This window comes from Plecotus auritus, assembly GCF_963455305.1.
Source record: "Plecotus auritus genome assembly, chromosome: 4".
Classification (NCBI taxonomy): Eukaryota; Metazoa; Chordata; class Mammalia; order Chiroptera; family Vespertilionidae; genus Plecotus; species Plecotus auritus.
The window spans coordinates 131838093-132109952 of record NC_137775.1 but is presented as its reverse complement, the minus strand read 5'-3'; the positions used below and the strand labels follow the sequence as shown (position 1 = coordinate 132109952).

At 41.4% G+C, this 271860-nt stretch overlaps 3 protein-coding genes and 3 pseudogenes across 18 annotated transcripts; 5 read left to right on the top strand and 1 right to left on the bottom strand.

The window, feature by feature from the left end:
- The first annotated feature begins 50983 nt into the window (after nt 1–50983).
- Nucleotides 50984–213875, top strand: CNOT4 (CCR4-NOT transcription complex subunit 4). 13 transcript variants are annotated; one of them, XM_080665734.1, is made up of 13 exons: nt 50997–51217; nt 92006–92048; nt 131120–131385; nt 145540–145737; nt 153901–153987; nt 154962–155063; nt 156195–156320; nt 159213–159337; nt 178112–178169; nt 180034–180283; nt 182155–182652; nt 211592–211804; nt 212492–213875. In XM_080665734.1, exons 3-13 carry the CDS (start codon nt 131212–131214, stop codon nt 212788–212790), a joined length of 2130 nt encoding a protein of 709 aa, XP_080521860.1. In that variant the 5' UTR covers nt 50997–51217; nt 92006–92048; nt 131120–131211; the 3' UTR covers nt 212791–213875. The 13 variants fall into 13 exon arrangements, with proteins under 13 accessions (XP_080521863.1, XP_080521860.1, XP_080521853.1 ...); XM_080665727.1 differs by having other exon boundaries at nt 159213–159346; nt 212492–213867; XM_080665738.1 differs by lacking the exon at nt 211592–211804 and having other exon boundaries at nt 212492–213870.
- LOC308246206 (small ribosomal subunit protein eS26-like) lies at nt 86245–86571 on the bottom strand (the record flags this gene model as incomplete). Its single annotated transcript, XM_080664170.1, has 1 exon — nt 86245–86571. One exon carries the CDS (start codon nt 86569–86571, stop codon nt 86245–86247), a length of 327 nt encoding a protein of 108 aa, XP_080520296.1.
- Nucleotides 120194–120889, top strand: LOC308247082 (insulin-like growth factor-binding protein 3 receptor; annotated as a pseudogene). The gene has a single exon. The product of its transcript is annotated as an insulin-like growth factor-binding protein 3 receptor (transcript).
- LOC308245959 (signal transducer and activator of transcription 2-like) lies at nt 162040–166004 on the top strand (annotated as a pseudogene). The gene is made up of 2 exons: nt 162040–162048; nt 164641–166004. The product of its transcript is annotated as a signal transducer and activator of transcription 2-like (transcript).
- Nucleotides 213876–240803: 26928 nt separating the features above from the next.
- LOC308247700 (solute carrier family 23 member 1-like) lies at nt 240804–271480 on the top strand (the record flags this gene model as incomplete). Its single annotated transcript, XM_080667158.1, has 12 exons — nt 240804–240845; nt 244889–245035; nt 251061–251218; nt 258468–258627; nt 262109–262290; nt 263737–263857; nt 264889–265045; nt 266030–266283; nt 268056–268220; nt 268596–268704; nt 268801–268896; nt 271227–271480. The coding sequence occupies 12 exons, from the start codon at nt 240804–240806 to the stop codon at nt 271478–271480; spliced, it is 1845 nt and encodes a 614-aa protein (XP_080523284.1).
- Nucleotides 242907–243403, top strand: LOC308247701 (deoxyuridine 5'-triphosphate nucleotidohydrolase, mitochondrial-like; annotated as a pseudogene). The gene has a single exon. The product of its transcript is annotated as a deoxyuridine 5'-triphosphate nucleotidohydrolase, mitochondrial-like (transcript).
- Nucleotides 271481–271860: the final 380 nt, after the last annotated feature.

The following is a 271860-nucleotide window of genomic DNA, read 5'->3' as shown; positions in this document are numbered from 1 at the left end:
TAAGTAGGTCACTTCCACTTTATATGAAGGAACTCTTTAACTTCCTGCAACTCACCCTCACCCATCATCACACAAGCATTCTGTCCCTTAACTTGTGGGATACCACTGTTCCTAGTTTTCCTTCTAACTTTCTAGTTCTTTCTAAGTTTCCTATAGGAACTACTCTTCCTCTTCTCACCATTAAATATAGCTCTTCCTTTTTTGTCATCCCAGCCTCTATTCTTTTCATTCTACATGCTTCTGGGAAATCTCTGGCTTCTTGCTACCACCTATTAGCTGATGAATTCTGTATTTGTAATTCTAGTCCAGTCCTCTCTGCTAGGCTTCTGATTTGTATCTCTAACACATCTCTATTGATTGTCACACTGGCATCTCAAAATCAGCCAGTTAATCCATAACTCAAAGGAGCACTTTTCTCTTAAAAACCTGCCACCCTATCTACGTGGTTGCCAAAATCAGGCACCTGGGAGTCTTTTTATATTATTCCTTCAATTGCCAAATGCCATTGCCCATAAAAACAATAAAGAAGTGTGACTTTGCCTTAAAGTGACTAATGGGTAGAAAGGTCCTACCCATTCTACTTCATAAATATTTCTTGATCCCTTTTTCTCTTCTCTGCTCCTTAGGCCATTGTTTTCATCAAGTCCCCAATGAATCCCATGTCCATGAATGCAAGCTACATTGTAATCATCTGCCACATTGAAACTGAGCCTTATGACTTGCTTCGACAAAAAAAAAAAAAAAAAAATGCGGTGGAAGTGACATTGGGCAAGTTCTGAGACTAGGATCTAAGAGGCCGTGCTGTTTCCACTTTTGCTTGTTTGCTGCCCTGAGAAACCATGTAAGGAAACAAGATACATAGCGCTATATATGTGTATTTGCTAACTAAAAATAAACTATTTCTAAGGCAAAATAAGTGCTAAATGGAGATACAGTGGTCCACTACTATCCACGGGGAATATGTTCCAAGACCCCCAGTGGATGCCTGAAACTGCAGATAGTATCAAACCCTATATATACTGTTTTTTCCTATGCATGCATACCTATGATAAAGTGTAATTTATAAATTAGGCACGGTAAGGGTTAACTAATTTGTAACTAATAATAAAATAGAACAATTATAACAATATACTGTAATAAAAGTTATGTGAATGTTTTCTCTCTCTCTGATAACTGATCTTGATAGTCAAGTTGATTACTAAGTGACTAATGGGGGTGGATATGCTAACAAAGATTATGATTCAAGGCCTGGGTGGGATGCAAGGAGATTTCATCATGCTACTCAGAACAGCTATTTTTTTAAAAGATATTTTTATTAATTTCAGAGAGGAAGGAAAGAGAGAGAGAGAGCGGGAGAGAGATAGAGAGAGAGACAGAAACATCAATGATGAGAGAGAATCACTGATTGGCTGCCTCCTGCATGCCCCATACCAGGGACCACGCCTACAACCGGGGCATGTGCCCTGACCGGGAATCGAACCATGACCTCCTGTTTCATAGGTCGATGCTCAACCACTGAGGCACACTGGCCAGGCAGAACAGCAGTTTAAAACTTGTAAATAATTTATTTCTGAAATTTTCCATTTAATATTTTCAGACTGAGGTTGTCAGGCCCTGGGTACCTGAAACTGTGGAAAGCAAAACCGCAGGTAAGTGGGGACTGTTGTACTTAGGCCCACATTCAGCCCTGCAGCTCCCCGATCCCTTCACTAGTGTAGCACTTTGGCTACTGTAATCACATTGTCTTTCCCTCTGAATCTTTGTTGGCACTATAATCTCATTCTAGAATATCTTGAGCCCCCTTTGTCTGGTTACTCTTCACAAGCATCACCTTTCCCCACCCTAATTTCCCCACATCAGGCTGGATTAAATGCTATGCTCTCCCATAATGTTTCATAACTTTCCACAATTCTGTCTGCCCCTCTGGTTTGAAAACTCCACATAGAAGAGTAGAGGTACCCAACAGGTGGCCAATAAATGTTGAACAGCCAGGGAAAGGTGGAGCTACTGCCTCCTAACCCATTGCCAGACTCCATTGTGGGCTCCTTGGCGACAGTTGCATAAAGTACCATCTCTCTTGCAAGTGCCTGAAAACTCTAGAAGACTAGGTCCTTCTTTTCCTAATGCTTGGACTACCAACACCAACCTAAAGAAGATAGGGTACTCCTTATTTCCTTTTATGAAAAACACCAACGTTCCAGCTAAGGAATCAGTTGGCTGAACCACCTTGAGAGGTTTTCCTATAGATACAGGTGGAAAACTCTAGCCTTGGAAGAAGGCTCGTGCCACAATGGTGCATGAAATAAAACAGAGAAGTGGGTTGGAGAAGAGTAATGTAAAAAGTATCGCTGGCCAGAAACCAAGATGGCGGCATAAGTAAACACTTAAACTGCTGCCTCGCACAACAATTTCAAAACTACAACTAAAAGACAGAACGGACACCATCCAGAACCACAGGAAAGCTGGCTGAGTGGAAATTCTACAACTAGAAGGAAAGAGAAAAGCTCACAGAGAATCAGAAAAGCTGCAAAGGGCTGAGCTAGAGGGAACTGGAAGCTCCGACTGCACTGAACTCCAGTTCCGGGTAAGAATCTGGGAATCCAGATTCATTGGGGGAGAAACTAGACTGTCTGGCAGCGGGCAAAACCCAAGGGTGGCTTTTTCTCAGAGGTGCTTGCAGCGATTACCGAGGGACACTGAGACCCAGGGGCCTCATAGGGCAGGGCTGATGGGAAACCAAGGCTGTCTGCTCCGCCCTGAAACTCCGCCCCATCCAAGCTGAGCACAGAGGCTTTTGCAATTTTGCAAGTCTTGTCTCATAAGGCTGTCTCCAGCACAGAAGTTCTCCCAGCATAGACACAGCTGATCCTCACAGCCAATTGGCCTGGAGGTCAATTCCTCCCAGTGATACCAACAACAATCAAGGCTTAACTACAACAAGGCTGTGCACACAGCCCACAAAGGGGGGCACCAAGAGTGTCCACCTCAGGTAACTGGGGAGGCTGAGCCACTGTGCCCTAGAGGACACCTAGCACACAAAGCTACCCTACCAACTCAGGGAAGCAACAAAAATGCGGAGACAAAGAAAAAGATCACAAACGAAAGAAATGGAGGAAAACAAACGACTGGATATAGAGTTCAAAACCACAGTTATAAGGTTTTTCAAGAATTTCCTAGAAAAGGCCAATAAATTTAGTGACACCCTCCAGTATATGAAAAAGGACCAACTAGAAATTAAACACACACTGACTGAAATAAAAAATATTATACAGAGACCTAACAGCAGACTAGAGGAATGCAAGAATCAAGTCAAAGAGTTGAAATACAAAGAAGCAAAAAACACTCAGCCGGAAAAGCAAAAAGAAAAAAGAATCCAAAAATATGAAGATAGTGTAAGGAGCCTCTGGGACAACCTCAAGTGTACCAACATAAGAATTATGGGGGTGCCAGAAGAAGAGAGAGAGCAAGATACTGAAAACCTATTTGAAGAATAATGACAGAAAATTTACCCCACCTGGTGAAAGAAATAGACTTACAAGTCCAGGAAGCACACAGAACCCCAAACAAAAGGAATCCAAAGAGGACCACACCAAGACACATCATTAAAATTCCAAGAGCAAAAGACAAAGAGAGAATCTTAAAAGCAGCAAGAGAAAAACAGTTAATTACCTACAAGGGAGCACCCATACGATTGTCAGCTGATTTCTCAACAGAAACTATGCAGGCCAGACAGGAGTGGCAAGAAATATTCAAAGTGATGAATAGCAAGAACCTACAACCAAGATTACTCTACCCAGCAAAGCTATCATTCAGAATTGAAGGCCAGATAAAGAGCTTCACAGATAAGAAAAAGCTAAAGGAGTTCATCACCACCAAACCAGTATTATGTGAAATGCTGAAAGGTATTCTTTAAGAAGAGGAGGAAGAAGAAAAAAGTAAAGATAAAAATTATGAACAACAAATACATATCTATCAACAAGTGAATCTAAAAATCAAGTGAATTAAAAATCTGAGGAACAGAATAAACTGGTGAATATAATAGAGTCAGGGGCACAGAAAGGGAGTGGACTGACAATTCTCAGGGGGAAAGGGGTTTGGGGGAATTCAGGAAGAGACTGGACAAAAATCATACACCTATGGATGAGGACAGTGTGGGGGAGGTAAGGGCAGAGGGTGGGGTGGGAACCAGGTGGAAGGGAGCTATGGGGGGAAAAAGGAGAAACAATTGTAATAGTCTGAACAATAAAGATTTATTAAATTATAAAAAAAAGTATCACTGGCAAAGTCAGTTTATCCAATCAAAAAGAGTCTTGATTGTACCCTGGGCGTCAGCATGAATGCTTGGCTCTGGTCTTGGGCTGGGAGTGAAGGAGAGTGGGGAATTATGAGGGAAGCGAATTCTGTCTGAGTGTGATAAAAAGCAGAGCATTCATCCCATCAGAAGAATACTCAAAGTGAAACTATGTACCAGGAACAAGAAAGCATTAATAGAAATAAACTACGGCACTGTTCAGGACATGATGTAAACTCAGCAACAAAGGACAATAGGAAATGTTCCCACGTGCAAACAAATGCAAAAATTAATAAATTAGAGATAGACAGTTGTAAGAAAGATCGCAGATCAACATGAAGCTGTCCTGTGTGTCATTTCTCTGCTTCAATTTGGCCTATGGTTATTCTTCAGTGATGTGTATTTTGCATCTTCTCATGTCAAGGAAGAGTTGAGATTTTTAGGAAGAATCTGAAAATAAGCATGCTGACTGAGTTGAGGAAAGACTTTTATTAAGACAGGTTGCCCTGAATCTAAATTTCTACTTTGCCAGTGATGTACTTTGTGATAGTGAGCAAGTTTTTCAACCTCTCCAAGACTGAGTTTCCTCATCTATTAATATAGAAATAAGAGCCCTAACCAGTGTGGTTCAGTGATGAGAGGGTCCGCTCCCACCAAAGGGTCTCAGGATTCCTGGTCAAGGGCATGTACCTGGGTTGCATGTTCGAGCCCCGGCCCCGGTCGGAGCATGTGCAGGAGGCAACCAATCGATTATGTGTCCCTCTCACTTTGATGTTTCTCTCTCTGTCTCTCTTCCCCTCTCCCTCCCTCCCACCCTCTCTAAAAATCAATGGAAATAATATACTCGGGTGAGGATTAACAATAACATAAAAAGCCCTGGCTGAGTAGCTCAGTTGGTTAGTGTTGTCCCCATACACCAAGGTCACAGGTTAGTTCGATCCCTGGTTAAGGCATTTACAAGATTAAACTAATGAATGCATAAATAAGTGGAACCACAAGCTGATGTTTCTCTGTCTCTCCCTCTCCCTTCCTTTCTCTAAAATCAATCAATAAATAAAAATTTTAAAAAAACACATAAAAATAAGAATACTTCCCTTGGTTTGCTGAAAATATTTAGTTCAATAACATCAATTTACCATAAAAAACTTAGAAGGTTTTGTTGTAATAATAGGATAATCAGACTGAATAACAATGAAGATAAAGTATGGGAATTTAATGAAAGAAAAATAAGCAATGAATAAGAATGTCTGATAAAGATGGATTAATGCAGTGCTAATAATGGTATAGCATCAATGAATTCTATTAATGAGGTTCCCATGGCAGTGTTAACTCAACCATGTTGCACAACCCTAAACATTTTAAATTGCACTTATGTAGTAATAAGACTAATTTAAATGCTTTTAAAATTGGATAGAAAATGGATGTGGCCAAAGGAACTCAGAATTTACTGTGATTTTAGGATTTCAATCTCCACCCATGATAAGCATGAAAATCCTAAAGCAAGATAATCATTCTTAAAATGTAATTTAAGAAAAATAAAGCCAACTATTTAGCCTTGAAATATTGTTGCTTCTTGCTTTCTAAAATTACCTCTGCAAAACACCTAGAGCAAGATTGAGTACTCATTTTATTGTGATAAAATATACAAAACCTAAAATTAACCATTCTTAAGTATACCATTCTGAGGCGTGAAGTACATTCATACTGTACTGCAATTATCACCACCATCCATCTCCAGAACTTTTTCAATTTCCCCTACTAAACTCTGTTCCCATTAAACACTAACTCTCTATTCTGCCCTCTCCTCAGCCGGTGGGCAACCGCCATCTTCTTGTTCTCTGAATTTGACTAGTCTAAGTACCTCATATAAGTGCAATCACACAATACTCGTCTTTTGTCCTTTGGTGACTGACTTAATTTCACTTAGTATATTGTCCTCAGGTTCATCCACGTTGTAGCACATGTCCTTTTCCAGGCTGAATAGCAGCCCATTGTATGTATACACCACGTTTTGTTTATCCATTCATTCATCCGTGGACACTTGGGTTGCTTCCATATTGTGACTAATGCTCATGAACATGGGTGTACATAATCTCTTTAAGTATGCACATTCAGTTATTCTGAGAATGTACCCAGAATTGAAATTGCTGGATCATATGTGTTTACTTTTTGAGGAATCACCATACTGTTCCAAAGCAGCTGCACCATTTTACATTCCCACCAGAAGTGTACAAGGGTTCCAATTTCTACAAATCTTCAACAACATTTGTTATTTTCTTTTTTATTATACATACAACTAGAGGCCCAGTGCACGAAATTCATATGCTTGGGGCGGCAGGGTGGGGGTCCCTCAGCCCGGCCTGCTCCCTCTCACAGTCCAGAGGCTCTCAGGGGATGTCCGACTCACAGCATCACTTTGGCAGATCCCGAGTTGCAGGCTCACTCCGCAGTAGGGGGCATGCAGTCGAACATCCTAGGGCTGCTGTGGAGGTGGGAGAGGCTCCTGCCACGCCCGCTGCTATTGCCAGCCCTCAGCCTGGCTTCTGGCTGACCAGCGCTCCCCCTGTGGGAGCACACTGACCACCAGGGGACAACTCCTGTGTTGAGCATCTGCCCCCTGGTGGTCAGTGCATGTCATAGCGACCAGTCATTCCACCATTCAGTTGATTTGCATATTACCCTTTTATAATATAGCACTTGAGGCCCAGTGCACGAAATTCGTGCACGGGGGGGGGGGGTGTCCCTCAGCCCAGCCTGCACCCTCTCCAATCTGGGACCACTTGAGGAATGTCCGACTGCCCGTTTAGGGATTGGGCCTAAATGGGCAGTCAGACATCCCTCTCACAATCCAGGACTGCTGGCTCCCAACTGCTCTCCTGCCTGCCTTCCTGATTGCCCCTAACCGCTTCTGCCTGCCAGCCTGATCACCCCCTAACCACTCCCCTGCCAGCCTGTTTGCCCCTAACTGCCTTCCCCTGCAGGCCTGGTCACAACTAACTGCCCTCCCCTGCAGGCCTGGTCCCCCCAACTGCTCTCCCCTGCAGGCCTGAGTCCCTCCCAACTGCCTTTCCCTGCAGGCCTGGTTGCCCCCAACTTCCCTCCTCTGCTTGATCGCCCCAACTGCTGTCCCTTGCAGGCCTGGTCCCTCCCAACTGCCCTCCCCTGCTGGCCCTCTTGTGGTGGCCATCTTGTGTCCACATGGGGGCAGGATCTTTGACCAAATGGGGGCAGCCATCTTGTGTGTTGGAGTGATGGTCAGTCTGCATATTACTCTTTTATTAGATAGGATAGAGGCCTGGTGCATGGGTGGGGGCCAGCTGGTTTGCCCTGAAGGGTGTCTTGGATCAGGGTGGGGGTTTCCTTGGGGCGTGGGGCAGCCTGGGCGAGGGGCCTGTGGTGGTTTGCAGGCCAGCCATGCCCCCCGGCGACCCAAGCGGAGGCCCTGGTATCTGGGGTTTATTTATCTTCTACAACTGAAACTTTGTAGCCTGGAGCAGAGCCAAGCCTTCTGCTTGCTCCGTGGCGGCAGCCATTTCTGCTGGAATTTATGTATCTTCTATAATTGAAACTTTGTAGCCTTAAGCAGAGGCCTGGGCTGGCCAGGGTGTGTGGAAAGCTTGGCTTCCTCCATCACCGAGGGCAACCCTAGCCTCCTGCTCTTTCCAGCTCCGTGGTTACCGCCATTTCTCTTTGGATTTATGTATCTTCTATCATTGAAACTTTGTAGCCTTGAGTGGAGGCCTAGGCCAGCAAGGGCAGGTGGAAAGCTTGGCTTCCTCCATTGCCGGGGAAACCCAAGCCTCCCTCCTGCTCTCTGTGGCCGTAGCCATCTTGGTTGGGTTTATTTGCATATTTGCTCCTGATTGGCTGGTGGGCGTGGCTGGTGGGCGTGGCTGGTGGGTGTAGCGGAGTGATGGTTAATTTGCATATTATTCTTTTATTAGATAGGATAGCCATCCTAATGGGGATAAAGTGGTATTTCATTGTGGTTTTGATTTGCATTCCTTAATGATGAGTGATGTTGAGCATCTTTTAATGTGCCCATTGTCCATTTGTATGTCTTCTTTGAAAAAATATCTATTGAGGTCCTTTGCCCATTTTAAAAAATATTATTGTGTTGTGTTTTTTTGTTGTTGTTGAGTTGTAAGAGATCTTTATATATTCTCAATGTTAATCCCTTACCAGGTATTCATTTTTTGTTTCATTTTATATTTATTTGTTTGTTTTAAAATACATTATTTTTTTAAAAAAATAGGATCACTCTGCAAATGACCAGGAAAGTGTTTCCATTATGATCAAGCCTTTAGGTCATTCAAAGGGCTCCTTCATTTGTTCATTTTTCAAACAGTAAAAGTATAAAAGAGAAAATTAAAGTCACCATAATCCCAGCACTCAGAGAGATAACTTTAGTAATTTTTTTGATTGGCAATGTTAGGAAACCTTGGTGCTGATTGAATCCTAAAGCTAGAAGACGCTTATGAAAATCCAGTCCATCTTCCTGCCTTCAGACAGAAAAAGGCATAAATAAGACAGAGTCAAGAACAATTCCCCCAATAAACACTGTTTCTCTTTTAAAAATTACTATAACTTTAGGAAATATATGAAGACAGGTGGTTTGAATCAATTAAGGTATAAATATTAGGTGTTAAGTATTTTTTAAATACATATTTTAAAAAATATATTTTTATTGATTTCAGAGAGGAAGGGAGAGAGAGATAGAAACATCAATGATGAGAGAGAATCATTGATCGGCTGCCTCCTGCACACCCCCTACTGGATATCAAGCCCTTGACTGGAATCCCACCTGGGACCCTTCAGTCCGCAGGCTGACGCTTTATCCATTGAGCCAGCTGGGGCATAGGTATTAAGTATTTGTAAATATAAAAGTCACTGGTATTATTTCATAGTTGCAAATAAGTACTATAGCACCATAATGGATATTTAGGAAGAAAGTAGTATGTCAAGACTTCAAAAGGAAGGAACCTCTTCATTAGGAATAAATACAGGCCAAATCATAAAATTGTAACCCACATTAGAATGTATGCTCTGTGTGGGCAGGCACATATGTTTATTAAAGCTGGGGACAGTGAGACAAGATAAACAACAGGAGAGAGCCTGGGGGGTTGGGGCCTGCTCTGGCTCACTGAGAAATCAGAGAAGAGGGGACTTTGGGGCCTGTACAGGCTCAGGGGGTTAGCCAGGGACGAACTGCTGCTGCCCTTTTCCCCATTGCTCCACTGATTACAAGTCTCCTGGGGTCCCTTAGAGTTTCGGAGATGCATGCCTGTGGGGAAGAAGGAGGGGGTAGGGAAAGGTGCAGACATGCTCCGTGCTCTGGGAGGGACAGTTCAGTGGGCAGGCATATTTATTTTTTTCACCCATGTCACTCAGGCACCTAGAACAGTACCTAATACACCAGAATAGGTGATCAATAAATATTTGTTGAGTGAATAAATGTGCAGAAGAAAAAAGTTATATACAAGTCAGAGTAAGATTAAGAGAGAAAGAACTACGCCCTAACTGGTTTGGCTCAGTGGATAGAGCGTCGGCCTGCGGACTGAAGGGTCTCAGGTTCGATTCCGGTCAAGGGCATGTACCTTGGTTGCGGGCACATCCCCAGTAGGGGGTGTGCAGGAGGCAGCTGATGGATGTTTCTCTCACATCGATGTTTCTAACTCTCTATCCCTCTCCCTTCCTCTCTGTAAAAAATCAATAAAATATATTTAAAAAAAAAAAAAAAAGAGAGAGAAAGAACTACTAAGAAGGGTCCAAGAAGAAAATCACAAGCAAAATTAGAAAATATCTTAAACTGAATGAAAATTAAGCATCTTGTAAAAAAAATCAAAGCAAATTAAACGTATGTGGAAGAAGGAAACAATGAATGAAAACTCAAGCAAAAAGGAAATGGGGGCAAAATAAAGTCAATGAAAACAATAAAGTCTTTGAAAAAAATTTTGATAAATCCTTAGCTTGATTGATCAAGAAAAATAGAGAGAAAAACACAAATTGCCACTATTAAGAAAGAAAGAGAAACCACTGTTGCCAAGTTTCCATGTTTGGTGTAGAACTGGGCATTTCATTGAATTTCTTTCTTCATTATTATTTATTTAGCCATGTAAATGTATTTATCCTATCTAATAAAAGAGTAATATGCAAATTGACCATCACTCCAACACACAAGATGGCTGCCCCCATGTGGTCAAAGATCCTGCCCCCATGTGGACACAAGATGGCCACCACAAGAGGGCCAGCAGGGAAGGGCAGTTGGGAGGGACCAGGATGGCAGAGGAAGAAAGCTGGGGGCGACCAGTCCTGCAGGGGAGAGCAGTTAGGGGTGACCAGGCCTGCAGGGGAAGGCAGTTAGGGGCAAACAGGCTGGCAGGGGAGCAGTTAGGCATCAATCAGGCTGGCAGGGGAGTGGTTAGGGGTGATCAGGCTGGCAGGCAGAAGCAGTTAGGGGCAATCAGGAAGGCAGGCAGGCAGGCAGGCGAGCAGTTGGGAGCCAGCAGTCCTGGATTGTGAGAGGGATGTCCGACTGCCCGTTTAGGCCCGATCCCAGTGGGACATTCCTCAAGTGGTCCCAGATTGGAGAGGGTGCAGGCTGGGCTGAGGGACACACACCCCCGTACACAAATTTTGTGCACCGGGCCTCTAGTTAAGTCATATTTGTTATATCATCTATTTTTACATGCATGTTGGAAATAAAAATGATATTTCCATTGATGGAAAAATAAAGAAAGAAAGAGAAAACATTGCTTCAGATTCTGCAAACATTTAAAAGAGAGTAAGGGATAAAGTACAGCATAGAACATATAGTCAATAATATTGAGATGCAAGAGAAAAGTGTCCTTGCCCTTTCTGTCTGTCTGATTGTGGCAGACAAGAATGGATGGGGGATACAGGGAAAAAAAATAACACTGTAATAATCATGTATGGTAACAGGTGGGTACTGAAAATATCAGGGGAACACTTTATAAATTACATTGTCTAACCATTATGCTGTATACCTGAGACTAATACAGAATAATATTAAATGTAAACTATAATAAAAAAATTAAAACTTTAAAATAAAATAAAAGAGAATAAGGAAATATTATGAACAACTTAATGCCAATAAATTTGACAACTTAGATAAAATGGTCAATTTCGCCCTAGCCAGTTTGTCTCAGTGGATAGAGCGTTGGCCTGCTGATTGAAGGGTCCCAGGTTCAATTCTGGTCAAGGGCACATGCCTGGATTGAGGTCTCAGCCTCCAGCAGAGGGTGTGCAAGAGGCAGGGGATCAATGATTCTCTTTCATCATTGATGTTTCCATCTCTCTCTCCCTTTTCCTTCCTCTCTCTGAAATCAATAAGAATGTATTTAAAACATAAATTTAAAAAAATAAAATGGTCAATTTCCATAAAAGACAAAAATTTCCAAAACAGAAAACTCAAATAGCTTTATATCTGTTAATGCAAATAAATTTGTAATGAAGAACTATTCAAAAAGAAAATTCAAGGCCTCAGTGGCTCACTTGGTGAATGTTAACAAATGTTTAAGAAACGATATCAATCCTACACAAACTCTTTCAGAAAACAGAGGAATAAACACTTCCCAGTTAATTTTATGCGGCTATTATTAATCTGATAAAGCCAAAGACATTATAAGGAAAAGAAAACTACAGACCAATATTACCAGTGAAGATAAGCTGTCAAAATCCTTAATGGGAACAACTACTAAAAATAGCAAAACCACATCACCAATATAGAGAAAGGATGTTATGTCATGACCCAATGAGCTTTACAAATTCAATTTTAGCAATTTCTTTTCAATCATAGAGAGACTGACTTTTATTAATTCTATTTTATAAGAAGAGTAAATGGCAAAAGAGAATTCTAGTGTGATTGTCCAGAGATATTACTAAGCCAGCTGAAATCTTGGAGAGGCTGGTCCAGGCCCTCTCTCCACGGGACACTGGCAATCACAGATCTAGGTCTGTTGCTCCACTTTTCCCAAGAAGACAGACCACTCTGTTTCTGTTAACAAATTTTGTTTTGCTTTTCTCCCCACCCGCACCCCCCCCCACCAATTAATTCAATCAGCAACCTTTTGATGAGATGGGGACACACTCCTATATCTGCATTGGACTCCGTCTTCCAAATGTATAATGCATTTACAATCTGTCTCTTGGGATTTGCTATGGCTTTAATATTTGTATCCCCCCAAATTAGGATATATTGAAATCCTCATCCCTAATGTGATGGCATTAGGAGGTGGGGCCCTCAAGAGGTGATGATTAGGTCAGGGTACATGCCTGGGTTTCGAGCTCAATCCCCAGTAGGGGTCATGCAGGAGGCAGCGGATTGATGATTCTCTCATTACTGATGTTCTATCTCTCCTCCTTCTCCCTTCCTCTCTGAAATCAATAAAAACAGTATTTAAAAAATAAGTAAATAAAAGAGGCTCCAGAGAGCTAGCTCACCCCTTCCACAAAATGAGAATATGAGAAGTGTGCAACCCCAAAGAGGACCCTCACCTGACCTTGCTGGCACCCTGATCTTGGACTTCCAGCCTCCAGACTGTGAGGAATAAATTTCAGCTGTTTATAAGCCACCCAGTTTATGGCATTTGGTTATAGCAGCCTGAATAGACTAAGAGAAGATTTCTTGCAAATAATCATTTCAAGCAAAAAGTATAATCACTACTTTAGCTTACAGTTCATAATCATTATTAGTTCCACCCTCATATTAATCATTTGGCAAATTAATTGTTCATTGGCTAAGTCTTTCACCCAGGAGTGTGAGAGTAGAGACCATCTTGCTCTCACAGCTAACCTTCAGCAACTAGCTGAAGCCCTGACTGAAGAGACAGACTGTTGAATCCATGAATCTGTGAATCTCCAAGGATAACCTTTTCCTGACCTCATTCCCCAGTTCTAGGACATTTTATTATCTTGTTACTATTTTTAGAGGCACAATTGAATACAATGTCTGTTTTTGTAATGTTTTGAGTACTTTGAGTAGGAATAAGCCTGTCTCAGAAACATGGGGCTGGGAAAAAGTACAAGAATCCTTTCAACAACCAGGACTAATCCAGAGGGCATCACAGATGTGAGTGGTAATGCTGCTCTCAGTCATGCAGAACAGCATTTCTCCTTAGGGCTAACTAAAAGAGGCTGCAGTGACAACACCTGAATCTGGGCCTCAGTAGAGGGTCATTCTCACCCCCTCTACCTCCCCCACCCCCAACCCCCGCTGTCTTGGCTTTCTTAAATTCTAACTCATCTCAGCATCACCTTCACCCCTACCTGCTCATAGGTGGGTAACCTAATGGAGCTGAGAAGCATTTGCTTGTTTGCTGTTCAGGTAGGAAGCTTGAATCAGCAGAGACTTTCCAGGATGAAACCTCACTCTGCTGGCCTCTGACTCCTGGCTATTTTGAATCATGACTCCAATTGCAGAGTCCTCAGTTAGACTCATCTCACCTGCAGCCCCAAGGGCCAGTCAGTCCTGACTTCTGCTGGAGGTGAAAGTTGTATCCATCTAACCTCAGTTTGCTGACTCTGAAATACGGAGCTGAGTAGCCCAGTTCACCTTTGGGGCACTGGCTGGTCAGCTGTGCAGGTGGCTCATTCTCTGCTTCTATCCCATCCAGAGTGAGAAGGGCCATGTTGCTCAAAAGGGTGAAGGCTAGACCAGGTTGAGAAAGGAGGCAGTTCAAGCAAGGTGCCGTTCATCACCTGGGAGCTGGGGAGAGACCCATGTCCCAATTCTGGGCTAACAAAGGGGAGGCCCCCAGCAGGTTTTGGAGATTAACAGGCGACAGAGGCTGGGAAGATGGCTCAAGGCTTGAAACGTGAAAGGGAGGAGGTTGAGGCAGAGGGCAGCCTGCACCCTCACTCTGAGGGCTACTGTTAGGGCATCATCCCAACCTAGACTATCACTGTGTGATGGCAACTGGCATTAAGAAGAATCAACAGTGATTTTCAAAATGGGAACTGTGACCCATTAGATCTTGAAATAATTCTATTGGGCCTATTCCTCAAAACTTTTAACTAAAAAAAAAACAACACACACACACACACAAGAAAATATCACTATCTCACATGTAATAAGGTTATGTTCTGATTTATAAAAATTTTGTCTTAGCTATATTTTGTGTAGTATAAACTAGGCCTCCATGAAAAAAGTATTTCCAACCAGGTTCAAGCAAACAAATAGTGCCAGTAGCAGCTCTCACTAATTCTCCTTGCTCGGATTTCTTGCAATGCTATCAAACAACCTATTGATTTTAATTTAGCTACCCATGAAAAGAGATGGCATTAATCAGTAAACAAGAATTCAGTTGCTTGATAGTTTTATTTCTCATTTTGAGCTAAAAATTATCAATCTCTTGTGAATGTGTTTAGCATGAGGCAATTCCCTTCTGCCCAAATTCTGCCAGGTAATTAACAAAACAGATTCCCAAGCCAACCAACTTGAGGAGTCAGTATCAGAACAGGGCATTTCAAGCAACCACATCCTTACTGATCTTTTCCCAGGCCTCTCACCTGCCTCCCATCTATCATCCATCCAGCATCCAGGGCAATCTTCTTATAACATAAATCCAGTCATGATACTGCCTTTAATGATGTTTCATTGTGTTAAGTGATATCACTGGTCAAAAATGAAAACCAACGATTACATTGATCAGTCTAACACTTAAAATAAAACTGAAACTCCTTGCCTATCAGGACTTGTCTGAGCTAGATCCCATCTCTTCTCACTCTTTTAGCCATGTTGAAATCTCCACCATGCAGTGGTTTTCAATTTTTTTAAGTGGTAACCGGTTTGGCTCAGTGGATAGAGCGTTGGCCTGCGGACTGAAGGGTCCCAGGTTCGATTCCGGTCAAGGGCATGTACCTGGGTTGCAGGCACATCCCCAGTAGGGGGCGTGCAGGAGGCAGCTGATCGATGTCTCTCTCTCATGGATGTTTCTAACTCTCTATCCCTCTCTCTTCCTCTCTGTAAAAAAATCAATAAAATATATATATAAAAAAAAAGAAATAAATACATGTTGCAGCATCACCCAGGATTCACACAGATAAGCAAATGTAATGTTCTTCCGGTCCTGATTGGAACATAACTTCCTGAGAGAGGCGTCTTCAACCAACCTGTGCAAATGGTTTCTATCCCACCTTTGATTCTCTGTCATTGCATCCTGTTCATTTTTTTTTTTTTTTTTTTTTTTTTGCAGCACTTAGCATCATCTGAAGTTCTAGATTTACTTTTTTACTTGTGAGATACCCAGGAGCTGGCCTGATATAGTCACTTAGGCCTGCTGTTGCCATGAGCCGGCCCAGCACTCACAGCTAGGTCTTGATGTTATCGCACTGAGCACAGACAATGTCACACAACATTAACTTCAGAAAAGAGCACTCTGTGACCATGATGAATCTAAAAAAACAAGACCACTTGTAATCATATCTGAACAGAGAGAAAACATTAACATGGCCCAAGCTACAAAATATTCTCCCTCCAACTGCCTCTCCTTTCCCAGTTACAGTTTCAGTCTTACTCTCGTGTGCCCTCCCTACAGATAAGATGTATTGATATGCCTAATCATAGATTTACGCCATTTCTTGAAAACACCCAATGCAGACCAAACCTCTGTTTCTTTGGACCCTCCCCTAAGCTACCTAACTCAAACCCAAATCCTTTAAGGCCTTTCTAATACCCTCTTACTGAAATGCCCCACAGTTCCTCACAGTGTGTGTTCTCCTTAGCAGCAGTGAGTTAATAAACCCACCTTGTTTGATTACAAGTATGTTTCTGGTGTATTATTTCTCAATATTTTCTCTGGGCCTTTCTTGCACAGTGCCTGGGACTTAGGAGGTACTTAATAACTTGGATAAATAAATAAATAAATAAATAAATAAATGAGAATGAGAATAATAAATTACTTAATTTCCACCTTCCTGGGCAGAGGTGGGGGACCTGCCTGGGTAGCTGGCTGATTTTTCCAGGAGACTGTTTTGCCTTGCCATGTCACTTCATAGCTATCAGCTTTCATTAACACTCTCCTTCAACTCTTGGTGCTCTCTTCTCTGACCATCTCCCTGCAGCACAGAGAAGTTTTCAATTATTTAAGGCACATTCAAACCGAATTCTCCCATGATCTTGGCTTACTGGTACTGAGTTCTCAGCACTTACGTATCCTCTGGATTGTAACTGGCAAAGCTGAATGCTCACTCCTGGGTCTACAGAGTGGTCCCGTGATGCTCTCTCCCAGCACGAATTTTGTTTTGTTTTGTTGTTTTTTTCGATTGCATAAGTATGTAAGTTTAATCACTTTAAAACTTTTAACATTATCTTGTGTCCATTAAATGGAACCAACAATGCTGGGCCTGTTTAAATTACAAGGGAAAAAAAAAATCAATGTGTACCAACCCAGTATCTTACAAAACCAGCCTGGCAAGCCACAATGGGAGGGCGGGGAGAGGGCACCCCTGAGCAGGTGGCTTGGTGCCAGGAGGGGTTAAGGGTGAAAAGGAAGAAGGCTCCCAAACAGAAGGGGACTGATTGTCCTAGTGGGAGGGGTGCAAAAGGCACACCAGAAGAGCAGAACTTGGGGGGTGGGCAGTAGCACGAATTTCTTTGACAAACCTCTGCTGACTCTCTTATTCACCCACCTAGCTCCCTATATAATATTTTATCTCTATGTTAAGGTCCACTGATAAGCCTCCATAATTTTTAGTTATTTTTTCCTGGTTATTACAATAACACATGCTCATTACAGAGCATTTGAAAACACAGAATGGTGCAAAGAATAAAAACTGAAATTACCCATAACCCCATAGTCAGAGATCTTGATTTAATTCCAGATTGACATACTGATTTAATATACATTATTAATATTATACATTTACTTTGTTTCTTATGTTCTTCATAAGAACATCATGAGCATCATTAATTATTCTTCAAAATTACCATTTTAACTTTATTTCACTCAGAGAACACTTACGTTGAAAGAACTCAAAAGCCAGCATAGTAATCCAGTACATAGATATAAAGCCCTAAATTTATGTAGCTGAACTCCTATTACTTAATATTTAGATTTCTTCTAATTTTTCATTGTAATAAATACTTTGACAAACATCTTTATGTATGAATCTTTGCCCACATCCTTTAGAAAGCTTTCCTAGAAGTAGCAGTTTTAGTTTAATATGCCTGAATTTTTTAGTACTCTCAATAGACACTGAAAAATTGTTTTAAAGACTTTACATTCCTATTAGAGGGTGTACCTGATTCTCCAACCTTTACCAGTACTACATATTATAATTTTAAAATATATGTTATTGGGAAATTGTTGTTTTTTGTTGTTGTTGTTTTTAATGGTATCTAGCCCTGGCTGGGTGGCTCAGTTGGTTCAGCATTGTCCCATGTACCAAAAGGTTGCCGGTTCTATTCCCAGTCAGGTTACATGGCCGGGTTGCTGGCTCAATACCCACACATGGGTTTCTCTCTCTTTCCCTCTCCCTTCCTCTTTCTCTAAAAATCAATAAAAAAACAAATTAAAAATTCTATATAAAAATAGTATCTAATTTTAACTTGCACTTCCCCTCCCTCATTTGGATGTGTCTGGAGTCTTAACTACCCTGTGTTCTCCTACAAATGGACCTTGAGAGCTTATTTGGAGTTTCTAGCAAGGGAGCATAGATGCTCATATACCCTTGACCGAAGAATGGTCCTCTTCTCTATGGGGAAAGTTGTCGTCTTCCAAGGAGCGCAAATGTGCAGCTTCAGAAGGGACGCACATGGAGCAGGGTGGGAGGAAGGGGGGCACCCCCCTAGCCAGCTGAATCAGCCGAATCAACGCTGGCAATCAGTGGGGAGACAGATGTCATAGCCAGATCCCCTTCACATCCTAACTTGTATTTTCTATTGCTGGTGAAGTTCGAGAATTTGTTCAAATAAATGTCTTTACAGGTCTAAGTACTCTCCTACTCTATATTTTAAAACATAAGGAAATAAAGCATATATTAAAGATATTATGTAGAACTTTTCTTACATAGATAAACTGTTTATTATAGGACCTCTATAAATATGAACCAAAAACAAGACAAGTCTGATATTGAAAGATAATACTTTAAATCAAAACTGAGGCAGAGTGGTGAGGGTCAATGGGGGTGGGGGGACTGGATGGAGGTAGGCAAAGGGGGTGAAAATAGAGGACAGATGCAATAGTGTCAACAATATAAAATTTAAATTACAAAAATAACTAAAGCAGCCCAGACCACATGGCTCAGTGATTGATTGTCAACCTACGAACCAGCAGGTCACGGTTCGATTCCTGGTCAGGGCACATGCCTGGGTTGCGGGCTCAGTCCCCAGTGTGAGGCGTGCAGGAAGCAGCCAATCAATGATTCTCATCATTGATGTTTCTATCTCTCGCTCCCTCTCTCTTCCTCTCTGCAATCAAAAAAATATATTTAAAAAAAACTGTGGCGGATATGTGGGATAGAAAACTGAAACTCATAGACAGACAACAGTATGGTGGTTACCAGAGGAAAGAGGGAAAGAAGAGGTATAAGGGGTAAAGGGGGCCAAACATATGGTGACAGAAGATGATTTGACTTTGGGTGGTGGGTACACAATGCAATAGGCATACAGATCATGTATCATAGAAATATATACTTGAAACCTATATGACCCTATTAACCAATGTCACCCCAATAAATTTAATTTTTTAAAAATGAGGCAGAAAAGTCAGGACATGCAGTTGCCTTATTCATACATCATGTTAACTTCAGAATTATGGGTGGGGAAGAAACTGCCAGGTCATAATTTCAAGGGATCAGGATTTAAATTTTGCCTATTTATTATGTGTTACTGGGTTAAGCCGTGACTAAGCTTAGAAGACATGAGCAAAGGGAAGGAAGTGTATTCCAGACAGAAATACAGCTCTGCCAAAGGTTCAAAAATACCCAGACATTTCCCTGGCAGTGCCGTGCAATTCTTCATATTTGCATTTTTCTCATAACAAAGACCTTAGCCTGCAGCCAGAGCTATTTCACCCCCTCAAAATTCTCTGAACAAAACTGCCAGGACCCAGATCTCTATTTTTAACCCCCTGGAAACTACTTTTGAATAAATCACTTGATCTGAGTGTGTGAAATACGTTCTGAGCTCTGAATAGCTTCAATTTTATTACGTTCTATTCAGGTAAATTCAATCCAACACACATTTATTGAGAGCCCACCACGAAAAACAAATTTTTAAAGAGAGGTATGTAGGAGTAACAGATATATCAACACATAACCACAATACACCATAATTCTCTGTGATGCAGGTGACTATAAAGGAGCACAGAAATACAGATAAGGAACAAAAAAACAACTCCTCTTAGCTCTTCTCCTTTCATTGATCAGACAAATCAAGGGTTTTCAGGAAGTAAAGGAGAGGATAAAGAGAATAAAGAGAGGAAAAAAAGAAATGATTGCTCTGACTAGTGTTGTACAGTGGTTAGAGTGTCGGCCCACATACCGAAGGTTCTTGGGTTCGATTCCAGGTCGAGGCCATGTACCTGGGTTGCAGGTTTGATCCTTGGCTCCAGTTGGGCATGTGTGGCAACCAATCGATAACAGCAATGTTCTTCTCTTTCTCTCCCTCTCCTTTTCACTCTCTAAAAATCAAAGAAAAAAATATCCTGGGGTGAGGATTCACAAAAAAACAAAAAGAAAACAATTTTAGTTTTGTTTCCCATTCCCACAAACCTACCCCTCTTGCAATTTAAGCCCTCCTTCAGCTTCCTAGACCAGTGGTCGGCAAACTCATTAGTCAACAGAGCAGCAAACCGCAGCTCGTGAGCCGCATGTGGCTCGTGAGCCACAGTTTGCCAACCACTGTCCTAGACTGATCTAGAATTGAGAGAAGTAGCCAAAGATTTGGGGCAGATAGATGACTGAGGAGTTACTAGGCAACATGAATGGGCCATGGGAGTGGCTAGCTATAGAAAACTAGATCCGATTTTATGACGCAAATGCATATGACTATATTTCTCAGTGTTTTTTAAAACCATATTATTGAGGCATGATTGACATGTAGAAAGCTGTAGATATTGAAAGTATGTAAGTTGTTGAGTTTGGGGATAAGTACATACTTGTGAAACCATCACCACCATCAAGGCTATAAGCATATCCATCTCCTCCCAATGTTTCTTCCCACCTCCTTTATTATTAACCAGAGGCCCGGTGCACGAATTCATGCACCAGTGGGGTCCCTCGGTCTGGCCTGCAGGATCAAGCCAAAACCGGCTCTCCGACATCCCTTAAGGGGTCCTGGAATGTGAGAGGGCACAGACCAGGCCGAGGGACCCCACCAGTGCACTATTGGGACCAGGGAGGGACACCGGAGGTTGGCCAGCCGGGGAGGGACCATAGGAGGGCTCCAGGGCATGTCCGGCCCATCTCACTCAGTTCCAATCAGCCAGAGCCCAGCAGCAAGCTAACCTACTGGTCGGAGCGTTTGCCCCCTGGTGGTCAGTGCATATCATAACGACTGATAGACTGGTTGACTATCTGCCCCCTGGTGATCAGTGCACATCATAGCAAGCGGTTGAGCGGCCTTAGCATATCATTAGCATATTATGCTTTCATTGGTTGAATGGCCAATCAGATGACCAGGCATTTAGGATGTTAGGCTTTTATTATATAGGATTTTTAGTGTGTGTGTGTGTGTGTGTGTGTATGTGACAGGAACACTTAAGAATTACCCTCTTAGCAAGTTTTAAGTGTGCAGTAGTTAGCTATAAGCATTATGCTGTATAGTAGAACTTATTTACCTTGCATAATTAAAACTTTGTACCTTCAGACCACCACCTCCACATTCCTCCTTCCCCCCCAGCCCCTGGCAACCACTCCTCTGTTTCTAAGAGTTTGACTATTTTAGATTCCACATGTAAATGAGATCAGCTGTGTTTCTAATTGGATGGATCTTTACAGGTTACAGAGTCCTCTTCCTTCATATGTTATCTCAGCTGTCCTTATAACAACTTGGTAAATGAAGAATTATTATTCTCCAATTTATACATAAAAGTCTAAGCGACTGTTATGGTGGAATGACAGGAACGACCAGAACAACTGGTCACTATGATGCGCACTGAGCAGGCAGGCAGGCGAGTGGTTAAGGGCGAGCAGGCAGGCAGGTAGGCGAGTGGTTTGGGGTGAGCGGTCCCAGATTGCAAGGGGGATGTCCGACTGCCAGATGTCTGACTGTAGGAATTGGGCCTAAACCGGCAGTCAGACATCCCCCGATGGGTCCTGGATTGCAAGAGGGCGCAGGCTGGGCTGAGGGACCCCTTCCGTGCACAAATTTTGTGCACCAGGCCTCTAGTATGCTAATGATATGCTAAGGCCGCTCAACCACTCACTATGACATGCACTGACCACCAGGGGGCAGACGCTCTAACCAGGAGGTTAGCTTGCTGCTGGGGTTCGGCTCATGGGGACTGAGTGAGATGGGCCGGACATGCCCTGGAGCCCTCCCGCGGACCCTCCCTGGCTGGCCAACCTCCTTTGTCCCTCCCTGGCCCCGATCATGCACTGGTGGGGTCTCTCGGCCTGGCCTGCACTCTCTTGCAATCCAGGACCCCTCAGGGGATGTCGGAGAGCCGGTTTCGGCCTGATCCTGCAGGCCAGGCCTCTAGTTAAGTAATAACATCTCATACTCAAGTAACACTTATTAAAACCCATTTAGTGCTTACCATATTCCAGGTACTGTTTAAGGATGTGTAAACTCATTTAATCATCACTACAACTCTAGAGGCAAGCACAATTATGATTCCCATTTTATAAGTGAGGAATCTGATGTACAGAGAGGTTAAGTTGCTTAAGGTCACTCAAGGAGTGATGGAGCCTGCTACAGCCAGAGAGCTGGGTTTCCCAGGGCCACTTAGCGACTTCTTGTACTGCCTTTTCTGGTGCCTGCAAAGCTCCTTCCAAGAACAGCCAGACTGACTTTGACCTGAGCTAGAAACATCGCTCTAAACTGTACTCCCATAACATCTTTTATGTCCCATCAAAATGTTCTTCACATTTCTGTAATCACTTGTTTGTCTTTATCCATAGTCTCAGAGAATGGAAGCAGATGCTGTGAGTCTTAGTCACCATTGAAACCCAAGCATCTGGCTCAATGCCTGGAACATAGTAGTTGCTCAATGCATACTTGTTAAACTGATTAAAAAATTAATCTACCAGGGGGGTGAGGGCATGAGTAGGGGGAGGTTTGGGGGATTAATGGAGGGATGAGGACACATATGTAATACCTTAATCAATAAAGAAATTTTAAAAAAAAAGTTATAACCAGAAAAAATAAAAATTAAAAAAAATTAAAAAAAATTAAAAATTAATCTAACCAGCACTTCTTTAATGTTTACTATTTGTCAAGCTACTGTTCAAAGAGCAAATATGAAACAACCCTATGAGGTCTGTAGTATTTTACAGATAAGGAAATTGAGGCACACAGAAGTTGAATAATTTGAACAGGGTAACATCTACACTAATAAAAGAGAAACATGCAAATTGACTGTACCTCAACTATGCCCACAAGCCACGCCCACCAGCCAATCAGGAGTGAGTATGCAAATTAACCCAACCAAGGTGGCTGCAGCCAATGAGTGAGCAGGAGGCTTGGGTTTCCCTGGCAATGGAGGAAGCCAAGCTTCCCACCCGCTCTGGCCGGCCTGGCCTCCGCTCAAGGCTACAAAGTTTCAATTATAGAAGATAAATAAATCCCAACAAAAATGGTGGCAGCCACTGAGCTGGAGAGAGCAGGAGGCTTGAGTTGCCCCTGGTGATGGAGGAAGCCAAGTTTCCCTCAGCCCTGGCCTGCCCTGGCCTCCATTCAAGGCTACAAAGTTTCAATTATAGAAGATAAATTCCAGATACCAGGGCCTCTGCTTGGGTCGCCGGGGGGCATGGCTGGCCTGAAAACCACCACAGGCCCCTCGCCCAAGCCGCCCCACGCCCCAAGGGAACCCCCACCCTGATCCGGGACACACTTCAGGGCAAACCAGCTGGCCCCCACCCGTGCACCAGGCCTCTATCCTATATAATAAATGAGTAATATGCAAATTGACTGTCACTCCAACACACAAGATGGCTGCCCCCATGTGGTCAAAGATCCTGCCCCCATGTGGACACAAGATGGCCACCACAAGATGGCCAGCAGGGGAGGGCAGTTGGGAGGGACCAGGCCTGCAAGAGAGGGCAGTTGGGGGCGACCGGGCCTGCAGGGAAGGGCAGTTGGGGGGGACCCAGGCCTGCAGGGGAGGGCAGTTAGGGGTGACCAGGCCTGCAGGGCAGGGCAGTTATGGGCAAACAGGCTGGGAGGGGAGTGGTTAGGGGGTGATCAGGCTGGCAGGCAGAAGTGGTTAGGGGCAATTAGGCAGGCAGGCAGGCGAGCAGTTGGGAGCCAGCAGTCCTGGATTGTGAGAGGGATGTCTGACTGCCCGTTTAGGCCCAATCCCTAAACGGGCAGTCGGACATTCCTCGAAAGGTCCCAGATTGGAGAGGGTGCAGCTGGGCTGAGGGACACACACACACCCATGCATGAATTTCGTGCACTGGGCCTCTGGTACTAGTAATAAGTAACAAAGTCAATATTAAAACTCAGGCAGTCTGACTCCAGTCCATGTTTTTAACTTCTAAGCACAATGAATATGTGAATAAAGAGTGACATATCTAGCCCTGGCCGGTTTGGCTTAGTGGATAGAGCATTGGTCTGCAGACTGAAGGGTCCTGGGTTCAATTCCAGTCAGGGGCACATGCCTAGGTTGCGGGCTCGGTCCCCAGTGGGGAGCATGCAGGAGGCAGCCAGTCAATGATTCCCTCTTATCATTGATGTTTCTATCTCTCTCTTCCTATCCCTTCCTCTCTGAAATCAATAAAAATATATTTAAAAATTAAAAAAAAAAAGAATGACATATCTATCTCTATACACTATATAGTCTGGGATTGCTGTTCCTTAGGCTTTTGTGGTCAATTTGTCTTCCTAGTGGCTTCTTGATGGCTTCCTTTATGGCTTGGGTTTGTTATTTTTCCAGGCCTTCTCCAGTGGAAAAATGATGAATATTACAATTGCAAGTCGGCGGAGTGAAGCACCAGATATTTCTGTCTCAGTTATTCTGCTTTTAGTCTCTACAAATGTGTAAAAAAAAAATGGGTGGAAACAGTTGTTTAAATCTTTGGAAAATAACTAAAAAACTGGATTCTCATAGCATTGCTAGATGTCTATAGAGTGCCAAATGGGAAAAAAAGGCTAAAAATTTATTTTATTTCTAAACCTGCAGTATTATTTGCTGAAATCCCTCAGATCCAACGAAAACTGTGAAAAAATATTGAAACAAAATTAAAGACACGTATTTAAAATATAAACAGAAACTTCTGCTATGAATTTTCTACAGTTTATTATTTGCTTGATTTGTTCTACTAAAGCTTGTGCCATGAAAACAGAATCTTGGTTTCTTCAAAATTATTTACACCTACTGGAATATTGAAAGAAAAATATGCATAGCTTGGAAGTAAATGTGTCTGAATATTTACAGAGTTTTTTAAAAAATTATAAATCTCTTTTACTGTTATTTCAAGAACTTGGAATGAGAAAATCACACAGAATTGTGCCCTCAATGATGAAGCAAGAGTTATTATGGTTGCCCTAACCGGTTTGGCTCAGTGGACAGAGCGTTGGCCTGCGGACTGAAGGTTCGATTCCAGTCAAGGGCACGTACCTTGGTTGTGGACACGTCCCCAGTGGGGGGTGTGCAGGAGGCAGCTGATTGATGTTTCTCTCTCATCGATGTTTCTAACTCTCTATCCCTCTCCCTTCCTCTCTGTAAAAAATCAATTATATATATATATATATATATATATATAGAGAGAGAGAGAGAGAGAGAGAGAGAGAGAGAGAGTTGTCATGGTCAAGTTTATATTTTCTTCCACTTTATTCTCATCAGAGTATGACACCTGTTTGCAGCACATGGGCCACCTCAATGTGTAGCCCTTGGCCTGGTGGCCCTGCAGGTGGTCAATACATACTTGCTGAAGAGGGGGTAACATAGAAGGAAAGATACAGTTAGATATCTGACTGCTGTGTCCTAGAATTACTCTTCAAAAATGGAGGTCAGCCCCTCCAAAGAGATAAAGTGAAATAAAAAATCCTGTTTTCCCCAAAGTTTTTGTGGCAATCAAACCCAGAGGAGAAATCAGAAATTATTTAAACCACGAACCAAAAGTCTTTAAATGGAGTCATTTTTCAAGGTCTTCTGGATGAATCACACGTTATTATAGCTTTTGCCTCTATCCCTGTTTTTTTCCCCCTGTTGAAAGAATTGATTTCATTTTGGCACTCTATTGAGTACACAGTGAAAAGAAGGTCTCCCTCCCACTCCTCCCCACTAGCTAAAGATTCTTTCCCTGAGGGAATCACCATTACTAGTTTCTTGTGTACCCTTCCAGAGATGTTCTTTGTATATACAAATTTTTCTCCCACAAATGATAATATACACATACTTCTGTCCCCTGCTTTTTTCATATGATGATATGTTGAATCTGGCTCCATATCAATGTAGATACACCAGTATAATTCTTTTAAATGACCATATGGAATTTCATTATATGAATATACAACATTTTAGCCAGTCTAGTATCATTAGACTGTTTGACCTTATTTTTTGCTATTACAAAAGATACCGCAAAAAAAAAAAAAAATCTAAATATGCAGACAAGTACTTAAGAGGGGAAAAAAAACATTAGGTAAATACTGAAAAAAGGAGGCTCTTTGAAACCTTTTGGTTTATATATTTTAAAAAACACCAAAAAATGTAAAATCTCTAGGAATTTAGGAGAACAATGAAATATAGTAGAAATTAGAAGTTTGTAACATGCAAAAGAAAACTGGATTTTATGAGTAGGATTGTTCTAGAGCTAAGTGAAGTGTTTGGATAGCAGAATGAGGTGGTTGAAGAAAAATAACTTTAGCTAGCCCTGGCTGGGTAGCTCTGTTGGTTTGAGAGTCGTCTCAATACACCAATGCTGCAGGTTTGATCTCTGGTCAGGGCACATACAAAAAGCAATCAATGAATGCATAAATAAATAGAACAACAAATAGATGCTTCTCTCTCTCTCTCTCTCTCTCTCTCTCTCTCTCTCTCTCTCTCTCTCTCCCCCCCCTCTCTAAAATAAAAAAAAATTAAAAGAAATAACTTTAGCTACATATGCTCAGATTTTTCCAGTGTAATGGCCTTAAAGCTGGAAAAGGTATAGAACACAGGACTACAGTTTGAAATAACTAAGGCTGGGAGAAGGGTCTTAGTCATGAAAACACAGCAGAGTGAACAGGTTCAAATAGTGTTGCAGAGAAACATGGCAAAGTAAGAGGTAGATGACCAGGGCAAGGGAGTTACAATGGAACTAAAGACAACTCTCAATAAAAAGAAATAAGAGCAAAATCCAAAGGATGGTTATACAATGATGGGCCCAAATGGGGTCAGCATGAAACCCATGGAAGCCTCTTTGCAAATATGATTATCATCTCAACCCATGACCAACTCTGGTCCTTCCAATTTTGGGGGGCGGGGGTGGTGGTGACTATCAACCAGGGGAAGCTAGGGAAAACAAAGAGAGTAATCAATTAATAGGTCATCAAGGTTTGCTTGAGTTTCTAGACAGCTAACGCTCAGACATGTAACCTAGGCTCTGCAACGAGGTGCTCACTGTAGGACTCAGTCAGTGATGCAAGCAGGAAGAGTTAGCAACAGATGCCACAGTGCCATTCGAGCCATTCAGAGCAATGGTGATGAGTGTGGTGTCTGCGATGTTTGTCCTCTTAACCAGACTGCTGCAGCTGCCAGCCCCCGATTCCTGCCTGTTTTCCAAGACTGGTTCTCCATTTCCCAGCCAATTCTGTGAGTCATCCAATATTCTTCTAATAAATTTATTTTCCACTTATGTTCCATTGCTGTTCTTTGTATTCAAGAAGCCTGGCTGATAAAGTGAACATGAAGTAAGCAAGCAACTTCAGCTGGAGCCAGCCTCTGATCAAAATAAGGACAAGGACAGAGATCCCCAGGACTGGGTTCTTAATGGGATCATCTTTAATACTGGGCTATTAACTTGGTCTCTTCATGAAAGGCCAGAGAAGCAAAAAGCAGGGCAAAGGTACATAAGGGCTGCACTGGTCTCAGGGAATTAGACAGCTCTCCTTTCTTCTGATGAGGTTACCAGGGCTGTCAGAGGATAAGTATCTGAATGCTCTTCTCCCAGCAAAGAGGAGCCGGTCGGAGGCAGGAGAGGGAAAGGGCAGAGACTCAAGAGGAAATTGATGAGAGTATCCAGGGCAAAACTGCAGATTTCAAATCCAAGTGTTTCAAGGGAGCTTGGTAGCAGGTAATAAGGGGTCTATAACTTGGAAATACTAAGACACCAGGATACCAGCACAGAGGGAGTTGAGCCTCTGTACTTCATCCATTAGCGAAAGGAACTCATTTGCTTTGCTCACTGCCATATCCTCAACGGTGCCTGTTATACTTAGGTCCCCAATAAGTATTTGTTGAGGGAATGAAATAGTTGTTAACGATTGGACATGCACCCATTAGTCAGCATTAGTCACATCAGGGCACCTCATGTAGGCAGGGTGGAATGACATTTGGGGTTTCAATACAGACCTGTCTGACTCTGAAGTCCAAATTCTTAATCATTGGGCTATGTTGTCTACTTCCTGGACCCCAGTAGCTGTAATTGCTCAGGATTCTGCTGCCTGCCAAACCATGCAAAGATGCCCATCATGGCTGTTGGTGCTCACCAAGCTGTCACCTGCCCTGGTTGCCACCTCCCCCCTCTCTGTGCATCATTGTGGCAGATAAACTGGATTTTTCAAGGTGCCAAAGCTCCTCGAATTCTGGGCAAATGTGCTTTGGGTGTCATGCTTCATGAGTGAGTATTAAAGACATGATGCTTGTATAGCAATGTCATACAGAGATTTTAGGGAAATTGCTTTTTCCAAGTTGACTCATGGCTCACATTTCCTCCTCTCCCCAGTATATATGCTGCACTTGGCTGCCCATATTACTCAACTATGAGTTTACGAAGGGGGCTGAACTGGGACACAGATCTAAGTAGAAAATATGACCCAGTATCATCCTCTGACCCTCCAATGACTAATCTTGTATGCTAGTTTCTTCCCTGGAGGTTCATCTCTCAGGATTTTGTAATCTTCTATCCTATAGACTTCAAGTGGCCATCCCTGTGTCTCCCAGCAGTAGACACAAATGAGATTCTCCCTAGGATCCTTTTTGGACAAAGTTAGCAGTTTCAAGCATCTATATATATAAAGGGCTAATATGCTAACTGTCCGACTGTCTGACGGGTCACTAGGATGCACACTGACCACCAGGGGGCAGACGCTCAACGCAGGAGCTGCCAAGCTGCAGTGACTTGGCAGCTGCGGTTCTCAGGTGACGCACCCCGAAACCAGAGAGGAGGGAGCCTGATTCCTCACGGAGCCGCATGATTCCACCTTCAGCCGTGGGTTATGTTGTTGCTGGGGCACTGTTGGCCCCGAATCTGGTTTACTGCACACTTGCGTTTGCGTTCCACACCTTGTACGACAGCAACTTTGCAGAGTGCCTTCTCGCACTCTGGGACCCCTTGGGGGATGTCCGATAGCTGGTTTCAGCTGATTCCCACAGGCCAGGCTGAGGGACCCCAACTGCCAGAGGGACCCCTCTCACTCTGCAGATGCCTTTTAAGCTCTGGCACTGCCCCAGGTGCAACCAGCCGGGGAAGGACCACGGGAGGTGGCTCCAGGGCGTGTCTGGCCCGTCTTGCCCAGTTCCACCCCACCGGCCACCTTCTAATTAATTTCCTTTCAATGTGCATGAATCCATGAACTGGGTCACTAGTATACAATAAATTATCTTTAACTTCCATGCAATGAAGTCAACAAGATGAAAAAAAAATTAAATCAAGGTTTTATCTTATATGAAAACTAGAGGCCCGGTGCACAAATTCATGCACGGGTGGGATCTGGCCAGCCTGCCACGATAGGGGCCCATCAGGCTGGGACAGCAGGGGGGAGGGGCTGCGGGTGGGGCCGGCCGGGGAAAGAGGCCTCAGGCAGTTGGCCAGCCGGAGCCGTCCCCCATCAGGGTGTTGGGGGCTGCTCGGGGGCGGGGCCAGCCAAGGGGGTGCCTTTTGGGGCCTGGATCAGGCTGGTTGGCTGCTGCAGTGTGTGTCATAGCCACTGGTCATTCTGGTAGTTCCGCTATTCCAGTCACTGGGCTTTTATATATATAGACTAGAAGCCCAGCGTGCAAAATTGCGAGGCCCTGCCCACCCATGCAGGCCTTGCCATGCCTGCCCATCAGCTGCCAGGCACCCGGGACCCAGGCTGCTTCTTTCCGGCCACTGCCACCAGACACCCGGGATGAGGGCTGCTTTGCTCCAGCCACTACCAGGCACCCAACCGGGACCCAGGCTGCTTCATTCCAGCCACCGCTGCCACCCACCCAGTTCCCCGTGGTTCCCCGTCTGGTTGTTGGTCATTACGGCATTACAGCCACAGGCCTTTTATTATTAAGATGGGTAAAAAGCAAAATGATCGTAATAGAAAGAAGTTCAGTAGTTGCTTGAGGTTGAGGTTAGGGAGAGAGAACTGACTGCAAAAAGGTATAAGAAAACTTGTTAGGGTGTTCTATATCTGGATTGTGGTGGGTTTATGTGACTGTATACCTGCTGTGCGAGACTAGAGTCCTTCAGAAGCAGAACTAGAGGTAAGAAGTTGGGTGAAAGTAGTTATGTAGGAGTATAGGAAGTGAGAAAGTATGGAAAGTGAGGCAGGGATGAGAGAAAAAGGGTTCATTAATGATCAGTTTATTATGGCAGGAGCTGGTGTTTAATCCTGTATTGTCTTGACTTGAGATGTATTCCATAATCTCTTATTGTTTTTTAGACATTTTATTTTAAACATTTGTTGTAGGAATAACTTAAAAGTTAGGATAATGTAGGCTTTCTCTTTAGAATTTATGTTTCCTTCTACCAAGTACCTGATTATGCTGGCAGTCAAGGACAAATCTGTGTACCTAGATGACTCACTGGAAGGTACCTACTCTTACTTTCTAAAGTCAGACTAGACCTTCCAGTATGCTAAATAGTAACTGTAATAGTAGTGAATGAACATCCTTGCCATGTTTTAAAGAAAATGCATTTATAACTTTAATATTAAGTGTAATGTTTGCTGCAGGTTTTTAGTTGATTATAAAACTTCCCTTTTATTCCTGGTTTGTTAAAATATATATTTTAATCACTGAATTGACTTTTTATTGAAAGCTTTTTCTGCATCTTTTAGAATCATCATATGTATTTCCTTTCTTTTCTTTCTGGAGCATCAAGTTTATTACCAAATTTAAAAGAACCAAATCTACACTAATAAAAGAGAAACATGCAAATTACCATCACTCTGCTATGCTACCAGCCAATCAGAGTGAGTATGCAAATTAATCTGAAAACATGGTGGCAGCCCCGCCCCCCTGCCACTCTGGGCCTGTGGGGATCGGAGAATTCGGGAGCCAGTGCCTGAGGCTGGCTGCAGCCAGGGAGACCAAGAAGCCGCATGCCCCGTGATCCCAGGCCGCAGCCAGCCGGAGAAGTCGCCCAGATTGCATCCCAGGGAAGAGGAAGAAGCCGCCCGCCTGCAGTCCAGGCACCAGCACCTGTGGCTGCAGCCCAGGTGAAGCCACCTGCCCACCATCCCCTGCGGCTGCGGCCGGCCTGGGAGCCTATGGCTGACCAGAGGGAGGGAAGCCCGGATCCCTGGTGCCTGTGGTCGGCTGGAGGAGGGAATCTTGGATCCCGGATGCAGGGCTGAGGCAGAGGTGGTTAGGGGCAATCAAGCCAGCAGGGGAGCAGTTAGGGACAATCAGGCTGGCAGGCAGAAGAAGTTAGGGGCAATCAGGCAGGCAAGTGATCGGTTAGGAGCCAGCAGTTCTGGATTGTGAGAGGAATGTCCAACTGCTGGTTATCCCCTGAGGGGTCCCAGATTGGAGATGGTGCAGGCTGGCCTGAGGGACACCCTTTTCCACCTCCCTCCCCTCCCCCGTGCATGAATTTTGTGCACCAGGCCACTAGTACTTTAATAAGAACCCCACAGCCCTAGCTGGTTTGCTCAGTGGTTAGAGAATCGGCCTGTGGACTGAAGAGTCCCAGGTTCAATTCTGGTCAAGGGCACATACCTCAGTTGCAGGCTCGATCCCTGGCCCCAGTCAGGGCATGTGTGGGAGGTAAACAATCAATGTGTCTCTCTCACATCAATGTTTCTCTCTGTCTCACCCTCTCCCTTTCTCTCTCTCTAAAAATCAATGGAAGCCCTGTCTGGCTTTGCTCAGTGGATAGAGCATTGGCCTGCAGACTGAGGGGTCCTGGGTTCAATTTTGGTCAAGGGCACATACCTGGGTTGTGGGCTTGGTCCCCAGTAGGGGGTGTGTAGGAGGTAGCCAATCAATGGTTCTCTCTCATCATTGATGTTTCCCTCTCTCTTTTCCTCTCCTTCCTCTCTGAAATAAATAAAATTATATTTTTAAAAATCAGTGGGAAGCCGAAACCGGTTTGGCTCAGTGGATAGAGCATCAGCCTGCGGACTGAACGGTCCCAGGTTCGATTCCGGTCAAGGGCGTGTACCTTGGTTGCGGGCACATCCCCAGTGGGAGGTGTGCAGGAGGCAGCTGATCGATGTTTCTCTCTCATCAATGTTTCTAGCTCTCTATCCCTCTCCCTTCCTCTCTGTAAAATATCAATAAAATATATTAAAAAAAATAAAAAATAAAAATCAGTGGGAAAATATCCTCAGGTGAGGATTAACAAAAAGAAAAAAAGAAAAAGAAAAGAACCCCCACAAACATGGGAGAAAAGAAGAGCAGTGTGGGCCCGCAGCGAGGGTGGCATCTCCTCTGGACCCCAAGGGGCTCCAGGCTGTCCTGTTCTCCAAGCTCAGCAGGTATTTTGGATAAGATGCTGCTGAAGGCCACAAAGATGCCAGATACCCTCTTGATGTGAATCTCATGCAGAGAATGCCGCAGCAATTTGCACACCTCCATCGTCTGCTGGACCAAGTCCTCTCACCTTGCACACTCAGCTTATATTTCTGGCCAGCTCTCATGTGCTGGTGTTTGTGTCTAGCCTGTGGCATATCTCCTGCACCGTGTGGCTGGCCTCACAGGAGCTCCGCACCTTCAAGTTTGGCATTTAAAATGCAGGGAATGTGGCTTGACCTCCCCAGAGTCTTTGATTGTGTCCCTGCCTTGGTGTTCCACAATTTAAAAATTTAGCCCTAGCCAGTTTGGCTCAGTGGATAGAGCGTTGCCCTACAGACTGAAGGGGGTGTGTAGGAGGCAGCTAATCAATGATTCTCTCTCATCATTGATATTTCTTTCTCTCTCTCCCTTCCTCTCTGAAATCAATAAAGATATATATTTTTAAAATTATATTGGCTTGACTCTTGTCCTTTTGAGATGCTGCTTCTTGGTAGATGGCCTACAGAACATGAGTCTTAATAGGAAACAAAAGACTCTTCTAGCCACCCCCTGCTGGTCCGGCTGTGGCAAGAGTGAGAGGTTGGTTGCCACCATCAGGCTGCCCATGTTGGAATTTGCCATGTTGGTTCCCTCTGGGTCTCCACTGCTGCTGCTGCTATGGGTGAAGGGGGAGCTCCCAGGGTCATGCTGCAGAGCTGGGCTGGGGGTGGTCATCCTTGACTCTAAGTTGGGTGGGGGAGGGGCAGGCTCTTTGGTCTTCTGCCCTAATGGCTGAACCTTGCGGGTTGGGAAGGATTGAAGCTGTTGGGTCAGGGGAAGAGCAGGGCCTTACCCTGATGGCGCAGCCCGTTACCTTGGTTTTCCTGATACTCAGGATCAAAGTGCCCATCACTTTTTTGTACTTTCTTCCTGTTGTTGACTCCTGGACGTCATCTTGCTCAGGTTCTTCATGTTCTGTTACTTGGGGGTCCACATTGCCACAGGGCAGCTTGCTGTAAGGCCTGAGTTCCCTCTCCTGGCCCATGTTGAGTCATGGGTCTCATTATATGTTCCAGGATTCTTCTTTTGCTGGGGTTGAGGGTCATTACTTTTATTTCATGTTTCTGACATTCTATAGATATGACATATGAGACATGGAAGTGCCTCTTAGTATCTGCTGCTTCAGTTCCCAAAAGTCCTCTCCCACAAATGGCAGGGACCCCATCACCATCCTGTACAGAACTATTCCCAGGCTCCGTACATCAACCCCAGGGCCACCATAGATTTGGCGCAGGAAGAGCTCTGGGGTGGCATAGAATGTGCTCAGCTTATGGCCTGTAAATTCACTACTGGGCCAAAGTCTGCAAGTTTTACATTCAGGTCAGCATCTAAAAGTATGTTCTCTGGCTTCAGGTCCCTGTGGACATGCCCCTCTAGTGGGAGTACTGAATGGCTGACACCAGCTGCCAAAATATGACTTGAGTCATGCAGCTGTGTTCCTCCAGATAGTCAAACAAATCCCCTCTTTCACATGCTCCATAAAGAGGAATAATGTTTCCCTGGTGACAATCTCCTCAAATAACTTTATCATATTTGGGAGATTCAAACCATTCATACAGTGGACTTCTTCAAAAAGTCTAGAGAAGCCCCATTGATTAATGGTTGACAGCCACCCCTGTCCTGGTCATGATGTGCCAGGCCAACTTCACCCTGGCCAATGGTGATCAGGAGCTTGTAATGGCCAATTGGGACAAAGATGGCTGCAAGGCCATTAGACATGGTGATTTGCTAACTACACTAACTGACAGGACTATCAATACTAACTAAGCTTACTAACTATGCTAACAAACAATACTAACAAAACTAACTATGATAACTAATACTAACAATGCTAACTAACAATACTAATAAACAATTCTAAGTATACTAACTATACCAATATTAACTATACTAACTATGCTAATACATAATACTAATAAAAATTGCTAACTATACTAACTATACAAATATTAACTATATGAACTTAAAAAATTCTAAAGAAAAAATGAGAAAGAGAAAAAATGTGAGAAAAGAGAAAAAAGAATAAATAAAAAAAGAAACAAAAAGGGGATTGGGGTGGGGAGGAGAAAAGCTAACTAGTTCAAGTCCAGCAGGTCACCACAAATCAGCTTCCTGTGCCATAAAAGACAAAATCATCAACCCAGCCAGGGCCTTATATAGGAGTTGCTTGTAATTCCTTATGAGGTCAGAGCAAGAGATAACCAATCATAGCTGGGGATAAACCACAGTGGTTTAGTCAGTTTTGTATCTCAAGATCCCTTTACTCTGAGGGCTGGGGGAAGAACCCATAAAGAACTTTTTGTTAATGTGGGATATTAAAGATTGATATTTACTTTATTAAAAATAATACTCTGTAAAGTTCAAAATAGAATATCAAATGTCATCTGCTTAGAGAGGGTTTCCCTGATCCCTCCATTCCAAACCTGCCTCACCCAGCTCATCATGTTTGTCATCTTCAGAGCACTAACCACAGTGTATCTAAGTCTTGTTTACTGTGTGTCTTTCCCAGGCAGAGAGGAGCATAACTGTAGTGTTCCCGGTGTCTAGCACAGTGAGTGGCAAACAAAATAAGTGTTTAATAAACATTTGTTGACTGGATTAATAAAAGAGTTTGAGGGAACAAAAGAAGATATGGCCAACTACTTATTTAATAAAAGTGATTCATAAAATATCTTTATGATCAGCCCTGGCTGGTGTGGTTCAGTTGGTTGGAGCATCACCGAAAGGTTGTGGGTTTGACCCCTGGTCAGGGCATAAGGGCATATAAGGAAGGCAACCAATCGATGTTCTCTCTTACGTAGATGCTTCTCTCTCTCTCTCTCTCTCTCTCTCTCTCTCCTCTCTCTCTCTCTCTCTCTCTCTCCATATATATATATATATATATATATATATATATATATATATATATATATCTTGGATTAAAAAGAAATCTTAAAGATCCTATGTATTTCCTACTTTAATTTGTTGATGTAGTAAGTTATAGTGCATTTATTTCCATAAGTAAAGAAATGGATTGAGAAAAGTTGAATAAGCCCTAGCTGGTTTGGCTCAGTGGATAGAGCGTTGGCCTGCGTACTGAAGGGTCCTGGGTTCGATTCCGGTCAAGAGCACATGCCTGGGTTGCAGACTTGATCCCCATAAGGGGTGTACAGGAGGGAGCCGATCAATGATTCTCTCTCATCATTGATGTTTCTATCTCTTTCTCCCTCTCCCGTCCTCTCTGAAATGAATAAAAATATATTTTAAAAAAAGAAGGGTTGAATAAGAGAAGCATTATCTGTTTCTTGAATGATTGCCAAAACTGGCCTGCAAAAATATTGACTTAGTGTCTTTCAGCAAGGGAAACCTGACTACTTATCCAATTTTTCATGAGTATGTCCCTGAATAATATAATTGTTTTAATTGTGAAGCATATCACACAAAGGAGAGTACAAAATGTATCTGCATTTCTTAAAAATAGTAGTAACAGGAACACTCGTGAGTCTACAAGATAAAGAAATAGACCAGCACCAGTTCTTTAGAAGTTCCCTGTGTAACCTTCCGAGTTCATGTCCCTTTTTCTCCCCATAGAGATAATCATGTCCTGCATTTTGTATAAAACATTTCATTGTTTTTCTTTGTAATATTAATCTATGTCTCTCTGGCAATATTATTTAGTTTTGCCTATTTTTGAACTTCATATAAAATTTATTATACTGTTATATATTCATCTGTGACTTTTTTCCTTCTTTTTTTATTCCAATATTTTGTTTTTGAAATTCATTCTTGAAATTGAAATGTGTAGCTGTAGTGAATTCATTTTTTTTGCTGCGTAATATTACACTGTATTAAATTACTCAATTTATCCATTCTACTATTGATTGACATTTGGGTTGTTTCCAGTGCTTTTGCTATTCCTACTAATGCTACCATTAATTTTTCCTGGCATACCTGTGTATGCCAGGAGAGGAACTGTTAGGTTGTAGGGTACATATTAATGGGCCATTATTTATTTCCTCTTATATAAACATTTAAAAAAAAAACAACAACAAACCAGCAAACTACAGTCTTAGAGCCAGCTACCTATTTGGTAAATAAAGTTTTATTGGAACCAAAGCCAGGATTAGGGGGAGGGAAGTAAGGCTGGGATTTATAAACTCAGGGTCTCATTTTGTCTTTATTTTATATTTTGACACTTAAAATATATATGTTTATTGACTTCAGAGAGGAAGGGAAAGGGAGAGAGAGACTGAAACATCAATGATGAGAGAGAGTCATCAATCAGTTGCCTCCAGCACGCCCCACACTGGGGATTGTGCCAGCAACCCAGGCATGTTCCCTAACCTGGAATCAGTGACCTCCTGGTTCATGGGTTGATGCCTAACCACTTAACCACACTAGCCAGGTGACATTTTGTTCATCACATATTTTTTAGCATTAATTTTGATTTCTAAAAATGTTATCTCAAAATATCATTTACCTTTGTACTGCATCTTTTTGTGCTTGCTTACATTTTGTGCCCAAAGCGAATGCCTCCCTCACATCACCCTAGTCCCAGCCTTGTCCCAGTCCCAGCCTTGCCCTAGTCCAGTGGTCGGCAAACTCATTAGTCAATAGAGCCAAATATCAACAGTACAACAATTGAAATTTCTTTTGAGAGCCAAATTTTTTAAACTTAAACTTTTTCTAACGCCACTTCTTCAAAATAGACTCGCCCAGATTGTGGTATTTTGTGGAAGAGCCACATTCAAGGGGCCAAAGAGCCGCATGTAGCTCGCGAGCCGCGGTTTGCCAACCACTGCCCTAGTCTAAGCCATTTATTTATTCTAGGCTGCACAAAGGCTTACTAACATGTCTCTCCACCTTTCTTTGATTCATCTCCACATGGCAGCTACCCTGATCTTTTGAAAAGATAAATTGATTTATGTCACTCTTTTGCTTCAAATCTATTTAATCCTCTCTTAATCTATTTAGAATAAAATCCAAATTCCACATAAAACCCTTCATAATCTGAATTTTGCCTTCTTCCCTAGCCTCCTCTCCTACCACACTGCCTTTATACGCTCCAACTTTACTGGCTAACTTTCCATTCCTGGAATATGCTAAACTCATTCCTGTGTCAGGGTCTTGGCACAGGCCATTCTTTAAATGGGTGATCCCTTCTAATCCTTTAAATTTCAGATTAAGTTATCTCTTTAGAGATACTTTCCAATGTAAAGTAAATCCCCACCCCCCATATTTCTATTACTCTGTTCCTTTTCCTTCCTATTACTCTGACAACATATAGAGTTTTACTTGATTATTATTTTGTTTACCTTTTTTCTGTTTTCCCTTTTAAACCCTAAGATCTTTGAGGGAGCTCACTACCATATACCCAATATTTAGCACTGAAATACTCATAAAATAACTAAAACTTTAAAAATTTATAATAATGGTAAAACTCAAAGTAATTGTTATTTTTTGGGGGTGGGAAAAGCTCCACAAATAAAGTGACATTCATATTCATTAACATTAAATGAATATTAATCTGGCCATAACAAAGATCATAAAACTGATCATTTCCTTCAGCCCAGCAGGTCTACATTTGAGACTATATCTCAAGAATAACTTGAAAATGTTATTTATTAAAAGTGTTTTTATATATATAATTTATGAAGATTGAAAAAATGAGAAACAACCCATAATGTTGGTTGCCCATTAACCTTCCCTTATCTAGGCTAGAGAAGAAGGTATTCTCCTTCTGTAGCCTAGATAAGCCCAAGAATATGTTGCTCCAATAGCAGAACCGAAGAAGATAAGAATTAGAGAAAAATCAGTAAGTAGGCAAAATACTACCTCCATGATTTTTTTAGTTCACCTATCTCAAATGGGCAATCATTATTTCTCTGATATCTTGTTGTTTTTATGATGAAGCTGTTTTCCTACTCCCTATAGATCAGTGGTTCTCAACCATTTTTTGGCCATGCCCCACCTAAGCATCTCTTAAATCCTGATGCTCCGCCTGTGACATATAATTCTTATTCAAAAAGTAAACTCCTATGCATGTGGAGGAAGCCTAAAAGGCCATTAACTTTCTCTAAACAAGCTTCCAAAGAACATGGCATCCATGAAAGAGAAAACTAAAAGAACAAAAGAATAGTTGAAGTACTGAGGAAGAAATAACCCAGAAATTGTTACAAAATCCTATCTAATAAAAGAGTGATATGCAAATTGACCATACCTCTGCTACACCCACCAGCCACACCCACCAGCCAATCAGGAGCGAGTATGCAAATTAATCCAACCAAGATGGCTGCGGCCATGGAGAGAGCAGGAAGCTTGGGTTTCCCTGGCACTGGAGGAAGCCAAGCTTTCTGCACACCCTGGCAGGCCTAGGCCTCCACTCAAGGCTACAAAGTTTCAATTATAGAAGATAAATAAATCCCAGATACCAGGGCCTCCGATTGGGTCACCAGAGAGCGTGGCCGGTCTGCAAAAAACCACAGGCCCCTCGCCCAGTCTGCCCCACAACCCAAGGGAACCCCCATGCTGATCCAGGACACCCTTCTGGGCAAACCAGCTGGCCCCCACCCGTGCACCAGGCCTCTAGCCTATCTAATAAAAGAGTAATATGCAAATTAACTGTTACTCCAACATACAAGATTGCTGCCCCCAAGTGGACACAAGATGGCCGCCACAAGATGACCAGCAGGGGAGGGCAGTTGGGAGGGACCAGGCCTGCAAGGGAGGGCAGTTGTGGGTGATCAGACCAGCAGGGGAGGGCAGTTGGGAGGGACCAGGCCTGCAAGGGAGGGCAGTTGGAGGCAATCAAGCCTGCAGGGGACGGAAGTTGGGGGCGACTGGGCCTGCAGGGGAGAGCAGATGGGGGGACCAGGCCTGCAGGGGAGGGCAGTTAGGGGAAAACAGGCTGGCAGGGGAGTGGTTAGAGTGTGATCAGACTGGCAGGCAGAAGCAGTAAGGGGCAATCAGGAAGACAGGCAGGTGAGCAGTTGGGAGCCAGCAGTCCTGGATTGTGAGAGGGATGTCCGACTGCCCGTTTAGGATCGGGCCTAAACGGGCAGTCGGACATCCCCTGAGGGGTCCCAGATTGGAGAGGGTGCAGGCTGGGCTGAGGGACACACCCCCATGCAAAAATTTCGTGCAACAGGCCTCTAGTAATAATAATATGCAGTGATAAGAAAAATTTGCAAATAAAGTTTCAAAATATATAATAGAGGACTGAAATGCATAAATATGTCACTATTATAACTATGATGAGTGCTATGAAGGCGTTTACAAGATGTTATAAGAGCCCTAACCTGTTTGGCTCAGTGGATAGAGCGTCGGCCTGCGGACTGAAGGGTCCCAGGTTCGATTCCGGTCAAGGGCATGTACCTTGGTTGTGGGCACATCCCCTGTGGGGAGTGTGCAGGAGGCAGCTGATCGATGTTTCTCTCTCATCGATGTTTCTAACTCTCTGTCCCTCTCCCTTCCTCTCTATAAAAAAACCAATAAAATATATTAAAAAAAAAAGATGTTATAAGAATATTTAAGAGGAAAACCCAATTTATTTTATTTATTTATTCTTATTTTTTTTAATTTGATACATTTTTATTGTTCAGATTATTAAAATTGTTCCTCTTTATTCCCCCCATAGCTCCCCTCCACCTGGTTCCCACCCCACCCTCTGCCCTTACCTCCCCCACACTGTCCTCATCCATAGGTATGCGATTTTTGTCCAGTCTCTTCCCGCACCCCCCACACCCCTTTCCCCCTGAGAATTGTCAGTCCACTCCCTTTCTATGCCCCTGGTTCTATGATATTCACCAGTTTATTCTGTTCATCAGATTTTTTATTCACTTGATATTTAGATTCACTTGTTGATAGATATGTATTTGTTGTTCATAATTTTTATCTTTATCTTTTTCTTCTTCTTCCTCTTCTTAAAGAATACCTTTCAGCATTTCATATAATACTGGTTTGGCAGTGATGAACTCCTTTAGCTTTTTCTTATCTATGAAGCTCTTTATCTGCCCTTCAATTCTGAATGATAGCTTTGCTGGGTAGAGTAATCTTGGTTGTAGGTTCTTGCTATTCATCACTTTGAATATTTCTTGCCACTCCCGTCTGGCCTGCATAGTTTCTGTTGAGAAATCAGCTGACAATCATATGGGTGCTCCCTTGTAGGTAATTAACTGTATTTCTCTGCTGCTTTTAATATTCTCTCTTTGTCTTTTGCTCTTGGCATTTTAATTATGACGTGTCTTGGTGTGGTCCTCTTTGGATTCCTTTTGTTTGGGGTTCTGTGCGCTTCCTGGACTTGTAAGTCTATTTCTTTCACCAGGTGGGGGAAGTTTTCAGTCATTATTTCTTCAAATAGGTTTCAGTATCTTGCTCTCTCTATTCTTCTGGCACCCCCATAATTCGGATGTTGGTACGCTTGAAGTTGTCCCAGAGGCTCCTTACACTATCTTCAAATTTTTGGATTCTTTTTCCTTTAGCTTTTCCGGTTGAGTGTTTTTTGCTTCTTTGTATTTCAACTCTTTGACTTGATTCTTGCGGTCCTCTAGTCTGCTGTTAGGTCTCTGTATAATATTTTTTATTTCAGTCAGTGTATGTTTAATTTCCAGTTGGTCTTTTTTCATATCCTCGAGGGTCTCGCTAAATTTATCAGCCTTTTCTAGGATATTCTTGAAAAACCTTATAACCGTGGTTTTGAACTCTATATCCAGTCATTTGCTTTCCTCCATTTCTTTAATTTGTGATCTGTTTCTTTGTCTCCGCATTTTCGCTGCTTCCCTGAGTTGGTAGAGTAGCTTTGTGTGCTAGGTTTCCTATATGGCCCAGTGGGTCGGCCTCCCCAGTTAACCTGAGGTGGACACTCTTGGTGCACCCCTTTGTGGACTGTGTGCACAGCCTTGTTGTAGTTAAGTCTTGATTGTTGTTGGTATCACTGGGAGGAATTGACCTCCAGGCCAATTGACTGTGAGGATCAGCTGTGTCTATGCTGGGAGACCTTCTGTGCTGGAGACAGCCTTATGAGACAAGACTTGCAAAATTACAAAAGCTGCCCTGACCGGTTTGGCTCAGTGGATAGAGCGTCAGCCTGCGGACTGAAGGGTCCCGGGTTTGATTCTGGTCAAGGGCATGTACTTTGGTTGCGGGCACATCTCCAGTGGGAGGTGTGCAGGAGGCAGCTGATCGATGTTTCTCTCTCATCGATGTTTCTGACTCTCTATCCCTCTCCCTTCCTTTCTGTAGAAAATCAATAAAATATATTTTAAAAAATTACAAAAGTCTCTGTGCTCAGCTTGGATGGGGCGGAGTCTCAGGGAAGAGGAGACAGCCTTGGCTTCCTGTCAGCCCTGCCTTATGAGGCCTCTGGGTCTCAGTGTCCTTTGGTAATCACTGCAAGCACCTCTGAGAGAAAGCTGCCCTCGAGTTTTGCCCATTGCCAGACAGTCCAGTTTCTCCCAGAATGAGTCTGGGTTCCCAGAGTCTCCCCCGGAACTGGAGTTCAGTGCAGTTGGGAGCTTCCGTCTCCCTCCCACTTGAGAAAGCCAGCTGCGCACTCAGCAGTCAGTCCTCCCCGCGCGTGCCTCCAGACCTCTGCCTTTCGCAGCTCCCCTGAGTCTCAGTGTGCTTTTCTCTTTTCCTGACAGTCCAGATTTCCCCCGTATGAGTCTGGGTCCCCAGGGTTTCGCCCTGAACTGGAGTTTAGCACAGTCGGGAGCTTCTATCTCCCTCTCACTTGAGAAAGCCAGCCACGCACTCAGCAGTCAGTCCTCTCCATGCACGCGTCTCTGTACCTCAGCCTTTTTCAGCTTCTCTCAGTCTCCGTGTGCTTTTCTCTTTCCTTCTAGTTGTAGAATTTCCTCTCAGCCAGCTTTCCTGTGGTTCTGGATGATGTCCGTTTTGTCTTTTAGTAGTAGTTTTGAAATTGTTGTGCAAGGCAGCAGTTTAGGTGTTTACCTATGCCACCATCTTGGTTTCTCCTCAAGGGAAACCTAATTTAGATTGGTGGCAGAGAGGAGGACAGTCAGTGAAGATCTTTACAAGTTAATCGTGAAAAATATGCAGGGACCATGCAGTAGAAAAAAACTTAAGATTAGTGTGGGCTATGGTGAGCAACTAGTCTTGAATTTTAAGAGGGGAATATGATGAATTTTAAGAGAAGCATGATCTAATTTACATTTTAAAAGATGATGCTTACCCTAGCCAGTGTGGCTCAGTGGATAGATCATCAGCCTTCTTACCAAAGGCTCCTGGGTTCGATTCCAGTCAAGGACACATACCTTGGTTTCAGGCTCCTCCCAGACCCAGGCCCTAGTCAAGGCACATGCAGGAAGCAAACAATTGATGTGTTTCTCTTGCATTGATGTTTCTCTCTGTCTTTCCCTCTCTCTCCCACTCTCCCTAAAAGACCAATGTAAAATATCCTTGGATGAGAATTAATAAAATCCTATCTAATAAAAGAGTAATATGCAAATTAACCATCACTCTGCTACACCACAAGCCACGCCTACAAGCCACGCCCACCAGCCAATCAGGAGTGAATATGCAAATAAACCCAACCAAGATGGCTACGGCCACAGAGAGCAGGAGAGAGCCTTGGGTTTCCCCAGCAATGGAGGAAGCCAAGCTTTCCGCCTGCCCTTGCTGGCCTAGGCCTCCACTAAAGGCTACAAAGTTTCAATGATAGAAGATACATAAGTCCAAACAGAAATGGCGGCAGCCACGGAGCTGGAAAGAGCAGGAGGCTAGGGTTGCCCCGGGCGATGGAGGAAGCCAAGCTTTCCACACACCCTGGCCTGCCCAGGCCTCTGCTTAAGGCTACAAAGTTTCAATTATAGAAGATACATAAATCCCAAAAGAAATGGCTGCCGCCACAGAGCAAGCAGAAGGCTTGGCTCTGCTCCAGGCTACAAAGTTTCAATTGTAGAAGATAAATAAACCCCAGATACCAGGGCCTCCGCTTGGGTCGCCAGCGGGTGTGGCCGGCCTGCAAACCACCACAGGCTCCTCGCCCAGGCCGCCCCACCCCCCAAGGGAACCCCCACCCTTATCTGGGACACCCTTCAGGGCAAACCAGCTGGCCCCCACCCGTGCACCAGGCCTCTATCCTATCTAATAAAAGAGTGATATACAGATTGACCATCACTCCAACACAGAAGATGGCTGCCCCCATGGGTCAAAGATCCTGCCCCCATGTGGACACAAGATGGCACCCACAAGATGGCCATCAAGGGTGGGCAGTTGGGAGGGACCAGGCCTGCAAGGGAGGGCAGTTGTGGGCGATCAGGCCAGCAGGGGAGGGCAGTTAGGGGTGACCAGGCCTGCAGGGGAGGGCATTTAGGGGAAAACAGTCTGGCAAGGGAGCAGTTAGGCATCAATCAGGCTGGCATGGGAGTGGTTAGGGGGTGATCAGGCTGGCAGGCAGAAGCAGTTAGGGGCAATCAGGAAGGTAGGCAGGCGAGCAGTTGGGAGCCAGCAGTCCTGGATTGTGAGAAGGATGTCCAACTGCCCATTTAAGGGCAGTCGGACATCCCTCGAGGGGTCCCAGATTGGAAAGGGTGCAGGCTGGGCTGAGGGACACCTCCCCCCGTGCACGAATTTTGTGCACCGGGCCTCTAGAAAATAATAAAAGACCATGCTACTGGATGTCCATCACTGGGTAAGTTATTAATTTATTTTACTTCCACTCTCAGAATATTACATGGCTATATATATAAAAAGGACAGGGATAGCCCTAACTGGCTTGGCTCAGTGGATAAAGCCCAGGTTTGATTCCGGCCAAGGGCACATGCCTGGGTTGCGTGCTCGATCCACAGTAGAGGGCATGCAGGAGGCAGCCAATCAATGATTCTCTGTCATCATTGATGTTTCTAACTGTCTCTCCCACCTTCCTCTCTGAAATCAATGAAGTAATATATATTTTTAAAAAAAGGACAGGGATAAAAGAAAAATCAACTAATTAATAAAAGAAAGGCAAAGAACTACATATTGACCTGAAAGAATGTTCATTATATATATACTAGAGGCCCGGTGCACGAAATTTGTGCACAGGGGAGGGGGGTGTCCCTCAGCCCAGCCTGCACCCTCTCCAATCTGGGACCCCTCAAGGGATGTCCAACTGCCCGTTTAAGCCCGATCCCAGTATGATCAGGCCTAAACGGGCAGTCGGACATCCCTCTCACAATCCGGGACTGCTGGCTCCCAACTGCTCACCTGCCTGCCTTCCTGATTGCCCCTAACTGCTTCTGCCTGCCAGCCTGATCACCCCCTAACCACTCCCCTGCCAGCCTGATTGATGCCTAACTGCTCCCCTGCCAGCCTGTTTGCCCCTAACTTCCCTCCCCTGCAGGCCTGGTCACCCCTAACTGCCCTCCCCTACAGGCCTGGTCACCCCTAACTGCCCTCCCCTGCAGGCCTGGCCCCCCCTGCAACTGCTCTCCCCTGCAGCCTGGGTCCCTCCCAACTGCCCTCCCCTGCTGGCTTGATCGCACCCAACTGCCCTTTCTTGCTGGCCATCTTGTGGTGGCCATCTTGTGTCCACATGGGGTAGTCATCTTTGACCACATGGGGGCAGCCATCTTGTGCATTGGAGTGATGGTCAATCTGCATATCACTCTTTTATTAGATAGGATAGAGGCCTGGTGCACGGGTGGGGGCCAGCTGGTTTGCCCTGAAGGGTGTCCCAGATAAGGGTGGGGGTTCCCTTGGGGGGTGGGGCGGCCTGGGCGAGGAGTCTGTGGTGGTTTGCAGGCCGGCCACACCCGCTGGTGATCCAAGTGGAGGCCCTGGTATCTGGGGTTTATTTATCTTCTACAATTGAAACTTTGTAGCCTGGAGCAGAGCCAGGCCTTCTGCTTGCTCTGTAGCAGCAGCCATTTCTATTGGGATTTATGTATCTTCTATAATTGAAACTTTGTAGTCTTAAGCGAGGCCTGGGCCGGCCAGGACGTGTGGACATCTTGGCTTCCTCCATCGCCCGGGGCAACCCTAGCCTCCTGCTCTTTCCAGCTCCGTGGCTGCTGCCATTTCTGTTTGGGTTTATGTATCTTCTATCATTGAAACTTTGTAGCCTTGAGTGCAGGCCTAGGCCAGCAAGGGCAGGCGGAAAGCTTGGCTTCCTCCATTGCCGGGGAAACCCAAGGCTCCCTCCTGCTCTCTGTGGCCGTAGCCATCTTGGTTGGGTTTATTTGCATATTCGCTCCTGGCTGGCTTGTGGGCGTGGCTTGTGGGTGTAGCGGAGTGATGGCTAATTTTCATATTATTCTTTTATTAGATAGGATATGTAAATGAGAACATGATATATTATGTATAATGTAATCCATTTTTAGAAATAGAAAGAATCAATAAAAATATGTTTGTATATTTCTGCACAGCACAAAAAAAAGAATGGGAGAATATGTACACATCAAATTTTAGTGTGTGGTTGGTTACCTTGGGGGATTGCACTTAGAAAGCAATGGAGGGAGAAAATAACTTTTTCTTTATAAGTTGCTGTATTGATTTATTGTGTGTATGAATTAGTTTTATATATTTTAAAAAATAGATCACTCTGCTCTTTGGAGAATGGATAGGAGAAATAAATGAATAAAAATGGCCTGGCTGGCTCAGTGGTTGAGTGTCGATTGGCCAGTAGGGGGTGTGCAGGGGGCAGCCGATCAATTATTCTCTCTCATCATTGATGTTTCTATCTCCCTCTCCCTCTCCCTTCCTCTCTGAAATCAATTAAAAAATATATTTTTTAAAAAAGAATGAAAATGGAGCAATTAATTAAGAGAATATTTCAGTTATCCAGATGTTGGTTCTGATTATGGTAGCAGTGAAGATAGAAAAGAGGTAATGAATTCAGATATATTTTTTGAGATTGAAACAATAGGACTTGGTGATGAACTGGATAATGGGGATGTTCTCATGAATGGCTCTAAGATTTCCTGACTTAAAAAATGGCTTTGTAAACGGTGGCTCCTTTGGTAAAAGGAGAATGGTGAATATTGAAATAATGTCTATAGCAGTGGTTCCCAACGTGGGGCACACACCCCACATGGGGGCAATTTGATTTTTAAGGGGGACGATTTGAGAATGAGTTATTAACAGTGAATTTTTTGCATTTCTTATGGTTCTAGAGGCCTCATATACAGTATATAAACATATCCTATATAATAAAAGCCTAATATGCTAAGTGTCTGACCATTCATTTGACCATTCGACGAGTTGTTATGATGCACACTGACCACCTGGGGGCAGATACTCTGACCAATAGGTTAGCTTGCTGCTGGGGTCCGGCCGATTGGGACTGGGCAAGATGGGCCGGACATGCCCTGGGCCCCTCCTGTGATCCCTCCCTGGACCCGATTGTGCACTGGTGGGGGCCCTCGGCCTGGTCTGTGCCCTCTTGCAATCCAGGACCCCTAGGTGGATGTCAGAGAGCCAGTTTCAGCCCGATCTCCACAGGCCAGGCTGAGGGCTCCCACCGGTGCATGAATCCGTGTACTCGGCCTCTAATTACATATTAGAGGTCCCTCAGTCCAGCCTGCGCCCTCTTGTAGTCTGGGAGCTCTCGGGGGATGTCTGACTGATGGCTTAGGCCTGCTCCCCGTGGCCTAAGCCAGCAGTTGGATATTTTTAGCGCTGCCGTGGAGGCGGGATAGGTTCCTGCCATGCAGTTGCACTTGCCAGCCATGAGCCCAGCTTCTGCCTGAGCAGCGCTCCCCCCGTGGGAGAGCACTGACCACCAGGGTGAAGCTCCTCTGTTGAGCGTCTGCCCCCTGGTGGTCAGTGCGTGTCATAGCGACTGGTCGACCATCTGCCCCCTGGTGGTCAGTGCACATCATAGGGAGTGGTTGAGCGGCCTTAGTATATCATTAGCATATTACTCTTTGATTGGTTGAATGGCCGTCTGGCCACTTAGCATATTAGGCTTTTATTATATAGGATGTATTTATTTATATGTCTGATTATTTCTTTTCCACCTTCTTCACTAGGCACAATGCTTTATGAGGACAATGTTTGCTGTACCACCAGCACCAAGCACATGTTTACATGTAAAGAGTATTTACTAAGTGAACAGATGTCCTACACTGAGGAATCACTAGGCAGCTAGGCAATAGAATTTAATGTTAATTAAGTTTTAAAATTATATGAGAACTGTTACATAAAATTAAACATATACACATATACATACATATAATATATGAAAAATTGGTAATATAGGATAGTAAAAGGAACATTGGCCTAAGAAGGTAGTGACTCTGTCCCTAATTGGTTGGTGATCTAGGACAGTGGTCGGCAAACTGCGGCTCGCAAGCCACATGCAGCTCTTTGGCCCCTTGAGTGTGGCTTTTCCACAAAATACCACAATCTGGGCGAGTCTATTTTGAAGAAGTGGAGTTAGAAGAAGTTTAAAAAATTTGGCTCTCAAAAGAAATTTCAATCGTTGTACTGTTGATATTTGGCTCTGTTGACTAATGAGTTTGCCGACCACTGACCTAGGAAATGTTAGTCTTCACCATTGATTTTTCAACTGGTGTACCACAAGAATTTTTAAAATATGCAATGCCTAACTATTTAGTCAGGGGCACTGACCTCTTTTCCCTTAGGTTGTCAAATTAAAAAAATGACAACAGCCAACAACAGCTGTCTGGTGTGAATGAACCAAAATTATACTTATATTTTTTGTCAGATTGGCAAAAATATAATACATTTTTTGGTGTGCCGGAGAATTTTAGTACTTAGTTTATGTGTGCCATGAGACGGAAAAGGTTGCTAATCGCTGCTCTCCACCAATGAATGACTCTCAGTAAGCGTGGTGTTGCCCCCTAGTGTTGGGTAATCTGGGAGGTACCTTTAGAGAGCCAGGACCAGTAAGCAAGACTTCCTGCTTGTGTGAGTGTTCCCCACATGAAAGATTATTTTGTGTCCCTAACAAACTTTAAATGCCCCAGCATATGTGAAAAATTTATAATGTTTCTATTTATAATGACTTGTACCTAAAACCTAAACTATTTTATATATGAACCCAACACTGTTTTTAAATTTTTTTTTTACATAATTCTAACAGTGAATGTTTTAGGAATGCATTTACAGTGAACACTGAGGACAGATTAGTGTCGTCCATCAGAGCTGGCCGAAATACCATACTTGTGTCAGCTGACATTTGTAGCTTTCACATTCATGGGGATTTTATAACTGCCAGTAAATGATGACTTGATTACATTTTATAGAACAGTCATGCCTGAGCATTTGTACATTGAAATATGAATTATTGTATTATAAATTACTTTATTTGTTCTTCTTATATTAAAAATCATATATTTAGGTAGGTAATACTATCTATGACTTTCATTTTAGGCTAATGAAGGAGATGTTACAGAAATATGTATTATTAAAAAAAGTATGTCGCGCCCAGCTGGGTAGCTCAGTTGGTTAGAGAGTCGTCCAGTATGCCAAGGTTGCAGATTTGATCCCAGTTGGGGTACATACAAGAATCAACCAATGAATGCATAAATAAGTGGAACAACAAATCAATGGGTTTTTTTCTCTCTCTCTAAAATAAAATTAAAAAAATGTGTGTTGGGTAAAATAAGATTGAGAACTATTAATGACTTAGATGATGATTAAAAACTATACTTGTTCTTTTTTAAAAAAATGTTTTTATTGATTTTAGAGAGAGGAAAGGGAAGGGAGGGAGAGAGAAACATTGATGTGAGAGAAAACATTGATTGGTTGCCTCCCATATGCACCCCGACTGGGGATTGAACCCCAAACCTAGGTATGTGCCTGGATAGGGAATCGAACCAGTAACTCTTTAGTGCATAGGAGGACACTCAGCCAACTGAGCCACGGTGGCCAGGGCAAGAAAGGGCAAGAACTATCCTAGTTTTTGGTGAAATGTTTCTAATCTTTAATAATGGGAAGGGGTCATATTTTATTCTTTTTATTACTTTGTTTATATTCCACCATAAGACTGATAATGTAAAAACCACACATTTAAAAAAATACAGGGCTGGGCAAAAGTAGGTTTACAGTTATTCATATGGAAAAAGACATGCAAGTTATGATTATTACCAATAAATACAAAATAATGCAAGAATAATCTGTTTCCCATACTCACGAATGTAAACCTACTTTTCCCCACTCCTGTACATCTATGCTGTTTAGACAGTTATCTAAAGGTGAATCCAAATGATTCCCCAAGTTTCCTTGCTAGATAATTTTATGATTCTACAATTAGATGTTTATGGTAAATTGTGAATTTATTACATATTTTAAGTTTTCACCACGTAACTGTTGTCTTTAGGCTCCATAGTGAAGAAACCGAAATACAAAGAACAAATGTACCAGTATTTAAAAAAGAATGAAGGCTTCTTGCTATGACATTAGGTGAACAGGTTTAAAACTGCAACCTCTTGCCCTGGTGGGGTAGCTCAGTTGGTTAGAGTGTGTCCTGATATGCCAAGTTACAGGTTTGATCTCCGGTCACGGCACATACAAGAATCACCAATGAATGCATAAGTAAGTGGAACAACAAATCGATGTTTCTCTCTCTAAAATTAATAAATAAAAATTTAAAAAAATAAAATTGCAAGCTCTTTACCTATTCCCCTTCCTTGTTTTAAAATGTTCATTAGCTGTGATATACTATTCATTTTAATAATATAAAAAAATTGTTTCCTCTCACTTTCCCCTCACCCCAACACACACTAGGATACAGGAATTTCTAGAATGGGAAGAGGGAATTTTGTGTTTTGCTCACCAACATTTTCCCGTGTATAAAACAGTGCAGGGACATAGGAGGAGCTCAGTATTTGTTTTATGAATGAAAGAATACACGCAATAAACAGAAACGACTGCTTGGAGCGCTACTTTCACCAGAATTCTAGGAGGCAATCGGGAGGATTCCTGTGACTTGGCGATCAAAGGAATTGCGGGTGTATTTTTATATTCTTTGGGATGTATTGATGTGTGAGGAATTTCTAAACTGTGCGCAGGGCTGTGAGGGCTGTGCAGGCTGAAAACCGAAGTAACAATAATTTGCACCAAAACCAGCAAAATGTTCTGAAATTTATTGTAATCAGAAACACATTTTTTAAGTGCAAGGATCTTCCATTCTCTTGTACACCTGTATTATCTCTACACTGGAGATTAATGGTGAGGATGGGATCAAGACTAGTGGCTCCTAAGGATCTCTTTTCGCAAACAGACAATTCAGTATCCAGTTCTCTCCCTAGATCAAATCCCGCGCTCCTTACCTTGCCAGTCTGCCTCTATCCCGCCCCTTCAATATCTATGGTAGGCGGGGCCGGGGAGAGACGTTCTTGGCTTCCCCTAAATTGGTTAAGCTCACCCCGAGTTTTGGTATCCCATATTTGAGCAAACACCGAGAAAACGGAACCACAAACAAGATCGTCGACCAAATGACAGCGGAGCAGCACACGCGGGCAGTGAAGGAAGCAAAACACGAAGAAAGGCGGTAGTCTAGAAGCCACGTGAGGGAGTCTAGCAGCCCTGAGAGGGAGAACTTCAACTCCCAGCTTGCAACTGGGCGGTTACCGTCCGAAAACTACAACTCCCAGAGTGCTGTGGGAGAGGCCGCCCACCTCTCCTCCCGCCCCTCCCCCGCCCCTCCCTGCCGGATCGGCGTGCGCCTGCGCATGGGAAGCCAGAGGAGTCTTACCCTAATGTAAGATGGTTGCCCGTCTGGCTGTGGAACCCACCGAAAGCTGAGGGTGTCTCTCTCAGCCGTAAAGGTCGGACTCGCTGAAGCAATCAGGCCCGGTTCTGAAGAGTTTTTTCCTCGACACTCGTCCAGTGGTCTCTTGTGAGGACGCGGCAGCTCGTGGAGTCGGCTAAGGGAAAAGCGAGGCAAGGCAGGCGGGTGAGTCTATGCGTGGCTGGGCTTAGGGGAAACCCGGCACTGACCGGCTACGAGAGAGCGGAGGCTTCTCTGGAACTGTGCAGGCCGCACCCCCTCGCTCCCCACCCTCGCCTCATCTTCACCCTCCTCTTTCTTGGTCTTCCTCCTCCTCCTCCTCTTCCTCCCTCTCCGCTCTACGCCACAGCAGTTACCACCAGGAAAAGGGAGCGGGCAGAAGGCGCCGTGGCGGCGAGCAGCGACTCCTTGGAAAATTTCTTCAATTGGGGCGTCGGGGCGGCTTTTCGTCTTCTGCTCTCCCCTCTACATTTTTGTTGGGGCAGGAACCTTAGAGCTCAGGACTCCTGGTTCCCCAGCCCCCTTTTCCCTCTCTGACGTCCTTTCGCAGTGGCCCCTGTCTCCCAAGACCAAAGCCATCACTTCCACCCTGACCCGTGTTGCCGCTGCTGCTCACGAATCCCACTGCTCCCTGCCCACTCGTCCTGCGGCTTGTTTGTGCTCCGCTACCGCTCTGGAGTTAGCCTTTGCCCCCTTCTTGCGCTTGCAATCAGCCCCCGGCCTGTCAGCCCCAGGAGGGCTTCTTCCGATGTGTAGTGTCTTAGCTTTAACCGCATCTGTCATTTTAAAGCTGCCCCTTATCTATGCTGCTGCTCGTTCTAACCCACCTGTTTCACAGCTTTCTTGGGAATTGCCTGTTCCTTCCCTCTCTCCTGTACAGATTCTTTCCACATTTACTTCCAGAAAAACGGGGTGCCCCGTGTTGGCCCCTGGCAAGTCAAGGAAGTTGGAAGTGAAGGAAGTGAGGAAGGGTACTAGTGCACGTTCTGAGTGAAGAGCGTCTACTTAGGCTACGCAGGAGAGGGACGTTTTCGTTTTGTGTTCAGTGATTTGTGGATTATTCACTCTGTTGGGAGGGTTTTTGGTTTTTTTTCCCTTTTCATTTTGGACCGGTTTGTCCATGCTACTAAGCGTTCTTCTGAATTGCCTCTCCCCAGGACACTTAATGCTGGCTCTGATTATACTAACAAATGTTAGCCTTGACATTTCAAAATAAGAGAAATCTGGCACACAACCAAATTCATCTGTGAACTCCTCAAGCAAATATAAGTGATATTTTGATTATATGCAGGTTTGTGGGTTACAGATCCCTTCCATATTGATTATTGACTAAAGGAATGATATTGATGTTCAGCTTAATTGATGGCATGTTTTATTTATGGTTTGAGTGGAAATTTCCTCTCCAGCTAATATCAGACTTAGTGTTTTTGGATTTTGGAAGTTCTCTCTTTGACATTCTTAGAATAGTAAGTATCTGAATACATTGTTTTCTTTTGAAAACCCACTAGATATTGTATTCAAAAGAAAAGTAGATTGTTACCCCTCCCCCCAAATTAAATTCATTTTTCCATAGAAGAGATGAAGGACTGGGGGAAAGAAATGACAAAGTGCACATACATGCATTTGGTGGCAAGAGCTAAATTGAAATACATTGACTAATAGCAAAATGGGAAGAAGGAGCCTTTGCTTTAATCAGACCACTGTGAAAAAAAAGAATTACCAGGAAAGCGAACAGGATTACAAAAATCAGATACATACATCTCAAATTGAAATAAGACATTGTGTTCTTAAGATATATGTAAAAATGTTAAAAGTCATAATAGTGATCTCATGCAGCAATATATCTCTTAATTGCTAAAGTAATACTTCAAGTGTAAATAGAGATACATAGTTTTAAATCACTTGCACATTACTGTATTGTGATTTTTACAAATTTTATCTGTAATACTTGAGTAATCTTTTGGCATTATGATCACTTGATTGTGATAAATGGTCTGTTTTATCAACTGTAAACCGAGGTAGAAAAGCTGTTTATAAAACTTTTTTTCTTTTTAGCTACTTAAGCCCCACTCTGGGGAAACTAAATAGATCCCTACACTGGGGAGTTGGAAGCAATTTATATAGCAAACCTTGTTCTAAGTTATAATTTGAGGTTTTTAAAAAATATTACTTACATTTCCTTTATTAGTAGGTTTTTTTTTTTAAAAAAATATTCCTTACATTTAGTTTATCAGTCGGAATGTATTTAATACAATTGATCTTCACTCTTAAGTAAAAAATGTATTTCATTTTTCTTTGTAATATGCTGGTGGAGAAGCTTCCCACTTTGAACAAACCTAGCACACTGGCTTAGAAACTCTTGGCAGTCATATTTGGCTGAATTATAAGCAATGTGTTCTAGGAGAGGACTGTTTATCTGGCAGAAGAGGGTTAATGATTTTAATACATCTTTTCTTTTGTAAAGACACTTTGCCTCAGTAAATATAATTTCAAGTAATTTTCTCCACTGCACACTTTTTTTCTGCAATCATCAAATTCTTAGTTTTAGCACTCTAAAGTCAAAATGAATTTACTTTGGGATCTTTATCACATCTAAAGAATTCTAAAGTTGTTTGACATTTTGATAGGAAATAGGGAGCTGAGATTTCAAAATATTTTTGTATGGTTTAAATTTTTAGATGTAACATTATGAAAATTGCAGCTTCATAATTTTGATGGTTGGGATACTTTCTGCCAGGTTCAGTTGTTGAATTCTTCAGATGAATAGATTATTTCTATAGGAAGGTTTTTGAGCATGAATTACTTAAAGTTGACTTATTATAACATTTGTTTTCATAAAGTTGAAGAGAAATCTTTCATTTTATTAGGATGAGTTATAATCAAATGGCAAAATGCAGGAAAATTGTTTTGTAATGCCTTCAACTTCAGCGTAAATGGGAGCACTAGTAATAACTTGCAACTCACTACTGTGTAAAAGAAAAAGGGTACTGCTTAATGATAAACTCCTTGCAATCGGGGAGTTTTATTTTTAAAATTATTTTACATGTCTTAAGAGAATGAAAAAATACCTTCTCAGTTTAAGTAATGTATTTTACAAGTCTTTCCTTTCCTTCTCTCCTGTTTTTAAGGTGAAACTATATACACTATTTTAATGTGTTTTGGGCATGGGGGGTGCCTGCAAATAATACTCAGTAGAATCTATTTTAAGTCATTGTGATTATTTTTATAGATTAGGAGAAATAGAAAGTTTTAATTTGTGAAAACTTCAACCTCTATAAAAATTTAGCTTTGTGTTATTAAATATGGTACTGTCTTGACTTTTTGTGAAAGAAGTTAACATTCACCTCAGTTGGTTCCAAAGAAAAACAGTAGGGAAATAGGTTATAGAGATTTTTAGTGTTCTAGAAATAGTGTAACTAGAATGTACTACATACGTTTCTCAAAGGATTTCTTAATCTAAGTGGAATTTATAAATGGTTTTCATCCCGTTGGAATAGTATGTATTGGATAAAACTTATTAACACATTCTGAGATTTAAATTTTTTTCAACTACACTTTGCATTCAACATTATTTTGTATTAGTCTTAGGTACAGCATAGCAATTATATATCATATACTTTAAAAAGTGTTCCCTCAACATATTCTGAGATTTAAAAAATTTTGTTACCACAGAAATAATAGGAACAATTTGCAAATGTCCATTCTTATATAAATGTGGTAATATCCCTGATATTTTAAAGATAGTAATGTATATGTGTATGTATATATATTTCAAAAGTTGAGAGTACACAAATTATAAAGATGGCATATTTTACTGAATTAGTGATGCAAGAAAAGAAGATAAGTGGGACTTTTTTCTTTCTTTAAGTGGGACTTTTAAGTCACATATTTAGTGGTTTAATGAAAGAACTTTCTCCAGAATTGTTTTTAATCTTATTATTATGTGGTTTTTATTAGAAAAGATTGTGTGGTGTCAACTTTTTCAAGTGTAGTAATAGTATAATTCAGTGGGTTTTGTCATACTTCTTTTTCATAGTATGATTCCTTTATTTTTTATCAGAAAGTAGTTTATAGAAGAGAAAATTTCAATAGTAGGCACTTTAGGTTAACTTTCCCATATCAGAGTTTTTCTTTTACCAGGAGAGAGACATTACATGCTATTAAAAAGATGATTATTTTTACTTGCTAGGAAAACTTAACTTTAAAGATATTAAAAGTCCCCTGGCCTGTGTGGCTCAGTTGGTTGGGCATCATCCCATGCACCAAGGGATTGCAGGTTTCATTCCAGGTCAGTGCACATGCTGGGGTTCGGAACTTGATCCCGTATTTCGCTTTCACATCAATATTTCTCTCTCCCTTTCCCTTCCTTTCTCTCTAAAAATCAATAAAAATATAAAAAAGATAGTACAAGTAACAAGGCAATTTGAGTATAAATTTTTTATTTGTGAGGAGGATTTCATTCTTACTAATCTCTTTTTATACAAGAGAGTTGCCCTGTTTTAAACTTTAATTGCATTGGGTAATGGGTGGATGACATATCACTCTTAGGATGAACCTTGCTATTTGTATATGTGTGTATGTCAGATATTTGTGCAAAATATATGTCAGATATTTAGTTATGGTAACTAAAATCTCACCTCTTGAGTATTTAGAGAAAATTAGAGATGAGGAAATCAGAATAATCAGATTAGTTTATATATCTCCCTAAAACCAGTTTGGGTAAAAAAGTCAAGGCAAAAGAACAGTATAATGAGAATAAAATGTTATCATTTTAAGATACTAGGTGTTACTGCTTTGTAGTCCTGCTTTTGGGAGAATTTAGTGAATAATATTGTAGGAAAAGTTGTAGTGATTGAATTTTGAAAACTAGCTATAGACTGAAATATAAAAGGGGTTACATTCTTTAGCAGCAACAAGCAAATACATTGTTATTAAGCCAAATATGTGAAATGTCTTTAAAAAAATAATTTATTTTTATTGATTTCAGAGAGAAAAGGGAGAGGGAGAGAGAAATGGAAATATCAATGATGAGAAAATCATTGATCCACTGCCTCCTGCACACCCCACACTAGGGATCAAGCCTGCAACCCAGGCATGTGCCCTGACTGGGAATTGAACCATCACCTCCTGGTTCATAGGTCGACAATCAACTACTGACCCACACCGGCTAGGCATCTGAAATTTCTTAAACATGTTTTGCAGTCCTTGGACTAAAGAAGAAGTGCTAATTTTCCCGATTGTTTAAGAAACTAATTCATTCCTTATTAAGAGCAATAGGTGTCTTCATGAAAAAATATTGGCTGATTTGTAGCAACTCCCCCCCCCCCCCCCCCGATTTTCTGCCTTTCATATTTTGGTTATGGCTTTTTTCAGTGTTTTTGATTTTCAGCAGTTGTTTGGGTGGACCCTCTTGTGAACACTGTAATTGAATAAAAAATTGAAATATAAATAGTATTGCTTTTCGTGGTAAGGTCACTTTTTTCTTTTGATTGAGATTCCCTACCATTTTGATTAGATTATTCCTCTAACTATTTTTGTTTAATTCATAGGTAAGAATTAGGATCATAAAAGTTCCCTACCAAATTATATCTATTCAGAAATTTTTTTCTTACTCTAAATGTGGATCTAGGTTATTTGTTGGGTAAATAAAACGTTACAATGTGTTTTGGTCATTTAAAATGAAGTAAAGAGACTATTGGTACTTTTTTTTTTAAAATATATTTTATTGATTTTTACAGAGAGGAAGGGAGAGGGATAGAGAGTTAGAAACATCGATGACAGAGAAACATCGATCAGCTGCCTCCTGCATACCCCCTACTGGGGATGTGCCCACAACCAAGGTACATGCCCTTGACTGGAATCGAACCTGGGACCCTTCAGTCCGCAGGCCTACGCTCTATCCACTGAGCTGAGCCAAACCAGTTAGGGTGGTACTTTTTTATATACATATATATATATATATATATATATATATATATATATATATTTATTGATTTCAGAAAGGAAGGGAGAGGGAGAGAGAGAGATCGAAACATCAATGATGAAAGAGAATTATTGATCGGCTGCCTCCTGCACACCCCCCATTGGGGATCAAGCCCGCAACCCAGGCATGTGCCATTGACCGGAATCAAACCTGTGACCCTCCAGTCCATGGGCTGACGCTATATCCACTGAGCCAAACCAGCTAGGGCGAGACTATTGGTACTTTTAAAAAATTAAATTATTAATGTGAAAAATTTTAAACAGGTATGAAAGTAAACCTTCCCATAGCTGTAACTTCAAAGATGATCAATTTATTTTTATTTATTTAATTTTTAAATATATTTTTATTGATTTCAGAGAGGAAGGGAGAGGGAGAGAGAGATAGAAACATCATCAATGATGAGAATCATCGACCAGCTGGCCTCCTGCATGCCCCACACTGGGCATCTAGCCTGCAGCCCAGGCATGTGCCCTGACCGGGAATCGAACTCTGACCTACTGGTTCATAAGTTGATGCTCAACCACTGAGCCACACGGCCGGGCCAAAGATGATCAATTTATAGCCCATCTGAGTTTATCTGTATCCCCACTTTCTTACTCCTTTGTCCCCCTCACTTTGACCTAGATTGTTTTGAAGCAAATCCTAGTTGTCACATTATTTCATTTGTGCTAGAACTCTTGACATAAAATACCTTGATTTTAAAAAATCAGGATTGTTCATTTAGCTTGTCAAATAATCATTGAGTACTTATTATAGACCCAGTTTTTGGGAAATGATCCTACCTCTCCTAAGAGTTTATTATCTTGTTGGGTATACTTCCATAATATAAGTAGCATTATCTAAAGCATTATACAAATGTGTGGTACATATAGTCTGAATCATGTTAGTGTAGGGGTTTCTTCAGACTAAAGTTCTAGATGTGGGGCTCCCTGGAGAAAGTTGGACTTGAACAAAGAATATGTACTATTTTTCCCTAGCCGGTTTTGCTGAGTGGATAGAGCCTGGGCCTGCGGACTGAAGGGTCCTGGGTTCGATTCCGGTCAAGGGCACATGCCCGGGTTGCGTAACAATCCCCAGTAAGGGGTGTGCAGGAGGCAGCCAGTCAATGATTCTCATCATTTATGTTTCTGTCTCTCTCTCCCTCTCCCTGTCTGAAATGAATAAAAATATATATATTTTATTTTATTTTATTTTTTTAAAAATATATTTTATTGATTTTCTACAGAGAGGGAGGGAGAGGGATAGAGAGCCAGAAACATCGATGAGAGAGAAACATCGATCAGCTGCCTCCTGCACACCTCCCACGGGGGATGTGCCTGCAACCAAGGTACATGCCCTTGACCGGAACCGAACCCGGGACCCTTCAGTCCGCAGGCCGACGCTCTATCCACCGAGCCAAACTGGTTTCGGCAAAAATATATATATTTTAAAAAGAGTATGTACTATTTGCATTGGCAAAACATCTCCAGAAGGAGACTATTCCATATATTCCATGTGTGGGATGGAACCATGAGCAACCCCTAAATGGTGGGACCTGCTTGATGTGACAGGGATGTAAGGAGTTTGGTCTCAATGGAATAAGGTGTTAGTTGCTGAAAATGGTGTTGGAGAAGGTAGTATAGTAGGGTAGAGCTAGATTGTGAAAGGTTAATTCACTGTCAAATTGAATTTGATATGTTAAGCAGTAAGGAGCCATTAGAAGTTGGTAGGGGGCAGAAGATGACAATAAAAGTGCTTTTAGAAAGATTGCTTTTCAGTAGAGTGCAGCATATTTTGGGGTTGACAGTTGAGTGTGAAAAATTAACATCTAGCTACCTAGGTAAGGGGCCATTTGAGGGATGTTAGTGTGGAAATTCTACAGGATTTGGCAGCTAATTGATTCTATCTCCTTTTCAGTCACTTATATCCAGAAATGACACCAAGGTTTTGGAAAATAGAAAACTGAGGAAATGTAGTCTATTTGTCTTTGATAATAAACTGCAATTTGTATCTAAGCCCAGCTTTTGGAAAGGAAATGATGCATGACTACTTAAATAATTTCAAAAAATTTCATTAGATAAAAGCTACTAGTGTTTTTTTTTTTTTTTAAAGAAAGAACTCTTATTATTTTTTAAAAATATATTTTATTGATTTTTTACAGAGAAGAAGGGAGAGGGATAGAGAGTCAGAAACATCGATGAGAGAGAAACATCGATCAGCTGCCTCCAGCACACCTCCCACTGGGGATGTGCCCGCAGCCAAGGTACATGCCCTTGACTGGAATCGAACCTGGGACCTTTCAGTCCGCAGGCTGAGGCTCTATCCACTGAGCCAAACCGGTTTTGATTTTATTATTACTAGTGTTTTCAAATAGTTTTAGATATTTATTCACTGAGGTATAAGCGTTGGGAAGATAAAGAAAACTTTATATAATAGTAAGATATAGAACTCATTTGTAGAAGAGTTAATTTGTCCCTCATCTGCTTCCTATGAGTGTATGAGTTCAAAAGGGTATTAGGAAACTTACAACCAGTATATATTATTGGTTATCATTAAAGTTTAATAATGACCTGGTTAGAACAGAAGAAATTCTGCTGAAATAGGGCACTAAATATTGTCAGCTCCAAGCTCCCTTAAGGGTGGATAAGGTTAGGTCAGCAGGCCAATGAAGAATACAGAAACATTATTAAATGAAAGTTTATTCTTTAATTTATTTTGATATATTTTGCTTTGCAAAGGTATTATTAAAAACAGATCTAGTTCAACAGCAGCCATATTTGTTTTATTTGGAATTTTTAAAAATACCGAGACGTTTGAAGTTATTCTTTTCTTTGGTTTGTTGACTCTTTGTTAAGCCAACTTTCTTCATCTATTGTGTATTTCTGGATAGCATGCTTGCTTTGTTTTATGAAGGGAAATTTCACATTTTATCTTAAAGGAGGGGGGGAAGGTAGATTACTTGCTTCTTACTTTGTAAGTAGTAAACGAATAGTACTATTTATTATAATTTAGTCTCTTGCTGCTTCTTTCATATGATATGTTCTCTCTCCACGGTATTTAACCTGTGAGATCTCAAGGATTCTTACAGTTGAGTCTGAAACCATCTCAAGCTTAGGTACTTACAGCTACAGAATTAAATTTATCTTAATTTACCAGTCATTTTTATTTTTGTTATTATAAAAGGTATGATCTACCATAATAGCATGCACTTTTTAGGTACTTGGGAAATATTAATAAGGAAAATATTGATGATGCAATATAGTACATTATTGGGAAAAATCTGTTTTTCATTGACATTCCTTTCTTCTATTCTAAGACCACCTTAATTCTGGAAATGTGACAGCTTTTGACATTTTTTACTTCTTTAGTTAGCTGTTCATGTGTGCTAATATGGTTGCTAGAATAGAAAGCTATTGTCCTCTCCTTGGGAGTTTTACAGGGGCTTTAATGTGTTAATTTTGGATTTAAGATTGAATTGAGTTCCACTGTGTGCGGGACAATCTTGAGAAGGATTATGCATCTTTCTCATTGCATGTGGGAGGGAAGTAAATATCAAATACATAGTATAGTATTTGAGAATATCTTCAGTGGTAGCTGCCAATCCATTCTTTTCTCCCAAGAAATTTAAATTAATCTCTTGGAGTGTGGAGCCACTTGTTAAATGTCATGGTGGGTTTGTGGTGGGGAAAGGAGAACATAAGCTCCCTGCTCCAAGAATCTCTTCAAGATTTAATAACTTGAATTGATATCAGATTATTAACATTTTGCATTATTTTCATTCATATAATTCTTGGGAGGGAGCTGATTTTGTGCCAGTGGCTTAGTTCGTCTTGGGTAGCCAGGAGGTAGTTGCATTGTAAACTCAGGAAAAGAGAGGAGAGGGGAAAAATACTAAGTGGGAAGACTTCAAAGTCTAATAATGGCTACTGTGTGTTTTTGCCTGAGAGGCATTCTTTGCTGCCTTTGGCTACATACTCTAGGTTTTCTAAGTTAGGTTGTCAGTATGAATTGAGAAAGCTATAAATTTTAGCCTTTTCTAAATCAAACTATTATTCATATAGGCTTATGCAATTTAATCTCTCCAGTTTAAAACCTGATAATTTTTGTGTCTTTTCTCTGCCAGAAGGCCAGAAAAAGGTAAGAGAAGAAAATGATAGGTATGATACTCCTCATCTGCTCATATGTTAGGATTATATTACTCTAAGATATTTTTTATGGAAGAACCTCTGCCTTTTATTTTTAATTTTATGTAATCAGTTATAAAATAGCTTCATGAATTTACTAGATGAATCCTCAGAAACCTTTTAAAAGGCCCTTTAACTATAGAGTTTGTGATAGTTTGAAGAGTATGTAAGTTAGATGCTTTAATGGAACTTTTTTTTTTTAATATATTTTATTGATATTTTATAGAGAGGAAGGGAGAGCTAGAAACATCGATGAGAGAGAAACATCGATCAGCTGCCTCCTGCACACCTCCCACTGGGGATGTGCCCGCAACCAATGTACGTGCCCTTGACCGGAATCGAACCCGGGACCCTTCAGTCCGCAGGCCGACGCTCTATCCACTGAGCCAAACCGGTTTCGGCTTAATGGAACTTTTTTGGAATTCCTTGGTTTTACTAAAATTTTTTGTCATATTGGACCTTGTTCTAGATGTGAATTTTGCTTCCAAAAATTAAAGTTAGTCTTCCTTTAAGGTAGTTATCTTCCCTGAATTGTATTCATATCTGTTTTGATCATGGTGAAAACAAGTATGACAGTAAAATACTTTAATACAGGCATTCTAATAAAAGAACATTTGTTTGTCATGTGTCACCATAGATTCTTTAGTCATGCCTAGCAAATATTTTCAACAGCTTTGTAGAACTCTGAGTAATATATTATGTGTTTGTGTTTATAGATTGTACTTTTTATTATACAGTACTAAATTGTAAAATTTTAAAAATTTGGTATGATATTAAAGGAAATATTACTCTTCAGTATTTGGAATAAAGGACTAATTTAAATGATTTTTCATAATTGAACATAGTTTTTCCTGCAAGCCCTTCGAACTTTCCCTGTTTTGCTTTTTAAATATGATTTTTAGAGAGGGTTAGAGAGAGAAACACCAACGAGAGAGAAACATCATCTGTCAGCTGCCTCCTGCACGCCCACTGCTGGGGATCGGGCCTGCAACCCTAGCAGGGCCCTGACTTGGAATCTAACCATGACCTCTTGGTTCCTGAGCCACACTGCAGGGCTCTCCTTGCTTTTTTTATTGCTCTTACTAGGAATATGCAGTATAGTATGGAGCCAAACTGCCTGAGTGTGAATCTTGGCTCTACCTCTTAATACTTGTCAGACTTAGAGCAAGTTACTTTACTCTTTTTGAGCCTCAGCTTCCTCAGTTGTAAGATGGAGATAATAGGATTGTTGTGTGGAGTAAATGAATTAATTAATGTTCCGCAAAGTGCTTTGAATAGTGTTTGGCAAGCCCCGTATAAGTGTTTGCTATTTAATACATTTGAAAGAATTCAAATACATCCATTTTTGAACACTTAGTTTTTTATTCAATACTAGAGACCCAGCGCACAAAATTGGTGCACTGGTAGGGTCCCTAGCGGCTGGGTGCTCCCTCCCATCCCCCGCTGCCTGTTGCTGCCACCAGCTGGGGCCTCTCTCCCTTCCCTCGGCCTCCCCCACCCCCTGGTCAAACTCCCAGTCAAAGGGACAATTTGCATACTATGCTTTAGGATACTTCTTAATGTCTAGGTACTGGACAAATGTTTTCAGAAGTTATTTGATCAGTTGGAACACAAAGTGTTTGAGGGAGTAATCAAAAGGACTAGACTTTCTGGAATTTTTTTGAATCAGTGAGTAGTGGAAAATGAACCTGGATAGGTATGATGGAAAATGGTGATGGAATGTTTTGAACAAAGGCATTTAGATTTGGTTGATAAGAGGAGAATCATTGCAAGGTTATATTTTTTTGAAGTCAGGAGAGTGATGTGTTTAAAACAGTATTTAAGGGGAGATAGTTTTGAGTGTCCTTGGTAGCATAGGTTTTTGTGGTGTTTTTTTGGTCTCTTTTGTTTGCTGATTTATCCTGAATGACCCATACAATTTGCCTGGTAGAGAGAAGGTACTATATAATTTTTATTGGACAAATGAACCTTAAGGGAAACTGAGCTAACAGAGATAGAAGCACAAAGAATCCTAATTAAACTTTTGGGATCTCTCCCTTTAAAGGGGCAGAAGTGAAAAAGGTATTAAAGGAACAATTGGAGAGGTAGGAAGAAGATGGGCAAGTATAAGTCTTGGAAAACAGGAAGAAATTTACCAGGAGAGAGAAATCGCAGATAGGGATAGGAAGATCCAGCATGGTGTTGCTTCTATTTCAAGAAGAAAAGGAATTGACATAATTTAACACAACATTCAAGGAGAATGGAATTGATAAAGCCGTTTAGCTTGAGGTGTGATAATCACTAACTACATTAGAATAATTTTAATAGCGTAGGACTATAATCAAATTTGAGGGGAGGTTAAGGAAGGTAGTAGGTGTAGATGCTATGTAAAGACTAGTCTAGAAAATGACTGGAAAAATGGCAAGAAGACATTATAATAGCAGCTTTCATAGTTATTGAATGTGTATTTGGAGAAATTCTACATATTAGAGATGAGAAAACTTGAGGCATTTTGTGCTGAATGTTAAGTTTTCTAGTAGACAAGGCATTATACATACATACTTTGCAGGGCTCTGCCACTTGCTAACTTTCTAATCTTGGGGAAAGCTGCTTAATCTTTTTTTTTTTTTTTAAATATATTTTATTGATATGTTACAGAGAGGAAGGGAGAGGGATAGAGAGCTAGAAACATCGATGAGAGAGAAACATTGATCAGCCTCCTCCTGCACACCTCCCATTGGGGATGTGCCCGCAACCAAGGTACATGCCCTTGACCAGAATCGAACCCGGGACCCTTCAGTCCGCAGGCCGACGCTCTATCCACTGAGCCAAACCGGTTTCGGCTGCTTAATCTTTTTGCATCTCAATTTTCTGCATGGAGGCAATGGTAGCACCTATTTCTTTTAAAAACATTTAGAACAATGCTCCGTATATGGTAAACGTACGATAAATATTAGCTATTATCATCCACTGCTGAAGGAGAGTAGAGAGTAGGATTAGAGGCTTGAAGAGAATAGGGGGAAAAAGGAATTAATAAAATTATTGCTACCCAGTCGATGTGGCTCAGTTTGTTAAGCATTGCCCCCTTAACCAGGTCACAGTTTGATTCTCAGTCAGGGCACATGCTTGGGTTGCTGGCTGGATCCCCAGAGGGGGGCGTGCAGGAGGCAGCCAATTTATGTTTTTCTCTCATTGATGTTTCTGTCTCTCTCTCCCTTCCTCTCTGAAATCAGTAAAAACATTTTAAGAAATTATTGCCAAGTAGTGGCAAGAACTAAATGAAGAGGCCTTTGAATCTTTGCCCTGGCTGTTCCCTCTGCCTAGAGTGCACTTTTCCAAATATCTATCTCAACTTTTTCAGACCTTTGTTCAGGTGATCTCCTCATCACTAGGCCTATTCTGACTGTTTAAATCCAGGCCCCTCACCTCATTATTTGTATTGCAGGGGTCCTCAAACTTTTTAAACAGTTCACTGTCCCTCAGACTGTTGGAGGGCCGGACTATAGTTTAAAAAAAAACTATGTTAATCAGCTTAACAATAACCCACAACCGTCTATGAACAAATTCCTATGCGCACTGCGGGCCCGGGACGAGTCGGCTGCTAAGCAGGACAGGCAGCGGCACCCGGCGGGCCGGATAAATGTCCTCGGTGGGCCGCATGTGGCCCGTGGGCCGTATTTTGAGGACCTATTTGTATTGTTTTATTTTTGTGTAATACTTATCTTCAAACATATAAACCACTTATTTGTTATATATACTGTTTGTTGTTAATCTCCATCTACTAGGATAGGGACTTTTGTTTGTTTCCTGATGTATTCTAGGTTCTGGGAATAGTACTTGGTGCATAATAGGTGCTCAGTATATGGTTTTTGAATGAATATGTAATTTTACCATTGAAGTTGAGTGGATGGAGAAATGAATTCAAGGGCCCGTGGTGGTACTTTTTGGAGGAGAGCCAATTTTCTGAGATTGATGGACACTACATAAAAGTTGACCTCAGAGACTTCTTTTTCAAATGAGTTTTCTGAGTCCATTTTGATACTGGTTTTTCTGGGAATCAGTTGGGAAATCCATTTGTAAGGAAAATAAAATGTATGATGAATCACTTTTTGTTACAATAATTATATTTTACGTTTGATGGTAAAACTTATCTTTGAATGCTCATTAGATTCAAGGCGCTGTTCTAATCACTATATTATTAATTTTTAAAAATTCTACAACAGCCTTACAAGTACATTACAGTTTCCTTGCAAGTCGTCATTAGTGCTGAGGGAGAAGCCCTTTGCACTGAGGCTAAGAACATGCTTCCCTGACTTGTGTTCTGTTGACAGGGAGCTTCTCAGACCTCATTTCTCCTGCCAACACTCACAGCCTTGACACTATTATTTGCCTGAAGTCCATCAGGACTAATCTTATTATATCCTTTACTAGAGGCCCGGTGCACGAAATTCGTGCACGGGGGTGGGGGGTGTCCCTCAGCTCAGCCTGCACCCTCTCCAATCTGGGACCCCTCAAGGGATGTCCGACTGCCCGTTTAAGCCCGATCCCGGTAGGATCGGGCCTAAACGGGCAGTCGGACATCCCTCTCACAATCCAGGACTGCTGGCTCCCAACTGCTCACCTGCCTGCCTTCCTGATTGCCCCTAACTGCTTCTGCCTGCCAGCCTGATCACCCCCTAACCACTCCCCTGCCAGCCTGATTGATGCCTAACTGCTCCCCTGCCAGCCTGTTTGCCCCTAACTGCCCTCCCCTGCAGGCCTGGTCACCCCTAACTACCCTCCCCTGCAGACCTGGTCCACCCCAACTGCTCTCCCCTGCAGGCCTGGGTCCCTCCCAACTGCCTTTCCCTGCAGGCCTGGTCGCCCCCAACTTCCCTCCTCTGCTGGCTTGGTCATCCCTAACTGCCCTTCCCTGCAGGCTTGATCGCCCCCAACTGCCCTCCCTTGCAGGCCTGGTCCCTCCCAACTGCCCTCCCTTGCTGGCCATCTTGTGGTGGCCAACTTGTGTCCACATGGGGGCAGTCATCTTTGACCACATGAGGGCAGCCATCTTGTGTGTTGGAGTGATGGTCAATCTGCATATTACTCTTTTATTAGATAGGATAGAGGCCTGGTGCACGGGTGGGGGCCAGCTGGTTTGCCCTGAAGGGTGTCCCGGATCAGGGTGGGGGTTTCCTTGGGGCGTGGGGCGGCCTGGGCGAGGGGCCTGTGGTGGTTTGCAGGCCAGCCACGCCTCCTGGCGACCCAAGCGGAGGCCCTGGTATCTGGGGTTTATTTATCTTCTACAATTGAAACTTTGTAGCCTTCTGCTTGCTCCGTGGCAGCAGCCATTTTTTGGGGGGATTTATGTATCTTCTACAATTGAAACTTTGTAGCCTTAAGTGGAGGCCTGGGCCGGCCAGGGTGTGCAGAAAGCTTGGCTTCCTCCATTACTGAGGGCAACCCTAGCCTCCTGCTGTTTCCAGCGCCGTGGCTGCCACCATTTCTGTTTGGGTTTATGAATCTTCTATCATTGAAACTTTGTAGCCTTGAGTGGAGGCCTAGGCCAGCAAGGGCAGGCGGAAAGCTTGGCTTCCTCCATTGCCAGGGAAACCCAAGCCTCCCTCCTGCTCTCTGTGGCCGTAGCCATCTTGGTTGGGGTTATTTGCATATTTGCTCCTGAATGGCTGGTGGGCGTGGCTTGTGGGCATGGCTGGTGGGTGTAGCAGAGTGATGGTTAATTTGCATATTACTCTTTTGTTATATAGGATCCCTTTTTATGTCAGTCGCCATCAGTTTGCCAGTTGACACTTCATGTTTCCCACTTTAATCTTTACAATGTTGTGAATGATTTCTTTTTCACTCCTCTCCATGATCAGCAACATTTTTCCATGTCCTTGTTTTTTCCCCCTGAACATTTCCTTTACTTTCTACTTTTCTGAAGACACTCTTCCCCTGCAGTCCTCTTATGAGTTTGCTGTTAAGTTTTCCATTTTTTCTTATATGTCACCATGAAGGGTCAGCAGGGGGAGTCCAAGAGGGAGATTGGTTTCACTTAGCCTGGAAATGGGGCTAATGTCTTCCATTCTCCTCTTCTCCCTAAAACTCAGTCTGCTAACATCATATAATTCATAAACCCTCATGTTTGCTGGCATCTACTACAACTCCTTATCTTTTCTTGACTATTTTGGCTCCTAGCTCACTGTCATTCTTACGAACTCTATGCCTCTTTTAATTCTTAGTAATTTCAACATGTAGTATCTATGGTACTTCTAATACAATAGCTTATTAAGTTCTAAAATTCCTCTTCTCTAATGATCTTGTTCTCTACCTTACCTCAGCCACTTGCTCTATGGTTATATTTTATGCTTTGTTATTACTAATACTAGTGGCCCAGTGCACAAATTTATGCACATTGAAAGGAAATTAATTAGAAATATTTTAATATTGCTATTAACCCTTTCTTTATAATAGAAGTGTCAACCAAATTCACAATCAACAATTACAGATCGAAACACACGTGTGATTGGTGCCAGCAAGAGCTTTGTATGTATTGTGCATGCGCAAGTCAACTTAGCCTTTTATATATGTAGAATAAACTTGCTTAATTAGACCTGCTTTCTGATTTAGCTAAACTTTTGCCAGCCCAGTGAAGCACCCCAGCTTCTCTTTCAGGTAGTTGTCAGTAACACAGCAGTAAATGTCAACATGAAGCAGATTATTATTGTAGATCACGCAGGGAGAACAAAAAGTAAAATATTTAACTGTAGCAGTGTTTGACTATATTCTGCGCAGTGAGAAAACCTGAAGTCATTTTCAAGGCCCACCATTTCTTCCTTCTTTTCAGTCGGGTCAAGTTTCTAAGCTTTCTAAATTTTTGTTTTCCTGCTAATGAAAAGAAAATAGGATTCTACTGAGTCGCCTATCTACCTTCTCCAGGACTTCTGTGAGGATCAAATGGGAAAATGCTTCACAGACATTTGGTTAAAGTGTAAAATATTTGCACCTGGCTATAAAGCAAGTCGTGTTCCTGGGCTGAAGAAACTCCAAGGAGGCTAGTGGCTAGGGAGAGGAAGCCGGGCATTGCTGTGTGACGTCATTACCTGGTGCCCACAGCTACTGTTTCTGGGCTGGGCTGGGCTGTGGGTCATATTTCTGGGCTGGGCAGTGTTGGCTGCTATTTGGTGGGCTGTTGCTCTGGTGGTGGGGCCTATGTCCCAGTTGGAGGAAGCCGAGTGTTGCTTTGTCGGTGCCAGGTCCGTGGTGCCATTTCTCTGTAAATGGCCAGTGCACATCATGACAGCTCCTGCATTGAGCATCTGCCCCCTGGTGGTCAGTGTGCATCATAGTGACCGGTTAGACGGTCGGACACTTAGCATATTAGCCTTTTACATATATAGACTAGAGACCCGATGCATGAAATTTGTGCAAGTGGCTCAGCCCTCGCAGCCACAGCTGCTTGCCTTGGCCTGAGGCAAACCACTGCGGGTGCCTCAGTCCTTGCAGCCCCGGCTTCGTCCAGAAGGACATCTGGTCTAATTAGCATATTTTGCTTTTATTATTATAGATATTAAAACTCTCCATGGTTTTCAATTCATGCAGCCCTTTTTCTGACTACTATCTATATTTTCAACTCATTCTACCTACTACCCCAACTCAATAATCTTTTATTGTCATTAGGACCTCCAGTCTACAGATTCTATTCCCCTTTCACTGTCCCTTGCCCCCTTGATTACCTTTCTTTCCTCATTACCTAGTGTATATTCATTACCTAGTGGTTAGTTACTGTATTCACTCCCTTCAATATATTTTCAACTCCCTTGCTCCTTTCTTCTTCATACGTGTCAAAATCTCAATCCTACATAAGTCAGATTCTCTAAGCACTTCATGTCTGCACCAATGTAGCTGCAGGTTACTGAAGGAAAATACAACAATATGACCATTCTCACTTTAAATTCGTGGTAAGAAACCTCAGGTGGCCCTTAATATTGTCTGGCAATCATAGTCCATTTCCTTAATTTATTCAGTTTTCCCACTCTTGGATGACTTAGTTTATACCCCTGCCTTTTTTTTTAAACTTTCAACTGTCCTCTTCTGGTTTACTTTCAGACCTGCTTGCTACCTCACTGAGAAAATGGAAGCAGTTTGAAGAACATTTACAGACTCCACCACCACATCTTGTGATCTGGCTCACAGACCTTGCTTGCCTTAAATTACTATAGATGAACTGTCTTTGCTTCTCTCTAATCCCAGTCCCTCTGGTGATGCATTCCCACCCCTTTCATTTACTCTGGACATTGCTGTAGTAATTTTTCCCCTCTCTTGGTACATCATGGGTTCTTCCTTCTCTTCTGGATCATTCTCATCAACATGCAAACGTGCTATTATTTTTCTCATAGAAGTATCTTCTCTTGTTCACTCTTCCTTGTTTTTCTCTATTTCCATTGCTGTAGAACCCCTCTAAAGCGTTGTCTGAATGCACTTGTTCTAGTTTTCTCTTGTTCTCTCTCCCGCCTATTCCAATCAGGTTTTTGCTCTGACCATTGTACTAAAATTATTTTTAAGTCTCCCAACAATGACATTGTTAAATCTCATCAGTTTTTATCTTATGTGATTAATTTACATTTGACAAAGTTGTTGTCTCCTTTGATATATTTATTTCACTTGCCTGTTAGGATAACTCATCCCCTTGCTTTTTGTCAAAACTCATTGGCTGCTCTTCAGACGTTCTTGGTGGATCCTCCTTTATGTCTACCTCTACCATTGGAATATTCCAGGGCTTAGTTAACTTTGGTTATCTTCTCTATCTGTCCTCACTACCTTGGTGATCTCTGCTAGTTTCATGGCTTTGCATACATTCTAAATGTGGATGACTCGTAAATTTATTTTTGCACTTCAGACCACTCTTCTGAACTTCAGATTTGTATATCTACTAGTAGTTGTCTACTCAATATCTCCACTTGAATCACTCTTAAACATCTTAAACTCAACATGTTCAAAATAGAATCTTGCTTTTCCCTTCCATTTCTGCCCTTTCATACCTGTTCCACCCATATATATAGCCTTCTTCATCTCAGTTGTTGGCAGCTTCAAGTTGGTCAGGCCAGAAATCTTGGAGTTATTTTTGATTCTGTCGCACATCCCACACTCATTCTTTCCATCAGGAAATAGTTAGCTCTACCTTGAAAACATACCCAGAATTCAACCAGTTTTTATCATTCCATAGCCGCCATCATCTCTTGCTGGGTAATTGCAACAGCTTTCTAACCGATTTCCCTGCTTTTAACTTTTTTTTCTATAGTCTGTTACTAACAGAATGATCCTTGGAAAACAAGTTAGATGGCAAGAGATTTTGTTCTATGCTAGGAAAATTTTATAAGTTGATAAGATCAGGGAATATTCTAGTCTGATTTTACTAAATCTGAAGGCTTGGGAGGCATCTTTAATGTAGGTTTAGATTATGCCATTTTTTATGGGTGGGGAAGAAGTTGTCAGGGATAGTTCATGGCCTTCCTCTTTTCTTCTCACTAACCCTCCACCCTACACACAGGAAGACTTGACATCTGTATCCCTGAGGAAATTGCAAATAGAGAGTATGAGTTGATTGCTATTCCAAAGAGTGGCTTTTAGTGGAAGCCTGGGCTACTCTTTCTTTTAAAAAAATAATTTTTGGTAAAAATTTATTTGTGCCCAACAAAGGATATGCCTGGAAGGAAGATCTCAACAGACTGAAAATAATGCTTCTGGACCACCCTTTCTTTTTTTTTTTTTAAATATATTTTATTTTATTTATTTATTTATTTATTTTTACAGAGAGGAAGGGAGAGGGATAGAGAGCTAGAAACATCGATGAGAGAGAAACATCGATCAGCTGCCTCCTGCACACCTCCCACTGGGGATGTGCCTGCAACCAAGGTACGTGCCCTTGACCGGAATTGAACCTGGGACCTTTCAGTCCGCAGGCTGACCCTCTATCCACTGAGCCAAACCGGTTTCGGCAAGGGACCACCCTTTCTTAATAGAGGTCTGTTATTTCACTGCCACCTCTAACCTCCTTTAGCAACACTTGCTTTCCTCTTAACCCCTGCCAAACAGTGTCTTCCCTCTACTCGTACCCTTTCTCTGTTTTCCCCTACTTCCGGATGGAAATGCTGTATTTCTTAAGACTTTTGACTCTATTTAAATTAGTATTTTATACTCTAAACTTTCTTCAGATATCCTGAAACCCATTCTTAAGGTTTTGATGTGAGTTGCTTTTACTTTTGTTAATAAAGTTTCCAACAGAATGATACTGAACACGATAGTAAAAAGGAAATTCATACAAATAGGTGAAGAAGAAATCATATGTAGTATTATGGGAAATTTAAAGATATTTGGGGACTGTGTATTGAATATGCTTGTCGTATGCTAATGATTTCTAGAGAACTTAGTTATATGATAATACATATAAAAAAGCTTAGAGATTGGTTGGCAAAAAAGAACTTATCTTTTTACATTAAAAAAAATATATATTTTATTGGTTTTTTACAGAGAGGAAGGGAGAGGGATAGAGAGTTAGAAACATCAATGAGAGATAAACATCAATCAGCTGCCTCCTGTGCACCTCCTACTGGAGATGTGCCAGCAACCAAGATACATGCCCTTGACTGGAATCAAACCTGGGACCCTTCAGTCCGCAGACTGATGCTCTATCCACTGAGCCAAACTGGTTAGGGCTTTTCATTTTTTGAAGGCAAATGTTCTCTAATGAGTTTTTCTTTGATTATCTTTCAAAGAGTCCTCATATTACCAGGATTAGCAATTAATCGCAAATTGTGATGTTGTGTATGCATTACTATCGATTTTATTATTTATTTATTTATTTAATAAATCTTTATTCAGATTATTACAATTGTTTCTCCTTTTTCTCCCCATAGCTCCCCTCCACCTGGTTCCCAACCCATCTTCTGCCCTTACGTCCCCCGCACTGTCCTCATACATAGGTGTATGATTTTTGTCCAGTCTCTTCCTGAATTCCCCCATACTCCTTTCCCCCTGAGAATTATCAGTCCACTCCCTTTCTATGCCCCTGATTCTATTATATTCATCAGATTATTCTGTTCCTCAGATTTTTAATTCACTTGATTTTTAGATTCACTTGTTGACAGATATGTATTTGTTGTTCATAATTTTTATCTTTACTTTTTTCTTCTTCTTCCTCTTCTTAAAGAATACCTTTCAGCATTTCACATAATACTGGTTTGGTGGTGATGAACTCCTTTAGCTTTTTCTTATCTGTGAAGCTCTTTATCTGGCCTTCAATTCTGAATGATAGCTTTGCTGGGTAGAGTAATCTTGGTCGTAGGTTCTTGTTATTCATCACTTTGAAAATTTCTTGCCACTCCCGTCTGGCCTGCATAGTTTCTGTTGAGAAATCAGCTGACAGTCGTATGGGTGCTCCCTTGTAGGTAATTAACTGTTTTTCTCTTGCTGCTTTTAATATTCTCTCTTTGTCTTTTGCTCTTGGCATTTTAATTATGATGTGTCTTGGTATAGTCCTCTTTGGATTCCTTTTGTTTGGGGTTTTCTGAGCTTCCTGGACTTGTAAGTCTATTTCTTTCACCAGGTGGGGGAAGTTTTCAGTCATTATTTCTTCAAATAGGTTTTTTTTTTTTTTTTAATATATTTTATTGATTTGTTACAGAGTGGAAGGAAGAGGGATAGAGAGTTAGAAACATCGATGGGAGAGAAACATCGATCAGCTGCCTCTTGCACACCTCCTACTGGGGATGTGCCCGCAACCAAGGTACATGCCCTTGACCGGAATCGAACCTGGGACCCTTCAGTCCACAGGCCGACGCTCTATCCACTGAGCCAAACCAGTTAGGGCCAAATAGGTTTTTATTATCTTGTTCTCTCTCTTCTTCTGGCACCCCCATAATTCTGATGTTGGTACGCTTGAAGTTGTCCCAGAGGCTTCTTAAACTATCTTCAACTTTTTGGATTTTTTTTCTTTTTGCTTTTCCGGTTGAGTGTTTTTTGCTTCTTTGTATTTCAATTCTTTGACTTGATTCTTGTGTTCCTGTAGTCTGTTGTTGGGTCTCTGTATAATATTTTTTATTTCAGTTAGTGTATGTTTAATTTCTAGTTGGTCCTTTTTCATATCTTCGAGGGTCTCGTTATATTTATCGGCCTTTTCTAGGATATTCTTAAAAAGCCTTATAACCGTGATTTTGATTTCTATATCCAGTCGTTTGTTTTCCTCCATTTTTTTCATTTTTGATCTGTTTCTTTGTCGCCGCATTTTCACTGCTTCCCTGAGTTGGTAGGGTAGATTTGTGTGCTAGGTTTCCTATATGGCCCAGTGGGTCGGCCTCCCCAGTTAACCTGAGGTGGACACTCTTGGTGCACCCCTTTGTGTACTGTGTGTACAGCCTTGTTGTAATTAAGTCTTGATTGTTGTTGGTATCACTGGGAGGAATTGACCTCCAGGCCAGTTGGCTGTGAGGATCAGCTGTGTCTACACTGGTAGAAGTTCGGTGCTGGAGACAGCCTTATAGGATTAGACTTGCCAAATTGCAAAAGCCTCTGTGCTCAGCCTGGATGGGGTGGAGTCTCAGGGCGGAGCAGACAGTCTTGGCTTCCCCGTCAGCCTTGCCCTTGTGCGCGCGGGCCTCTAGACCTCTGCCTTCTCCGGCTCCCGAGTCTCCGCCCGAGAGTCCAGATTCCCCTCGCAAGAGCGTGGGTCCCCAGGGGCTCGCCTGGAACTGGGGTTCAGTGCAGTCAGAACTGGGGCTCAGTGCAGTCAGGAGCTTCCGACTCCTTTCCACTAGGGAAAGCCTGTGGCAACCTCTGCAGTCTATGCGCACACTGGCGTGCGCGCCTCCAGACCTCTGCCTTCCCCGGCTCCCGAGCCTCTGCTTGAGAGTCCAGATTCCCCCCCGCAAGAGCGTGGGTCCGCAGGGGCTCGCCTGGAACTGGGGTTCAGTGCAGTCAGAACTGGGGTTCAGTGCAGTCAGGAGCTTCCGACTCCCTTCTGCTAGGGAAAGCCTGTGGCAACCTCCACAGTCTTTGTGCACACTGGCGCACGCGCCTCCAGACCCCTGCCCGCTGGGGCTCCCCTGGGTCTCCCCCAGGTCTCCCCCGGGTCTCCGAGTCTCCGGGTGCCTTTCTCTCTACCTGACAGTCCAGACTCCCCCTGTATGAGCCTGGGTCCACGGGGTTTCGCCCGGAACTGGGATTCAGTGCAGTCGGGGGCTTCCTTCTTCCTTCCGCCAGAGAAAGTCAGCCAGGCTCTCAGCCGCCCTTCCTCTCTGCGCGCACAAAGACCCTTTGCCGTACCTCCAATTCTCTGTGAGCTTTTCTCTTTCCTTCTAGTTGTAGAATTTCCACTCAGCCAGCTTTCCTGTGGTTCTGGATGGTGTCCGTTCTGTCTTTTAGTTGTAGTTTTGAAATTGTTGTGTGAGGCAGCAGTTTAGGTGCTTACCTATGCCGCCATCTTGGTTTCTCCTTACTATTGATTTTAGATCCTTTCAGATAATTGTACTTAATCTCTTGGTCTGAAGGGTAGATATATGCCTGTTTTCTCAAGCCATTTCGTAGACCTGTGTTATCCAGTATGGTAACCACAAGTCATATGTGGGTATTGAGCATTTGAAGTGTGGCTAGTCTGAATTGTGATGTGTGCTAAGTACAAAATGCCCACTGAAGTTTGAATCCTCAGCACAAAAAAATTGTAAAATACCTAATTAGTAATTTAAAAAAATAATACATGTTGAATTGATATTATAGATATACTAGAGGCCCGGTGCACAAATTCATGCATGGGTGGGGTCTGGCTGGCCCATCCTGATCGGGGCCGATTGGGCAGGCTGGCCGGGAGGAGGGGACATGGGAGGTTGGCCGGCCAGCCCCACCCCGATCGGGGTGGTGGGGACCAATAGGAGGCGGGGCTGGCTAGGGGGAGGGGCCGAGGGCAGTTGGCGGGACGCCCCGGCTCCCATCCGGGTGGGGGGACTTTTTGGGGGTGGGACCTGTGGGGGGGGGGGGCTGCAGGCAGTTGGCAGGTTGGTCCCACCCCTAATAGAACTCCTGGTCAAGGGGATAATTTGCATATTAGCCTTTATTGTATAGGATTGGGTTAAATAAAATTAATTACCTGTTGGTTTTTAAAAAGTGTTTTTATTGATTTTTTTTTTTAGAGAGTGAGGAAGGGAGAGGGAAAGAGAGAAACATTGATGTGAGAGAGAAACAACAATTGGCTGCCTCCTGCATGCTGCCTATTGGGAATCGAGCCTGCAACCCTGGCATGTGCCCTGACTGAGAATTGAATCAGCGACCTTTTGGTGCATGTGAGGATGCTCAACCAATTGATCCACACCCGCCAGGGCCTGTTGTTTTTTTAAATGTGGCTAGTAGAAAATTTAAATTTATATATGGGGTTTGCATTATATTTTGCTTGGACACTGCCGTCTTAAACTTATCTTTCTCTTTGCCTCTACACTTTTATAGCTATTTTAACTCAGTTATGATCTGTGATATAGTTACTAAAAATTATTTTAGTATTACTTATTATAAAGGGATTTTTTCCCCCCTGAAGTTAAATACTCTTATGTTGTTATTCTTCTTGTTATTATCTCAGGCCCCGAGTTTTCTTTTTTTAACCATTTGACTTTTGCCATATCTTGATCATGTTACCACATAAGCACAAGTTATTCTCTCTACATTGCCTGAAAGAATTTGAAGGAGAATTTAAAATAAAAGTATCAGAATTGATTTAATTCTTAATATTAGAACTATTAATAATATATTTTACAATTCTTCTATTACTAATGTATATTTTTAAAACTTAAAGGCAATTTATATATGGTAAAAAATAAAATGGATAGAAAATTTTACATATGAGAAAGGAGATTTTGTCTGTTTGAATGTAAAATCCAGTAAACAAATAAACAAGCAAAAACACCTGCATTAACTCAGTCTGCTGTCATAGGTTTTATAAATTTTTATAAACTTGGACCTTAGCCATTATTACTGCTGTTTTCCCCCTCATGTTTAATACTTTAAAGATTTAAGTTTATGGTTGTATTTTTATTACTTCTTTTGATGTGTTGGATTCAATGAATGCTTTTTAGGGTTAACCTTGAACTATGTTTAAAACCAAGTGGCATATGCTCAGATCTAGGTAGTTTTTAAGTGAACAACTGATTGTGCAGTAGCTGTGGATTATTTAAGGGAGATGTTGACTTCTGGGCTCCAAAATATATTTCAGAATAATTCGTGTTATGTTGTTACCATAAAGGCATTAACAAAAATGACTTTGTCAATCATTTGAAAAGAATTTATTTACTGGAAAACTATTATTTTTATTATTCTCACTCAAAGAGTCCACATACTTACTTAGGTATTGGAAATTATATACAAGCACATTCACAAGAAGAGTGTACAAGAAGTGAAAAAGTTTGGGCCAACAAGCTTTAATCCTTTGTGTGTGTTAATGATTGGATTTGATAAAAGGGTTTTTTAAGCAAGGACAATTAGGGGAAAAGAAGATAGCTAGGGAGAAAAGAATCATGATAATTTAAATAATAGGGATTGTGGGAACAAAGAAGAAAAGTGAGCTCACTAAATTTATATTCTTATATGGATAACTTTTTATAGATTCTGATAGACAGAAACAAAATTTTGCTACTTGTCAATTTTCTAGATTTTAGCATATCCTCGTTTTTTGGTTCCTCCTTAAGCTTTAAGGATTTATGTTGGCTCTGTAGATAGATTTAGATTTAGATTGATCCTACAAGAATAATTTCTGAATCTATGTTGTGTATATCAATTTTTAAAAAAATAGTTGAGTAGTATTTCATGGTGTGGATATAACACAATTTGTTTAACCATTTACCTGTTGGATATTTGTATGTATTCTTTTCAGTTTGTTGGCTCTTCATAATGGAGCTGTTAGGAACTGTTTGTGTGCAGATTTTTGTGTAAACATGTTTCATTTCTCTGGGATAAATGACCAAGAGCACAATTACTGGGTCATCTGGTAAGTGCATATTTAGTTTTTAAAAAACTGGGAGATTATTTTCTAAAGTTGCTATATGATTTTGCATTCACACAAGGGTTTTATGAGTTTCTCTGTATTCTAATTAGATTGGGTGTTATCCCTGTTTTTTTACTGTAGTCATTCAAAGATGTGTAATGATATCTCATTGTAGTTTTATTGTGTACTTCCTAATGGCTAAAGATACAGAGCATTTTTTCATTGCTTATTTGCCATTTATGTATCCTCTTTGGTGAAATGTCTGTTTATGTCTTTGGCCCATTTTCTAATAGGATTTTTTTTTTGCTCTTGAGTTCTGAGGGTTCTTTATAGATACACATTCTTTGTCAAATATGTGATTTGCAAATATTTTCTCCCAGTCTTGTAGCTTTTTTCATCCTCTTTATAGGGCTATTCAGAGCAAAAGTTTTTAATTTTGATAAGACCCAATATGTCAGTTCTTCCCTTTATGTATTGTGCCTTTTGTGTCAAGTCTAAGAACTCTTAAGAACTCTAGTACAAAGTCTTGAAGATTTTTTTTCTTAAAATTTATAGTTTTACATTTTACATTTAAGTTTGTGATCCATTTTGAGGTAATATTTGCATAAGACAGAAGTTTAGGTTGAGGTTAGTTTTTGTTTTTTAAGAACAGTTGCTCAAGCACCATTTGTTCAAAATACTATCTTTTCTCCATTGAATTGCTTGTGTACTGTTGTCAAAAATCAGTTGGGCATACTTGTGTGGACCTGTTTCTGGGTTTTCTGTTCCATTCATTTGCATGTCTATCACTGCCACTTTTTGTTTTAGGATTTAAAAAATATATATTTTTAATTGTTGATAGTATTACAGTTATCTCCCATTTCCTCCCACCTTTATCCCCTTCCTCTCAACGCCTACCCACTCCCCCAGGTCTTCACTACCCTATTGTCCATGTCCATGAGCTATGCATATAAGTATGTAAGTTCTTTGGTTTATCCTTGTCCCCTCAACTCCACATTGAGTTATGTCAGTCTGTTCAATGCTAAGATTTTTTTAATTGAATTTTAGAGAGAGAGGAAGGAAGGGAGAGAGAGCAAAACATCGATGAGAGAGTGAAACATCGATTGGCTGCCTTTTGCATGCCCTCTACCATGGATTGAGCCAAGCATGTGTACTAACTGGGAATCCAGTGCATAGGACGATGCCCAATCAACTGAGCCACAGTAGCCAGGGCAGTACTACTCTGTTTTGTAGTGAGCCAAAACATCAGGAAGGGTGATTCTTCCCACTTGATTCATATTTTTCAAAATTGCTTTGGGTCTTGTAGGACCTCTCCCTTCCTACACAAATTTTAGAATAAACTTTTATCTATACCTATAAAAAATTTTTCTGGGATTTTGCTAGGAATTGCATTATACCTATAAATCGGTTTGGGGAATATCAATATCATTACTATGTTGTACCTTCCAATCAGTGAAAAATTTTTTAGAACTTTGATTTTGTTCATCAACACTGTGTAATTTTCAATATATAGTTCCTGCACATGTTTTGTTTTGCTTTTTGGGTTTATATGTAAGTATTTCATTTTCTTTGGAGCAACTGTAAATGGCATTGTATTTGTAATTTATGTTTTCACATGTTTATTGTTAGTATATAGAAATGTGATTGATTCTTGTGCATTAATCTTGTATCCTGTGATCTTTCAGAACTCACTTATTAGTTCTAGGGAATTTGGGGGTAGATTTCTTGGGATTTTCAAGGTAGAAAATAATGTCATCTGCAAACAGCGACAGATATTTTCTTTTATTTTTTTTAAAATTAAATCTTTATTGTTCAGATTATTACGGTTGTTCCTCTTTTTTCCCCCCCATAGCGCCCCTCCACCTGGTTCCCATCCCACACCCTGCCCTTACCCTGCCCACACTGTCCTCATCAATAGGTGTATGATTTTTGTCCAGTCTCTTCCCACACCCCCACACTCCTTTCCCCCTGAGGTTTGTCAGTCCACTCCCTTTCTATGCCCCTGGTTCTATTATATTCATCAGATTATTCTGTTCATCAGATTTTTTATTCACTTGATTTTTAGATTCACTTGTTGATAGATATGTATTTGTTGTTCACAATTTTTATCTTTACCTTCTTCTTCTTCTTCCTCTTCTTAAAGAATACCTTTCAGCCCTGACCGGTTTGGCTCAGTGGATAGAGCGTTGGCCTGCAGACTCAAGGGTCCCAGGTTCGATTCCGGTCAAGGGCATGTACCTTGGTTGCAGGCACATCCACAGTAGGGGGTGTGAAGGAGGCAGCTGATTGATGTTCCTCTCTCGTCGATGCTTCTAACTCTACCTCTCCCTTCCACTCTGTAAAAAATGAATAAAATATATTTAAAAAAAACAAAAAGAATACCTTTCAGCATTTCATATAATACTGGTTTGGCAGTGATGAACTCCTTTAGCTTTTTCTTATCTGTGAAGCTCTTTTATCTGACCTTCAATTCTGAATGTTAGCTTTGCTGGGTAGAGTAATCTTGGTTGTAGGTTCTTGCTATTCATCACTTTGAATATTTCTTGCCACTCCCGTCTGGCCTGCATAGTTTCTGTTGAGAAGTCAGCTGACAATCGTATGGATGCTCCCTTGTAGGTAACTAACTGTTTTTCTCTTGCTGCTTTTAATATTCTCTCTTTGTCTTTTGCTCTTGGCATTTTAATTATGATGTGTCTTGGTGTGGTCCTCTTTGGATTCCTTTTGTTTGGGGTTTTCTGAGCTTCCTGGACTTGTAAGTCTATTTCTTTCACCAGGTGGGGGAAGTTTTCAGTCATTATTTCTTCAAATAGGTTTTCAGTATCTTGCTCTCTCTCTTCTTCTGGCACCCCCATAATTCTGATGTTGGTACACTTGAAGTTGTCCCAGAGGCTCCTTACACTATCTTTTCATATTTTTGGATTCTTTTTTTCTTTTTGCTTTTCCAGTTGTATTTCAAAGTTGTATTTTCCAGTTGTATTTTCTTTTTGCTTCTTTGTATTTCAAAACTTTGACTTGATTCTTGCGATCCTTTAGTCTGTTGTTGGATCTCTGTATATTATTTTTTATTTCAGTCAGTGTATGCTTAATTTCTAGTTGGTCCTTTTTCATATCCTGGAGGGTGTCACTAAATTTATCGGCCTTTTCTAGGAAATTCTTGAAAAACCTCATAACCGTGTTTTTGAACTCCATATCCAGTCATTTGCTTTCTTTCATTTCTTTCATTTGTGACCTGTTTCTTTGTCTCCGCATTTTGGCCGCTTCCCTGAGTTGATAGAGTGGCTTTGTGTGCTAGGTGTCCTATAGGGCCCAGTGGCTCAGCCTCCCCAGTTACCTGAGGTGGACGCTCTTGGTGCACCCCTTTGTGTGCTGTGTGCACAGTCTTGTAGTTAAGCTTGGATTGTTGTTGGTATCACTGGGAGGAATTGACCTCCAGGCCAGTTGGCTGTGAGGATCAGCTGTGTCTACACTGGGAGATCAGCTGTGTCTATGCTGGGAGAACTTCTGTGCTGGAGACACCCTTAGGAGACAAGACTTGCTTTAGTGGGGCTTTGGTGCTCACTGAGTCTGCCCCCTGAGTGTGTCCCTTATGGATCTGAGGAGTTGTAATCTGGATGGTCCTACTCTGACCCCTGGGTACACTGGCTCTTGGATCTCCAAGGAGGTGCTAATTTAGCCTCTGCCTGAGGCCACCCAGCCGGAGCTACAGAGAGATCTGCAGATTCCTCTTCTTTGTTTGGGTTTTGGAGGTGCCCAGATGAGGCCCAGCTGTGAAGCAATGCAAGCTGCTGTGGGGAATTGGGCCTTCATTTGGATGTTCTGGGTCTCTCTGACTCAGCTACAGTTTATTAGGTAAGTTTAGATTTCAAAGGACCAGGCCATTCATATGCAAAAGTCTCTGCGCACAGCTTGGATGGGGCAGAGTCTCAGGGCAGAGCAAATAGCAGTGGCTTCCCGTCAGCCCTGCCCTAAGAGGCCCCTGCTTCTAAGTGTCCCTTTGTAATCGCTGCAAGCACCTCTGAGAGAAAGCCGCCCTCGAGTTCTGCCGCTGCTAGACAGTCCAGTTTCTCCCTGTATGAGTCTGGGTCCCCAGAGTCTCGCCCGGAACTGGAGTTCAGAGCAGTCGGGAGCTTGTGTCTCCTTGCGGATTGAAAAAGCCAGCTGTGTACTGTTGCCAGCCCTCTCCGCGCGTGCGCCTCCCTCTAGGTGCGCGCACCTCCGTACCTCTGCACTTTACTTCCGCAGCTCCTCTGAGTCTCAGTGTGCTTTTCTCTTCCCTTCTAGTTGTAGAATTTCCACTCAGCCAACCTTCCTGGGGTTCTGGATGATGTCCGTTTTGTCTTTTAGTTGTAGTTTTGAAGTTGTTGTGCGAGGCAGCAAGTTCCGGTGTTTACCTATGCCGCCATCTTGGTTTCTCTCTATTTTTTTTCTTTTGTTTTAATCTGTTTGCCTTTTATTTACTTACTAGAGGCCTGGTGCACAAAGTTTGTGTACTGGGGCTGTCCCTCAGCTCGGCCTGCACCCTCTTGCAGTATGGGACACCTGGGCGGATGTCCACCTGCCAGCTTAGGCCCAATCCCCCTGGAGATCGCGGGGGGATCGGGCCTAAGCCAGCAGTCAGATATCCCTCTTGCAGTCTAGGACCCCTCACTCCTTACTGCACGCCTGCAGCAGAGGCGGGAGAGGCTCCCGCCACCGCCGCTGTGCTCACCAGCCATGAGCCCAGCTTCTGGCTGAGCGGCGTTCCCCCTGTTGGAGCCCACTGAGCACCAGGGGGCAGCTCCTGCATTGAGCGTCTCCCCCCTGGTGGTCAGTGCACATCATTGTAACCAGTCATTCTGCCATTCAGTCGATTTGCATATTAGGGTTTTATTATATAGGATCCTACTTTATTTGCTGGCTAGAGCTTCCATACCTGTGTTGAATAAGATTGATGAGAGCAGCTATCCATGCTTTGTACTTGAGCTGGGGGTGGGGAAAGCATATAGTTTTTACTATTAAATTGTGATGATAGCTGTGGGATTTTTATAAATGTTCGTTATCAAGTTGAGGAAATTCCTTTTTATCCCTAATTTACTGAGAATTTTTAAAATAATTTTTAAAAATATATTTTATTGATTTTTCACAGAGAGGAAGGGAGAGGGATAGAGAGTTAGAAACATCGATGAGAGAGAAACATCAATCAGCTACCTCCTGCACACTCCCTACTGGGGATGTGCCCGTCACCAAGGTACATGCCCTTGACCGGAATCGAACCTGGGACTCTTCAGTCTGCAGGCCAACGCTCTATCCACTGAGCCAAACGGGTTAGGGCAGCGGTCAGCAAACTGCGGTGGCTCGCGAGCCGTGGTTTGCCGCTCTGTTGACTAATGAGTTTGCCGACCACTGGGATAGGGGCTTAATCACAAGGAACAATAACAGCCTGTAATTATTGGAATCGAGAGTCTTGTCCAGTGGTTGGCAAACTCAGTCAACAGAGCAGCAAACCGCGGCTCGCGAGCCGCATGTGGCTCGCGAGCCACAGTTTGCCGACCACTGGGTTAGGGCTTTACTGAGAATTTTTATTGTGAATTTTGTCAAATGCTTTTTCTGTCTATTGATATGATTATGTAACTTGTCTTCTTTAGTCCTTTGTTATGGTAGGTTACATTAATTGACTTTCAAATGTTGAATTGGCATTGCTTACCTATATTAAATCCAATAATCTTTTTATATATTTTTGGATATTATTTACTGATACTTTTTGTTTAGGGTTTTGCATCTAAGTTCATGAGAAATATTGGCTTGTAGTTTTTGTTTCTGTTCTTTGGTACTGTGTTTGTCTGGGTTTGGTGCCAGAGTAATATTGGCCTCATAAAATGACTTGGGAAGTATTCCCTCTTTTTAGAAGAGATAGTGTAATATTAGAATTAACGCTTTAAATTTTTGATAAATTTTAGGGTAAAGCCATCTGAGTCAGAGGGTTTCTTTTTCCTGAGTTTTTAAAACTATGAATTCAATTTATTTAATGGTCATAGGACTCTTTAGATTATCTCTTTCATTTTGATTGAGTTTTGGAAAGTGGTTTCTGAAGACTTGGTCCATTTTTTCTCAAGTTATTGCATTTATTAGTATAAAATTCTTCTTAGTATTTCCTTTGTTGTCTTTTTAATAGCTGTGGAATCTGTAGTGATAATCTTCAGTTTCATTTTTATATTTGTGATTTCTGTTTTTTCCCTTTTTATCTTTGTCAGTATTACTAAAGGTTTATTAATTTCATTGTTTTTTTTAATGAAGAACCAGCTTTTTTCTTAATTTTTCTGTTTTTGTTTTCATTTTATTGAACTCTATCCTTTATAATTATTTCCTTCCAATGCTTACTTTAAATTTGTTTTTTTTCTTTTTTGTGATTTTGTGATGTAGGAGCTAAGATTATCGATATAAGACCTTTTTTTCTAATGAAAGCATTTAATGCTATAAATTTTCCACTGGATACTGCTTTAGCTGCATTTGACAAATTTTGATATGTTGTTTTTCATCTTTCTTAACTATGTATTTTTAAATTTTTCTTTGAGACTTCCTATGGGCTCATGGATGATTCAGTAGTATGTTGGTAAATTTCCAAGTGTGTAGAGTTTTTTTGGATTCCATTATAGTCAGAGAATATTATTTCAGTTTTTTCAATTTAAAAAAAATGTATTTTATTGATTTTTTACAGAGGGAGGAAGGGAAAGGTATAGAGAGTTAGAAACATCAATGAGAGAGAAACATCGATCAGCTGCCTCCTGCACACCCCCTACTGGGGGTATGCCCGCAACCAAGGTACATGCCCTTGACCGGAATCGAACCTGGGACCTTTCAGTCCACAGGCCGACGCTCTATCCACTGAACCAAACTGGTCAGGGCTCTTTCAAATTTTTTTTTTTTTTAAATATGTTTTATTGATTTTTTACAGAGAGGAAGGAAGAGGGATAGAGAGTTAGAAACATCGATGAGAGAGAAACATCGATCAGCTGCCTCTTGCACACCTCCCACTGGGGATGTGCCCGCAACCAAGCCACGTGCCCCTGATCGGAATCGAACCTGGGACCCCCCAGTCCACAGGCTGACGCTCTATCCACTGAGCCAAACCGGTTTTGGCTCTTTCAAATTTTTTAAGGCTTGTTTTATGGCCTAGGATATTGTGTATCTGAATGAATATTCTATGGGCACTTGAAAATAATGTATGTTCTATTTATTTTTGGCTCTACCTAGTTTTATTGGAATACCACCCACCTCTCTCTATGCACCTTTCCCTCTACTCCCTGTCCCATCTATTCTATCTGGTTCCTGTTCCTTATTGCTAGTTTATATAGTTTCATTGACAATTTTTTTAATTTCTTATTTCTTTCTCAGAGAATTCTTTATTTCCCATAATTTCTTTATTTTAATGTCTCATTTGACATTTTCTATAATTTTAAATAAAATTTAATATTTTTTAAATTATTAAATCCCCAGTCCCCGAGCCGCTTACCATGGGGGGGGGGAGCTGGCTGTGGGGCAGGACTGGGGACTGTTGAGTGGCTGTGGCAGGGTGGCCCGCAGTCACCCAGGGAGCAGTGAGTTTCGCGAAGCAGTTGTGGGGCGGGGGAGTTTTACGGAGCAGTTGCAGGGTCGGGGGAGCCTCGTGGAGCAGTGGTGGAGCCGGGGGAGTTTCGTGGAGCATCCAGTGGCGAGCTTCACAGAGCGGCAACAAGCTTCATGGAGCCGTCAAGGGGCGGGGGAAGCCTCGCGGAGCAGTCAAGGGGCCATCGCAGAGTGTCCGGGGCGGCGAGCTTCACGTAGTGTTGCAGGGTGGCAGAGGCCATGCGATGGAGGCCAGGCTAGGCCTAGGGACCCTAACTGTGCACGATTTTGTGTGTGCTGGGTCTCTAGTGCGTATGAATGTAGAGAGATAGGGCTCTTGAGCACCAAGAAAAAATTTAAATTTGAGCAGGAGGTAGTAGTTGATTTAGAGCTTCTTAATCTGAAGAGTGTCTTGAAGGATGAAGTTAAAGCATTAGCATAACGTGGGGGCTTGCTAGAAATGCAGAATCTAATACCCTACCACAGAATCTTCATTTTTAACAACATACTGATGATTTGTTTTTTATTTTTATTGATTTCAGAGAGGAGGGGAGAGGAAGAGAGAGATAGAAACATCAATGATGAGAGAGAATCATTGATTGGCTGCCTCCTGCACGCCCCCAACTGGGGATCAAACCCACAACCTGGGAATGTGCCCTTGACTGGAATTGAACCTGGGGCCTTTCATTCCGCAGGCTGACACTCTATCCACTGAACCAAACTGGCTAGGGCCATACTGATGATTTGTATGTATGATCAGGTTTGATAAGCCCTGGTGTGAAGGGAAGTTAATCAAACAGAACTGTGTACAGTTGGATTCTAGAGGAGAAAGATTTTATTTAGATCCTTATATTAATTATCCAGTAGAAATAAAGATGAAAGAGAGAGTTAATTAAAGAAATATAAGCAATAGAATTTAATGACCAGGGTTTGGAGAATGGAAGAGAGTGCTTAATTGAAGATTGTGATAAAATTTTGGCACTGTACAACTGAAAACTGGGTGGGCCATTGACAGGAAATAAAAAGCCTGGGTGGCATAAAAAGCTGTGATTTTCTTTTACTCCCAGGCCACCAGAACATTTTGTTAACAAAAATCAGCATAACTGTTAAAAATAAATGAAAAAAAATTATAATTCCTAAATTCTGAAATAAACAGCATTTTCATTTTTTGCATGTTATCTTGATTTCTTATTAATATGTGAAGTCATTTTTACACTGTTCTTATTAGTATAAAGCTGTTTTGAATAATTTAAAAATTTGTGTAAATTCTTTCATGCTTTTTCATAATTTAATTAAAGGACTTTATCCCATTATAAAGTACATACATGCTCAAATTTTTAAAAGCGCAAATTTAAAATAACAATGATTCCAGTATTTACATTTTATTTATTTTTACTTTTTTGAAGTACAATTTCCATTTATTTTCTCCCCAGAGAACTTTTCTTCACTCTTTAAAGACTTAGCTCCTTACAATGGGCTTTGGTGGAGGTCATGGGGCAGCACCCACAGGTCTAAATTGGGGTGGGGGTGTTCGGTCCTTCCGGGCTACACGAGAACGATTCCTGACTACCTTGCTGTGAATGGCCCAGCTCACACAGTAATGCAGCTTCACATACAGCTTGGGAAGCACATAGGTGTCGAAGACATTCGCTTGGGAGATGTCCCTAATGGCTGCGGCCTCTACTATGTTTCTAATGACAAACTTGTTAATGGCCTTGTCCTTGGGCATGCACTGGGCGTAGTTGTTGCAAAGAATAGGCTGCACATGACCTCGGCCTTTTTTGGCACGACCATTATTCCTTCTTTTCTTGGTCATCTTGGGAACGAGGACCCGAGAGAGCCCAGTATTTACATTTTAGATTAATAAGGAATAAAATGTTTGATTCTAATAGATTTTAGTGAGAATGTAGATTGGTGCAACTTTTCAAAGTACAATTTGACAATGTTGTCAAAACTAAAAATTGCACATACCATGTTTGATCCAGCATTTCATTTCTAGAAATTTGTTCTACAGATATACTGGCTCTAGGTCAATTAATCTATAGGCTAATTAGTCAAATTTACCAATTCGTTGTATCAATATATTCAGGAAAATATTTCTCTAATGCACATGGACAAAGTTTTATTATGTCATGGGAGAATTTTTCAGTTTACTATCAGTCTTAAAAAATTGTTTTTTCCCAGCATTTTCTGATATCTTTACAATTTTTTCTTTTTTTTTACATATTTTATTGATTTTTTATAGAGAGGAAGGGAGAAGGATAGAGAGCTAGAAACATCGATGAGAGAGAAACATCGATCAGCTGCCTCCTGCACACCTCCCACTGGGGATGTGCCCGCAACCAAGGTACATGCCCTTGACCGGAATCGAACCCGGGACCCTTCAGTCCACAGGCCGACGCTCTATCCACTGAGCCAAACCGGTTTCGGCACTTTACAATTTTTTCAAAAGTTATTTTTTTTTTTCTAGCATTTTGGGATTTTTAGGATTTTTTGTCATTTTTAAAGTATATCCGTCAACCTTTTTTATGTTTTTTTTTTTTTTTAAATATATTTTATTGATATTTTACAGAGATGAAGGGAGAGGGATAGAGAGCTAGAAACATCGATGAGAGAGAAACATTGAACAGCTGCCTCCTGCACACCTCCTACTGGGGATGTGCCCGCAACCAAGGTACATGCCCTTGACCGGAATCGAACCCGGGACCCCTCAGTCCACAGGCCGACGCTCTATCCACTGAGCCAAACCGGTTTCGGTCTTTTTTATGTTTTTGACTAAAATTTGTAGCTATTTATGTTGGATGGAATGATTTTAATGTTTTAAGAGTTTTCAATGACAATTTTCCGTTTGTCGTTATTTTAAAGAAGGTTCAACTTGTTCTACACTAAACATCATAGTTTGGTTGAGTTTTATAAATATATTTAATATTCAGAAAAACATTTCACAATTAGTAATCATTATTTCACTATAAACCTAACATGTATTTAACACAAATATATTGTAGGGTTCATGTGTCTGATTTGTTCGGTCCTTGAGATGAATATGAATATAAGTGAATTTATTCTGCAGAATGAATTTTGGAGAATTGGTTTGTTTCTGATATACTAACACACAGAAACACATGTTAAAGGGTGTGCATTGTAATATTGTGATATCAAAAGTCAGGAAAGTACTGAAATTTATGTCAGTAGTCTTGTTAAATTATATGCACATCTGTATGGTGAAATATGCTGCAGCTCTAAAGAAGAATGAAGTAGTGATATAGGTGATAGGATAAAAAGGTTTCTAGTGTATATTAAGTAAAATAGGGCAAGTTCAAAACAATGTGCACAGTCCTTTTCATTTTCAATTTAAAAAGATACTCATGAATATATACTTACTAGTGGCCTCGTACACGAAATTCGTGCACGGTGGGGGGGGGGTGTCCCTCAGCCCAGCCTGCACCCTCTCCAATCTGGGACCCCTAGGGAGATGTCAGACTGGGATCAGGCCTAAACCGGCAGTTGGACATCGCAATCCGGGACCGCTGTCTCCTAACTGCTCGCCTGCTGGCCCCCAACTGCCCCCCACCTACCGGCCTTCTCGCCCCCAACTGCCCCCCCTTTGCCAGCTTGATCACCCCCAACTGCCTCCCCTGCTGGCCTGCTCACCCCGAACTGCCCCTCCCGCTGGCCTGATCGCCCCCAACTGTCCCCCCCCCCCCCCGCCGACCTGATCGCCCCCACCTTCTTCCTCCCCCCCGCCGCCGACCTGATCGTCCCCACCTGTCCCCGCCCCGCCGGCCTGCTCACCCCCAACTGCGCCCCTGCTGGCCTACTCACCCCCAAATGCCCCCCCCACCAGCCTGCTCGTACCTAACTGCCTGCCCCCCGCTGGCCTGATCACCCCTAACTGCCTCTGCCTCGGCCCCGCCACCATGGCTTTGTCTGGAAGGATGTCCAGAAGGTCTCCCAGTCTAATTAGCATATTACCCTTTTATTAGTATAGCTAGATATACATATTCAATATATCAGAGTATATTAGAATTATTTACAGTGATTCTCATTGGGCTCTGAAAGATGGAAACAAAGTTAATACTCTTATTATATTTTAATTTTTATCATTTTTAATGAGTAAAATAAAGAAATATATAGCATATATTCATTGTAGAACATGTGAAAATGACATGTAGAATTCTCTCAAAGTTAACTACTGTTAAGGTTTGTTTTACTGTGTTTTCTTTTAATCTTATATTACACAATATAATATACACTGAGTGGCCAGATTATTATGATCTCTGAACGCATAATAATCTGGCCACTCAGTGTGTGTGTGTGTGTGTGTGTGTGTGTGTGTGTATTAGAGGCCTGGTGCATGAATTCGTCATGGGTGGGGTCCAGCCAGCCTGGCCAGGGGGAGGGGACATGGGCAGTTGGCCGGCCTGCCTGCTGGTCGAACTCCTGGTCGAGGGGACAATTTGCATATTAGCCTTTTATTATATAGGATATACACTGGGTGGCCAAATTATTATGTGTTCAGAGATCATAATAATCTGGCCACTCAGTGTATATATGTACAGGGTGAGGCAAAATAGGTTTACAGTTGTGAGTACAGAAACAGCTTATTCTTGTATTATTCTTAATTATTGTATTTTTCATATGAACAACTGTAAACCTATTTTTGTTTCATCCTGTATATACATGGAACATTATCTTTATTCATTCATCTATTGATGGACATCTAGGGTTGATTTCATATCTTGGCTATGACTAGAATGCTGCAGTGAATTTAGGGGTGCATATATCTTTTTGATATAGTGTTTTTGTTTTCTTTGGATAAATACTCAGAAGTGGAATTGCTCTATTTTTAATTGTTTGAGGAATCTTCATACTGGTTTCCATAGTGGCTGCACCAATTTACAATCCTAGCAACAGTGTATGAGGTTTCCCTTTTTTTCCACATCCTTGTTGTTTGTTGACTTATTGATGATAGCCATCTGACAGGTGTGAGGTGTTATCTCGTTTTGGTTTTGATTTGAATTTTCCTGATGATTAGTGATGTAGAGCAACTTTTCATGTCTCTTGACCATCTTTATGTCCTCTGGAAAAATGTCTATTCAGGTTCTCTGCCCATTTTTTTAAAATATATTTTTTTATTGATTTCAGAGAGAAAAAGGAGAAGGAGAAAGAGACAGAAACATCAGTGATGAGATACAACCATTGATCGGCTGCCTCCTGCTTGCCCCATACTGGGGATAGAGCCCACTACCCAGGCATGTGCTCTGACCCTGTCTGGGAATCGAACCATGACTTCCTGGTTCATAGGTCGATGCTCAACCACTGAGCCATGCTGGCTGGGCTCTGTCCATTTTTTAATTGAATTGTTTTTCTTTTTGGTGTTAAGTTGTATGAGTTCTTTATGTATTTTGGATATTAGCCCCTTACCAGATGTATCATTGGTGAATATCTTCTTCCATTCAGTAGATTAGTTTTTGTTTTGTTGATGGTTTTCTTTGCTGTGCAGTATTTTTAGTCTGATGTAGTCCCATTTGTTTATTTTTCTTTTGTTCTCCTTGTCCAAGGAGAGACTATTAAAAAAATATTACTGAGAGCAATGCCAAAGAGTTTACTGCTTAGGTTTTCTTCTTGGAGTTTTATGGTTTTAGGTCTTACAGTATATTTAAGTCTTTAATCCATTTTGAGTTTATTTTTGTATATGGTGGAAGAAAGTGTCCAACATCATTTTCTTTGCATGTATCTGTCCAGTTTTCCCAACACCATTTCTTCAGAGAGACTGTATTTATCTCTATTGTATATCCTTGTCTTCTTCTCTGTAGATTAATTGATTCCATAATTGTGGATTTGTTTCTGGGTTCCCAATTCATTCCATTGATCTATATATCTATTTTTCATGTGAGTACCACAGTTGTTTTTTTTTAATTAAAAAATGTATTTTATTGATTTCAGAGAGGAAGAGAGATAGAAACATCAATGATAAGAGAGAATCATTGATTGGCTGCCTCCTGCACGCCCCCTATTGGGGATTGAGCCCGCAACCTGGGCATGTGCCCTTGACTGGAATCGAACCTGGGTCTCTTCAGTCCACAGACTGACCTTCTATCCACTGAGCCAAACCAGCTAGGGCTGAGTACCACAGTTTTGATTTTTGTAGCTTTATAGTATAGTTTGACAATGGGGGGCGTGATACCTCCCATTTTTTCTTTTTCAATATTTCTTTGACTATTTGGGATCTTTTGTGGTACCATATAAATTTTAGGAATAGTTGTTTAATGCTGAGAAGAATGCCATTGGTATTTGAGTAGGTTTTGCATTGAATCTATATATTGCTTTAGGTAAGAAGGACATTTTAACATTATTAATTCTTCTAATCCATGAGTAAGGTATATCTTTCTATTGTATCTTGTTCAGTTTCTTTCAGTCTTATAGTTTATAGTTCAGTCTTGTAGTTTTCAGAATACTGGTGTTTCACATCTTTGGTTAAATTTATTTCAAGGTATTTTATGCTTTTTGATGCAATTGTAAGTGCGATTGTTTTCTTAATTTCTCCTTTCAATTTTTTTGGTATTGGTGTGTAGAAATGCAACAGATTTTTGTATATTGATTCTGAATTCTGCAAATTTACTGAATTTGTTTATTCTAATAATTTTTTTGGTGGCTTCTTAAGGTTCTCTCTATATACTCTCATGTCATCCTATATAATAAAAGCGTAATATGCAAATTGACCGAACGGTGGAATGACCGGTGGGTGGGTGGGGGGGTGCGGTGAGCAGGCGGCACCAGGCCAGCCAAGGTGCGTGCCAGCAGGCAGAGGGAGGGGATGGCGATGGGGGGGTGGGCAGCGGTGACCAGTGGCGGTGGAGGGGCAATGCGGGGGCCGGGGATGGCCGGCGCTGTCCCCTGATCGGCCCATCCCAATTGCCTCCTGCAGAGGGAGACTGGCGGCAGCGGCGAGGTGACAGTGGTGGTGCCATTCCCTGATTGGCCTGTCCTGGTCGCCTCCCGCAGAGGGAGGCTGGCTGCGGCAGTGGCGGGGTGACAGGGGCGGCGCTGTTCCTTGATCGGCTGCCCTGGTCGCTTCCAGCAGAGGGAGGCCAAGCTGCGGCTTAGGACATCCCCTGAGGGCTCCTGGACTGTGAGAGGGCATAGGCCAGGCTGTGGGACCCCCCAAGTGCACGAAAATTCTAGTCTCTAAATAATGAGAGTTTTACTTCATTCAGACTCAGGTGCCTTTTATTTCTTTTTCTTGTCAGATTGCTGTGGCTAGGACTTCTAATACTATTTTGAATAGAAGTGGTGAGTAGTGGACATTCTTATCTTGTTTCTTTTTGTTTTTCACCATTGAGTATATTAGCTGTCAGTTTGTCATAAATATCCATTTTTTTTAACATATGTTCCTCTATGTCCAGTTTGTTGAGAGTTTTTATCATAGAAGGATGTTGAATTTTTTCAGATGCTTTTTCTGCATTTTTTGAGGTGATCATATGGTTTTATGCTCTATTTTGTTAGTGTGATGTATCAGATTGATTGATTTACAGATGTTGAACAATTCTTGCATCCCTGGGATTAATCCTACTTGGTCATAGTGTATAATCCTTTTGATATATTGTTGAATGGATTTTTGCATCTATGTTCAAGAATATTGACTGGTAATTTTCTTTTTTTGTAATGGCCTTTGTCTGGTTTTGGCATTAAGGCAGTGGTCGGCAAACTGCGGCTCACGAGCCACATACAGCTCTTTGGCCCCTAGAGTGTGGCTCTTCCACAAAATATCACGTGTGGGCGTGCACGTACAGTGCGATTGAAACTTCGTAGCCCATGCGCAGAAGTCAGTTTTCGGCTCTCAAAAGAAATTTCAGTCGTACTGTTGATATTTGGCTCTGTTAACTAATGAGTTTGCCAACCACTGTATTAAGGTAATGCTGGCTTCATAAAATGATTTTTTTCCTTCTCTTTTTAATGTATATTTTTGGAAAAAAATTAAATTGATTTTGAGAGAGGGAGAGAGAGAAAGAGAGATCAATTTGTTGTCTCATTTATGCATTCATTGGTTGATTCCTGTATGTGTCCTGACCAGGGATGGAACTCCCAAACCTGGTGTCTTGGGGTGACATTTAAAAAAATAGTTTAAGAAGGGTAAGTATTAATTATTTGTCTCATGGGAGTACTTGCTCTCTGTATATGTGTATACTTGAGTTTGGTCATGGGAGAGGGCGAATTCAGGGTCCTCCTATGCTGCTGTCATCTTGGACTTCCACTTTTTTTTTGGTATTAGTTTACTTTCCTTACAGTAACATTAGTGTTTTCTAGTTGTCATATACTTTCTAAAATATGATAGTGACACAAAATAAACTTAGTATCATTTTTAGTGGTTCTTAACATTTCATTATGTTTCTGGTGGGAATGCAATGCATGTATTACCATGTTGATTGGGTTGATGGCTGATCTTGTGGGTCGGATGTAAAGTCTCTCTCTTTTTTTTAAACCCTAGAGGCCCAGTGCATGTAATTTGTGCACAGGTAGGGTCCCTAGTGGCTGCCAGCTGCAGGCCGGGGCCTCCCTTCCCCCGGCTGCCTGCCGCTGCTGCTGGCCGGCCTCTGTTCCCCTGGCTGCAGGCCCTATCGCCAAAGCCTGCCATGTTCCTTACCACCCCCTGGTGGTCAGCACACGTGTAACTCCCGGTCAGCCGGACTCCGGCTCGTAGGGACAATATGCATATTAGCCTTTTATTATATAGGATACTTCTTTATTGATTTCAGAGAGGAAGGGAGAAGGAGAGAGAGATAGAAACATCAATGATGAGAGAGAAGCATTGATCGGCTGCCTCCTGCACACCCCCTACTGAGGATCAAGCCCCCAACCCAGGCATGTGCCCTTGGCCGGAATCAAACCCGGGACCCTTCAGTCTGCAGGCCGACACTCTATCCACTGAGCCAAGCCGGCTAGGGCTAAAGTCTCTTTTTTCTTCATGGGTTCATATCTGTCACTCTCAAAGCTTCCTGGTAAGTTGAAGGTGATAAGGTGTTGGCCTCCTTGGGTAGGAAAACTTTCCCCCATTGGACATCTGAATATTTCTCAATTTTTGATGATCTACAATTCTACATAGAGCATTAATTTACCTTTTGTTGTTGTTAATCTTCACTTGAGGACATTTTTACCATTTATTTTTTATTTTTAAAGAGAGTGGAAGGGGTGGAGGAAAGAGAGAAAGACAGACATCAATGTGAGAGAGTCACATTGACTGGTTGCCTCCTCCCACACCCTACAATGCAGGTATGTGCCCTTGGCCAGGAATCGAACCCTTGACCCTTTGGTATGCAGGTCGATATTCTAACCACTGAGCAACACTGGCCAGGACAATAGTTTACCCTTTTTTAAAAAAATTGATTTTGGAGCAGAAGGGAGAGGGAGAGATGAGAATCATTGATCGGCTGCCTTCTGCACGTCTCCTACTGGGCATGGAGCCCAAAACCTGGGCATATGCCCTGACCAGGAATTGAACCGTGACCTCCTGGTTCATAAGTTGAGGTTCAGCCACTGAGCTACAATGGCTGGGTTAGTTTACCTTTATAACTGAGTGTGATTTTGATCCAGTAGAGGTATTTATCCTCTTAAGGCAGGGGTGGGGCATATTCTGCCCATGAACTGTATGAGGCCCTCAAAATCATTTGGTCTGGCCCTGCCAAGGCATTATGGGTGAGTTAATTAAATGTTTGACCAAATAATGCAGGTTAATTTTTAAGATGATAATTTTGTATGACCTGAGAATGATGTTCTAAATATCCAAATGACCCTATGACAGGAAGAAAGGCTCTCCACCCCTGCTCTAAGGGTATTAGGAATACAAGCATTTTAATCAGTCATGCCAACATTAATGAATTTTAATCAGATTATCTTCTGTGGAAAATTACATTACATCACTTAAGTTTATTGGTTAGTTATCCACATCATAACATTAAACTTTTTCAGACTTTCTTTTTTTCTTTTTTTTTTAAAATATATATATTTTATTGGTTTTTTACAGAGAGTAAGGGAAAGGGGGAGGGAGTTAGAAACACCATGAGAGAGAAATATCAATCAGCTGCCTCCTGCACACCCCCTACTGGGGATGTGCCCACAACCAAGGTACATGCCCTTGACCGGAATCGAACCTGGGACCCTTGAGTCCGAAGGCCAATGCTCTATCCACTGAGCCAAACTGGTTAGGGCCAGACTTTCTTTTTCCAGTATTCTTTTACTCATTATTTTTACTAAGACCGATTCTTTTCCTTTTACATCTAGAATGAACATTTAATTTGATTAGATTTTGTTTTTAATTAAGTTTACAGATTATAGCTTTGGTATTTATTAGTTTTTATTTGTGAACTTATACCAAATTCAGTTTGTCTACATATTGCACACTGAAATCTTGTTTAGAAAAGTTGACTCATCAGTTTTTAGACAGCAGCATATTTTGTGCAGTTTTAGTCTTGGACTGCCAATTTTGTTGATTAACTGTGCATTTATATTATAGATTGGCAAAAAGACTGATGTTTCATTTTTTAGCTAATCTGTGAGAAAATTTTAAGCATTTCTCTTTGATATTATAAGACTGCTAACTCTAATGTCACATTCAGTGAGTCTCAGACTTCTTCTTTCAATTCTTTTGCTTTTCAGTTGCCTTCACCCTAAAAGTACTGGCTGGTCTCCTTTATTTTGGAGGCTTCCTGTTCCAGTGATGTGATTTTAAAATGAAGTTTTCTTTTTGCAAGTGACTTATCCTTATCTTTGGTAAAATTTTGTTCTGTAGTTGTCTTTGGTAATACCTGTGTAGTACAGCAAGGCAATTTGGGTGTCGTAATATAGATCTTCATACTGATTTAAACCAGACCTCAGCTTGTTTAAATTGACTGATAAATTGTATTAACTGTACTCTCAAGTGCTAGCCAGACAAGTCGAAATACCTTACATTGCTTTTAGTTAAATTATTTGCTTAAGCTGTATTTCTAATCATGAAATTATTGGAGCAGAGGATAGTACCATCATTATGAATTTTGCATAGTATAGATTTTCAAAAGAATTGAACCAATTTGTAGTGCCATCAGCACAGTATAAGCAACTCAGTTTTCAATATATTTTCTTTAGAGTTAGTTATCACTATTTTTAAATGTTTACTTAGCTAGGTAGGAGGAAAATTGTCTCTTGGAGTTGCTTTAATTTACATTTTCATTTTCTTTGTATAGAAATGTAATAGGAACAACAAATCTACAGCAGGGTTGGAAAATGTTTACTCTTAACCAGAGCTTTTGATTATGCTACTTTCTATTCACTACATTAATGCATTGAATCAAAACCTATTTAATAATTAAGATTGGTTATTAGCATGATGAAATAAGAGTATTCCTGGAAGAAAAGTCGTTAAGTACTATTGTACTCTTGTAACAGAGGAATTCTTTTGTCTTATATCCCCCTAGCTTCTGAATAGAATAATGTGCTATTTTAATCCTGCAGTTTGACAGTCACTGTGCTTAAATCTCTGTGTGTCTGCTCAGTTCAGTCAATTAAAAAACACACTGTTTATTTCTTTGCCAAGTTAGTAATGCCACAATATATTTTGCAGGGGAATGAATAAAAGCTATTTTTGTCATGTTTTAATAGTTTCTCTTTATATTTTAGTCAGCCAAAAATAGTAGTGTAGCCCAACTTTTCCTTACTGTTTTTTTAAAAATATATATATTTTTATTGATTTTTTGCAGAGATGAAGGGAGAGGGATAGAGAGTTAGAAACATCGATGAGAGAGAAACATCGATCAGTTGCCTCCTGCACACCCCCTAAAGGGGATGTGCCCGAAACCAAGGTACATACCCTTGAGAGGAATCGAACCTAGGACCCTTCAGTCCACAGGGCGATGCTCTATCCACTGAGCCAAACCAGTCAGGGCCTTACTGTTCTTTTTTTAAAAATTAAATATATTTTTATTGATTTCAGAGAGAGAGAGAGAGAGAGAGAGAGAGAGAGAGAGAGAGGGAGAGAGAGAGAGAGAGAAACATCAGTGGTGAGAGAAAATCATTGATTGGCTGCCTCCTGAACACCTCCTACTGGGGGCTGAGCCCACAATTGCCACAATGGTGAATCAAACCATGATCTCCTGGTTCATAGGTCGATGCTCAGCCACTGAGCCACACCATGTGGACTTACTGTTTTTAAATACAGTTTTAAAGCTGTAAGCAGTTTAACTATGATAATTTAGAAATCTTTTAAAATAATCTTTTATTTTATTTTATTTTATTTTATTTTATTTTATTTTATTTTATTTTATTTTATTTTATTTTAAATAAATCTTTATTCAGATTATTACAATTATTTCTCCTTTTCCCCCCCATAGCTCCCCTCCACCCATTTCCCACCCCACCTTCTGCCCTTACCTCCCCACCACTGTCCTCATCCATAGGTGTATGATTTTTGTCCAGTCTCTTCATGAACCCCCCATACCCCTTTCCCCCTGAGAATTATCAGTCCACTCCCTTTCTATGCCCCTGATTCTATTATATTCACCAGATTATTCTGTTCCTCAGGTTTTTAATTCACTTGATTTTTAGGTTCACTTGTTGATAGATATGTATTTGTTGTTCATAATTTTTCTCTTTACTTTTTTCTTCTTCCTCTTCTTTAAGAATACCTTTCAGCATTTCATATAATACTGGTTTGGTGGTGATGAACTCCTTTAGCTTTTTCTTGTCTGTGAAACTCTTTATCTGCCCTTCAATTTTGAATGATAGCTTTGCTGGGTAGAGTAATCTTGGTTGTAGGTTCTTCCTATTCATCACATTGAAAATTTCTTGCCACTCCCGTCTGGCCTGCATAGTTTCTGTTGAGAAGTCAGCTGACAGTCGTATGGGTGCTCCCTTGTATGTAACTAACTGTTTTTCTCTTGCTGCTTTTAATATTCTCTCTTTGTCTTTTGCTCTTGGCATTTTAATTATGATGTGTCTTGGTGTGGTCCTCTTTGGATTCCTTTTGTTTGGGGTTCTGTGCGCTTCCTGGACTTGTAAGTCTATTTCTTTCACCAGGTGGGGGAAGTTTTCGATCATTATTTCTTCAAATAGGTTTTCAGTATCTTGCTCTCTCTCTTCTTCTGGCACCCCCATAATTCTGATGTTGGTACGCTTGAAGTTGTCCCAGAGTCTTCTTACATTATCTTCAACTTTTTGGATTTTTTTTTTTTGCTTTTTGCTTTTTCGGTTGAGTGTTTTTTGCTTCTTTGTATTTCAATTCTTTGACTTGATTTTTGTGTTCCTCTTGTCTGTTTTGGGGTCTCTGTATAATATTTTTTATTTCAGTCAGTGTATGTTTAATTTCTAGTTGGTCCTTTTTCATATCTTCGAGAGTCTCGTTATATTTATCGGCCTTTTCTAAGATATTCTTAAAAAGCCTTATAACCGTGGTTTTGAATTCTATATCCAGTCGTTTGTTTTCCTCCATTTCTTTCGTTTGTGATCTGATTCTTTGACCCCGCATTTTCACTGATTCCCTGAGTTGGTAAGGTAGATTTGTGTGCTAGGTTTCCAATATGGCCCAGTGGGTCTGCCTCCCCAGTTAACCTGAGGTGGACACTCTTGGTGCACCCCTTTGTGGACTGTGTGTACAGCCTTGTTGTAATTAAGTCTTGATTGTTGTTGGTATCACTGGGAGGAATTGATCTCCAGGCCAGTTGGCTGTGAGGAACAGCTGTGACTATGCTGGGAGAAGTTCGGTGTTGGAGACAGCCTTATAGGATTAGACTTGGCAAATTGCAATAGCCTCTGTGCTCAGCTTGGATGTGGTGGAGTCTCAGTCTTGGCTTCCCGTCAGCCTTGCCCTCGCGCGCACGTGCGTGCCTTCAGACCTCTGCCTTCCCGGCTCCCGAGTCTTCGCCCGAGAGTCCAGACTCGCCCCACAAGAGCGTGGGTCCCCAGGGGCTCGCCTGGAACTGGGGTTCACTGCAGTCAGAACTGGGGCTCAGTGCAGTCAGGAGCCTCTGACTCTCTTCCACTAGGGAAAGCCTGTGGCAACCTCCGCAGCCTTTGTGCGCACTGGCACGCGCGCGCCTTCAGTCCTCCGCCTTCCCCGGCTCCCGAGTCTCCGCCCGAGAGTCCAGACTCCCCCACAAGACCGTGGGTCCCCAGGGGCTCGCCTGGAACTGGGGTTCACTGCAGTCAGAACTGGGGCTCAGTGCAGTCAGGAGCCTCTGACTCCCTTCCACTAGGGAAAGCCTGTGGCAACCTCCGCAGCCTTTGTGCGCACTGGCACGCGCGCGCTTTCAGTCCTCCGCCTTCCCCGGCTCCCAAGTCTCCGCCCGAGAGTCCAGACTCCCCCCGTAAGAGCGTGGGTCCCCAGGGGCTCGCCCGGAACTGGGGTTTAGTGCAGTCAGAACTGGGGTTCAGTGCGGTCAGGGGCTTCCTTCCCCCTTCCGCCAGAGAAAGTCAGCCAGGCTCTCAGCCGCCCTTCCTCTCAGCGCGCACAAAGACCCTTTGCCGTACCTCCAATTCTCTGTGAGCTTTTCTCTTTCCTTCTAGTTGTAGAATTTTCACTCAGCCAGCTTTCCTGTGGTTCTGGATGGTGTCCGTTCTGTCTTTTAGTTGTAGTTTTGAAATTGTTGTGCAAGGCAGCAGTTTAGGTGTTTACCTATGCCGCCATCTTGGTTTCTCCCTAAAATAATCTTTTAAATTAAGCATTTCACCAGTTCATTTGTTAGAAGACAAGGAACACTTTAATAGGTTAACTGAATATTTTTATGTACTTTTCCACTTATGACACTTTTATGACTCTTATTCAAACCTCCAAGTCAACGATTTTATTAAAACATGGTTGTAAGGCAGGTTTATCACTCTTTTTTAAACATGTCAATAAGAAACTGTAATCGCATCTTTTAAAAGATTTTTTTTCCTTTTTTTTTTATTGTCTAAAGTTTTACATAAGTCTCTTTTCTCCCCAATTGACCCCTCCAACCCCCAACCATTCCCACCCCGGGCAAGCCCCCACCGCCCCAGTGTCTGTGTCCATTGGTTATGCTAATATGCATGCATACAAGTCCTTTGGTTGCTCTCTAACCACCCCCTCCCCTAACATTTGTCTCTGGATCTATTCTTGTTCATCAAATTATGTTGATCATTATATCCCACATATGAGTGAGATCATGTGATATTTATCTTTCTCCGACTGGCTTATTTCGCTTAGCATAATGCTCTCCAGTTCCATCCATGCTGTTGCAAATGGTAAAAGTTCCTTCTTTTTTACAACGGCATTGTATTTCATTGTGTAGATGTACCAAAGTTTTTTAATCCACTCTTCTGCTGATGGGCACTTAGGCTGTTTCCAAATCTTAGCTATTGTAAATTGTGCTGCTATGAACATAGGGGTGCATATATCCTTTCTGATTGGTGTTTCTGGTTTCTTGGGATATATTCCTAGAAGTGGGATTACTGGGTCAAATGGGAGTTCCTTTTTTAATTTTTTGAGGAAACGCCATACTGTTTTCCACAGTGACTGCACCAGTCTGCATTCCCACCAGCAGTGCACGAGGTTTCCTTTTTCTCCACATCCTCACCAGCACTTGTAGTTTGTTGATTTGTTGATGATAGCCTTCTGACAGGTGTGAGTTGGTATCCCATTGTTTTGATTTCCATCTCTCAGATTATTAGTGACTTTGAGCATGTTTTCATATGTCTCTGGTCCTTCTGTATGCCCTCTTTTGAAAAGTGTCTATTTAGATCCTTGGCCCATTTTTTGATTGGATCATTTATCTTCCTTTTGTTAAGTTGTATGAGTTCTCTGTAAATTTTGAAGATTAAACCCTTATCAGAAATATCATTGGCAAATATGTTCTCCCATGCAGTGGGCTTTCTTGTTATTTTGTTGATGGTTTCTTTTGCTGTGCAGAAGCTTTTTATTTTGATGTAGTCCCATTTGTTTATTTTCTCCTTAGTCTCCATTGCCCTAGGATAGTGGTTGGCAAACTCATTAGTCAACAGAGCCCAATATCAACAGTACAACGACTGAAATTTCTTTTGAGAGCCAAATTTTTTAAACTTAAACTTCTTCTAACGCCACTTCTTCAAAATAGACTCGTCTAGGTTGTGGTATTTTGTTTAAGAGCCACACTCAAGGGGCCAAAGAGCCGCATGTGGCTCGCGAGCCACAGTTTGCCGACCACGGCCCTAGGAGCTGTGTCTGTAGAACATATGAAAAAATATTTTTTTAAAAATATGTTTTTATTGATTTCAGGGAGAGGAAGAGAAAGGGAGAGGGAGAGAGAGATAGAAACATCAATGAAGAGAGAGAATTGTTGATTGGCTGCTCCTGCTGCCTCCTATTGGAGATCGAACCTGAAATCTGGGCATATGCTCTGACTGGCAATCAAACTTTGACCTCCTGGTTCATGGGTGGACACTCAACCACTTAGCCACACCAACCAGGCTAAAAGATTTTTAACTCTTATTTTGTTTAGAATTTTTTGTAACATGCGAGGTGCATACTTAAAAAAGTTTTTTTCTCTCATTAATTTCTTTTGGTGCCAATCATGTTTTAGGGCTAGTTTGGAAAGGTTGCTTAAGTACTGTGAGATGCTTACTGCTATGACCTGCTTGTAGCGAGGAACATTTAATACAATATGTAGCAAGATCTTGTTTGGCTAGTTAAGTGTGCCTTCCAACTCTGCTAGGTATAGGGACACTGCCTTTAAGGCACTAACATATAGGCCAGGTGAGTGACAAAATTATTCTATATAATAAAGAGCTAATATGCAAATGGTTGTAATGCCCTCACACCGTCACGCCATAAGGCTCAAACATGCAATACTGGGGATAGAGGAATGGGGACCACCCAGGCACAAATGAGCTCGTGAGAGAGGAATGGGGACCATCCAGGTAGTGGCCTGGGAGAGGGACAAGCCGCCCGCCCCGCAGTCCTGGGTGCCAGAGGCTGTGCCTATGGCCCTGGAGAGGGACAAGCCCCATGCTCCATGGTCCTGGGCTCCAGTGGCTGCGCCTGCGGCCCAGGAGAGGGACAAGACGCCTGCCCTATGTTCCCAGGAGCCAGGGGCTGGGGCCCAGGTGAAGCCGCCTGCCCATGGTCCCCTGCCTGGGTCCTGGGTGTGGAGCGAGGCAGAGGTAGTTAGAGGAGATCAGGCCAGCGGGGAAGCAATTAGGGGTGATCAGGCTGGTAGGGGATTGTGAGAGGCAGTCAAACATCCCCCTAGGGGTCCTGGATTGGAGAGGGTGCAGGCTGGGCTGACGGACCCCCCCGCCCCATGCACAAATTTCATGCACAGGGCCTCTAGTCCTATATAATAAAAGCTTAATATGCTAAGTGTCTGGTTGTCCGGTCCACCAATCAAAGTGTAATATTCTAATGATATTCTAAGGCTGCTAACTGTTTGCTATGACATGCACTGATCACCAGGGGGCAGTCGATCGGTGGACCAGTTGCTGTGACGTGCACTGACCACCAGGGGGCAGATGCTCTGACTGGTAGGTTAACTTGCTGCTGGAGTCTGGCCTATCAGGACTGAGCGAGACGGGCCAGACAAGCCCTGGAGTCCTCTTGCAGTCCCTCCCCCACTGGCCAATCTCCCGCGTCCCTCCCCGGCCCCAGTTTTGCACCATTGGGGGTCCCTTGGCCTGGCCTGCTTCCTCTCGCAATCTGGGAACCCTCGGGGGATGTCAGCCAGTTTTGGCCTGATCCCGCAGGCCAGGCCGAGGGACCCCACTGGTGCACGAAATCGTGCACCAGGCCTCCAGTTTTACATAATTGGAATAATTTTGTGACTGGTTTCTTGTACTTAGCATAATGCTTCTGAGATTTGTCCATGTTATATCTATCAGCAGTTCCTTTTTATTGCTGAGTAGTATTGAATTATTCCATTGAATGAATATACCATGGTTTATTTATCCATTCACATGATGATGGACATTTTGGTTGTTTTCATTTTGGCTATTATGAATAAAGCTGCTTATGATCATTCAACTTGACCCAAACTAGTTTTAACAAAAGGAAAATATTTTGAGTCACATAAATGAGAAAGGCTAGGCAGTATCATGCAATCTCAAAGCTTTAAATACAAAATGTGTCTCAGTTAAAAATTTACATTTTGTCTCTGAACTCAGGATATGTTTATTCAAGTGTTCCCCATACCTAGAAGAGTGGCTTGTACGTATTAGATACTCAGTACATGTTTTGATGACTGAATGAATGTTCTTGGGCATCCCTGGGAGTCATTCTTGAAACCTCCTTCTCTTCCTTTTGCAAACATTCAGTTTATCCTCCTGCCGGAATACACTCTTTTTCTCCTATCTTTCAAGTGTTTTTTGTGGTCTTATGCATCCTTTTCCTTCCTGGCTGTCTCTCTACAAGGTTGTAATTACTCAGGCTTTGGTCCTATGTTCTTGTTTCTTTCTCATTGCCCTTCTCTGGGTGGAAGGTAAATTTTAAAAAGGTGAAAAAGGTGTGATATTAGGAGTAAGGCATGGGGTTTTAAGTGATTGTGATATACAGTGAACTACATGCTACTTTGCTACAAGGAGTAAGTAGAAAATACACCAATGTTTTATTATAAACCAAAGTTCAGGGAAAGAAGAGATAAATAAAACGTGAGGAAAAATTTCTAGTAGAATTCTTTCTTGTTTGTTCGAGAATGGGGAAAATATATTATTCCTTTTCTTTCAATCTATAAATTAAGTATGCAAAATATAATCTTAATGTATACACATTAAGTAATCTGTAACAATTTTATTTTTCTAAGCAAACACATGATTTTAAAATATGTAAAGGAAATGAGAAAAAGTGTGCTGCTTGATTCAGTTAAAGCACCAGAATCCTATCTAATAAAAGAGTAATATGCAGATTGACCATCACTCCAACACACAAGATGGCTGCCCTATGTGGTCAAAGATCCTGCTCCCAGGTAGACACAAGATGGCCGCCACAAGATGGCCAGCAGTGGAGGGCAGTTGGGAGGGACCAGGCCTGCAAGGGAGGGCAGTTGGGGGCGACCAGACATGCAGGGAAGGGCAGTTGGGGGGGGGGACCCAGGCCTGCAGGGGAGAGCAGTTAGGGGTGACCAGGCCTGCAGGGGAGGGCAGTTAGGGGTGACCAGGTCTGCGGGGGAGGGCAGTTAGGGGCAAATAGGCTGGCAGGGGAGTGGTTAGACATCAATCAGGCTGGCAGGGGAGTGGTTAGGGGGTGATCAGGCTGGCAGGCAGAAGCAGTTAGGGGCAATCAGGAAGGCAGACAGGTGAGCAGTTGGGAGCCAGCTGTCCTGGATTGTGAGAGGGATGTCCGACTGGGATCAGGCCTAAACAGGCAGTCGGACATCCCTCGAGGGGTTCCAGATTGGAGAGGGTGCAGGTTGGGCTGAGGGACACCACCCCCATGCACAAATTTCGTGTACCGGGCCTCTAGTTTATATATATATATATATATATATATATATATATATATATATATATAGTCTTTGATACTGTCCTTACCTATATATTTTTTTGACATTCAAACTTTCCAGCATTTTTACAACTAAAAAAAATGTTGACTCACATTGATGATGTGGAAAGTTGTGGCAGAATGGAGTAGGCAGAGTTGCACATTAGTTTGCACAGCTATGTTTAGAACATAGCTGATGTATTTTTAAATCTGGAAGTACCTGAAATTTGCCTGTGTAAATAGAGCAAAGGTCATTGAGTCTATAAATTTATTAGTCATTAATTTTTCTCCCCCAAACATCAAACAACAGCAGCAATAGCAGTAGCAATATCATCAATGACTAGTCATTATCATCATCATCAGTATCATCAATGACTAGTACTATGCCTACTACTATATCTGACACATAGGAGGTACCTAATAGGATTGATTGTTTCAAAGTGATGAACTTCAGTTCCCTGGAAAATTCACAGATGGCAAAAAATAAAATAAACTTTACTGCCTAGCTGATGTAGCTCAATGGTTGAGCATCAACCCATGAACCAGGAGGACAAGGTTCTATTTCGGTCAGGGCACATGCACAGGTTGTGGGCTCGATCCCCAGTAGTGGGTGTGCAGGAGGCAGCCAATCAATGATTTTCTCTCATCATTGATGTTTCTATCCTTCTCTCCCTTTCCCTTTCTCTCTCTGAAACCAACAAAAATGTATTTTTAAAAAATTACTAACTATTGAAAGGCTCAGTCCTAGAAATGGAACTGTGTTTAAGGGAGGAGTAAGAGTTTGGCCTAAATATCTAGTCTATTAGGTTGTTGTTGTTTTTTAAATTGAATTTATTTCTTGTCATTAATTTCTTTTTCCAGATATTTAAATATAGCATATAAACCTGCCCCAGCCAATAGTCTTTGTATTGCAGTAATAGAGCTTATTTTTAAGTGTATATACATACATACATATATATACTTAAATTTGTTCTTAAAATTTTTTAAATTTACCTTTAGTTATATAAGTAATGCATTTTTGGAAAAATTCAAACTGTATAAATAAAGCAAAAGTCCCTCTTGCTTGAATCCCACTACCATTTGGATTCCTTAGTGAACTAATTGCTCTGGTCATTATGGCATATATACAGAGTACTTTTGAGATTTTGTACATGCACACAAATAGACACACTTTAAAATAAATTTTTTTTAAAAATATATTTTATTGATTTTTTTACAGAGAGGAAGGGAGAGGGATAGAGAGTTAGAAACATTGATGAGAGAGAAACATCGGTCAGCTGCCTCCTGCACACCTCCTACTGGGGATGTGCCCGCAACCAAGGTACATGCCCTTGACTGGAATCGAACCTGGGACCTTTCAGTCTGCAAGCCGACGCTCTATCCACTGAGCCAAACCGGTTAGGGCTAAAAAATAATTTTTTAAAAATTGACTTTACAGAGAGAGGAAGGGTGAGAGAGAAACATCGATGGGCTGCATCCTTTATACGCCCTGACTGGAGATTAAACCCAAAACCTGGTATGTGCCGTGACTGGGAATTGAACCTGTAACCCTTTTTGGTTCATGGAATAATGCTCCAATCAACTGAGCCACGCCCACTAGGGCCAAATATACACACCTTTTAAAAATATGTTTTTTATTGATTTCATAGAGGAAGGGAGAGGGAGAGAGAGATAGAAACATCAATGTTGAGAGAGAATCATTGATGGGCTGCCTCCCGCATACCCCCGATTGGGTATAAAGCCCGCAACCTGGGCATATGTCCTTGACTGAAATCGAACCTGGGTCCCCCCAGTCTGCAGGCTGATGCTCTATTCACTGAGCCAAACTGGTCAGGGTACACACTTCTTAAAAACTGATGTTTCTATCCTTCTCTCCCTTAGTTTTCCTCAGGTGAGTTTTAGGAAGCTTTCTGCAGTTTTCATCTGATTTTATTTACTAGAGGCCTGGTGCACAAAATTCGTGCATGCGGGGGGGTCCCCTCAACCCAGCCTACACCCTCTCCAATCCAGGACCCCCTTTTTTAAAATTTTGAATACTTTATTGGGATTGTAAGCATTGAAGCTTAGATATTCAGTATAGTAAAACACAGATGATGGGTTTTACCTGAGACTGCATGGTAAAGGGGTTGATTGGAGTTGAACAGGGCAGCTATGTGATGGGCTGGGATAGAGACAGAGTGACGCTGGGTGTTCCATGCCTGGGGGGGGGGGGGCGGTGTGTGTCTTCAGGTAATGGCAAAAGGATGGACAACCTGAGGGAGGGCATCCTGCTAAAGAATGTTTAGGGGGTTACTCAGGAAAGAGAGGAGTTGGACTGCCACAATCAGCATGGGGAGGTTAGTGGGGAGCTGGGGTTGGGATGGCTAATGACCCACAAAGAGCTGCTCACTGGGAACACAGGAGTGTTGGGCAGCCACCTTCAGAGTGCCCATCTTGATGAAGCAAATATAGTACTGGGTAGTATGGCCATCGGGCCAAATGGGCAGGCAGTTTGGGGTAACTTTAAGTCTTTTGGATTTCTGGCCAATCTGGGTTCTCCAATTATGACAGTTTGGCTCTTTGGGCTTTTGTCCAAAGTTTTGAATGGCCCATTCCCTGGGCATTTGCTGACGGACCCTCTGTTTCAAGGATCCATGCCAGCCCTGTCACCAGGGTTCTGAAGCCTTGGGCCTCTAGATGCAGTAACTTCTCTTTAGATTTTTCTAGCTATCTATATAATAAAAACGTAATATTCTAATTAGACCAGACATCCTTCTGGATGTCCTTCCTTCCAGACAAAGCCACAGTAGGCGGGGGCCGAGGCAGAGGTGGCAGAGGTGGCAGAGGTCCGAGGCTGTGGCGGTGATGGCAGGCAGAGACCGGGGCCAAGGCCCTTGCACGAATTTTGTGCATCAGGCCTCTAGTTAATTTATAACACTAAAATTAAGAGCCATTTATTAACATTAGATATCAAAACATTCAGCTTTATTAAATCTTAACAATTTTCTTAAATTTTGGAATCAGAAAGTGTTATTATCACGTTTCCTAAGTAACATTTTATTTTATTCTTACCATTTTCTCTCATATTTAATCTCTTTGAAATACATAGTGCTTAACCAAAGAAGGTTTAATGTACTCACTTTGCATTTTTAGAATTTTTGAGTCAGGAGAGACATTAGAGATTTATCCAATAAAACCTTTTCATTTAACAAAGAAGCGTTAGGTCCATAGAAAGTCAATAACTTGTCCAACTTCTCAAAACAAGTAATTGTAAGAATTGGAGATGTAACCTACAACTTCTGCTATACATACCTTATTTTCTAACCCTTTCTAATATTGAGTCTAATTGAAATAGAGAATGTGCTCAGTATTTGCATGTTTGAAGGTCTTCATTAGTAAGAAAATCTGCCAGATCTGTTGGCCCAAAGTATTTTGCAAAAGGGTCAGAGTGAAGTTTCTTGTGAGAAAGTTTTAAGTCTTTGTTTTAGTTACATGTAGTGGATAATTATCCAGTCTTTTCTTATTCTGTCTCTTCCTTCTCCCCCCTCCTCCTTTTTCTGTGAGCACAGATCTGAGAACTGTAAAGTAGACCTATAATATTAGACCAAAATAGGGAGATTGGACCAAGGGAGATAGGGTCAAACTTGAAAAGGTTAATTATATTTTGTAACTTTCTATGCTGGTTCTGATGTTCCAACACCAGGAACTAGAAACCAAAGGAACCAAAAACAGTAGATTTTAGAAGCATCCCAGACTCTACCAAAGCTGGTAGTTTTAGTTATTGAATTCTCTTTTCATTAATTTTCTAACCTACACCTGCAGAATTTATTTTCAGTTTTTAAAGAACATTTTTCCTTTATCCCTTTTCAAACATTATTTGCTTAGCAATTTTCTTTTTTTTTTACAAAGGAACATCTATATATATAAAAGCCCAGCGACTGAACAGCGGAACAACTGGTTGACCAGTCGCTATGATGCGCACTGACCACCAGGGAGCAGATGCTCAACGCAGGAGCTGCCCCCTGGTGGTCAGTGCACTCCTACAGTGGGAGCGCCGCTCAGCTGACCAGGATGAGTGGCTGCTCCCGCAGTGGGCAGATCTCCGCAGGCCACGCCCCCCACCAGTGCATGAATCCATGCACTGGGCCTCTAGTAAAATATAAAGTGAATATACTGATAAGACAGATATTCTTTCTTTTAAAAATTCTTTGAAATATCACTGGCCTTATCCTTATTGTTTAAATCTTAAGATTTGCTGAAGCTCTTAAAAATCTTTTACTAAAATCCCAAGTTGGTAAGAAAAGACAGTTACTTTTATTTTATTTTTTTAATATATTTTATTAATTTTTACAGAGACGAAGGGATAGAGAGTTAGAAACATCGATGAGAGAGAAACATTGATCAGCTGCCTCCTGTACACCCTCTACTGGGGATGTGCCCGCAACCAAGGTACATGCCCTTGACCGGAATCGAACCCGGGACCCTTCAGTCAGCAGGCCAACGCTCTATCCACTGAGCCAAACCGGTTAGGGCCAGAGTTACTTTTAAATACCATCTTCATTATATTTATTTATTTATTTATTTTTAATTTTTATTTTTTTTTAAAATATTTTATTGATTTTTTACAGAGAGGAAGGGAGAGGGATAGAGAGTTAGAAACATGGATGAGAGAGAAACATGGATTAGCTGCTTCCTGCACACCCCCCACTGGGGATGTACCCGCAACCAAGGTACATGCCCTTGACCAGAATCGAACCTGGGACCTGTGAGTCCCCAGGCCGATGCTCCATCCATTGAGCCAAACCCGTCAGGGCCCATCTTCATTATATTTAAAGGTGACTGCTTGGTTCAACCAATGAGTCACACCAGCTGGGCCCTTTTTAAAACACACACACACACACACACACACACACACACACACACACACACACGAAATATGTAGTTGATTCTGTATAGGTGCACAAAACTTTATATATTAGAATATGGGATTGTGGGTGGCAGACCTTTTTTTCTAATTGTTGCTTTCTTGTAATTACTAATTAAACTTGAAATAGATTTTTAAGTCACAAAGAGAATAAATATATTAATATCTAAAATAGTATTAGAAATATGGATACTTCTTTGAAACTTAGAAGTCTTTAGACAAAGAAAACAGAACTGCTGTCAAAATCCTCTCAATGCATTATCTGTAGACATTCAATAGACTGAGCATGTAATAGTGGCATTTCAGTGGTCTGTTCAAAGATTTTACTACAATTTTAAGGTATATTCCTAACAATTTGAAATATCATATATCATAGGGAACAAAGCTTTCCATAAATCATTTGTTGGTGTCACTTTCAGAGATAGAATTTTGACTTAGACCATAAAATTTAAATTAAAATGGCATTTCTTCCTTCCCTTTCATTTCTTATCATCCTTTCCTTCTTTTCCTTTCCACAATTTATTATTGAATACAACTGATATAAAATAAAATATTTATCATTTACATATGTATACACACTTATCTGCAACACCTGGATCAAGATATGGAACATTACCGTCACTCCAGATATTTCATTTGTGCCCCTTTCCAGCCAATACTACTGTCTACACTAGGAGGTAACCATTCTGAGTTTCGCTTAGCTTTGCCTATTCTCAAACTTTAAATAATGGAATCATAAGTACTCTTTTGTGTTTGGCTCCTTGCTCTCAACATAATGATAATATTTTTAAGATTATTAAAATAGCCGTTTGTATTAGTTTCTTTTCTGCTGTGAAGTAGTATTCCATTGCTTGAATATAGCACAATTTATCCACTCTGCTATTGATGGACTTGAATCATTTCCCTTTTTTGCACGAGTATGGGGAGGCAATTATGAATGATGTCACTATGAACATTTTTGTACAAATCTTTTTGAAGACATATGAAATTATTTCGCTTAGGTATATACCTATGAGAGGAATTTCTGGGTTTTTGGATATCTGTGTTTAACTTTATTAGATACTGCTAGTTTCCAAAAGTAGTTGTCCCATTTTATACTCTAATCAAAATATGTCAGTTCTAGTTACTCCGTGTCCTCACTAACACTTGTTATTGTTAGGTTTATTGATTATAGCTATTCTGATGATTATATAGTGATGTCTCAGTGTAGTTTTAATTTGCTTTTCTCTAATGACCAGTGGTGTTGAACACATTAAGTGCTTATTGGCCATCTGTGTTAATTATATTATCTTTTATTATTGATATGTGGGAGTTCATTATGTAGTTTGTATATGAATTTTTTTGTCAGATACATGTGTTGTGAATATTTTCTTGCAATGTTTAGCTTGCTATTTTACTTCATTAATGGTGTCTTTTAATGTGAAAAAGGCTTTAATTTTGATGAAGTCCATTTGACCAATTTTTAATTTTATGCTTGTATTTTGTCTGGTGAGAAATCTTTTCCCTATTCCAAAGTCATGAAGGTATTTTCCTAAGTATTCTTGTAAAGGCTTTATGTATATTCGCATTTATTTTTAATTGAACTATCTGTCCCTTTATTTTTTACAGTTCTTCAGTATTTTAGATAGGAGTCTTTTTGTCAACATTATATAATTTGGCACTCATATTTAACTGTAATTCATCTGGAAATTAATTATTTATATGATGTTAGGTCACTTTTGTTAGATGGTCACTTTTTTTTCCCACATAGATATTCAGTTTCTTCAATATCATGCATAGAAAAGATCTTTCTCCATTGAATTTTTTTGGTTTTTGACCAAAAATTAAATACCACAAATGCCAGCACTGTTTTAATTATTTTATAGTAAGTTTTGATATCTGATTGTATAAGTTCTCCAACTTTGTTCTTCAAAATGGCTAGAGTATTCTAAATCCTTTGCATTGCCATATAAATTTGAGAATCAGCTTGCCAGTTTCTGTTTTAAAAAGTCTAAGATTTTGATTCAGATTACATTGAATGTATATATTAATTTGAGGACAGTTGATATCTTAAAACTATCAGGTCTTTCAATTCATAACATTGTGTATCTCTCCATTTATTGAGGTCTTTTTTTTCTTTCTGCAATATTTTGTGATTTAATATAGATATATTTCACATATCTTGTTAAGTTTATTTCTAGGTATTTGATGTTTTATTTGATATTATTGTAAATGGTATTATGGTTTTATTTTCTGCCTCCATTGTATGTTATTAGTATTTAGAAAAACAATGGATTTTTTGTTATTTTTGTATCCAGTGATCTTGCTAAATTCACTTAGTAGTTCTAACAGTTTTCTATTTCTTTAGATTTCCTATATATGAAGTCATGTCTTATGCAAATAAAGACTAGTTTTAGTTCTTTTCCAATCTTTCTTTTTCCTTCCTTTTGCCCTTTTCCCCTCCCCTCCCCTATCCTTCCCTCTTTTCCCCTCCCTCTCCCCCTCCCCAGCCTCCCTCTCCTCCTCCCCCTCCTCTCCTGGTCTTTCTGCACTGGCTAGGACTTCTAATAAAAAGTTGAATAGATAACTTGAGGTCAGAGAGTCTTGACTTGTTCTTGATTTCAGTGATTTCAGGAAGAGAGTTCACCATCAGGTATGATGTTAACTGTAGGCTTTTTATAGATACTCTATCAGATTGAGAAAGTTTCCCTTTATTTCTAATTTGCTGAGGGTTTTTTTTTATCATGAATATATGTTAAATTTTGTCATTATTTTTCTGCATTTTTTTGTGACTACTGTTAGGAAAATGTGTCCTATTTATTTATTTATTATTAAATATTTTTTAAAAAATTTATTTATTGATTAAGTTATTACATATGTGTCCTCATCCCCCCATTATTATTAAATCTTTATTGTTGAAAGTATTACATATGTCCCCTTTTTTCTCCTATTGACCCCTTATAGGCCTCCCCAGGCCTTCACCACCCTATTGTCTGTGTCCATGGGTATGCATACAAGTTCTTTGGTTGAACTCTTCCCACCTACCCATCCACCCCCACCTTCCCTCTGAGATTTGTCCATCTGTTCCATGCTTCTGTGCCTCTGGATCTATTTTGTTCATCAGTGTATTTTGTTCATTAGATTCCACATATGAGTGAGATCATGTGATACTTGTCTTTCTCCAACTGGCGTATTTTGCCCCCTGGTGGTCAGCACACGTCATAGCAACTGGTTGTTTGGTTGTTCCGCTATTCGGTCTATTTGCATATTAGCCTTTTATTATATAGGATTATATAGGATGGTGTCTGTAATAACATCCTCTTTTCATTGTGATATTGGTAATTTGTGTCTTCAAAAGACAATGGTAATATTGTCTTTTGAATTGTTCTTTACATATAATTAATTTTTTTTGTCATTGGTAACTTTGGGAATAATGCTAATAATGATGATAGCATTCTGTATCACTCCTAATTTTAGTGGGAATTTAATGTTTCATCATTAGAATGTATTGGGGTTGATATCCATTATCATGTTATAGGATAATCTTTTTATTTCTAGTTTATTAAGAGATTTTATAAGGACAAGCTATTGAGTTTTAGTGACTTTTTAGTTATTTCTTGAGATGGACAGTTTTTTGTTCTGACCTTTTGCGTTGATAAATAATTTTCTATTATGAAGGCCTTGCACTTCTGGGAAAACTGTACTTAGTTTAATATTGTTGAATTTGATAATATTGTATTTAGGATTTTTATATTTTCTTCTTCTTCTTCTTCTTCTTTTTTTTTTTTTTTTAAAGAGAGAGAAGAGAAAGGGAAAGAGAGAGAAACATCCACTTATTTATGCATTCATTGGTTGATTCTGTTATGTACCCTAACTGGGCATCGAATTTACAACCTTGGTATTTCAGGGCGATGCTTTAACCAACTGAGTTACCTGGCCAGGGCTATTTATATTTTCATGCAAATGGTCTATAGATTTTTCTTACTCGGATTTTGGTATCAAGCTTATGATCTAGTTCCCTCTTTTTATTTCATCCCCTCCCTCTTTTAAAAAAAATATGTTTTATTGATTTTTTAAGAAAGGGAGAGAGGGATAGAGAGTTAGAAACATCGATGAGAGAGAAACACTGATCAGTTGCTTCCTGCACACCCCACCCCCGAGGATATGCCTGCAACCAAGGTACATGCCCTTGACCAGAATCTAACCTTCAGTCTGCAGGCCGACTCTATCCACTGAGCCAAACCAGCCAGGGCCTCCCCTCCCTCTTTTTCTCTCTCATCCTTCTCTACAGTTATTAAGTTCAGAGCACTATATACTTATCCTTGTTACTTACTCTAAGACTAATTTAGTTATTAGTCTTTATTTAGGAGGCATAATCTTATAAATCTAACTTTTCTACTTGAGCACTTTTTTTTCAACTAGTAAGTTGTAGTCTGGGCCGTTACTCAGACATCTCAGGCTAGTTCTTCTGTGGTTTTTAGTTTGATGTAGTTTTCTGCTTGGTTAATGTATTCTTGTACACTCCTATTGCTCTAAAGCAGGATTTTCTCTTTTTAAAATTTCTATTTTGTACATTAAAGTTTCCAGACCTATTAAGGTATTATAATTTACTATAATTTGCTCAGTCCCAAAATATTGGTGAAATAAGTGCTGAAGTTCTAGCCACTATTAAAGCTTAGACACTTTTTAAAAAAATATATTTTATTGATCTTTTATAGAGAGGAAGGGAGAGGGATAGAGTGTTGGAAACATCGATGAGAGAGATACATCGATCAGCTACCTTTGCACACTCCCTACAGGGTATGTGCCCGCAACCAAGATACATGCCCTTGACCGGAATCAAACCTGGGACCCTTGAGTCTGCAGGCCAACGCTCTATCCACGGAGCCAAACCAGTTAGGGCAAAGCTTAGACACTTTTACATATTATAAGTATAGTAATATAGCTTCAGTTATCTAAAGCATGTTATTATTATACAAACACATTATTAGTATCACTAGCCTGATTCTTAAAACCCCCATCTGATACATAGATACACAGTAGTTTTTACAATAATTATATTAGAAGGTAATGGTTGAATACTTCTATTTATGACTATAACTAGATGGCACAAATGATGTGGGGATTGTAACTAGTTAACTATAAATGGTGGTTAATGTTTTGTTTTATTTGGTTACTTTCTTTTTTATTCCACTCTCCTTCCATCCCTCTCCTCCATTGTTTATATAAACTGTTTTTGTTTTTTTTTAATTAAACCCAGATATTTTCTTTGTTATACCAAACTCATTAGTCTGCCATTGGCTATTCTTTCTTTTTTTGGTTTGTTCTCCTTTCTTGTGAAAACATAACTTAGACCAGGGGTCCTCAAACTTTTTAAACAGGGGCCAGTTCACTGTCCCTCAGACCGTTGGAGGGCCGGACTATAGTTAAAAAAAAAAACTATGAACAAATTCCTGTGCGCACTGTGGGCCTGGGATGAGTCGGCTGCTAAGCAGGACAGGCAGCGGCACCCGGCGGGCCGGATAAATGTCCTCGGCGCGCCGCATGTGGCCCGTGGGCCGTAGTTTGAGGACGTCTGACTTAGACTCTACTAATTATTTTATCTCACTTTCTCTGCTTTTGTATTTTTCATTATTCAAAATTCTTTTTTATTATTACTTCTTTTGGTACTTCCAACTGATATATTTTTTTTTTCTTTTGAAACTGTACCCAATTCTAAGCTTGTAGGTAATTTTCTCACTCCTTTTACTTTATATACAAACTAGTGGCCCGGTGCACGAAATTTGTACACATTAAAAAGGGAATTAATTAGAGGAAATATTTTAATATTGCTATTTGCCCTTTCTCTATAATAGAAGTGTCAGAGGTGAAAGAAAATTAGTAAAATGTATATGAAAATCTCCCTCCTGTCAGAGTCTGAGTCCCCGCCCACCCGCGTGGGCCTCAAAATTGCATGAGACCCAGACCCGGCTGGCCCCACCCCTGTCAAGCCCCACAGGGCTGGAGGTGCAGCCTCAGGTCCCCCGACCCCGGCGCGGAGGGCATGGCCTCAGGACCCTGACCCAGCCTCAGGTTCCCCGGCCCCAGCACCAGAGCGGAGGGCACGGCCTCAGGTCCCCCAGCTTGGCCTCAGGTCCCCTGGGTCCCGGCTCGAGGGTGTGAGGGTGTGATGACCATTTGCATATTAGCTCTTTATTATATAGGATAGTATGATTATTTAGAAGTTTACTGAGGCCTCCAACATCAGAAACATTTTGTGTTTAGTAAGTGTTGATTAACATTATTGGGGACAGTTTTACTTAATACTTTAACATGTATTATTCAGAATGGTGTTGGTTTTATTGTAGTTGTCATATAGCAGATAAGTATTTTATGTCAGTATTTCTAAGGTACTGTATTTATTTCCTAAATTTTATCTCATTGGAAAACAAGCCTGTGTCTACAGTTTACTTCAAGTTTGTGAAATTTTAAAGATACAGAAAGACTTTTTTTATGTCCTAAAATTGTGCTGGTAGTGTCTCATAGCATGCTAGGGCCAATTCAGCAGGGCCAATAAAAGTAAATGCTTAGAGTGGAGAGAAACCATTTGCCTAATGTAATACTATAAAGATTTCCTCAGGGAGAAGGTTAAAAGAAATAGATTTGAAAGAAGTCTAACACTTAGACTCATGCTCAAATTTGTGAGGTTTCTATGTTTAGAGCAGGGGGTCCTGCTACCTATTTTGTGAGGTTTAAGAGAATGGTTTTTACATTTTAAAGTGGTTGAAAAATAATAAAAAAGAATATTTTGTGATATGAGAAAAAGGAAATTCAAATTTCAAAGTATATAAATAAAGTTTTATTGGAACACAGCCATATATTTATTTATGTATTGTCATAAGTGCTTTTGCATTTCAGCATCAAAGTTGAGTAATTACAAGTCTGTATGGCCCACGAAGTGTAAAATATTTAGTATATAGCCCTTTACAAAAAATAATTGTTGACCCCTAGTTTAGAGCCTCTTATTTTAGTTAACGTATTTTTCATTCCACAGTTAAGGATAAACAGAATATCCTTCACTTCCTCAGAATTTACATGTGTATATCATTTCTTTCAACCTATGGGTTTAAATTCCATGAAACCATTTGAAATATGTAATTATTTAAATGGACCATTTTGGCTCCTATCAATGAATATGTTTTTTCTAAATTGCTTCACTTGTAATTAATCATGGGCTTTTAAAAAATATGTATATTTTTTATTGATTTTTACAGAGAGGAAGGGAGAATAGAGAGTTAGAAACATCGATCATCTGCCTCCTGCACACCCTCTACTGGGGATGTGCCCGCAACCAAGGTACATACCCTTGACCGGAATCCAACCTGGGACCCTTCAGTCCGCAGGCCGACGCTCTATCCACTGAGCCAAACTGGTTAGGGCTAATCATGGGCTTTTATTTTAAAGAATGTACAGAGTATACTTTGTGCAATTTAAAGATTAATAATACAAGAACATTGGAGATACAACTTTTGAGTTGATCAAATAGGTTTGCATTGCTATATAGATTTAAAGCTTTTTTAAAACGAATTCTTTTTTGGTAGGTGATTACATATGTTTTACTGCTGTAATTGAGCTAATATGTAACAATGGTCTTTTGTTATAAAATGTTTTATTGTTTAAAACATTTGGACACACTCATTTTCCTTGAGACTTTCCACAGAAATACAGTTAGCTTAACATTTTTTGCTTGAGACTAGTTCATGAGAATAAACTAGTTGTAAATGTAACAGGTAATTCTGAAGTGTGTTACCTCAGCCAAAAAAATTGGAAAGATGGCCTTCCTTATCTGTCAGTGTTTGCTGTGAAGTGGAAAGACCAAAGTAGGATGAAAGACCTTAGGGGTAGATTAATTGGAACTGATCTCTTGGTGGAAGAGGAGCATTTGATTGGCAGCAGGTGATTTGGGATCAGAATTTAGGGGGTTTTAGAATCTAAATGACTGGGTGACCGCTAAAGAAGAGGTCACACGTAACCATGCTAATAACCATATATATATATATATATATATATATATATATATATATATATATATATATATATAATTTTTTTTTTTTTTTTAAATACTGAGAGGGTGAGACTGACCCTTGCACTTCAGTTTAGTATTTCTCTTCGGATTTTTTTTTCTATCTTATCTGTTACTACTGGCATATTGTAAATTAATGTACAGAAGCATGTCTAAAAGGACTAATTTTTAAGTCCAGATTGACTAGTAGGGTTTTAGCTTTTTTAAAAAAATAGGTTTTTATTAATTTTTAGAGAGAGAGGAAGGGAAGGGAAAGAGAGAGAGAAACATCAGTGAGAAACATCAGCATTGATTGGCTATCTCTAGCATGCCCTCTGCTGGAGATGAAGCCTGCAACCCAGGCATGTGTCCTAACTGGGAATCAAACTGATGACCCCTTGGTACATGGGTAGATGTTCAACCACTGAGCCACACCGGCCGGGCAGAGTTTTAGCTTTTGATGCCTGGATGCATGTTTCAAATAGGTCTCTAAGTGAATCCTTAAAAACTTTAAAATAGGCATACCTTTCTGCTATGCACGTTCCACCCAAATAGATGTGTTTTTTTGTGTGTTTTGTTTTTTTTCCTGAATTGAAAACACCTAGGGCAATTCCTGTGACAACCTGTACAGCTATGGCAAAGAACTAATTAGCACACTAATTAGTCTCTTCTTTGATTTTGTACAATTTGATTTTATCTTATTAATAACCCTAAGAGGCTTAGCATTTAATTTTTAAAACTCCTAGCCTCCTTCTGAGAGAGCACAAACTAATAGGAAACAGGTTGATGTGGGTTCTCTAATTATAATTCAAAAGGTTTTTCATCTCATTTTATTCTCTTTTTATTTTTCGATTGTACTTTATTTTTAACTAATTTAAAATAGTTTTTCCCATTACAAATGTAAATGTTCATTTTCTAAAAATTGGAAAGTAAAAGGAAAAACTACTCATAGCTGTCTTACTAAGTGAAAAACTGCTATTTTGGTATATTTCCTTTGAATCAGTCTTCTTTGTACTCCTCCTCCCCTCCAGTCCATGTGAGACCCTATGATTTGCAATATACATTCACCTAATATAATAGGTGCAAAAGATGCAATGTTTGCACTCAGGGGATTCAAAGTTTAATATCCTTAAAAAGTTACTTTTGAAAATTAATTTTCTATTATAGAAGACACATGTAATCATTGTCAAAGCTCAGGTTTCCAATTCATCCAATTTCCTTCATTGTTTTTATAGATAGTATAACCACTATTACCAGCTTGTTTATAACTTTTTCTATGGTTTTGCATATATAATTATATTTGTGTATATAGAAAATACGTGGTTTCTTTTTAATATAAAAACTGTTACACAGTACCTGCAATTTGTTTTTTTTCACTCAATATGTTTGAATGTTCAGGTCCTTCTTAGTCTTTTAAACTGCTATGTAGTATTTTGTTTTATTGATATACCATAATTTTGCCATTTCCTATTGATTGCAGATTTCCGATTTCTTGCTATTACAGACAGTGCTGGAACTGTTTGTATATGCCTCCTTATTAAAATGTGCAACTGGCTGGTGTGGCTCCGTGGTTGAGTGTCAGCCTATGAACCAGGAGTTCACAGCTCGATTCCCTGTCGGGGTACATGCCTGGCTGTGGGCTCAATCCCCAGTAGAGGGTGTGCAGGAGGCAGCCGATTAATAATTCTCTTTCATCATTGATGGTTCTATATCTCTCTCTCCCTTTCCCTTCCTCTCTGAAATCAATAAAAATATATTTTTAAAATGTGCAACTGTTTCTCTAAGGCAGTTAAGGGAAGTGGAATTAGTAGAGCATAGGGAATACATGGTTACTTACCCTTGAAATTAAATCATTCATATTGCTCTCAAAGTTGGACCTTATAGCAGTTTATTCAATATCACTCCTCTCCCACCTTATCTGTTGTTATTGTTTAACATTTTATTTTACCCTTGTTAAATCCATCAAATTATATTATTTTACATAGAAATATGTGATTCAATTTACGTACATTTTTACCATATTCTTTCCTCACCATCTCTTCTTTAATCTGACTGTCTTTCTGAGATCATTTTCCTTCTTTCTGAAGAACATTTTGACAAATTGCTTTAGTGGAGGTCTTTTACTGGTAAACAGGCTATATTTTTGTTTATTTGTTTTAATTTAGCCTTAGATTTTATCAATTATTTAAAAAATTTATTATAGACATATCTAAGCATGCATGAAAATAGACCAAATAGTACAACAAAATCCAATTATTTCCATCCCTCAGTTTCTGTAGTTATGGACACTTGGAACTCTTTGAAAGTTTCATCTCTTTCCCATTCTGTGCTTCCTTTCCTGCTGAAATATCACATCATGAAGTCTATAATTACTTAAGAATATTTCTCCTGTAGAAGAGCTTTTAAAAAAATAAATGCAATACTTCTGTCATACTTAACTAATAATACTTCCTTAATATAATCTAATATCCAGTTCATGTAAAAACCTCAGTTATCATAAAAAATGTTGTTTTATTATTTTACTCTCATTAAGAGTTACTGCTTTTTTAGGAGCACAATTGTAGGTTGACTGTAATTTTCTCTCAGTATCTTGAATATATGTCATTCCCTTCTGGCTTCAGTTGTTGCCATTAAGAAGTCCACTATAATTCTAATAATTATCATTCCATTGCGTGAAGGGTCCTTTTTCATTATCTGCTTTTAAGATTCTTGTTACCTTTAGTGTTCTATGCTTTTACTCTCTGGTGTCTGGTAGGTTTGTTGATCTTGGGTATGTGTGCTTTCTGGGTCTGTGGGTCATTTGTAACCATTCTGGGAAATTTGCAGCTATTATCTCTTTCTATTAAGATTTTGAAAAGAGTAAGAAGTATATATTCAGAAAAAATATAAAACATGTACAGTTTTATTATGAAGTAAACATCTTTGTAACCACCCCCAGGTTAAAAATAGAACATTTCACTGCACATGGGAATCCCCTCTGAGGGTTTGGGGGGAGAGCATGGATCCCAACTGCACCTTTGTCAAGAGGGTTGGGGGAGGGGTCTCTCTATGGAGGCTCTCTGTGGCGGCCCAGGCACCTCTGGCTCCCCATGAGCAGCTGCCAGGCATGGTACAACCTGCATCTCTGTCTGGCCCACCACCTACCTCTGGTCTGTGCCACTTTGATCTTGCTGCTTCTTGGCCTTTCTGGCCTGGTCTTTGAGGCTTCCTTCTCACCCACAGGACTGACTTTCTAAGCTGTGACATCTCTCAGGACTGGGTCTCCGTCTTGAGATCTTTTGGGCAGCTGACTGTGTGCCTGTGACGAGGACAGTCACAAGGAAGTGGTGTGGGTCTCATGTTGTTGGCTTGCTGACCACCTTGGACTTCGGAGATGGTCCAGACAGGAACAAGACCCAGACATTCCAAACCGAGGTCCTGGGGAGTCAGATGGGATTGAAAGGATCTTCTGTAGGAGAGCTGGTCCTCTTTACAGGTAGGATGATCACAGAAAGGACCCTAGGAATCTGCCTGTATTTTAGTGCTGCTCCAGGACGCCTGCCCTCCAGCCAGCCACCCATATCCTGCTTGGAGGAGGGAGCAGGAAATGCCATCCTGAACCCTAGGACAGCTGAGATTGTGTCAGGGTCTGGAGCCAAAAAGGCTTTGGGCTCACCTTGGAGGAGCTGGCTCTGTGTAGCTCTAGGCTGCTGGTTTGGGGATCCTTTCTCCTCCTCTTCTATGGCCTTCTCTTCTTTTTTACTGCTGTGTGCTTCCACCCATTCCAGGAGTCCTACTAGTTTAGAACCCGGCCCTAAGGGTACTGGTCTAGTTCCTGTCTTGTTCTGACTGCTGCAGCCACTTGCTTGAGACAGAAAATGAGCCACCTTGATGCCAGGCTAAGATGCGATGACTTCTCACTGTAGGCCATGGAGGCCACTAATGCTGAGTGGAAGAGACTGACTGAGTGGAGGAGAGAGACCAGTTCTTTCTTAGATATGAGCAGACTGGGAAAGGAATACTTTCTGGCCCCAGGCAGATCCTGGGGTCCTGACGCCATCCCAATTGGCCTGTACCTATCTCTAGTTGTCACTTCCTCTGCTCTTTCTTCAATTTCTCAGTCATTCCAGAGCTTCCCCCAAGGGCTCTCTCACCTGCCCTGTTATTTTAATTTTATTTTTCTCCAGGTATGAATCAACTTCTCAAGCCTTGGGTCTGAGTTGGATGAGATGTTATAGAAAGTGGAGAGCTAGAATGTGGGGGAAAATAAGAGGATTTTTTTTTGCCCAACGTTGCCCAGTGTGTGTATTGGGAATTGGATTGAGGTGGGAATTTTAGAGTAGACTGGTTCTGGAGGTTTGGGGGACTTTTCCTTGTTGTCATTGGGCATGGGTTACTGCAGCTATTCCCACGGTTGGACCTTGGCTTTGGAAAACACCTGGTTTTGATCCCAGCTCTGCCACCATATACGTATGAAGCTAATTGAGAGAGTGAGGTGGGTTTGGTCATGGCAATGCTTTGAAAAAAACTTTAAAAAGAAAAAAAAAATAGAACATTTTAGGTACATCAGAATACCCTTTACCACCAATGCACTTTTGGTCCATAACCCTCTCCCTTTCACCCAAAGGCATTCACTATTCTGATTTTGGCATTTTCCCTGCATCCCTAAAATATAGCTTTCTTTTATCTGTTGAAATTTATATGACCACATTATATTATTCTTCTTGCTTTGTCCAATATTATGTTTGTGAGATTCATGTATTTTGTGTAGCTATAGTTGTTAATTTTGATACAGCCATTACTTCTTCAAATATTTTTTCTTCTAGTATTCCCATTATGTGTATGTTGATGTATTTAATGGTGCTTTACATTTCTGAAGCTTTGTTCATTTTTCTTTATTCTTTTTTTCCTGTCTTTGGACTGTATGATCTCTATTAATCTGCCACCATCTATTTCACTAGTTCATTCTTTTGCCAGTTAAAACATACTGTTGAGCCCCTCTAGTGACTTTATTTCAGTTTTTATACTTCCCAACTCCACAATTTCCATTTGTTTCTTTATTTAAAAAATATCTTTTTATTGAAATTCTCCATTTGATGTGACATTTTCATTATACATTCCTTTACTACTTCAATCATGCTTTCCTTTAGTTCTTTGAACATACTTAAAATGGTTCCTTTGAAGTCTTTGTGTGTTAAATCCAACATATGGTGTCTCTCACAGGCAGTTTCTGTTGCCTGCTTTCTTCCTGGTGTACATGGGTTATACGTTCCTGTTTTTTTGCATAGCTTGCAATTTCTGATTGAAAACTGGACATTTTATGAAGCAACTGTGAGTACTGGTCTCCCATCCCTCCCAGGGCTTGTTACTGTTATTTGCTTATTTGTTTAGTGATTGCTTAGATTAATTTAGTGAAGTCTATTCCCCTCTTGCAGTGTTAAGCATCTGGTATTGATCCTGGGGGGTGCAGACTTGGATATGCCCACATGCACCTTAGGATGACAGTGTTTTTGGCAGGGTTCTCTTCCACTTCCACTGTCTCTTTCCTTGACCACACCCACATGTTTATTGCCAGCTGACTGCTTCTTTGTTTTCAACTATGCCCTAGGACACAAATTGCTTCTCAACTTGATCCAAAAAAAATTTGAGCTCACTTGCTGTGATAGTTCTTGAGGTCAGACTTTGAAGTTTATTCTGACCCTAGGAGGACTCATACTGGCTGTCTTATTTCCTGATTCTCCTTATTCTCTCCTGCAAACTAGCTGGTTTACAGTTTAGTCTATCTGAATCTCCTCCCAGATGCCCTTCATCACAAGCTTCTTGGTTTTGAGATTGCTTTTAGGCCTAAACTTTACACTCTATTGCATATAAAGTCTTCCTTTGGAAGAGATTCAGAGCTATCTGTTTTAAGCCTAATTCACCTTCCTGGCAAAATATCTGGCTCTGGCTCTGACTCTGGAGTTCGATAGCAGGGGTAGTGGTACACTTTCCACTCCATGTGACAGATACCCCCAGTTCTACTGAGCACTTACTGGAGTGGTATACAGTAGCCTCAAATCTTCTTGTTTTGCCTTTCCTGGTATTGGAGCTCTGCTTTACAAAGTAGTTGGGTGAAAGGCAGTCTAGGTCCTAGTATTTTCAACATGCAGCAGCAACATAGGGCTTCTTTCCCGTGAGAGGCAGTTGGGTGAAAGAGGGGAGCCCCCACCTTTCGGCTGCACTTACCTGGAATTTAGCTTTAGTATCAGGTAGCTTTGAGCAGGAGCTGAGAAGAGGGTGGGAAGGAGAAAGGGAAAGAACAGGTTTTAGTTCAAATACCATATAGTCTTGCTGTTTTTCCTGAATTTTAATAGAGTTTCTTGAATAAATGTTTATTCATTTGCCTTAGGCCATTAGGATCATTTCCAGATACTTTAAAAGGTTGGTTTTAAGTAATTTTCACCCATTTCTCTGGGGAGTGGGTTCATAGTACTCCTTACTGTCAAGCTGCAAGTGGAACCAAGAGAGATTTTTTGAAAATATAAGTCAAACCTATGCCATTTCTCTGTTTAAAACTTTCTGGCCCTCTTCCTTTATTTCACAAAGGAAGGCAAACTTGTTCTAGTGGCCTATGATGAATCATTACAAGATCCTGGACCCCTCACATCTCTGTCCTTATCTCAAACTGTTCTTTCCCTTACTTATTCTACTCCAGCCACTATGAATTTGCTGTTCTTTAAGCACTTCAGCATGTCCCCTCCGTGGGGCCTCTTGACTGACTTCTTCATGCCTGGGTCTGTTCTTTTCTCAGATATTTGCACAGCTTACACAAGTACCTATTTTAAATGTTAACTTTTCTTGAAACCTACTTCATCTGGCCCATTTAAATTGCAATTGCCCAATTAAAAGTTAGGCAGCAGGGCTGAGATTTTTGCTTGTTATGGTCAACTAATGTGTCCCAAAGACCTAGACTAGAATTTGAAACATAGTAAGTTTTATAACTATTTATTGAATCACTGAATGAAGATAAAAAAAGAACTGTTGGAGTGGCAAAAACCTTCATTGGCCAACTGTCTAACTTTACTAATAAAATTATAACCTGTTTATATACACTGAGTGGCCAGATTATTATGATCTCTGAACGCACTATAATCTGGCCACTCAGTGTGTGTGTGTGTGTGTGTGTGTGTGTGTGTGTGTGTGTATGTATGTGTGTTAGAGGCCCGGTGCATGAATTCGTGCATGGGTGGGGTCCTGCCAGCCTGGACAGGGGGAGGGGACATGGGCGGTTGGCCAGCCTGACTGGTGGTCGAATTCCTGGTCGAGGGTTCAATTTGCATATTAGCCTTTTATTAAATAGGATATACACTGAGTGGCCAGATTATAATGCATTCAGAGATCATAATATCTGGCCACTCAGTGTAGATGGAATAATATGTTATTTACTAGATACGATTAGAACAACCAGTTAGCTTTCTTGATAATAGAGGCTAAATGTGCCTCCCCCCCTCCAGCCCCCCCCCCCCCCCCGCCCCTTAACCCTCTCCTCCTTTAAAAGACTAATCATTGTTAAGTACCCATTAAATGATAACTCCTCATTCTCCTGACCTCAGCCCTTGGTAACATGGTAACGTCTCCTTTCTTTGTCAATGAATTTGCCTACTTTAGATGACTCATTATCAGTAGAATCATATTTGTCTTTTTGTGACTAATTTTATTTAGCATTATGTTTTCACGGCTAATCACATTGTAGCATGTATCAGAAAATCATTCTTTTTATGGATGAATAATATTTTATTGTATGTATATACTGCATTTTGTTTATCCATCTGTTGACAGACACTGGGTTGTTTCAGCCTTTGGCTATTGGAAATAATGCTGCTATGAATATTGGTGTACTATGAATATTGGTGTACAATATTCATAGCAGCATTATTAAGTATCTGTTAAGAGACCCTTCTCTCAATTCCTTCTGTATATACCTGAAAGTGGAATTGCTGGATCATATGCTAATTCTGTATATAGCTTTTTAAGGAACCACCAAACTGTTTTGTACAGCGGCTGCAGTATTTTACATTTTTTACTGTATTTTCATACTTATCTTTTGAAAAGTGTCTTAAGCAAAAGCCATGTGAGTGATACAGCACTTTATGAGTGATAAAGAATTTTTAAATATGATTTTGAGTATATGATTTTTACTTGTACTTACTACATGGTATGTGAGATTTTTGGTGATTCAGGAACATTATTATGTGTGTCAGAATTTATACTGTGTTATGGTATTAGTTGCAGGTGATATATTGCAGGTAACGAGGTAGAAATTTCATGTAGAATTTAAGTTTTTGAAAAAGTCATGTAATTTTTACTTTTTGAACATTTGTACTTTATACACAAGGGTAATGCAGTAATGACTTCAGTTATCATAATTTCTATCTTACCGTATTGGAAAGGGCGTAGGTTCTTAAGTTGACTGTCTTACTTCCAATTTGTGTCTTCAACACTTACTTAAAGGCTGGGTCACCCTTTGGCCTCAGTTGTCTTTTATAAGGGAATAGTATGTTTTTACCAAGTCATTGTGAGGATTAGATTGTATATGTGAAAATTAACTATTTTGGGGGGCAAAATTAATTACCAAATCAAAAATAGGTCACTTCTGTGCTATAACCCTCATACCTCATCCAGAAAGTCATTGACTTTACTTCCCTTTTTCCATTTAAAATCATCTTTTGTTTCTGTGTCTTATACCTTATTGTACTCTGTGTCTTATTGTTTCAACTCATTGTTTTATTTTTATTTTAATACTAGAGGCCTGGTGCATGAAATTCGTGCACGGGGGGTGGGGAGGAGTGTGTCCTTCAGCCCAGCCTGCACCCTCTCCAATCTGGGATCTCTCTCACAATCCAGGACTGCTGGCTCCCAACTGCTCACCTGCCTGCCTGCCTGATTACCCCTAACTGCTTCTGCCTGCCAGCCTGATCACCCCTTAACCACTCCCTGCCAGCCTGATTGACGCCTAACTGCTCCCCTGCCAGCCTGATTGCCCCTAACTGCCCTCTCCTGCCAGCTTGGTCATCCCTAACTGCCCTCCCCTGCAGGCCTGGTCACCCCCAGCTGCCTTCCCCTGCAAGCCTGGTTCCCCCAACTTCCCTCCCCTGCAGGCCTGGTCCCCTCCAACTGCCCTCCCCTGCAGGCCGGAGTCCCCCCTAACTGCCCTCCTCTGCAGGCCTGGGTCCCCCCCTACTGCCCTCCCCTGCAGGCCTGGTCCCCTGCCAGCTGCCCTCCCCTGCAGGCCTGGGTCCCCCTCCCCCCCCAACTTCCCTCCTCTGCCAGCCCGGTCACCCCTAACTGCCCTCCCCTGCAGGCTTGATCACCCCCAACTGCCCTCCCTTGCAGGCCTGGTCCCTCCCAACTGCCCTCCCTTGCTGGCCATCTTGTGGCAGCCATCTTGTATCCACATGGGGGGGGGGTGCCATCTTGTGTGTTGGAGTGACTGTCAATTTGCATATTGCTCTTTTATTAGATAGGATTAGTTAACTAGCTTTTGTAATAAAAATTATCCTTCCCTAAATGAAAATCCTGGCAAAGATATTTGGAAGGGAGAGAGTTGATTCCAAAGTTTATTGTAAAAGCTTGGTTCAGTGGGGTTACATAAAGGAAATTTCTCTCCACTTGAAATTCCATTAAATTTTGTGTCTCTTAGTTTTTTCCCAGATGAGTAAATTGAATCTTAGAGCTTTTGAGTGTCTTCCAAAATCATACAGATACTTAGTGGAAGAGGTGAGACAGAAGTCAGTTTTTTTTTTTTACTTGGTGTTCCAGTGTTTTACCACATCAGACTTCTCTCCTATATTTGACCAGTTGTATGATGGCATTTGGCCACTGGAGTGCATGGCATCTCTCCATGGTGCTAGAAGTGTACAAAATGTATTTGGTTTTGTGTTAACCACCTTAAGGGACTTCTTACTAGTTTGTCTTTTTTTTTTTTCTCTCTCTCTCCCTCTAAACTGGAAGATTCATCCTCTTCCCAACTTTTTTAAAACTAAATGAGCAATTAAAAAGCAAAACCTCAATATGTCATTTTTAATTTCTATTAATTTATTTTCTAGAAAGCTTTTCAATTCATAAACTTTGTATATTGTTTCCTTTCCAGCATCCCATATATTACTTCAGTTAAAACTCTAATAAGCTGTGGTTATAGAAATAAAATCTTATAATCAAAAGTATATTAGAAGTGTAGTGTAGACAGCACCCCTCAATTATTTTAGTTTAGTTTCTTGTTGGTGGAACCAATGTTTGAGTCTGTATTTTCTATAGGTACAGTTTTTGGATATTCAAGTTGGAGGAGCCATTAGATTGTCTCTAGACCGCTCATTTTATATATGAGGAAACTGATAGTGGCAAAACTGTGTCTGCAAATTCCTCCTTCCCTCCTTCCCTCCCTCCCTCCCTTCCGAATAGTTTATTTTTCTTTTAGAGAGAGGATGGGAGAGAAAGAGAAACAGTGATGTGAGAGCACAACATCAACATCAACATCAATCGGCTGCCTCCTGCATGCCATCCCTACTCAGGGGATAGAGCCCGCAACCCTGGCATGTGCCCCTGACTGGGAATCAAACCGGCAACCTCCTTGTGCATGGGATAACACCCAACCAACTGAGCCACACTAGCCAGGGCCCATTTCTTTGTTTTTAAACATTTTTATTTTGAAATAATTATAGGAAGACATTTCACTTCATTTTTTCTGCTAATTATTAACAAAAGTCATATTTAATTTTCCTAAATGAGATGAAAGTAATTTCTCTTTTTTAAGTTGGCCATTTGAATGGCAAAAATGATATTTGTTGTAACAATTCAGGTAACACAGATTTTTCAAAAAATAACTTAGTAGTCTACTTTCCTCCATTTTGTCTTTTGTGATACGGTAACATTTTGGTGTATAACCTTTCAAGTGCTTTATTTTTTTAGAGAAACAAATCAAGTATGTTAGTCTTCAACTTACTTTTCAAAAGTAAAAAGCACTGCATAATAGATATCTTCTGATTCAACACGCACATCTACCTCATTATGGCAAAATAATTATTTACATAATGATGCAGTTTTTTACTCGAATGAACAATGCTGTAAAACATATCAGAATACTTGGTGCACATGTGTGAGTATGTAGGACAGGTTCTTAGGTGGTATAAGGAAGTGGTTTGTAACACAGATTCTGGAGTTGACTTCATGGAATGAATCCAGGCTGCACCACCTAATTGCTGTGCAATTTAAGGCAAGGTATTCTTTGTGCTCCCGTTTCCTCTTAAGGAAGAGGAACGTAGATCAGTGATAATATCTACTTTGTGGGGAGATTAACTTCTTTGGCAGGCTGGTGGGAAAAATGCTGTCTTACTGTTTATAAACTAAAAAGGTTGATCACCATTTCATATATTGTAATCATTTGTAATTCTTGTGAACTACTTATATTCTATTCTCATTTTTTCTTTTGATTTATTTGCCGTTTAAAAATTGCTTTACACAGTTTCTTTAATTATTTTGGACACTGGCCCTTCATTACATATAGTGTATATATCCTTTACTCTGTTGTTTGCCTTTAATTTTATGTAGTTTATTTTTTCATGTTGCTAAGTTGATCATAATATCTTTCTTTTAGGGCTTCTGAATTTCTGTTTTTGCTTAGGAAGACCTACTGTATCCCAAGATTTGAAAAATTCTATGATTTTTTCTTCTAACACTTTAATAGTTTATTTCAATGAATATTTCTTTAGGCAGATCATTTGGGATTTATTTTGATAGTAGTGTGACCGATATATACTGTTTTTTATTTTATTTTAAATATGTTTTTATTGATTTCAGAGAGAGGAAGGGAGAGGAGAGAGAGAAACATCAATGATGATAGAAAATCATTGATCAGCTGCCTCCTGCACAACCCCTACTGGAGATCAGGGCATGTTCCCTGACCGAGAATCAAACTGTGACCTCCTGGTTTATGGATTGATGCTCAATCCCTGGGCCACACTGGCCGGGCGATACTGTCTTTCTTTTTCTTAAAGTACATCAACCAGTATCCTGTTACTGCTTATTTTTCAAAATATATTTTTATTGATTTCAGGAGGAAGGGAGAGAGAGAGGGATAGAAACATCAGTGATGTGAGAGAATCATTGATAGGCTGCCTCCTGCTTGCCCCCTACTGGGTATCGAGCCTGCAACCTGGGCATATGCCCTTGATCTGAATCAAACCCAGGCCCCTTCAATTCGCAGGCTGATGCTCCATCCACTGAGCCAAACCAGCTAGGGCCTGTTACTGCTTATTAATTGGTCATCCTTGCCATATTGATTTGTAATGTCACTTTTATCAAATATTAAAGTTTATGAACTTATGGTTCTTTTTCTAGATTTTAAAATTTATTTTCTTTGACCTTTTGTCCATATTTATACCAATAATCAAATTATTTAAATTATTGTAGCTTTGTAGTACAGTTCATTATCTGATAGTGCAAATGCCCATATTCCTCCCCACACACCTCCAGAAGTTTCAAAGCAACTCTCATGCATTTTTTTTCTTTCATGTCAACTTTAGAATCATTTTGTCAAATTATGTAAAACAAAACAAAATGTTTGTTATTTTGATAGGGATTGCATTGTTATATTTTGGAGGTTATAATTTTTTTAACCTAAAATAGTGATTCCATTCTAATGTTTTAAGAGTGGCTTTAACCTAAATTGTTACCTAAAACTTTTCAATTCTGTATAATCTAAAAAGATACATTATTGCCTGGCTGGTGTAGCTTAGTGGCTGAGTGTCAACCCATGAACCAGGAGGTCACTGTTCGATTCCAGGTCAGGGCATATTTCCGGGTTGCGGGCTTGATCCCTAGTAGGAGGCATGCAGGAGTCAGCAATCAATGATTCTCTCATTATTGATATTTCTATGTCTCTCTTCCTCTCCCTTCCTCTCTGAAATCAATACAGAGAATTAAAAAAATATTTAATTTTTATTGGTTTGTTTAATATGTGCCTATTCTCCCAGAAGTTTTCGTTGACATATTATACATGTTTAATTGTAAACAGTTAGATTACATGGCATTTTTAAAGGACTTTAGCCTTTGTTTTCTTTGGTAAGGATTTGATATTAACATGTGATTTTAGATGACTAAAGCCTTTTTTTTTTTTCATTAGGTTTATTTTGTAAATTGTGATACATTTTAGATATCTTGCTTCTTTAGTTATGTGGCAATATTATGTACTAGAGGCCCAGTGCACTAATTCGTGTACGGGTGGGGTCTGGCCGGCCCACCCCCATCACGGCCAATCGGGCCAGGCGGGGGGAGGGGACACAGGAGGTTGGCTGGCCAGCCCCACCCCGCCCCGTGGTGGAACTCCCAGTTGAACTCCTGGTCGAGGGGACAATTTGCATACTAGCCTTTTATTATATAGGATTACTAGTGTTTAGGACAAGGATAAGAAGGTCTACTGTGTGTTTTAATGCCGAAGATGCTTCTATATGTTACTTATTCCCCTCAAATATGATATGATTACTATGAGGTTAGTACTAAATATTTTATCTAGAAGAAAGGAAGTTATTTTGTTTTTTAATTAAATCCAAAAAGTTGCCCAGCTGTCATGGCTCAGTGGTTGAGCGTGTCAACCTACGAATCAGGAGGTCATGGTTTAATTTCCTGTACAGGGCACATGCCCCGGTTGCAGGCTCGATCCCCAGTGGGGAAAGTGCTGGAGGAAGCCGATTAATGATTCTCGCTTATCATTGATGTTTCTATCTCTCCCTCTCCCTTCCTTTCTGAAATCAATAAAAATATATTTAAAAAACAACAACAACACACACACACACACACACACAAAAAAAAACCCAAAAAGTTAATAATGCCAGGTTTTTTCTCTTGACATGCAAAAAATTTCAGGATTCCATTCTGAAATCTATTCTGACATGATAGCAAAGATTGACCTGATTAACATTTTTAATAAATGATTATTGACTGTTGAAAATCCTATTTTTTCCAGTAGTAAACAATATATTTTGTTTCTTCTCATGCAGGTCTTTGAAGTTCTACATTTTAATTCTTAGTGCTGAACTTCTTTCTCCCTTAAATTATTATAAACTTTTGCTGCTGTTTAATAAACGTGAAGATGTCTCGCAGTCCTGATGCGAAGGAAGACCCTGTGGAATGTCCTCTTTGCATGGAGCCCTTGGAGATAGATGATATCAATTTTTTCCCTTGCACCTGTGGCTACCAGATTTGCCGATTTTGTTGGCATCGAATTCGCACTGATGAAAATGGGCTTTGTCCTGCATGTAGAAAGGTAAATACTTAAAAATAATTTTTGTACGTGAGTATGAGTAAGTAAATTCTTGGCTTTGTTGTTTCCTAAGTATATGACTTTGGTTAAGTCACATAACCTCTTGGTTGACTTCAGTTTGTCTGCTTAAGAGGATTAGGAGTAGAGAGGCAAAGAATTTAGATAGGATGGCATAAAATTGGAAAAACACATTCAATAGAAATCTGTGAGGGATATACTTTAATTTTCTAGTACAGAATAGGAGAGAAGTCTTGATGTTTACCAAGATAAGTCATGGGTTAAAATGGCAGAAATTCTGCCTCAGAAGGTAGTAGTTACTCATTTCTTGAGTCCTTATGGTAATTCTAGGCTGATAATGCTATCCCCATTGTACACTTAAGGAAACTGTGCCTTTGAAGAAACTTTTCTATAGATATCAACTAGTGGTAATTGGTTTGTGATTCAAATGCATCTTTTGAGTCTCTTCTAACTCTTTTAAAAAAAATCTGTGATTTGCCTGGCCAGTGTGGCTCAGTAGTTGAGTGTCTACTTATGAACCAGGACGTCATGATTTGATTCTCAGTCAGGGCACATGCCCAGTTTGTGGCCTTGATCCCCAGTAGTGGGTGTGCAGGAAGCAGCCGATCCGTGATTACCTCTCATCATTGATGTTTCTATCTCTCTCTTTCTTTTCCTCTCGGAAATAAAATTTATATATTAAATTTAAAAAATATATATGATTTTTAATATTTTCTGGGTTTTGTTGTTTTAATAAGCAGGTGGTGCGACAGAGTATAGTAAATGATCTATTAGGGTGAGTAGGATCACTGCATTTCTGTTTTGAAGGACTTTATTTGTGACCTTAGTGCTTCATGCAATTATTTATTTTTGCCTTCTCTTTAATGTCTGTATGATTTAAATTTTTATTTCTGTGTATCCACTTGAAAGAGCTCTTATGTTAATTACTACCAGATTTTGAGAAAGCAGAAATGTGTTTTAGATACCTAGATTTTTTTTTTTTTAATATATTTTATTGATTTTTTACAGAGAGGAAGGAAGAGGGATAGATAGTCAGAAACATCGATGAGAGAGAAGCATCGATCAGCTGCCTCTTGCACACCCCCCACTGGGGATGTGCCTGCAACCAAGTTACATGCCCTTGACCGGAATCGAACCCGGGACCTCCCAGTCCGCAGGCCGACGCTCTATCCACTGAGCCAAACCGGCCCTGGCTACCTAGATTATTTTTAAATTTTTTATTTTTTAATTTCCTTACCAGAGGAATTTTATTTCAGAAGGCAATACTTTGTCTAGCTTTTAAAAGAGTATAGTGGTTATTTAATATACATTACACGAATGTAAAACAGATATACTTAAGTGTTAATATAGGGTATATATATATATATATATATACACACACACACACACACACACACACACATATACTGTATATAGTATATATAACATGTAAGAGATATTTACAGTGTATATTTAATGTATATCATTTCATTTTTAAAATAAAATCTTAATATTAGCTTTGGTTAAAATCTATAATAAATTTGTGGAATGGGTTTAAAATATTCAGTCATATTTTATAAATTGGTTCCTGGTCATTTCACAAGAAGATGATCATATTGAACTATTTTGTTGAAAGTGGTAACTTTCAGGATAACCCAAGACTCTAAGCTAAGGCTGTGAATGTGATTGACTTCATGACATTTATCTCTCTCTCTCTCTCTCTCTCTCTCTCTCTCTCTCTCTCTCTCTCTCTCTCTCTCTCTCTCTTTCTTCCTTTGTATGGTTATGAAGTAGAGTCTTAATAAAAGACCAATTGTTAAATTGTCATTAGACAAAAATCAGTTATTTGGGGAAATGGCAAAGAAATTCATTTCGATTTTAAGGGATTACCTAGAATTACCTCAAATCCTTAGAACGTGGAGAAAAAATAAAGATTAAAACAAAACTAACTTTAGCAAAGCTGGTTATCAATAAAGTGTGTCTTTCTGGGAGAACGAGGGAGTGTGAGGAATATGAAAGACAGAAGGCCATTGGGATCAATTTTAATAAAGAAGCATTAGCTAAAAAAACATATTCAGGAGAAACTGCTGGAAAACAAAAAGGTAAGAATAGCGGTGCTTCAAGATCTTAGGAAAAATATCGGTGTAGTTGTTTGAGTATGGGGTTCAAGCAGCATATGAGTCCAGCCCAACTTTTATACCACATAGGAGAGAAAATGCTCTCTAGCTGGAACATTGATTATAAATTTGGGATAGAAATACCCTGGAGGAACTTGGGTTGCCTATGGTCAGAAGATTAATTACTGACATACCCTGTCCAGGAATTTCTCCTCTGTACAGTCATTAAAGAGCATCCTGCAATAAAGAAATAGCATTTATAGACTGGTTGACAGAATCCTTACATGTAAAAATGTACAACAAATAAGATTCAACAGACATTTCAGAAAAACCAACATTATGAAAGAGAACAAAAATCAATAAATCGAAGAACTTAATATAAGTAAATAAACAGCAACGAAAAAAAAACCTTTAGAAGTGTCATTGGTACTTCTCAAAGAGGTAAGAGAGAATGACATATTCATGTAGAAAGAACATTTTTTAAAAAGTATATTTAGAGATCTTGAAAATGTATAATCTTATAGATGGGCTGAAGAACAGAATGTATATGTTTCAAGATCAAATTAGTAAATTGGAAGATTGTGCTGAGTATTTTCTTGAAGGATATAGTGCAAAAAATAGAAAGAGAAAGCATGAAAGAAAAGTGAAGCAACACAAAGATCTACTGGTTCTAATCTGCTAACAAGTTTCAGCAGCAGTGAACTAAGAATGGATAGGGAGAAATAAAGAACTAAAGAAGAAAATTTCTCATGATGAAAAGTAGTTGTCTTTAAAAGGGCTCTGTGAGTATGAAGCAAGATGACTGAAAAAGATCAACAACTGTTTATATAATTGTGAAATTTATTTATTTGTGAAATTTTAGAGTATTGAGAATAATGACAACTTTCTAAAGACTCATGAGAGAGAAATAAATGACTACAAAGGAAGAAGAATAAAACTGATACCAGTATTTTGTTTTACAAGCATAGAAAAGAAAATAATTGAGAAATTTGTGTTTCCAAATTTTTGAGTGACAGTAACTTTGAATAAAGAATTCTCAATTTCAGATGTGAAAGCTTAATAAAACATTTTTCAGACATACAAAGATTCATAAAGCTTAGTCTTCTTTTGTAGGACAAGTAGAAGATTTGAAGATGACTGCAAGGTTTGGACTGAGCAGCTAGAAGTAAAGAATAGCCATTAACTGAGATGGGGAAGACTATAATAAGAATAGGTCTTTTGAGAAGATCAGGAACTCATTTTGATATTTAAGTTTGAGATTCCTAGTAGAAATCTAATTGAATATGGTGAATAGACGGGAATATTCAAGTTTGTTTCTGATATGGAGATATAAATTTGGGAGTTATCAACAAATAGAATTTTATTTATAAAACTAGAGGCCCGGTACACAGATTTGGGCACTGATGGGGGGGGCGTGGCCTGTGGGGATCGGCCTGCTGTAGGAGCACCACTTATCCCAGTCAGCTGAGCAGCTGTGGACCTGCCCTCTAAGCAACTGCTGGATGAGGAAATTAGTCTGAGCTGATATTTCGGGGTAATGTCTTGGGTAAAGGCATGTTCTGTGTCCTGAAGGAATCTGGTGGAGAGCTTTGCATTCCAAAGCCATTCAATGAATGTCCTTGATGTGTGATGCCAGGTTGGTGACACCATGGGGATGTTCAGGGCAGCCATCCTCCAGGATCCTCAGCCATCAGGACAGCCTCCCTGGGGGTTCCACAGTCATGTCCCCGCTTGCCACCCGCCTATGCAAGCTCCCCACACTCTTTCTAGAACACATCTTAGAAGGCCTACATCAGCTGGTGTAGTTAGGGCAGAGTCTGGATTGTCTCAGGTATTTTGATAGGTGAGGAGACTCAGCCTCACCCTGGACCTGCTAGCAGCTACCAGGAAGCAGCTCCTGCATTAAGCTGTTGAATAAACGGGAATATTCGTGTCATAGCGACTGGTCGACCAGTCGTTCTGGTCGTTCCGCTGTTTGGTCGCTGGGCTTTTATATCTATACTAATAAAAGCCTAGGTGGCCCTCACACCCTCACACCATCACAAGATGGCCACCCCCACGTTGCCACAAGATGGTTGCCCCCACATCATCACAAGATGGCCGCCCTCATGTCATCACAAGATGGCCGGCAGGGGAGGGCAGTTTGGGGCGACCAGGCCACCAGGGGAGGGGGAGACGGGGCCGGCAGGGCAGGGCAGCTGTGGGCTATCAGGCCGTCTGGGGAGGGCAGTTGGGGGTGAGATCAGGTCAGCAGGGAAGGGCAATTGGGGGTGACCAGGCCGGCAGGGGAGGGCAGTTGGGGGAGACCAGGCCTGCAGGGCAGGGCAGTTGGGGGCGATCAGGCCAGCAGGGGAGCAGTTAGGCATCAGGCCAGCAGGGGAGTGGTTAGGGCAGCCGTGGGCAAACTATGGCCCGCGGGCCGGATCCGGCTGTTCTATCCGGTTCTCTTGCTCTCCCCTCTGCTCCTTTACTTTGAATTTATATTAGTTCACACAAACACTCCATCCATGCTTTTGTTCCGGCCCTCCGGTCCAGTTTAAGAACCCATTGTGGCCCTCGAGTCAAAAAGTTTGCCCACCCCTGGGTTAGGGGGTGATCAGGCTGGCAGGCAGAAGTCGTTAGGGGCAATCAGGCAGGCAGACAGGCGATTGGTTAGGAGCCAGCAGTCCCGGATTGTGAGAGCGCAGTCAGACATCCAAATGGAGAGGGTGCAGGCTGGGCTGAGAAACACTCCTCCAGTGTACGAATTTCATGCACCGGGCTTCTAGTATATAAATAATGATTCTCGATGAGATCATAAGAAAGAGAGGGTCAATAGAAAAGGCAAGAGATTTTCGAAGGTTGAGTACCAAGGCTCTCCATCATTTATAGAAAAAATCCAGATAGAAGAAATATTAGATGACCTCCTTTAGGGTCTCCAAGTTATAATCTTTAACTGAGGCGTTTATTTATTTATTTATTATTGGGATGGTTGTTGTTAAAAAAACAAACAAACAAAAAAAAAAAAAACAGGAGTAAATTTGCATAGTTTTTGTTATTGTTGTTGTAGGCTTAGTGGAACCACAGCTTCCAGACTCTCTCCTTCGTCTCTTGACTACCAGACCTTGCTTGTATTTGTCTCATGGCTGGAGTGGGTCATGGAAAGCAGACAATGTAGTCCACACACAGAGTCTTAGAAACTGAGACCTGGCTTAGCCTTGCCAGAGAATGTGCTGAACACTCTGAGCACAATATTTGTGAAGCTGCCTGTTTTAGAGACCAGCAAGTATTTATTTCTCTGGAGACCAGCTTCAGTGTTTGTATTAACACAGAGGAAAACCATCAGGGTTGATAGAGGCCTGGAAAGGACCACGAAGCTACCATTTATTTTAGTCCAACCCTGCAGGGAGAGAGCCTTAAGAAGCCACTTTGGAATGCCAAATTGGCATGATTAAATAAGCTTGGAGATGCAGGTAGGGGGCTAATTTAAGTAAGCTCCTGATTTTGGCTCACAAGGTGAAACCTGCCTGTTAGCAGGAAGGGCCTCTTTGCTTTAATAGCTTTTAAAAGCAGAGAGATGGCAGGTTTTAAAGACCAAGAGAGTTTAGTGCTTCTGTTTGGTGCTAGTTGTTGAGCCTAATGGAATCAAAAGGACATTAGTGCTTTCTTAAATAGTGGCATAGGCTACCTGGTGTTTTTTTAGACTGCCTGTGTATGTTGTTTTACTGCAGCATTTCTGAGAAAATTACCTGGTGGGATAGCAGATGTGGGAACACAGGTGGTATACTGACATAGCATCATACAACATTGATTCACATGGAAATCAGAGACTGGCCAAATAAATGAAAACCTTAGCAAAGGTATTATTATTTTAATCTCAGAAATAATAGAAGATACTGCATTCATGAAACAGCAGCAGGATAGTATTAAAAATTTAACGAACAATACGCATCGTGATTGAAAGTTAAAATAATGATAGCAGAAATAATTCAAGGAAAGAGAAGATTGAGAAGAGCTCTTAAAAAGTAGTGCAAAAGTACAATGAGGATAGAATATTTGAGAGAATGCCGAAACCAGTTTGGCTCAGTGGATAGAGCGTCGGCCTGCAGACTGAAGGGTCCCGGGTTCGATTCCGGTCAAGGGCATGTACCTTGGTTGCGGGCACATCCCCAGTGGGAGGTGTGCAGGAGGCAGCTGATCGATGTTTCTCTCTCATCGATGTTTCTAGCTCTCTATCCCTCTCCCTTCCTCTCTGTAAAAAAATATCAATAAAATATATTTAAAAAAAAAAAAGAATATTTGAGAGAAGATATAGCTTTATTTGAGGATCAAGCTAAGAGGTCAAATACCAAATAAGTTTGTGTTCTGGTATTACAGAAGGAAAATTGTCGTGAAAAATATGATTGAAGAATATTCCTAGGACCAAAGAAACATTTTCCCAGATTAAGAAGTCCCATCAAGTGCCAGGCACAAACTTTTTATTTTTAAATATCAGGATACTGAAGATAAATTCTGCAAGCTTCCGAAGTGAAAAGAAAAAAAAAAGTCATACATAAAAGACCAGGAATCAGAATCATTTCAGACTTCTCAAAAGCAAGATGGACACTTCTGAAGGAAATTTATTTTCGTCCTAGAACTCCATATATTGTCAAGTGTTAAGTGTGAGAAAAAGGTGCACAAAAGACATTTTCAGGCCTGAAAGGTCTCAATTTTTTTTTACCTTTCATACACACTCTCAGGGGACTCTACTGTACTAGAGGATATGCCCCACCAACATGAGGGAATGAAGAAGAGAGAACAATACATGGGACAAGGTATATAGAGCAGAGGAGCGATGGGATTCTTGGATAATGTGAAAAGATGACAGCTGTGCCCCAGTTAAAGAATACTTGATATTTTTCAAAAGAAATGTCTTGTGAGGCCATTTCAGCAATTGGAGGAGATTTGATGGTTGAATAAACACATGGAAATATAATCAGACAAAACAGTTAATAACTAGAGAAACAAAATATTTGTACAGAATAGGAAAAGTAGTCACATTATACTACAGTGGCTCAAATATGTGGTAAGGGTTGAGATTTTTTTTTTTCCATACAGATATCCTATTGTTATAGCATTATTTCTAGAAAAAACTATCTCTTCACTGTTGAATGGTTTTGGATTCTTTCTTGAAAATCAATTGCCCGTGAAAGAGTACATTTGTTCCTAGAGTCTGTATTCCATCCACTGATAATTACATCTATCCTTATGTCAATACCATACTGTCCTGATTACTCTAAGGTTTCAAATCTGGTATAATAGATCTTTCAACGTTGTTATTCTTTTTACTAGTGTCCTGGTGCATGGATTCGTGCACATTGAAAGGAAATTAATTAGTCCCTTAGGTGCAGGGACTAATGCAGGTGGTCCCAGGTGGTGGCCGGTGGGGCAGGGCTGGGCGAGATGTGCTGGACATGCCCTGGAGCCAACCACTCGTGGTCCCTTCCCAACCTGCTGCACCTGGGCCGGCATTGCGGCTCGAAGGGCATCTGCAGAGTGAGTGGGGTCCCTCCAGCAGGTAGGGTCCCTTGACCTGGCCTATGGGATTGGACCGAAACCAGCTCTCTGACATCCCCTGAAGGGTCCTGGAGTGCGAGAGGAATCGCAAGGAATCGGGCTCCCTCCTCTCTAGTTCTGGAGTGCGTCACCCAAAAACCGCTGCTGCCAAGTGACTGCAGCTAGGCAACTCCTGCGTTGAGCGTCTGCCCCCTGGTAGTCATTGCATGCCATAGCTACCAGCCAGGTGATGGTTAGACAGGTGAGCAGTTAGGGGCGATCAGGCAGGCAGGCAAGCAGTTAGGGACAATCAGGCAGGCAGAGTGGTTAGGGGCGATTATCTATATATAGATATCTATATATAGATAATTTATTTTGAGTATCTACAGTAAGTCCTTAGCATTTCCATATAAGTTTTTAAAATAAGTTTATTATTTTGTACAAAAAATCTACTTGGTTTTAATTGAGATTGCACTGAATAAACAGAACAGTTTGAGGGAAAATGACATCTTACAAATGTTGATTTATCTAGTTCATGAATAAGGTTTATCATTTTTCTAAGTTTTAAAGATTTTTAAAACAATGTTTTGCTCCTGAACACAGTGGCTCAGTGGTTGAGCATCGACCTATGAACCAGGGGGTCAGGGTTCGATTTATTATATATTTGTTTAAACAGATAAGCATTGTTCTAAAATCTGTGTCCAATAATTCTAGTAGCTGGTCTGTGAGAAATGCTCCTGCTGGTCGTCATTCATGTTAACTTTATTTCTTTACTAGAGGCCTGGTGCACAAAATTCGTGCATGGGGCAGGGGGGTCCCTCAGCCCGGCCTGCACCCTCTCGCAATCTGGGACCCCTCGGGAGATGTCCGAACAGCAGTTAGACATCCCTCTCACAATCCATGACCGCTGGCTCCTAACCGCTTGCCTGCCTGCCTCCCTCATTGCCCCTAACTGCTCGCCTGCCTGCCTGATTCCCCCAACCGCTCTGCCTGCCTGCCTGCCTGATTGCCCCTAACCACTCTGCCTGCCTGATTGCCCCTAACTGCTTGCTTGCCTGCCTGATCGCCCCTAACTGCTTGCCTGCCTGCCTCATTGTCCCTAACCACCTCTGCCTATGCTCCCGCAGCTGCGGCTTCATCCAGAATGATGTCCAGAAGGTTGTTTGGCTGTGACGTCTAATTAGCATATTTGCTTTTATTATTATAGACTAGTGGTCCAGTGCACGAAATTTGTGCACAAAGGGGGGGGTTCCCTCAGCCCAGCCTGCACCCTCTCCAATCGAGGACCCCTTGGGGGTGTCTGACTGCCGGTTTAGGCCCGATCTTTGGGACATCCCTCTCACAATCTGGGACTGCTGGCTCCTAACCGCTCACCTGCCTGCCTGCCTGATTGCCCCTAACCCCTCTGCCTGCCTGCCTGATCGCCCCTTACTGCCTCTGCCTGGCTGCCTGATCGCCCCTAACTGCCCCCCCCCTGCCAGCCTAATCTCACCCCCAACTGCCTCTGCCTGCCTGACCACCCCCAGCTGCCCTCCCCTGCCAGCCTGATCGCCCCTAACTGCCTCTGCCTTCCTGATCACCCCTAACTGCCATCCCCTGCCGGCCTGATCTTGCCCCCAACTGCCCTCCCCTGCCGGCCAATTTGGTTCTGATTGGTTGGTTTCTATGCCAGTCAGCATCAAAAGCTCCGCCTCCTAGGCAGCCATTGGCTCCTCACAGTTGACCCAGATTTGCTTCTGATTGGTTGGTTTCTATGCCAGTCAGTGTCTCCTGGCCTATCTCCAGGCCTGATCAGAGAGGTGTGGCTGATTAGCAGCCTCTGCGGAGGCCCGGAGAGAAAGAGAGAGGCAACAGCTGGTCAACAGCTGCCATTGAGCCTGTGGATCAGACCCTGACTCTCTTCGGGCCTCTCTCTGGGCCTGATCCGCAGCCCCCTTGGCAGTCAGTGCTGGGTCACCACAGCAACCCAGCACTGACTGCAGGACTGACTTACGGTGTTCGGTGGAGCCTTCGGTCAGTCGTTATGGACTCTGGGTTTTTATATGTTAGGATATGTGTGGTTTCCTATGCCTGCTTCTTGGTTGTTGTCTTTGAATTATTTCCTGGTTCTTCAAGGTCCAGAGTAGATTTGCCATCCTCTAGAGAGGCTTTGATTTGACTCCTGGGGGGTCCTATATTCATTGGCATCAGGGGTGTTTCAGGCGTTAAACTCTTTGTTTAGGCCAAGTGTAAAGGACTTTTGGTTTCCAGGGTGCACATCTTCTCTAGGGTTGGTTGGTTTCAGCTTTGAATGCTGTCCCTTTCCCCACATTTGTCCCTCTCTCCCTGTTTGTTGTTACTCAGACTTTTCACTTTTCTCTTTGGATTTTGACTCTCATCCAAAAATTGGCTTGCAACTTCTCTATTGCAGATCATTATTGTTTTTAAGATATTGATTTAAAGTTTTTTTATAGTGTTTTTCATTGTCTTTAGCAAGAGGAAAAGTTAGAGCTGTGACTGCATTTATTAAAAATGAAGAACAAAAGTAAATGAACTTATTTTCAGGTTAAGAAAGCAGAGAAAGAATAAATATGGGGATTTATTAAGATAGGGATTAAACAGAATTTAGTGAAATATAGGGTGCCCTAAAAAAATTATACACATGCATTTTTCGATCGCTCAATTGATGTTTCTTTTCAGTTTTAACCCATTGGAATTAATAATTATTCAAAGTGTGTATACAATTTTGGGGGACACCCTGTAGAAGAAAAGCAGTATTTCAATAAAGTTTAGAGCTGGTTCTCTGAAAAGAGCAATAAAATAATGGAACTTTTGGCAAGTCTGATTAGAAAGTAAAGAGAAGAAACATGTAAATACATTAGGAATATAAGTGGGAACATACTAGACATATGAAAGAAATTAAGTGATTACACTAGAGACTATAAATCATCTTAATTAGTAGTTTGGCAATTTATTGCCAAATTAACACTATTAAAAATATTTTATACATTAATAATGCTTCTTCAGACACTCTATTTAGCATTATTTTAATATATAATACACAGTAGTATCTTTAAAGAAAAATTTTCTGCTTGTAATTTTTCATTTGATGCTATATTCCTAGAAAATAAAGTTTAATTTATGTGTTTCAGTCAAAAAGTAGACCAGATGTACTTCTCTTTATATTTATTTTTAGTACTACTGTTACTAGCTTCATGAGTCACACTCTTTTTCTGCAGTTATTAAAATCATGCTTCATCTTTCATCTTTGGTCTACTTCCTTTCCTCACCTCATTGTATCAGCTTATTAATTTTCTGTCATTGGATTCATTGAATAGATATTTATGGTGTGTGTGTGCAGAAGGAAGCGTCATGGAATACATGTGTTCCTAACTTTTTATGAAAACTTTAGGCAACCTAAGGCCAATAAGATTTGTATATTTGCCTTTCTGTTTAGAGTAAATAAGCATATTTTATATTGTCTATCAACAGAAATGTATTTCACAAATACATTAATATTAAAAAAGCTAGTATAACTTTCTATAAGTTGCTGTAATAAGAGATATTATGGAGGGTAAATCATAGCAAACTAATTTGTCTTATTGTTCTCCTATATTGTTGTTTTTTACATTATGAGGCAGTTATTTTCTATCAAAGTTGACTTTGAAGCTTAATGGAATTATATTTTCATTGAAAAAAACTTGCAATAACACAGAAGAAAGACTAGGATAACCAGTGTTGCATCAGTAATACACTTGATGAGAGTTGATATTGCAACTTAATTTTGGTACTTATCAAGCCTCCTTTTTTGTGTGTGCTTATGCATTTTTTGCTTTTACATTACTTTGCATAATCTTTTATCAGGATTTTACAATATCAGAGAATGTTAGCAAAGGAAAAAAAAAACTTTGAGTACTTGTCAAGTCCTTCATATTTACAGAAGAATTTGAGTATCAGAAAAGTTACATCAGTGTTTTTCAGACTATCTCTGATGAAGAATCAGAATTGAAACTGTAACACCCCCCCCCACCCCCAGCTTTCAAATTAACTTAGTGATAAACGCTCCAAAAAGAGCTAGCCAGAAATCCTGTGGTAGAAAACAACTTTTCCATGTGCAAATGAAAAATTTAAGTAATCCTATGGAAAGGTATTTTAATTGCTGTATATGTAGTTCATTTTTATATTTGTGCCTTTATAGCTCATAGTTTCATGGGATTAAAATCATTTGGGCAGATAAAGATTTGAAAGGAGATTATTAAGCACAGAAAGGTGAGTGGAGGAGAGAGGGAGAAAACTTAAATGGGGAAAGGTTACATCATTGATTAAAATATTGAACTTACTGTAATAGATCATTAATCATTTGGTTCCCTAAATAAAAATGAGAGACCATTTTGAAATAAGTTTTTGTTGTGTGTTTTTTAAAGAAAATTAGCAGCATTAAAATTTCAATTCTAGAGATTAACTTGGTGTTCATTTGGCACATATTTATTGAGGTCCTAAAATGTGTGGTACTGACATTATATTTGAAAGTTCTTAGGCCATGCAAAAGTCAGATAAATTATGGAGTTGGCTGTAATATATGCTTCTCACTCAAAAGTAAGTTGGAGTATGCCTAATAGGATCAAATAGATTCAGATTTTTAAAGTGGGAATCTAATGATATGGGTGTTTGTATATTGCAGGATATACCTGAATATTTGAGAACAGGGTTTTTGGAGACCTTAAGATATTATTAGTATAAATTGAGGAACATAGAGGGAAATCTCATTTATTTTATTTTATATTTTTATTTCAGAGAGGAAGGGAGAGGGAGAGAGAGAGATAGAAACATCAATGGTGAGAGAGAATCATTGACTGGCTGTCTCCTGCATGCCCCCTACTGAGGATCGAGCCCCCAACCCGGGCATGTGCCCTTGACCAGAATCGAACCCGGGATCCTTCAGTCCATAGGCCAAAGCTCTCTATCTGCTGAACCAAACCTGCTAGGGCGAAATCTCACTTTTTTTAAAAAAAATATATATTTTATTGATTTTTCACAGAGAGGAAGGGAGAGAGATAGAGAGTTCGAAACACATCGATGAAAGAGAAACATCGATCAGCTGCCTCCTGCACACCTCCCACTGGGGATGTGCCCGCATCCAAGGTACATGCCCTTGACCGGAATCGAACCTGGGACCTTTCAGTCTGCAGGCTGACACTCTATCCACTGAGCCAAACCGGTTTCGGCGAAATCTCACTTTCTTAATTGCCTTCATTATTAATGTGTGATCACAAATTTGAGCATTTTTTGTTTTCACTATACATGAAAAGATGAAAGTGCTTTATGTTAAAGGCATAGCAGGGTTTTGGATATTTCTTCTGCTCTTTCTTGTTCCCACTGTTTTTCTTGATGGCATCCTTTTTTGTTGGTCCCTACTCCTGTATTCTGATAGGCACAATTTCCCAACCAGTTGTGGTTCCCATTTTTGGGATCTTTTCATATCCAGTTTTAGATATTGTATTTAATGTGTCCCATCTTCTATTTATTATTAACTATTTTTATTATTAGTAGTAACTGACTTATGAATGCTAATGTGCAGAACACAGTCTTAATTGCTATATAAATGTGTTTATCTTTTTTAACTCACAAAAACCCTCTGAATAAACTACTGTGACTCATTTTACAGAAGAGAAGACTAGGGCAGACAGGTCACAATAATTTAGCTAAGGTTTCTGAGAGAGTAAAGATCGAGCCAAGATTCAAAGCCAGGCAGTGTGAGTTCACAGGTCTTATTCAGTAGCCTTGGCATTAATAATAGGAATACTAGTAAAAGCAATACTGTAATGATTTAAAAGGAAAAGATTACAATAATATAATTACTATTTATTGAGGATATCTATGTACCAGTCATAATAATAATTGCTTTATGAGTGTCATTTTTTTAGACCAGCCTATAAGATTATATTCATTTTACTTGTGAGGATACTGGGGCATAGAGTTTGATTAACTTGCCTAAGACCACATGGCTAGTAGGTATTGAAACTAAATTCAAACTCCTGAGCCAGAGTTTCTATGTATTACATTTATTTCCCCTTCTGTGTTTCTCTTTGATTAGGACTGTGTTAAAAAACAAGTACTTCATTGATCTTTCAGCATATAGTAGGTTTTCATTAAATATTTGTGGCTTGTAATAAATAAACTAATATTTAGATGAGAAAATTTAATACTTGTTGCCTCTTACACAGCACCTTAGAATTTTAATTTTTGTGTAAACTATGTGCTAAGGGACCCCAAGATTGTTTTGTGTGTTTTTTTTTTTTTTTAATTTTAGAAATGGTTTAAGTGGTTTAAATTTTAGCACTAAAAGTAATGCTAAGCTAGAAAAAACAAATATTTAAAATTTTTATTTAACATTTAAGTTTTATTAAATAAAAATATTTTAAGCAATTAAAAGATTCCGAAAAGGGGAGATGTAACAAATAACCACTTACCATCATCCAGAATTTGATAATTGTTATTTGTATTGTTTTTATATTTATTTAATGTTAACTTCTTTGTTTTATGTTTAAAGCCATATCCAGAAGACCCAGCAGTTTATAAACCACTCTCCCAGGAAGAACTGCAAAGGATAAAGAATGAGAAAAAACAGAAACAAAATGAGAGAAAACAGAAAATATCAGAAAATCGCAAACATTTGGCAAGTGTACGTGTTGTACAAAAAAACCTCGTCTTTGTCGTAGGTCTGTCTCAGCGCCTAGCAGACCCAGAGGTAAGTCCTCTTCTATTTTTTTCTCAACTTGACATTTTTTTCTTTTTGCTTCTCTTATTGGGAAAGAAGCTGACCCTGCCCAACTGCAGAATTCTACGAAAAATATTGAAACTTAGGAGAAAATGGGAAATATTTTAAAATAATCACTAAGAAACCAATAACTAGTTGTGATCTTAGGTAGGTTTTAAAATCTTTTCTGGCTTCATTTTCTTCAGTTGTAAAACCAGGCAGTTGTACTAGATTTCTGAAGTCTCCTTTAGTGTTAATAATCTGAAACTTGGATAATAGTTCTGTTTTGCTGTTAAGGCTAACATGGACTCAACTACTTTCAATAGCTTTATAAGGACCAACAGTGGAGATGCAGTTACATGAACTTGCTAGAGATCTGCATTCTTTTAAATCTTGTCCCAATAGTAGTTCTTATTTATAGAACAGTTATAGAACTGTTGTTATACTGTATCATCATTCTTTACTCATTCATTTCAAGCCAATTTTCGGGAAAGAGGAAGAATTTGATAAAAAGAAAATAATGGACCAGGTTCTTTGTCATTTGTTTGTGGACAGGGGAGATCTTAACCCTTTTGTTTATTACATCTTTTCTCTCCTTCCACCACCAGCCTTAATAGGGTAATGTTGAATTCATAACTTTAGTCCTGATACCTTTGAATATACATCTACTAATTTTTAGTTTCTGATATAGCAGATTAATGGGAAGGCAGATGGATGCTGATTGATAGCCAGTGTTTACTTCAGTAGGAGAGAGCTGGATTTGGGGGATCTGCCTAAGTATCCATTGAAAAGATTTTGAAGTAATGCTCATCATGATTCCAATCAGAGGGTGGATTGTAATGAATATGCTAAGGAAGTTGGGAATCATCAGACTTGGCTAAGTAAGCTAACGACCCCAGAAAGAGGAAATTTAAGAAGTCTAAACTTTATAAATTGATTTTATAAAATTCAATTTAGAGAGAATAATAAATGTTTATTGATTGTGAGTTTACTATGTATTGAGGAGGAGAAAGTGAGGGAGATTTTACTAAGAAGGCTCTACCATTGACAATAAGTATAGTGGCAACTCAAGAATTACTAGGACCCTAGGTCCAGGGAAGCTGGCATTAGTGGGCTACATGATCTTCAGGATACCAGGTTCTTTCTAAAGCCAAAAGGATGGGTCTAGAATTCTTATGGGAAAACACTTCTTCAGTAAGAGATATTAAGAAGAGAATTTGCCCAGCCAGAGTGGCTCAGTGGTAATCATCAACCTATGAACCAGGAGGTCACAGTTCGATTCCCAGTCAGGGCACATGCCAGGGTTGTGGGCTCGATCCTCAATGTGGGGTGTGCAGGAGGCAGCCGATCAGTGATTCTCATCATTGATGTTTCTCTTTCTCTCTCCCTCTCTGAAATCAATAAAAATATATTTTAAAAAAAGAAGAAGAGGAGAGCTCATTTTAGATCTATGATTTATCCTTAGTCAATTTTTCCTTTTTCTTTAAACAAATTTTTAAAATATATTTTTTATTGATTTCAGAGAGGAAGGGAGAGGGAGAGAGAGATAGAGATAGAAACATCAGTGATGAGAGAGAATCATTGATTGGCTGCCTCCTGCAGGCCCCCTACTGGGGATCGAGCCCACAACCTGGACATGTGCCCTTGACTGGAATCGAACCTGGGACCCTTCAGTCCACAGGCTGACGCTCTATCCACTGAGCAAAACTGGCCAGGGCCAATTTTTCCTTTTTCTAAGCTAGTGCTTAAATCCCCTGGCAGGCACAATGCCACTTCACCCTTGTCAGTTTCCTTGAATGCCACCACAACTTTTCATCAACCCTTCTCTCTTTCTTTCAGCTCTGCCTTTTTTCCTAACCAGAGGGCACTCTTGCCACTGCACATTTTTTATTTACCTGCCTCTGTTCACTCCTACTAATCTTATTGATTAGAAACTACTTTTGCATTTTTGGATCTGCTACTCCAGTAAACTAATGGAAATTTTATCTTGATTTGATAACTCTTATTAGATGTCACTGTACTTGATTTTGCTGTTGTTAATCCTCACCCAAGGATATTTTTCCCCATTAAATTTTAGAGAAAGTGAGAGGGAGGGAGGAAGGGGGGTGGGAGAGAGAGGGGGGGGGGAGAGAGAGAGAGAGAGAGAGAGAGAGAGAGAAACTTTAATGTAAGAGAGACACATTGATTGGTTGTCTCCTGCACCTGTCCCGACCAGGTCTGGGGAAATGAACCTGCAACTCAGGTACTTGCCCTGGACCAGGAATCAAACCCGACCCTTTGGTGTGCAAGCCAGTGCTCAAACCCACTGAACAACACTGGCCAGGGCTGTACTTGATTTTTTAAATACATCCTGGATCTGGTCATTTATAGAACTGGAGGAGGTATATGGAGCAGTACCTGAAGGTTGGGTAACATTAAGCCATAGTCTCAATCTGAAGTTTGGATTATAAGTTTTCTATCTCTTCTTTAGAATCTGTGATTTGTTTTTATTTACAATATTCTCCCTTATCATCTGTGAGGGATTTGTTCCAAGACTCCCAATGGCTGCTTGAAATTGAGATAGTATAAACCCTGCATACAGGGCGGAACAAAAGTAGATTTACAGTTGTGAGTACATGAAACAGTTTATTCTTGTATTATTATTTTCCATACAAATAACTGTAAACCTAATTTTGCCCTGCCCTGTATACTATTTTTTTTTCTATACATGCCTGTGATAAGCTTTAATTTATAAATTAGGCACAGTAAGCAATTAACAACAGTATTGGAAATGTTACATTTTAAAAAACTGCTTGTGATGATAGGATGATCTGCACTTTCTCCAAATACGAGAGAGGCATACTATATAGTAATGGAATTCTTTTAAAGCATACTTAGAAAACAATAAAAAATTATTAATTTTATATTATAAAATTATGCCTCACTTTATGCCTATGTAAGGATAGGCTATCTGCTTCCTTGCAAGTCTTGCACGTGATGTTCTACACAGTGATCACTTAGGCAATAATGACAATCATGACACAAAAAATGTTTCATACTAACATATTTGCTGTACACATTAGATTTTTCACACGAAGACACACATCACAGCAGAGATTATTAACTGTAGGATATGTGGATTATTTACTATTCATCAAGCAGAAGTGGGTTATCATAAAGATCTTCATCCTCATCACCTTTACACTGAATAGGCTGAGGAGGAGCAGGAAGAAGAGGAGGAGTTGGTCTTGCTTTCTCAGGGGCTGCAGAGGCAAAAAAGATGGAAGGAGAGGCAGGCACACACAGTGTAACTGTGGAAAAATACATTGTAATTTCTACTTGGCTTTTTTGCTTTTTCATTTTTCTAAAAATGTTCCTGTATGGTACCAATCCTTCTTCCACTGTTTGGCTTGGTTTCAGCTATGTCATAGAAAGGCCCATGTCATATAAGGAGTCAAAAGCATTCTTGAATAATTGGAACACTCTGCCAGATTACCTAATGTCACTTCGTTTTCTGGCACTGCTTCTACATCTTCTTCCTCAGTGTCTGGCTCTGGTTTGCAAGCACTTATCTCCAGCAAGTCTTCTTCTATTAATTCTTTTAATGTGATGTCTACTAACTTTTAATTTCTCCAAGATCCATATCTTTTTTAAAAATATATATTTTATTGCCTTTTTACAGAGAGGAAGGGAGAGGGATAGAGAGTTAGAAACATCAGTGAGAGAGAAACATCGATCAGCTGCCTCCTGCACACCTCCTGTTGGGGATGTGCCCGCAGCCAAGGTACATGCCCTTGACCAGAATCGAACCTGGGACCCTTCAGTCTGCAGGCCGACACTCTATCCACTGAGCCAAACCGGTTAGGGCAAGATCCATATCTTGAAACCCTTCACCCCTCATCCTTTTTTGCCATATTCACAACCTCTTTAGTGATTTCCTTTATTGGCTCTGTCATAAAATCTGTAAAGTCATATACAACATCTAGACAGTTTTCTTGAGCAGGAATTTATTCTTTTGGGTTTGATGGCTTCCACAACTTTCTCTGTAACAACAATACATCTTCAGTGATGGAACCTTCCAGACTTCTATGATGTTCTCTCTATCAGGGTTCTCTTCCATAGCATTGGTAGTCCTTTCCAGAGAGTCCTGTGTGTAATGAGCCTTAAAGATCCTTGTGACCCTTGACCTAGAGGCTGAGTTAAGAGACATAGTGTTTGGGGGCAAGTAGACCACTTCAACATCTTCACTGTTTATCTGATGGGGTTCTATGTGGCCAGGGGCATTGTCCAAAATCAAAAGAGCTTGAAAAGGCAGTCTCTTATTGGCAAGGTACTTCCTGACTTTAGGGAAAAAGCATTGATGGAGCCAATCCAGAAAAGGGTTCTCATTGTCCAGGCCTTCTCGTTGTACAATAAATGACAGGCAGCTTGTGTTTGTCGTTTCCCTTCCAGGCGGGGGTTAGCAGCTTTATAGATAAGGGCATTCCTGATCATAAACCTGAATGCATTTGTACAAAACAGTTAGCCTATCACTTCCTGCCTTAAATCCTGGTGCTTACTTCCCTGTTTACTAGTATCTGTTGTGGCATTTCCCCCCTTCTGATCCCCCAGAATAGGGCATTTTCATCTGTATTATAACCTCTTTAGGCAGATATCCTTTCTAAATTATTTTCTTAATGGCATCTGGGAACTTGTCTGCTGCCTCTTGGTTGGCAGAAGCTGCTTCTCCTGTTATCTTGACTTCTTTTTTAAGTCAACCCTCTTTCTAAAATTATCAAACCATCCTTTGTTGGCATTAAATTCTTTAACTTTAGCCCTAGCTGGTTTGGCTCAGTGAATAGAGTGTTGGACTGCAGAATACAAGGTCCCGGGTTCGATTCCGGTCAAGAGCACATGCTCCGGTTGCGGGCTCTATCCCTAGTAGGGGTATGTAGGAAACAGCTGGTCAATGATACTCTCTCATCATTGATGTTTCTATCTCTCTCTCCCTCTCCCTTCCTCTCTGAAATCAATAAAAATTTATTTTTAAAAAATTTCTTTAACTTTAGCTCCTTCACCTTTCTTTTGCTTTAAGTTGTCATATGATGACTTTGCTTTTTCTATAGGTATGCCTTTCTTACAGCAATCCTGTACCCACATAAAAGCTGCATTTTCAATACAAGATAAAAGTTATTTTTCAGAAGTCCAAGGTTTTTGCAAGTGCTGATGCAGCTGCAGCAAGGGCTTCATAAATCTCCATTCCTTTTTTACGCTGGATTCATTTACCTCAAAATGGCGGGCTACCGCAGCTGCAAACCTCAGTCTATGACACATGTCAAGCACTTCAGCTTTTTCTTGTAAAGACATGACTTTTCTCTGCTTCTTGGGAGCACTGCCAGCATCATTAGTGGCACTTCATATGGGTGCCATGGTGTTATTCATTATTTATGGTATTGCACTGAACACAATGGAAAATAAGCAAGAAGCTCGAGAGATCACTTTTTACTGATACCCAGTGTATTAGAGAGACAACTGCTAACACAGAGATGATTAGCAGCATCACATGGCATTTTAAGCAGACACTTGTAATACTTAAGCTCACCACAGTAGCAATAGGAGGTGATTAGGAAAGTATTACAGTAGTACAATATGTGCTGCAGTTAATTTTATGCAGTTATGATTTAACAGTGCATCTTTCAACTGAATGGCACTATGTATGGTCTATGTTTGCATGTTTTGAAAAATTTAAGTTTTTATATTGGATTTGTGTATATTTTATGGTAGTAAATAATAAAATAGACTGGTATCTACACATATTTTATGCATTCATGATATACCTAACACTTATTTTTATTTTTTATTTATTTCTTTTTTTATTGTTTAAAGTATTACATATGTCTCCTTTTCCCCCATCATCTCCTCCCCAGCCATTCCCACCCCCTAGGACAAGCCCCCCACCGCCCCTGTGTCTGTGTCTACTGGTTATGCTAATATGCATGCATACAAGTCCTTTGGTTGATCTCTTACATCCCTGCTCTCCCCTGCCTTCCCTCTGAGGTTTGACAGTCCATTCGGTGCTTCTCTGTCTCTGGATCCATTTTTGTTCATCACTTTATGTTGTTCATTATATTCCACAAATGAGTGAGGTCATGTGATACTTATCTTTCTCTGACTGGCTTATTTCGCTTAGCATAATGCTCTCCAGGTCCATCCATGCTGTTGCAAATGGTAAAAGTTCCTTCTTTTTTTTTTTTTTTTAAATATATTTTATTGATATTTTACAGAGAGGAAGGGAGAGGGATAGAGAGCTAGAAACATCGATGAGAGAGAAACATCGATCAGCTGCCTCCTGCACACCTCCCACTGGGGATGTGCCCACAACCAAGGTACATGCCCTTGACCGGAATCGAACCCGGGACCCTTGAGTCCGCAGGCCGACGCTCTATCCACTGAGCCAAACCGGTTTCGGCCAAAAGTTCCTTCTTTTTTATAGCAGCGTAGTGTTCCATTGTGTAGATGTACCACAGTTTTCTAATCCACTCATCTGCTGATGAACATTTAGGCTGTTTCCAAACCTTAGCTATTGTAAATTGTGCTGCTGTGAACATAGGAATGCATATATCCTTTCTGATTGGTGTTTCTGGTTTCTTGGGATATATTCCTAGAAGTGGGATCACTGGGTGAAATGGGAGTTCCATTTTCAATTTTTTGAGTAAACTCCATACTGTTTTCCACAGTGGTTGCACCAGTCTGCATTCCCACCAGCAGTGCAGGAGAGTTCCTTTTTTTCCACATCCTTGCCAGCATTTGTTTGTTGATTTGTTGATGATAGCCATTAACTCATATATATATATATATATATATATATATATATATATATATATATATACATATATATATATATATATATATATATATATTTATATTTCTAGGCTACATGGTTTATCTGTGAGTTTATTCACATTGCAAAGCTCCAAAAATTTTTCCAATATATTTATTTAAAGAAATTACTGTATAAGTAGACCAACACAGTTCAAATCGTGTTGTTCAGAGGTCAACTGTATATTAATTAAGTTGGAAACTGTTAAGAATTAATGACACCCCAGTCATAGACTATTTCATAAAGCTTCGATTCTGTCTGATACAGAACATATAAACTTGGCTAATTTGCCAATATGTACGTTGATACAAAAACCTTTCCCATGATTTGCAACTATCTCGAAATTATATTCTGTTCTTTTTCTAAAATTTACCTATAGACCTACTGTTCCTACAATCTCTTCAAACAGCAAGCTCTCTTTCAATGAAAGTTTTCTGCGCATGCCTGTTCAAGTGTATGCAAAGCATTCTTTCCAAACACTTGGAAATACTCACACACAACTTAGCGAGTAAGTTTTTAAGAGAAGCTAAATGAGTATATAAGATGATCACAAATATGAGGGGAAATAACCATGAAGGTAATAGAGAAGAAATGTATGAATTTTTCCCCAACTGTTGTTGTTTCTCCCCCCCCCCCCCCCCCACCTATCACCTTACACACATTATTTATCAGAAATAGAGAGGGGAAAAAATTGGAGAGTTGAGAAGTGATAAAATTGATGGACATAAGGAAGCTAAATACACACACACACACACACACACACACACACATAAATCATAAAGCATTGACATTTGAGGAGCATTCTGTTACCATATTGAATTTGTAGCTCATAAATAATGCTTTAGTATGTCAGATATTATATACAATAGATTTATGAGTAGACTGTTTCTACTCAGGTCCCTGAATTCTTATCTCTGTGTTTAGTACATAATTTTGGTTATTGTTTTGAGAAATAATTTCTTACAGGGATCATCTATTAATGAAAAAATGGTCAGGATATCGTATCTGTTTTGTGTTTAAGAATATTATAAAATGTAAGTTCCCATAGAGTATAGGTACAAAAATTAGAACATAATAGAAAATATCAAACTTAATGAGTCTCAGTTTCTTTTTAGTAGGTCAATAAAAAATAGCTTTTAGATTTTGTTGATGATTTCCTGTAGGTTAACCACACAAATTGTAATTAAGAAATAGTCACATTTATTAGAAAACATTAAAAGTTATTTTTCTTTCACTGAAGAGTATATGTACCCATTATAAGGATAAAATTGATGAAAATGGGGACAGTTTATACCTTATTTCTTCTTCTTTTATAGGTTTTAAAACGACCAGAATATTTTGGGAAGTTTGGTAAAATACATAAAGTTGTCATCAATAATAGCACATCATATGCAGGTTCACAGGTAACTAACTATAGGGATTTTTGCCTTTCCTATGGTTGGGGTTTGATCTGGGCTGTTCAGAAGGAAAATTTATTTTTTGTGATTAGAAAGCTTGAGGGCCAATGACTTAAATAGTATAATGATCTCTGTTGATGGCGAGGGACAATTTTTGGTGCTCATTGATTGGACTCTTCCAGGACTTAACCGTGAATTGCTAGTAATAATAGGGAAGCAGTAAAACAAAGATTTGGTGGTTTGAAGGGGAGGGGAAGTTGAGTCTATTGTTAGTCTAATGATTAGGTAATGATTTCTAATTAATATTTTCAGATATTGAAAACATCTTTCTTATGCTGCTATTAGCAGACAGATTGTTCTTGCAAAGTGCATTGATTTTGGGGAGAACATAATTTGACACAGTGTCTTCAAATCTTAGTTTTTAAAATCTAACTTTCAAAGTTTGTCAGATGACTTTAAAAGAATAAGCCAATCCAAGGATTATTTTTTTAAAAAAAAGAGCAGAGAGAGCAAAGCACGTAAGTTTCATTTCATTTTATTTTAACTATATTTTTATTGATTTCAGAGAGGCAGGGAGGGAGAGAGGGATAGAAATATCAATGAGAGAGAATCATTGATCAGCTGCCTCCCGCACGCCAGGGATCAAGCCCACAACCTGGGTACATGCCCTGACCCGGCGATCAAGCCTGCAACCTTGGCATATAGGGACAATGCTCTAACCATTTGAGCTACCAAAGATGATATTGTATTCATACATATTTTAGTCTACTTAAAAACAGATAAAATTCATTAAGTATGATTGATTTACAATGAGTTAGTATATGGTTTAATTAAAGTTACTACAACTTAAAATTATTGTGATTATTATTAATGATAGTAAGTAGTAAAGGCTTTTAGAATTTCATAGGCAAGTTGCAAGATAAATTTTTTATAATGTTTTTATTGAATTTGAAAGTAATAACAGCGGGTTTTCACTTTAGGGTCCAAGTGCCAGTGCTTATGTAACCTATATCCGGTCAGAAGATGCTCTCAGAGCCATACAGTGTGTCAACAATGTGGTGGTAGATGGCAGAACGCTTAAGGTAATATGGTCCTCTTGATTTATTTTGTTTTAAAGAGGAAGGGATAAAATGTAGTAAGCAGAGAAGTACCTAGCATTTACATATTACATTTGAAGAGTGGCTATTTAAAGATTGCTTCTTAGGCATCCATACCAACCTATGACAGCTAGTTTGTTTACTGCTGACTTATGTAAAGTCCTGTTTTGTCAGGTATGAACAAACATTTTCAATATTAGGTGATAATCTTTTAAAATCTCCTATATTTACATATTTTGTTGTGTAAAAAATGAATCTATTATCAGAAATAAATAATAGTTCTAATTTGTTGTCATTAAATATTTGGACATTTATCAATGCATGTTTGAGTGAAGGGTCTCACCAAGCAATCCTATATAATAAAACCCTAATATGCAAATTGACCGAACTGTAGAATGACTGGTCGCTATGATCTGCACTGACCACCAGGGGGCAGACGCTCAATGCAGAAGCTGCCCCTTGGTGGTCAGTGTGCTACCACAGGGGGAACGCCGCTCAGCCAGAAGCCAGGCTCATGGCTGGCGAGCACAGTGGCGGTGGTGGGAACCTCTCCTGTCTCTGCTGCAGGTAGGGAGTAAGGAGCAAGGGGTCCCGGACTATGAGAGGGATTTCCGCCTGCTGGCTTAGGCCTAATTTCCCCGGGGCCTAAGCCGACAGACAGACATCCTCTGAAGGGTCCCGGACTGCGAGAGGGCACAGGCTGGGCTGAGGGACTCGCACCCACTCTCCCCGCAGTGCTTAAATTTTCTGCATCGGGCCTCTAGTGCTTTATATAGATGGAAGAAGAATGGCAAAATTAGAAAAAGCAAGTTGCCTAACCACACATAAAATGCAACAGATTTTGTCTCTCTTCTGATGGCTAGGGAAGAAGATTTAGATGCTCAAGTCCTAGAAACCATAGACTGAGATGTTTTCTTTAGTTCTTCCAAATGAGCGTCATCTTTAATAAATCCTGCTAGTAATAGTTTATTTCTCTAGTATTCATAGCTGTACTTCTTGTTTTGTTATGTCTGTGTCTCATTTTAGGTGAAGTGAAAACACAAAACATGAAAATTCTCATTGTGGTGTCATTTTACATTTTGGGTCCTTTTTTCCCCTCCCCTCTTCCTCCTGCAGGCATCTCTAGGTACAACAAAATACTGCAGTTACTTCTTAAAAAATATGCAGTGTCCAAAGCCTGACTGCATGTATCTACATGAATTGGGGGATGAGGCGGCCAGCTTCACAAAAGAGGAAATGCAGGTAGTCACGTATTGTGAATTCTCAAGTTTTCAGAAAAAGAGAGGATTCTTCTTTATAAGTTAAAATTGCTAAAGTGGGGGTTTTATTTTTTTTTAAATTGGCATTACTTTAAAGTAGCATTTTCTAAACTGTGTTCTATGGAATGTCAGTTATTATATTGTTATAATAAAAATGGGTCTTTGGTCCACTAAATTTGAAAATGCTAGATTAATGAAGATAAATAGGTTTTCTTTTCTACAGGACTTCTCAGAGTCTTTAATATGCTAAAACATACCCAAGATAAGAATGTACATTTGGAACTTATATTGACCAAGGAAAGCATTTTGGGAAATGCTACTTCAGGGGGAATGTCAGCAATATGACAGCTAAGTGTGATACTGTAATTATGAGTTGTGGTTTTCTCCCCAACCTCTACTCTTTACAGAGCATGCTAGGAAAGAATATTCTAGCAAATGTTGCTGATAAGCTCGCATTTTTATAAAATGATTCTCCCTCCCGTGAAAGTCTTGTAAAGGGTAAATTGAAGGCTTATTATTTTATGTTCATTTTTACATTTCCTCTTCTCCTGTCTGTCTCCTTTCAGTTTTTAGTATAAACATGTCTTTACAAGTAAAAATGTTGACTATGCGGCATATTAAATGAGGATTATACCAAAGCACAATGCTGCACTTCCCTTTTATAGATGAGGACTTCAGATTGTTGCTGTGGACTTTTACAGGAATACTTCTCATTTAGAAGGTGGGGGGCATTGATTGCTACCTTTCATTCTCCAGGTCAAATTAGAAAAAGTCTAGTAGGGGTTCCTTTAAGAGCAGATTGTTAAATAAAATAAAATAATACCCTTTTTAACTTGGAATTATTGCAGATTAAATCCCATTATTTAAATACATTGGAATTTCTTGACAGTGTTGTCTTTATGATCTTTGTGGAGTGACTTATTTCTTATATCCAATAAGTGCTTTTTGATCTTTTTTTTTTTTTTTACTGCAGCTTTCTTGGATGAAATCTAAGGTTTAGCTATTTCAAACTGAATTTTGACTAGTGGGAATATGCTTTACTCACAGGTACTATTACAATGAAAATCTCTATCAAAGAATTTCTAAGTTCCATTTTATCTCATTTTTAAAGAACGTTGAACAGAAGAAAATGGGTGACACCCGAAACTAATATAACATTGTATGTCAATTTTAATAGGAAAATAAAGAAAAAAAATTTTCAGAAATGGATGGACGATCCCTTAGAACCGTGGTCGGCAAACTGCGGCTCGCGAGCCATATGCGGCTCTTTGGCCCCTTGAGTGTGGCTCTTCCACAAAATACCACGGCTTGGGCGAGTCTATTTTGAAGAAGTGGTTTTAGAAGAAGATTAAGTTTAAAAAATTTGGCTCTCAAAAGAAATTTCAATCGTTGTACTGTTGATATTTGGCTCTGTTGACTAATGAGTTTGCCGACCACTGCCTTAGAACTTAATTTGTAATGGGATTTAACCTGTTTTATGAAGTGCCCCTGTAGAATCAATTGAATATCAGTTTGAACTCTTTGTGGCCAGTGAACACCATAATGTCTGTTGAAGTATTGATTGCAGAATTTTTAAGGCTCTTATGTGTTAAAGATGTAAAATCTACATCTAACTGTATTTTTTCTACTTTAAAATTCATTTCATACTGTTGTCCAGACTTCATCTTGCTCTTCTTTACCTGAATTTAAATTTTCTTTGTAAAAGGATTTCTTTGCTAAAATACTTTCTCAAAGTAGAAAGAAAAGTGGAACAAGTATATCATGGCAAAAATCAGGATATTTTCTTTTTGTTACTGTATAATTCAAAATTCAGAGATCCTGTGAAATATTTAGAGATCCAATTGAAACAGGCAAGAGCCCTCTCAGAACAGGGAACGATGCATTGTGCAGTATATGTTATACAGTTGTGCACGATTAGATGATATTGCCCTGCCCTTGCTTGTTTTTATTGTTGTTGTTTTTTTATCTTTTCTGTTCTGGGTTTGGTTTTCTCATAACATTTAGACCACACTTTTAAAGCAATTAACAGTCCTGAAGGTAAGTAAACATGTCATTCCAGTGCATACAGTAAAAAGTTATTCAAATTAATTTCATTGTAATGTATTTTCATATATGACTAGTTTCCAGTCAGTCTTTGCCTAGTTTCTCCCATAATGTTTGTGACATTGCCTTCTGATATGTAACTACCAACTACAGTAAATACAGAATTTTCTTTATTGTGTATAGAGCAGGGATCACCAAACTTTTTCTGTAAAGGTCCAGTTCATAAATATTTTAGGCTTTCTCAGACACATGGTCTCTATAGCAATTACTCGACTCTGCTGTTATAGCACAAAAACAGCCATAGACAACTATTTATGAATAATAGACAGTTCATAAATGAACGAGCATGACTGTTCCAATAAAACTTTATTTACAAAATCAAAGTGGCTGTTTGTAAATTGACAACCCCGGGTCTAGAGTTTAAAATACATGAAATGTTAGGTAGAAACATAAACATTTTAATCGAGAAAAAGAAATTGACTGATTTTCAGTAATCTTTAGAAAATTTAATAATGGCCTTTTATAATATTTAATTTTTATATGGAGATGGGGTTTAAAAGTAGGTTTTTTTGAGGTAGCAAAAATATTGTCTCTTAATATACTTTTCTACACAAGTTGTTGATGAAATGCCTTTATTAATGGAATATATTAGTTTGTTGTTTTGTTGGAAGAACTTTCATTGGTCTAGAAAAAGTTTTGTGCTATCCTCCTGACAGGTTTCTTTGACATGCAAAACCTTTACTTATATTATTTAAGATATCTTTAATAATTCAATATTTTATACCAGCCATTTTGTGAACCCCACTGCAGTTTTAATTTCTTCTTTCATTAGGCAGGTAAACACCAAGAATATGAACAGAAGCTACTACAAGAATTATATAAATTAAACCCCAATTTTCTTCAATTGTCTACGGGTTCAGTTGATAAGAATAAGAACAAAGTGACCCCACTGCAGAGGTATGATACGTAAGTACGGATATTGGTATAATCAGACACCTTACGTTCTTGTCTGTCGATCTCTTTTCCTTCTACATCATTTTCAGATTGAACCTTATTTCAATACCTTATCATTTTTATGCAGAACTGTTGCACTATATAGGAAATGTTGAGTCAAAATTTCTGGGTTTGAATATTTGTTGCCTGCTGCTCACTGATGATAATTCAGATGAGCCTTTCAATGGCTTCACATTTGTATTGATTTGCAGATGACCCTCGGCCTTAGGAACACCCTAATTGATAAAAAGAAAATTAAGGGATGTTGGTTATTAAAAATCTTTGTCACCTAATTGAGGTTTTTCCCCTGACATAATGAGGGAAACAAAATACTGTAAAAGGGAAAGGGAGTTATTGAAGTATTGTTTGTTGGGGATACAAATATTTATGGTTGTCTAGTCTCAGGAATCACTAAAGTTTTATATTCTCTGAGTGAGGAGGGTATCTGATATTCAGAATTTTATTCATCTTAGGCGACAACTTGTTTTTGCACAGATCTGTGTTGTGTCAATGTTTAAACAAATAGATAGTCTTAAATACCGAGTCTCATTCTGAAGTGGTACACTTTGCATCTTTTATTACATTTGCTTATGGCCTGTCAGAAAATGGTCTGATTAATAGAAACAATCATTTTAAGGTTGTACTCTATCCTGAATGTTCCTTAAGTTTGATGAGTTAGGATCTTTATTTTTTTAATTTGGTCTGTTTAACTTATATAAAATGAATTCATTTAAAGTAAATAGCTATAATTAATTTAGATATGTTGATTTACTTTTTTAAAAATTTTATTCCAAAGTTAAATTTGCTTTAGTGATGTTTTAAATGTCTGGGTATTACATGTATAGTCCAATGTCTATTTAGGACTAAAATAATGTAAGGGCCATTTTTCAAGTATAGGCAATAACTACATGAATTATTAATAATTAATCAGAGTCAGTTTCTTCAAAATTGTATTTAAATTCTTGAAGTCCTTGTTAAGTTTATTTGCTTTGATAGTAAAGAGTATTTAAAAATAATTCTTGTTTATACACATACACACACGTACAAGTTTATATAAATATATATATATAGAAGAAGCCACAGAGTAAAACATGATACTGTATAATAAACTATGTGAACTCTGTAAATATCAAAGTTAAGAATAAAAGCTAAGTCCAAAAGAATTCTTCTGGGTTGATAATCTTTGACCCTTTCCATTGATTTTTTTTTACCTGTATGTTTAATATGAACCATATGCTATTATTTACCTTATTGGTTGCTGACTCTGTAGTCCTTCTTTGAAGAATAGGGTTATTGTAGTAAAAATTTATTTCAGATACTTTTAATCACTGTTTTCATTAAAAGTATCATTTGAACCCAGCCTGTGTGACCCAGTGGTTGAGTGTCAATCCATGAACCTGGAGGTCATGGTTTGATTCCCTGTCAGGGCATATGCCTGGGTTGTGGGCTCGATCCCCCATGTGGAATGTGCAGGAGGCAGCCGATCAATGATTCTCTCTCATCTCCCTCCCTCCCTCCCTCCCTCCCCTTTCTCCCTCTCTCCTCCCTCTCTCCCTCCCCCCCCCCCCCCCGCTCTGTTAATCCTCACCCGAGGATATTTTTCCATTTATTTTTAGAGAGAGTAGAAAGGAGGGGGAGAGACAGAGAAACATCGATATGAGAGAGACATATTGATTGGTTGCCTTCCGCATGCACCCTGACCAGGGCTGAGGATCAAGCTGCCCCTGACTGGAATTTAACCCAGGACCCTTCAGTGCACAGGCTGGTGCTCTGTTCACTGAGCCAAGCCAGCTAGGGCTCACCATTGATGTTTTTCTCTCTCTCTCCCTGTACCTTCCTCTATCTGCAATCAATTTTTTAAAAAGTCATTTGAATTAAAATCATATTCTGAGCTTATAGTACCTAGAAAATTCAGAGCAGAAATTTAAATTTTAGATTATCTCTTTGAGATAACATTTGTTTGTTTTTTAAATATAATATATAAAAGTAATATATTTTTATTGAAGGAAATTTAAAATATACACAAAGAAGTAAATATATGTAATCTCAGTACTTGGACATTTTTCTGAAAATGATTTGATGTATTTTCTAGTAGTATTTTTTTCTTCCTGTCAATAAACACAATTTATAGATTGTTGACCAATCTATTTATATTTCACAATATTTGAATTAATAAATCTGATTTAGAAGAATACATATTAGACAATGTAATACTGAATCATCTCAACCATTAGCATGTATATCTCTCTATTTATGTGATTTGTGTCCCTCAGGAAAGATTTTCTTTTTTGTCTTTTTCCTATTTTATTGTAGTGGACCTCCAACTGAGAATCCCTAGGCTAAAAATTAAGGAACAGTGTTAGAAAGTGGTACTAGCAGGTCCTTGTCCTTATCCTATTCTTTACTTCTATAAGGATATCTTCACTGTATTATGCACTCTTAAGTATGATTTTTGACCATTTGAGATAAGTATTTTTAATCATAATATGAAAATACCTTATTTCTAATTTATTGGACTTTTTTCTTTAGATTGGAAGTGAAAATAGGAATTTACCAAATGTCTTTCAGCATTTATAACAAGTATTTAGCTTTTCTTTAACTTACTTTTTGTGATCAGTTATAAATAGATTTACTAATATTTTGTTGGCTTTGTCTTTATACAGAGTATGGTCAGAGTACGTTTATAACTGTTTTAGTAACAGGAGAGTAGTTTACTAGGGGCCACAAGTTGTAGAGGGAAGACCAAAGAGGATTTATTTAGTTTTATTATTTTTCATATATTTCTATTGATTTCATAGAGGAAGGGAGAGGGAGAGAGAGAGATAGAAACATCAGTGATGAGAGAGAATCATTGAATGGCTGCCTGCTACATGCCCCCTTCTGGGGATGGAGCCTGAAACCCTTGGCATGTGCCCTGCCCTGGGAATCAAACTATGACCTTCTGGTTCATAGGTCGATGATCAACCCCTGAGCCAGGGCCCAAGGAGGATTTAAAACAGTGTGCTCATTTAATAACTTTGCCCAAAGCCAATGCTACAGAATATCAGCTGGGACATGGTTTTATGCATTGTGTAACTACATGATAAAGGAATTTTTTTCCTAGGGATAGAGGAGGAGTTGATTTTTGTTTAAGTAGGTCCCCAAAATTTATTAAGGGAGGTTGATGTCCTAAGTTAGAGAGAATTGTGGCTTATTTGTTTGTTTTGGCAAGCTCCTATAGCTTTCTTTCTTTCCATGCTAACCCCTACAAGAGAGTAAGTTTGACTGTCAGTGATGCCAAAGGTCCGCTTTGGTCCCCATTTCCACATGGCCACCATACAGGGTACAGCAGTAGGGATAAATTTGTAGATACATTTTCTTCTTCCCACAGGGTAAAACTTACTAAGTTAGAATGATGAGCAGCATAACCTTTCCATGGTCCTACCCAAGAGAAGTTTTTATTTAAGATAAGGTGAGAATTAGACTTTATAGGAAAAAAAAAGGAAAAAAATTAATGGTTTCTTTCCCTCTTTCCTTGGCATTCCTATATAGTGAGGAGCAGTCTTAGAAGAATTGTTAGAAAGCAAAACCTAGAACCTTACACACTGACACTAAACTTACAATGTAGTTTTTTCTTATTTCTAATTAAGCCAGAGTACAAATATTAAGAGTACTATAGCTACTAATCCCAATTTGTTTTTAGTCCTGTCTCACTTAAGTGAACAGTAAATTCTAAAATGGAATGTGGCATTTTCTTTCTCCCCTCCATTATATGAATTTGAAAGTATGTCTGTCAGATTGAGCATTGATTATAGATGTGCTGTTTTTCTATATTAATAAGTTATTTTGAAATGACAAATATAAACGAGATTGGGGAGTGATATCACTACTACGCAGTAGTGATATTTAAGGACTGGGTATTTTGTTTTTAACTTTGGCACTTAAAATACTTTCATTTAGATTGAGACACTGTTCACCAACTGAAGACTTTGGGGCAAGTTAAAAGCCAGCCAAGTTGGCCAAGCATCTAAAGATTCAAATGGAGGCACAGTTGTGTCAGCCTGCCTGCTTGCAGATAGTTGTGAATTTTGGTTTCTTTACCTATAAAACAAAATATTTTAATTTTATATTAATTATCTTTCAAGCTCTAAAATCTAATACATTCAGAGACTTTGTGGAAACTTGATTTGATAGATGTCTTTTCACTGTGTTGCTCTTCACTTCCTCTAGTACAGTGATCATTAGATATCAGGCATCTCAATTTAGACGAATTGAATTAGAATCTCCAGGGACAGAACCTGGAAAATATTTTAATTAAATAAATATAAACTTGTAATTTGTTTTTTGAAGAGCTTTATAGCACTGGATTTCAACTGCTGTGTTAACTGAAAAATATTTACTCCTGAGAAATCTAATTAATGTTCATCATTATTTCAGAACTATTTTAAGACTAAAACTTTAAAAAAAAAATTTAGTGAGATTGTATCAAAACATGTTTAGGAATTTTGATCTATAGGTCTTTAAATACACATCATTACCTTCTGGAAATAAAGTCTTGATTATGTTATGAGACCAAACTATCTATTAAAACTTTTTAGTCCCACTTGAACTCAGTGATTTCAATCAACTGTGTCTTCAGGTGTCTTGATTTCACTTTCTCTCAGCATACAACTTGGCAATATTTGAGAGAACTATAGGTATAGGTAGTCTTCCAGCTCATAGCCTTTTCAAAGTGTCAGCCTATTTTTGCCTCTCTCATTCTTGAATTTGGTTCAGTTTATATTATCTGCTTTTATCCAAGAGAACCAAATTAATATGCTTCAACTTTTCATCACCTTTCTTTTTCCCTTACTAGGCAACCTCTGCCCCACTGCTTTGTGCAAATGGTTGTTAATCTTTCCTGTTAAAACTGGAATGAATAACAAAAACTTTTGCTTCAAAATGTAAACTATTTTTTCAGTGTGGCAAAAAGAGGTTGATTTAAGAAAGCTTGGACTGAGTGGCAGCCAGTGTTGGTGCATCCGGCTGGGAATGTCTAGCTCTGGCATTCAGTTACCCTTTCAAGTTTGCTATGTGGGGTGGGTCAGAGGGTCTGAAGCCAAGATGGCTGGAGGCCCTGGTGCTGGAGCTCCCTCTGGAGACTAGAAGCTGTGACCAGAGCCTCTAAAGGGAGTGGGAATTGAGTCCCTAGCCAAACTCAGACCCCAAATGGTACAGTGAGAGATTCTGCAGAATCTTGACAGCTCATTTTAGGATCAAAGAGCCTCCTGCTGGTGGACATTTGATAGTTATTTGGCAATCTGATTGAAGACCAGAACTGGCCAGGAGACTACACTGCACAACGATAACTCCAAAGTTAACATGCTATTCTTCCACTTCACTGAACTATGAGTATGGCTGCTATAGCCAGCACCCCGAGTGCTTGTTGCTACAGCACAACTTGTGAAAATTTTATCAGGACATTCAAATCTTTTCCCAGGGTCCTGTCCAATTGGCTGAGATGATCTTTAATTTCTTTAATTCTGATCCAGGCTCAGAGAGCTCAGTCAAGCAAGGAGAACCAGGCCTTGAAGCACCTATGGAGAGCCGGCAGCATGGCATTGAATCCTGGATCCTGGAATTGAGGGCTTTAAGATGGAAAAGCTGGTGAAATCTGTCAGCTAACTGAAAGACCAGCAGGATGTCTTCTGAAAGACCCAGACCCCAGTATGAATGCCCTCTGTCGACCCTTATGGACCAGAGAGCAGCAGCTTTTATGGGAGACTCAGTGAACTGGACAAAAGGAGGAAGGAGGTTCTGGGTGCTTTTAAAGCACTGCTAGTGCAATTAACTACCCTAATTGAGGAAATGTTGCCTAAGTTGGAGGCATAGAAAGTCTAGCTGCAAAATGCCTGCTTTGGAACGCCCTGGACCACGGTTGGAATACTTGGAAAAGTGATTCACAGCTGGAGCAAAGCTGTTGTTTCACCTGCATCAGCTGCTGAAGAACTAAAGGGATTACGTCACTTTGTTGGCTAGCAGGATGACCCTCTGACCAAAGGGATGGACCTACAAAAGGACCAGGTCACAGAATTGCTACAGTGTCTGCTTCACAAAGCCTTTGTGGTAGAAACCCAGGTCTGTTTGACCTTCACTCCCATCAATCCCTCAACCTTAAGACTTGGAGGAAGTTTACTATATGAATAAGACCACTGCTGAGATTCAAAGAAGACAGTGGAGTCATTGACTGCAGAAATCTCCATTGACAAGAGACTGTCATTACAAGGTTTCCAGAAGTCAAGTATTCTGACTTCAAACCAGAAAACTTTGACCCCCAAAGAAGGACAGAGTCAGGGCTTAATTTGGGACTTGGGCTACCTGACTGATTGAGCAACATACAGGTAATTTGGAAAGGGCAACAATGGGGCTACTAGGTATGACAGAGGAACTGCATATTATCAGCTTCATGGTTGGATACACCTACCAGGGACTGAAGCAGGAGCTGAAAACAGACACCCTCCAGGTGGTTAGTATTTCTGTATCTAAGATGAACTTACTCTCAATTGCCTGGGCCTCAGTTCTCTGGTTCAGTCTGCTCAGCTTAACTCCCCAGAATCAGCACTTCTTTTTCAAGTCCCCCCCCCCCCAAAAAAAAAAAAAAAAGTCTTCCTAGACTTTGCTGGGTCCTACTTTCAGTTGGCAATCTTACTATGTTGGGCAAGCCCTTGACCTGGAGCAGCTAAGCAAGCTGAGGGACAAGCTGATTGGGCAGAACTCTAGGATTGAGTGTGCATTGTTGTCCCGGGGTGACTTCATTAAAGCAAGAGAGTCCCCCACCCCCCAGGACATGGTTGGACAACCTGACAGATCTCTGGAATGATGGACACAACATGGGCTTTGCAAACTAGAATAAAGAACACCATCTGCTGAAGAGACCATTTCTGGTGCCTACTGTGCTTCAGTGAATCATCAGAAGGGAAAACACCAGGATGATGATAAGGTTCTCATCTACTCTGTGCAGCCCTACACCAAAGAGATACTACAGTCACTCACACCGACTGAAAGCATCCACCACTACCAACTGCTCACTGAGGAGAACATAGCTGAGAACCTGCTGTGCTTCCTCTACCTCCAAATCCCCTGGGATGAGGCTTTTGGGTGCTACTAAGAGGAGATAGTTTTCTCTAAGAATGGAGGAAATACCCAAAACATAGGCTCATCGTGGTCTTGAACACACAGGTGGATGAGCTGCAACAACTACTGGAACTTAAGCTGAAGCCAGAACTGGAATTATTAGAGCTGGAGCTGGGACTAGTACTGGGGCCAGAGCTAGGCCTGAGTTTAGAACCACTGCTTGAGGCAGGGCTATATCTGGGGCCAGGACTGGAGTCCACACAGGTGTGCATGGTATCACAGAGTGCCAGAGGCAAACCTGAGACTAGAACTGAAGCTGGAGCCTATATCCTGGAGCCACTACCAGGAAACAACTGCCATTACTCTTAAGACAAGCATGTCAAACTCAAAGGCTAACACAGGCCGAATAAACAAGGTTTAAGTTTACTAGAGGCCCAGTGCACGAATTTGTGCACCAGTGGAGTCCCTTGGCCTGGCCTGTGAGATTAGGCCAAAATCGGCTCTCTGACATCCCCCTAGGGGTTCCGGATTTCGAGAGGGCGCAGGCCAGGCCGAGAGACCCCACTGATGCATGATAGGAGTTGGGGAGGGACCCCGGGAGGGCTCCATGGCATGTCTGACCCGTCTCGCTCAGTTCTGATCAGCCAGACCCCAGAATCAAGCTAACCTACCAGTCGGAGTGTCTACCCCCTGGTGGTCAGTGCACGTCATAGCAAGCGGTTGAGTGGCCTTAGCATATCATTAGCATATTACGCTAAAGGACACTTAGCATATTAGGCTTTTATTATATAGGATGTGGGCCGCAAAAAAACCCAAAAGCTTTAATTTTCATAGAAACATAGGTTTATTTCAATAGAGACATGCTGAATACAAAGGGCTGAAATAAATGAGTGATTGCTAAAATAAATTAATAGAACATTTTAATAAAAATTAATATTTTTCTTGAACATTAACTTACCAGACACTGCATAATTGCACAAATTGATAAGCGTAATGCAAATAAACCTATTTTTCTTGTTCTCCGAAAGCGAAATATTTCCTGTTGTGCACACCAAACAAGTCAGTCCAAGACTAATGATGTGGCAATCGGCTGCTAAAATATTCACTGCTAGTATTAGTGGAGAGAAATGGTGCGCCTGAGTGTAAGGTGCGTAAGGGAAATGAATGCAACACTATTATAGTAATCAGTCATTAGCAAACATTGTAATTTGTTATTAATAATTATGTATAGCAGGATATTGTAAAAATTAAGTTACGAAATTTTTATTAAAGTTTCTTACATACCATTATATTGGCTGGGCCGCAAATAGATTCACTGTAGGCTGCATGCAGCCCATGGGCCGCGAGTTTGACATGCTTGCTCTAAGATGTGCTCCTAGTGTAACCAAAGGTGCAAATGAAGGGCCCTGTACAGGCACGTCTAATTTTATTGTGTTCCACTTTATGGTACTTCACATGTGTTTGGTTTGTTTGTTTTTTAAGTTGAAGGCAAAGCCCTCCACCAGCAAACAGACTGAATTGCCTTATTGCAATATTTGCTTTATTATGGTGGTCTGGAACTGAACCTGCAATATCCTTGAGGTGTGCCTGAATAGGTGGCTGTTTTGTGCCTGGTATGTTAGAGGAACATCCCTACTCAGAAAGAGGACTTTATGAGCAGAAGTGGCTAATAAACTTTGTGCTGACCTGGGGAGTGGGGGCCAGGTTGGGAAGAAAAGGTAACTTACAGATTTTTTGTTTGTTTTAAATAAAAAAGCCATGTGCAATTTGTCTTAGTGTACCCAATCTTCCTTCATCTGATATAAATGGGACTTGGTAGTTTTTGACCAGTACATTTAATAAAGTAGGTCTCTTTCTTCATTAATAAATAAATGTAGTGTTTATTAAAGTTTGTTTTCCTTTTTTAACCTTCTTGGCATGATAATGGACGACAGTGGGTAGGTGGATTTTGAATGTAAAACAACAAATTTGTTAATAGATCACAGTTTAAGCAAACACAGAGTTTTGTTTGAGGAAGCAAGTTTGACATCTGATGTCAGGGTAATTGTAAGGACTTTGACCTGTTAGGCCTTGGGATATTTACATTCTGTCTAGCTATTACAGATCCAAAGAGTTCATATTTATTAGAATTGAAATTTGTAAATATACTTTTTCTTGGAGTTATACGTACATTTTCAGAGCCCCTCTTTATTTGCCACTTTTACATTGAGCTTCTTAATTATTCTTAAAACAAATTGAAGAATATACTAAAACTCAGTGGAACATAAGCTTACTGATATTTTGCCCCATCCCAATTTTTCAGCAGTTGTCTTTGGATTGATGACAATTATCTATAAATTTTTAAGCATCTTTGATAAAACTTTCCCAGGTAAAGTATACAAAATCTGCTTATAAAACTTCAGCTGGCGTGGTGGATAAGATGCTATAAGTTATTCTAATTGGCTGTAATTCATAAGTCTTCTTAGATTTATTCTGAATGCAATATTTTCATATTTTGCCCTTGACATTAACAATCTGCCCTCAACTATATTGAAAATTATTTAGTGCTCTTTGTTAGTGGTGATTGGAAAGGTGAAGCAAGATTCTTTCTTTGTAATGTCTTACTGTTGCTTCCTTTCAACTTTTAGCCCTTATTCCTATATTATAAAAACAGTGCAAGTTTGGGGAAGATGGCAGAGGAGGTAGCAATAAGAATCTATCTGATGTAACTATTTTGGAACTTTGAAGTCTGTTAATGTTTTGCAACTCCAGGAAAAGACTTGGTAGTTAATTTTGGTTAATTTCAGCTCTTAGCGCAGTAGCAGCGTGACAGACAGCTGTTCACATGTTTCTGTAGCACCTTGAACATAGCTTGAGGGAACCAGGGTGGGCAAAAGGGACCCTGCTCCCCAAATTTTGAGGTTCTCTTCTCAGACTGCTGAGTATTGCTTCTGATCACAGAGGTGCGGACAGAGTCAAGCAACCATTGTTGTTCCTCCCCCATTCTTACAACCTCCTCTCCCTCTGACTGAAGTGATTATAAGGGAATTTATAGGACTAATTGCCCCTCTCTCACCCCTCTTAAAATTTTCATTTTTTTCCCCTTTTGGGAGCCAGACATTAAAGACTAGGACATTAAAGAACAACTGCATATGGGGGAAATTAGAAAATGACTCTGTTTGTTCAGGGAAAGCTCAGAAAGGACATGAGAAGATCTTAACTTTACCCTTAAGGCTGATCCTCAGCACAGAGACAGCCTACAACAATAAAAAACAAACAAACAAACAAAATCCAATAACCAAAAAGCAAACATTGGAGAAGGGGAAGAATCTGATTTCCAAAGGGGCCATATTACTAGATTCAAATTGCCAGTGTTCAACAACAACACAGCAAATCACAAGTCATATATAAAAACAGAAAAATATTGCCTATTCAAAAGAAAAAAAATCAACAGAAAGTGTTTCTGAAAAAGAATAACAGATACACTAGACCAAGACTTTAAAACACCTCTCTTTAAAAATCTTAAAGAAGTAAATGAAGATGTGAAGGCAAGAAAATGATGTATGAACAAAATGGAAATATCAATAAAGAGGCAGAAAACCTAAAAAGAAATTCTAGAGCTGAAAAATATAATAAAATTTACTAAAAGAGCCAAAGGTAGATTAGAACAGGCAGAAAAAAGAATTAGCAAATTTGAAGATAGGATAATGGATATTACTGAGTCTAAGGAACACAAAGAAAAAAGGTTGAAGAAAAGTGAAGAGAGCCTAAGGGACCTGTGGGACATTCTCAAGCTGACCAGCATACACATTCTCGGAGTTTCAGAATGCGTAAAGAAAAAGGTGCTATTTGAAGAAAAAGTGGCTGGAAACTTCCCAAAGGCATGAATATAAATATCCAGGAAGCTTAATGAATTCTAAGATGAACTGAGAGAGATGCATGCTGAGACATATTATAATCAAACTTTAAAAACCAAAGACAAGGACAGAATCTTGAAAGCAGCAAGAGAAGCAAGTCATCACATAGATATATGATCCTCAATAAGATTATTAGCAGATTCCTTATCAAAAACTTTGGAGGCCAAAAAACAATGGGCCAATATATTTAAAGTGCTAAAAGAAAAAAATAAACCGTGTCAACCTCAAGAATCCTATATCAAGCAAAACTGTCCCCAGAGAATGAGGGAGAAATTAATACCTTCTCAGCTAAACAAAAGCTGAGAGCATTTATAACCTATAGACTTTGCAAGAAATGCTTAAGGGAGTCCTACAAGGTGAAATGAAAGGACACTAGACAGTAACTCAAAGCCTTATGGAGAAAGAAAGATCTCAATAAAGGTAAATAAGTGGGCAGTTACAAAAGCTAGTATTATTGTGACAATGGTTTGTAACTATACTTCTTATTTCTTACATGATTTAAGAGATCAATACATTTAAGGTCCAATACATTAATGTAAAAGCTAATATTACTATAACTGGTTTGTAGCTCCAAATTTGTTTTCTACATAATTTAAAGAAACTGCATTTAAAAGAATTACTATTTTGTTTTTTGGTGCACAATGTATAAAGAGGTAATTTTGTGACATCAACAACTGAAAAGGGTAGAGGTGGAGCTGTAAAGGAGCAGAGTTTTTGTATGTATTAAAGTTAAGTTAGTGTAACTATAGTGTTATAGCTTTAGGATGTTAAATGTAATCCCCATGGTAACAATAAAGAAAACTGTTCTAGAATATACACAAGAGGAAATAAAAAAGAAATTTAAACATTTCATTCCAAAATAAGTCAACTAAACACAAAAGAAGACAATGCAGGAAATGAGGGAGTGGGGGCAGTTATAAAAAAATAGTGTGATGACATAAGTAACTCCATCCTTATCAGTAATCACTCTAAATGTAAATGGATTCAACTCTCCAATCTAAAGACAAAGATTGGCAGACTGGATAAAAACACATGATCCAACTATATGCTGTCTACAAGAGATTCACATTAGATCGAGAGACACAAACAAGTTGAAATTAAAAGGATGGAAAAAGAGAGTAGGTGTGGCTATACTAATATCAGACAAACTTTTTAAGTAAAAAAGGATTATGAGACAAAGAAGGACATTATCTATCTATATATATCTATATATATAAAAGCCTAAGCGGCTGTTATGACTGGTTGACTAGTCGCTATGATGCGCACAGACCACCAGTGGGCAGACCCTCAACACAGGAGCTTCCCTCTGGTGATCAGTGTGCTCCCACAGCCAACCTCCCGTGTTCCCTCCCACTGACCGGCCAGGCCAAGGAACCCCACCCGTGCACAAATTTGTATACCGGGCCTCTAGTATATTAATAAAAGTTTCTAACCTGCAAGAAGAAAAGACATGAAACACCTAATACCAGGAAAATAGAATTAAAGGGATAAATAGTTCAACAGTAATAGTTGGAGACTTCAGTACCCTACTCACAATAATGGATAGAAAAGCCAAACACAAGATAGGTAAAGTTAGCTATATCTAATAGACATATACATAACATTGTACCCAAAAAATAGAGTACACATTCTTCTCAAGTGGACAGGGGATATTTTCCAAGTTAGAGCATATGTTAAGTCTCAGTAGATTTTTAAAGATAGGTATCATACCAGGTACTTTTTCTGACCATAACTGGATGAAGTTAGAAACCATTAACAAAAGGAAATCTGGAAAATTCAAAAAATTGGAAATTAAACAACACTTTTAAACAGCTAATGTATCAAAGAAGTCACAAGGGAAATTAGAAAATACTTAGAGAAAAATGAAAAAGAAAATACAGCAAATCAAAGCTTATGGGAAACAGCAAAAGTGGTGCTAAGGGGGAAATTTATGGCTATTCAGTAGTCCTTTCATATATACAGTGGATAAGTTTCAAGACCTCTAGTGGATGCCTGGAACTGGGGATAGTACTTAACCCTATATATACAATGTTTTTTCCTGTACATATGTACATACCTATGGTAAAGTTTAATTTATAAATTAGGAACAGTAAGAGATTAACAGCAATAACTAACAATAAAATAGGACATTTATAACAATATCTATAATAATAAAAGCAGAATATGCTAATTAGACCAGACATCCTTCTGGACGTCCTTTCGTCCTTCCAGACAAAACTGGGTCCCGGGTGCCAGAGAGAAGCTGGTGCTGGCAGCTGGGGGAAGGAAGGCCTCTCTTGCACGCATTTCGTACATCCGGCCTTTAGTACGGTAATAAAAGTTATGTAAATGTGGCATTTTTTTTCTGTTTTAGCAGCTTTGTTGCTATGTTTTTTTAATGCAATGAAGTAAACATTCCAGTCTCATAAAAGTCTTAATTTTTTAGCAAAGCTATTTTTCTTTATAAGCAAGAGGCCTAGATTTTTAAATGAGCAACAAGTTCCATACTATAGCAGCACACAGATAACTCCCAGAGCAATTCATTGACCTGACAGCAGGAAATAAAGACATACCATCAGAATCCACGTGGGCAGTATCACTTTGTCAAGAAGCATTAGGCTTCCTTTTAAAGTAAGATTTTATTTTGCTATTTCTAGAGAGATCGAGAGCATCTATATCAATAAAATGCAAACATGCTTTTTTATTCTTCTGACATGATCACACCTACATGCTGAAAAGAAAGCAAAGAGATTGGGAGCAGGGCTCAGATTCATAAGTTTGTTATATTCACGATTCTACTTTAAGGCATTATGTGGCATTATTAAATAAAATAAGAGTTACTTGAACACAAGCACTGTGCTACCATGACAGTCGATCTGATAACTAGAAGCCTACTAAGTGAGTAATGGGCATGTGATGTTTACAGCATGATGTGCTGGAGAAAGGGCTGATTTATATCCCATGTGGGGTGGAGCAGGATTTCATTATGCTACTCAGAACAGTGCACAATTTAAAACTTATGAAGTGTTTATTTCAGGAACTTTTCATTTAATATTTTCAGACCTTAGTTGACCTCAGGTAACTGAAACTGCAGAAAACAAAATTGTGGATAAGGGGGAACTATTGTAAATGTTTACATCAAAAAACAAGAAAGGTTCCAAGTCAGCAATCTAACTTTATAACAACAACAACAAAAACAGACTAAACCTAAACACAACAACAACAACAAAAACACAGACTAAACCCAAAGCTAGGAGAGGAAGGAGATAATAAATATTAGAGCAGAGATAAAATAGAGAAAATCAATGAAATAAAAGTTGGTTCTTTGAGATCAACAGAATTGACAAACTGTTAGCTAGATGGACTATAAAGAGAAAAGGTTCAAATTACTAAAATCAGAAATAGAAGTAGGGACATTACTATAGATTCTACAGAAATAAAGAAAGCGTTGTAAGAGAGTACTGTGAACAATTGTATGCCAACAAATTGAATAACATAGATGAAATGGACATACCTAGAAACAAAATCTACCAAGATAAAAAAAGGGGGAAGAAATAGAAAATATTAATAAATATATAACTACTAAGGAGATTGAATTAGTAATAAAAAAAAAAAAAGCTGTCTACAGATTCAGTACAGTCCATAATCAAAATTCCAGTGGCAGATTTTGCAAATAAGAAGAACCCATTCTAACATCCATATGGAATCTCAAAATATCCCAAATAGCCAAATAATCTTTAAAAAAGAAGCAATCTTTTATTAAGTAATCAAAGCAATGTGTTATTGGCTAAAGCAGACATATAGACCAGTGGAATAGAGAGTCCAGAAATTAACTCACATATAGGGTCAGATGATTTTTGACAAGGATGCCAAGACCATTCAATGGAGCAAGGACAATCTTTTCAAGAAATGGTGCTGGGAAACTGGACATCCACAAGCAAAAGAATGCAGTTGAACCTTTACCTAACACCTTATTCAAAAATTGCTTCAAAATGGGTCAGTGACCTAAACATAAGATCTAAAACAATAATAGGACTTCACGACATGTATTTACTTCATGGCATTGGATTTGACAATGACTTCTTGGGTCTGGCAACAAAGGCACAGATAAAAGAAAAAAAGTAGACAAATTGGACTTCATGGAAATTTTAAAATTTTGTGAATCAAATGACACTATCCACAGTAAAAGACAACCCACAAAATAGAAGAAAATATTAGCAAATCATATATCTAAGTGACTAATAACAAGAATATATAGAGGACTCCTAAAACTCAACAACAACAAAAATTAGAAAACCTGATTCAAAAATGGGCAAAGGACATGAATAGACATCTCTCCAAAGAAGATATACAAATGGTCAATTAGCCATGAAAAAAAGCAGAAAGCTAGTGTTTGAAAGAGTATGGGGAAATTGGAACCCTGGTGCACTATTGATAGGAATATAAAATGGTACTGCTGTTTTATATGGTACTGTTTTGGAAAACTGTATGGAAGTTCCTAAAAAAATTAAATAGAATTACGGTATAATTCATCAAGTTCACTTCTGGGTATATATCTAAAAGAATTGAAAGCAGCATCTCAAAGAGATACTCGTACACTAATGTCATAACAGCATTGCTCCCAATAGTTTAAATGTGAACGCAACAAGTGTCCATGGACAGATCAATGGACAAGCAGAAATATGGTATATACATACAATGTAATATTATTCAGCCTTAAAAAGGAAGGACATTCTCCAATATATTACAACATGGATGAACTTTGAGCACATTATTGTCACAAAAAGACAAATACTCCATGATTCCACTTATACGTGGTATTTAGGATAGTCAGAATCATACAGAAAGAATATGGTGGATGCTGGGGGGATAGGAAAATTGGTGAGTTATTGTTTAGTGGGTACAGAATTTCAGGTTTTACAAGATGAAGAGTTAAGGGGATGGTTGGCAGTATTAACAACAATGTGAATGTATTTAGTAACACTGAACTGTGCACTTAAAATATTTAACATGGTAAGTTTTATGTTGTGTATTTTACCACATTAAATTTAAAAAATATATTGCAAGTTTATCTCAGTTTATGTGTATTATGTTCATCTGTTCTTCATGTTACCACCAAATTTATCTTTGTAAAACAGTGCTTTATTTTTATCATTTCTGTGCTCAAATTTCCATTGGCCTCTGTCCATCTTTCTATCCTTACCTCCCATTGTTAAAATCATCCTACATTAACTAAACTAATTATTTAACTTTTTCCCAGCTCTATCTGCAACCTTTTGATTCTGGACACACTTGTAATTCCTACCTTTAACGCTAGTCTTTCCCCCTTTCAATGGCTTACTTAAATTTGAACTCCCCTAGGAAATGTTCTCTGAATGTCCCACTTCAGTGGGTTCACTTCTAAAGACCTCTAACATTTATTGATGAAACAATTTAACAGTTGGCGCTGGCAGATATTTGTTTTTGTGCACATGTCTTATTGCCACAAATATCTCTAACTAAATGGATTCAGAACTATATCTTACAATTATTTGTAATTACCCACTTGACTTAATAACAGGAATTGATTTATTTACATTTTATGGATAATAAGAAGTAAAGATGCTCTTCACGTAAATTTCAGACCTCTATCTGTCAAATTGTAGAGCATTGGGCAGTATTTCTTCAGAAAGTACTCTTGGTATTCAGGTTGAGTACTAGCCCTTGTTAAATTTTTTAGAGTAATTAAATGTGGTACTAGTAAGTTGTCTGTAAGGTGACTTTGTATGTATTTTCAGGCAATAAAATCATTTTGAGAAATGTGGAATCTGATTTTTTTACTATGTCAGAAATAAGTTTTTGTATTTGGGTACTAATATTTATCTTTTGTTCATATGCTGGGGTTAAATAAAGTTAGTTGTAGAAATAGCTTACTAGTTCTATGTCAAAGCTGTGTCAGTGTTGTAATGCTTATACCAGTTTTGGTTTTAAATCAGAGGAGTTCAGGTGGACTTGAAGTTAGCAATTCTAAATTACTTCACTGTGGTACTCAGTTTTCTCTGTATGGAAGTCAAGTTTTAATGTGTTTTTTCTTTTTAACAGTTGATTGTTAGCACAATCAAACAAAGGTTTGTTTCTGTGTGTGTGTGTGTGTGTGTGTGTGTGTGTGTGTGTACATGCACATGCCTTCTGTAGGGTTGTGATTAGAATACTGAAGTATTAAATTATTTCTTCTGAACCTAGAAAAAGATAAATGCTCATATATATTACTAGAGGCCCGATGCACGAAATTCGTGCAAGGGGCTCGGCCCTTGCACCCCCGTCTACCTTGGCCCTCGCAGCCCCGGCTTCGGTTTCATGTCTGGAGAGTTGTTCCGGTGTTTGGCCAATTTGCGTATTATACTTTCATTATTATAGATTAGCTACAACTGCACCAGGCCTCATTTTAAGTGCTTCTCATGTTTTATTTTTTCAACAACTCATATGTACTATCATTAAAATTCACTTTTCAGGCAAGAAACAGGCAGGTTAAATGCACCTAAGACCACACTGACAGTTAAGTGGCAGAGACAGGATTTGAACAAATTCTGGCTCATGAGCATACATGATTCACAGTAACTGTCCTCTGAAACAATTTCAATATTACCATACTAGACCCCCACCCAACTTTCTGAAAGCCAGTAGTGACCCACTTATTATACTCGATCTCATAGCATCCAGTTTTATGTGCAGAATGACATATATCCATGTCCTATTGCAAAACTGCCACATAAACTGTTACCTAGAAGTTACTAGAGTAATCACAATATCTCCAAAAACATTTTAAAACTATATCCCCTCCTAAGCCTCAGTTAATATTAATCTACTTATTATGAGACCAGTATTTCTGACCTTTTCCCCTCTAAGACCTAGGAATTATAATTTTATGTGCCTCAGGCATGAAAGCTTGGGCCACTAACACAGGCACAAGCTAGGATGAACTAAGGACTGTATATCTGCTTTGCCCCTGATTGATATAAGAGCAACACCACCAATCACCAATTTTCTATGTCTCTCATGTACTTGCTCCCAAAAGTTTTTCCCTTCCTCCAAATGACAGAGATTTGAAATGATAAACCAAATAGTTAAATTCAGAGTTGCCTCATAGTGATACTGAATGAGGTTCTGATCTTTAGAGCATGCCTTGTATCATCTTGTCTGGTTGCTAGTATTTCACTGGTTAGGTGTCTTTTCTTTCTTTCTTCTTCTTTTTTTTTTAATTGCTTTCAGAGACTAAAGGAGAGGGAGAGAGAGATAGAAACATCAATGATGAGAGGTGTCTCCTTGCTCACTGCCAGGGGGTTGAAGTATTAAATTTACTGCTCTTAAGAACCTGTAGAGAACATTCCAATAACTTTTATGCCCCCTGTCAAAAACACCTAGAAAAATGGGTATTATTTCAAGAAATTTAATGGGGAATGTGATAATTACATGCACAAAACTAAATAGTTTATTAGACTTTTAACCTATTACTTGGAGTCATATTCATTTTAAGTAGTACTTTTTAAAATAAGCTATTGTTTCACCCATTGTTTTTGGAGAATCTTATTAGAATGTAAGTTGCTCAGTGGTAGGAATTTTACCTTATTATACTTTGTATTGTTAATATCAAACTATTATCTTACATCATAATGCTTCAGTAAGTATTACTGGAGGATAAGATGCCTATTTTTCTGGCTTTTAAAAAGTCTGTTTTTTTATGGTGGAAGTGTGATTTTACTCTGATTTGATTTGATTTGTTTTCTTTTTACAGCCCCATTGACAAACCTTCAGATTCTCTCAGTATAGGGAATGGTGATAATTCCCAGCAGGTAAGGTTTTGATATTGTGTCCTTTCACGTATCTGTTCTCACCCTAAAACAGGGCATTCTGTGTAAATGAATTTCTAGATAGTGAGAAATACTTTAAATTTTAAACAATTTAAAAACACTTTTAGTGGATAGCCTTGCTAAATGTATTATAATTAGCCTTCTTTTTTTCTCTACAGAATCTATAGAGCATAATTTAACCCTTTCATAATGTGTTCAGAATTATCATTATGAACACATTATTGTACTGTGTGACAATATATTAGTGTCCCTAGAATCTGCTATTATTGGTCTTCTTGACTCTACATGAAATGGTTCCAGACTATGCCTTCTACATTCTTGATTTTAAGCATTGTTTCTATGACATATGCTCCCTTGTCCCTTGCTGTCAACTTTATTTTCTATTTCTCTCATGTACTTGCTCCCAAAAGTTTTTCCCTTCCTCCAAATGACAGATTTGAAATGATAAACCAAATAGTTAAATTCAGAGTTGCCTCATAGTGATACTGAATAAGGTCCTAATCTTTAGAGCATACTTTGTATCATCTTGTCTAGTTGCTAGTATTTCACTGGTTAGGTGCCATCTTTCTTTCTTTCTTTTTTTTTTTTTTTAATTGCTTTCAGAGACAAAGGGAGAGGGAGAGAGAGATAGAAACATCAATGATGAGAGAGAATTATTGATCGGCTGCCTCCTGCACATCCCACACTGGGGATCGAACCCACAACCTGGGCATGTGCCCTGACCAGGAATCAAACTGTGACCTCCAGTTTCATAGGTCAATGCTCAAGCACTGAGCCACACCAGCTGGACACTGGTTAAGTTTTTGTACACTCTCTTACATTGGTAGAAATAAAATGTAGTTCTAATCTCTTCCATAGTGTTTGTGAGAAACGTAGAGATCTGAAATACACTGCTTTTCCAAAATTTTTGCCTACAAATTCCATAAAAGAATTTGAAAATCTGTATGTCCCCTTGTGTATTTTAGGTTAAAATTTAAGATTTGTTTAATAATAATTTTTTAAAATTACAAAGGAAATAATTGATATTTTGATTTGATCAAAGCAACTTATGTAAGTATAGATTTTGATAAAAATTAATTATAAAACAAACAATAAAATTATATTGGAAATTCATCTCTTATTGAGATAGATAAGGACATTTTAAAATTAGTTTCCTGTACCTGTCATGCATATTACCTTTCGGTTTAAGTTTCAATAGCAATCCAGTCATGTTTTCATTTTTCTAAATGTAAATGCTAAGATATCTTGTTCGTATAAATGAGAGGTGGAAAAAACAGTATTATATCAGTATCACTCAATTTTTTTAACTCCTTCTGAGTTGAATACCTAAAAATCATATAAAGATTTATCATAAAAATTATTTTTAATGATGTATTTGGAAATAACTTGATTAGATCTTCTATCCATCTTTGTTCAAAACTAGTGCATTGGGAATCACCTAGTTTGCAAAAGAATCCAGTCGTTAGAGTCAGTCACTTGCTCATCACCAACCTGAATATTTCTAATAAATTTTGGTTTGATTCCCAGAAAGTTTTTACTGTTGGGCAAAATATTGTAGTTAGGTCCCAGAGAGTGAGAAATATTCTTTTCTGTGTAAAGTGAGAGAAGTTAGGTTGTAAAATAAGAGGAGACTGGTTTAGTCTTTTCAGGAGTGTCAGTTTTAGAGAAGACTATTTATATAAATTGATGGATTTTTTTTGAAAATTTGTGCTCCCATAAAAGAAGTTAAGTACCCCAATTTGAAGATAAGTATTCTAATACCTTTTGTTGCAAGTCATTTTAATTGTGGCTTATTAAAATGTATAAACTTATATTGATTATTCTTTTCTTTTCCTATTTCATTTAGATATCTAACAGTGATACACCATCACCGCCACCTGGTTTATCAAAATCTAACCCAGTCATCCCCATCAGTTCATCCAATCACAGTGCACGCTCTCCTTTTGAAGGGGCAGTAACTGAGTCACAGTCGTTATTCTCAGATAACTTTCGCCATCCCAATCCTATTCCAAGTGGGCTTCCTCCTTTCCCCAGCTCCCCACAGACATCTAGTGACTGGCCTACAGCACCAGAGCCACAGAGCCTCTTCACATCAGGTATATAACGGCACCGCTGCATGTTCATAATTACACTCAGACTACAATGAGACCCTGGTTTGATGGGTTTTTATACTTTTTCTTTCCATTTCCTTTTTCATAAAAATGTAAACATTTAAAAATATAAACTGCATGGAATTGGATGGTTAGATAAGTTGTTTTATGACATGGAATTTAGTTCTATGTTAACAGACAGATTTCTCCAGAAATCAAAGGTTAGATCATTTTTTCCAATTGTAAAACACGTATTCCTCTAGAAAGTATTAAGGGCTTACATTTTATTTTATTTTAATTATTATTTTTTATTTTTTGTAATCCTCACTCGAGAATATTTTTCCATTGAGAGAGAGAAACATCGATGTGAGAGAGACACATTGATTGGTTGCCTCCTACATGCACCCCGACCAGGGCGGGTATCAAACCTGCAACTGAGGTATGTGCCCTTGACTGGCATTGATCCCCAGACCCTTAAGTCCACCGGCTGATGCTCTGTCCACTGAACCACATCGGCTAGGGCAGGGCTTAAATTTTAAACTAGATTTGTGTTTGTATAGTTAAATTTAAGATTTCCCCCCAGTTGACAAAAGACATATGTTGATTTTTATTTTTTTTAAAAAAATAAAATTTATATTTTGGCATTTTGAGCCATTTTCATTTTTATTTATTATAAGTTCTCTTATGTGAATAGCATCTATTCTCAATGGAACAAATTATACTTTGTCTTTAATAAAAATTTTAAAATGTAAACTTTACTAATAAATTCTGTTATATTTGTTATTACTTTATTTCATTTAAATGACTTGTTTTTTGTTGTTGTGTGTGTTTTTTTTAAAATATATTTTTATTGATTTCAGGGAGAGGGAGAGCGTGATAGAAACATCAATGATGAGAGAGAATCTTCGATTGGCCATTTCCTGCTTGCCCCCCTACTGGGGACCGAGCCCAACTGCAACCCAGGAATGCGCCCTGACCAGGAATTAAACTGTGATCTTTTGGTTCATGGGTCGATGCTCAACCACTGAGCAACACCAGCAAAGCTGGGTTTTGATTATGAATGTCTAAGAATATAATTTGGGTTTCAAGTACTTTTTCTTTCATTAGCACAATCAGTCTATATCATTCAGAGGTTTTTGTTGTTGTTTTTGAGTTTTTTTGGTTAGTCCTCAACTGAGGGGTTTTTTTTTCCAATTGATTTTTTTTTTTTTTCAAGAGAGAGTGGAAGGGAGCAGGAGAGACACAGAGAAACATCAGTGTGAGAGACACATTGATTGGTTGCCTCCTGCACAATAAAATTATATTGGAAATTCAGAGCCAGAGATCGAGCCTGCAACCCAGGTGCCCTTGACCAGAATTGAACCTGCAACCCCTCAATCTGCAGGCCAACACTCTAACCACTGAGCAAAACCGGCTAGGGCAATTTTACATTTTTTATGTTAGTAACTTAAGAATGAAATTACTGTCCAGTCAGTGTGGGTCAGTGTTTGAGCATTGAGCTATGAATCAGGAGGTTACAGTTCTATTCCCGGTCAGGACACATGGCTCGATCCTCAGTGTGGGTTTGCAGGAGGAAGCTGATCAATGATTCTTTCTCATTGTTGATGTTTCTCTCTCTCTCTCCCTTCCTCTCTGAAATCAATAATATACATATTGTTTATATATATATATACAGATATATATATAAAATGAAATTAGTTAGAAGTATATGAGGACTTTTGTAATTTTATAAAATCTTAATGTGCTAAGAAATCATACTTTATGTATATTTGCCTTTACCTTGTAATATGATGTTTAACTTTCACTAGTGTGGATACTTACTAAGTGTGAAAGTGGGCTATGTATATTAAATTCATCACTCATTTTGTCTCCAACAGAAACAATCCCAGTATCGTCCTCTACAGACTGGCAAGCAGCATTTGGCTTTGGTTCTTCTAAACAACCAGAGGATGACTTGGGTTTTGATCCCTTTGATGTCACTCGAAAAGCCTTAGCAGACCTGATTGAAAAGGAACTATCAGTCCAAGACCAGCCTTCCCTTTCACCCACATCTCTTCAGAACTCCTCATCACACACTACAACCGCCAAAGGTCCAGGCTCTGGATTCCTGCATCCTGCTGCACCTACAAATGCCAACTCTCTCAATAGTACCTTTTCAGTCTTGCCACAGAGGTTCCCTCAATTTCAGCAGCACCGAGCAGTTTATAATTCATTCAATTTTCCAGGCCAGGCTGCCCGCTATCCTTGGATGGCCTTTCCACGCAATAGCATCATGCACTTGAACCACACAGCAAACCCCACCTCAAATAGTAATTTCTTGGACTTGAATCTCCCGCCACAGCACAACACAGGTCTGGGAGGGATCCCTATAGCAGGTAGGTTCATTTATAGTCCTTGAGAATTTGTGAATAACTCATGCCTTTGGGTTATTGGGTGGGTAGGGAGGGAACTTTTGAATAATAGAGTTCTTATTTAGTCTTGGAAATTTCTTTGGAAAAAAATTAAAGTCCTTGTAATCTAAATTTTTTTTAATTGGGTGGATGCCTTGTAATATTGAGCTTTATAAGGATGGTGGAGTATTATACCTAGTTACTGCTTGGAATAATTTCACTTAATAAGGTAGTTACCAAGTTTTCACATGCCATAAAAATACAAAAAGAAAAAGAAAAAAAATGGCCTCTGAAATTGTGGTGCCAACACCGTGGTCAAAATTCTGATTATACATTCTAAAAGTAAACTGGTTCAAAAAAATTTTTAAAGATGGTAATAAGTGAGAGCATGAAGGATAAAGCCACTCTCTAAATACTTTTGGCAGTTACTTATTTTGACTGATATACACATACATACACACATCAAAACTGTGCTTAATGTTAATAAAGTATTTAATATTTGAGAACTCTGATTATTAATATTTCACAGACATCTACATGCTTAAGTATATTTTTTGTAAAAAAGGAATTGTTCAAGGAGAGATATTTTCCCTTTTGGTATGTCATTTTTATTTGGGGGGGGTGGTGGTATTAAGTTTCTATAAGTGATGCCAGAATAATTCTGGTATGAACTGTTACCTTGAAAGTTTCAGAATTTTTGGGTTTTAAGGTCCAAAATTAGATCAAGTGACTTCCATATTTAAAGGACTCATTCTTATTAATAGTTTTTTAAAGTTTAATTTGGGCTTTAGAAGTGACTAGTAAAAGGAGTGGTGTTCTTCTCATTCTCTCAAGTAGAATAGAATAGTTCCTCATTCAAATGTAATTCATGATATTTATTTTTATTGTTTGTCATAGCCTTTAAGATATGGCATGGCACAGTGTTATTGTCATAATGTACTGTTACCAGCAAGGTGTTCATTGGCTTGGTTTTAGAAAGAGTGATAGATGCATTTACAGAGATCCATCAAAATTCTTTAGCTCTAATCTCTTTATGACCAACAATATTTCATTTTTAAGACAAATAGGGGGATTGAGAGTATTGTTTGTAGTTGTTGATATAGTGAATATAACAGTTGATACAGTAAAGTTATTTTGCATAATCTTGATAGCACTTACTATAGTAGTTTGCATATCAGTGGGACTCATGTTAATCTGATATGATAGTAGGTGACTCAGAGTGACTTTTTTAATCCTCTTCTATATGCTATTCACAGAAACACTAGGTGTTCGGTTTTTGGTACTCATTTTATTGTTCCTTTCAAGACAGCATATTAGGGTGTAATTTTGTTTCGCTTTGTTTTAATCGTTTAGAAATGTGGGATTTCAATTACTACTAGTGTATCTTATAGCTGATTATTACATTAAAATTAAAGTTACGTTCCCCTAAGTAGTCTAAACATTTAAAAATAAAATATTAAACCAATTACAATGAATAGTTGGGCTCCTATTTGCCCAACAATGAAGGAGGCCATGTGGGTAATACAAAAGAAATATAAAATATGGATACTGTTTCCAGGTACTTTACAGTGTAGTTGAAGAGATAAGATGATTATGTATAAAAGTGGTAACTATATGATACTGGAATCCCAGAGACATTAATGGAGCTTATGTTGTTGGGGAGGCTTCACTGAAGAAGTAGAAATTGATCTGTGCTATGGAATCTTGGATTTGGGTTAGCAGGAGGGAAAGAGAAAGACCTTTTATGTTGATGGGATTGTCTGAATAAAGGTCTAGAGGCAGGAATTTATTACTATGTCATGATGTGAAGAAGCAGTCGAACTGCCTTCTGTAACAGGAGGTGCTTCATGTATTGTAGAGGCAACAGATAAGAAGATGGGAGCTTGGTCAGCAAGGCAAACAGCATGACTTGATCTGACAGGAAGGAGGATGGATGCCTTTGTGGAACTTTAGTTCTTAGCTATTTTCATTGTGTACTTTTATTTGACTTATTACATGACCATTATCTGTTCTTCCAATTTTATTATTATCGTATTGTCCATTAGCATAAAAAGAGCAGTTTTAATCCAAATATTTTAAGCCAGTATGTGTTCTGGAAATGCCACAGTGGTAACGAGTAATCACTGACTTGTGAGTATAGTTATCCTCATGTTAGTCAAATGAAAAAAAAATCTTGTGGGAGGTGGAGAGAATTTGTTATTTCAGATTTTGACTATGCATACTTGTTTGGTATTTAAATGGTGTCTTATTATTAAGATTATTATTAGATTATTTTTAAGGATTTGATGACTAGAGAAATTTTAGTTTAATGTACCAAAATATTTTAAATTGTTACCAAGAGTTATACAGAATCCTCTTACGGTCTACAAATATTTGGCAGATACCTCAGAAAGCTGAATGTGCTAAGCCACAAAACAGAATAGTTGTATAATTGTAGTCGGATGATTTAGTTTTAGTAATAAGTAGAAATGACAGAAAGTAAAAGTCTAGAAAACTATGTACATCTTAACTGTGTCTAATTTGAAGCAATTTAATACCTAGGCAATATCTGCCTCTCACATTCTTAGTTGTAACTCAGTTGTACTTGAGTTGAACTATTGAAATAGATTCAACTTTGTATCCTGTGATGAATAAATATCATGCTATTTTACATAGGGTAGCTTTTCCTTAGTACTTGATAATGGAGGGTACATACTGTTTCAGTGAGACTAGCCACTTTAAGATATACTTAGAAAATATTCTATGCTGAAAAGGGCCTGCATATTTATTCTTTAGATATGTGGAGCAAAATAGGGTCTCTGACCTTCAGGAACAAATAAATACTCAGAGGTGTCAGTCACTTACATATCATATAAATACCATATCTATATTTATTACATATTTGTATTTAAATTTTTTGTTTCAGTTCATTATTAAAAATTGATATATCTGAAACCTATCATTGGAAGGAGAGTTGCCAGAAGTTTGACAGAAATGTGGCTTTCATTTCCTTTGCCTAATTGAAAACATTTTTGTGTTTAAAATTAGTTATTTCCTTAATTAGAAGAAAAGATGTTAGCATTTCTTGGCAGCACATTTGCTTAAGTTTAGAAGGAATTTTGAAATAAATATTCTTGGGGGAAACTTTTATTAGTGGGAGTTATAGTAAGTCCATTCAGATATTTTCTATTATTGGAACCATGTGCTTTTGTTGTAAAAAAATGACTTTTCTGGTCCTAAAAAGTGACTTACCCAATTCCTCGTGTTAGGATTGGCAAAACTGTGTTCCAGAAAGGTTAAATAATTTGTTAAAAGTCCCACATTCAATTAGTAAGAGAATTAGGATAAGAACCCACATCCCAAATTCAATAACTGAAATGTTTTCCACTACAACACTGATGCTTTCCTTCATAAATGAAGATCACTAGCATGTACTTTAACTTGGCTTTCTTCCTGTAATAATTGATTTTTGCTCTCACACGCTTGCAGGTCCATTTTTATCACCAGTATCTATTCATGAGACAATTGGCCCACCTCAGGAATGTGACCTATTGTTGCAAAACAGAGTGAAGTTTATTGACCTGATGAAAATTAATCTTTTGTTTATTGCTCATTAGCACCATATTCTCAAAGACTCTAGTATAAATTCCCCTTGCACATCCTCCATGCTATGTACTTAGGGTTTATAGAGTCCTTTCAACTTACTGGGAAAAGAAAACAATGAAATAACTTATTCTAGAGACTTGAAAGTCCTTTTTTCCCCATTGTCAGTGAAGCTGTCTTTCCAAATGTAATTTTGCAGGTATGTTTTTCAAGGAACTCTGCCAAGATGTTTTTATTCCATAATGCTAAAAATTATTTGGAAAAACAAATAATAGTAAGTCTAAGTCTGTAAGCATTATGTCAAGATATACTTAGAGTTGGATTTTTTTTCATGTTTTTATTCATTAAATTTTACTTATGAGAGGGCATTTTTCTTTAAATTTTCTTTGTTAACAGTGACTTGATTGAATTTTGAGTCATGTGTGAAACAAGTCACATGTAGCCAAATAATTATCAATTTTAATTAGGAGAACTGATCTCATTTCATATATAGTTCTTTGACCTAGAAGTAGTCATCTCGCTTTCAGTCAATTGGATCATTGTATTGTTGTTGGCATTTTACTATTTTCTAATTACTTCAAAAGTACACATTAAATTTTCAGGTGCTAAATGGTAATTTGCTGAATTAATATTTATATCTTTTTATTTCTCTTTTCTAAGCATAATTTCTGCTTTTAAAGATTAATTTATCATTTTTCCCTTTAAAAATCACATTTTTCACTTCTGTGAATTTGGTTTTAACTATTTCATAAAATATTACTTACTATTTGCAGTTTCTAAATTTATAAGGGGTCCAATTGGCTTGGCAAAGAATGGCTTTCCTGGTCTCTTTTTTTTTCCTTTTTGTATATTTATAATCCTAAATCTATTATATTTGTTGTCATATCTGACATAGTATTAAATTTAAGGGTGTGTTTAGAGTGTAACTACTTTCTAGGTACTTGATACATTTATATTTTAAAATTCATGTCTTGTTTCACACCCGGATTCCAATCATTAAGCATGTATTTTATATATGTATCAGTATTCCAAATATTGAAATCATTTTTAAAGGGACTGTTAACAAATCTAGTCACCCGTAACTAGACCATGACTGACTTTTCCACAGGGGAAGAAGAGGTGAAGGTTTCGACCATGCCACTGTCAGCCTCTTCCCATTCATTACAACAAGGACAGCAGCCTACAAGTCTCCACACTACTGTGGCCTGACAACAGAACTGAGAGGAGAGGATTAGACTCTGGGGTGCTTGCATGGGCAACCGGATTTTTGCATGATTTCTTTCTGATTTTGCATTTAATGTATACACCCAAAAGAGCCAATATAAACGTTCCTCATGCCTACAACTAGTGTGTTACCTCATAGTTACTGAAGTATGTCTTCATTAGGCCTTTAACACAATTTATTAGTATAATAATTTTGGCATTATTTCTCATGAGTGATACGACTTTTAACTCAAAAATAAATTTGTAGTACTAATTAAGATCCCAAATGAGATTAGCTAGAATTGTTCTTATTTTGGCTCTATTATTGAAAATATGCAAAGATAATGGTAGTTCCTTGTTTTTTGATTTGTGAAAAAAATGGTAATATCCTAATATACTCATGAAAAATTTAAAAATTAAGAAGATAATGTCTATTGCATTCTTTGAATACTTAAGAATACATATAAAACAAAATTGGTGGTGTCATTTAATGCTCAGAAGGATGTTATCAGCAATTGTTTTTAGTTGTACGGATTTATGTCCTATATTATGCATTACATGTTTAGAAACTGTTTTTGTTCTCTCTCATTTGCACATTTGCACTTTCTTTTTGAATGGTTGTTAATTATTTATAGATGGTTAAAAATAATCAATATAGACTAAATGCAATATAATCTCTTTTCTAATGCACTGCCTAGTATACCAGGAAGTGCCTCAGAAACAGAATTGCAACTTACAGTTGATTTTTATCAGAAACTTGAATATGGGTAGACATTGTATGTGAAGAAGCAACCATAGCAGTGTAACTTTTTTCTTTGAACAAACAGTACTTCTGTGGGATATCTGTTTGGGAATTTCATTGTTTAAAATAATTGAAATGTGATAATAAAACTATATTACAAGTACTTGACCAGAATGGGACTAAGGTGGAAGAGAAGAGATTGGGGATCCTCTAAAATTAGGCCACATAAGTTGTCATAGATCATTTTAGTTAATCACAGAGTAGTGGAATACTTTATTAGGACATAATGTGAAGTGATATTTTTGGATAATACACAATTTCTTGAAGTAGTTTTAAAATTGATAGTGAAAGAAAATAAGTTGAATTCAGTTGTAAGCAGTGGACAAAAGCTGATTCAGAAATCATGTTCTAAATTAAGCAGCTAGCAAGAAGGGGAAAGTCAGAGCACCTCTTGAAGTTTTCAGAAAAACAATTGTGACTTAAAAGATATGCCTTCATTTGTTAAAAATATTAAAAAGGTAATGTGAATGCCAAAAAAGGAAGCATAGAGATTTAAAATAATAATAAAACACCTTATGAGGAGACACTTAATATGTTGGAGATGGAATTCTGAAGGTTACCTCTCTATATAAAGTCTGGTTACTTTTCATTATTTTTATATAAGTTAAATGGCTTTGTCCTGAGATATAGTGGGGTAAACTAAAATCTATTCTTAGGTAACCTTTGATTTGGTTAACTGAGGTTGTAAAGCAGTTACTTACCTAGCCATTTAATTTATTTTTGTGAAATTCTTCATAAATGACAACCTCTAATTTTTTAAGTGATTTTAGGATAGCCTTAGAAAAAATTTAGAAAATACAAATGAAATATTGTACTTATTAGAAACCTTTCATCATGGGTTAATTATGGCTTCATTTTTGCTGTAAGAGGCAAAGACATCTACTTAATGTCTCTTGTGGTGCTAAGGCTCTGGGCTTTGTTAACAGACTTGAGCTCCCTGAAATGAGGCTTAGTAGAGCATAGCTTTCTCCAGCCTTCAAGGCAAGCCTTTCATCTCCTAGATGAGCTCCTCTTTACTTCTCTGTGTTGAGAGGTAGACCTGTTAAACAAGGCTTCTTTCCTTTGGTATCTTTGTCTCTCCTTTCTCATTCCTAGCCAGTGCCAAAGAGCTGTCAGGTAGTTTGCCCAGACTCGCTAGAACCCAGAACTGTTTCCCTGCCTCCTCCTCCTCCCCCCTCCCCGCTTCCGCAGACATCATATGTCAGGACAATGCTTCTGAAGCAATTAGGCTTCAATTTATATATTTTCACATAGAAAGCTAAAGATTATCCTTTAACTATCTTTGTAATTCCGAAGTCTTGGAAGCCGAAGAATAACAAGCCTCACTGTTTTGCTTACTTAATATTTCATATAGTATGATTTTTTAAATAAAGTGAAGTCTTATCATCACAGTCATGATTAAGTATACTAAAGCACAGAAGAAAGTATACAACACATAGAAGAAAGCATCACTTCACATAGCAAGTAAATTGATGAAACCAAATGATGGTAAAGAATGAGAAATTCTAAAAAATCTTCAGATTATTTTTGATAAATTCCTGCATCATTAATTTATCATGCATAGGGGAGATTTTGTATGTTCTTACCTACTTAACCTTTAAAAGGTGACTAGTCAATTCCTTGGATTGGGAATTATACCTGGAGTCCAGAACTCTTTAGTCATGCTTACAAAGTTATGAGTTTGTATGTACATCTGTCCATTTTTTTCTGAGTAGAAGACCCATAAGTTACTAGGTTTGTAAAGGGTTTGGTAACACCTCCAAGAAAAAAAATTAGGAACTTCTATCTTTTTTTTTTTTTCCTCACCTAAGGATATTTTTCCACTGATTTTTAGAGAGAATGGAAGAGAGAGGGAAAGACAGAGAGAAATATCAATATCGATGTGAGTGAAACATCAATTGGTTGCCTCCTGCACAAGGCTCGGGCCGGGGAGGAGCCTGCAACCGAGGTACGTGCTGTTGACTGGAATCAAACCCCTGACCCTTCAGTTTGCAGGCCAACGCTCTATCCACTGAGCCAAATCAGCTAGGGCAGGAACTTCTATCTTGAAATGTTTTTAGTGCCACTGTAGGAAAGAGACATCTAGACTGATTTTAGTCATACGATGAATGTCAAATGCCTCTTTATTTTCTTAACGATTCTATTAGAAAACGTTTTCTGATTAATAATTATTTCATTCTGCTGTTGCATTTTATTTTTCCAGGTGGTGCTTTTGTATACTCTCCCCTTATTTCAACAACACATTAATAATTTGAGTGCCTATTCTGTGTTAGTGACCTGAACTAGATCTTGAGGGATACAAGGTGGTGTAAAGTACAGACCCTATTGTCAAGGATAACAATCTAGTAACAGTTTTATTTCAAATTATTCTTATGAGGTCATCTCTTGATATTTTTAGCCACAAGGACAGCCATAGCAGTTCAGACTCATTTCATTATCACTCTGACAGTGGCAACAGAGGGTACTGAATACTGATCCTTGAACATTTTAAACATATAATTTGCCAGGAGTGAAAAAAATCTTAACAGGGAAGGTGTATATTTGTTATTTTAATTTAAGTATTTCTCAGTCATGTGCATGTATTGCTCATGTCCTTTACTTTTTATTTGGTATCCTTCAACTTAAGTAGAGCTCTATAAATGCATTCTTTTAAAGACAACAACTTTAAAGCATTGTGTCTGTGCACATTTTTACTGACATGGTTCCTATTTGTACAATATTCCAAGCACCTTCAAACTGCCAGAGCTCTCTTCTGCTGTGACACTGGTTTATAGGGAGCTATTCCTACTTACTCCCACCAGAGGCATTGCCTCAAAAAGCCAAGAGAAAGGAAAGAATTGAAGGTGCATTGAAATCTTACAAAATGAAGACCACCATGTTATTTATATGTACATGAAAACTGGGGACATTTTTTCCTATGTTGAGTTGTAAAGTTTGGATTTTTTGTTTGTTTGTTTATTTGATTATGAAGTTTTCCCAAATCTGCTTAATTGACTCTAAGAGATAGACACCATATAATTGAAAGCAGTATTTTTAAAATATTATCTTAAAGAGAGGTGATAACCCCAAACATGACATATATGTCTTTTTCTACAAAATATGACCAAAGTCAGTTATCTGGTGTCAAGCTAGTCCTTCTGCTCTTTGTGCTGTCTCTCTCATCTCAGCCTTTTGATCTGAATGAGTCCCTACTGTGTTGTCTCCTTATGTTGAATATATGCCAATAATATATGCAGGTATCACACATTAAAATGTTTAGTGAACTAATCAGACACTATGCTGATACAAAAATAAAAGTAGGAATTAGAAGTTATGAGCTTGTTCAAGGACAGGCTTTGTAAATCTGGGCTCTTATTTTGAAGGATGGCTGAAATTTGGTTGATGAAGGAGGGGAAATACAGTAAGGGAATAGATTGAACAAAGAATTAGAGATAGCCATTAGCATGGTCTGTAGGGTTTGGGAGGGAAGGACAGTGAGGAGGAGAAGGACTGGTGTGAGGTATACAGGTTGTAGAGAAAGGTGGGGCAAGTGTGCATAAACTTTGAACCCTAGGAAGAGTTTAGTCTTAATGTGATTGTGGTCAGTGGTAGAGAATGGTGGTTTCTTTGGTAAAGATGTAACTTGATTGTAGTATTTTAAGAAGATTAATTTGGTAATATCTTTGCTTGAAATTAAGACCAGTTAGCAGTTCTAGTCTTTCATTGCTGGCTAACATGGCCTGGACTATAACAGTAATAGAAAGTGAAAAGAAATTATGAGTTAGAAGTCAGAAAGAACCTAAGAAAAAACCTTTTGGTTTGGTTCGGTCTCCAGTGACCTTTAGAAGTGTAACTTAAGGTTCAGATAAGAACCAGATCTCTAGGATTCATGAGGAAATGTCAAGGATATAGATGCAACAGTCATTGAGTACTTAACACATTTGACAACAAAGGGGAAGAGACAAACAAGATGCTAATTAGATGTGTGGTAGATCTTAGAAGGTGTTGCTTGAAGATAAGTGAGATACCTAAGTATTTAAAGGCAGACCATGTAGAACCAATTGAGAGGAAGAGATGGACAGTGCTGAAGAGAAGAGTGGCTGATCCAGTAAGGTACAGATTTCTATAGGTACTTTGGAGGAAGTAAGCCTCTGAGATGAGGTTAAGTTGTGGGTTTAGCTTTAGAGAGGTGTAATATATCTTCCTCTATTATTTGTAGAAACAATCAGAAAACTTAGGAGAGAGAATAGAATGTGAGATTAGAGAAAATAGGAATAGTAAAGGTACTCATATCAGTAATTATTGAATGCATGTTGTGTGAGAATGGGGGCCAAAGAGTGAAGTTGGGATCCTTTAAAGAAAGGAGATTAAATTAATCTGTGAGAATAAGCCTAGAAGGGCATTGGAAAGAAATGAAGAATTGCTGAGTAAAGATAAGGACCAAATTTAAAAATTTGAGTCTAAAAGTGTATGATTTTTGTATTTCTTCTGCTTCAGCACAAAGCATCAGGAGAGGACAAAGCAAATATTAAGAGTTTGGTGTGAAGGTGAAGTAAATTTTGAAATAACCTAATCTTGTCAAGAAGATTGCACTGAGGCAAGAAAGATCCAGTGATGTCAATGTTGAGAGAGTTCAGTGATTTTAGGTTTCATAGGGACAAAGAGCAGGTATAGTCCTGTTAAGAGAATGTCAGATTAGGAGATTGTGGCTGGTGAGATATCTACTCTGCTGAATGATGAATGAGAACAAAGAAAGGATGGCAGATATATTAACTTTAGGGCTAGAGGTTGGAAAAAAGTCTAACTTTCAGAACCCCCATGATCTCTACCTGCTTTCTCTCCAGTCCTTTCTTAAGAGTAGGAAGTTAGACTATATGAAAGAATTGTTGAAAGTATGGTATTGCCTGGGGAATCCTGGGTCAGGTTTCTTGTAAGTTGATCATGCAAAGCAAAACTTTGCACAATGGAATAAATAGTCCTTTCTCAAAGTACAGTAGGAGGATGTGGAAGCAGAGTGAAGGGGAAGGCTGGGGAAAAGCCAGAGATGAGATTGGACAGGTGGAGGTAAGCCCAGTGAGCGTGAGGGATTGGTAGACAGACACGTTACATATGATGTGAAGCAGCAGTCACCAACCTTTCGGGCCTCGACCACCGGTTGGCGACCGCTGATATGAAGGACTGAGACGGAGGGAGTAGGTATGGCATATGAGTTTGGTAGTTAGCCCATATTACAGGTATGAACTGGTTTCTGCCAGGCTCACATACAAACTGGAAAAAAACAAGCTTTCCATCTACATAGGGAAAGTATCTCTTCTTAGTTGGACTAGGTCCGTGGTTGGCAAACTATGGCTCACGAGCCACATGCGGCTCTTTGGCCCCTTGAGTGTGGCTCTTCTACAAAATACCATTGCCTGGGCGAGTCTATTTTGAAGAAGTGGTGTTAGAAGAAGTTTAAGTTTAAAAAATTTGGCTCTCAAAAGAAATTTCAATCGTTGTATTGTTGATATTCGGCTCTGTTGACTAATGAGTTTGCCGATCACTAGACTAGGTCATTCTGCTTCATTTATATAACAAATTGGAATTAAAAGCAGTAGATTGGTGAAGAGTAGAGAAGAGAGAAATTAAGAAATTTCTCATAACTGATTATAAAAACATTGTAATAGGTTTCCCCAAAAGAGAATGTGACCTGTGAATAGATGCATACCTGCAAGTTGTTAAACTAATCTACTCTTGGTCCTTATATTTTGTATACTTAGATGTGACCTTTAGGAAAAACTGCTGCAGATGTAGTGGAATAGGGATGGAGATAGAGATATAGAACACATTTTTCCTCCTTACTTGATTAATAGCAAATATGCCTAATTTGGAAGCACCCTTAATTTTCTGACACTAAAAAATTTAAACTCCCTGGACTTATTTCATATATGTCAGCTGAGATGTCAAGTATGACATTTAAAAATGATAATGCTTCAAAGTGTAAGTCATTGTTCAAGAATACTATGTTTGTGAAACCATGCTGTTAGAGCAAGAAGCCTCCTTACTGCCCTATGATTTGCTGCCAACAGTATTAAATTGCTAGGCATGCTAGCCTACAGCTTCTTTAATCAGGAGCTTTTCCTAAAGAATTACTCTTGAGAATTCAGGATTCATTAAGGAGAATGGAACTTTGTTTCAGAGTTTTAGAGTGTCCTCCCTTGAGTTATACAGAAATCTGGTTTATAATTATTAGGTTCCTAGAAGTGAGGGCAAGCCTCAGCAATCTAAGCTGCTTGACAATATGACTGAAGTACCTAGAAGTTCCATGAAAGCACTGGAAATTGTTGAACCAATCCATTTTCCTCAGACCAAACTTCCTACGGTAGCTATTGATTTTACTTTCTTCTTGACCCAATTCACATGTTATTATCATTCTGAAGGTTCCTAGAAGCTCCAAACTGGCCCTGGAATATACTGTACCTAGAATAGTTTTGTTCCAGCTTCTCTTTGGTACTGAGAACCACTGTTGTGCTCTGTTACAAAGGATATCCCTAAAGTACCCCTCTCACTATAATTTCTAAAGCCTTTATAGCACCCAGTACTTTAAAAAAATGAAGTGAAATTCACTTACTATACAATTAATTACTTTAAAGTATACAATTCAGTGGCCCAGCATTGTTCTTTAACTCTCAGTGTTAAAATAGAATAAATAACCCACTCCAACTCTTGAGAGTTTTGGCCTATTCCTTATTGTGGCTTTGTGGTGGTAGCTGCACCTAAACTCGCTGTTTCATCCAGTAGGCTGAAAGGCAAATATTACACCTTAATGTATCTCACACTTCTTCACTGCAGTACTAAAATTGTGGATCAAGCAATTTTTATACCCCACTCTCTCCTAAAAAGGAGGTGTGTGGGACAAGGGGAGGGGGGAGGCCAAGGGGCTGTAGACAAGAGACCTTAGATACTTCCTTTCCTGAGTGGGTAAATAGTTTGAAACAACCATTTCAATAATTTTGAAATGAGAATAATGGTCTTTCTGTCTTCATGACATTTGATTAGTGTTATGTAAGAAAAGGTTTGCTTAGCAAAGTTGAAGTGTAAGCCTAGCGTTGTATGAATATGTGGTTGAGTGCATGTGTTGGGTTATATGTAGTAATTTTCAATTAAATCCTCCACTTGGTGGATGTAGCAGAGGAAAAAGTGTCAGGCCATCTCTGTGGCTTTTCATGTATTTATTCCTGCTGTATTCTGATTAAATTATATGTTCAAGATAATGCTATATTTATATTCTGTCTTTCTCTAAGTAATTTTTGAAAGAAATAAAGACCCTATTTAAATGCAATAAGGTTATAATACTGGTGTCACCTTACCCCTGGTCATGTTTTTTCTGAACAAATATTTTCATAGCTTTTTCTCATCAAATTTCACTCGCACTACTAAGAATAGTCATATCACACTCTTTGGGAAACCCGAAGGAAAGGTTAATAAGAAAAAAGATATTTGTGTTAGAATCATGAAATTGCATAGTATATAACATAATTTTCAATAATCCTCCTTTGAAAGACAAAGTAATTATAATAAACAAGGCTCAGAAGGATTGTAACTTGCCCATAATAACATTCCAATAACAATGTAAAGTTCTTTTAGCCTTAACCATCTGAATTTGCTTTCATATGTGTAACTCAAGGAGAAAAAATACTTCCAACAGAACATATCCCTTCTCTAAACTTTGTTGTGTCTTACTGTTGGATTATTATAGTAGTTCTTGCAGGTCAAGGGCTTTCAACTGTGAGTATCAGTGCAAATAGTGAATTTTAGGCTTTCAAAGTGTCCATCTGTTGGCAACTATTATCACAGATCCTGTAAGTTGTCAAAACAGCCTTAGGTTACAAGGCTGTAACCTAAGTGGGTGGCAAATGTAACCTTGCAGTACTCTTAATGTAGACTTAAAATAATTAGCAATGTCAGAACTAAAAGAGAAAAACGGGTGGAATGAAATTTACCCAGGATTTTTCTGCAGTGCCAAAGAGTGTTTAAAGACTAAAATGCATGCCATAGACTGGTGACATTTCTAATAAAAAAGCTTATATTAATGGCACCAGGACGTGCTGTACCCACACTAAAGGTGTGATCTCAGATTCATCTTTGAAGAGCTTCTACATGCTACACCATGTAAAATGATAGCATATCTGCTAATTTTTTTTAATCAAGAAAGTCATTTTCAGCATAATGAAAAAAGGGAAAGCTCCACAAGGATTTTAAAGATAATATCATCACCATGTCCAAGAAGAAATGCAAGAAAGCCGACTGCCATCAACTTTTATAGCCTAGTGCTGTTGCCTAATATGGCGAGATCTTATCCCAAGGACTGGACTAGTATTTATGCTCTGTCAACAGTCTTGCATACTGAAGTCATGTGTCGACGAGCAGAACTTAGTGACCTGGAACATTACTGGGATGTTTTTAAACATTTTCATTTTACATGTTGACATTTGCAAGAAGACTGACACCCTGAAGCTGTTTATTTTCTTTATTACATCTACAAATTGAGTATCCAGCTAAAGGTAAAGGAGGTCCTGGGTTATGACTTCAGCTAAGTAGGAAGGTTTCTTATTGGCTTTAAGCTGAGTGTTGGGCTACATATTTTGTTCCACTTATGTTTTTATTAGATGATAATGGATTACTGTTATATGCCCTATCCCCTCACCTCCCATTTAGGGTAAGATTTGGTACCAAGTATGTTTCTTTTTACTCCTAAACTGTTAACATTCACTGTTGATTAATGGTAGTCTTCCCTAGTCCCAGATAGGTATAAACATATCTTTCTTGAATTTTAGTGTAGTTAATGTTGCTAGGTGAAACTCCCAAGACCTCACCTGTATTTTAAATGGTAAGTGACTAGAATTAAGCCTGTTACCAAAATAAGCAAAGATCTTATACAGTCTCTAAATAAATACGCACAATCATGCAGCCTTTGTTTTATAACATGCTTTCAGATTTTGATTCTTGACCCCCCTGAGTCTTATTCTGTGTGCTCACCTCTCTATCCAGTTTTATTTTTCCCCTTTGAACAAAGAAAAAGTGGTTTTTTTCTCCATGTAACTTACCACAATTAGAAGGAGTGGTCTTGACTAGAGATCTTTTTCATAGATTTTTTTTTAAAATCCTCACCTGAGGATATGTTCATTGAATTTTTAGAGAGAGAGGAAGGGAGAGAAAGAAACATCGATTAGTTGCCTCCTGCCTGTATGCTCTCCAACCAGAGATCAAACCCACAACCCTTTGTGCCCTGACTAGGAATCAAACCCCCACCTCTTTTGGTGTATGGGACAACGCTCCAACTTAGCCACCCAGCCGGGCTCAACTAGACCTTACGGTACACCACCTGTATGATTCCCTGACAGGCCCAAATTTCCCTTTTCAAAAGGAGAAAACTTTGTCCCTATCACGTGGCTTAGTCTCTATGATCAGTTATCTTCCCAGTAACAAGTCTATTACCTTTTAACTATTTCCAGACTGGTTTTTATTTTAAATGATCTTACTATTTTCTCTCCCTTTAAAAAAATCAGAACAACAACAGAAAGCATAGGCTGGGTATTTAGAGTAGATTGAGTAACAACCATGTACTGTTAAATGTCAAATTGATAAAGATTTTTGATACTGTAAAACTGTCATTCACTTTCCTCACCTTCTAAGTTATTCTAGCTCTTTGAAAAATCACTTAATACTTCTAGCAATATGACTAAAATTCTGTGTTTTACAAATATGTGTAATTTTTTAATATAACTTTTTTCAGAAAAATGTTAGTTCTGGTTCAGTACTAAGCTCTGGGATATAGTGCACTAAGAATTGTAGTTCCTAATTTATATTTGAAAATGTATTCATCTGGCCCTAGCCAGCTTGGCTCAGTGGATAGAGCATCGGCCTGCAGACTGAAGGGTCCCAGGTTCGATTCTGGCCAAGGGCACATGCCTGGGTTGTGGGCTCGATCCCCAGTAGGGGGCGTGCAGGAAGCAACTGATCCATGATTCTCTCTCATCATTGATGTTTCTATCTCTCTATCCCTCTCCCTTCCTCTTTGAAATCAATAAAGAAATATATTTTTTTAAAAATGTATTCATCTGACCTTCCGTCTTTTCTTCCTGCACAGTAAGATTCAACACTGATTGAGAATTGATTCTGTTAAAAATCTTTTTCAAATTCAACTGTAATAAATCATAGCTAAGAATGAACACTTAAATAAATGTAAATGATTTTTAAACTGAGGCTCCTGGTAGACTGGTGGTGAACATATAAGTCTTTGAGTTCATCAGGGTCTTGAAAGGACAAATTCTTATTAATACGAATTCTTTTAAAATCAAGACATCATTTGAAAGTTGGAAGCAAAAAGTTTTTATTTTGCCTAGTATGTGAATAAATTGTAGGGAGGAGAAAAAATAAAATAGTCTTGTTTTTTTTTAATTATACATAGATAAAATAGTTAAATTTCAAATCATAAATGCTTGTTTTGAAAGTTAAATCTACACAAAACAGTCTCAAAACTAACAACTATTTCTTGGTTTGGGTAAATAGTACAGTGAAAAAGAACTCTTTAAAAATATATAGTTGGCAGCCCTGGCCGGTTTGGCTCAGTGGATAGAGCGTCGGCCTGTGGACTCGAGGGTCCCGGGTTCGATTCCGGTCGGGGGCATGTGCCTTGGTTGCGGGCGCATCCCCAGTGGGGGGTGTGCAGGAGGCAGCTGCTCGATGTTTCTCTCTCATCGATGTTTCTAACTCTCTATCTCTCTCCCTTCCTCTCTCTGAAGAATCAATAAAATATATTTTAAAAAAATATATATAGTTGGTCTGTTAAGTTGGAAATGTCCCTCACCATGAATATACCCATATCTGTTTCATTTTGGTTTAGTATAAAATAATGAGGAAATTACTTCATTTCCTGAAATAATTTTTTTCTGAAATTAAGAAATAAAGCAAATTTTGTTTCAATGCCTGAAAAGATACTTTATAAAAATGAAGCTCATAGCTGGATTATGAAGAATTTGTCAATTAAAGTCATGTTTTAGAGCATGGATAATTTTAGTCTTTCGGGGGGATTTTGTGACTTTGATAGTTATCTTTCAGAAAAAGTTAAGACTGACTGATCTTCACTGTTGAAATAAAAGTGAGCTATGTGATCAAATGGAATAAAAAACTGGGTTTGGTGTTTTTAATAACTTTGAGAAAATTTGGGAGATTGTGAACATCAGAAATCTTAGGAATTTCACTAGACACATAACCACAGAGGATTTGCTGCATAGGCAGAAAAATACTTCAGTCTGAATGCAAGCCTAAAGAGGAACTTATCCCCATAAAAATATTTTATTGGCACTAAATAATCAAAAGCTATCACTGACTTGTTCAAAATGGCCAACTTTCAGTGATCCACTAAAGAAATATAAAAGCAAAGCAGAACAGCATGACTTTTAGGATACTGCTGTAGAATATAATGGCATCAGGCTCCAGAGAAAATGATAGATATTCAGTAAATGTTCGTGGAATGAACACTAATGGTTGAGAGAGTGATGTTAGTGTCTGATTGCTTCTGGAGGCCTGGATCTGCTTTGTGTTACATCTGGACTTTTAGAAAAGTAATCAGATTCACTTGGACATGAGTTATAACTTATACTATGGCATTCAGTGTGAGGATTCCCCTCACTACTCCATGATCATTCCTTTTATTCTGTCTTCATTAACTCTGAACTCTGGGAACCTCAAGAAAACTCTTGACTTTTCCTTATTTCCCCAAGACCAGCCCAACCCTTGCCCCGCACAAACTTAAAAAAAAAAAAAAATTACTAACAGTTTTCTTAACCTCAGTTTCGCATTTATGATACAAACTCTCTCATATATACACGTATGTGTATATATGTTTATATGGAAAAATAATACAAGAATAAACTCTTTCACATACAACTGCAAAACTACTTTTCCCACACCCCATATATCTGTATACACATGTGTACAGATAGATAAATATATATACATCTTCCCCTTAGACATACACCCACAATTCAGAAAATCTCTATAAAATACCTTTTCTTTCAGAACTCTTTATGGGTAGTAATGAGCTGTTTGAGGAGCTTAATACTTTACTAAGTAGGGCTAGTCTTTTTTTTTTTTTCTTAATTACAATTTACATTCTATATTATTTTGTGTTACTTTCAGGTGTATAGCATAGTGATTAGATAATCATACATTACAAAGTATTTCTCCTGATATTCCAGTACCCACCTGGCACCATACACAGTTATTACAATATTATTTTTTTAATATATATGTTTATTGATTTCAGAGAGGAAGGGAGTGGGAGAGAGAGAAACATCAATGATGAGAGAGAATCATTGATTGGCTGCCTCCTGCACGCTCCCTAATAGGGATCGAGCCTGCAACCTGGGCATGCACTCTTGACCAGAATCAAACCTGGGACCCTTTAGTCCGCAAACCAACCCTCTGTCCATTGAGCCAAACCGGCTAAGGCACAATATTATTGATTATATTCCCTATGTTGTACTTGACATCCTGGGACTATTTTGTAAGTACCAATCTGTACTTCTTAATAATAGGGCAGTTCTTTAGGGCAACTTGTAATTGTTAAATAATTTTTTTCTCTTGGTTAAAACAATCTTTTTTTCCATTTATACTTCTGGTTAAATATGTGAACGTAGTTCCAACTTGTCTAGTAACTTCTGGATATAGATGGAACATTCTTAGTTCTTTCAACCATTAGACACTTAATATGGTTTCTAGTTCTCTCTGTAGTTCAGTTCTCTACACATATTTTCACTTGATAATGAATACCTTTCATAAAATATAAAGCTCACAATCCAGATGTGATCAGATAATAAATAGATCTACTTTTTAAGTAAAATCATTATTACTAACATATATTCCTTTCAATTTACAGAGTTCTTCTATAAAAATATTTTGTGGGGTAGGTATTATCCCCATTTTGTGAGAAACGGAGGCCCCTGGTGTTTATCATTTGTGATTTGTCCAATGTCTAACAATTGCTAATTTAGACATTGTACATCTATTTATATGGTCCTAACATTACCTTTTTAAAAGTTCCATTACCCACTTATCATATTAAATATTTTAAGCCTATTAAGGTGTTACAGGTTAGACCTTTTTTCATACACATGACTAGTTGGATTCTTCCATCCTGTGCTTTCCTAATACATTTTTTAAAATCTGAATGTATATCTTAATTTTTATGTGTTTGGGTTTGGTGTAGTTAAGGGTGTATCCTGTTTATATATCATCATCTTACAAATTTGTCTTATGAACGAACTATGTGATTATAAATGATACTAATGATAATTAAAGCATGGAGTCAAAAGATATGCCAAGCAGTAGCTCAGAAACTTTTAGGCTGATATTTGTGTGCAAATCCATTTAAACACTGCTGTTATCCATGCTATACTTTACCATCTTATCCCAACGGTTACCATCAGAAAACTTACCAGAAACTGTTGAATTCAAGATATATTTGTGACATCCTAGGAAATTACCCCCAAAATAAATTACTTTGATAAGATTGGTTCTTCATGGAAATGCATTTTGGCTCTCATTGATTACTCTGTTCTTTTGCTTTATGGAATTTACATGTCAGTGGGATGGGAATGGGGCTAGCTGCAAAGTCTTTGGGTTTGGGCATGCAACAGAAGAGGAGAGGAATTGGACCCTGGGATATAGGAGGAGGACATTTCCAGTGGGAAACAATTGTCAGTAGAACCTGTCTCCGTGACTACTTATTCCACTTCAAAGTTAAAGTTTAACTTCCTGTGTATTTCCGTTAGAAGGGAACTGAGGTTCTAGCCAGAATGCTACATATTTCCCATGAAAAATGCCTCAAATACAAGCCATAGAGCAGTGCTTGCTTAAACCTATTATTTCATTATTAATTTCTAAAGGAATCATCAGCTCCTAATCTGCTTCAGAATTCCCCAAGAACTAATTACAAGCATGCAGCTTCTAGAGTCTGCCATTCCCTCCTTTTCTGGCACTTCTCAACAATGGTTTTGTGATCATATCTGAGGATTAATACCTTGGGGTAGAATTCACTTTGCACCTAGAGAGTTTAAGCTCATTTCAATTGAGGAGTTTTTTTGTTTTTTTTAGTATTTTTCATCTCTAGTGACAGTTCTCTTCTGTACATTTCTTAATCAGTTCTTTCTGGTTTGAGGATTGTGTGCTCTTTTATAAAGAAGACGGAGGGAAGCAAAATGAAGAGGGAACCAAATAGCTGGGTCTTCTCTCGGGGCTTAACATTGTGATATCAGGCTGAGTGTTGACTTTCCCTAATTTTCTGCTACTCAAATTTAGCTTTTTCTTGCCTTCAGCATTTTCCACAAGCTTCATTCATTATGGATTCTGATTTTAATCCTCAAGGATTATGATACTCTTATACAGGTAGGTTATATACCTCCATCCATCTTTTCTAAGCTTTTCAACTCTAATTCCATGAGATTCTCCTTTCTTTTATGTTTCTCCCCAGCTTGTTTTCTTTACTAGAGTTACTGCATAGTCAGACTGTCATATTTTAGCATTTGCTGTGCTGAAGCACTGCTCTCTATAACCGTGGGGCCATCCTGGCCCATTCCTTTTTTTGCCCATTGTTGGAAAGCTGTCTTAAAAAAAACCTAGAAGCAAATGTTAAGGGCTATTTATTTAGAAAACATAAATACCTCTTTAGGTTCTGCTCAGGAACTGTTCACTATATACAAAGAGAAATCAAAGAGAATTAAACCAAAGTCCCTTTCCTGGAGGAGCTCACAGTCAACATTTAGCCAAAAAAACTAATATGTTGCCCTGGCTGGGTGGCTCTATTGGTTGGAGCATCGTCACATGCACCAAAAGGTTGTGGTTTCGATCCCTGGTCCAGGCACTTTGGGAAGCAACCGAGTGACCTCTCTCTCTCTCTCTCTCTCTCTCTCTCTCTCTCTCTCTCTCTCTCTCTCTCTCTCTCTCTCTCTCTCTCTCTCTCTCTCTCTCTCTCTCTCTCTCTCTCTCTCCTCTCTCCCCCTCCCTCTCTCCCTCCCCCTCCCTCTTTCTCTCCCCGCCTCACCCCCTCTTCCTTAACATGTAAACAGGTGATTGCTATTCACTGTGGTAATTTCAAAAATAGCCAGCATGCCTGCCATCTGAGAACTCAAATCTAGTTATTAAGTCTTTGCTTCTATAAATCCTAAAATTATCTCATATACTTTTAGGGCTTCTGTTTACAATAGGCAACCAGTTCTTTATTGTTCACAAGCCCAGAATAAAAGTTTTCCTCCTTGTTTTCACCTCGGGAAAACGAGGTGGTTAGGAAGTTAATTTCCCAGGTTTATTTTGTTCTAGCAGGTTTAGATCTGAGATGTCGAGGTGGTTGACACCCTTCGTGTGTCTACAATTTTGTAATTTGATTTGGTGAAGTCATATCCTGGTAACCTGTGTATCCCCTCCTTGACAGTGAGCTCCCGGTCGTCCTGGATGTGCTCACCAGCCTGTGCTCATAGGCACTGCTCAGTTTTGTGCTCACTCAAATGCCTTCCACGCTTCCACCTTCAGATTGTATACGTTCCCATCCTTGAGCTCTGTTGCTTGTATATTCTGTCTGGTTCAGGTTCCATCTTATCCACATTATAATGCTTTTAAGAATGTATTTATCTTTTCATTAAATTTTAAGTTTACTCCCGGCCAGTGTGGCTCAGTGGTTGAGTGTCGACCTATGAACCAGGAGGTCGCGGTTCAATTCCCAGTCGGGGCACATGCCCGGGTTGCAGGCTTGATCGCCAGTGTGGGGCGTGCAGGAGGCAGCCCATTGATGATTCCCTCTCATCATGGATATTTCTATCTCTCTGTTCCTCTCCCTTCCTCTCTGAAATCAATAAGAAATACTTTTAAACAATTTTTTTAAGTTTCCCTTTTTCTCATTCTTTATACAGCTTTCTATAGGGACATTGTTCATAAGTCTCCCCCCTCCCTTTTTTTAAAAAATAGATTCTGCTTCCTTAGATCCTTCATAAGCAAATATCTAGATGGTTTCCTGGTTCCCAGTAGTTGATCTGATTCTCCCCCCAAACAGAACTTTGGATCCCTGTAGGAACATTCTAGAAAAGTACACAATGTGCAAAACACATCTACTTATATTTTGAAATGTTCCTATTATATTTTGTGATTAGCGTCTTCTTCTGCCCTGTTCTGTGTGGAATGACCTTTCCCTCTTCCATTTCAGCTTCTCTTCCTCTGGGCTTCTCCATTCACCATTTATCCTGCATATAAGGTGGCAGAATTGTTCACCTTTTCTTTGTGCCCCTTCATACCAGAATAGCATTTATCATCACGTAGTGTAGTTAGTTAAACATGTCTGTCCTCCCCTCCTCTGGGATTCCTGCCAGCACAAGGACTGGCTGGTAATGTGCTTGGTGGTGAAAAGAAAAGCTTTGGAGTCAGACTCCGTTTAGTTACTGACTTTGACACTTTTAAACTGTATAACTTGGGGCAAATTCTTTAAACTACCAGAGCCACTTGGTCTCATTTGTAAAATGAAGCTGATACTTGGCTTGGATTGTGGGTAGTGAAGTAATCCAGTGCATTAAGTGCATGGTGAGTCAATGAACAGTGTCTAGAGTAGGAAAATGATAGAATATAGTTAGTAGACCTACTTACTATCCTATATACATAATATTAGAATATCTTTTTTAGCCCAGCTGGTGTGGCTCAGTGGTTGAGCATCGACCTATGAACTAGGAGGTCACGATGCGATTCCTGGTCAGGGCACATGCCCCGTTGCAGGCTCAATCCCCAGTGTGGGGTGTGCCAGAGGCAGCTGATAAATGATTCTCTCTCATCATTGATGTTTCTGTCTCTCTTTCCCTCTCCTGTCTGAAATCAATATATATATATATATTGATTGTGTGCTACTATATTAAAGGGTACCTTTTTAAAAAAACATTTAAATAATCTTGGTGTGTTAGATTTTAAAAATTGTATTGCTTGTGTTTTGACATCTCAAGCATATTGAAAAACATACTTCTTAGTTCTCCTTCAGTTTACATGCAGAGAAGCTTTTTAGTTCCTAAAATTTAACTGATTGCTGCTTTCAAAAAGATTTGCATCTCTTTGGAGACACCCCTATTTGATTCGTAGCATTATAGAGATATGAGTTAAACAGGCTTTTTGGGCAAAATGATTTTCCAGCTCCTTAAGTTGGACCTTTGCTTCAGCAGATTTAGCAGATGTCTTGAAGCATGTCAATTTTGGAGATGCTGAGTGGCATGCTGAAGAATGTACACAATGTCTCCTTGCAGAGCTTTCAGTTGCGAGGGAGAAGAGATGAGTCCCGTGCAGCATAAACTGTACTACTGTAGCTGTCACAGCACAGTTAGCTGCCACATTAGTGTGGTTCAGGATCTGAGTGGAAGAGAACAGACTTAGACTTTTGGAAGATGGAGTGAAAATTCATTGAAGAGATTGGGAAAGCATTCTAGACAAGGAAAAAGGCAGAAAGTAGAGACAGTCTAGAAAGTACAGATCGTATGTAGCTGACCCATACGGTCTCTTTTTTCTTGTTTATATCTTTTCTGCTTCCTTGTAGTGAGAATAAGTTTTACTGTTCTTTTTATTACTTTGTTCAGTTCTCTGTTTCTTTTATTTGAGTTCTAAGAATTTTTCACTTAGTATAATAATCACTATTTTCAGATCTGTCAAACTCTTAAGCAAATTCGCCCTGCACTACTGGTCTACTTGCTTTATAATAAACATAACTCTAAGTAGAATAACATTTTTTTTCATAATCTGATTTTATAAGCCTGTTTTAAAGAATTCATTCACATAGTAGTCATTTCCCCTGCAAATTTTAGTTAAATTGAACTGATTTTTTGTGTACAACATGTCTGTGTCATAAAGACTTTAAGTTCTCTGATAGAAGTTTTGTGTGCTCTATAAAGTTTAGTTTGACATATAGGACAAGCGTAATTTGTTTATATTTGAGTTGCTAGAGATACGTTGTTGAAGTTTGAGAAAGTAGCGTATGCTTTCTTAAAATCATTTACTGGTGGAGATGTACTCCAGCCCAAAATTGATAGGAAATAGTATATAGCAGGAAGAGGTGAGAGTGTGTGTTAGAGAAGGGCACAGTGGCTGACACAGGCTGTGTCCTGGATCCTTCTGAAAATGCAGCCACTATTCCTCCTAGTAAGTAGTTGGACTAGTATAGTATTGGATAAAAATACCAAAGGTAGTTTCAACTTGTGGGTTTTTCAGGCGTAGGGGTCTATGTAGTAACTAAACTACTCCATGAATGAATGATGGTTACTCTTCTTCACCCACCAGCACATTCTCATGCGAGTGCCTAAGTGGCCTCTCTTTTTACTAAAGTTTTTAGTATTCATTAAAAATGTACAGCCCTAGACATTTCCTCAGATGCTTTTTCAGATTGTAATTGTTGAACTTTTCCAGTGTTTGCATTGTCACACTGTTAAGATGTTAAGCTCTGTGAGAATAGGATTCATGGTTTAAGTGCTTTGTCCTTGCGCACTTTTAGGAAATAGTTGCTTTGACTTTATCTTGGCAGCCTTAACTCATACATGTTATAATAAGTTTTGTAGTTGCTAAAAACTAGATTTGTCATCTTGGTGTGTGACAATCAATTTGTTATAGACTTAACCATAGTTTTTTCTTTAATAAAAGGTATGCTAAGCCAGTTATACTGACACTTCATACACACTGGAATGTGTGAGTGTGGTATGTAGCATCTTGAAAGTACTTTAAGTTCTATGCAGAAAAATAAAACTACAAACAACTGGACCCGCTCTCCTGCCCTCACATGATTTAGAACCAAAACCAGTGCATTGTTGTACATATTTGAAAATGATGAATTAAAATTAGTTTTTGACATCATAAAACATTTAAACATTAGCAATCCTTTTAAAATATGCAATCCTTCCCTAATGTATTATACTACTACTAATTACTTTAAAAATGAAATCACTCGTTTTAATATAAAGTATGCTTAGTAACTTGATTTTCATCAAGTTGCTTGGTCTTGTCTAGTCTTTCTTGTGGAAAGTTTCAAGTGCTTTCTCATATCTTATTTGTCTTTGCAATACTTTGGTGACAAGAAGCCTTATTAAATAGACTTGACTATACAGTACTTCCATGGTGTGCTGAGTGTTATCCCTTCCAGGGAGGGGACCCTTGTGCCTTGGCTTTTTGGAAAGTTTACTATCTGTTCAGTATTGAGCACTAGAGAAAAATTGTTAGACATTGATAAGATAATAAATGGGCTTCACATTACTTTCCCTTCTCTTACTTTATCTTTCTGAGAGAGTAAGGCAGATGTTATTTCTACTTACGAAGTAGGGTCCTCAGACATTAACAGAATGACTTACATGCCCAAAGTTATATTAATAATTCGTGTGGAGTGGCCTCATACAATACCTCTGCAGTTTTCAGCCCAGAATTTCTCCATTAGACCCACTGACTTGTACATATTGAATTGTACCCCATTGTGAAGTCCTGTACAAATAATGGGAAATGAAGTTGCATCAAGTTGAGTCTGGTGGTCAAAGCCTGGTACTATTTGAAAGAGAAATTGTATTTGAGTGGGATTACTTAGAGCCCCAGAAACAAAGGAATCTTTCTTTGTGTCAGCAGTTCTCAACCAGTAATGATTTTGCCTCCCAGGAGTCATTGGCAATCTGCGGAGACATTTGGTGTTGTCAAAGCTAGGGTATGGATGTGGGGGTGTGTGCATGTTCCTGTGTGCTACTGGCATCTAGTGGGTAGAGACCAGGAATGCTACTAAACATCCTACAATGCCTGGAACAGTCCCTACAACAAGGAGTTAATTATATAGTCCAAAATGTCAGTAGTGCCATGGTTGATAAATCCTGATGTTTGTGTTTTAAGGAATGGAATTAACTGAAGTCCTAGAAGCTAAAACGAACTTGGGTCAGAGGCAGGGAGCAGGTAAAGGAGGTGATTTCAAGTGCATTGGACCGAGAGGAGCTATTTTGATGGTGTTAAGAGTTAGTTGATTTCCTTTCTCTCGCCCTTTCTTTGTGCCAAGACTTGGCACAGCAATAGTGGAGAAAACACTGAAGAAACTTCTTTTTCTTCTTCTAAAGTACTTGGAACAGCGGTCCTATTCCAAGAGCTGAACATGTCAGTCACTTTCCCATGACACTTGCAGCTTCTCTGTAAACCACGCACCCATGCTGTAGGCTCCCAAGCAGTCTAGGGCACGTGACTATTTTTTGGCAAGATCATACAAGTGATAAACTAGCTAATTTATTTCCCAAAGTCTTATAATTCACCTGAGAGGATCTAAGTTTCACACTGTTTCTATATCACGTGCCATATGTGAATTTTTTTGACTGACATACTCCTGTTTTGTTTTATTAAACATTAAGCAGAGAAACAATGATCTTTTTTAAAAACAGACTTGAAATTTTAGAGCAGTTTTAAGTTCACAACAAAATTGAGAGGAAATTTACAGTTCCCAAATATCCCCTGCCCACAAACAAATGCCTTTTTACTTCATTGTAATACTAATTTTCAAATAAAGTTCATATAAATGCAGTGTTATTCTATTAATGCAAAATGAAAGGTTTCTTATCCTTGGTTTCAGTTCTCACTAAATGTAAAGCAAAAGTAAAGAGAAAATACATCTTGGTGAGTTATGGGTATTTTCTTTTTTCCCTACTCTGTGGGAGAGGCTCAAATCATCTTGCGTAGCTTCTTATTGACTCTGCCTGCCTAGTCAAGACCACTCATCTTCTTCAAAAATTTCCCACGGAGTTATACATCATCTTTCTTTACCAGAGGGGATTTATTTCCCTCCTAGGAGGTTTTCCTAGATTTCTAAAATTCAGTTTCTGGATCATTGAAACTCTTAACTTATTCAGTCTGATGATGTGATTGCTGTAGAGGTTGAATGTACCATAGCCACCAAGCCTTCCTATAACTGAGGGTATTCTAGGACCTTATCAGTGTGATCTTATTAGTGTCTCATGCATTTAGAGCTTAGGGAATATTGATGACTGTGTTGTTGAGTAGAATTTCCCCCAACCCCCTGCGAAGACCAGTTGGTTCTTTCAGCCAAAATATTGCTCTATCCTGTTTATCATGGCAAATGGACATATTATAATCTGCTGTGTTTCTTTTTGCTTCCTTTAAATCATGGGTTTCATAGGCCACTGGGTTTTACCCTTAAATAGTTGACCCATTAAAAAGTCAATTAACGGTCTATACGAGAGAGAGAGTTGGTGTTATTTAAAACACAACTCAGGTACAGTCTGGATTCAAGGCCTCTTGTGACCTTGGGCAAATTATTCTGAAGTCTATCCCTTTATCCATTAAATGAAAAGTATTCCTCCTGCTCTGCCTACTTCACAACAAGAGGACCAAATGAAATAACTGACTATGAGAGTGCCTTATAAGTTATAAAACACAATGAAAATGTGTAGTAGGATATAATTAGAAGGGTGAGCTTTAGGAAATGGCATTGATTGTAAAATGGCTGTAGGTTGAAAGAATTTATTTTCCCTTCTATTGACATGTCTTCATGATGTAGATTGCCTTTTCTTCACCTTAGTAAATTCAGAGATGACTTTTGTTGGGTTTGGTTGTAGTTTTTTGTCTTTTTAAAATAAGATTAAATTATTCACTTGCTAAACCATGATATTTGGCATAGATCAGTGATTGGTGCAAAACAAAATTCTGAATTCACCAAATAGCATAGACTAAGCCTATTACATCATCATCATCATCATCATCATCCATGGGAGTTGCTAATCAATTCTATAGGACCAGAAATAATTTTCTAGGCTCTTCTCAAAACCCCCAGATGGTAGTTTGACCTACACTCCTATTTTCAAACAGTTATTCTAAACAATAGTTTACCCTTTCCCCCCAACCAATTAGTTATACTGTGTGGATTCTGGATGGTGATAGATTGTTGGGTACAATTTATTAAAAGCCTTTTACATTGACAGTGTCTCAGCATATTTTATGCTGTTCACAAGTAGACCCAGAGTACTGTAGGACTCCAGGACTGGTGTTTTAAATGATTGGTAGAACTCTTGGAGCAAGGTAGGCAGACTGTGCTGAAAATTACTCCATCGAAAAGGTAGCTTAGCCCCCCTGCCTCTTTGGTCTTTGTGACTAATGGAAAAACACTCTCAAATTCAAAAGCCTAATCATTACTGCCCTTCTCCTCTGAGATGCATTACCAGTTTTATAATCAGGAAGAACTTAATTACTTTTTCTATTGCCTTATGTTTATTCTTCATAAAATTATTTTTATTCCTTTTAATGGGCTCAGAAATAAGCTCATATATTGAACTTTGCAAGCTTCCTTTTTTTTAATAGAATAGATCAGCTCAGCTGGCTAAATGCCTCACTAACAAACTTCAGAGCGTGGCTGGAACTAAATTGTGCTCTGGCACACAAAGATTTTAAACTGGATTATTGATTTACAAGCGCAGAATGGGGAAGCGGCTATAAGGACAGGAAGCTCCCTCTCCTGATCCTTGAGCAAGTTTTTCCTAACGTGTTTCAGGGGCTGTAAGCTCACGAGCAAAATCCTAACCAAGTTTATCATGCTAGGACAACCTATTTTATTTTGTTTTATATTAAATTTATTTGGGTGGCATTGGTCAACATGATCATATAGGTTTCAGGTATGGGTTTCTATGTTGCAATATCTATATATTGCACTGTGTGCCCACCACCCAAGTCAAATCTTCTCCTGCCACCATATATTAGGACCCTCTCTCCTTCCACCCCCTTTCCTCTAGCAACCACCATACTGCTGTTTGTGCTCACGAGTTTCAGTTTTATATCCCACATATGAGTGAAATCATAGGGTTCTTAGCTTTTTCTCACTGACTTATTTCTTTTAGAATAATATTCTCAGAGTCCATCCATGTTATTGCAAATGGCAGTATTACATCCTTTCTTATGGCTGAGTAGTATTCCATTGTGTATATGTACCACATCTTCTTTATCCAGTCCTCTATTGCAGGGCACTTTGGTTATTTCCATGTCTTGGCCACCATGAATAATGCTGCCGTAAACATAGGGGTGCATATATCTTTGTGAATACATGTTTTTTAGTTTTTCGGGTATATACCCAGGAGAGGGGTTACTGGATCATATTGAAGCTCTATTCTTAATATTTTGAGGAATCACCAGACTGCTTTCCATAGTGGTTAGGTCAACCCATTTTAAATGCTCCATAGAGAAAGAATAATTCTTCTCCCGCTTAACCACTAAAGAACCACATCTGTTTCTAACGTCAGCTTTTTATTTTTTTTTTTTTTATCTTTCATTTTTTGTTGGTAAATCTCCCAGACAACAGCAGTTCTGTAGAGAGTTTAAATATGAAGGAATGGCAGGACGGGCTCAGGGCACTTCTACCCAACATTAACATCAACTTTGGTGGACTGCCCAATTCCTCCTCCCCCTCCAGCGCCAACCACAGTGCACCAACGTCCAACACTGCCACCACCGACAGCCTGAGTTGGGACAGCCCTGGCAGCTGGACAGACCCAGCCATCATCACAGGTAACTTTCTCGCTCCTTCAGCTCCACTGACTGCCATCAGTTTGGTTTCTCGCACAGACTAAACTAAAACAAGTCCCTTCTCCATCAGCTTCTTTTCACAAAGCCACACGTGTGGTGGCTTGTTTCGTTCTCAGGGGTGCAGTCACGCTAACTCCGTTGGCCTAGTTGTGTAATAAGGCATTTGGTGCCTAGGTGGCTTCTTTTGGTGTAAGCAGGTGCTAACGTCTGCAGCATGTGTGTATGTTTTAGGCTTTCGAGTACAATAAGGATCTGACTTACCCTCTTAAAGGAACATACTCCACTTTTAAAATAAAGCTCTTTATTATAAGGCTATCTTCTTTATGGATTCCGAATAGAGGAGAAGCACAATTGGGAAATGACGTCATGCAATTTTGGGGACTCGTTTCTGCAGCTCTGCCTCTTAACAGTGGGGGACAGTGTGTAGTGGAAGAGGAGGCATGGGTTTCCGTGACAATAAATCATGGTCGTTGTGGGTGGAGGATAAGAGGAATGTAAGATTTAAAAGATTTACTTGGAAGGAGTTAAAAATTGTAATTTTTTCTTTTTTTGGGTGTATGGGGGTGTGTGAAACTAATCACCTTAAACATTTTGTTGTTGTTTGATGAATTTCCTATTCTTTCTGTTCAAACTCACCATTTTCCCTCTTGTTTTCTTTTCTCTCCTTAGGTATTCCAGCCTCTTCAGGAAACAGTTTAGACTCTCTTCAAGACGACAATCCTCCACACTGGCTAAAATCCCTTCAGGCCCTCACAGAGATGGACGGCCCCAGCGCCGCTCCGTCACAAGCCCACCACAGCGCCCCCTTCAGCACACAGATCCCCCTGCACAGAGCCAGTTGGAACCCCTACCCTCCTTCAAATCCTTCCAGCTTCCACTCCCCACCCCCAGGCTTTCAGACAGCCTTCAGACCCCCTAGCAAAACCCCCACAGATTTACTACAGAGTTCAACACTGGACCGCCATTAGGGAAAGGGGAGACACCATTAGAAAATGCAGGATTTGTCCCACCCTGTTTTCTCCCTCGGCTCACCCACAGCTCCCTTCTCATCTCTTAAGTTCTGAAGAATCCAGTTCCCGATCAATTTTTTTCTCCCTATCCCCAGATGCAATGCGATCACAGGGTCATGACCATCTTTTGTTTTAATTGTAAAAGTTTCTATTGATCCAGCATTTGAATGACACTGTTGAATGTTTCCTAAAAATGCCTTTCTAAGGAAGAAAAAAAAATCAAAGGGCAGTCTCTATACTTAGAAAATTACTGTTTGTTTCGCATAATAATGACATAATCTGCTTAGCAGAAAATGACGATTAATCTATAGAAAAGGTCAAGTAAATGCACTGTCAACTGCAGAAGTTTGAAAACCGGGTTAATAGAAATGAGATTGCTAAACGCATGAGGGAAAGCGTGGTCCTGGCAGCCGTCTTGTATTCAGCTTATCACTATTGCAGGGAAAATGCTTTTTAAAATTTTATTTTATTTTGAATTCTTTTGGCAAATTGATGGAATGGACTTGATTGTGTTGTTAAGCAAAAGAATTTATTGGAAGTTGATGGAAAGACAAATTGATCTGTAGTAGTAACTGGCCAGTTGCTAAGAGTTTATAAGGAGGGGAGAAATGATTTTTTTAAGGAGAAAAATTTTTTGGCTTTATATTTAAAGTAAATTCAAATGTTTTAAAGAAAAAGAGTATTCACAGATTTAATACCTATGTATAACATAAGAGCTGAAATATAAGTGATTTCTTCAGTCTTTCTCATCTGTCGGAATATTTTTTTCTTTGACCTTGAATTCACCTGACTAGGGCACTGAGATAGCACTGCTCTGGGGACATCTGATCACCACAGGAGCAAATCTCCAACCTCCCTGCCTGCAGCTTTTACTTAACCCTGTAGTTTCTGGACATTTGTGCAGTATTGAAAAGACAGGAGAAAAGAAAACAGAAACCTGGTTATAACCTGACGCTAAAACTAAAACCAAGAAAATGTACCTCTTTCTTCAGAATTAAAACTAAAATCTTAAATAAAACAGAAAACTTGATGATGACCCTTGGGCTGTTCTTGTTTTTTTTTTGTTTGTTTGTTTTTTTGTTTTTTTTTCCATTTTATTGCATGTGAGTTTCAAACATTTTGTGATAGTGGTCACCAGATGTTTCCATTGGTTGTACATCTTCAACAATAGGGAGGATGGTATAGCAGAAGAAATTAGGGGGGGAAATTGTTTTATTGTCAGTCTCTGCCATTTTTGAAGTTCAGCTCACCTTACACTCCAGAAGTCCTTTTCCAGGGGCTTCCTGTAGACAAAACCGCCTTTTGCTATTGTATAATGCAGACCAAACCATCCTTCATGTTCCAGGAAGGAGCAGATGGGCTGTTGATGTGCTGAGAGATTGGTTGTCTTGGGAGACCTGGCGGGAGCAGCCAGTGTGCCAGACAAGTAGCAGCACCTATGTGAGTGCCGTGATGGCAGAGGGATGAGAAAACACTGATGTGTGACCCACTGCTAAATCTGTGACCAGCCTTGCTGGGGAATGCCTAACGATGGAGAGATGGTCACACCACTGACCAAAAGAGGGCAGAGAACAGAAATGAAATGTTCCCTACCGGGTTCCTAGGATTTTGTATGGCTTGTATGTCCTGACTTGGATTCTGTCCACAAGTCCAAAGCTGGAGTTCCCATATTTCCAGTCACATCCATTAAGGTTATCTTTGTAGGGTGAATTAAGTAGATCTCAATCTTGCATTCTGTATTTTCGGGTTGATTTTCTCCTTCTTACCTTTATTTTGTACTTCGATTTGCTACCAGCCCCCTTGCTCCCCTCACCCAAAATAAACAATTTCAACACTGTTTTGGAAAAATGTAAACAGGATAGTCTCAAATGTCACCACAAATAGATATCAACTGGGTAAATAGTGAATTGTTTTTTTTCTTTTCTAATTTACCAAAATGTTACTGTGATACAGAGAAGAGGACTAAAAACTTCAGGGTCTCTTTGTCCTATGAACTTTGCTTCGGTCTCCTGAATATTCACATTGCACTGCAAAGTGATGGGTCAACATATCCTATATAATAAAAGTCTAATATGCTAAGTGTCTGACCGTTCATTCGACCATTCAACCAATCGCTATGACATGCACTGACCACCAGGGGGCAGACGCTCTGGTAGGTTAGCTTGCTGCTGGGGTCCAGCAGATTGGGACTGGTCAAGATGGGTGGACATGTCCTGGAGCCCTCCTGTGGTCCCTCCCTAGCTGGCCAACCTCCCGCGGTCCCTCCCTGGCTCCAATCATGCACCTGTGCGCGCCCCTGCCCCCCGGCCTGGCCTGCACCCTCTTGCAAACCAGAACCCCTTGGGAGATGTCAGAGAGCTGGTTTCAGCCCGATCCCCGCAGACCAGGCCGAGGGACCTCACTGGTGCATGAATCTGTGCACCAGGCCTCTAGTATATAATATTCGGGTAGCAGTGAGTTGTAATCAAGGCTTTGGGGGGTGGTGGTTGGATATTCTTTAGATACAGGCATAGCAATAAAAAAATGTTGCTTTGTCTGAAAAGGAAGGAAATTCTTGCAAAGCTATGCTGTGAATGTATGTTTAACAAACGATACATAAGACTTTATAAAATGTATAAACATCATTTAAAGAATAATAAAACAATACAAATCTGTGTGTTTACCACCCAAGTTAAAAATAGGACCTGCCAGCTCTAGCTGGTTTGGCTCAGTGGATAGCTGGGTTCGATTCCGGTCAAGGGCACTACTTCAGTTGCAGGCTCTATCCTCGGCCCCAGTCAGGGCATGTGTGAGAGGCAACCAATCGATGTGTCTCTCACCTCGATGTTTCTCTCTCTGTCTCTCCCCTTCCCACTCTCTCTAAAAATCAATGGGAAAATGTCCTCAGGTGAGGATAATACACACACACACACACACACACACACACATGCACACACACATCCAGAGCCACTCTGATGTTTTATATGTAATCTTTTTTTCTCCCTCTCTAAAACTTACAGAAATTGTGTCTTATGCTCTGAAATTTTAGTGATGTTCCTTGGTGTGGGTCTATTTTAATTTATTGTGCCAGACACACAGTAAGCTCTTAAAATCTGGCGACTCATGACCTTTAGTTCTGGGAAATTCTTGACTTATTTCATTAGTGAATTTTTTGCAATTATTTTCTTTCTTCTCCCTCTCTAAAAATCCCATTATCCAGATATCAGACCTTCTGAACATTCCTCTGTTTAGCACCCTTTTCACCCCCCATTTTCCATCTGTCTTTTGATCTCCTTTCTAGGAAGTTTTATCTCAACTTTATTGTTTATAGTTATTTTTCTCCTTGTGTTGTTTTTGTTTCTCCAAGTTGGTTTTAGCTATTTGTTTGCTTTTATTGCTATCTTCCATATTAGAAACTTCTCAGATCCTGACTCATGAATAAGACTACAAAGCTGATAGGAAGTTTTGGAAACATGAAGGCTTGCTGTGCTTGAACACCCCTGCTGGAAGATCTGGGTGGGCTCCGTGTTGGGGAACCCCTACTGTCAATGTCTTTAGTCCTTTTCTTTGGGGCTGGTCAGATGGATAAGGGTCTGACTGCTAGTGCTGTATTGGTGGTTTCTGGATTCATTATGCATATATTTATTTATTTCCTGTTTTGACTTCTTTCCTCTCGAGAGATTAAGTTTCCAAATATCTGCTCACCTTGGATAAAGTATGGTTGCACTATGGTGTGGAATTGGGGGATGAATCCTGGGAACTAACGTCTCAAAACATCTCGCTAACCTTTATTTTAGCCCTACCCTGGTTCTAGGGGTACCTGGCACAGTCAGCTAGTGTGCCAGTGAGGGGTGTGTAGTGTAAAACGGGTTGAGTCTCAGCTTTCCCCACTGCTATCTTGAGGCTTCTCATCAAGCCAAGGGAGTTCCCTTGGCCCTCTGCTTCCTAGGTCACCATTTTCTTCTGTCATCTCCTCTCGTGTTCTCTCTATTGTTGTTTTTTCTTCTTTATTCTAACATTAGTAGACCTATAGGGAGAAATGAAACTAAGTATGTAGGTTTAATCTGCCACCCTAGTCCTGATTTGAGCTCTGACTTCATAAGCTAATGGGCATAGTTTGTCAGGCCATAGGTAGAAGGAGCTTCTTGCTATTGGCCAATGAACACTAGTCACCATGTTGTATATTTCTTGGTGTGAATGGCATCTGCCCATTTGGTTACATTGAAGTGGTTTCTCTTTTTAACATTCTTTTTTCCAATGAAGCTCTTTGATTTACAGTCAGTAGTTTGTTTTCTGAAAGCTCATCATACAGGAGAGTATTTTAGGGGTTAAAATTTTAGCCTGGATGTTAACGGCACATTTTACTTGCCTTTTATTGCCATTTGGTGGGAGGGTGACAAGTCGGAGGGTTGCATTTTCTAGGCTACATTGCATTAGAACTATTTTAGAAATTGCAGAGTAGGAAAAAATAGCCTATCTTTAACTATATATGAATTGTATTTTGCGAGTAGGTAATATATGTCAACAATCTATTTCCACAAGGTTTGCAGGAATGGGGAACCTTTTTTCTGCCAAGGGCCATTTGGATATTTATAACCTCATTTTGAGACCATAAAAAATGATCAACTTAAAAATTAGCCTGCTATATTTGGTCAAACAATTAATTTACCCCTAATGCCTTGGCAGGGCCAGACCAAATGATTTCTCAGGCTGGGCATTCCCCACCCCTGTTTTTTTGTTTTTGTTTCTGTTTTTTAATTGATTTTTTACAGAGAGGAAGGGAGAGAGAGAGTTAGAAACATCCATCAGCTGCCTCCTGCACACCTCCTACTGGGGATGTGCCCGCAACCAAGGTACATGCCCTTGACAGGAATTGAACCCGGGACCCCTCAGTCCACAGGACAACGCTCTATCCACTGAGCCAAACCAGTTAGGGCTCCACCCCTGGTTTTTACGATGATAACCAATATAGAGCTGTATACAGTCAGTTCTGTCCAGCACCATTTCCCTGAACTTGAAGATGTGGCATACACTGCTCATTATTTGAGTTTTCTATCAAATTCTTTACCAACATCATTTATTCAGGGTCCGTATTATCTTTAAGGTATGTAAACTTTTAAAAGTCAGACAGCTTATATACCTTCAACAAAATCATGAGACAGATCCATCAGCAGAGGTAGCTATTTCTGCCCAAGTGATCTATCCAAGTGAAAGATGACTGAGGTCATTAGCATGAACTCTTTTTGAAAAAAACAAATACTTATTTTGTCACAAAAATCAGTCCTCATTCTTTGTGCTTAAAACACATTGTTCATTTAGCCCAGACGTAGCCTTCAGACACTTGGGCAGTTTCCTCCCAGGAAGAGCTGTCTTTGAAAATACATTTCTAAACTTGTTTCTGAACAAATTGATTTTAAGAAATGATACATGGTTAGAAAAATCCCTTTAAAGGATAAAGTATTTCTGTTGGTGATAACCCAAATACATTGGGAAAGAGCATAAACATTGGCCCAAATGTTCAGGGGCCATCTAATAAGAATTGGCCATCCTGGAGAATATATTCTGCATGTGATTAATATCCGAGGGAAACTGAGTGTAATAGGCAGGTGTTTGTGTCATCGCACCTCCTTCCATAGTTGAAGGAAGTAGGTGTATAAGACCAACAGAAATTAATAGGCTAAATAATATTTGTGTCGGGGGGGGGCGGGGGGCTGAGTGATTTTAAAACGTTGAGGCTCATAAATAACTGAATTAAAAGCATTTAAAGATAAATAAAGGATCTGTGGCTTATTTTCAGCCTTAGTGTTTGCAAAACTAAAATAATGTTTATAAACTGCCTGGTATTTTGAATACAGTCCAGAAGGCCTCCTTTTTATTGTTGTTTAAGGAGCATGAATTCCTTGGCTTTTATCCGTCTCCATAATATGCAAAAGCAGACAAAAAGGCCCATAGAAGCTGTGTTTTTGTCCTGGTCACAGATTTACAGCAGAGATAGAGCTAATTGTTAGCCGTCCGCGACCACATGTGTTCATGACTGTGGTCGTACTCCCGTTCTAGTCGACATTTCAGGTGCTTTGTCAGCCTTCTTGCTTGTATTTATAAATATGGGCTGAGATAAGCGTGATGTTTTCTCTTTCTCCTGATGTTAGCTAAGTGGGTGTGGAAGAAAAGCTATGAAGAGATACGTATTTATCATAAAGTGAGTCAAAGGATGGTTGGGAAATAGAATCCTTAAGGACTTCCAACAAAAGCAGCACCCCATTCACCCGCAGGCCTTCTCTCTCACAAGCCCGCTACACAAGCCCCAGGTTCCCTCCAAACTGAGGTGCAAGTCCTCCCCATGCTCTGTGCAGTCTCCACGTCTTTCTTTGCTCAGGTTGTCCCCCACCAAGCCTCAGCTAATCCAAAGCTTCCGCTACTTGGACATTTTGTACTGATGAGACTCACATTCAGTCTTGTTTGAGAGTCAACTATCCAAACTTTTTTAGAGCATGAGAGCAGGGATCATCTTAGCATCTGCCATAAGGCCCAGCCCCAAGTAGATGTTTGAAACGTGAGACTAAGTTTCTCTTTCACATCTCAGTGCCAGTTACATCCTGCATCCTGTTTCCTCTCCTACATAACTGCCCTTAAATATTTTAAGACAATTACTTTGTCTTTATTCTTTATCTGAACAAAATCCAGAAGGTACCGGCTAACTTGATAGTCTAATTCAATGCAAATAACACTCAATATAAGCAGAAACAGTCAAGGAGTAGAGACATGATAGGATTGTGCTTTATAAATATGCAGTTGAGGCATAAGTGGTGAGGATCGGAACAACACTGAGGTGGAGTTCTGTGGGCTAATGAGAGAACCCAAGGGATCTAAGATTTGGCCTCAGAAGTGCCGTCAATGACCCCCTAAAGTTTCTGTAAAATATGGTACATGCACATATGCTTTATCAATGCATAAAAAATGTCCATGATATAATAAAAGTCTGGCTCCTAAACTAGAGAACTAGTCCATGTGAAGGTTGTTGGCTGGTAAGAGGATTGAGAAAGGGAGGAGGGGGAACAAATTCAAGAAAGATTCCAGTCTTGAATTTTTGAAAGGTTTTGGATATAGTTAAAGGTTAAGGAAAACAATTTTAGAACTTTCTTAGGTTTTTCCTAGTTCCTCCACTAGACTGTAAGCTCTTTGAGAGCAGGGAACACTTCTGTTTATTAACCAATGTGCTCCCAGCACTTAGCGAAGGGCCTGGCACATAGTAGCCTCTCAAGAAATACTTTACCTGAATGGGAGTGAAATATAGATTATGTGGTTTGAGCCAGATAACTGGAATAAAGAATTGTATGGTGCTTAAAAGAGATGCGGGCTCATGAAAATGAACTGGTTTAAAAGGAAGATGATTCACCCAGCCCGTGTGGCTCAGTAGTTGACTGTTGACCTATGAACTAGGAGGTCATGGCTTGATTCCAGGTTGGGGCATGTGCCCAGGTTGCGGGCTCAATCCCCAGTCAGGGATGTGTAGGAGGCAGCCAATCAATATTCTCTGTCATCATTGATGTTTCTCTCTCTCCCTCTCCCTTCCTCTCTGAAATCAATAGAAATACATTTTAAAAAATATATTTAAGATATATTTTTATTGATTTCAGAGAGGAAGGGAGAGGGAGAGAGAGAAACATCAATGATGAGAGAGATTGATTTATCGACTACCTCCTGCATGCCCCCTACTGGGAACTGAGCCCACAACCCAGGCATGTGCCCTTGACCGGAATCGAACCTGGGACCCTTCAGTTCGCAGGCCAATGCTCTATCCACTGAGCTAAACTGATTAGGGCTAAAATATATTTTAAAATTAAAAAATAAAAAGAAGATGATTCTTATTTTCGGATTTGTTGAGTTTTAGGCTTCAGTGGATCATCCGGGTGGCAGTGTCCAGGAAATTGTTGGAAATTTGGGTGTGGAACTTAGGAGAAAGGCCAGAGGTAGAAATATAGTTTTGGAGTCATCTTTATAGGGGAGATGAGTGAAATGATAACCTTGGGACACATAGAGATGAGTGATCTGAAATGAAGGTGTCAATGTAGGTCCATTTCAGGACAAGAATTATTCAAGATGGTATTCTGTGCTAGTCGGCATTTCGTCAGGAAACCAGGGCTTTCACAGCCACTGGAAGGGTGAGGAGATGTGGGAGTGCAGGAGTCACAGAGTCAGCTCCTTGCAGCACAACGTGGTGACTCCGAGGACTCTGGGAGCAGCTATCAAAACCCCACACTTGCCAATGGCCAGCCACCTGCCCAGAGCTGTCACCTTTCCACGTATGGCTTCTCACCCATCTTTCAAGTGTCACCTCTGTGCCTCTTATCAGCAGGATCTAACCTGGGATCCAGTTGGAAGGAATCTGTGCTGTGATGCAGGGGAGATGGGAGCAAGGAGTGGGGCTCATGGTGAATTGTCAACAGACAAGCTAGCACCTGTGGTTTAGAGCCTCTGAAGTGGATCATGTCACTTCCCTGTCAAAACTCTCCCATCCCCAAAATTTTCACCATGAAATGTAACGTTTGCTGTGTGGCTGCAGTGCCCTCTCCCCTAACAGAGAGAATGATATTCTCTATTGCAGTGACTGGGCCTCTCTGTCCTCTCACCCTGAAATGTGCACCCCCCTCCTACCCTCACGCGGGCACTCTGCTCCCTGGAGCTTCCTCTCAGCCCAGGCAGGTCTGAGTTGTCCTGCCCCACTTTGTACCTTATATGTGCTTCAGTGACGAAGGGATGTTTCTTTTTGTCTACATATATCCAGGGCCTCGCACACTACTTGGCATTTGGTTTGAATGAATGAAACAAGGAAGGAAGGAAGCTGTGGGTGGCGGGGTGCTATTACATTTTATTGTCAGGAGATCAGTCATGATTCTCAAGGGACTGCTTTTAATCCAGCGCTGGCGCTGGAAGCCAATTGCAGAAGGTTGCAGAATGAAGAGTACTAGGTATGAAAAGAATCAGAGATAATGTACTGAAAACCAGTTGGATACAAGGACAATGACAGCACAATTTGAAAGACAAAGCAAAGTCAAGGATGCCTTTTCCCCCCAAAGGAAGTCATAAGCCTGTTAGAAGTCGAAGGAGACAAAACTATTTGGTGAAAAAGTAAATTTAAATGAGAAGCCAAATTCAACAGAATCAAGAACACATGTGGAGGTTTACTTGTTAGGAACAGGGATACTTTTCCCTCCAAATGAAAGAGAGAGTTTTGAGGTGAAGACAAGAAATGTTAAGTGAACCCATAAGCTCAGTTTACTGAGGGGGCCAGAGATAGAATCGAGATTTAGAGCTTGAGAACACACAAAAGGTGTTCCTACCACTTTGGGGAATGCAGCAGGAAGATAGGAGGATGGGTAAAAAAAGCAGGGTCCAGCTGGCGGGGCTCAGTGATTGAGCATCAACCTATGAACCAGGAGGTCATGATTCGATTCCTGGTCAGGCACATGCTGAGGTTGTGGGCTTGATCCCCAATATGGGGTGTGCAGGAGGCAGCCAATCAATGATTCTCTCTCATCATTTATATTTCTCTCTCTAGCTCTCTGAAACCAATTTAAAAAAAAAAATTTTTTTTAAAGGAGCGGGAAGCAAGAAGCAAGGGCCTCGTTGAGGTTAGCAGATATTTGAAATGAGAATAACCTGATGTTGCTCAGAGATGCTCATCAGTCTTAGAGCAAAAGAAAGGAACAGAGGTGGAGATGACCTGGAGCTTTTCTAGACCTGGTTGAAAATCATGGCTTGAGGCTTTGGATGGGTGAAGATTTCAAATTGCTCACCTTGAGGTTTGGGCCACAGAGGCCAACAGTAGGGGGTGCGCTTAAACCATGCTTCCATCCCCCGGAGAGGTCTTGGTGCCCATGAACTTGTGCACACGAACTACACAGCCTACTGTCAGGGACAGAGCCATTCAGAGCAATGCCACACCAGCTAAAAGGTGGGACTCCCTCAATGGACCCCGAAGTTTCTTCTGAAAGTCAAGGTTTTATGGTTATTTTAGGATTACTGCAGTTGTCAATAGCCAGGAATTTTAAGTGTAAAATTTAATAGAATGTACACAGAATTCTTTTCTGAAATTCACAAAAGTCAAATTCTATATATTGGTTTTCTCTAAGGGATATCTCTATGTTCTTGTTAATAACACCCACATCATCGTGGGGTTGTTTGTTTGTTTATTCTAAACATTTATTGAGCACAGTGTTATTAGACTGTGATTTGCTTTAGGGATGCAGTTGAGAATAAAACAGACATGAGCCCTTCTTTGCTGGACCTCATCTTCGGGTATGAGATGCCCATTAAACAGCCCAGCAGGGAATATACAGTCATATCAGAAAGGCAGAAGAACATGTGAATGACCTTGGGATAAGGAAAGCATTTGTAAGCAAAACACAAAATACAGACCCAACAGGAAAAATATTGATCAGTGTAATAAACCTAAATTTAAAAACAAAACACCATAGACAAAATTAGATCAAAGAAATTGATTGGCAGAAAATACTTGCAACTTATGTATTAATAACCTTAAATAATCACAAGCTCCCCAGGCTCTCGCTGAGCAACAGGGAAGAGTGCCCTGCTTACTCTCTGGCCTTGGAAAGACTGCAATACCACTGTCGGCCTTGGGTTCCTCATCTCCATATCCAGACCCTTGTACTCACGTGGCCGTGAAGCTCAAGTGAGATACTATAAATGAGAGTGCTTTGAAAACTACAGCACAATACAAATACAAAGAATGATTCCATAATAATTTACTGCAAAATAGTGTCTCCTCCTTAAATACAGCTTTAGGCTGGTGACTGGGATATGGGAAGAAGCTGCTTTGGCCACATGGATTTCTTCAGTGTTAAAGAGCCCTCGGGAACTCCCACAGGCCACATCGCACTCTGCACGTCACTCCTCCCGGGAGTGGCATCACCATTTCCCTTAGAGAAGATCTTCAGTTCAAGTGCTTCCAGGTTTGAATTCTGCTCCCAGCCCTCCTGGGGGAAAGGCCCTGCTTTGGGTTTCATTGCCTCAGATTATCAAGATGACAGCTTTGAGTAATTACCCTGATTACATTTGACACTTAAAGAGCTACTAATCATAGCCAGATGTTGGGATGACAGCTTTTCATTCTGAGACGTCCCCTATAGTATGTGGCAGGGCACCTAAAGTATATTTCAGAATCCTGTATCTAAGAAGCCTTTTAGGGAACACCTAATGTGTCCTTTTATATCAGACAAGGCTGAATTTTAACCCCGTTGTAGATGGGTGACTATTTTATTTATTCCTTGAATATACATTTATTGGGTACCCACCAGCTACAGTGCCAAGGGTGAAAGATGTGCTCCTGACCACCTAAGAAGTCACGGTAAAGAGGAGACTGGCATCAATAACCAATTTCTTAGAGAAACTAAGCAGAATAGGTGTTACCAGGGGCTGGGATGGAGGGGAGAATGAGGACCTTCTGTTTAATGGGTATAGAGCTTCAGTTTGGGATGACAGGCTAGTCCTGGAAATGGATAGCACAAAGTGAATCTACTTAATGCCACTAAACTGTACACTCAAAAAGGGATAAGATGGTAAATGTGATGTGGTATATATTTTACCACAATCAAAAACAAAAGCTAAGAATGTGTGCGTGAGTCTAAATAAAGATAATGAGAATAAAGAGACAAATAGGAATTAATCCTCCCCCATAAGAGGACAGAGATGATAGGTCTTTGATTTGGGTGGCTGTGTACATGTTGGTTCAGGAGGAAGAGAAGTATGAGTTTGTGGAATCTGATCTATAGTGAAAAAATATACACACACAAAACAAATAAAAAAATACTAGAGTTCATGGTGCCAACATTCAAGTCACACACAGAGATACCCATTTAGGAGTTGTCAGTATGTGGGTAGTATGGAACTGAAGTCATTTAGGGAGGAGTCGGGGTGCAGGGGAGAGAACACCAAAACAGTGAGACTGAGAGAAAATAGGAAAGAAGAACCAGAAAAAAAAATGGTTTCGTGGAAGCTAAGAGAGAAGAGAGTGTCATGGTCAGTTATGCCAAATGCTGTGGAGGCCCGTTAGGATGAAGACTGAGCACAATGGGTAGATTTGGGAATTTGGAGGTCATTGGTGGCCTTTTCCAGAGGGAAGGTAGAAGTGGATTACAGTGGGTTAAGAAATGAATGGGAAGTGAAGAAATGGAAATAGTCCGTGGAGACTAATTTCTTTAAAATACAAGATTCTTGGCCCTGGCTGGGTAGCTCAGCAGGTTAGAGTGTTGTCCCGATATGCCAAGGTTGTGGGTTCAATCCCTGGTCTGGGCACATACAAGAATCAACCAATGAATACATAAACAAGTGGAACAACAAATCAATGTCTGTCTCTCTCAAATCAATAAATAAAAATTACAAATAAATAAAATATGAGATTCTTCCTCTCCTTTGAAAATTGCACTCATTTTAACATCTATGTGTCCACTCTCCTATTTTTAATCTTATGTATCAGTGGTGATCATTGAAACCTCCTATCTGTGTTGCACCCTCAGCCTCTCTTCTCTGGTCTAAATGTGAGGTTCTTGAACTAAAGAAGATGGAAAACACCAAACTGAATCTTCCCTTGTAATTATAAATGAGTCTGTGAAGATGGCTCCTGTGTCAGTAGAAGGCACTCTTTTCGGCCTTGGGGAACCTCTCCTAAAACATAATGATTTCCTCCTCGTCACAGATAAGGATGAATTTCTTGACTGTCAATCGGGACTTACACTTCATGTATCCAGTGGTCATAATACGTATTGTTGACATGTGATAAACTGGGTGTTAGAAAATCTCAATCCCAGTTCATTTAGCCTCTGACCTCCTGTGTGATGCTGAGTAAGTTACAAGTCATTTTACTTTTCTGGATCGCAAGGTCCTCGTCTATCAAATGAAGGGTTGAATTAAGTGATTTTGAAAATTCTTTTCTGCTCTAATATATTCCCACTCAGTTACCTTTGTGATGGTGGCACCCATTTGCCAGATGATTGGCCAGGAGGACTAGGATACTGTGTATGAATGACTACGGAATAGGACTGGACTATTGGTCCACGCTGGGATTTGTTTTGTAATTCACTATTGCTGAGTGTCACATAGTCCTCTTGCCTGCGGGGCTCCAAGGCCTCATTGGCTTATCTGGCTTCTAGTGTCTTTAGGCCAATCTCCCACGTCTTCGCCTAGGTTGGCTTCTTAGGGCCATGATATTGGTTGGTGGATTTGTGAAGGCTAAGAGCTGATCTGGAAACTCTGGGCAAAGGAGGTGGCAAGAGGATGTGGCACCAAAGCGCCCTAAAGTAGTGAGGTGAGAGTCTCTTGGTGAAGTCTTCCTTTCCTGGGCGATCCATGGTGCCAACATTCAAGTCACACATGGAGACAGACCGGCTGAGGGACAGGTGGGTTCCTAGTGCAAGCCCCTAAAAATAGTGCAGGCAGCACTGCACTCCAAAGCAGGGACAGCATCAGCAAGTTAATTAGGAAGCCTGCCAGGAGTGACAAGAAACCTGGCACATCCCCATTCAGATCAAGGCTGCTCAAGGTGAGCCTCGCGCCGTCTGCTGATGGGGCTGAGCGAAGCCACAGACAGGGAGGGCAGCTCCCTACCAGAGACTCAGGAAAACGCACTTCTCGCTCTCTGAACAGATGACATTTCAGGAGAAACCGTGGAGGGTTTCCATTTTAGTATCCAACATCGCAGCCGGTTTGCATCATGCCTTTAATTGTCTTCTAATTTTTGTTTTAGTGTGGTCCATCTGATGTTTCATTTTGAATCTGGTCCTTGTAGGCATATACCGCTCGTCGTTAGGTTTTAGATGAACTAAGGCAAGGGCAGTAGTCTTGAAATGGGCTGATGGGAGAAGAAAGGCATAGGGTCTGTGAGGCTGTGGTCAGGGAGTTGAGCTAGTGGGTGGAAAAGGAAGAAAGTTGATAAGGAAATGGAGGCAATGGTGGCATGCTGGCCGGCCTTTGTGTGGACATCTGGTTACTAAGCCAGCTTCTGTGGAGAGGAGGTGCAGACCTCTCCCACCTGGGTCCGGCGCTCAAGCACAGGGAGCAGGTCAGCAGTTCTTTTCTCTGGGCCGGAGTCCAGCATGTCCAGCTGCTGGCTGGCTACTTCCACGCAGATGTCCAGTGTTCCTTCACACCCAACATGCATAAAGCCTGGCTCCATTTCCCCAGCCAGTTCTCCCTCCCTCTCTTGTTTGTAGATTTCATTTGTAAGCGCTGGGCCGGGATGTAGGAGAAGCCATGGCTGGGCGGTGGACCTGGGGTCTAATCTCAGTCTGTCGCTTAGCTGGCACACTCTGGACCCTTTGGAGCTGGGACACTGGTGCAGCATTGTCTGGGTGAGCTGCATGCCAGTCCTTTCCAATCACCACATAGCACAGGACTGAACATGCACATTCTTATCAAGACTTCAGTTTTAATGGATCATGGGAGCGAACTGTTCACAAATGCCCACCTTTCATCTTCTGTTACTGATCACTTTTATCCGAGTCATTACTTAGTGTCTGTCCCAGGTATTTCCTGTCTTTCCATATCCACCTTTCAACTTTCTTCATCCCATGGTAAGTCCTGGGAGACTTAATTGAGCCACATCAATAGCCTATGCCCCTGGCTTTGGTTGAGTTTGGCCCATGGAGAGCACCAGTAGGAAATTAGAGGGAGGATAAAGAGTGGGCCATGACCTTACTCACCTGGCTCCCCACCTGTGAGGCTCCTTGATTGGTTGTATCCTTCAAACAAAGGTCCCTGTATTTCTCAAATCATCCTTCTCGACAGGACTCTTTCCTCCTGGGTTCCAGTACCTCTTCCCTCTCCTCGTCCGCTATTCCTACTCTGGGGTGACTACATATCCATGGTGGTTGCCTTCTAGTCCATCTCCACCTGTAAATGGTCTAATAAGATTATGCCCTCTGTCTCCTGGTGGGGTCTGACGATGGAGCAGTGGAGACCAGGATGAGAGGGAAGACTTAGACAGGAGAACAGAGGGCACCATTTCTAAGTCTCACCGGCTGATCACTTGCTGGTAGAGAAGAGAGTGAGTGGCTGAGCTGCCCTGCCCTTGAGCACCCGTAGGCCTGGCTGGAGGGGCCCACTTGCCCCTCCTCTTAGTATGCCCTCTCCCCATGGGGCAAATAGTCTGTGGGGCCAAGAAGGCATGCCAGTGTGGATCTACAACCCCCCTTCCGGACCACACAGTCATTCCAAGATCCTGGCCTTCCTGCCCAAAAGGCCACCTGCAGAACAGGTGCAGGCCTCTTCCCCAGGTGTGCGGCCCAGGCCCAGCCTAGGAGTGGCCCAGGGGGGTTGCTCATGGGGCAGGGTGGGCAGCTTGGAAGTGCGGGTAAGTGTCCACTTGCAGGGCTCTCCCGATGTGGGACGGAGCCAGGAGTGAGGAAAGCAGGGGTCAGGCTGAGCCAAGGGCGTCAGAGAGTTCTGAATGGAAACCTGCGGCTACCGGGTGCTTACGTGGGTGCACTCCTCAGGGCAGGACGGTAAGATGCGTGCATTCAGTTCGTTAGCTTGATTTGTAACTTTTCAGTAAGAAGACACAGGATGTAGGCCTCTGTTGGTACTTGGGCCCTGGACCCTGCAAATAGGGTGAGTGGTCCTCAGGGTCACGCTGTCCCCAATTGCTATCCAATGGCAGCAGCCCGTCTTCTTTCTAACGATTTATAGGGACAGGGAGTCATCCAGTTCCTCAGGAGTCCTTGCCGTGAATTCGCCTTCTTATGACATTCTCTTCCTAAGTTTACTTCCCTTAAGAAACAAGATACAGCCAAAACCGGTTTGGCTCAGTGGATAGAGCGTCAGCCTGTGGACTGAAAGGTCCCAGGTTCGATTCCTGTCAAGGGCACGTAACTTGGTTGCAGGCACTTCTCCAGTAGGGGGTGTGCAAGAGGCAGCTGATCGATGTTTCTCTCTCATCGATGTTTCTAACTCTCTATCCCTCTTCCTTCCTCTCTGTAAAAAATCAATAAAATATATATTTAAAAAAAAGAAAAAGAAACAAGATACAGAGAGTTAGTAAATCCCGTGTGATTGGCAGCTGTGCGAGCTGTGGCCGGGCGGCTCCTGAAGCAGCAGCTCTCAGGCCCTTCCATCCCCCTCGTCCAGCTGGTCTGTCTCCGGGCCTCGGGCGTCAGTACCATGGACAGGACTCAAAGCCCAGTCCTGGGAAGATGGGGTCTAGCCGGACTCTCCCGTGCAGCAGAGGGCAGGACAATTTCTCTCTAGGGAGAAGAGAGCTGTGGTCTATGTCTCCACTGGGTGTCACTATCACACCAGCTGGCAGGCTGCAAGGCGATAAAGCAAAGGAAGCCCTCCCCGCTCGGGGTAACAGGGAAGGGATTACCTGGGTCAGTCCAGGGAACACTGGCTGGGAGCCCAAGCCTGGGTATTAGCCTTCCTGTGCTACTCACCACAGCGATCTGGCTTGACCTGAGTGGTAAGATTAGGCAGCCTGGGGCGGGGCGGGGGGGGGGAGTGTGGTGGGGGGGAACGCTCGGGAAGCTCTCGGATGGAACTCACTGCTTGCAGCTGTTTCACCAGGCCTCCCCCAGCCCTGGTGTCTCCCTCTCATGCCCGCAGCACCTCTGCAAACATCTGAGTCAGGAGGTGAGCAAGAGCTCCTCCGAAGGTGCCGGGGGCTTGGTTCCCTGCCTCCCCTGGGCCCATCCACCCTCAGGGCCAGTGTGTGCTAGGTGCACCCAGCCTTCCAGGCTTCCAGCCTCACAGGCCTGGGGCACTCACCCAGAATGGCTCCTTGGCACCCTCTCCTGTGGAAGCTCACATTGGAGAAGGCAGGGCACTGCTGGTGATGGAGGCTCACACTGCAGGCGGAAGCCACCCTCGGAGGACTCAGGACTTCCTGGGCCCCAGAATGTGAGAGAGCTGAGAAGCAAAGCCCCTGGTGGGGCTCTCTTACCTTGAGGGTCACACAATGCGTGGCCGCTGCCTGCTCACCCTAGGGGACTCCAGGCTGCATGCAGTACTGACTCCCAAGGGCAGGCCAGTGCTGTGCTGCCTGTGAGCTGACATCCCACTCAAAACGTAACCGGATCGTAACCCCGGAGCCAGAGAGTGGCCTGAGCCTGTTGAAGTTGTAGGAGCCAAGCGGGCAGGGCCACAGCCTGGCCACTGGGTTCTTTAGAGCAGTGGTCGGCAAACTCATTAGTCAACAGAGTGGCAAACCGCGGCTCGCGAGCCACAGTCTGCCAACCACTGCTTTAGAGTGGCTCAGAGCGTCGTGGGAGCTAAGAGAGCGAGTGCCAAAAAGAACGACCCTCCAGGACTGCAGAAAACCTATTTCTGGGCAGAAAACCCCAGGAAGGGTCTACTCTATTCCAGACCATCCCGTGATCTCCGTGAAGTCCCTCTGTGCAGGCCCCACTGTCCCCAACTTGGAAGACAGATGTTTGATTTTCCACTGGCCAGGCCTGAATAAGGGGTGGTGGGGGGAGCAACTCCCCTAACTCTATGCCAGGAAACAGTGATGGACACACAGCACCAGTTCATACACCCTCCTCCTGCTAATCTCTTATCTGGGTTTTGGTTTTGTTTCCCAGGATCGTGAAACCTATAGGGTCTGGACCTTTATCTGCCCTGTGTCTGACGTCCTGAGACATCTGCAGGGGGTGTACTCGAGAGCTTTCTGAGCAACTTCCTCTCACTGGATCAACATGCTAAGAATGGTGGGGTAGGCTCAGAACTCCTAAGGTGGGTTCTGAGAGCCTTGGGCCACCAGCTGAACATAATTCTTCTAAGATAGTCTGGTAAAGTGAGGGCACCGGCCAGAGGGCCTTGGGTGAGTGCTGGGCGCGTGGGTTTGGAGGGTGGGAGTGGGCGGTGGGGGAGAAGGATGAACTTGAAATGGTGGCCCACTTAGAAATCAAAAGGCCAGATGGAAATCTAAAGGCATCATAATCCTAGGCTCAGCTGCAGGTGTTTGGGGCAGGCATGTTAAATTTCAGGCTCAAGTCACACACTCTGTGAGTGGATGTGGAGCCTCAGAAGCCTTGGGAATTGGAAGTAATTGTCTTGCATTCGGTGATCAAGTCACAAGCAGAAGTGTGGGATTAAGCCCGGACCCAGGCCGGCTCTCTGCAGTAAGAGCCTCCTGACAGAGCTGCAGCTCAGGTCTCTCTTCCCTCCTGTCTCAGAAGTGGCAGCCACATGCTTTCCTAGCCATCCCTCCCCCAGGGAAGTCCGGACCCCATCCTCTCCTGAGCCCTAAGTCAGTTGTTCGAATGCAGCAGAGCTTTAAACGGTGGCTGTCCCCACACTCAGAACTGTCATGAATCCTCCAGTAATTAGCTTGGAACATAGTCCCAGACCAACGACCACGCTGGGAACCCTTGACAGGAATCGAACCTGGGACCCTTCAGTCCGTGGGCCGATGCTCTTATTTTCTGTATTCTTGATGCTCTGGCATTTGGGGCTCCAGGACCAGGGGAAAACTGCCACTCCCAGGGCAGCAGAGGTAGCAAAGGACTCCCCTGTGAGCATTGCTTTCATATGCAAACCAACCCATCCAGAGCCCTCCCCTCACACCCCTCACACTCCCCAATCTGGCCAAACCAGTAGCTCCCTGCCCCAATCGTCCCAGGGCCAGACACCAGACAAATCAGGACAGCCCCTGTGCCCCAGAGCCCCCCAGAATTCTTCAAGCCAGCCAATGCTGAACCTGTCCAGCCACTTACCCTGCCTCACCATCCTCCCTGCAGACAGCACAATGAAAGCTTTTGTGTGGGCTTTCCCCTCACTCCTTCCTCCTGGCTGACCCCGTGCTTCCTTGTGTGGCCCTGCCCTGCGTGGCCGGCTGTGCCGCCTCCTCCTGGAAACTGTCACAAACTATTTTTTTCTTTTTTTTCCTTTGAAATGAACCTTGATGGGCCTCCTCCGTCTGTGGACAATGGTCTCCACTGTGTTCATCCTCAGCCGGTACATCCTGTGGCTCACTGGCCCTTTGCAATTATTCACACGCCTCGCATGGCACTGCAGGCTTGTGCGGAAGCTCAGAATCTTCTTAGAAAGTTGTGTAAGCAGATAACGATCACAGCCAGTGGAGACTCTGCCTCGTTTTACACAAGCGTTGAGATGAACTCGTCACTACCCGGGAGGTGCTGGGCTCGGCTGGGGCGCCAGTCACAGGCTCTTCCAGTGACACTTGCTGTGGCTGCCCCCCACAAAGCTGGGCGGGGGGGGGGGGGGGCGTTGATTCCACATCAGCAGACAATTCCAAAGCCTGTGCATTCTCCAAGTAAACGTCAGTGAGGTCAAGGTCGACCCTACACCGCCAGTGAGGTGGAGCTCAGTGGCTGGCTCTGAGTCAGTGGTTGGCTTCAGTTCAGCCTGGAATCTGAGTCATTGACACTGTCTGTGTCTGGGTCAACATTGATGTCTGGGAGTCATGAGGGGAGAGTCCCAGCCAGGAGAGCCAGGTAGAGAGGATGAGGGCCTTCCTGACCCTGGTGCGGGCGGGGAGCCGGGGGCTGGAGAAGGCGAGGAGGAAGTGGCCTTCCTCAGTGTGGTGCACACACTATCTTCTCAGCGGCAGCCAGGTCCTGCGCTGTTGGCCTCGCAGGCATGAATGAAAGCAAAAGCCCGGGCACATGGAGGCCAAAGACCTCAGCTAAGTTATGTCCCTTTCTAAGGGATTGTGCCGCCCTCTGAAATGGAGATGGCATTTCTAAAGTTTCAGAGAAAAGCCAGCCCTGTGCCTCCCCCTGCGGCGTCCCCGGCCTTGGGGTCTGCCATCCTGGGCTCCCAGAGGAAATCAGACCCGCCCCTGCTTCCAGACACCTGTTGTTTATAGCCAGAGTCTTGGACAGAGGATGGGGGGTTTGAAGTCCATCTCTTTTTGGATGAAGACCTGGCCCAAGAGTTCAGAGTCACAAATTAATCTGATTAAGTCCAGCTCCTATTCTTGGAAGGCCTCCTGTGTGTGCCAGGCCCTGAGTGATGGGAGTGGTGAGCAATGGGACTCCGAAGAGTCAGTGATGAAGGTCGTCGTAGGCCTTGCAAAGGACTGGTTTTACTGTCTCCTCAAGGTGCAGGTGAGTGAGGCAAGTTTTAAAAAGGGGAATGACATAACTAGATTTATGTTTTAAGGGTTTATCCAGCCCTAGCTGGTGTGGCTCTGTGGTTGGAGTGTCAGCCTCTCACATCAAAGGGTCACGGGTTCAATTCCCGTTAAGAGTATGTACCTGGGTTGCAGGTTCAATCCCCCATCCCTGTCAGGGCACTTATGGAAAGCAACCAATCGGTGTCTCTCTCATATAGATGTTTCTCTCTTTCTCTCTCTCTCTCTCTCTCTCTCTCTCTCTCTCTCTCTCCCTTCCTCTCCCTTCTACTCTCTCTCTAAAAAAAAAATTAAAATAAATATATCCTCGGGTATATTTATTTTAATATTCTCGGGTGAGGATTAACAACAACAACAAAAAGAATTTCAATACAAAACAGAGTAGTGTATTATAGTCTTATAAGGATATTTCATTGTATTGAGTACTGAAAAATTTACATTTATGAGAAAAAGTAAAAAAAAAAAAAAAGAGTTATTGTGCAGCCAGCATGGCTCAGTGGTTGAGTGTCAACCTATGAACCAAGAGGTCATGGTTTGATTCCGGGTCAGGCCAAATGCCTGGGTTGTGGGCTCGATCCCTGTGGAGAGCCGCTACAGTATTTGGACAGGTTCAAGCCTTGGACTAATAAGAAGGCACAGTCCTCTCATGGCCACGTGCAAATCCCAGCTTGGAGGGCAGAGCCTTCCCAGTACAATTATAGTCAACAGCTATAGTTGTAAGCTTGAACTTATGGTCCGAACATGTGGCCCCAGGTGTCTAAGTGATATAGGCTGCAAGTAAACAAAGCTTGATCAGGTGCATGTAATTGAGTAGGATCGAAACCCATGAGAATGTTGTAAACATCTTGACCACACCCTTACTTTGCCTCGTGGCATCTGGGTATAAAATAAAGACATGGCTTGTAGTCAGTGTCTCTCTCTCTCCACGAGAGAGGGCAGTGTCCCACCAAGACCCAGCTTTCATTCTCTTGTCTGTCTTTTCTCAATCCTTCACCACCCCCTCTCAGGTTCACCCTTGGCCGTGCTGGCGTGGCACAGATCCCTAGTGTGGGGCATTCAGGAAACAGCCGATCAATGATTCTCTCTCATCATTGATGTTTCTATCTCTCTCTCCCTTTCCCTTCCTCTCTGAAATCAACAAAAATATATTACAAAGAAAAGAGCCATTTCCCTTTAACCTTTGAACTTTGGTAGCACTGTAAATGAACAGGTTGTAACCTAAACTATTAGGTTGTAAAGTAGTAAGTTGTAACCGACAAATTATCTCATATTTGTTTAAAAAAAAGTTTATCCAGACTGCTGTGCATAAATTCATAAGGAAGCTGATGTCGAATTACAAGAGAAGCAAAGAAGGTGGCTTAGATGAAGTTATCATATTTGTCACCATGGGAAAATTGGACATGTATGTGATATCTTAGGAGGCAATGTGAGCAGGACTTGGGAAGAATTGCGTATGGTGGACCAAGCTCTGGCTTGAGTGTTCGGGGGTGATGGTGTCATTCACTGAGATGAGGTGTATGAACCAACAGGTTCCCTTCGTCTCTGGACATTAGTTTCTTCTGTAGTTCCTTCCAGCTCTCCAAATCTAAAATTCTACTTCCTAGTAAGAAAATTTTCTGCAAGAAGGTAGAGGCACAAAAAGGGGGAAGGCCCACCCAGCGTGGCTCGGTGGTTGAACATCCACCCATGAACCCAGAGGCTACAGTGCGATTCCCCAAGGCACATGCCCTGGTTGCAGGCTGGATACGTGGTAGGGGCTGTGCAGGAGGAAGCTGATCCATGATTCGCTCTCATCATTGATGTTTCTCTCCCTCCCCTTGCCCTCTCTGAAATCAATAAAAACCTATTTAAGAAAAAAGGAAATGGGGGTGGGTGGAGGAGAGGAAGGGATGGTGACATGAATGGGCCCTGAGTTTGGCTTGAACATCTTGCCAGGCTGGCATTCAGCACATGACTGAGGCACGTGAGTGATGGGCAGAGTTGGGCAGCCGAGGGCCCCCTGTGTGCTCCTCAGGGGAAGCATCTCCAATGTGTCGCACAAGCCGCAGAGCTACTCACCCTCCCCGAGCGCCTGGAGAGAAGACGGACACTGCTTGCCAAAAGTATTTAGGTCAAACTCCTCCTGAGAGGCATGGAGCAAAGGAAAAACCAGAGGCCAAAACCACCATTCTCTTCTTAAAAAGCCAATCACAAGGGAATTCCGCACATGCCAGATTGCCCCAGTCTGTTTGGGCTGTTAATTTAAAAAAGCCATAGGCTGGGTGGCAGTGACTGGCGAGGACCTGCTTCCTGGTTCGTAGACAGCCGTCTTTTTGCCGTGTCCTCACATGGCAGAAAGGGCAAGGGAGCTCTGTGGGGTCTATTTGATAAGGGCATTCATTCCATTATGAGGGCTCCACCTTTATTACTCCCCAAGGCCCCACCTCCAAATACCATCACATTGGGCTTTAGGATTTACCATATGAATCCTGGGGGACACGAACATTCAGTCTATAGCCCAGATCTAAAAGGTCTCCGGCCCAGGCTCCCACACCTCTCGGCCGATTCCCGAAGAGGAGCCAGTGCCCACACTGCCGTGAGGAGGACACGCAGGAGCTGGGAGGGTCCGCCTGCTGAAGCGCCACCCTCCACTGAGTGCTATGAGGAAGAGCCAGAATCTCCAAGACACCCAGCTGGCTGCAGGCCACCACGCTTAGAGCAGCTGTGAAATTATGGCAACTTGTTTTCCAAATTTGGAATCTGCCTGATTGTGGTAGAGAAGTGGTTTTCAACCCTACTCTCCATACCCCGGTTTTAGGTCTTGGTTCCGCCCTCCTCCACAGCCCTCAGGTCAGTTTCATCCCACCCAGGTACCCAACCCTGGCTCCTGGCACCACCCCTGTACATTCTTCCTTGGTCCCTGCTTGACCCACAGAAGGGCTTGGGCACCAAGACTCAGAGACAAGCTGAAGGGTTAGCAGAAGCAGTTGGTTACACAAGAGCAGAGAAACAAGATTATCAATGGCAAATTCCCGTTAAGCAGCCCCAGAGGCATGCCTGTGCATGCCAGCCCGAACCCCAACAGAGACTTGTACTATGTGGAGGGAGCTCTGTAAGAGAAAGGCACAGACTGGTAGCAAATGGAGAGGAGAAACTTGGGTAAAAAAAAAAAAAAAAGGATTTAGTTATACTTTGTTTTTATTTAAAATCATACTTACGTTGTGAAATGAAAAATTATATGTTTTTCTTAAGCATGAGTTTTCGGACTGGCATTCTAAAAAAGGCCGGTAATCAATTATTTTAGGCTTTGTGGGCCTGTCACAGCTCTTCAACCGGTGACACAAAAGCAGCTCTGGAGACCACGTGGACCAGTGGGCGTGGGTCTGTTCCCATAAAACTCTATTCACACAAACAGGCAGTGGGCCAGGTTGAGTCCATGAGCTGGCCAGCCTCTGTTTTATCAACTGAAATTCAATTAAGCGTGAATGTGGAGTTTATTTAGGCCGGGAAGTCATTAGTCAAGAGCCACAGTCCACTTGAGGCAGCTTTCTGAAGCTGCACATATGAAAATTGGAAGTAAATAATTTTGCAGAACCAAACTACAATCCTACAACTCCAATTTGTGATGAAATAGGTCAGGGCTCAATAAAGAAGTAGAAAAGCCCGCCCTCTGTGGCTAATGTTGGTTTCTCGCCTCTCCAGATATGAAATCAGGTATTCATTTGAGTGAAGCCTCTTAGGAACAAGTGGCCTTTAAATCGATTCCCAGGGCCTCTCTTGGATGGTTTTTGCCACATTTTAGACAAGTCTATATATCATGGAAAATTAGGTTAAGGTCATTAGCATTAGAATTGATATTTAAGTTATTCAAATGCTTTTGGAATTTAACAGTCATTGTTAGTGAAGGGTAAAAAAAATCAGCAAACACTATGTAAGTCATTCTAGAAAAAGAACTGGTCTGGGATTGGAGATAAATGTGTAGGTTTGTGGATTGGTATATTTTGGTTGCAAATGATAGAAAACCCAAATCAAATTGGGTTAAGCCCAAAAGAGCATTTACTAGCAAAGGCAGATGGCATGATATATGGATTCAAACACCACTGGGACCCAGCTTCTCTCCCTCTCAGCTCTGTTCTCCAGGCTGGCTTCCTTCTCAGGCTCTAGATCAGCCGTGGGCAAACTATGGCCCGCGGGCCGGATCCGGCTGTTCTATCCGGTTCTCTTGCTCTCCCCTCCGCTCCTTTACTTTGAATTTATATTAGTTCACACAAACACTCCATCCATGCTTTTGTTCCGGCCCTCCAGTCCAGTTTAAGAACCCATTGTGGCCCTCGAGTCAAAAAGTTTGCCCACCCCTGCCTAGGTAGTCATGAGTGGCTGCCAGCAGCAACCTCTTAGGTTCAAGGTCAGTGAAAAAGAATGCCTCGCTCCCAAGTCCCAGCAGAAGTCTCCTTGCATCTCATGGCTCTAGCTGGGCTCCATGCCCATCGCTAACCCAAGGCCATGGCCGGGGTTTGCAGCACTCCAGCTGCGCCCTTACCCCCATGCAGGGCAGCCACAGGACAGAGGAAACTCTGCCGGAAGCATATGCCTGGTAGCTGTAGATCAGGATGGTTTTCAAGAGGAAAATGAGAGGCCTGGTTGGTATGGCTCAGTGGTTGAGCATCAACCTATAAACCAGGAGATCACAGTTCGATTCCTGGCCAGGGCACATGCCTGGGTTGCAGGCTCAATCCCCAGTGGAGGGCATGCAGGAGGCAGCCGGTCAATGATTCGCTCTCATCACTGATGTTTCTATCTCTCTCCCTTCTCCCTTCCTCTCTGAAGTCAATAAAAATATATTTAAAAAATAAGAAAGAGGAAAATGAGAGAAGGCTAAATGGATTCTGAAAGGCAATATCAAGAGCAGCACCCTCAGTTTAATTGGACCTGCTCTTTAGAAACCCTGTTGGCCCCGTTTGCTCTTGTAAAGTGTGATTTGCCCCATGACTGTCTCTTAGCATGTTCCCTCCTACAATAGCCAACTGCCAATTTATCTGACCTCAGTGCCCAAAGGTCCAGGTCGAGCCTTCCTGCTTAACCTACTTCACACGCAAAGATGGTGCATCCAGTGGAACCATCAGGCATTGTAAACCCAGAGGCCCGGTGCCTTTCTTCTCCCAAAGTGCCTGGGACCTGAGCAACTGCCTCAAATTTGGAATTGGGAGCTTTAGTGGGAAAGAGTTTTAACTCCTTTGTGTATTTGGGAAAAGATCATGAGTTCCCAGAGAGAATCCATATTCTTTTTTTTTTTTTTAATATATTTTATTGATTTTTTACAGAGAGGAAGGAAGAGGGATAGAGAGTTAGAAACATTGATGAGAGAGAAACATCGATCAGCTGCCTCCTGCACACCTCCTACTGGGGATGTGCCCGCAACCAAGGTACATGCTCTTGACCGGAATCGAACCCGGGACCCTTCAGTCCGCAGGCTGACGCTCTATCCACTGAGCCAAACCAGTTTTGGCGAGAATCCATATTCTTAAAACAAATTCGTCTCATTGCTAATTAGTAGAACTAGATTTCCATAACTCATTCCGTAGCACAGGGCCATAAATAATCACCTGTGAATGTGCTGGGGGGTGCGGTGAACCCAAGCTGCTGTGTGTATGGGGATTATTTAGACCGTGAAGTTGTAAATCAAGGATGATTCCAGCTGGGGAGGGAAGTCGAGGCCACCAGCTGGGCAGCTGAAGCTGTGGGAGAGCTGTGGGGTACCACAGTGGCTTTCAGATGAGAGATGTTGGCAGGAGGCAGGCCAGACCAATGAGTGGAGGGAGCAAAGCCTGCAGCAGTGACTTCTGAGGGAAGGAAAGCTTAGCTCCTCATCTGAGCAGCTGAGGGAGGTGGGGACTCCCTGGGCAGTAGCAGTGACCACAAGCCAAAGGGTGGATCCAGAAAGGACTTGTACAAAGAACCATGTGCCAGGCCCTGAAGAGAGCGAGGACTTGAAGATGAAGAATGGAGGAAGCTCTGGAACACAGTATACAGGCAATCAAACTAAGTGGATAACAGGGGACCATCTTTCTGCTTTGCCTCCAGTGGGCCGCTAACCCACACCATTTACCTCACACGGAGTTGAATTGTGTGCCTAGACAAGCGGCGGGGAGGGCAGGACCTGCAGTGCAGGAAGGGCAGAGTCTCTGTAAAGCCCCTTCTTCCATGTTGCCCCGAAGGTGTAACATGGAGAAGAGATGTGCAGTGTGAACCCAACTCTGCCCGTGCCCGCAGGTCGCGAGGGTGGGGCTGTGGTGGGCAGTGGAGGCAGCTCCCCTCCGACCCACACCAGCCAGGCTTCCTATGGTGACAAAGCCTGGGCCGCTCCATGTGCACCTTGGTACCTGCTCTCTGTCCTCACCGCACTACTGTCCAGCTCAGGGAACTGCCCATTTAGTGTGCTCAGGGGAACCCAACGGACGCAGGGCCATGCCCTCCTGACGCTCAGTCTCACCTTCACTTCTGAGGTGAACTTGGGACCCCTAGGTGCCATTTGTAGAGGATCAATGCTTTCATCCAGGGATAGGGTGGGGGGCCTCCTCCTTGGCCAAGATCTTCCCTGAGCCTCAGCCTGCCCATCTTCAGACCCGCACGGCCTGCACATCGCCATTTGGCATCTCCTTGACCCCCGAGGGCTGTGGAACCTGATGGTCTGGATTTGAATTTCAGTTCCAGTGTTTGCTATAACCTTGGGCAAATCACTCAACCCACCAAGCCCTGAATTTCTCAATCCGTGAAATAAGGATGTGAATGCTACTTTGTTGTGAACATAAAACATGATCATATAAAACAGATAGATTGTAGTGTCGGTGGTTAAGCGTTCCGTGAAGGCCGGCTACTTTGTGACCTTTGACTCTCTTCTGACCTTTGCCTTTCTGTCACAGCCCAGATCGGGTCTGTCTCCTCCCTCATGATACATCTAATCTTACTGTTGTGTTTTTCAGGGCTTGCTCTTGGACCAACTCCCACTGACGTCTGTGTGCATACCGCTATGTGTTTCCAGAATCTTGAGACTCAGTGCCGCCCATTCCAGAACATTCCACTATCCTGAGTAACTGGAACGTGGCTTGCTATGTACTTCACAGAGTGGGCTTCATCAAGAGTTTTTCATAGAGCTTCCAAGCGCCCTGTCCGGAATAAGAGCAACACGAACCTTCCTGAATTTCTCTTCCCAGAGGCGGGTTATTAGACATTCCTGGCTGTTACAGAGACTCACCCAAGGACTGAAGGCATTTCTTCTCCGGCTCTCACTTGAAGCTTTGCCCCACCAAAGAGCATTGGCAGCTGCTCCCAGTTCAACGTTAATCCTCTTTTCCTCATTAATGACTTCATTAATGCATCTCAGGGCCCAGGCCCAAAGGGCGATGTTTGCAGTGCTTTCATTCCAGCGCAGCCAGTCACTAGAATCAGCTTTAGAAATGTCTGAAATGTCTCTGGCTTCAGCCCAGAGCCTCACCCTCACTCACCTCCTCACCTCCGGTCCTGGCCTCTGGGAAGTGTGCTCCTGCCACACCCCAAGGGGCTGTACCCTGACTTGTTTCCTTGTGTCCAAGGGATCATTAACTTCTCCGTAATTGCTCCAACCTGTCAAAGTATGAAACACTGGCTATAACAGAATGCACCTTGGTCCCCTGCAGTGACCAGAGAGGGAGAGAACTGGGGGCGGGGGTCAGGTGGGGTGGGGGGGCTTGGTGTCCATCAGCAGGCGGGGCTTGGAGGCCCCACCCTCCCCAGAGCCAGCTGGGATGCCTGTCTTTCTCTTTTTCTTGTTATTTCAGCAGGCTTTGAGAAGTTAATCTTTCTCTACTGGAGAGGCTCCAGTTCTTTTCTAACCTGAGAGGGCACCCAAAGGAGAAGACCCCGAGTTGCCATGAACTCTGCCATCACCAGCTGTGAGCACCCTGACCCCTCGGTGAGTGCCGGTGAGAGAGGGGGAGGGGTGAGGAGAGTGGGCTGCAAGGACAGAAGAGCCCTGGAGGGGCCCAGCATGGAACCCCAATGCCTGATTCATCATTAGTGGAAGGAGGAAGGACAGACCGATGGCTTAGGAGCTAAAGATCTGCGATTGTTAGACAAGGGGGCAGCTGTGCTTGGACCTCACCATCACCAGGGGCAACGATTCCTCCCTGAGTGCTGACCTCTGTGAATGAATCACAAAGGGGAGGAAGAGATGGAAAATTCTCGGCTTTACCTTTACTCACAGGTTGGACTCCCTTGGATCTAAATGTTTGTTTTCCAGGTTTCTCAGGTTATGGTTCCTTTGGTCAGAAATCCTTTCTGAAGCAAAGCTAAAGGAAAGAGAGGGAAGGGGAGAGAGAGAGAGAGAGAGAGAGAGAGAGAGAGAGAGAGAGAGAGAGAGAACTGGTATTTCCTGAGCAGCCAAAATGCCCCAGGCACTTCATGTACTTTATTTCGTTCCTTTGGAGCCCATGGAGCAAGCTCTCTGCTCCCATTTTACAAATGGGGAACCTGAGGCCCAGAGAAGTAAAGTCGGGGTAAGCCCTGTCCCTACCACCTCTGCAACCTATTTTGGCCACCGGGACATATGGGGCGTGGGGGGGGGGGGCCTCTGCTCTGGCCACTGCCCACCGCGGGCAGAAGGAGCCCCTCCCTGCACGCCAGGCCAGGGCTGTGGCCCTAACGATGCTCAGCCAAGGTGTCTGCAGGACACGGATCTGGGCTGGGCTCTCGCGCTGTCTGCTGGAGCCGCGCGGCAGGGCCTGCTCATGTGGTCAGCCTCTGGTCAAGAGGCCCTGGCCCCTCTTCGTGGCGGCACCTGAGAGAATGCTCCTTTCTTCTCCTCAGAATCATTTCTACCACTACGTCATGGAAGCCCCCCGCCCCCCCGCCCCCCGCCAGAGAAACCCCAAACAAAACAAATCTTAAGTCAAAGAAGACGCCCTTTTCTGAAGGCTGTGATGTTTGCCACATTTTGGGCTTACCTGGGCCAGTGGGCGCGTGGAGGCGTCTGGGCACGCACCCATCTCCTGTGAGTGGCCTGTCTTCTCTTCATTTTCCTCAGAACCTCAACTTCAAAACCCAGATGAGAGAAGGCGCTGTTCTGGGATGCGTTTGGTTTTCACGTGTATGTTGCTCTGCGAGAAACTTCTAGGGCTATAAACATGGGAAGATAGCTCCCCAGCCCTGAAAGCTTATGGCCTAACTAGGGGAAAGGAGAGTACACAGAAATATTTCTACTTTAAGGGAGAAAATGGTTAATTACAGAACAGGCAGACAAAATGCACTAGGAGTCCGAGGCAGGAAACTCACACAGGGTGGGGCATTGGGAGAGGACGGAGGAGGAGACACGGAGCCCTTGGGTGCAGGATAACCGCGGCCTCATTTGGAGAGACCTGGGCAGTCCCGTTGGCTAGAGCCAGGTGAATGGGCGTGTTAGGAAATGAGCCTAGAGGGTGGAATGGGGGATGGAAGGCTGTGTGTATGGATGGAGTGAGAGAGAAAGTGACCCGTCTTCCCCCCAGGCCACCCCCTTTCTAGGCTGCTGTCCCTGCACCCGGCTCCTCTGGCTCTGCTCCAGGGAGCTGGAGGGCTGTCCCTCTATGCACAAGGGAGAAACCTGCAGGCAACGGCCCTTGACGCCAAAAGAGGAGGGTGCCCTTCTCCCATTCACAATGGGATCTTGGACAAGCCTCACTGAGCCTCAGTTTCCTCATCTGTAAATCGGGGAGTGATCAGATGATGGCGAGAATCAAATGAGAGGATGCACTGGAAGCTCTCTGTAAACTGTAAAGCACCACACAATGGCAAGCCTCACCAGAATGCTTCTTTTGGTGAAATTGCAGCCCATGTGCTGAGTTGGTCAACTCACCTCCACCCCGAAGAGGTGTGGCCCCTCTTCTCATACCAGTGCTCACCAGCAGGGGTCGCTCCATTAAGAATTCATTCTTGGGCTGGGTTCATTCTGCTCCCTCTTGTTCCCCTGCGCCCACCTCCGCCCGCGGTCTACCCTGCCATGCGGTGCTCCGAAGACACACCCGCCATCTCCCCCAGCAAGCGGCCCAGGCCCGCGGAGGAGGGCGACCTGCGGCTCCGCTTCGTGTGGCTCTCGGAGCACGCCACCGCCCCACCAAGGGGTCCGCGCGCGCCGCGGGCTACGACCTGTACAGTGCCTCTGATTACACAATACCACCCCTGGAGAAAACCCTTGTGAAAACCGACATTCGGATAGCTCTTCCTCTGGGTGCTATGGAAGAGTAGCTCCACGTTCCGGCTTAGCTGCAAAACACTTTATAGATGTAGGAGCTGGTGTTATAGATGAAGATTATAGCGGAAATCTTGGTGTTGCACTGTTTAATTTTGGCAAAGAAAATTTTGAAATAAAAAAGGGTGACCGAATTGCACAGCTCATTTGTGAACGGATTTTTTATCCAGAAATAGAAGAAGTTCAAGTTTTGGATGACACTGAAAGGGGCTCAAGAGGTTTTGGTTCTACTGGAAAAAATTAAAATTTATGCCAAGAATAAAAAAAATAAAAAAAAGAATTCATTCTTCCCCCGAAAAGGGGCTGCCAATCTTTTTCCTGCCATTGTGTGAGTCACATGCACAGCCTTCTCCCCAGCAGGGGGTTCTCCAGGGATAAAGGTACTCCCCATATTGGGATAGACTACGAGTTGGGGCTTCTTCCACCTCCATTGGAGAAGCCCTGCTCTCAAATGTCTGTTTCTGTGTGGGTCTTTAGTGTGCTAATGATCCCTCTCTGATGCACAGGAATCTTCAGGCACACTGTGTATTTGTCTTTTTTGTTGTTTGTTTGTCCCATCTCTTGGCATAAGTGACGTGAGGTAGTTTACAACAAAAGTCATATTTTGATTGGGCTCTGTGCTTTCCAGCCACAGCTCATGGGTTTCAGAGAGTCAGACACTCTTATTAGACAGGAAGAACCAGCTGCTCTCAAGGGAGACACATTTCCCCCCAGCTCCGTGTTCTAAAAGTTTTTCTTATTTGGAACCGTATGCAAGGTCAGTTTCCCAGGCATTGTTTTAAGGCACATGTAGAAGTGGTCCGAGTTGATATGGAGGCAGCATATTCAGAGGTCATCGCGCTGAGAACAGTCTTTGAGTCATTGTCTGTTAATAGGAAAAAAGACAAAAAGGTTCAGAACCAACAGTCCCCCCATGTTTCCTTCTCCATCGCCTTGAGAATTATGAGAGGTCCAGGGAGAGGGCGTGAGGTGAGCTCGCTGGTGGAACACACACAACTGTACCTGCCGCAGCCTGTGAGCTCATTCACAGGCACACACAGGAGGCCAAGGGCCCAATCCATGCGTTCTAGGAACTCACAGCCCAGCAGAAGAGGTGGATGAGGAAACCGCTCATTATAATAAATGTGCTGTGTCCTGACCGGTTTGGCTCAGTGGATAGAACGTCAGCCTGGGGACTGAAGGGTCCCAGGTTCAATTCCAGTCAAGGGCATGTACCTTGGTTGCGGGCACATCCCCAGTGGGGGGTGTGCAGGAGGCAGCTGATCGATGTTTCTAACTCTTTATCCCTCTCCCTTCCTCTCTGTAAAAAATCAATAAAATACATTTTAAAATAATAAAAATAAATAAATGTGCTGTGATGAGGGCTTTGGCAGATGTCAGCACATGGCCTGGGGGCAGTTACACCATTCTGGGACCAGGATCCCCATTTCCTGACTGGTTGGGGGATAAACATGCCCATGTCCTGACCTTGGCATTGACCCCATCCCTTCCTGCACAAAGCTGCTTCCCTGCCAGGGCTTTGGCTCGGCATCCACTCCTTTTGCATGGCCCCAGACTTCACCTGCTGCGAGGTATAATATAGAAAACCAATGGCCTTTTGAGTTTGGACCTAGAAATCCCCAGCTGGCCAACAGTTATCCCTGTCTCATGCCTCTGACCTCTGTATGGTTGAAATCAGGAAGTCCACTTGATTCCTCTTGAAACGCCCAGATGTGTCCTTGTCTTGTTCCCAGCAGAAGGGTGATGGCGTGCTCACCTTCTATGACGATGGCCAAGGCAGGAAGAAGGATGGCCATCACAGGAGTCCCAGCAGCAGTGACCTGGCCTATGGCATCCTGGACATTCCACCATGGTATCTCTGCATCATCTTGGGGATCCAGGTAATGCCACCCAGGGAGCACTAGGTCCGAAGAGGCGCTGCCTCAAAAGCCACATCAGTACACACCCAGGTCAAATTAGTCAAGATCCACACTTCAGTTGTGGATATTCTTGTCTTCCTCGTAGTTGACCTCCAAGGGAACTCAGGGCTTCTTGGGCCTCTCTTTCTCTCCAGGAGTTGCGGGGTGGGGGAAGGAACTAAGGAGGATTCTCTTTCTCTAAAGACAATGACTGGGACATTGTGGTGTGTTTTTGTTGATTTGTAAAGATACTACTTTTTTTAAAAAATGTATTTTATTGAGGAAGGGAGAAGGAGAGAGAAATAGAAATATTAATGATGAGAGAGAATCATTGATTGGCTGCCTCTTGCATGCCCCCTGCTGGGGATTGAGCCTGCAACCCAGGCATGTGCCCTTAGCAGGAACTGAACCTGGGACCTTTCAGTCCGCAGGCTGATGCTCTATCGGTTGAGCCAAACCAGCTAGGGCTAAAGATACTACTTTTAATTTATTTGATTGGCAACAACTAAAAAGCATGATAATCAATGCCTGGGAAATTTTGAAAAACAAGCACTTTTGTTGGACTGTTATTTGGTACAACCTTTCTAGATGACAATTTGGTGATTTCTATTAACATGTAACATGCAAATACCCTTTAACCCCGAGGTGTAAGAATTTCTCTGAGGATATGCTTATTAGACTTGTTAAAATAAATACAAAGATGTTCTTATAGCATTATTGATAATAGTAAAACCAAAATCACAGAACAAACAAACAAAATATCCATCATAGAAAACCGGTTAAATAATTTGTGACATAATCTAACAAATGATGTTTTTATGCAGCTGTTAAAAAGAGAAATATATATTTACCCCAAGGTTAGAGAATGTTCTCCTAGATATATTAAGTGAAAAGAGCAAAGTAAATAACTGTGCATAGTGTGATAAAGAGGATGATAGAAATAAGTGTATGTAGTAATTTTGTATGTTTTGAAGGATTCACAAGAAACTAACGAAGGTATTTAACCGTAGCTTTCAGCTTTCACTTTTTATTTTGTAACTTTTGATTGCATAAATTTTCTAATCTCATATATGTGTTTCTTTTAATTTTACGAACTGTTCCATGTGGCATATTGGGGATGGGATATACATTTTTGTTTGCTTCTTTGTGCTTTTCTAATAAAATAAGAAGAGCAAATGTCATAATGTGTTGTTTTGTTTTTCAATCCTCTCCTGAGGACATTTTTTCCATTGATTTTTAGAGAAAGTGGAAGGAAGAGGGAGAGATAGACAGAAACACCGATGTGAGAGAGACACATAGACAGGTTGCCTCCTGTATGCCCCGACCGGGGCAGGGAGCCTGCAACTGAGGTGGGTGCCCTTGACCAGAATTGAACCTGGGACCCTTAGTCCACAGGCCAACGCTCCATCAATTGAGCCAAACTGGCTAGGGCTGTTGTACTGTTTTTAAAATATTATCCTATACTGTACAATAAAGAGCTAATATGCAAATGGTCATCACGCCCTCGTGCCCTCACGCCCTCGCACTGGGGCCAGGGGACCTGAGGCCGTGCCCCCCACCCTGTGGGGCCAGCTGGGTCTGGGTCTCGTGCGATTTCAAGGCCCACACAGGTGGGTGGAGACTTGACTCTGGGTCCCACGGCATGCCCCAGACTCTGACAGGAGGGAGATTTTCATATACAGTTTACTCATTTTCTTTTATCTCTGACACTTCTATTATAGAGAAAGGGCAAATAGCAATATTAAAATATTTCCTCTAATTAATTCCCCTTTAATGTGCATGAATTTCATGCACCAGGCCACTAGTGAGCCAATAAAATGGTTAATTTAGGTATATTATCATGAAAGGATGTTGAATTTTGTAAAATGCTTTTATTGCATTTATTGAGATGATCATATGATTGTTAGCCTTTATTTTATTAATATAGTGTATCATATTTATTGATTTGTGTATGTTGAACCATCCTTGCATCCCAGGAATAAATCCCACTTGGTCATGGTGTATAATCTTTTTAATGTACTGTTTAATTCCGTTTGCTAGTATTTTGTTGAGAATTTTTGCATCTATATTCATCAAGGATATTGGCCTATGGTTTTCTTTTCTTGTAGTGTCTTTATCTGGCTTTGGTATCAGGTTATATATAGGCTGGCCTCATAAAATGAGTTGGGGAGTGTTCCCTCTTCTTCAATTTTTTGGAAGAGTTTGAGAAAGATTGGTGTTAATTCTTCCTTAAATGTTTGGTAGAATTCACTAGTGAAACCATCTGGTTCTGGGCTTTTCTTTGTTGGAAGTTTACTGATTCAAACTTCTCATTCATTAGCAGTCTGTTCAGGTTTTCTATTTCTTCGTGATTCAGTCTTGGTAAGTTGTATGTTTCTATGAATTTATCCAATTTGTGTCTTACAGTACTTTGTGTCTATTGTATCAGTTTTAATGGCTCCTCTTTCATTTCTGATTTTATTTTTTTGTATTGTCTCCTTTTTTCTTAGTCTAGCTAAGGGTTTATTTGTCTTTTTAAAAATACACCTCTTAGTTTTGTTGATCTTTACTATTGCTCTTTTGGCCTCTTTAATTTATTTTTGCTCTGTTTTTTGTTATTTCCTTCCGTCTGCTAACTTTGGGATGAATTTATTTTTCTAGTTCCTTTGAAGTATGATTTCAATCTTCTTATTTTAAAAATATTTTTAATTTATTTCAGAGAGAGGACAGAAGAGGGACAGAGGGATAGAAACATCAATGATAAGAGAGAATCATTTATCACCTGCCTCTTGCACACCCCCTACTGAGGATTGAACCTGAAATCCAGGCATGTGCCCTGACCAGGAATCAAACCCTTTCCTCCCGGTTCATGGGTTGACACTCAACCACTGAGCCACAATGGCCAGGCATGATTTCAATCTTCTTAAATTTGATATGGCTGTTTTGTGACTCAACATAGGATCTATTCTGGAGAATGTGTTCAGGTCTTCCTGGTCAATGGTCTTGCCCCTCCCTTGTGCCTTGTTTTCATAATGAGCCTCTCATCTTGTTCTTGTTCCTTTTTTTAGAGGAAATATTTTTTATATTTTAAAAATCTTTGAGAGTATTACATATGTCCCTCTTTTTTTCCCCCATTGCCCTCCTCCACCCAGTTCCTGTCCTGCTACAAGCCTTCACCCCCTATTGTCTGTGTCCATAAGTAATGCATATATGCATATAAATTCTTTGATTAATCTCTCTCGCCTCCCTCACCCTTCCCTCTGATAATTGTCAGTCTGTTCCATGTTTCCATGCCTCTGATTTTATTTTATTCACCAGTTTATTTTGTTCATTAGAATTCTTGTTCGTTTATTTTGATTTTTAGATTCTAATTGTTGATAGATATGTATTTATTTCCATTTTATTTTCTTCTTCTTCTTCTTCTTCTTCTTCTTCTTCTTCTTCTTCTTCTTCAAGAATACCCTTCAACATTTCATGTAATACTGGTTTGGTGATGATGAACTCCTTTAGCTTTTTCTTATCTGTGAAGCTGTTTATCTGACCTTCAATTCTAAATAATAGCTTTGCTGGGTAGAGTAATCTTGGTTGTAGGTCCTTGCTATTCATCACTTTGAATATTTCTTGCTACTCCCTTCTGGCCTGCTAAGTTTCTATTGAGAAATCAGCTGACAGTTATATGGGCACTTCCTTATAGGTAACTAACAGCTTTTTTCTTGTTGTTTTTAATATTCTCTCTTTGTCTTTTGCCCTTGGCATTTTAATTATGATGTGTCTTGGTGTGGTCCTCTTTGGATTCCTTTTGTTTGGGACTCTCTGTGCTTCCTGGACTTGTAAGTCTATTTCTTTCACCAGGTAGGGGAAGTTTTCTGTCACTATTTATTCATATAGGTTTTTAATATCTTGCTCGCTCTCTCTCTCTCTTCTCCTTCTGGCACCCCCATAATGCAAATGTCGGTACGCTTGAAGTTGTCCCAGAGGCTCCTTACACTATCTTCATATTTTTGGATTATTTTTTCTTTTTGCTCTTCTGATTGGGTGTTTTTTCTTCCTCATATTCCAAATTGTTGATTTGATTCTCAGAATCCTCTATTCTACTATAGACTTCCTATAAATTATTCTTTATTTCAGTTAGTATATGCTTAATTCCTGACTGGTCCTTTTGCATGTCTTTGACATTCTCACTAAGATCCTTGAAAGTCTCACTAAGTCCCTTAAAGCTCTCATTAAGATCCTTGAGCAAACCTTGTAACCATTGTTTTGAACTCTGTATCTAGTAGTTTGCTGGCTTCCATTTCTTTCATTTGCAACATGTTTCTTTGTCTCTGCATTTTGGCTGCTTCCCTGTGTTTGTTTATGTGTATTAGGTAGAGCTGCGATGTCTCCTGGAATGGGTAGAGTGTAGTAGCGGTCCTGTAGAGCCCAGTGGCTCAGCCTCTTCAATCACCTGAGCTGGGCACTCTAGGTGTGCCCCTGTGTGTGCTGTATGTACTGTCTTGTTGTAGTTGAGCCTTGATTGCTGTTGGCATCACTGGGAGGAATTGACCTTCAGGCCAACTGGCTGTGAGGACCAGCTGCGACTGCAGTGGAAGAGCTGCTGTGCAGGAGACACCCCTATGGAGTAGGACTTGCTTCAGTGGGGCTTTGGTGCTCACTGAGTCTGCCCCCTGAGTATGTCGCTTGTGGATGTGTAGAGTTGTAATCTGCTATGGTCTGATGCTCACCACTGGGTGCACTGGCTCTGGGGCCTCTGAGGAAGTGCAAAGTCAGCCACTGCCCGGGGCTACCTGGTAGGAGCTACAGAGAGGTCTGCAGGTGGCTGCTACTTGTATTGGGCTTGGAAGTGCCTAGGCATGAAGCAAGGCAGGCTGGTGCTAGTGCCAGGTCTTGCGTCTTTTATTGATAGGTTTGGGGCACACTGATGCCAGCTGCTGCTTGTTTGAGAGATTTTAGGAAAGTTTGAAGCCTGAGCTAGGACAGGCCATTCAAATGGAAAAGCCTCTGCAAACAGTGTGGGTGGGCTTGCAAATTGGATGGGGCAGGTCTCAGGGAATCACCAGGGTGGAGTGAACAGTATGAACCAGGCTAATGGAGACTCAAATATGGCTGTAAGGCAGCCTGGGATGGGAGAGGTTCCAGCACAGGAACAATGACCCCCCACAAGCACCTCTGTCTGGGAGAAAGCCGCCCCCAAGTCCCTGCCCTGATGCCAGACAATCCAGTTCCTCCCCATATGTCCCTGGGTCCCCCAAAGCCACCTGGCACTAGAGCTCAGAGGGATAGAGTCTGAGTAAGTTTGTGTGCTAGCCCTTTAAGAGAAACACCTGGTCAGCAGCCTCTGTGTCATTCAGTCACAATCCCCGCTGGTTTTTACAGTCCAAAGTTACAGGAACTTCTCTTCTCAGCTCTGAAACCCTGGGCTGGGGGTCTGGTGTGGGGCTGGAACCACTTGCTCCTCATGGGAGGCCTCTGCAGTCGATATGCCTCCCGGTTGATAAAAACAGCACATGTGGGTATCAGACCAGCCAATTTTGCACCTCCACCCCTCCTACCAGTCTCAATGTGCTTTCTTCTTTACTTCTCTAATTTAGGACTTCCATTCAGCCAGGTTCTGATTGATAGTTGTTCAGTATTTTAACTGTAATTTTGATATGGTTGTGGGAGGCAGTGGGTACCGGCGTTTACCTATATTGCCTTCTTGGTTCTCCCACCTTGTTCTTAAAGCTGCCTCCTTGGTTCCTGGTACGTCCTCCTGTGCTGTGTTCCTGCCTTAATTTCTTACCTGGGTGTCAGTGTCTGGAACTAGGGTCCTGCCCTTCAACTCTAGATCTGTAGGCTAGTTTCTTGCTTCTTGCTGCTAGGCCTTCTTTGGGTCCCACTGCTTGCCCGGATCTCTGCCCGTCTGTCATTCATGACCAGATTCCTCTGAGACTAGAGGTGGAGCTCTCACCTCTGGCCTAGAAACCAGAATGAAGGTGGAGCAGGCATCCACTGCATGCAGTGCTGTCCATTCTCTCTGCTCTGCCTACAGCACTTCATCACTGCCCTGGGGGGACTCGTGGCAGTGCCGCTGATCCTGGCCAAGGGCCTGTGTCTGCAGCATGACCCCCTCACCCAGAGCTACCTCATCAGCACCTTGTTCTTCGTCTCTGGCATCTGCACTCTCCTGCAAGTGGTTTTTGGAGTCAGGTAGGTACAACTTCTCCCTGTGGGTTCTGACTTTCACCTGCCAAGGAATCGGCAAAGTGTGCTTGGATTGCAGCCAGAAAGGTGGTTAGGAAGCTGGTGGGGCGTGACAGAGGGAGCACAGGGCTAGCAGTCAGAGCCTGCGTTCAAGTCCCAGCTCCAACACTTACATGAGTTCAGATTAGCTCAGGCAAAAATTTATTCTTTATTAACTTATAAGATCAAGTGAAGAGAAAGGCAGGGTGCATCATGCATCAGGAACATGTTGAACCAGGGACTCCAATGCCACAAGGACCTTTTATTCATCACTTGTTTCTACTTAGGCCTGCCCCTCATACTGGCAAGACCCACACATGCCATGTTTAAATACCACAGGGTTATAAACCAAGCTTACAAACTCTTAAATAACATATGTGCCGATCATCTTATCTGGATGTTTCTCTTAAAGGGCCAGCACACAAACTGGAAGGCCAGGCTTGAATTTAGAATTCTCTGACTCCTTAAAGTTCTACTTTGGATTCTGGCAGCAAGCAGGGAAAGCAGCCCCCAGCTGTAGCCTTCATCCTTCTCTTCCCACCTTGAGTTTTGCCCAAGATCACAAATGGTCTTGCATGCCTGAATGTGGACACCCCAACCTGCACATCCAAGTTTCATCCCCACACAGCTGCCCCCCACACCAGATTCCTCAGACAGCTGCCCTTGGCCATCCTTCAGGCTGTGTCATGGGCTGTGTGCAGCAGGGCAGACCTGGGAAAGAGGCCCAAGCAAGATCTGGAAGAGGCTCAGGGCCATCTGGGTAGAGAATTCTTGGGACTCAAAGAGGAGGGGCCTGTAGATTGAGGTGGGCATATCTCCTTGGCCCTGCAGACACCTCCCCAGAGGAGGCCACAGTGGGACCCTCAAGAGCATTGGGCTAAGTGCAGGGGACGCCCCTTCCCTAGTCTGAGGGCAGGGCTGTCCCTTCACCCTACCAGGCCTGTTCTCGCAGACAGACTTCCTGCTCAGACTGTGGACGGGGCTGCTGGCACTTACCCTCGAAAGCAAGCAAGTACTGCTCTGGCTGGCCTCACATTGTAAAATTCCAGGGAAGAGCTCTGATTGGCACAGCTCAAGCTAAATGCCCATCCCTGGATCTACCAGGGTGACAAATATGGCAACTCCCCTTCAGGAAGGTTTCCTGATGAAGCAGGGGAGATGGATTCTGGACACTCACTGACCAGATCTGTGGTCTGACACCTGTCAAGTAAGGCAAATGGTGATGTGTGCCCTGCTCCCTTCCCGTAGCACTGAGATACTCAATTGGTGTGATAACTGTAATTCTGTCTTTATTTTATTTTTTATTTAATTAACTTATTTTTTAATTGATTTCAGAGATGGAGGGAGAGGGTGGGAGAGATAGAAACATCAATGATGAGAAAGAAGCATTGATTGGCTGCTTCTTGCATGTCCCACATTGGGGATCAAGCTCACAACCCAGGCATGTGCCCAGATGGGGAATCAAACCGTGACCTCCTGGTTCATAGGTCAACACTCAACCACTGAGCCACACCAGCCGGGCCTCCTTTTTATTTAACCATCAAGTCCTTTATGTGTATATGTAGGCTGCCAAACTCAGTCAGTGAAACAGAGTCCTGTTGCTCTGGAGCGGGCCTGGACAGAATTGGGAAGAAAACCTTGTACTTTTGCAAATGTGTCTTTGGAGCCTTCCCCCTCCTCATGTCCACACATCCTCTCCCACCACCCCCTGCCCGGTGGCTCCATCCAGTCACCATCTTCCCAGGAAGGCCTCCCTGTGGGTAACCAGCCCTTTCCTACTCAGACCACTGGTATGGTGTCTTCTGCCTTTAGCAATGATTTAGCATCTAGTCCACTTAGCCTGCACATCAATGAGAACCAAACCTTCTCTGGCAGTTTCTCATATCTGATGGTTGTCCAATTTTCCAGACTTGCTTCTCGCTTCACACATTTAGAACCTTGATTCTCATCCACCAATCACATCCATCAGGCGCCAGGTGCTGTAGGTCATCGTGCAACCTCTGGCCCTGCACCTCCATGTCATGACGTGCAGTGGGCTGGCACCATGGTTACACCACGATACCTCGTTTAGTGGTCTCAAGCCACCTGAATATGTCCCAGTGCATGCAAACTACATTATCCTGACTCAACTTCCCTTCAGCCAGATCCTAAAAGTGCTCATGGCCTTTCGGATGCCTCCTGGTGCGAGGTGCAGAGTTAGGGAGGTGGTGGTGGAAAGAGACACTAGCGGTAGCCAGTTTGGCTGAAGCCTTTTTTTACCAAGGCCTATGGCTCATGATCACCTTGGACCCTCCTTGGACTTTAGAAGGAGCCATGCAAGTGGGAGGCCCTTCACTGTAAATCTGCTTTTGCCCTAGTCTGTGCCAGGCCTGTGCTTAAGAGAAAATGTTTGATGAGAAAAGTTAATATCCATTTGTTCTTTATCAATCACCTGAATCAAGCCATACCAGTGTAGACTGGCCCAGGGCTGACCAGTTGTTTCCAGGAGAGGCTGGCTGAGGAGAACGCTCATTCCCAGCGTGATCTTCTTGCCTAAATCAAACACTTTCCAGAATGCTTCCCTCTCAAGTCATTTCCAGGAGGAATAACAATGCTGGAGTTCTCCCCACCTCTGACAGGAGTGGGAGATGAGGTCATTTTCCTTTTTCCCTCTTCCTTCTTCTGACACCATCGCTGGGAGCCCAGGTTTCTTCCCAACCCCCCACCTCGGACTCAAAGCGGGACAGGGTTTGGTCTGGTCTGTCTCTCAGGCCCCTAAAATCCAGGCTCAGTTCCAGGAATGTAAGATGCTGTGGTGGCATTAGAGAGGCCCGCAGCAACCTGGCTGGACACCCCGGAGCTCCCATCCCTGCCCCACCCCAAGGACAGTTATAATCACAAAGCTCTTCTGGGTGGGAGAGCTCCTCCCCTTAAACCTGAGATAGTGTTGGTTCCAATTACAGAAAAGCTGCGAGCTTGGAAACTGAAGGCCTGAATCCTAGTCCTGGCATCTGTGCTGTGGGAGCTTGGATAAGTCCTTGACCCTCGCCAGGGCTCAATTTTCTCATCTGTACAGCGAAGGAGCTGAACTCTACAGCACCTAAAAGTTCCTTCTCTCTCTAATATTGTAGACACCTATGATGTTAACAGAGAAGATGAGAAGGGCTACATTTCAACGGAATGATCACTAGTAAAAGTGCCTTAGCCTTCTAGTTAATGCTGTGAGGCATATAAACTAATTAGGAGTTAGGGTTCAAACAACTTACACCCTAATTAAACATGTGAAGGAAGAAGGATATAAAATTAGGAAATAAATGCCATTAGACTAAGGTGAGGAGCTGGGGATAAACTCGAGTTTGGTTCCACTAATGAGTTAGTGCCTAAGACATTACAGCTTGCAAAAGCTAACTGACAGCTCATGAATCAAAGGCCAACTAGATTTTGATTGCTGGTTATGGGCTAGCCAGTATTGCATAAGGTAGTTTTCTAGATATCGCTGATGTTACAGTAAGACCCTTCGGTGCACGGCTGACACTCTAACCACCGAATACACCGGCCAGGGCACTGTGCAGTTTAAAAATACCACATAAACCTAGTTGTTAATATCACCCCAGGGGCTGATATTTCTGTGGCTTTGCCAACTCATAATACCAATCCCATTAGATTTTAAAGGTACATTCCTGAGAATACAGATTTTGACATTTTTATCTCTTCTTAGGAAAGACACAAGTCATGGTTGTAAAGGAAAATGGTGGTGAGTTTTCTCCTCTTTGGACCTGAGTGTACAGATGCCATGGTGAAAGGTGGAGGGAGCGTCTGCTTGTGATGTCTATGGGATGTTATGAGAGTGGCCCTGGAGATTCCCCCCTCACCCTGTGCCCAGACGGGCGCCCTCGGCAATGATTCCTGAGGCTGGGTGTGGGCAACATGGGGTGGGGAGCAGGAGAGGAACTGGTGGAAAATGAAATTGGAGGGTCTGAGTATAGAGTATCAGGTCCTTAATGTATCATAACATATTTGTGAGTCTCCTGAAGTCCTATTTGGAACAAGATGAAGTGTTAGTCAATAGCTAAAGTTAGTACACAGCTTGCCAGCACTTGTGGGACATTATCAGAACACTTCTTTCAAATAAAATATAATGAAAACAAAAGAATGGGAAAGAGGGAGGGTCTGAAATAGATCCAGCGATAATCCAAGAATGATAACTTTCGAAACGATTAGTAGTAGATCCAATGAAAACAAGTCCATCCCAACTGACACATGTTGTGACATCACATGAAGACAGCCAGGCCTCAGACATTGACCCTTAAAAGTTAACATGAGCCCCTATAATGGACGGACATTGCAGGTCAGGCTCTGCTCCGCCAGGGGCCGAGTGGATGGCACGGAGCAAGGAGGAATTGACGTAAAGATGCAGCCTTGGACCATCCCAAGCACATGGATTCCAACAACACAAAAAAAACAAGGGATGTAGAACACAAATCTTGAAGAACCAACCTCCAAGAAATGGGAATGCCAAATAACAGTTTAGAAAGGCCCATACTACAACATCCCTTATTTACTTGTATTGAATTTACTGAGGTGACACTGGTTAACAAAATTATACAGGTTTCAGGTGCACAGTTCTACAAGACATCATCTGTATATTGTATTCTATGTTCACCACCCCAAGTCAAGTCTCCTTCCATCACCATTTATCTCCTATGCCCTCCTCCATCTCTCCGCATCCCATCCCCCCTGGCCACATAACAGCTGTTATTTAGAGGAATCATTTTAATCAGTTAAAATGTCATAGATATGCCCTACCTTCTTGGGAAGTGCCCACACATTTCGGAGGGAATAATAATGAAAATCACTGCTATTTACTGAGTTCTTCTATGCTCTGGGCATTTATGGATATTCTACCTTCAATGCTACTGTTTGGGGAGAGTACTATTATCTTTATTTTATCAGAGAGGACACTGAGGCTTGCAGAAGCTGGGCAACAGGTTAGGTTATGCAACTGGTAAGGTAGGAACCAGGTTCACACTCGCCTTTGGCCTACTCCATGCTCCCGATTACAGTGTCACAGGGCAGTGATGATGGGTGAGGAGGCTCGAGAGCTCCTGGTTAAGTCTGTGGCCTCGGGATCCTTTCGCCATTTATAACGTGACAAGGCCACGTGGGATATGTTCCAGAGGGCTCTTCTAGCTCTGAAATGTTGTTAAAGCAGCAGTTTATGGTTTACAAGACAGACATTAAAATCAGATAGTGCATGTAGAAGAGTAGTGAATCATACTCATGGGCAAATTTTAAAAACAGGGGTTGCATTATGGTAGAAATGAAATTAATTATGAAAATTTACTTAGATTCATGGCTGTTAAATTTTAAAAAGTTATTCACAGATACCCCTACCACCACCTGCATGTTCCTGCCCTGTGTTCAGTGTATCCCATTCTCCTCTGGAGCCTTATGGGTCTAGTTTATGAATCTAGATCAGTTGCACATTAAGATGACCCAGGGCTTCTGCCCTCCCCATGCCTGGGCCCACCCCTAGACAGCCCACTACCTTGTCTGAACCGGGCCTTGCTGATTCTAGTGCTCAACCAGGATACAAAGGCCATTTAGACAGCGAGGCACTTTCATAAACTACATTTTCATTTCATAAAATGTCTCCAGTCATTTTCCAGAATAATTCTTCAAGATATCCTAGTAAAATCCTGAATTCAAAAATACCCCCCTAGCCTGACTGGTGTAGCTCGGTGATTGAATGTCAACCTATGAACCAGGAGGTCATGGGTTTGATTCCCAGTCAGGGCACATGCCTGGGTTGTGGGCTTGATCCCCAGTAAGGAGAGTGCAGGAAGCAGCTGATCAATGATTGATGACTCTCATTGATGTTTCTATCTCTCTCTCCCATCCTCTCTGAAATCAATAAAAAAATATACTTAAAAAAAAAAAACACAAAAAACCCCACCCCGCCAAAACCGGTTTGGCTCAGTGGATAGAGCGTCAGCCTGCGGACTGAAAGGTCCCAGGTTCAATTCCGGTCAAGGGCATGTAACTTGGTTGTGGGCACATCCCCAGTGGGAGGTGTGCAGGAGGCAGCTGATCGATGTTTCTCTCTCATCGATGTTTCTGACTATCTATCCCTCTTCCTTCCTCTCTGTAAAAAATCAATAAAATATATTAAAAAAAAAAAAAAAAACCCACCCCTCTCATATTAAGAAAAAAGCATCTGGCCCTAACTGGTTTGGCTCAATGGATAGAGCGTCGGCCTGCAGACTGAAGGGTCCCAGGTTCGATTCCGGTCAAGGGCATGTACCTTGGTTGCGGGCACATCCCCAGTAGGCGGTGTGCAGGAGGCAGCTGATCGATGTTTCTCTTTCATGATGTTTCTAACTCTCTATCCCTCTCCCTTCCTCTCTGTAAAAAAATCAATAAAATATATTAAAAAAAGAAAAGAAAAAGCATCGGGACTAGGTGTGCCACAGTGTCAAATGTGATCAAGTACTGGGGTTCCTTGGCCCAGTCCCCAACCCCGAATTCGATTGTCCAGGGTGGGCAGACTAGGTTAGCCTCGATAGGCTGTGACATAGTGAGAGAGGGTTGTTGGAGGTTGACCCGCAGGCTGTGTGCTTCTCGCAGGGCTGTCCGAGAGGCACTGCTAGTCCTCACAGCAGCCAGAGTGACAGGCCGACCAGGAGGGAGAAGGGTCTGGGCAGGGAGCAGCCCTGATTATTGACCTCAAGCCCGTTCTGTCCACATGATGGAAAGGAGCCTGAAGGCAGAGGTCTGGGATAAGGTTCATTTCTGAAGGCACAAGAGAATCTTGCGACCGAGATGTTAGGCTGTGCCTCTTTTGTTGGTGGGAGAAGGTCGCGGTGAGAGCTGTGCTTTGGTCCTGGGGTCTGGGGAAGATCTGCTGGGACCCGGGTAGACAATGGCACCCACTGAGCATGTGTGCTGAGCTCTGTGCTGTCTCCAAATTATTTCCCAGAGCCTGACGCTCTGCTCCTGGGCTTGTATCTCCAAGATGGGGGTTAGGTCTGCTTGTCTTTCCCCTCCCCTCTTCTACCTGTCGAGGTTTGGCAGGGTTCGTGGGTCTGAGTGGAGGCTTGGCAGGAACTCCCTGTATAGGCGTCATGTGTTGCCTCTAACCCGAGCTAGGACTTGGGATTAAAAGGCCCCTTGCTGGGGCAGTGACAGGCCAGTGCTAAAGAACTGTGGGGGTGACTGTGTTCTTCCCCTTCTCCAGGCTGCCCATTCTCCAGGGAGGGACGTTTGCTTTTGTGGCACCCTCCCTGGCCATGCTCTCCCTTCCCGCCTGGAAGTGTCCTGAGTGGACACTCAATGCCAGCCAGGTGAACACCAGCTCTCCTGAATTCACCGAGGAATGGCAGAAGAGGATCCAAGAGGTAACGGGACACGAGGGAGGAGGTGGGGGTCGGTGTGTGGAGTGGAGAGGTACTCAGTGGGGGTTACTGTGTTGATTCATTTGTTCAACATTCATTGTTCAGTTCACCTCTAGGCAAAGGCTTGGGCATTCAGATACTGCTGTAGATAAGATAGACAAGGAGGGCCTAATGTGTAGATGTGCAGGCCAGGGTGGGAGGGAGAGACAAAAATATCCCAATAAGTAAATAAAAAGGGGGAATTTCAGGGAGTCGTATGCGTAATGAAGAAAATCAAGCAGGGTGATGAGCAAGAGAGGGATTGGGGCTGCCAGGTGGAAAAGATGGAGAGGGACTGAAGATGCATCATATTTCACATATTTCAAGGAGGAAGAGTGCAAGCATTTTCCTCGCCAGTCCCAGGAGGCAGAGAGGGCAGCGGGCAGTACTCTTGTCTTATATTAACTCATCAAATGTCATTGTTGATGTCAAGTGTTGTGCTAAGTGCGAGGACAGCAAAGAGGAGAGAGACACATCACAGTGATGATAATGAGGAGGGGGAGGATGGTGATGATGGTGATGATTGTAGTGAGGATGATGATAATGGTGATGATGGTGATGATAGTAGCAGCAGGTCATAGTTACTAAGCACGTAGAGTTTTCCCGACATTCTTTTTTTTTTTTTTTTAATATATTTTATTGATATTTTACAGAGAGGAAGGGAGAGGGATAGAGAGCTAGAAACATCGATGAGAGAGAGACATCGATCAGCTGCCTCCTGCACACCGCCTACTGGGGATGTGCCCGCAACCAAGGTACATGCCCTTGACCGGAATCGAACCCGGGACCCTTCAGTCTGCAGGCCGACGCTCTATCCACTGAGTCAAACCGGTTTCGGCTTCCCAACATTCTGCTACAAGTTTTTCACGGATGCACCCGTGCCACATTGACCATATCCATGGGAGGCTCAGATTAAGGGAAAACCAATGCGCAGGACCAGGTATCTGCTAGTGGGGACTGGCCGCTCAGTCTGCCCACTTTGGATGGTTGTGCCCGTGTGCTTCTCTACTGTAAGGCCTGCCCCTGCTCGATTCAGGTGTCCATCAGGGGAGAGGAGCTGCTGGCCTGAGCGTGCACTCGGAAGCTCGGCCAGGCTTCTCTAAGCAAGAGATACTCAGGATTCTTGGCAGAGAGTTCAGCCACACCCTCAGGGACAGTAAACTAGGTAGTTTTCCAATCTCAACATCCTCACCTGAGGGCTGGTGGGTGGGGTACTATATGAGGGAGTAAAGGTCACTTCAGATTTCCGGGAAGCCCAACCATCTCCCTCCCTGCTGACCTGAAACACCGTGGCCTGGAGCTGGGCCAGGGGTCACCCCCGGCAGAGCAGGGGCAGGCTTTCCCAAGCACCCCATGATCATGGGGCTCCAGTACAAAGTTTGTTCAGGCCTGAATGTGACCCCACGGATTGCCCCACTTATTGCAGACTCACTAGACCCAAACCAGGGACATTCCTGAACTGAGCAGTCTGTTCCCTAGATATCCATGGGACCCAGGCCAGGAGCCTACACCAGCGGGGTCCATCTTGCAGCCCACCCCCATCCATGTTCAGTACCCCCCGAGTCTCATGGCTGCATCCGGGGTCACATCCCCTATACCCGAAGCATAAAGGAAGAGGGACGTCAGAGGAGAGACATGGTACAAGATCCCCATTCTTACCCATATTTGACCAACGAGAAGGAATAGACTCTATCGCTTATTCCCACATGGCCTCCCAGTGTTCAATACAATGAGCCCCGACCAGAGTCCCGTCTCCGGTACTTTAGCTCCATCTGCTGGCCCCACGCTTTTCACCCGTGCTACAAACCGGAGAACGTCACATGTTTCAACCTCCTTTTATGAATTGTCTGATAGATTGGTCTCACTCGCTAGGCCAGCCTATTGGAATCTGAGGCGTCTTCTCCGTGTCTCACTGCGGTATTTTGTCCACACACATATCAAGTCTTGAAACCGCTGAGGGTCGGCAGACCACCTGTACATCACAATACCAGCCCCAAGTGAAAGTGAGGCGGGTACAGGGCCAATAGGGATGTCATTACCTGCCGGGATCCGAGAAGTAACGGAGAGGTAAAACTGAGCTGTGGTTCTGCTTTGAGGAAACGGCGGTAGCAGGAAAAGTAGAAAACTGGGCAGAGATGGCAAGTTCAGTTTTTAAAATCAGACCATTTTAGCCTCACCCTCCAGGGTCATGGTAGTTGGTTTTCTATGTACATTCTTAGGCTGCTCAGTGAAATGAATGACAGCAGTGGATAGGGGGGATGCATTAGGATTATTGTGTTATCATAAGGGACTCACGCTCCCCGTGACGTGTTTTAAAGTTATTTGAAACTGAACTTGGGTTAGCTGTAAATGTATATTACATACTCAAGGGCAACCACCAAAAAAGAAAGTTTAAAAAGAAGAGAAAATGCTAAGAAAGGAGATACAATGGAATTAAATAGATACTCAGTTAAAACCACAAAAGGCAGGCCAAGCTGGCGTGGATCAGTGGTTGAGTGTCGACCTATGACCCAGGAAGTCACAGTTCGATTCCCGGTCAGGGCACATGCCCGGATTGCAGACTGGATCCCCAGTGTGGGGTGTGCAGGAGGCAGCCAATCAGTGATTCTCTCTCATCATTGATGTTTCTAGCTCTCTCTCTCCCTTCCTCTCTGAAATCAATAAAAATATATATTTTTAAAAAGAGTCATTATCATCATCACTATGATCAATAAATACTTTTGTTTTTTAAATCCTCACCTGAGGATATTTTTCCATTGGTTTTTAGAGAGAGTGGAAGGGAGGGAGGAGGGGAGAGAGAGAGAAACATTGATGTGAGAGAGACACATCGATTGGTTGCATCCCACATGCTCCCTGACCTGGGCTGGGTGATCGAGCCTGCAACCGCGGTACATGCCCTTGACTGGGAATCGAACCCGTGACCCTTCAGGTCCTCGGGCCGACACTCTAACCACTGAGAAAACTGCCTAGGGCCATGGTCGGCAAACTGCGGCTCGCGAGCCACATGCGGCTCTTTGGCCCCTTGAGTGTGGCTCTTCCACAAAATACCACGGCCTGGACGAGTCTATTTTGAAGAAGTGGCATTAGAAGAAGTTTAAGTTTAAAGAATTTGGCTCTCAAAAGAAATTTCAATCGTTGTACTGTTGATATTTGGCTCTGTTGACTAATGAGTTTGCCGACCACTGGGGGCAATAAATACTTTCGAAGACTACTTCCTGAGAAGGTTCGTATTAAGTAAAAATGTCCAACAGCTAGTCCAGAACTAGAGAGAGGAGTGAGCTCAGAGTTCTCCTTCCCTCGGTGCCTCTGGGGTCCCGCTTTGCCCGTGCACTGCCTCTGAATACAGCACCCAGGGGTGACCAGCTGTAGCAGTGGCCTGGCTGGGCTGGGCTGGGGCCCACCGTCTGCTGCAGGCTCCCAGATGCCTGAGCTGTCCGCTCTTCAGTTGCAGGGCGTCATCATGGCCGCTTCCTGCTTCCAGATGCTCGTGGGTTTCTCGGGACTCATTGGCTATCTCATGCGCTTCATTGGCCCCTTGACCATTGCTCCGACCATCTCCCTGGTGGCCCTGCCTCTCTTCGACTCTGCGGGCAATGATGCCGGAGCCCACTGGGGGATTGCCGCCATGTAAGTCCTCTCCCGGGAGGGAGAGCCGTCTGAGTTCTCTTTGGTGGAAGATTACTCAGCAAGAATACTAAGAGTCCTGGATTTTGGCCAACTCTGTGCTTTACAAATACTTCCAAGAACATTATGATGCCTTGAAAAGCAGTGAGATTGCTGCTTATAATTTACTAGTGGCCGGGTGCACGGATTCGTGCACATTGAAAGGAAATTAATTAGAAGGTGGCCGGTGGGGCGGGACTGGGCAAGATGGGCTGGCCACGCCCTGGAGCCAACCTCCCGTGGTCCCTCCCTGGCCAGCCACACCCGGACACTGCGGCTCAAAGGGTGTCTTCAGAGTGAGTGGGGTCCCTCCAGCAGGTGGGGTCCCTTGGCCTGGCCTGTGGGGATAGGGCCAAAACTGACTCTCCAACATCCTTGAGGGGTCCCAGAGTGCAAGAGGGCACTCTGCAAAGTTGCTATCATATAGGGTGTGGAATGCAAACGCAAGTGTGCAGTAAACCAGATTCGGGGCCGACAGTGCCCCGGCAACAACATAACCCACGGCTGAAGGTGGATTATCATGTGTGTGGCCCCCCGAGGAATCGGGCTCTCTCCTCTCTGGTTTCAGGGTGTGTCACCTGAGAACCACCACTGCCAAGTCACTGTAGCTTGGCAGCTCCTGTGTTGAGCATCTGCCCCCTGGTGGTCAGTGCCATCATACCTCCTGGACAGTCAGACTGTCGGATGGTCGCTTAGCCTTTTATATATATAGATTATTACTGCTATTTACTATGTCGTTAGTATACACAGACTATGGGGTAATCACAGGCAGTGAAGAATACTTCGTGTGGGGTTCACAGTAAGTTGATACCACCAGTTTCCTGCCTACCAGGTTTTCACTGAGCAACTGTTTGTAAACCTCTGGCACCTGGGAAGGGAGCAAAGACATGGCCTCATATTACAGTGTGGGCAAGAGAAGACTGACAGCAGGAGACAGTGATGAGAGGGAGAATGCCGGGCATGTTCAGGGAGGGGTGGTGACACCAGCTCGGGGCATCAGGACGGCTTCCTGGACAAAGAGGCCCTCAGCATGCAAACAGAGCTCTGAAGGGACTTGAGGTTGACGCTGGACATTCTCGTTCACTCTGCCACTGTGGTCTGACCACAAGCACCTGCAGAATAACCTGGGAGAGAAGGCAATCTCCGACCCTGGCCTCGTGGCTCCAACTGCTGGATCTACTCAGCTGCCACCCACAGGGAATGCTACCCCCGCCCCCCACTTCCCACTAGTTCTCTTCAGCCACCAGCAGCTTCTGAAAGGGAATAGCCCTCCTTCCCAGAGCCGGCGGGATGCTGCCTGGGCTGCAGAGCAGGGCCTGGCTGGGACCCTCCCTTGGCGGCTCAGCGTCCTGGACCCTCGCTCAGGATGGCCCCGGCTTCCAGGTTGGGTGTGGCATGTTTCTGTTTCAGGACCATCTTCCTCATCGTGCTGTTTTCTCAGTACCTGAAGCACATCCCAGTGCCTGTGCCCTTTTATGGACGACAGAAGAAGTGTCACACGTCTAGCCTGTACCTGTTTCAGCTCTTCCCTGTAAGAAGGACTCCCCATCTCTTCCATTCTTAGTTGACTCACCTGGAAAGTGAGGGGCAGTGTCTTGTATTCCCGGATGGCCTACAAATCAAATGCTCCCCCATCTGCAGTGGCCTCCCCTCCGTGACCTTCCTTGGTCCACCTGTGGTCTGTGGGAATGCTCCCTGGCCGTTGGGGTAATGCCATCCCAGGTCTTCCTTCAGTGCTTCTCTCCCAGGAGCAGAGAATCCTGCCCTGGGTGTTGCTCTGGGCACCGGTGTGGGACAGCCTCCTCATGTTCCCGGGCCATTCACAGCGAGATACTGGGGAGACAGCCAGGCTCACGGCTAATTATATAAAACCCAGGGACAAGATTCTTAGATCAGGTTCTTTCTCAGTGGCTCATGGGTAATTCAAGTGCCCGGTGATGATGCTTGCATCTCCCTCTGCAGAGCCTTGTCTGTTGAATGTGCACCACACCGTCAAGTATATGCAGCTGTCAATCACGCAGGTGATCTCAGGTTTACCTGACTGGGAACTCCACTTCCCATTGTAAGAAGATACCCCCACAGAGTGATCTCGTTGATCCTTCAAGCCCCTGTAGGCCAGTGGTTCCAAAATGTAGTGTGCATATGAGTCACTTGTAATGAAAAATCCAGCCACCGGGAATGAAAAATCGTATATCTGAGGACCAGCTGTAAAAACTCCTGCTTCAGGCTCCACAGAACAGTGATTGTACCGCCATTGCACTGATGAGCACACTGAGGCTCAGAGGATTTTGATCCAAGGTCATGTGACCAGCAAACAGCAGAAAGGGAGACAGACTGCGTAATAAGTGCCCACGTTAGTAGACATTCTGCCTGTTTGACACAAGGGCTCCCCATTGTTTATTTTCTACGCTCCGCTCTGTTAATGTGCTGATTGCCCACAGCGCAGCTGACTCCTGTTGTCCCTGGAAGGGCCTTCGGGGAGGGGTGACGAGGGCAGGGAGGGGTGACGAGGGCGGGGCGGGGTGGGCCTCCAGTGGTGAAGGCGCTTCCTTCCTCTGGAAGGTGCTGCTGGCCCTCTGCATCTCCTGGCTCCTGTGCTTCGCGCTCACGGAGACGAACACCCTCCCCTCGGCCCCCACAGCCTACGGGTACCTGGCCCGCACAGACACCAAAGGCGATGTCCTGAGCCAAGCCCCTTGGTTTCGCTTCCCTTACCCAGGTAATGAGAAGATGGGGACCCTTCTGGCCTGGGGCACGTTTCCCAGGGCTGCCCGTGGGACCCAGGGCACAGGATGGAGAGTTGAATAGGGTTGGAGGTGGGTTTTCCTCCAAGGAATCTGACAATGAGGGACAGGCCTTGGGGAGTCCATGTCAGAGCCCAAAGAGAAGAAGGAGACCCCTGGGTTGTCCTAAGAATCCTATGGGGACAGAGAATAGTACTCCTTCCAATGGCAAGAAAGTCGGGCGCTGGGTATCACCAGGCTAAGGCTGCTGACGGTGGTTCCTGGGGCAGATGGGTTACCTAAATCTGTCACACAATTAATTAGTCTCCTATTTCTACTGTGACAAATTAGCACAAACTTAGTGGCTTCAAACAACCCGTATTTATTATTTTATTGCTGTTCAAGAGGCTCCCACTCTCAGGCCTCCTTCTGAGCTGGCCTACATCTCTCATCCCCCTCCACGCTGCTAGAGCCGTGAGCCTGGGAGTGGGGAGAGGACAGAGAGGTCCCCACCTCCCAGCCAGACCTGTGGGTCTCCTCTCGGATTCAATAGATCCCACACAAGGGAGGCCTGGGACTGAATGAGAACATTTTGGGGAAGACAAGTTCAAGGCCATCCCTTAGCCCCTTCTGGTCTCCTTTCCCCGCAGTTCTTGGCTCAGGGTGTATGAATAATCAGGTTCCACAGGGCTGCCCTGGCCTGAGTAAGACTCTCATCTTCCAAATGCTTTGAGGCCTTTCTGGGGAGACACTCCATTGATGGCTCTTTTTGTGCACCGTGACCTCAAGTCAGCATGCCTGCCCCGCCCCGAGGAGAAAGGATAGGGCAGGAGTCAGCCAAAGCTTCCGGACTGTTGTGGGGTTGAAGACATGCTGCCCGGTCTTTAAAGCCTTCCAGGGACCCCTCCGGCAAAGACATTATTGGGGTTCAGCACCCTGTTATCTTCTGAATTCACATCCCCTCTTCATTGCATTTCCAGGACAGTGGGGTCTCCCTACCATCAGCCTGGCTGGGGTCTTTGGGTTCATCGCCGGGGTGATCGCCTCCATGGTGGAATCAGTAGGCGATTATTATGCCTGTGCCTGGCTGGTGGGGGCCCCACCCCCTCCAAAGCATGCCATCAACCGCGGCATTGGCATTGAGGGCCTCGGCTGTCTGCTGGCAGGGGCCTGGGGCACAGGGAACGGCACCACCTCCTACAGTGAGAACGTGGGGGCACTGGGTATCACCAAGGTAAGGCTGCTGACGGTGGCTCCTGGCGGCAGGTGGGATACCTAAATCTGTCACTCAATGTATTCGTCACCTATTTCTGCTATAACAAATGAACACAAACTTAGTGATTACAAATAACCCAAATTTATTTTACTGATCCAGAGGTCGAAAGTCTGACATGGGGCCAAAACCGGTTTGGCTCAGTGGATAGAGCGTCGGCCTGCGGACTGAAAGGTCCCAGGTTCTATTCCGGTCAAGGGCATGTACCTTGGTTGCGGGCACATCCCCAGTAGGGGGTGTGCAGGAGGCAGCTGATCGATGTTTCTCTCTCATCGATGTTTCTAGCTCTCTATCCCTCTCCTCTCTCTTCCTCTCTGTAAAAAATTAATAAAATATATATTTAAAAAAAAAGAAAGAAAGTCTGACATGGGTCTTGTGGAGAGCGGCTACAGTGTTTGGACAGGTTCAAGCCTTGGACTAATGAGAGGGCACAGTCCTCTCATGGCAAAATTACATGCAAGTCCCAGCGCAATGATAGCCAGAGGCTATAGCTGTAAGCTTGAACCGATGGTCGGAACACGTGGCCCCACGCGTCTGAGTGATGTGGGCTTGATAGAGTTCAGGTGCATGTAATTGAGTAGATTTGAAATCCACGAGAACGTTGTAACCACTCCTTACTTTGCCTCATGGAATCTGGCTATAAAATAAAGAGACAGGCAGGGGTGGGCAAACTTTTTGACTCGAGGGCCACAATGGGTTCTTAAACTGGACCGGAGGGCCGGAACAAAAGCATGGATGGAGTGTTTGTGTGAACTAATATAAATTCAAAGTAAAGGAGCGGAGGGGAGAGCAAGAGAACCGGATAGAACAGCCGGATCCAGCCCGTGGGCCGTAGTTTGCCCACGGCTGGCTTAGAGGCTGTGGCACTGTTTCTCTCCATCAGAGAGGGCAGCGTCCCACCCAGACCCAGCTTTCTTCTCTTGTCTGTCTTTTCTCAATCCTTCACCGCCCCCACTCAGGTTCACCCTTGGCCGTGCTGGTGTGGCACAGGGTCTCGTGGGGCTGAGATAAAGGTGTTGGCAGCACTGTGTTCCTTCCTGGAGGCTCCAGAGGAGAATCCATCTCCTGGCTTTTCCCATCATCTAGAGGCCCCTCACATGCCTCGGCTACGGTTCCCCATCCTCCACCGTCCAGGCCAGCAATGCTGCCTCCATCTGGCCTCTCTTCCACAGTCACATCCCTCCAACCACAGCCAGGAAAGGTTCTCTGCTTATAAGGACCCGTGTGATTAGATCAGGCCTCCCTACATCACTCAGGGTACTCTCCAGCTCAAAACCCCAACTTCATCACATCTGCAAAGTCCCTTTTGCCCTGCAAGGTGACATAGTCACAGGTTTGGGGATTAGGACATGATTCTTCGAAGGACCATCCTTCCGCTTACCACGCTTGCCCTTCTTGGTTGTGGCCATTCCACAGGCAGAAAGCCTATCCTGACACCCATGGGAATCAGTGGCTTTGTGAACCCTGGATAAGTGCCTTACTTTCTGAAATTACCTCTGGCCCAGTCTGGGTGAGGCCTCCAGACCTGAATATTCAGCTGCCACCTGGTTATACCCCCATCTTTCCCAAACCCCATGTGAGAGCAGAGGGGGGCCGCTTTGGGGTTAGGTGCTGCTGCTGCTGTGAGTTCTGGGAGGGAGCGTTGTTTGAGGTGCCGGGAGCAGGGTGGAGGCCCCTGTGGCTTGTGGCCCGGCTGGTGCTGAGCTCCTCCTCCCATCTCCCGGATGCCTCAGGTGGGGAGCAGGATGGTGATTGTCGCCTCGGGCTGCGTGCTGCTCCTGATGGGTGTCTTTGGGAAGATCGGGGCTGTGTTTGCCACCATCCCGGCCCCCGTGATCGGAGGCATGTTCATCGTGATGTTCGGGATCATCACAGCCGTGGGGATTTCCAATCTGCAGGTGAGCCAGGCGCCCTTGGGAAAGCAGCAGCATTTCCCACCCTGGAAGGAGCCCACAGGGTTGAGATGAATGGAACAGGGCCAGGGAAGGGGAGGGAAGGCCAGTAACCACACTGGCCCCCAATGGAAGGAAGAAACAGAAGCACCCCAAACCAGAAATTGTATCAGTTTGAATTGGATTACCCAAACCACTCAGCTCCCAAGGTCCAGTGGGAACTGGAGCTTGGCTTGTCCACGGAGAGCATGTGTTGCTGAGTTCAGCCTCCTGCCCCACACCTATGGTCGTGGTGGGAGGGAGGGGCATTTGGAGGGCTGTCAGCTGGGTGTGCAGCAGCAGCACTGGCGTCTCTGGGCGGCCGGGGCCTCTCTCCCGCAGCACGTGGACATGAACTCGTCCAGGAACCTCTTTGTCTTTGGTTTCTCCATCTACTGTGGGCTCACCATTCCCAACTGGGTGAACAAGAACTCGGACAAGCTCCAGACAGGTGACTCGCCAGCCTCCGGACTGTGACCACACCAGGGGCAGGGCCAGTGGGGCCCTCGAGCCCTGGGAATCCTCTTCACTTTTATCTCCACTCCAGGGATTCTCCAGCTGGACCAGGTCATCCAGGTGCTGCTGACCACGGGCATGTTTGTCGGTGGCTTTCTGGCCTTTCTACTGGACAACACCATCCCTGGTAGGGCTCCCTTCACACTGCAAGCTAGCTGTTTTGGTAGGTGGCCAGCATGTGGGCCACTCGCCTTGCTTCTCCAGCACTGATTGCCAGGTCAGGCTTGCCACAGTCTGCATGGGCCTTGGGTCTCTGGGGGAGAGAGGGGGGCGTATGGGTCTGTTTAGCTTTCTAGGGGCCTTAAACAACCAAAATGTATTTTCTCACAGTCTGGAGCCTGGAAATCCGAGATCCAGGTGTTGGCAGGGTTGGTTTCTCCTGAGGCCTCTCTCCTAGGCTTGCAAACGGCTGCCTTCTCACTGTGCCCTCACTTGCCCTTTCCTCTGTGGGTGTGCATGCCCGGGGTCTCTGTATGTGTCCTAGTCTCCTCTTCTTACAAAGACACCCATCAGATTAGGTTAGGGCCCTCCCCAAAACCCTTCTCTTTAACTTAGTCATCTCTTAAAAGCTCCCATCTCCAAATGCAATCATATTGTAAGGTACAGGGATTAGGGCTTCAACATAGTTTTTTGGGGGACACAATTCAGCCCATCACAGGGCCCTATGGTGATAAATACACCAGAAGTGAAAAGAAAAAGACATAGGCCCAGCTCTCTTAGAGCCTACAGTCTAGTTGACGAGGGAGACAACACAAGTATCCATTCATTCATTCATTCACTGATATCTATCCTATATAATAAAAGGGTAATATGCAAATTGACTCTAACAGTGGAACGACCAGTCGCTATGACGTGCACTGACCACCAGGGGGCAGACGCTCAATGCAGGAGCTGCCCCCTGGTGGTCAGTGCGCTCCCACAGGGGGAGCTCCGCTCAGCCACAAGCCAGGCTGATGGCTGCGAGTGCAGTGGTGGTGGGAGCCTCTCCCGCCTCCTCTGCACTGCTAAGGATGTCTGACTGTGGTTTAGGCCTGCAGTTGGACATCTCCCAGGCTGCCAGAGGGATGTCTGACTGCCAGCTTGGGCCCGATCCCTCAGGGAGCGGACCTAAGCTGGCGGGTGGACATCCCCTGAGGGGTCCCAGACTGTGAGAGGGTGCAGGCTGGGCTGAAGGACCCCTCCCCCCCAGTGCACAAATTTTCGTGCACCGGGCCTCTAGTATATATATAAAAGCCTAAGCGACTGGGTGGGCTAACCAGCCAGCGGCTATGATGCACACTGACCACCGGGGGGCAGATGCTCAACACAGGAGCTGCTGAGCGACAGCAACTTTGCAGAGTGCCCTCTCGCATTCCAGGACCCCTCGGGGGATCTTGGACTGCTGGTTTCAGCCCAATCCCCACAGGCCAGGCCGAGGGACCCCACTGGTGGACAAATCCATGAACTGGGCCTCTAGTTTTTAATAGAAACCCCTTTAGCACTTGTGTTCTAGGTGCTATGTACAGGCATACCCTGTTTTATTGTACTTCACTTTACTGCGCTTCACAGATATTATGTTGTGTGTTTTTTTTTAACAAACTCCACCAGCAAAAAGATTATGACTCACTTTATTACAATACTTGCTTCTTTCTGGTGGTCTGGAACTGAGAATATGGAGAGCAGAAAGACATGCCCCCTGCCTTCCAGAAACCCACAGGCTACTGTGGGAGAGAGTCAAGAAAGCAGGCAATTGCCATCGGAGGTAAAAGTGTGATGATGAACCAATTGGGTCTCTAAGTGTTGAGGGTGTGGAAGGTGGAGAGCGCAGAGTTACCATCATTGATGGCTTCCCATGCTCCCTTCTTTTCTTTTAAAAAAATATTTTCATTGATTTCAGAGAGGAAGGGAGAGAGAAACATCAATGATGAGAGAGAATCATTGATCGGCTGCCTCCTGCACACCCCACCCTGGGGATCAAGCTGCAACCTGGGCATGTGCCCTGACTGGGAATCAAACTGTGACCTCCTGGTTCATAGGTCGACGACACTCGACCACTTAGCCACACCAGCTGGGCCCCCATGCTCCCTTCTTGACCCTCCCACAGCCTCTTGCAAGGACCTCTATGATAGCATCTGTTTCTATTCTACTTTCCACATTTCCTTTCTCCTCCACGTGTAAAATGTATCTGCATTCCAGAAACATTAACGTGGAAAAGCCAGCCCCAGTGACAGGACAGTGGTTCACAGAAGGTCCTGCCCGGAGCTCTGCACTGTCAGCCCCACCTCGGGGCTCAGGGTTGCCTGAGGAACCGGGTTGAGCTGTGTGATTCCTCAAATGGGCTTGGCGGCTCTGTTGGCAGGTGGAGGGCGCTGAGAGGAGACCTCATGAGTGCCTGCAGGGGGCACCAGAGGCGCCTTCTAGCTCACTTTCGCCCACTCTACCTGGGCCCAGTCTTGACTGCTCCCTGTGTCCTCTCAGGAAGTCTGGAGGAGCGAGGCTTCCTGGCATGGAATCAAGCCCAGGGGTCGGAGACTACGAGGGTCTTGGAGATCTACGGCCTCCCCTGTGGGATTGGCACCAAGTGCTGCACTTCCTCCTGCACCCAGTTCCTCCCCTTCTGGCCCAGCCGGGAACCTGGTGGGGAAGGGGAGATGGGACTGAGTCAGCTCACACTCTGCTCCCAGGATTCCTCAGGAGAGCGCCCAAAGGGTGCCATAGAGACCCGGATGTGAGGCTGTCTCTTCTGATACACGTCCCCAAGCCCTCTCCACCCCCACCCCAACCCAGAATGTGCTGGTCTCCCCGTGCAGGCGTGGGTAGGGACCACACCCTCCTGAGCACCCCCAGTGTCCTGTACACTGTGGCAGCTGAATACGCAGTAGGTGAAGATCATGACAAGCATGCTGTGACCTGGCACTCCGTCCCCGTGGCCTGGCCTCAGGCTGCATCCTTCCCCTGGCTCCAGCCCTGCTGTCTGTCATGGAAACCAGTGTAGCCTGATGTCCATCCCCATCAAAACTCCCTCAGTCCACATGCTCTTAGGAAGTTTTGATGCCTTGGGAGAAGAGGCCTGGGGTGGAGCAGGGGGTGGAGATGGGGCTGTTAGCTGAAA

What these genes read in the sequence shown, in the direction of transcription:
- CNOT4 (XM_080665727.1), top strand. Translation starts at nt 131,212, where the DNA reads ATGTCTCGCAGTCCTGATGCGAAGGAAGACCCTGTGGAATGTCCTCTT. An exon ending in TTTGTCCTGCATGTAGAAAG is followed by an intron (nt 131,386 to 145,539) that starts GTAAATACTTAA and finishes TTATGTTTAAAG; the next exon opens with CCATATCCAGAAGACCCAGC. An exon ending in AGACCCAGCCATCATCACAG is followed by an intron (nt 211,805 to 212,491) that starts GTAACTTTCTCG and finishes TTCTCTCCTTAG; the next exon opens with GTATTCCAGCCTCTTCAGGA.